Source organism: Ornithorhynchus anatinus, chromosome 16 (genome assembly GCF_004115215.2).
Source record: "Ornithorhynchus anatinus isolate Pmale09 chromosome 16, mOrnAna1.pri.v4, whole genome shotgun sequence".
Lineage (NCBI taxonomy): Eukaryota > Metazoa > Chordata > Mammalia > Monotremata > Ornithorhynchidae > Ornithorhynchus > Ornithorhynchus anatinus.
In genome coordinates this window covers 3,913,146-4,194,425 of record NC_041743.1, presented here as the reverse complement: position 1 = coordinate 4,194,425, position 281,280 = coordinate 3,913,146, and the positions used below count along the sequence as shown (strand labels likewise).

The following is a 281,280-nucleotide window of genomic DNA, read 5'->3' as shown; positions in this document are numbered from 1 at the left end:
CCAAAGAGGTTCATTATCCATAAATTCAAATTGGTCAGCCTTGGGGTACCGGGATTTGTCACAAGGATGAACCCTTAAATTACTGTGGGGAAATGACAAAAAGCCAGGATGATAGAGTGCTTCTCAGTGCTAATGCCGACTTATCAAACCTTTAGCTACATCTGAACTAAAAACTGCTGAGCAGTGAATACTATTTGACTTTTAAATTTCTTCACGATTGATACAAAATGATTGTCAAACACCTGAACTCTTTTATGAAAAAGTTGGAGCCGCTTGACTAACTTTTTCTAGGAAGTTACATTTCTATTTGCATAATTGATCTATTGATTGAGCACTTACTCTGTGGTAAGCACTTTTGTAAGTGCTTGGGAGAATACAGTACACCAGTTGGTAGATGCATTCCCTGCTCACAAGAAGCGTACAATCTAGAGGGAAAGATACCCAAAAGATGCCCATTAAAATAAGTTACAGCTGTGAGCAAAAAACTAACCTTTTTTTCCCCTAAATCACATTAATTTTAAGCTCAGTCTTTCCACTTTTACTACATTAGTATAAGAGGAGCAGCACGGTTTAGCAGAAAGAGCACGGGCTTGAGAGTCAGAGGTAGTGGGTTCTAATCCTGACTCTGCCACTTGTCAGCTGTATGACCTTGGGCAAGTCACTTAACTTCTCCAGGCCTCAGTTACCTCATCTGTAAAATGGGGGTGAAGACAGTGAGGCCCACATGGGACAACCCGACTACCTTGCATCTATGCCAGCACTTAGAACAGTGTTTGGCACATAGTAAGCTCTTAACAAATACCAACATTATCATCAGTATTTGAAGTTGCCAGCAAACTAAGAATTTGAAAAGCCTTCATTGATATTCATTAACTTTTTCCAGTTCTTATATTTTTAGATTTATACATGGGACAACATAAGCTTTTCACAGATTATATGTGCCCATTATATTGTACAGATTCATACACTATTTACTTAACTTTTCAGAAGATTTGCACCTACTAAAGAACAAAAGAAAAGAGTGTTTCAGCATTGTGCTTTCTTTCCCATGAATTCAGTTGTCTTATCTTCTGTGCAATTTGAGCTGGAGAATTTTATATCATCAAAGATTGATTCTGGTAATAATTGATGCAAGATGTTCATTCTTCTTATATCTCCCTTGTTAAACTTGGAAAGGTCAGCTTCACTAACCGCAGAAACTTACAGTTAAAAACTGGTCTGACCACTTGAGTTTCCTCATGTAGAAAATGGTATGTCTTGTACACCTAGTTCTTAAAGCCAATTAATTGTTTCTTGCCCCGGCTATGAAAAAGCTAATTGGGGAGGTGCGGTTTTGGAACACACGACTGAATTGTTTTGTATGATTTTTCCAAAAGCCAGATAATTTTCAGAGAAAATTCAAAGTTTTGCCCCTCTCCATTAAATATCTCTTAACCACAAACAAGAAGTTTAATGCTGAATTCGAGGAAAAACATTTTTTTCTTCTAACAACCTGAATATTGACCACTGAGTAAAAATCCTCCTTTTGATTTTGCCCTGAGGTAAATCTCTGAAAAACTGAAAGAAACTCTCCTGTTTGCTTTAGAATGAACTCCATGCCATTTTTTCACCTTTTTTGTTTTCACTTTAGTAACAGCCCACTAATCTAACAATATAAAGATAATTTATATTTATGAAGCTCAGTTTTCTTTCCACTCATTAGTCTTTTCTGTTTTACCCAAAACAAAACACACTTACCAGAATGTAGCCAAGGGAGACAGGGTTTGGATTTTCCTAGCAGGCTCTGAAGAATTTACTGAAAACCTGCTGTACTCATTCTCTGCCTACCCTATTCTGGCAGAGGTTCCTGATTTCTGCCCCAGGGCAGATGAAGGTAAGATATCTAGCCGCAGGAAGAAGCAAAATGGGTTTGCAATTCCAACACCTTCAATTCAATCCAGGTGTATCCACTGGGACTAATGAAGGTGTAATGAGGGCTCACCTTTAAAGTCACGGAAATCCACGGGGGGAGAGAGGGAAGTGGCACGTGGAAATCAAAGATGTTTCAAGAGCGGATTAGCCAGGAAACTACTAGCGCTTCAAAAGGCAGTGAAACCTAGTGGAAAGGCCAAAATACTAGCCTTGCGGAGAGCTGCATTTTAACCTCAGCTCTGCTATTAGCCTGCTATGTGACTAGGCAAGTTAGTCAACCTCTCTGAACCTTGACTTCCCCACTTGAGGAACAGATGAACAAAAAATACGATTGAATGAATGAAGGTGAGGCACAGGAAAGTTAAGTGGCTTGCTCAAGGTCGCACAGCAGACCCGTGGAGGAGCCGGGATTAGAAACCCAGGTCCTTGGCTCCCGGCACTGTTTTCTATCCACTAGGCTATGCTGCTTCTCTAATTTATCTTTCTCATTTCCCCTCCAAAGCCCCTGGACTTGGTCTATTTTTCTCTTTCTTATGGTAAGGTGGGACACTTCAATCACCCTAAATCAATCTTTGGTATTGGAAGGTTTACAGTGTTCAGAGTCCGGTGCCAAGGGCTTAGAAGGGTACAGTACAACAGAGTTGGCAGACACTGGTTCCCTGCCCACAAGGAGTTTACAATCTAGAGAGGTGGTTACACTGTTTTTATCTTTTTGGGGGTTTTTAACTCTGAAAAAAATATTTTTTAATCATTTTGGCAAACTGCCATATTAGAAACTCTAGGAAATCTCGAGTATGAATTAATTAAAATGGAGGATAGGGAAGCAGAGTTTAAGGGGAATTGCATCTTCCAGTCAATCAATCAGTCATTTATTGAGCACCTTTGGAGTGTGAAGCACTGTACTAAGCAGCTGGGAGAGGATATCAGCAGCAAGGCACACTTTCATTCATTCATTCAATAGTATTTATTGAGCGCTTACTATGTGCAGAGCACTGTACTAAGCGCTTGGAATGTACAATTCGGAAACAGATAAAGACAATCCCTGCCCAATGATGGGCTTACAATCTAACTGGGGGAGACAGGCGGATGAAAACAAGACAACATAATCACGATAAATAGAATCAAGGGGATGTACACCTCGTTAACAAAATAAATAGGGTAATAAAAATATATACAATTGAGCACAGTGCTGAGGGGAGGGGAAGGGAGAGGGAAAGGGGGCTTAGGTGAAGGGGGGAAGGGGGAGGGAGCAGAGGGCGGAGGGGGAGCAGAGGGAAAAGGAGAAGCTCAGTCTGGGAAGGCCTCTTGGAGGAGGTGAGCTCTCAGTAGGGCTTTGAAGAGGGGAAGAGAGTTTGGCAGAGGTGAGGAGGGAGGGCATTCCAGGACAGCGGGAGGACGTGGGCCAGGGGTCGATGGTGGGATAGGTGTGAACGGGGGACGGTGAGGAGATGAGCGGCAGGGGAGCGGAGCGTGCGGGGTGTGCAGTAGAAAGAGAGTAGGGAGTTGAGGTAGGAGGGGGCAAGGTGATGGACAGCCTTGAAGCCCAGAGTGAGGAGTTTTTGTTTCATATGGAGGTTGATAAGCAACCACTGGAGGTTTTTAAGGAGGGGAGTGACAGGCCCAGAGTGTTTCTGCAGGAAGATGATCCGGGCAGCAGAATGAAGAATAGACTGGAGTGGGGAGAGACAGGAGGAAGTGAAAGAGCTAGCAATCCAAAGAGGGGGAAAGACAGACTGGAAGTCTCTGGAACTGGAGTTGATGGTGAGGCGTAAATCATATTTCATTAACTGCTCCTTTCCCCCACAATCAACAGCACTTATGTTTCTAAAATACAGAAGCAGAGTTCTTCCTATCAATCCGAAGTGAAATGTGCCACACAATCTCTAGACTGTAAGTTCACTGTGGGCAGAGAACGTGTCCATCAACTCTGCTAAATTGTCCTCTTCCAAGTGTTTAATACAGTGGTCTGTACACAATAAGTTCTCAATAAATATTATTGATCGATTTGTCATGCGTGGGAGATGGTAGGGAAAGAAGGAGAGGACTCAGGGTAGCTGTCTTTTTTTAAAAAAAACTAGTCTTTTCTTCTCTCTTACTTTAGATCAGAAGATTCAGGGCTTGTCTTTTAGAAAATTGTCTACAGAGAGTATTTTGCAGATTTTTATAAGGAGAAACCAAAGTCAGATATTTCAGGTAAGTCTAAAACGTACCAACTTTGATTACAGTTATCTGTTTAATTTTCTATTATAGGCAAGCATAGTTTCCATATTTACTTTTGTTTTGCTGTAAGGAAAAGGGAAAGCAAGAGTTAAAATATATGCTCCTTGTGGGGAGGGAGCCCATCAATTTTTTTAATGGTATTTGTTTTGTGCTTACTATGTGCCAAGCACTGTTCTAAACACTGGGATAGATGCAAGTTAATCTGGTTGGACATAGTCCCTGTCCCACATGGGGCTGGCCTAGTGGATAGAGCACAAGCCTGGGAGTCAGAGGACCTGGTTTCTAATCCCAGCCCACTACTTGTCTGCTGCGTGACCTTGGGCAAGTAATTTCTCTCTTCTGTTCCTCAACTATCTCATCTGTAAGATGGGGATTGAGACTGCGAGCCTCATGTGGAACAGGGACAGTGTCCAACCAGATGAGCTTATCTATCCCAGTGCTTAGTACAATGCTGGAACATAGTGCTTAACAAATACCACAGTTATTATTATAATCATCATTATCATTATTAGTATTATTAATTTAAGAAAGTGTTGAGAAGCAGCGTGGTTAAGTGGAAAGAGCATGAGCTTGGAAGTCAGAGGATGTGGGATCTAGTCCCGGCTCCGCCACTTATCTGCTGTGTGACTTTGGGCAAGTCACTTAACTTCTCTGTGCCTCAATTACCTCATCTGTAAAATGGGGATTAAGAGTGTGAGCCCCACATTGGACAACCTGATTACCTTGTATCTACCCAGTGCTTAGAACAGTGCTCGGCACATAGTAAGCACTTTACAAATACCATCATTATTATTATGATTATTAACAAAGACTGTTAGAGATTTGAGCAGATTGTGGGGTAGAAGATTTCTTTGGCTCCCTAGGCCAGTGCTCTGCTCACGGTCAGTGCTCAGTGACTACCACTGATGGATTCCACTTCTCCCTTGATTTACTGTGAGATTTCTACAGAGGTTCTCAGCCCTCTGCTCTGGTCCAACACATGCTAATGGCAAGCCGCTAAAACTGGTAAAAAGCATTTTGAAATGGAAACCAAAGATCTGACCATATCCACCAAGATGTGGATATGGAGGGATTTCTCAAGGAATTTGAATAAGCGACGTCAAGCAGTCTTTAAATAGATATGTATATATTTTTTCGCCAGGACTTCTCGGGCCAATGATATTTGCTGAAGTGGGAGACGTTTTAAATATTCATTTTAAGAATCTGATTAACAAGCCTCTGAGCATCCACCCACAGGGAATTGCCTATGGAAAACTCTCAGAAGGTAAGGAGAATTAAAAGCAGCAAGTTAAATGAGCAGAATTGCCGGTCGTTTGTTAAAGACTGGGCTGTCTGACTTTCCTCGGTGATGCAGTATAATATCAAGGGTTCCACTATAGACTTATTTTAGCTCCAGGGACTCTTTACAGTAAGAGACTGTGGCATTAATCCGATTTACTCTTATCTCCCCCAGTTCTTAGAACAGTGTCTGGCACATAGTAAGAGTTTAATTTTATCATTATTATTATTAGCTGCTCATTACCCCGTTAGAAATTTGGGGGGTTGAGAAGACTCTGGTATGGGTTACAGTGATACTGAACTGCGTGCCAATCATTCAGTAGTATTTATTGAGCACTTACTGAGTGCAGAGCACTGTACCAAGCACTTGGGAGAGCACCATATAGTCGGTTGGCATGGTCCCTGCCTTCAGGGAACATCCAATCTTACAATCTAGCAACCACACTTTGCTCAGCCCTGAGGAACAACGATCGGCATTCTTTTCCCCACAGAGCGATGTATCTGAAGTCTCAAAAATCCCCGTCCTAGTTTTAATAGTTTGCTTTGTTTATAGAAGCTTCAATTTACATAGTTTGAAGAGACTACCCGGTCTATCCCAGACTCTGGGTAGGTAAAAATCTAAGAACAATCTCCACTGATGCTGTAGAACTAAATCAATACTTCTCAAGTTCCCTCACCCGTTCCCCAAAAGAGCTGTTTTGCCAGATAAAGTGCTTGTCCCCTTTATGGACAATAAAAAAAACACAATGAAGTGATTCAGATTGTGAAAGAGAAGGATTCAAAACTCCATTTCTAAGAATCATCCTTTTGTGTGTTCTATAACCCGTGTGGTTGTGAATAAAGTGGCTGTCACTATATCATGAGAGGCACAATGCATTTATTGTCATCAAAATATTCCACGTCAGAATTGCAACTACTAAATGGGGATTAAGACTGTGAGCCCCACGTGGGACAACCTGATTCCCCTGTGTCTACCCCAGCGCTTAGAACAGTGCTCTGCCCATAGTAAGCGCTTAACAAATACCAACATTATTACACCAGTATTTGTGAATGAACTTGAGTTAAAGTGGCTGGATTTTTCTGGAACTCAAAGTGGAACATGCTTCAGTTTCACTGTTCCCCTTGGGCAGCAAAATAATTTCTACCATAAATCAGCAACTGAAATATTGCAAGGAAATACAAAGTGATCCTCTCCGGCTCAGTTTTTCCCGGGGACGTCTCTGCGCTATTAATATCTGATTTAAAGGTAGCATTACTTTAAGCTCTGAACATCCTAAGATACTCTTAAATATTTCCTTGCATTGCATGAATGTTTATCAACATGGAAGAATAAAAAAAATTAATGGAGGAGAATATCATGAAAAGTGCTTACAAATTGTATTTTTTCATTAGTAGATATTTAACTGCTCTAGGAGAGGATTTTTCATTACTATTTCCATGTTATCACTACATAGTCTTTTTCTAAATGGAAGAATACACATTTCCCATATACCATCTCTTAAGATGCAGGCTATTTTAGTTTATTCTCCCAAAGTGGCACATATTTATGTCTCTCCAATCATTTGGGGACACTGTGAGACACAAGCTGGAAACTGGGGATATCCTATTGAAAGGAAAATGTAATGCTCACCTAAATTCAGGTTCATTAATTTTTGTTGAAAGAAATAGCTATTAGTTATGGCATTTTTTGAGTGCTGAACACAGTGAATACAAAATAAACCTTGTAGATGCGATCCCAAGCTCACAATCTAGGTGAGGGGAGGGGAGGCACATTGAAAAGAGAAATAATTATAAACATTACAGAAAATAGGAGCATTTAATAATACAAAAATCACAAACTAATGGTACAGGGGGTAAATAACCAATGAGCAGTCCTGATGTTCTGCCATAGTCCTTGGTATTTGTGACCTACTGGAAAGAGCACAGGCTTGGCAATCTGGGGACTTGGGTTCTAATTCCCACTCCCCTATTTGCCTGTTTTGTGTCCTTGGGCAAGCCATTAATCTTCTCTCTATTTCAGTTTCTTCATTTGCAAAATGGGGATTCAATACCTGTTCTCCTTCCTTCTTATACTGAGAATTCCATCTGGGGCAGGGACTGCAGCCAAACTGATTCTCTTGTATCTACCCCAGTGTTTAGTACAGTGTTTGGCACATAGTAACAGCCTAGCAAATACCATTATCATTAGCTCCTTGTGGGCCGGGAACACGTCTACCAACTCTGTTTGTATTGTTCTCTCCCAAGCACATAATGCTCTGCAAACGAGTGCTTGATAACATTTGATTTTATAATTATTAACAAACTGCCATAGCCACCTAACTTTCTAGGTAGTGTTTAAAAAGTAAAGATTGTATGTTCCAAGCCTCCAATCTTCCAATAAATAGCCCCAAGAGATTTCCTACGAATTACCTTCCTTTCACCAAAACCATTCCGCGGCTCATGCTATTATTTCATGTTGCTTTTTGGAAGGTCAGATGCACGTCATGACAAAAGCAAATAAATGAGGGGTGCGAGCGTGTGAGACCATTAAGTAAATGAAAAAGAACTGAAAGACGATCACATGAGGCGATCCGTTCAGTCAAGACGATGAAGCAGGCAGCCTTGCTTCCTAATATAGCATGATTTCCTAGTCATTCCAATGTAATGTAATTTTTTTCAGCCTGTACTCTTTGGTGAGGTCCTAAACCAAAAAAATCTGGTAGTCCAGTGAGATGTTTCACTGCCTCTTTCTCTTGGCTATACTATCTACCAACCACAAGGCTGAAGAGTGGAGATCTTTTGACCGTAAACATCTTAAACGTCTTAAAATCCCCGCTCCAAAATAACCTCTCATTCCAGGCTGCAGTAAACTAGATTTGGTTCCCAGTAGTCACCAGTTAACCTCCAACCCAGCATTTCTGTTTCGTTGTATTTCAAAATGTTTCTTCCGCCCCTCTAAGTGTAGTGGGTGAGTCATTTCTTTGGTGGCAGTACTTTAAATGTTGTGACTTGGAAAAGATAATTTGCCAACTGTATCTCGAAAGAGTAAACTCATTTCATCTTTGCTTCCAGAGACTTTAGTACTGTATTCCCTGACACACTCCTTAGCCTCAGACCTCTTGTCCCTAGAGAGGAAAACTAGGATCTTAGTGAAGCAACGTGGTTCAGTGGAAAGTGCCCGGGCTTGGGAGTCAGAGATCATGGGTTCGAATCCCGGCTCTGCCACTTGTCCGCTGTGTGACTGTGGGCAAGTCACTTGACTTCTCTGTGTCTCAGTTACCTCATCTGTAAAATGGGGGTGAAGACTGTGAGCGTCACGTGGGACAACCTGATCACCCTGTGTCTACCCAAGCGCTTAGAACAGTGCTCTGCTCATAGTAAGTGCTTAACAAATACCAACATTATTATTATTATTAAATGAAAACAGCTAGTTATAACATGCCAACCATCAGTCTCTCCCAATACTCTCAGGTTATTCAATAAATGTTTATGTTGATAACGCTTCCTTTTTCAACTCCCTAAGACTGAGGGAAACAAAGGAGTTGACTTGAGAGAGTTTCACGTCCTAACCCTGGCTTCCGCATCCCCAGGGGCACCGTACGCCGACCGGATGGCTCTGTTTGAGAAGATGGACGACGCCGTGCTTCCGGGCCAACAGTTCACCTACATGTGGAAGATCACGGAAGACGTCGGACCTACTGAGGCCGACCCGCCCTGCCTCACTCAGATCTGTAACTCTCATGAAAATGTCATCCTGGACTTCAACTCTGGCTTGGTGGGAGCTCTGCTCATTTGTAAGACAGGTAAAGGAAAAATGCTTGACTGAGGACTAATCCGGAGCTTTTATGATGGTGTCAGCTTTTCATTGCTGGCAGGAGCCTGGTACAATCCAAGTACTGACTTACTCAAAGTCAAAATCTATTTGCATGTGTTGTCAGCTTGATTTTCCAGGTACTGATGATACAGGCCATTTGCTTCTCCTTTTTCCTGCCTTTGCCCATTTCACAGCTCATTAATGATTTTGAATGAATTTATTTTTTTTTAAGTAGTGGTGATAACTTGCCTATACTAACTACCAACCACAAGACTGATGAGTGGAGATCTTTTGACTGTAAACATCTTAAACATCTTAAGATCCCTGCTCCAAAATAACCTCTCATTCCAGGCTGCAGTAAACGCATCACAGAGAGAAAAGCTTCATCGATTTAAGGGAAAATATATCTATATCTATATCTATATATCTATGTATATATAGATATATATATATACTCTTGGATACCTTTTGGGTTTATGGTACTTGGAAATAGTTGGAATTCATTCCCTTTCTGTTTGATCCTAGGTAAAAGATGTAATCCACAAACTGGATGTAAACTTGAGATATTTTAATTTTAATATTTAATATTATTTTGATAGCTTCCCTTTCTAAAAGACCGTTGGGCACCATGGCACAGGTGGTATGTATCACCTGCTTTTTAAGAGGCCAGGGACCTTTTGACAACGCTTTTAAATAATTCAGAGTTGATTCGGCTCTACCCAGAGCTTTGGCATTTAAGTCTTATTTTACATTATTATTTTAGAATACCTAACACACACACAGTACAAATTCCTACTCTAAGAAATCGGTCAAAACAGTTACTCTGTGGTTCAATTTATTTCCTGATGTTAATGGCAGGAAGAGGGGAAGATGAGGACACACGGAGTTCTCCTGAGGACAATGTCATTCTGGTGTTCTTTTGATTCAGAATATTCCTTGGGAAGTAGGTCGTATTGAGAGGGCTGGGGTATCTGAGTGTTTCAGTAATAATTTAAGCGCCTACTCTGTGCCGAACACTGTTATAAGCATTGGAGCAGTTACAAGGTAATCAGGTTGGACACAGTCCCTGTTCCACATAGAGCTCACAGTCTTGACCTTCATTTTAAAGACAAGGAAGCACAGAAAAGTGAAGGGACTTGCTTAACCATGCAGCAGACAAGTGGCGGAGCTGGAAATACAACTCATGACCTTCTGACTCCCAAGTCCATGCTCTATCCATTCAGCCATGCTGCTTCTCCAAATTAAGTAGCTGCACCAAAGAATCCTAGGCTAGATAAGTGCCCCAAGCGTACAGTGTTCTGCACACAGGAAGCGCTCAATAAATATGACTGAATTTTGCAAGGATTCCCTAAGAGAACCTTTGGAATTGCATTTGTAACTCCAGAAGGAAAAACCTTTGTAAAAGGACATTTTTTTTTCTTACTAGTCATAGCCAAGCCTGCCTTGCTAGTTTGGCTAAAAGTGGGATTTGCTTTAGGTTTTTCCTTGCCATTTAGCGCCGAAGGTTTGCAAAGCACTAGGTTGAGACGATACTTTTATAGAAAGTTGTATGGTCACAGGATCAGGGCACGGCTAACTGAGCGAGGCATCTAACTAACCGATCAAGGGGTCTGTGTGAATGTCAAGTACTGCAAGGCCTCCTCAACCAGCTAGCTCCTCTAGATTGTAAGCTAGTTGTGGTCAGGGAACGTGTCTACCAACTCTCTTATTTGTCCTCTCCCAAACTCTTAGCACACTGCTCTACACATAGTAAGCGCTCAATAAATACCACTGATTGATTACCAGCCTGCCTGAACTCTGGGAACAGCCCTGAGTCCCCCTGCGACCTGATAGCTGCAGGAATGCCACTAGAAAAACTCAAAATTCTGTGTGTCCATCATATCTGGACACCTGGGGCAGACTCTGAAGTGGGAATTTTAATATGTGCTTTCAGAAATATTAATCTCGTAGGCACAAGGCAATCTCTGCTAACATATGATTGACAAGTAAAGGTGGTTTGTCCTAGGTATACGTGTGTGTGTGTGTGGTGTGCGTAAAGAGAGGAAAATCTTGTCTTAACGTGAAGTTGCAGTAAGACTTGCTCTCTGTTTGTGAGTGTGGCTAGACTTGAGTCAAAATGGAAATTTTCCATTATGAAAATTCCCTGCAAAAGGCACTCCTAGCACCGCCTTCCTGACACATTCAATTCACGGTTTTATGCAGAGAATCAATTTCAGCTCTATCTGCTAATCTAATAAGAGAGGGCTTGAAGCCAGGGAGTAGATAGCGAGTCAGACTGTTGAGAATAAAAGCAAACAAGATGGCGTGGAGGGCAGAATACAACGGAGAGTTCTCAAGGGTTCAACGCCAACGCCAGCCCTGACCAGAGGAGAGAGTCCCCAGAACTCCCGGTCCCGCTCTGGTTCTCATCGACTCTGAGGAGGGCCGCATTCTGCCTCATCCCCCTCCACGGCCGGCCTCTGCGGCAATCTCCGAGGGTCCTGCGGGTGGGGGGAGAGCAGGGCCCGTGGCCCCCGTCCCACCCGCTGCCCCTTTCTTTCTCTTCCAGATATACAAGCCTGCGCCCTGGACCACATCAGTTGGCACCTGATAGGGATGAGCTCCGGGCCCCAACTGTTCTCCGTTCACTTCAGCGGGCAGGTCCTGGAGCACAACGGCCACAAGCTCTCCACCTTCAACCTCGTCGGCGCCACATCTTTCAAGGCCAATATGACCGTGAGCCACGAAGGGAGGTGGCTGATCTCTTCTCTTGTCCCGGCTCACATGGAAGGCAAGGAGATTCATCCGGGGGCGGGGTGGGGGCTGGTCTCCCCCTACAACGAGGACTTTGGGTTCTGACAGCCCGTGCCGGGCATGTCCGTTTGTCATTCTCTCAAATTTTGGGGTGCCTAATGGCACTTGAAAACTCGAGTAGGAGATTCACACCCTGGGAAGCTTTTTCAACTGTCTAGAAGCTTCCTTTTTTAAAAAAAAAATGGTATTTGTTAAGCATTTATTATCTACCAGGCACTGTTTGAAGCACTGGGGTAAATACAAAGTAATCAGGTTGGACACAGTCCATGTCCCACTTGTGGCTCACAGTCTCAATCCCCATTTTAGAGAGGAGGTAACTGAGACCCAGAGAAGTTAAGTGACTTGCCCAAGGCCACGAAGAATCATCCTCGAGGCTTACTCTCCAGACATCATAGTAGTATCAGTGTTTCCTAAGGATATACCTTGCTCAGAGGTTCCCGGTGCTGGGGAAATTACACAGAAAGGATAGCTGAATCCTAATACGGTTCCTGCTCTTTTGAAAATCTGGCCCTGTGAATCAGCAGCAGGGTTTAGGAAAGGGTCCTGCCCTGAAGAAAAACTAGATGTTTCTTGAGGGCAGAGATGATGTCTACTAACTCTGTTGTACACTCCCAACTGCTTAGTACAGTGATCTGCACACAGTAGGTGCTCAATAAGTACAATTGTTTAATATCCTTACCGCTCCCCAGAGCACCTCAAATTTTCCTCCGGAGACAGGGATGTAGAAACAAGAAGGATATTCCCAATTTGGGTGTAGGTGATCTGCTACTCTCGGGTTGTGTTTGGAGACAGGAAGGGGAAGACTCAGCATCTTGAAGAAATGGACAGCCCTTGCTCTTCCCCTCACTTGACTCCTAAAAAAGCTTTGGGAAGACAAAGGGGGAGTGCTTATTGAGTGCTTGCTATGTGCAGAGCACTCTACTAAGAGCTTGGGAGAATACAACAGAGTTGGGAGACACATTCCCTGGCCACAGAAGCTTACCTTTTAGAGGAGGAGACAGACATTAATATAAATTAAATTACAGATGTGTAATAATAATGTTGGTATTTGTTAAGCGCTTACTATGTGCAGAGCACTGTTCTAAGCGCCGGGGTAGATACAGGGTAATCAGGTTGTCCCACGTGACGGGCACAGTTATTCCCCATTTTACAGATGAGGGAACTGAGGCACAGAGAAGTTAAGTGATTTGCCCACAGTCACCCAGCTGACAAGTGGCAGAGCTGGGAGTCGAACCCATGACCTCTGACTCCAAAGCCCAGGCTCTTTCCACTGAGCCACGCTGCTTCCCAGCGTGTACATTCCAGGGACAGTAATTGCTTTAAATCAGGGATGTTTAAAACGTAGTTAAACACCCAAAATCATACGGTTAATTCTGAAGCCGGAGAAATTTTCAGCCCAAACATAGTGAAAACTCCGAGTCCCTGAAAAGGTCTTCTCGATTTAGCATCTCTGACTTTCATGCTGAGATATTTAAGGGCAAAACAATCACCCGAATAATTCAAGGCAAGAGAGCTCCTAGAGGATGGGGAATATGTTTCTTGCTTCTGATATACTCCCCCAGGCAATAAGAACAGTTCTTTCCACTCAGTTTGGGGGCATTTCAGTATCGCTGATTGATGGATTGAATCACAGGATCATATCATTTGGAAGAAGTTAAATGGAATTAAGTTTTTTGGGTCAGAATGGTAGAGGTCAGAATGGTAGACACGTTCCCTGCAGAAGAAGAGCTCAGATGTCAATCATATCCCTATTCTATGAAGAGGTTTTCAAATTCTCCAGAAATCAGCCCTCCCTCCTTCAAAGCCTTCCTAAACCCCACCTCCTCCCTAGTCAAATCCACCCAAAAACCACCTTTCACACTTATGTATTTATTCTCAACCTCAGCATTCGGGTATATAGGTGCACGCTATCACCTATATTCAATTATTCAATTATTTATTTTTAAATGTCTTTCTTGCATATTTGTTCAACTCCCTAACTGATCCTTGCTTTTCCTACTGCTCCCATTATTTGTCAATACTTCCATATCTATCCGTACTGTTCGCTTGTGAGCAATTCCTTGTACTTCCGTTGTACTTTCCCAAGGACTTGATACAATGTCCAGCACTCAGATGCTCAATAAATGTGATGATTACTACTACTGCTTTCAAAACATTGGGAAGGAGGATTATAAACTGTTTTGACATCATCAGGACAAACAAAACAATATTAAAGTGTCTGGCTCCTTTTCCCCCTAGTCTTACCACTGTTCCCAACCAGCTGGAATGGATGGTTACCTCCGTGTGAAACTCTGCAATAAACCAAACAGTGGCCCTAAAAAACTGAAAAACGCCAAATGAGGAAATGGACATATTTCATCGCTGCTGAGGAAGTTTTGTGGAACTACGCACCCATGAACGAAAAGCAGTTGGATCAGTAAGTCAGTAGAGTGGGTGGATGAAGAAAAAGCCCGCTTCAAGCAGCAGATGATATTGGTTTATATTTTAGCTTATCTTTCTCAGGATCCTTCAGTTCAGGCAGACGGAGAAGAATAAGGGTTCAAGCCTCAAGTGGAAGAAGGTTGGAGAACGAGGACAGTTTGGAAAATAGGTAGTAATAGTAGGTGAGGAGTTTGGAGGAGTGAGAAGCCCAAGAAATTCCAGCCTCATGCTATAAAGGAAAATGCAAGGTTTCTCTCCGAGCAAGGTGGCACAGAACATCAAATCCTGAAGAGCTTGGCCCCTCTCAATACAGTCACTGTTGTTTCAGGCAGCAGATATGGGTCCCGGTGTAGGTTTTTCCATGCTCCAATAGATTCCTCTTAGGAGCAAATGTGATGATTTTTTCACTGTGTTTTTATTTGGAGAAACTATACATCTCAGCGCTTGGACAACATCTCCAGCCAAATTGGGAAGATATAAGAAGGCTGTCTACAAACAGTATGAGGATGCCTCTTTCTCCAAGCGCCTGGAAAATAGCAAACCCCAGGGATCTGGAATCTTGGACCCTATTATCAGAGCCCAGATCAGAGATACGATCCAGGTGAGTGACCGGGGCGGGCGGTGCCATGGATCGGTTTGAGGAGTCCAACCTTAGTCCCGATTTTCCATTAATGCTCCAAACGGGACCCCACCCAGTAGGCGAGTGGGAGAATGTAGCTGGTCCCACTTTAAGGGAATTTTGCCGCCAAGGTGCGGATCGAGGCTTCTGACGCTGAATTCGGACAGTCTCCGTTTTTCATCCTTGTAGATCGTGTTCAAGAACTTGGCCGGTCGCCCCTATAGCATCTACCCTCACGGGGTGTCGCTTTCCAAGAGTGAAGAAGGAGCGTCTTACCCTGGGGAGGCCTCAGGTCTGAATGTTGGTTATCTTCACGGACGAATGTCAGTGCTGCTTACCCTTTGGGAGTAAGCCACGAAAGTCAGTTGTCTCTGGTGTGAAAATGGGCTGGTTGGTGGTGATGGCAGTAGCAGGAGTAAGACTGTTAACTCACTGTGGGCAGGGAATGTGTCTGTTAGATGGTTATACTGTACTCTCCCTGCGCTTGTGTGCAATCGTATTTGATGATACTCGTAGTAGTATTTATTAAGCACTTGCTGTGTGCAGGACACGGTACTAAGTGCTGGGAGAGAATACCCAGTTGGGAATTAGACACGGTCCCTGCCCCTCGGGGAGCTCCCAATCTAAAAAAGAAGGTGGGCGGGGTGGGGCGGCAATAGAGAATGCAGGAGCACAGTGGTTGCCCAAACCGCTTGAAGACAGGGCAACTTGGATGTCTCCTGATGGCTGAAAACTGCCAATGTTTAGGGGGAAACGTTGTTTGCCTGGATTCAGCCCAGTCCCCTGTGGATCTTGGGCCCTCCCTGTGGACCCTTACCTTATCCCTCCCTATATGCATGTGAAACCCTGCTGACAAAAGACCCCAAATGTTCCAGTGACCGCTGAAGGTAACCTGTTCCGTCAAAATACAAGCTCAGACCTCAGCTAGCTAATAGTGCGCAATCGATGCCATTGATGGATGGATGGATTGATGGAAGGGGGCACTGCTGATTAGGATATTAGAGCTGTGGGGAGGGGCACAAGAGAATATCCAGGCTAACCTGAAGGCTCGGATAAGTCACCAGAAATGTTTTTCGCCTTACAGAAAAGCCATCACGAATTAACTTTCCTTCAGGCAACAGCACCCTGAGCAGAGCGGTGCAGCCGGGTGAAATCTACACCTATCAGTGGACCATCCTGGAGTCCGACGAACCCTCCGAGAAGGACGCTCAGTGCGTCACGAGACCTTATTACAGCGCCGTGGATGTCTCGAGGGATATCGCCTCTGGCTTGATCGGGCTCCTTCTGATTTGCAAGGGCCGGTCCCTGAACGAACAGGGCAGACAGGTACCGTGTTCTGGCAGTTACCCTGCAGAGAGTGTGAATGTTCGTCGAGGAGAGGAACAGCTCCTGAACTAGAGAGCAGATTGGATTTGAATTCTGCACACCTAATCTTATTTCCCAAAAAACTGTTCCAGAATTTGGTCACAGAGTGTTGGTCAGCAAATTTAGGTAACTGGAGCTGGTTTTACAAATCAGGAAACTGAGGCACAAAGCAGTTGAGTGACTCACCCAAGTCCACATAGCAGACAGACGGCATAGCCGAGACCCCTTATCTCCTGACTCCCCTCCCTTTGCTTTGCTTGGCCTCGCTGTCTGTCAAATCATTTAATCAATATTGGGTGCTTACTATGTGCTGAGGCACTGTACTAAACACTTGAGAGACTACAAGACAAGAGAATTAGCAGTCACGTTCCCTGCCCATAACGAGTTTACAGTCCAGAGGCCCTTACAATTCTAGGAAGGACTCAGTTTTATGTCAGGAGAACCTCTCTGTAATGTAGAGACTCTGCGATACAACCTGGCTGTTGACTTTCAGATTAAAGTAGATCTCGAACAGCAAGCTGTGTTTGCCGTCTTTGATGAGAACAAGAGTTGGTACATCGAGGACAATATCGCTAAGTTAAGCCGAGACCCCGCAGCATCAGACGAGACGATCCCAGGTTCTATGAGTCGAACATTATGAGCAGTAAGTAGATGCCCCGTTCGTTCTTGAGATTTTTCACTTAGGTGGTAGGAACTCACTGTGGCCCTGTCGAAGACGGAGAGGAAGGAGGGGGGCCAATTATCGCTCGAGGGTCCTCTGTGAGTGGCGTGAGAGCAATTCACCTGTCCAGGGCTGCTAGAGTTTGCCCTCTTGGCTGAAATTCGGGGGTCGGGTACGAAGAACGTCACTGAAGCCTTTGCTCGTTGTTTCTTGGAGGGGCCGGTAGGTAGGGCGACTGAATTTAAGGGCCGTTGGGAGACTGGTGGTTTGTCGACCTTTTGTTTTCTTTTCCTTTCAGCCATAAACGGCCTTGTGCCCGAGAGCCTTCCAATCCTAGGATTTTGCTTCGACGATGTCGTCCAGTGGAACTTCTGCAACATAGGCTCCCGGAACACGATTGTCACCGTTCACTTCACCGGACACTCCTTTTGGTACGAAGGGAGACCGGAAGACGTCCTGACTCTCTTCCCCATGAGTGAAAAATCTGTTACAGTGCAAATGGAGAATATCGGTAAGAAGAATGGCTTGGATGCTTTGTTCACATTTTAACTCCTACAGAGCTCTGCCTCCACATCACTCTAACAATTGTGTCTCAATTTCCTCCTACATTTTCACCCATGCCCAGAGATTTTCTTGTTACTATCAGCCAGTTGGAAAGTGGCAGAGGTGTGGAAGCACGGGGGTTTGGGGGACATATGGAGAGGGAGGCGTCCTTGGCGGGATGGAGGGTAGTAGAATTCTGTGACCAAATTCTGGAACATTTTTTTGGGAAATAAGATTACGTGTGCAGAATTCAAATCCAATCTGCTCTCTAGTTCAGGAGCTATTCCTCTCCTCGACGAAGTGGAAGCGGTGCCTGAATTGATAGGACCAACTGGCTTCTACCCCACCCTGCTTCAAGCACACATCTCCAATCACAACAGCAAAATTGGAGCATAAGGGACTGTCTCCATGCTGTGTGCCTCTTCCTTCCTACACGAGGACATTAAGATCGCAGGAAAAGGAAACACCCTTACTGGAGAAAACGGCGTGATCTTCTGGAAAGGACTGGGGGGGCGGGTCAGTAGATCAGGTTTCTAATCCCAGTTCTGCCACTGGTCTGCAGTGTGACCTCTGGTAAGTCACTTAACCTCTCTGTGCCTCAGTTTCTTAAGTGTCCATCCCTGCTTCTTGGTACATAAGAGCGTAAGGATGCCTTGGATCCTTGGATGAACTTGATAACTGGAATTGGGCTTAGAGCAATACTGGTCCCCATTCTGGCTTGCACTGAACTCACTGAGCATGGGTATTGATCTGGTTTAGGCAGACCCAGCTTGGCCCTACTGACTTCCGGGCAGACATTGGAGGACCAATCTTGAGCACGCGCACTGGTAACTTTGGATGGACTCAGGACCAGGTCCTGCAGGCGGCGACACTAGAAATTGTACGGCATTCCAGGCAAAGTTGGCACCCCTGGGCTAATGAGAAGAAACCACAGTGCCAGGATCCCTCCTCATACCTATAAGTAACCAAGCCCTCCCCAAACACAGGTCTCTTTTCAGCGGAAAGGACAAGCCAACCCCACTCGTAGATTTCGCTTCTGGGATATGCGCTTCCTAAATGCCAGGCACCATGCTGAGCACCGAGGTAGGTGCGAGTTAATCAGGTTGGATGCAGTCCATGTCCCACATGGAGCTCACGGTCTTAATCCCCATTTTACAGATGAGGTAACCGAGGCACAGAGAAATGAAGTGACTTGCCCATGGTCACACAGCAGAGTACACAGTAAGCACCCAATAGGTACAATTGAATGAATGAATGAATGAGGGGCAGCCTTGGGAGTGCCACGAAAGCAGGGAAATTCGCTTCTGTGGAAGGTTGCGTGTGCAAACAATATGATGCATTAGTGTCATGGAGAGAGAGAACAATGTGATCTGTTAGTGTCATCAAGGCAGCCATTCGTCTGATGTTGGCCTTGGAAATCCGCCGCCCCCATCCAAGGCTGCAGGAAATTCCCAGTGAGCCAGTGCCTGGATGGGCCAATCAGACATCCATCTGACGTTAGACTCCGTGAGGTCTGAGGCTAGCAGCAGTCACCCAGAGAATCCAGCTTTTGAAGCAGGTTCTACCTTTGAATAAGGGCCACTGAATGGAGTCCTTAATTACTTGCTCAAGTAACTGCACATCTCTACTCTCGCCATTAGTTTGTTATTCATAAATTCATCTTGATGTGCTTTTTTAGGCAATTTTTTTCTTTTGCTACACATGGATAAACCTTCCCAGTGAAAAGTTAGCACCACGAAAATGACTGCTTTCTCAGAAGGCTGTAAAAACTGGGAGTCTCATGATCAACAAGAGAGGTGGCAAATAATCTCATTAGGTTGGAGCCCTGCGGATTAAGCAGTTAGCACCGAGTGGGGAATCCTGCGCTAGAGCAGCCAAAATTTCCCCCTTTGGCAACCCGATGTTGATATCAAAACACCTTGGGCCTTGAGTAGCCTCTTTCATTCCCTGCTTTTAGAGGGACGGTGAAGGGGGAGAGAGGTTTACTATTAAATGGATGGAATCAGGTCAGAGGATGAACCAGAGAGGAGAAAAATAAGTTAGATCAATAAGCATCGGTCCTGGCTGTTATTTTCCTAAGCAACTTCTTCTCAGTTCCTTCAGTGTAAACAGTGATGGCAAAAGAGCTGAAATGGATATTTGGAATTGTGACTTAGTGGCAGGAGCACGGGTCTGGGTGTCACGGGACCTGGGTTCTAATCCCGGTTCCATCACTTGCCCTCTGGGTGGCTTTGGGCAAGTGGCCTAACTTCTCTGAGATACCTGTTCTCCCTCCCCTTTACACTATGATCCCTAGGTAGGATACGGACTGCGTCTCACCTGATTAGCCACCATCTACCCCAGCGCTTAGTGCAATGTTTGGTACCTGTTAAATGCTTAACGGATATATTGTTATCGAAACAATACAAACCGTTGGTTATGTCTTCTAGGAAAAGGATATCCATTCGGGTTTGATCGGCCCGATCTTGGTCTGTCACAGAGGAACGCTTCGTAAAGCGACCAGCCACCCGACACCCGAGAATTTGTCCTGCTTTTCATGATCTTTGATGAAGAGAAGAGTTGGTACTCTGACCAAAGGTGCCACAGAACTGGAACAGCGAAGCCCTCGGAAGATCCAAAGCCTCACAGATTCCACGGTATTTTTTTCTGCTTTGGGGTGGTCTGTATAAAGGTCTGTATAAACTCAGGTTGGATCACAACCTCCCAGCCTGGGCAAACCCTTGCCCCTGTGCTTTCTAAAAGTGGCCGATGAGCATAGCTGTGGGGCCTTTGATAAAATAATAATGGTATCGGTTAAGCACTTACTATGTGCCAGGTACTGTTCTAAGGGCTGGGGTGGGTACAAGATAATCGGGTTGGACAAGGTCAACCAAAACAAAATCACACAGCTGACAAGTGGCAGAGCCAGGATTAGAACCCACGACCTCTGACTCCCAAGCCTGCGCTCTTTCCACTAAGCCACGCCGCTTCCACCCCAGCGCTCAGTACAGTGCCTGTCACATAGTAAGCGCTTAACAAAGACCATTAAAAAAAGTTCATCTGAACAGGCTCGGAAAATAGGAGATTTTCAGGATGAAGGGATCTTTCAAAGAGGTCGCCTTTTACCCCCTTTAAGGGGAGTCTGATGGGTAGGGAGGGAGAGAAGGAAAGAAGAGGGTGAGGAAGGGGCATCTTAGTCCTTCTAACCTACTGGAAAGCACAGCTGAGCTGGGCCCTCTGCCCTAGTGATGCTGGGTCTGCGTCTGGAGAGCGGGGGAGAAAGAGGGTGGTAAGTGGGTTCAACTGCCAGCCCTCTACCGATGCTTGCCATCTTCCAGGTCGCCGCGACAGCCCAAGTCGACAGGATTTCTTTTTTCGTGACCGCCACACTCTGTTCTCTTCCAGCGATCAGTGGGTTCGTCTCCTACTTGCCGGGACCGAGGATGTACCAGGATGAGCTGGTGCACTGGCATTTACTAAACACGGGCAGCTCTCAAGATCTCCATGTGATTCACTTTCATGGCCAGACCCTGTCGGAAGGCGGAAATCAAGCACACCGGTTGGGGGTCTATCCCCTCCTGCCTGGTATTAGTATGATGATTATTACCGACTTTTATTAGTACCATTATTATTGTTGTTGTTGTTGTATTTGTTAAGCACTTCGTACGCGTCAAGCGCTCTATTAAGCGCTGAACTAGATCCGAGATAACCAGATTGGACCCAGTCTCTATCCCACGTAGGGTTCACACTCTAAGGGGAAGGGAGAGCAGGTATAGAATCCCCATTTGACAGTTGAGGAAACTGAGGCATAGAAAATCAATCAAGTCAATCCGTGGCATTTACCGAGAGCTTCCTGTGTGCAGAGCACTGTACCTAAACACTTGGGAGAGTACGCTATAATGGAGTTGGTAGGCACTTCCCCTGCCCACAATGAGCTTACAATCTAAAGAAGTTAACTGATCCGTCACAAAGCGGGTGAGTAGCAGAGCCACGATTAGAACTCTCGTCCTCTGACTCAGGGACCCGTGTTCTTTGTGGCTTAGTGGAAAGAGCACGGGCCTGGGAGTCGGAGGTCATGGGTTCTAATTCCAGCTCCGCCACTTGTCTACCATGTGACTTTGGGCAAGTCAATGAACTTCTCTGTTCTTCAGTTCCCTCATCTGTAAAATGGGGATTAAGACTGTGAGCCCCACCTGGAATAAACCTGATTACCTTGTCTCTACCCCAGCGCTTAGAACAGTGCTTGGCACATAGTAAGCACTTAACTAATACCATCATTATTATTAGACCACACGGCTCCACTAGGCCATGCTGCTCCACAGTTTCTATGGTAACAGAGTTATGGGGAAAAGAACCCCAAAATGGAATCGGGAGAAAAGGCTCACCCAGTAATCCTGGCCTTCCTTCCCTCCCTCTGTGACTATGAATGCAGTCGATTATTATTAATAATAGTAATAATACTAATAATGGTATCTGTTAAGCACTTACCATGTGCCAGGCACTGTACTAAGCGCTGAGGTGGACACATGCAAATCGGGTTATATACAGTCCCTGTCCCACGTGGGGCTCACAATCTCAATCTTCATTTTACAGATGAGGGAACTAAGGCCCAGAGAAGTGAAGTGACTTGCCCACAGTCACACAGCAGACAAATGGCAGAGCCAAGATTAGAACCCACGACCTTCTGACTCTCAAGCCTGAGCTCTCCTCCAAGTTCAGAACAGGAGAAAAGGAACCTAAAATATTAGGAGTTTCCTTCTCTTTAAGTGATTAACCTTTTGTTTCCTCTTTCCATTTTAGGATCATTTCAAACTCTTCGAATGAAGGCAGCGCGACCCGGTTTTTGGCTTTTAGAGAGTGAAGTGGGAGAATCACAGAAAGAAAGGATGCAAGCCATTTTCCATATAATCAGTAAAGGCATTGTGCACCGAGGAGTAGTTTCAAAGCCACGAGTGGTAGTAATAAGAATAATGGTATTTTAAGGGCTTACTCTGTGTGAAGCATTATTCTAAGCACCGGGGTGAATACAATAATAAGAATAACAAACACCATAATTATTAAATGCTTACCGTGTGCACAATTATGTGCCAAAAATTGTCCGGCACACAGTAAGCATTTAAATACCATTATTTAAATTATTATTATTATTCCTAAGCACTGGGTAAATACACAATTATCAGATGAGGCACAGCTCTTGACAATCCCTGCCCACAATAAGCTTACAGTGTCCCAGGTGTACTGAGCACTTGGGAGAGTCCAGTACAACAGAATTGGTCGTCAAGTTCCCTTCTCACAATGGGGTTACGGTCTCCCGACCTAAACGCAGCCAAGTAGCACTCGGAAGGACTGGACATTCGTGACCTTCCTCGCTCTCCCACCACCCATAACCCAACCGCACCAAACCCATAACTAGCAATCCAGCTGGATGGGGAGAGAGTCATTTGGACATAGTGGCTGAGAAAAACAGAAATAACTCTGATTTGGTTGGGAAGCAAATGAGCAGGACCGGGGTGTACGGAGAAATGGGCCAACCGAGGTGGGCAGATGGGATTTAATTTAGGCCAAGACCTGTGGAGGGTGTCTCCGTGCTTCTCTGGGCAGAACCCCGGGGCCAAGCCCTTAGTACAGTGCTCTGCATCCATAAGCGTCCAATAAATATGACTGACTGAATGAATGAATGCTTAAGACGGTTGGCAGATCTGGGTATGAGGTAATGTCAGGAGCCGGGACTGCCGGCAGCCTCCAGAGACGAAGATGAAGGAGCCAAGATGTACTCCAGGTCTAAGCAATGGCATCTCATAGATTAGAGCATCATCTATCAGCAGGATTTAAAAGGAGCACGGAGCACTTCGGCCATGCAAAAGGCCAAATCTCATACTGACCATCTAGCATATATCCTTCAAACTAGAGCAATGCATTGAAAATACAAATGAATGCATTGAAAAAATGGCCCCCAAACCATCAAGTCGGCTTATATATCACAGTCTCTATATGAATAGAGAATATTCATTCAGAGGGCACTCTGCAATGGAAAGCAGTATGGCTTAGTGGATAGAGCATGGGTTTGGGGGTTAGAAGGCCCTGAGTTCTGATCCTGGCTCCCCCATTTGTCTGCTGGGTGACCGTGGGCAAGCCACTTCACTTCTCTGTGCCTCAGGACCTCACCTGTAAAATGGGGATTAAGAGTGTGAGCCCCACGTGAGACTAACCTGATTAACTTGTATCTACCGCAGCACTTAGAACAGTGCTTGGTACAAAGTAAGCACTTAACAAGTACCATAATTATTATTATTATTATTATTATTACAAGGAACCCCAGGTCTTGGGTACAACAAATGGGGGTTTCTCTAACAGGCACCCATCCTCACTGGTGACACTGCAGGGTGTAAAATTACTGAACTTTTAAACATTTCTGAAGATGAAGAGCCTTCATTTAATTCTGGATGAGAGAACGTTATTCAGAATGGATTCCCTCTTTTTGCAGATTGCAAGATGCCAATGGGATTAAACAGTGGAATTATTTTGGATTCACATATCAGTGCATCTGGACATCACGGTAAGTGAGAGCCCCTTCCAGGTGATAGTTTTACTATTTAGAAAGTTAACAGTGAGTTGTGATCCTATCCAAGGGAGTTAACAGGGCCATGAAAATGACTGATTGATCGATCGGTCAATGATATTTATTGGATGCACACTATGGGCAGAGTACTGTACTAAGCAGTGGGATAGATACAAGCTAATCAGATTGGACACGGTGGGGCTAATAGTCTTAATCCCCATTTTACTGATGAGGGAACTGAGGCCCAGGGAAGTGAAGTGACTTGCCGAAGGTCATCCACCAGCTGGGATTAGAACCCAGGTCCTTCTGACTCCCAGGCCCATGCTCTATCCACTAGGCCCATCGTGGTATAAGATGTGATATCCACATCCTATAATCTAGGGATGGAGAAAAACACCAAAATAAATTATAGGTAGTCCAAGATGAAGCATACATGGGAGTCAGTATAAGTGGGTTGGATTTTTTATTTTTTTTTAGGTGGTACAGCCCTATTCGGTAAGGGATGGTTAGAACCTAAGTAGAGGTCGAAAGAGGAGTGCGATCAAAGTTGACCTCGGCACTTCAGGCTACACTGATGAGACAGAATGTTATCGCTGACAAGCGATATGTGTGATGAGACTTGGTCACTCAAAGACTTCTCCCTTTACCGGGCTGGGTTTCGTGCCTGGTAGCAGGAAGGAGAGGGGTTGACATAAGCATATAGGATCGATTTACTGTCCATTTGCAGCGTGGCTCAGTGGAAAGAGCCTGGCTTGGGAGTCATAGGTCGTGGGTTCGGATCCTGACTCCGCCGCTTGTCAGCTGTGTGACTGTGGGCAAGTCACTTAACTTCTCTGTGCCTCAGTTACTTCATCTGTAAAATGGGGATTAAGACTGTGAGCCTCGTGTGGGGCAAAGATACAGGTGATTACCCTGTATCTACCCTAGCGCCTAGAACAGTGCTCTGCACATACTAAGCACTTAACAAATACCAACATTATTATTATCTGCTCATATTCTTTAGGCCATCTGAGTTCTTTCTATGCAGTCTCTCTCTCTGCATCGGTGCAAATTTCTAATTTTTTTTTCCACCTAGGTAATTGGCAGCCTAAATTGGCAAGATTAAACAAAAGTGGATTTCACAATGCTTGGAGCACAGAAGAGTCCACTTCGAGTCCTCCCTGGATACAGGTACGGCAGCAGCTGGCCTATTGAGGATCACATCCGTACAGTGCTCTGCCCATAGTAAGCGCTCAATAAATACCATCGATGGATTGGGTTCCGGTCTGAGTGGGGTGGTCTCGTGAGATCGATAAGGTCCAGAGAGCCCAGCACGGGTTTGATGCCTCTGAGGAAAATCGGGGATTGTCCGGCTGATGGGGGAGGGTTTGCCCGGGATGTATCATGAGGTTTGAAATGGAGGCAGCGGGTGTCCTCATTCAATCATATTTATTGAGCACATATTGTGTGCAGAGTACTGTACTAAGCACTTGGGAAAATACAGTATAACAATAAACAGACACCTTCATTGCCCACAACGAGGTTAGAGTGTCCTCAGAGGCCGCTGGGTTTCCGTTCGTTGTAGATTGACCTCCAGAGGGAACTTGTCCTGTAAGGGGATTCAGACCCAAGGAGCCAAGCATTATCTCAAGTCCTACTTCACTGCCCAATTTTATCTGACCTACAGCACGGACGAGAGGAGATGGAATGCCTTCAAAGGGAAGAGCACTCTGAAACAGCAGGTCAGTTTACACAATTCCACCTGCAACGAAAGCGCTCGGGGAGGATGAATTGGGACAGTTTGCTCAAGTGCTTACCTTTCGCAGGTGTCTAAAGCAGAGGCTGTCATTCAGAATTAATTATTTAGCATTAATTGAGCTCTGCAGCAGGTGCTTTCATTTACCGACAATGGAAGGTGCGTGATGAACTCAGAACATAGTCACCGTCATCCCTTTCTGTCAACATGAAAACTGTACTCACTGGGCTGTAATAAAGAATATGCCAAATGAAGGGGCTCCACCATTTAAGAGCTTGAACTCAAAAGGACAGATGGTGGAAATGTTCTTTCTCTCTGTAGTAATGTATTTTGTTTTCATTTGAGAGCAATTTAGACTTAATGTGACCTCTTTTCAACAGCAGAGCCTAATTTTCAAATTTCTCCAGTTCACTTGTCTAGCACATGTACCCAAGAAAAGAGACTCAATCACATCTGATGTACAATAAAATGGCGCCGCTACTGATATAAGTTTCTGAACCTTTCCACTTCTGGTTTTAATGAGCCGAACCACTTCGCTTTAGATGAACCTGTTCCTTTGAATGAATTACCTTGGGAGACTCTTACGCGACGTCTCTCCTCTTTCTTTCAACTAGAGCTTTGATGGCAATTCAGATGCTTCTACAATCAAGGAAATCGAGATTGACCCACCTATTGTGGCTAAATCCGTTAGGATCTACCCAACTCTATACTACCGTAGGCCTACCTTGCGTCTGGAGCTGCGGGGCTGTGAGGTACCGGGTAAGGAATGCGGGACCTCTTTGTACTTCTAGGCAGGGGAATGGACTGACTGTCCTTGCGAAGATACGGTTCCATGACTCCTTTCCTGATGGTTGACAGGTTGTCACACACCCCCGGGAATGGAAAGCAAGGACATAGCCAAAGCTCAGATCGCAGCCTCCTCCTTTAAGACGTCTTGGTGGGGGACCGCGTGGGAGCCTTCCTTTGCCCGCCTCAACGAACGAGGCCGGGTGAACGCCTGGCAGGCTGAGGTAAAAACCTAAGAACGCCCAATCTCAAAGCGCCCGGGAAAGGAAACGGAGACGGTTCCGTGAGAGCTGGGTTTGAGCAGCAGCCCGTATTTACTGAGCGCTTCCTGGGGGCAGAGCACCTTACTAAGTACTTGGGAGAGACCATCCTCCCCTAGATAGCCTGAGCTCTGTTGATTAGTTGATGATGAATGACTCAGAGCTATGCAAGATGGGATATACTGTAATTGCAGGTGTTTATAAATCATTCAAGATCAGTGACTGTCTCTTGAATTAGTAAAGTGGCTTTACTGTTGTCTTTTTAAGCTCAACGACAACAACCAGTGGCTACAGATCGACCTGCTCCAAACCAAGAAGATGACGGCCATCGCAATCCAAGGTTCCAAGTCTCTCAACCGGGAAATGTTTGTGGTGACGTATTCGGTTCTTTACAGCGATCGTGGCTCACGCTGGAAACCTTACACGGAGAACCTTTCTTCGGGGCCAAAGGTGCAGTCTGAATGGTGCCCAGTGCAGTGGGGGAATCAGAAAATGGGTATCGAACTCCAGCTCTGCTACCGTGCTGACCCAAGCACTTCTCCTATCCTGCCTTGACTACTGCATCGGCCTCCTCCTTGATCTCCCGGCCCCCTGCTTCTCCCCACTCGAATCCAAACTTGGCTCTGCCGCCAGGTCATTCGATCAGTCCGTAGCTCCCCATTTCTTAAAAACCTCCAGTGGGCAGGGGTCATAATAATAATAATAATGTTGGTATTTGTTAAGCGCTTACTATGTTCAGAGCACTGTTCTAAGTGCCGGGGTAGATACAGGGTCATCAGGTTGAACCCTCGTGAGGCTCACAGTCTTCATCCCCATTTTACAGATGAGGGAACTGAGGCACAGAGAAGTGAAGTGACTTGCCCACAGTCACACAGCTGACAAGTGGCAGATCTTGGATTCGAACCCATGACCTCTGACTCCCAAGCCCGGGCTCTTTCCTCGTGTCTACCAACTCGATGGTTTTGTACTTTCCCAAGCGCTTAGTATACTGCTCTGCACACAGAAAGCACTCAGTAAATACCACTGATTGGTTAATTGCTTTGCTTCAAGATCAGCACCATTCTTGCTCTACGTCCATTATATCTCCTGTGGAGTGGGACGGGCAGCGTTGACTCTGTGGGAAGACGTGCCGCTTATTTAGCTCCTAATTGATCGTGGCATTTTTTAAACACTTAACTGTGTGTCAAGCACTCTACTAAGCGGAGGGCGAGATCTGAGATAATCAGATCAGACCCAATCCTAGTCCACAATGGGCCCACTCTCTAAGGGGCAGGAGGAAGAGGTGTTAAATCCCCATTTTACAGTTGAGTAAACTGAGGCACAGAGAGTTGAAGTGACTTGCCCAAGGTCACGTAGAAGGCAATTGACAGAGCGGGGATTAGAACCAAGGTCCTCTGACTCCCTTATGCCTGTTCTCTCTCCTTCTTAGGCTGTGAGCCCCATGTGGGACAGGGACTGTGTCCAACCTGATGAGCTTGTATTTTCCTCAGCACGCAGAACACTAGTAGAAAAAGCACGGGCTTGAGAGTTGGACGACCCGGGTTCTAATCCCTGGCTTTGTCACATACCCGCTGTGTGATCTCGGGCAAGTCACTTAACTTCTCTAAGCCTCAGTTCCCTCAGCTGCAAAATGGGGATTCAATCCCTATTTCCCCATGTGGGAGCTGATTATCTTCTGTCTAGTTTAGTGCTTAGAACAGTGTTTGGCACAGGGTAAGCATTTAACATATATTATTATTGTTGTTATTAATGATAATAGTAGTCATGGCTCAGTGGAAAGAGCCCGGGCTTGGGAGTCAGAGGTCATGGGTTCGAATCCCGGCTCTGCCACTTGTCAGCTGTGTGACTGTGGGCAAGTCACTTCACTTCTCTGGACCCCAGTTACCTCATCTGTAAAATGGGGATGAAGACTGTGAGCCCCACGTGGGACAATCTGATGACCCTGTATCTACCCCAGCGCTTAGAACAGTGCTCTGCACATAGTAGGCGCTTAACAAATACCAACGTTATCATCGTTATCGTTGTCAGCACTTAACAAATACCATAATCCTCCTGATTATTGGGGTTATAATCATTTAGAGGGAAAGAGGAGGGGACTGTTCTAGGGATCATTATCATTTTTTCCTTGATTCCTATGAATGATTCATGTTGGATGCCAAACAACTGACTAGGATCTCTGCTCGCTTTAGGCCTGCAGAACCTGACTGCTAAAGCCCCATCTGAACCCTGCTGCCCATTGGAACCCTGCCCAGGATCTAGTTCGCCCCTGGTTTTATGCCGCTCTGCGTCATGCCTCAGGCTGTCCATCCCCAGGCCTAGATGGGCCTGACGAAAGTAAATCGGGGCCGGGCCCCAGCTGTGTCCTACTTGGAAGTTTCCTCTGGCCGACAGAAGGTCAGGTGTGACGGTAGGGTTATGGAAGGGGCACGATTTGTTCTTAAAATGGTGCCGTATGTGCTGGAGCCTTTATTCCCAATCACTTGGGTAGTCCATGTGGCCACACCTTCCATTGGCAAACAGGTCAGGGAGCCACTTTAAAATCCTTCCCTTACCGCTTGCCATCGATCGAAGATGTGGGGTTCCTGAGAGGCTGGGCCCTGGTTTTTGTTTTGCTTTCTGGCCTTGGGACCTGCCGGTTGCACTGTAAAACTGAGAGTCCAGAAGGGCTCTTTTTTTTTTTTTAATGGCATTTGTTAAGCCCTTAATATGTGCCAGGCACTGTTCTAAGTGCTGGGGTAGATACAAAGTAACAAGGTTGGACACAGTCCACAACCAACATGGGGCTCACAGTCTTAATCCCCATTTCACCTCAAGATTTTACCACAAGACGAGGTAACCGAGGCCCGGAAAAGTGAAGTGACTCGGCCAGGGTCACACAGCAGACAAGCCGGGATTGGAACCCAGGTCCTTCTGACTACCAGGCCCGTGCTGTATCCACCAGCGCTTAGTACGGTGCTCTGCAAACAGTAAGCGGTCAATAATATCACCGATTGAATGATTGGTCGTGCAGTTTGAAATCGAGTGAGAAAGATGCACCTAGTGTGAAAAAGTAGAGAAGCAGCCTGGCCTAGTTGATGGAACCTGGGCCTGGGAGTCAGAAGGACCTGGGTTCTAATCCCAGCTCCGTCACTTGTCTGCTGTGTGACACTTGGGCAAGTCACTGCACTCATCTGTGCCTCAGTTACCTCATCTGCAAAATGGGGATTCGACTGTGTCCAACCTGATTACTTTGAATCTACCCCAGTGCTTAGTACAGTGCCTGGCACATAGTAAACATTTAACAAATACCATAAAAAAAGAGTTGGGCACATTCTCCTGTTATGCTCTTACTAAATTATCTCTTGTCTGGTTGGTTTTTTGTTTTGTTTTGTGTATTTTCTTTCAGATTCTCAACATCAACACTAATTGGACTTGTCATGAATTATTTCAATCCACCGATATTTTCAAGGTTTATCCGTATCATCCCTAAAACGTGGAATAACAGGATCGCACTTCGAATAGAACTCTATGGCTGTGACATTTACTAGTGCTTTTCAAACCCAGGAGAGGCAGTCAGTCTCTCTGAGAGTGAATTTGCTGCAGACCTTAAATATTCTCACCGTTCACATCATTTACTTGTCTATTTTCTGCTTTACCTCTGAATTCAGTGTTTGATAGGTGTCACTGCTCCATTAAATGAGAAATTACTGTCCTGTTATTATTCCATCATCAATCAGTGGTACTTACTGAACGCTTATTGTATGCAGAGCAAGGTACTAAGCACTTGGGAGAGAATTCATTCCTATTTATGGAGCACACGGTGTGCAGAGCACTGTACGAAGCGCTTGGAAAGTACAGTTCAGCAACAAAGAGAGACAATCCCTGCCCACAGCGGGCTCACGGCCTAGAAGACTCTGAGGAAAGGGCCTGAAACCAGCCTGGTGGGCTTCAAATTTGGGAATTGAATGATCGTTTTTGGAGAACCCTTGGTAATAAAATTTTAGTCTCTGTTGGCATGAACTTGTGTCCCAGCAGGAATTTGACTGGAAGGTCAAACTAGTGCAAAAAACACTGGGCAAGCCACTAGCACTTTAATTCATTCTTTCATTTGATCGTATTTACTGAGTGCTAACTCTGTGCAGAGCACTGTACTAAGCACTTGGGAGAGTAGAATTTAACAATCAACACACACATTCCCTGACCACAGTGAGCTTATCAATTCTTTCCTGCAGGTTATCAGTCCTAAGCTTCATCTATTGTTCTCAGGGAGGCTCTATCATCAAATAATTTTGATATTGCGTTGGGTTGACAGTGTTGCTTATTGATGCGTTATATTGCTGGTGCAAGGGAAGTGATGTTTTATCCATCTTGAGACTGAAACATTGCGATCGATGAATTATGGAAATGATGGCTATTTCAAGATCTGCTACTTAGCCACGCAAACACAGCTCCTGAGAAAACCTTTTCTTTTGGCAGCGTTTAATGCCATTTTAGACCTCTGAGGGTAGCATGTTTCATAACAAGAATTTAAAAAATCGCCAACTTCGTTTCAGATTTTAGTCAGGGTATTGTGGGGTCCTTGCCGGCCTCACAGTCAGCCGTCTGATTTGGAAAACTAAATCGGGAATTATTTTCCATTTTTACGTGTATAAGAAGGCCATGCTAGTTGAAGGCTTCGGCTCTGTTTATTTTGACAGCCACAGGGTCATCACAGTATTCTAGTCCTGAACAAAACATAGTTAAAACCAGGTTTCCCATATCCTCTCTTCAGGCTGGGCTCACACTTTTCCCCAGCAGATTTCCCCATCTTGCTGAAACCTAGGTATAAACGGGTGTCAGAAATTTCTCCTACTCCCTTCTGTGTCACCTCTGCATTTAGATCTGCACCCTTTATTCCCCCCTCCCCTCAGCCCCACGGCACTTAAGCACACGCTTAGTTCAATGCCTGGCGAGTGCTTAACAAATACCATAATTATTATTATATCGGTAATTTATGTGTTCATATTAATGTCTGTCTCCCCCTTAAGGCTGCGAGCCTTTTGTGGCCAGGGAAAGGGTCTATCATCTCCTCCCAAGCGCATTAAGCGCTCCATAAGTATGATTGATTGACCCGGTGACCGAGCAAGTTTTTACCCCTGTTGGTCTCAACCTTCCCCTCGGCATTAATACTCTTCTGGACCGGCAACTTGGGGTGTTCTGTGAGCTGCGGTGAGGTGATCGTGAATTCTAAACGGGAATATCAAATCCCAAGGAAGTCTGAAAGGCTAATGTATGTACCTCGCTTTTCTTTTTCTAGCAGTGGAAAAGGTTAGTATCGTTTCTTTGGAAACAAATCAATGTGTTTTAAGTTGAGTCCAAAAGAGCAACCTTGTCCAGTGAAATGATGATTTAATTCCATCAAGGATAACAGAGAAGAAACTTAAAGAAAAGGGTCAACAGCTGCCCTGCTTGTCATACTGAAACTGCTTTTTGATTTCGGGAAGGAACATGGCCTTTTTTTAAATGGTATCCGTTAAGCGCTTACTATGTGTCAAGCATTGTGCTGAGTACGGGGGTAGATATAAATTAATCTGGTCAGAGTCCCTGTCCCACCTGGGACTCACAGTGCCCTGCACATAGTAAGCCCTCAAAAAATACGATTGAATGAATAAAAAGGCTTTGAACCCCCATCTTTCAGTTGAGGAAATGGAGGTGCAGCAGGCAAGCGGAGGTCAGGATTCAAACCCAAGTCCTCTGACTTCCAAGCCAAGCTGCTTCTCATGCAAGAGCTTCTCACGAGCTCTTCCCGTGCTAGAGAAAGAGCGTGGCTTAGCGGAAAGGGCTTGGGAGTCGGAGGTCGTGGGTTCTAATCCCGGCTCCGCCGCTCATCGGCTGTGTGACCTCATCTGTCAAATGGGGATTAAGACTGTGAGCCCCACGTGGGACAACCCGATTACCCTGTATCTACCCCAGCGTTTAGAACGGTGCTTCGCACATAGTAAGGGCTTAACAAATATCATCATTATTATGCAACACTTCCTTTAAAGGAGCCTCTGTGCTCTGGCCCTTGGTCCGGACCCCAGAGTTTAGGTCACTTGGGTTCCCGCCGGATCGCCGATTGCCCATCTGCTTTACAGAGGGATGGGGAGAGGAAAACTGCAATTGGCTGGGTAGAACTCAACAGGCTCTATACTCGACTGACTACGTCCCTAAGTAGGATTTTGACCAAATCCTTTGGCCAGGGTGTGTCTAACTGAGGTATGTGTTTTAAGCGCTTGCTACGTGCCACCCACTGGAATGAGCTCTGGCGTAGTTGCAAGACAATCGGGTCAGACACAGTTCCTGACCCAAATGGGGCTGAGTGTCTAAGGGGAAGGGAGAACCGATATCCTATCCTCATTTTACAGATGAAGAAACTGAGGTACGGAGAAGTAATTTGTCCAGGGCCACCCAGCAAGCAAGTGGTGGAGCAGGAATGAGAATACTAATAACAATAATTGTGCTATTTGTAAAGCGCTTACTGTGTGCCAAGCATTCTACTAAGCGCTGGGGTGGATACAAGCGTATCAGGTTAAACACAGTCCCTGTCCCACTTGGGGTTCACAGTCTCAATCCCCATTTTATGGATGAGGTAACTGAGGTCCAGAGAAGTGAAGTGACTTGCCCGAGGTCACACAGCAGACAGGTGGCGGAGCCGGGATTAGAACGCTGGACCTTCTGACTTTCAGGCCCGTGGTCTATCCACTCCGCCATGCCCGCTTACTCCGAGGCCTGTGCCTTTTCCAGTAGGCCACGCTGTTACTACTCTAGACTGTAAACCCATTGTGGGCAGGGAACGTGACCGGTTATTGCCGTTTCGTCCTCTCCCGAGCGCTGCGTACAGTGCTCTGCTCACAGTAAGCACTCAGTAAATACGATTGAATGAATGAATGAATGCTACAGCCCCCACTTCCAGGACAGAGACCCTGTTCACTGTCTTGTGGAACCCCCAAATCCCTGGGAGATCCAAGAACCGGCCTGGTCTTTGGGAGGTTTTTAGGTTGGGGAATGACCAGGAAAGGGCAAGATCCTACCCGTCTGCCCCCAAGAAGACTGACCCTAGGTTGGCCAGGACCGAACCAGAACCGGGGGTTTCAGCTGGAGCCGGAAAAGCTTCAGAAATACACCTAAAGATGACTCTCGGTTGCCCCAGAAGCTTTCAACGAAAAGTGAGGGATAGTTCACAGTCTGAGGGAGAACAGATGGAGAAGCAACACGGCCTAGTGGAAAAAGCGAGGGCCCGGGAGTCAGAAGTCGTGGGTTCCAATGCCGACTGCCACATATCTGCTGGGTGACCTTGGGCAAGTCACTTCACTTCTCTGTACCTCAGGTACCTCACCTGTAAAATGGGAATCAATATGGTGAGCCCCATGAGGGACAAGGACTGTGTCCAACCTGATTACTTTGATTTACCCCAGAGTTTATAAAAGTGCTTGGCACATAATAAGTGCTTAACAAATATCACAATTATTATTATTATTATTGTGTTGTTATATTCTTATTCCCATTTTATAGATGGGAAGCAGTGTGAAGAAGATTGAGAAGCAGTTTGGCCTAGTAGATACAGCAGAGGCCTGGGAGTCAGAAAGACCTGGGTTCAAATCCTGGCTGTCCACTTGTCTGCAGTGTGACCTTGGGCAAGTCACTACACTTCTCTGGCCCTCAGTTCCCTCTTTTGTAAAATGGGGTAAGACTTGTAAGCCCCTTGTGGGGCATGGACTGTATCAACCTGGTAAGCTTGTATCTACCCCAACACTTAGTAAAGTGCCTAGCACATAGTAAACACTTAACAGATATCGGCATTATTATTATTATTACTGATCCAACATCTCTCTCACCTTCTCCCTGTAGGGGGCACGTGATTATCACGACCTACTGGATTAGTAGACTTTCCCTGTGGTTTGAAGCTTTCCAAACTGATCAAAGGGAAGAAAGTTTAAAACAGGAGGAGAAAAGAGGAGTGTACTACAGATCGAGCCAGACAAAGGAATATGGAATGTTTCAGATAGAGGATGTGGCTTAGTGCCATATATTAAAGGCACTAAGGAGCTCGCATCTCCTCCTGCCTCCGGGACGTCTCCACCTGGATGTCGGCCCGCCACCTAAAACTCAACATGAGCAAGACTGAGCTCCTCATCTTCCCTCCCAAGCCCGGTCCGCTCCCAGACTTCTCCATCACCGTGGATGGCACGACCGTCCTTCCCGTCCCGCAGGCCCGCAATCTCGGTGTCATCCTTGACTCGTCCCTCTCGTTCACCCCACACATCCTATCCGTTACCGAGACCTGCCGGTTTCACCTCTACGATATCGCCAAGATCCGCCCTTTCCTCTCCACCCAAACGGCTACCTTACTATTACGGGCTCTCGTTATATCCCGGCTAGACTACCGTGTCGGCCTTCTCTCTGACCTCCCTTCCTCCTCTCTCGCCCCGCTCCGGTCTATTCTTCACTCCGCTGCCCGGCTCATCTTCCTGCAGAAACGATCTGGGCATGTCACTCCCCTTCTTAAACAACTCCAGTGGTTGCCTATCGACCTCCGCTCCAAACAAAAACTCCTCACTCTAGGCTTCGAGGCTCTCCATCCCCTCGCCCCTTCCTACCTCTCCTCCCTTCTCTCTTTCCACCGCCCACCCCGCACGCTCCGCTCCTCTGCCGCCCACCTCCTCGCCGTTCCTCGGTCTCGCCTATCCCGCCGTCGACCCCCGGGTCACGTCCAACCGCGGTCCAGGAACGTCCTCCCTCCTCACCTCCGCCAAACTGATTCTCTTTCCCTCTTCAAAACCTTACTTAAAAATCACCTCCTCCAAGAGGCCTTCCCAGACTGAGCTCCTCTTCCCCCTCTACTCCCTCCGCCATCCCCCCTTTACCTCTCCGCAGCTAAAGCCTCATTTTCCCCTTTTCCCTCTGCTCCTCCACCTCTCCCTTCCCATCCCCACAGCACTGTACTCGTCCGCTCAACTGTATATATTTTCGTTACCCTATTTATTTTGTTAATGAATTGTACATCGTCTTGATTCTATTTAGTTGCCATCGGTTTTTACGAGATGTTCTTCCCCTTGACGCTGTTTAGTGCCATCGTTCTCGTCTGTCCGTCTCCCCCGATTAGACTGTAAGCCCGTCAAACGGCAGGGACTGTCTCTATCTGTTGCCGACTTGTTCATCCCAAGCGCTTAGTACAGTGCTCTGCACATAGTAAGCGCTCAATAAATACTATTGAATGAATTGAATGAATATTAAACGGATCCATCAATCGATGGTTTTTACTGAGCACTCACTGTGTGCAGAGCACTGTACTAACCATTTTTTTAACGGCATTCGTTAAGGCCTTACTATGTGCCAGGCACTGTACTAAGCACTGGGGTAGATAAAAGATAATCGGGTTGGACACAGTCCCCGTCTCAAATAGGGCTCACAGTCCTAATCCCCATTTTACAGCCGAGGTAACTGAGGCACAGAGAAGTTAAGTGATTTACCCAAGGTCTCGCAGCAGGTAGGTGGCAGAGCCGGGACTAGAACCCGGGTCCTCCGACTCCCAGGCCCGGGCTCTTTCCGACAATAGAGTTGCAGATACGATCCCTGTCCATAAGAACCTGAAAACCTACAGGGGGAGGTAACAGGGTGTGAATTGCCCACGGTAATGAGCGATGATGAAGAGTGTACTTTTGTACTCATAAATGACCTTAACTGACGACGAAGCTTACCTGCAAGTGTGCAGCTGAAACAAAGATACGAGGACATTTTTTACGAGAAGAAGGATCCCCAGGACACAGTGTTATTACCACGCCGTTCCCAAAATACTGGACTCCGATGAAATGGAAATGTTCGTCAGCCAACTTGACCACCTGAAAGGCAGCTGTCCCATAATTGAAAGAGGAGAACAGTTGGTTGGGGAAAGGAAAGCGTAGGAAACGATCGAAGCCCTTAGAGGCTTTGGCCCCCATTCGGAGAACGTGGTGATGGCGGCTAGAGGACGGGGATGTCAAACCCAGGTTTGGCGGAAAGGCTTTCTGCAGCCCCCGAGCCCAAGCAGAGCTGAGATGCCCACCCTAGCCCTTCCCTCAGCCCTCCTGGAATAATAATAACAATAAGTAAGCACTTAATACTATTATTATTATTATTATTATCATGGTATTTATCAAGTGCTTACCATGTGCCAGGCACTGTGCATGGAAATCAGGTTGGACACAGTCCCTGTCCCACATGAGGCTCACACTCTTAATCCCCATTTTACAGATTGAGGTAATTTGAGGTCCAGAGAAGTGAAATGATTTGCCCAAGGTTGCGCAGCAAAGTGGCAGAGCCTGGAATAGAGCCCATGACCTTCTGACTTCCCGGCCCGGGCTCTATCCTCTAGGCCTCGCTGTCTACTAATTCTACTGTACTTTCCAAAGCGCTTAGTAAAATGTTCCGCACACGATAGGTGCTAAATAAACACAGCTGATTGATCTGGCAGCTTGGCTCTGTGTTCTGGCAAGTGGCAGAGCTGGGATTAGAACCCATGACCTTCCGACCCCAGGCCCGTGCTCTGTCACTGAGCTATGCTGCTTCTCGTGTGCACCTCGATTACTTCCTCTGTAAAAGAGGGATTTAGACTGTGAGCCCTAGGAGGGACTGCGTCCAACCTGATTAACTCGAATCCACCCCAGCGCTTCGGACAGCGTCTGCCACATAGTAAGCACTTAACAGATACCATTAAAAAAAAAAAAAGAGGGGGATGGCTTTGACGCATCTGGATTAACATTGGGACTGTGCCTGGAATTAATGACTTGGGCTATTATCTGCCTCAGATGAGTATCGGATGAGAAAAATCCAGCCACCCTGCGACGTTCCGCTTATTATGGGTTTCCCAGCGTGTGAGTCAGCGTCGTGTGAGCCCGGGCCACGTCCGCTGACGCTCGCCGTGCTCACCGTCGGTTCATCGGAACAGGAGGCGAGAGCAGCTAGCTCAGAGAAGGCGCTGCCCTCCTCCTCCTATCCAACCCAGCCTTCCACCCGAACCCCATCCGGGACCAGGCGGCCCGGCTGACCCACTCCGGAGGACGCGCGGGTGGGCAAGGAATGTGTCTGTTTATTGTTCTATCGTCCTCCCCCAAGCGCTCAGTACAGAGCTCCGCACGCAGAAAGCGTTTAATAAATACCACTGAACGAGTGAATGATCCCAGGGCCATCCTGGGCAGAGGTCTGACTCCTCCCTGTAGCCAACAGCCCGGTCGCTGAGTCACGGGCCGTGCCCCGGGGAGTTGGCAGGAGGCTCGGATGCTTGTCTGTTGTCCCGGAGCTTCCGGCGATCTCGGGAGAAGCCTGGGAACCTGTAATAACTGCCTGGCCCTGACTCTCTCAGCTCCCAGCTAGACCCGGAGGGGCCAAGCAACCCATCGCAAAATTCGGTTTTCCACACACCGTCGGCTGGCTGGAGGAACCGAGGACTTGGGTTGGTTCCAGTTCATTCATTCATTCACTCAATCGTATTTATTGCGCGCTTACTGTGTGCAGGACACTGTACTAAGCGCTCGGGAGAGGACAATATAGCAATAAACAGACACATCCTCTGCCCACAACGAGTTGGCGGTTTCGGGGTGACCTCATTCTCTCTGGGCCGGAGCCAGGCCCAGGTGACTGATAGTGGTTATGTAAGATGGGGCTCGTGATAACAGCTCTTTTGCTTCCTCTGTGGGGTCGGGCAGATAGCAGGCTTCTCTTCCCAGGCCTCGGCACCTTAGTTTGGGATTAGAGGAACGTATCGGGCTGAGGTTTACGCAGCAGAATCATGATCGCGTTAATTAAACCTAGACCCTGGCCCTGCGGAGCGGAGAAACAGAGTTTCGAACCAAAAAAAAGTGGCCCTGACAGCTTGCACTGTGAGGTTATGGGAAACACAGATGAGCCAAGTGATCTGAGCCAAAACAGAGCAGACAAAACACATGACACTGTTTTTACAGGCCTTTTGAGTTTTGGGTGTTTTTTTTTTTCCGAAGGCAGGAATGATGCTGAGTCAAGCTCAGATCCCTGCCGGGAGAAGGCAACAGGGAGAGTAAACTTGAGGTTGGGGTGTGTGAGAAGGCGGAAGAGATAGTGAAGGACCAAGAGAAGGTTTAAAGTTTACTCGGTTCAGTCACGACTACGTTCCCAAGGAAACCACTCCACTTTCTAGGGGTTACCTTTTAACCCTTAAGTTATCAATCTATCAAAGGTATTTATTGAGCACCAACGCCGTGCAGAGCTCTGGGCTATGCCGAGGAGCTTACAGTCTAGAGGGGGAGATGGACATTAATATAAATAAATAATTTAAAGAGATGTACGCAAATGCGGTGTAGAACAAGTGAGGCATTAAATTAGTATCATTACCTTTCCTCCACTCCCGTGGCTGGCTTGCCTCTGACCTAGCTTTCAGCTCCTTCCTCCTGGAGGTTTTAGTCTTCTGTTTTCCTTTAGGAAATGTTTGACTGGGGAGGAAGAAAGTTGTTTATTTGAAAATCCAAAAAGCTAATGTCCTCTCCTTTGCTTTAAACATTTTAGGATGTTTGGCCAGGGATTTTCCCAGTAATTTTTGTCCCTCAGTTTCCCATCTATCCATCCGGGGAGGGGCAGAAGAGGTCAGGGATCACGTCTACTTACCCCGTGGTACTTTTAGAGAAGCAGTGTGGCTAAGTGGAAAGAGCATGGGCTTGGGAGTCAGAGGATATGGGTTCTAATCCCGGCTCCTCCACTTGTCCGCTGTGTGACCTTGGACAAGCCACTTAACTTCTCTGTGCCTCAGTTACCTCCTCTGTAAAATGGGGATTAAGACTGTGAGCCCCATGTGGGACAACCCGTTTACCCGTATCTACCCCAGCGCTTAGAACGGTGCTTGGCACATAGTAAGTGCTTTTCAAGTTCCATAATTATCTGCCTGCTGTGTGACCGCGGGCAAGTCACTTGACTTGCCTGTGCCTCAGTTTCCTTATCTGGAAAATGAGGATTCGATACCTGTTCTCCCTCCTTGGACCGTGAGCCCTTGAGCCGGATGTAGAAAAAGGGCGGTGTCCCATCTGATTACCTTGTAATCTACTCCGGCACTTAGTACAGTGTCGGGCACATAGTAAGCACTTAACGAATAGCATTAAAAAGGAAAAAAAGAAGAAAGAAAATAAGTCCAAGTGAAACCTCTACTTTCCCAGATTGTTTCCATCCAACAGTTGCTCTTAGAGCTTCTTTTTATTTATTCATTGATTCATTCATATCTATTGAGCACTTTCTGTGTGCAGAGCACCGTACTAAGCGCTTGGGAAAATGAAATACAGCAATGAACAGTCTATTTTACCATCCACGATGAGCATTTTACACACTGTCTCTATTTAGTCTAATTTACACGGATTTATTTGTCCTTCCACATTTCCACCTTCAATAGCCAGCAGACCCCATTTCGCAGTTGGAGAAACTGAGGCCCAAAGGGACGTCTTAAGCCCAGGGTGATTCACGCTTGGATTGCAACAGTGCCCTACCAGCTCTGAGTCACCAGGTCTGCAGCACTTTGTTACCGCCCTCGGTTTTCTCAACCTTGATTTTTTTTTTCTGATATTCATTAAGCGCTTACTATGTGTCCAACCCTGTTCTAAGTGCTAGGGTAGATGCAAGTTAATTAGGTTGGACACAGACCCTGTCCCGCATGGCGCTCACAGTCTAAAGTAGGAGGGAGAACAGAAAACTGAGGCATGGGGAAGTTAAGTGACCTGCTCCAGGTCACACAGCAAGCGACGGGCAGAGCCGGGATTAGAACCCAGGTCCTCGGACTCCCAGGCCGGTGATCTTTACACTAGGCCATGCCGCATTTGGGTCCACCCCATACTGAGCATTCGTGTCTCACGTTACGAGCGTCCGGGATCATTCGTTCCTTCGTCGAATTTACTGAGCACTTATACTCGATACTGTGTACTAAGCGCTTGGGAGAGTACAATATAGCGATATGACGAACACATTCCCTGCCCACAGTGAGCTCACAGTCTAGAGGGGGAGACAGACATGAATATAAATAAATCAATGTGACAGATATGGATAGAAGTGCTGTGGGGTCGGGAAGGGGGTGAATAAAGGGATAATAGAGAAGCGGCGTAGCTCAGTGGAAAGAGCCCGGGCTTTGGAGTCAGAGGTCATGAGTTCGAATCCCGGCTCTGCCGCTTGTCAGCTGTGTGACTTTGGGCGAGTCACTTAACTTCTCTGGGCCTCAGTTACCTCATCTGTCAAATGGGGATGAAGACTGTGAGCCCCACGTGGGACAACCCGATTCCCCTGTGTCTCCCCCAGCGCTTAGAACAGGGCTCTGCACACAGTAAGCGCTTAACAAACACCAACATTATTATTAATAAACCGAACCGTCAGCACTTCTGAAGGCCTCGTGGGTTGTTCTTGAACTCTACCTAAGGAAAGACAGCTCGATTGAAACGGAAGGATCGCGGGTGGGTGGGGTGGCAAACGATGGATCCATCCACGGTATTTACTGAGCGCTTCCGGTGTGCAGAGAAGACCAGCCTCGAGAAACCTCCACGTGCCGACGGGCTACTAATGCAGAATCTGTGGAACCATCTTGCCGGGGAGATACTGGGGAGGTAGAATGAATGAAACTGGCATTTTTTCCCCCTTCGCTAGGGAAAAATGATTACTCATTCGCGAGGGAGTGGCAAGGCAAGATGGACTTTTTTTAAAAATAGTATTTGTTATGCGTTTACTATGTGTCAGATGCTGTTCTAAGCACTGGGTTGGGAACAAGTTAATTAGGCCGGACGCAGTCCCTGTCCCGCGTGGGGCTTACCGCCTAAGTAGGAGGGAGAACAGGTATTCGAGTCCATTTTCCAGATGAGACAACTGAGGCGCAGAGGAAGTGAAATGACTCGCCCGAGGGCTCGCAGCCGGTGAAGAGCTGGGATTAGAACCCAGGTCCTCTGACTCTAGGGCCTGGGGTCTTTCCACCTGGCGCCGCCGCACTCCCAAGGCGGCCTCCTGGTCTCTTCGTCCCTCATTTGGAGCTCTCCACGTGAGTAGCTGGCATCTTAAGAACGTTGGTATTTGTTAAGCGCTTACTCTGTGCAGAGCACTGTTCTAAGCGCTGGGGGAGATACAGGGTCATCAGGTCATCCCACGTGTGGCTCACAGTTAATCCCCATTTTCCAGATGAGGTAACCGAGGCACAGAGAAGTGAAGCGACTAGCCCACAGTCACACAGCTGACAAGTGGCAGAGCCGGAGTTCGAACCCGTGACCTTCGCCTCCCGAGCCCGTGAGCTTTCCACTGAGCCACGCTGCTTCCCCTGCCGCATTTATATGGACTCCCACCCGTGGGAGTGGTGTTGAGGAGGCAATTCATTCATTCAGTAGTACTTATTGAGCGCTTACAATGCGCAGAGCACTGTACCGAGGGCTTAGCGCTGTACTGAGCGCTTAAGCATTCCCTGCTGTGAAACGGTTTCAAAGTGGCGGGATGGCAACTCTAGAACTGATTAGATAGCTGCATTATTGTTTACAGTTCAGTACAGAGCCAACGCGGCCTGAAGCTATTTCGGTCTATTGAAAGTTCAGGTGATTGAACCCGGTGAACTTCATGAAGGAAATGTGGGGAATCCCCTAGCTGTTCCATAAAGGCTGTTGGTTGACTTTGGGCAAGCGCGGCTCGGTGGGAAGGGCCCGGGCCTGGGCGTCCGGGGTCATGGGTTCCAATCCCGGCTCCGCCGCTCGTCAGCTGTGTGACTCCGGGTGAGTCGCTTCACTTCTCTGGGCCTCAGTTACCTCGTCTGGAAAATGGGGATTAATACCCACACGGGACAACCCGATTACTCCGTATGGCCCCTGGCGCTTAGAACAGTGCCTGGCACATAGTAAGCGCTTAACAAATACTATCATTATTATTATCGTGTTTTTCCCTTGCCGATTTTTCTGGCCAATCAAATCTCATGCTTCAGGAATGGGCCCGAAAAAAAATAAGTCCCTCTTTCCCTACGGGTGTGGCTGGGTATCAGTGTTTGTTTCCTTTATGGCTGTATCACTTAATGCTCAGCTCCTGGCCACAGATAATTTCTAATCCCTGCTCTGCCACTTATCTGCTGGGTGATATCGGGCTCGACTTTTCTGTGCCTCGGTTTCCTCCTCTGTAAATTGGGGTTTGAATACCTGTTCTCCTTCCTGCTTAGACTATGAACTCCATGGGGGGCAGGGGCTGTGTCCGACCTGATTGACCCGGAACTACCCCGGTACTTAGCCCACTATCGAAATTGTTATATTGCGTGAGCCCCACGTGAAAACTGAGATTTTCCTTGGTCCGATTATCTCGTACTCTCCCCCCAGCGCTTAGTACGGTGCTCGGCATGTAGTGAGCGCTTACTAAATGTCTTTGGACCGTAGCTGGGGCTGGGGAGACCAGAATACCAACCAATTCTCCGCAGGGCGGATAGGAGCAGCGTAGCTTAGTGGAAAGAGCACAGGCTTGGGAGTCAGAGGGCGTGGGTTCTAATCCCCGCTCCGCCACTTGTCTGCTGTGTGACCTTGGGCGAGCCACTTAACTTCTCTGGGCCTCCGTTCCGCCATCTGTAAAATGGGGATCGAGACCGTGAGCCCCGCGTGGGTCAGGGACTGCGTCCAAGTAGATTTGGGGAAGCAGCGTGGCTCAGTGGAAGGAGCCCGGGCTTCGGAGTCAGAGGTCATGGGTTCGACTCCCGGCTCTGCCACTTGTCGGCTGTGCGACTGTGGGCGAGTCACTTAACCTCTCTGTGCCTCAGTTACCTCATCTGTAAAATGGGGATTAACCCGATTACCCTGTATCTACCCCAGCGCTTAGAACAGTGCTCTGCACATACTAAGCCCTTAACGAACACCAACAATATTATTATTATTTGCCGTCTCCACCCCAGAGTTTGGTGCAGTGCCGGGCACACAGTAGGCGTTTAACAAATACCATCATCGTTCTCACCATCGAAGACCGAGAGGCCCACGTGCGACGACCCGATTATCTCGTATCTACCCCAGTGCTTCCAACGGTGCTCGGCGCGTAGAAAGCGCTTAATAAATAGCCCCTGGACACTAGCTGGATCTGGGGAAAGGAGAATAGCGACGAATTCTTCCCAATGCGGCAGGAGCTGAACTGTGGAGCATTTGGCTGAGGGAAAAGAGGAAAAGAGCCTGGAGCTGGGAATTCCAGTCACGCCGCGAGGCAGAGCCGGCCAAGGGAACAGAGAGGGAGAAGGGCAGGCCACGGGGCAAAGTGCCAGTTTAGATGTGGGGAAGTTTTCCGATCCGTTCCCCTGGCCCTTCTCGGGGGGCTCCGTCGTCCTGCGGGGATCGGGAGGAAGGGGCCCGGAGAACTACCGGGAGAAACAAGGCCGGGGGAGGGAAAAGCAGAAAGCCCGTCCTCCCTTCAAGGTCAAACCTCTGCCTCCACTCGGCCTCTTTCGGCCAGGGAAACCTGAGAGGAAAATAGCAGACGGGTTGAATTCTAGCTTAGAGAAGCGGAGGGGCTCAGTCGAAAGAGCTCGGGCCTGGGAGTCGGAGGACGTGGGTCCCAGCCCCGCCGCTTGCCTGCCGTGTGACCTGGGGCGAGCCGTTTAACTTCGCCGGGCCTCAATGACCTCATCTGTAAAATGGGGATTAAGGCTGGGAGCCCCACGTGGGAATACCTTTCTCTACCCCAGCGCTCAGAACAATGCTTGGTCCCTAGTAAACCCTGAACTAATACCATAATCGTTATTATCAGAGAAGCAGCGTGGCTCAGTGGAAAGAGCCCGGGCTTGGGAGTCACAGGTCACGAGTTCGACTCCCGGCTCTGCCACTTGTCAGCTGGGTGACTGCGGGCGAGTCACTTCACTTCTCTGTGCCTCAGTTACCTCATCTGTAAAATGGGGATTATCTGTGAGCCTCACTTAATAATGTTGGTATTTGTTAAGCGCTTACTATGTGCCGAGCACTGTTCTAAGCGCCGGGGTAGACACGGGGCATTCAGGTTGTCCCACGTGGGGCTCACAGTCTTAATCCCCATTTTACAGATGAGGCAACGGAGGCACCGAGAAGTGAAGTGACTTGCCCAAAGTCACCCAGCTGACAAGTGGCCGAGCCGGGCTTCGAACCCATGACCTCTGACTCCAAAGCCCGGGCTCTTTCCACTGAGCCACGCTGCTTCTCTGGGACACTTGGGACAACCTGATTACCCTGTAACTACCCCAGCGCTTAGAACAGTGCTCGGCACTCAGTAAGCGCTTAACAAATGCCAACGTCAATTATTATCGTTATTGGAAGACGGCATATTCTTTTCATTCCCCTCCAGGGAATTCCCACGAAGCAGCGTGGCTCGGGACAGGGCGTCCCGGGATACCTGGGTTCCTCTCCCGGCTCTGCCGCTTGCCCGCTCTGTGACCTTGGGCGGGTCACTAAATTCTCCGCCCCTCGATTTTCTCATCTGTAAAATGGGACTCGAGGTGGGCGGGGAATGTCCCCGTTTCTCGTCGTGTTGTATTTTCCCTAGCTCTCAGTACAGTGCTCTGCACATAGTAAGCGCTCGATAAATACTACTGAATGAATGAAAGCTCTGCACATAGTGAGTGCTCGATAAATCCTACTGAATGAATGAATGCTCTGCACGTAGTGAGCGCTCGATAAATCCTACTGAATGAATGAATGCTCTGCACATAGTAAGCGCTCGATAAATCCTACTGAATGGATGAATGCTCTGCACACAGTGAACGCTCAATGAATACTACTGAATGAATGCTCTGCACCTAGTAAGCGCTTAATAAATACTACTGAATGAATGAGTCACCCCCGTATCTACCCTAGCGCTTAGAACAGCGCTCGGCACTTAGTAAGCGCTTAACGAATGCCAACATCATTATAGTAAGCGCATAACACACACCCCATCATCATCATTATTATGATGATTATTTATGGGGGGGGGGGGCGGCTGGACTCGCTCCCCCCCCCCCTTCCTTTCCCCCCCCCCCCCCCCCCCCCCCCCCCCCCCCCCCCCCCCCCCCGGGCTCCGGACACGTGCGGCCTCCGGGCCCCGGCGGGGTCGCGCCGCCGGCTTCCCATTGGCTCCCGGAGAGAGGGCGGGGCGGCGCCGTCCAATCGGAGTGCGGCGCGGCGCCGGGGCCCTCTGCCGATTGGCGGAGAGTATCCGAGGCGGGCGGGGCGGGAGCGTGGGCCGGCGGGGCCACGTGGGGAGGAGCCGGAGGAGGAAGGAGAGGGAGAAGGCGGCGGGCGGTGCGGTGCGGGGCGGGGCGGGCGGCGGGGATGGAGGAGGCGCGGGGCCCCTCGTCCCGGCGGGCGGCGGCGGCGGCGGCGGCCTCGGCGCTCCTGCGCTCCTCCCGCCTCCCGCGCCGCTGCTGGTTCCTGCCCACCGCGCTGCTCTGCGCCTACGGCTTCTTCGCCAGCCTGCGCCCGTCCGAGCCCTTCCTCACCCCCTACCTGCTGGGCCCGGACAAGAACCTCACCGACCGGCAGGTACGGACTCCCTCCCCCGCCCCGCCCCGCCCCGCCCGGCCCCGCCTCTCGGGACGCGACCCGCGCCGAGCGCTCGGGCGGGCAAGTGGCCGGCCCGAGGTCACGCGGCAGCCGGGCTGGGGACTCAGAGGTCGCGGGTTCGAATCCCGGCCCCGCCGCTTGGCAGGCGGGTGACTCTGGGCGGGCCACTCCGTTTCCCTGGGCCTCGGTGACCTCGTCTGTAAAATGGGGATTAACCGGGAGCCTCACGGGGGACCACCTGGTGACCCTGGATCTCCCCCGGCGCTTAGAACGGTGCTCCGCACAGAGTAAGCGCTTAACAGATGCCAACGTCGTTACTGTTATTATTTAACTTCTCCGGGCCTCAGTTCCCTCATCTGCAAAATGGGGATGAAGACCGGAGGCCCCACGGGGGCCAACCTGATGACCCTGCATCTCCCCCAGCGCGTAGAACGGTGCTCTGCACAGAGTAAGCGCTTAACAGATACCAACATTATTATTGTTATCGGAATCCGTCACCTCCCCGCTCGGTTCTCGTCCCGGCGGTGTGACCTTGGGTCAGTCGTTGCCCTTTCCCCTTTCCCTCGGCTGCAAAACGGGGGGAGGGGATGGAGGGGGGTGAACCCCGCGTGGGGGCGGGGGACGGTGTCCGCCCCGGTAATAATGTTGGTATTTACGAAGCGCTTACTATGTGCAGAGCACTGTTCTAAGCGCCGGGGTAGACAGGGTAATTAGGTTGTCCCACGTGAGGCGCACAGCCTTCACCCCCATTTTACAGATGAGGTCACTGAGGCCCAGAGAAGTCACACAGCTGACAGGTGGCAGAGCTGGGATCACCTTGTAGCCACTCCGGCGCTCAGTGCAGTGCCCGTTACATCGTAGGCGCTCAATAAGTACCATCGAATGAAGGCATTTTTTTAAAAAAACTGGTAGCTCCTCCACCCCGAGGACCAGGGAGAGTTTGGGGTAGATAGAAATACCCCCTCCCCACTGCCCAACGGAGACCACAGAATGTCCTGGGAACTGACGAAATCCTCCCTTTGTCCTCCCCGCTTCCTCTTTCACGTTGCCCCGGGGTCAGTGAGGCGTCTCGGACGTGCCCCTGCTATTTATTGAGCGCCTGCTGTAGGCCGTGCCCTGTCCTGAGCGCTGGGGAGAGGACAGCATCACAGCTCTGGCAGAGCCAGGGAGGGGGTGACACCTTGTAGCCTGGAGGACTGGGTTGGACCGGTGCAGTCCTAGAACCGGCCCAGCGCTAAGAACGGTGCTTGGCACCTAATAAACGCTTAACAAATACCATTTTTATTGTTATGGAGGGCGCTTAATAATTTTTGTGGTATTTGTGTAAGCGCCAACTGGGGTGGAGGGGGGGGTACACTGCAAGCATATCAGTACAGTCTCTGAAATAATAATAATAATTAGGATATTTGTTAAGCGCTTCCAGTGTGCCAGGCACTCTGCCAAGCGCTGGGGTGGTGGCAGGCGCATCCGTCCACACGCACCGGCTCCCGGTCTAAGAGGAGAGGAGGGACGGGTATTTAATCCTCATTTTATAAATGGGGGAGTAGAAGCCCAGCAAAGTGAAATGATTGGCCCAAGGTCACACAGGAGGCAAGTGGCAGAGCAGGGATTAGGCCGCCTTTCTCCTGAAACCCAGGCCTGTGTGCTTTCCAGCTAGGCCGAGCTCTTTCTCTTCTCCTTATTCCTTTCTCCTTGGGTTCGACTAAGCCCCTCTTTCCTCTCCTCCCTTCTGCGTGGCCCTGACTTCCTCCCTTTGTTCCCCAGCCCCAGAGGACTTTTGTCCATTCCTGTCATTTATTGATTCCTATTAATAATAATGATTATGGTGTTTGTCAGGCGCTTACTATGTGCCGGGCACAGTACTAAACGCAGGGGTAGATAGAAGCAAATCGGGTCGGACATAGTCCCGGCCCGATGTGAGGCTCACAGTCCCGATCTCCAATTTGCGGATGAGGGAACTGAGGATAGAGAAGTCAAGTGACTTCCCCAAGGTCACACAGGAGGCAGGTGGTGGAGGCAGGATGGGAAGCCGTGACCTTCTGACACCCAGACCCGAGCTCTATCCATTATGCCGTGCTCTCCCCAACCCTAGACTTTAAGCTCGTTGTGGGCAGGGAATGTGTCTGTTGATTGTTGTATTGGACTCTCCCAAGTGCTTAGTACGGTGTTCTGTGCACAGTAGGCGCTCAGTAAATACGATTGAATAAGTGAATGAATGTTCTGCCTGCCAGAATATTCAGGGAGCTAAACCCTGGGGAAATGTACACTTCCTAAATCTGGCCTTTGGGCCATTAATTACCCCAGGCACCTCACACATTGGGTCAGGGTGGCGGTCATCAGGATCCTCCTCCACCAGGAACGTTTAGTTTGGGAGGATGTAATTCCCCATACCTCGATTAATGGCAGCCACTCCTCCAGTCTCAAGGGCACCTCTTGCCTTCTTCTCCCGCCCTTTTTTTTCTTTTCAGATTATCTGGAGGGCTACAGGGGGCATCTGGTGGTCAGAGCAGGGCTCTTTGGCTTCCATTAAGTCACTGGTTCGCCCTTAGCACGGCTCTGATGACCATTCACCTCCAAGATAACACACCCAAAGGGCGATTGGTTATTGGAGAGGCGCTCCATGTTTGCCTACCGTCTATAAAAATCCTCCAAGGTGAATTGTGCCGATCAGCAAAGATCAAATATACCCTCCTTGACCCTGAACATTTCCTCTTCCCTTACAGTCTCTTCACCTGGCCGGAATTGGGGAGCAGAGATGGTTATGAGGCAGAAGATGGTTAGAGAAGCAGCGTGGCGCAGTGGAAAGAGCACGGGCTTTGGAGTCAGGGCTCATGAGTTCGAATCCCAGCTCTGCCACTTGTCGGCTGTGTGACTGTGGGCAAGTCACTTAACTTCTCTGTGCCTCAGTTCCCTCATCTGTAAAATGGGGATTAAGACTGTGAGCCCCACGTGGGACAACCTGATTCCCCTATGTCTACCCCAGCGCTTAGAACAGTGCTCGGCACATAGTAAGCGCTTAACAAATACCAACATTATTATTATTATTATTATTAAGAATGCTTAGATATTAAATTCGCTTATTCATTTACTGCTATTTACTGAGTGCCGAGCATTGGGTATATATATCTCTCTGTCCTTGGCGCTCAAAGAGTTTGACAGGGACAGTGAAATTCACCCAAGGGTGCCGGTGTGAGCAAAAAGATCAGTGCAGGACCTCCCCTGCCGACAGCGTTGTGCACACAGATGGTCTTTTCTTCTGCCGTCTTTTTATTTTTTTGTGGTACTTTTACTAGGCGCTTGGGCCTGGGGCTGGGGAGGTGGTTACCGTAAGAGTAAGATCCAGTTCCTGCCCTTGAGGAGCTTATGGTCTAATGTGGGAGACAAATTGCAAACCTCCAGGAGGAAAACTAGATACACAACTGTCAATAGCAAGCAAATGGGAAAAATGGATTACCATTTTTCTATTTACTATTTACTATCACCATTTACTATGAGGTTGGCTGCTGGGATGCTATTCAATCGATGGTATTTATTGAGCACTTACTGAGTCCTTGGGAATGTACAATACAATGGAGGAGACAGACGGGAAGATAAGGTATTGGGAGACATCATAGGATGAGGGGAGAAGGGAACTCGATTGGAATCTGCATTGTAGCTCTGGGGGTAGAGAAGTAGTTGCCAGGGTGTGATGCTTGCAAGTGAAGTTGTATCGGAGCCCCTTGTGAAAACCCTTTCTTTCCTGCAGTGAGTGCATTTAGCACAGCGGAGAAGCCCGAAGCGCCTTACTTGGTGGGTGTTTAGTAAACTGATTTCTTTGTCATGGGGCTCCCTCGTGGCTTCCTTGGGGGAGTGGGAGAAGGGAGTGGAAGAAAAGGAAAAAGAAATCAGGGAAGGCCTCTTGGAGGAGAAGTGCCTTCAATAAGGCTCTGAAAGGGTCATTTTGCATGAAATCTGGGTATTAGATATCAGGAGCGAAGAAAATAATTTTAAGAAATGAGTTGGCATATTCTCGTTGCCATTTCTGTATGATAGAGCAGGTGACCTGTATTTGGACTTTTAAAAGAAGGGCAAAAATTGCGGGGGAGGTGTGTGATCTTAGCATGTTTACATTGTAGAGAAAGCACTTTATTCACCAGACTAAGGGGAAAGGGTCCATTTAGAAGTTAGCACCGTGACATCTACTTAGGAACCAGGGACAAAATTCTCCTCTGGACCCAGGGTTCCTCTGAAGTAATGGAAGCTCTTCTTGTGAACCCAGTAGAGATTCAGGATTCTTAGGTGTGATGGGCTGGTATGGGCTCTTTGCAAACTGACCCTAAATTGAAGGAAGGGCAAGAAGGGGAGGGAGGTGGAGGGAACCAACTGGTTTCTGCCAGAGGGTGTAGTAACCAAACCAGCAGAGTGGCCCTGATTTTCCCCAAGGGTTCTGGGGCCCCATATACCCCTTTGCCTGTACAACAAAAGACTCCCCTCTGGACTCCAAACTTGTGGGTAGGGAACCTGTCTGCCAAGTCCATTGTATTACACTCTCCCAAGTGCTTAGTACCGTGCTCTGCATAAAGTTAATGCTCAATAAATCCCATTGATGGTGGTGATATGAGGAAAGGGACTTCTGGGTCAACCTGAAGATTACAGTGTCCAAGAGGTGCCGTTTGTTAAACACTTAGAATGTGCCAAACGCTGTACTAAACACCGGGGTAGAGATGAGATCCTCAGATGGGACACAGTCGCCATCCCACCCGGGGCTCGAGGTCTTTAGGGGGTGTGAGGATGGTGGTGGATGGTGACGGTGATGATGGTGTCTTAAGTGGGGGGCAGAGAAAGAGGTCAGAACCTTATCTGTCCAAGATTTTCTCTGACTAATGTCTGGTTACATAGCAAAGCAGTTGATTGCATCACCTTGATTATTAGCTGCTGTATCTACTCAGCCGGTGAAAATAGAGATTAGGGAACTAACAGAGAATCCAGTGGGTTTCCCACTGTTAGAATTAAAATTATATGGATTATGCTGAATTTACAGGAGCCGAGTACTGGGTCTTTGTCTTATCTGTATGGAGCACCCCTCCTCCTGCCCCCCCCCCTTTTGAGAAACTGCCTGCGGCGACGTTTCTTTAAGGGAAAACTGAGGACTTGGGTGTTTTGGGGAATGGAGGAGGGTCCCTTCATATATAAGACTCCTCATGTTCCCCCAGCGCTAACTGGAAGAAATAGGGTCAGAGAGGACAGATGAGATGGGGAGATGAGGGAAAGCAGAGAGAGAAGGAATCATGAATAAAGGGGTTAGTCTGCAAGGGAAGGTTGCATGGGGCCGTGGGTGTGGGCGAGACGGCGGGGGAGACGTTGTGGAGGTAAAGAAACACCCACTGTGGAGCGTAGGTGGGAAGGGGAGGTAGAAATTTACCTCATTATTCCAAGATAAAATGACCTTAAATTTGTGGGGCCCGATACGGTGCCGGTGTGGGCCCCCCAGCCTTAGGAAGTCCGAAAGCCAGTCGCAAGGGTGGCCACACAGGTTGAACCAGCATGGCTCCCTCCTCCCCCCCCATCGGAAGGTAGGCCATGTCGCTCATGCCCACGTGGTAGGTGTGGTCGTTTCCTTGTATCAATTTTTAAATAACCTATTGTCCTGGGGGAGGGGTATGACTAAAAATAGTATAAAAACCTCAAAGTTTCAGCACACTTTAATTTAATGGAAGAAGACAGTCTGCAAAAGTAGTCAAGATGACCGAAAGTTTCCCTGACCAACGCAAGCCTGGAGTCCCGGGGCCCACTGTGAGAGAAGATCCATCGATCGATCCGTCAATCCATCAGTGGTATTTACTGAGCGCTTACTGTGTGCAGACCCCTGTACTGAGCACATGGGCGAGTGCAATACAATAGAATTAGCAGCCACGTCCCCTGCCCGTAATAAGGTGAGAGTTAAAATACATGACTTAAAAATACGTACACAAAGGCTGTGGGAAAAGGCCGTGTAGCAGGAGCAACCTTCACTTCTCACCGATCTCTTATGCCGGGGTGTTTGTAACCATCTCGTGGACCTGTTTAAACCCATGGGGGGAGCGGGATGTAGTTTGCACATACCAGCAGACTGGGGGTGGAGCACTACTCCTGGGTACTTGGGGATCATCCTGAAAAAATACAAAGCCCTCCCCAGCCCCGACTTGCCCTTCAGGAGTTGGCAATCTAACCGAGTCCGCTGCAGTTATACCGGTATTTTGGACCTCGCCGGTGGACACGTGGTTCCTCTGTCTGAAGTTCTTGGGGAGAGGGGGCTCTTAGCTTTCGGCCTTCAGTCGGTCAGTGGGTGTTCATTGGGCGTTCGTGTGGACAGAGCACTGTGCGGGGCGCTCGGGAAAGTACAAATCAGTCGAGTCGATGGACGCTATCCCCGCTCGCAAGGAGCGTACGGTCACCACCCTAGTCGGGCCAGCTGGGACCCCAGGATAAAGTCGTAAGGGGTGATTTATGATTTGTCGAACCATCTGCTTGGCTGCATGGATGCTAAGGAAAAGGGAGGTGTTCCCCTGGAATTAAAACCCAACTGGGACCCCAGAACAAAGTGGCAAGGGGTGATGTATGGGTTGTCGGACCATCTGCTTGACTGCATGAATGCTAAGGAAAAGAGTTCCCCTGGAATTAAAATCCAGCTAATAAGGCTTTTTTTGTTGGTTTGTTTTTGGGTTTTGGTGTGAGTTAGGCACTGGGGTACTATGCACTAAGCACTGGGGTAGATAGGTTGGACACAGCCCATGCCCCATATGGGGCTCACAGTCTTAATCCCCATTTTCCACATGAGATAAGGAGACCCAGAGAAGATAAGTAACTTGCCCTAGGTCACACAACAATCAGTTGGATTTATTGAGTGCTTACTGCATGCAGAGGACTGTACTAAGCACTCGGGAGAATACAGTATACCGAAGTTGGTAGACACGTTCCGTGCCCACAACGAGCTTACAGTCTAGAGGACATGTAAGCAAACAAGTGGCAGAGCCGGGACTAGAACCCAGGTCCTTCTGCCTCCCAGGCCTGTGCTCTGTTCACTAGGCCATGCTGCTTCCCATCTGTGTAGAGTTTATTTAACATTTTGTGTTGGTTACTTAGTATTTACCGATCGTATTGGTAACTGGTCGCTTTCTGGTCATTTCCATTATTATGGCTATTTCATGGATGAGAATAGTGAAGCATGATGGAAATTCATCATGGAGAGTAGCAAGTGTTTAATTCCATTTTACAGATGAGGACACTGAGGCCCAGAGAAGTTAAATGACTCGCCCAAGGTCACGTAGCAACAAGTGGCAAAGCCCGGATTAGAACCCAGGCTCTTTCTTCTAGGCCATGCTGCTCCTGTCATTCTTTCTGTCAGAAAGTTGGCACGGCAGGATCTTGGATTCTATCCAGTACCCTGGGTTGATAAAAAATAAAAATAAATAAATAAAGAAAATCCTAACTCCCTAAATAACCTCAACACAAACAACCCAGATTACCAGATCAGCGGTTCACTCTCCTGGCCAGCATTGGGTCAGCGGGGTGGGAGTGGAGAAAACCAGAAGAAACCTCAGTTCTCCTGGATTACCTTCAAGGCAGGCCTGAAAACTGGGAGTCCGAAGGACCTGGGTTCTAATCCCAGCTCCACCACTCGTCTGCTGTGTGACTTTGGGCAAGTCACTTAATTTCTCTGGCCCTCGGTTCCCTCATCTGTAAAATGGGGATAAAGACTGTGAGCTCCGTGTGGGACAGGGATCGGGTCCAACCTGATTAGCTGGTTAGCTGATTAGCGCTTAAGAAATACCATCATCATCATCATCGCCAGGATTGGGGTCAGAATAATTATAATAATGATTGTGGTATTTGTTAAGCCTTTACCATGTGTCAAGCGCTGTACTAAGCGCTGGAGTGGATACAAGCAAATCGGGTTGGACACGGTCCCTGTCCCACGTCGGGCTCACGGTCTCAAACCCCATTTTACGAGTGAGGTAACTGAGGCCCAGAGGAGTGAAGTGACTTGCAGACAAGCAGACGAGTGGCAGAGTCGGAATTAGAACCCATGACCTCTTGACTCCCAGGCCCCTGCTCTGTCCACTCCGCCGTGCCGCTTACCCATCAGACTGGCCCGCTCCGAACTCACCCTCGTTGTTCCTCGCTCCCAGGTCTTCAATGAAATTTACCCAGTCTGGACATACTCATACCTGGTGCTGCTGTTTCCCGTGTTCCTGGCCACGGACTACCTCCGCTACAAGCCCGTCATCCTGCTGCAGGGCTTCAGCCTCATCGTCACGTGGTTCATGCTGCTCTACGCCCAGGGCCTGCTGGCCATCCAGTTCCTGGAGTTCTTCTACGGCGTGGCCACGGCCACGGAGATCGCCTACTACTCGTACATCTACAGCGTGGTGGACCTGGACATGTACCAGAAGGTCACCAGCTACTGCCGGAGCGCCACGCTGGTGGGCTTCACCGTGGGCTCGGTCCTGGGGCAGATCCTGGTGTCGGTGGCCGGGTGGTCCCTGTTCAGCCTGAACGTCATCTCCCTGACGTGCGTGGCGGTGGCCTTTGCCATGGCCTGGTTCCTGCCCATGCCGCAGAAGAGCCTCTTCTTCCACCACGTCGGCCCCGCCCCGCGGCGGCTGAGCGGGATCAAGGCGCAGAATGGGGACGTGGTCGGCGGGGACCGGGCCTCGAATAACCTCCCGGGCTGGGAGGACATCGAGTCCAAGATCCCTTTAAACATGGAGGACCTTACCGCCACGGAGCCGGTAGGCGGGGGCCGGGCCAAATGGTCTGGGGAGGGCCTGGGGAAGCCTGGGTCTCCGAAGATCTGACCGCCCCCCTCCGATTCGTTTCGACCCAGCTCCGCTCCTTCTCTGCTTCCTCTCCCTTCCTTCCTTCTCCGCCCCTTCTCACCTTCCATTCATTCATTCAGTTGTATCTATTGAGCCCTTACTGTGTGCAAAGCACTGTACTAAGCACTTGGGGGAATCCAACAGACCAGTAAACAGACACATTCCCTGCCCACAGCGAGCTCACCGTCTAGAAGGGGAAACAGACATTCACATAAATAAATAAATAAATAAATAACAGATATGGACATAAGTGCCGTGGGGATGGGACGGGGGGATGAATAAAGGGAGCAAGTCAGGGCGATGCCGGAGGGAGTGGGAGATGAGGAAAGGAGGGCTTAGGGAAGGCCTCCCTGTCAACCTAAATAATAAGAACAATCATGGTATTTGTTAAACGCTTACCGTGGGCCAAGCACTGAACAAAATGCTGGGGTTGGATGTGATCCCTGTCTCACGTGGCGTTCGCGGTCTAAGTGGGAGGGAGGACAGGTATTGGATGCCCATTTTATAGTTGAAGAAACTGAGGTAGGGAAAAGTGAAGTAACTTACCCAAGGTCACACAGCAGGCAAGGGGCAGAGCTGGGATCAGAACCCCGGTCTGACTTTCCAATAGGCTAAGCTTTCTTCCCACTGGAAATTTTTTACCAGGCAGCCAGAGAGAACGCTGTCTCCCCGCTTAGCTTTCCCCTCTCCTGGGGGGACGTTTAAGTCCCCCAAATGTGGAGGAGGCCGGCTATTTCCTAGATGTTAACGTGTGGGCTTCAAAGGACTCGGCCACCTCTATAGCTGGGCTACCATCAGCCAGGTCCATCTGGGACAGCCTCTCTTGGGGCCCAGAGACGAGTTGGGGCCCGAGTGTTTACTGAGAGCAGAGCACCGTACTAAGCATTTGGGAAAAGACAGTATGGCAGAGTTGGTAGACGTGATCCTTGCCCACGAGGGGCTTCCGGTCTACAGGGAGAGAGAGCCGCAAGCTCTGAGGTTCAGGGGCGGGGCGGGTTCCCCAAAGGACCCTGACTAAGCCCTTTCCTCATCTCCCATTCCCTCCTGCGTCGCCCTGACTTGCTACCTTTATTCATCCCCCCTCCCAGCCCCACAGCGCTTTTGTCCATGACTGTCTCTTATATTCATTTCTGTCTCCCCTTTTAGACTGTGAGGCCGTTGTGGGCAGGGAATGTGTCTGTTTATTGGTCTAATCTACCAGAGCGTTTAGTACTGTGTTTGGCGGAGAGTAAGCACTTAACAATTACCACTATTATTGTTATTCACAGGGAGAATCCCTGAGTTTTAACCATCATTTTCTGGACAAATATCCAGGGAGTATGATGGGGGTCTCCCAACCCGAGCGTGGGCCTGGGAGTCAAAAAGACCTGGGTTCTAATCCCGGCTCTGCCATTTGTCTGCTGTGTGATGTTGGGCAAGTCACTTCATTTTTCTAGGCCTCAGTTACTTCATCTGGAAAATGGGAATTAAGACTGGGAGCCCCATGTGGGACAGGGACTGTGTCCAACCCGATTATCTCATAGCCACCACAGTGCTTAGGACAACACCTAGGATACAATAAGTGTTTAACAGATACCATTTTTTTTTTTAAAAAAAGCCAAACAGGTCAGTTCTCCCAAGGCAGTAATCCAGCAGGCCTCCACAGGAGGCTCCACACACATAGAAATCACCACAAAAACAATCATCCTGATGCCATCAGTCTTCTGATTTTCATCCTGTCCTTCTCCTAAGGAGTCCTGAGCCCCGCTTGGGAGAGGCCAACACAGCAGAGTCAGTAGGCATGTAAAGTCTTACTCATCCTTCCAGCCGCCTTGTGAGTTCAGATGAGATTGCTACTAATTTCCTGTGTGAGCTTAGGAAAAGTGAGGTGTGGGCAGGTGCGGTGACTGGCTCAGCCTCACCCAGGTCATGGGAAGAATCGGCATCAGAATCTTGGCCTCGGCTGCATTTGTGTAGGCAGGAAAAGGTTGGGAGGTGTGCTGCCGGGGCCATTCGGATTCCCCTCACCATTTTTCCTCCTCCTCCTCCTCCTCTAGCCCGTGTATCCTCAAGGCCGGGGTCTCCCTGGCCCGGTGACTCAGCTGACAGATTATTCTGGGCCTGTCTGGAGCCGGGCATTCCAGGGCAGGGCTTTTGACCCTGAGTGGCTTGTTTGGGCGTCTGGGTGACCCAGAATCCACATCTGCAGTGGACGGCCTTGGGCCTGACCTGAGGGTTCCAAACTGGAGCTGGGCCTAGCCACTGGGCCGTGCCGCTGTTTCAGGAAACCAACACGGGGAGAGACGAATCTGTCGTCCGTCAGAACGAGCCAAAACTTCGGCAGGCTTTCTTTCACCGTCCCGCTTGGCCGCCCCCCTCGGAAGGAAAGGGACCGTTTTACCCCCAGACTCCAGGCCAGAAACCGAGGGCCCGAGAGGACCGGTTACTCGTCCGAAGCCCCACGGGCTCCAGCAGACTCCGGCGGCCATCCCTTCCCTCAGTCACGTGAACTTGACCCGAGCCGTGCCGGCTTCGGAGCTTGTAGAAATCTTTCCCTGTTGCCCCATTGGCCTACTACGTCAGACTGTAAACTTGCCCTCTAGATTGTAAGCTCATGGTGGGCAGGAGACCAATCCAGCATTGTACTCGCTCAAGCATTATTACAGTGCTCTGCACACAGTAAATGCTCAATAAATAGCTTCGATTATAGATTGATCAGAGTTGGGGCAGGAAGAGGCAGAGAGGTGGGAGGGAGGTGAGACAGACACCCCCAAAGAGGGCAGCAGTTTGTACCTATTCCGGGAATCGATCAGTGGCATTTATTGAGCACTTACTACATGTGGAGCCCTGCGCTCAGCGCTTGGGAGAGGACAGTGCAGCAGAGTTGATAGACATGTTCCCTGCCCACAACAAATTTACAGTCTAGAGTGTACAGTCCAGGGAACGTCTAAGAGGTGAGAGGAAAGTGTGTGTGGGAAGCTAAACATTTTCTTCCCACCATCCACCCCACCCACCCTTCCTCCCACTCCTTGCCCCCCCCCCAATCCTCCAGGATAGAAATTTAAATATTTAGCCTAGGCAGAGGGAGGCTGGTGCTGGAGTTTGTGCACTTCGGTATGACAGAGGTTGTGTATTGAGGTTCTAAGAACCTGCTGGTTCCAGGGTCCAGGAAAGGTTCCTGTTTGTCACCCCTTCTGTATCGGAACGGAGGACAGGAGATTCTGAGGTAGATGGTGATTTCACTTTCCTTCCCGGAACAGGAACTTTTTAGCGGCCAAAACTTTTCTGCGTGGCCAGATTTTTTTTTTTAGTGGTGTTTGTTAAGTGCTTACTACATCTCAAACACCATTCTAAAGCACTAGGGTCAATACAGATTGAATTAGGTTGGCCCCAGTCCCTCTCCCCCTTGGGGCTCCCAGTTTTAGTAGGAGGGAGAACAGGAGAACTGAGGCACAGAGAGGTTAAGTGACTTAACCAAGGTCACCCAGCTGATAAGCGGCAGACCCGGGGTTAGAACCCAGGTCCTCTGACTCCCAGGCCTGGGCTCTTTCCACTAGACCACACCGCTTCTCAGGTTGTAAAATGGCGGGACCACCCTGTCTGGGGAATCTCCAGAAGGTTAACACTCTTTCCCGGCTTGTCGTAAAAGCTCCTTCCTCGTTAGTTAATGACCAGCGGCAAGGAGCAAGGCTCACCTGCAGCCTAGGCAAACCGGACCCAGCTCCACTAGGGCCCCGCCGGGAATTAAACCGATGAACATTGCGAGCGTATAGTCGGCCGAATTAGCCTGGTGGAAATCACAGCTCCCCGGGCCGAGGACAAAGGAGCGCTGAGACAGAGAGCCCCGTAATCTGGTTCCGAGAAGCCTTTTTCCCCGTGCCACTGGGTTGGGCGGAGAAACCACCGCTTCAGAGCCCGATTCCGGTTCCGATCCGGTGACTGCCCGAGGATCTGGACGAAGCCTGACCGGAGAATGAGACCCAAATCAGGTCCCCTTCCCATTCAGGGCTCATAACCTAAGAAGCAGAGAGGGCAGGTGCCTTCTCCCCGTCCTACAGAGAATGAAACGGAGGCCCAGAGAGGTTAAGTGACTTGCGCAAGGTCACTCGGCAGGCCAGTGGCAGAGCTGGGATTGGAATCCAGTCTCCTGATTCCCTGACCTGCTCTCCCTCCACCAGGCCACACGAAATAATAATGGCATTTGTTAAGCACTTACTGTGTGCCAAGCACTGTTCTAAGCACTGGGAGATAGATACAGTCTTAATCCCCATTTTACAGATGAGAGAACCGAGGCAGAGAGAAGTGAAGTGACTTGCCCAGGGTTACGCAGCAGACAAGTGGCGGAGTGGGGATTAGAACCCACGACTCTCGGGCCCGTGCTCTTTCCACTAAGCCACGCCGCTTCTCGTAAAACATTGTAGGATTGGGAAAACACTACACCTGTGGAAAGAGACTGGTGTTTTTCTTAGTTGGTTTCTGAAGTCCATTTTGGGTGCTGATTTTAGCCCGGCACCCAGACGTTTCACGGACAAGGATGGCTGCACTTCCTGGGACGTCCTGGCCCTTGGTTCAGACCGGACTTGAAGAGACGCGTATACAGTTCTCATCTCTTCCCTAAGCAGAAGGCTGGATGAGAGGCCCGATGAACTGTGGTCTGGGTGAGCGGTCTTGGGGTCTCTGTCAGTATTAAGGTTAGAAGACGAACAGAGAAGCGGCGTGGCTTAGTGGAAAGAGCCCGGGCCTGGGAGTCAGAGGACCGAGGTTCTAATCCCGACTCTGCCACTTGTCTGCTGTGTGAGCTTGGGCAAGTCACTCTGCCTCGGTTTCCTCAGCTGTAAAATGGGGATTCAATGCCCGTTCTCCCTCCTACTTAGACCGTGAGCCTCATGCGGGACAGGGACTGTGCCGCCCTGATATCTTGTACCTACTGTAGCACAAAGAACAGTGTTTGGCACAGTAAGTGCTTAACAAATACCATTAAAAAAAAACCCAACTGGCTCCTTCCTTGGCTCTGCTCATCTTGCGGCTGGTATCTCTGCCAGGAGGAGGGCCATATCGAAGCAGCGGTAATGCAGCCATTCATTCATTCGGTCGTATTTATCGAGCGCTTACTCTGTGCGGGGCACTGTACTAAGCACAAACCCCTCTTCCGCTTGACTGGAAATCAGAGCTCCGGGACCAAGAGGCCTTGGGCCATTTGGAGAGGACTAAGAATGTTATTTCAGTTGGTTCCTGTAATATCACCCTTCCGAAGGGTGATAACCGCTCTGCATCCTTCCCCGCCAGATTCCCGTGGCGGAGGGCTCGTGTCTGGTAGGTGTCGTTAGCATCATGTACGTATCTTTAAATTACTTATTAAAATTTATTAATATCAGATTAATGTCTGCCCCCTCCTGTAAATTCATTATGGGCCGGGAACGTGTCTGCTTATTTGCTTCTGTTGTACTCGCCCAAGCGCTTAGAACAGCGCTCTGGACATAGTAATCATGTCCAAGTGGAAAGATAGTCCTGGGAGGCGAAAAAGCTGGGTTGAAAAAGCTGGGACCTGGGACAAGTCACTTAACTCCTCTGTGCCTGAGTTTTCTCATCTGTAAAATGGGGATCCAGTACCTGTTCTTACTCCTCCTTAGACAGTGAGGTCCATCTGGAGCAGGGATATGTCTGACCTGATTATCTTGTATCTACCCCAGCCCCAAGTAGAGCGCTTGGCTCAAAGTAAGTGCTTAAATACCAAATACTCATTATCCCTGCCCTTTAGACACTGAGGCTTGCGTAGGATGAGGTTACTGAGGCCCAGAGAAGCAAAGTGACTTGCCCAAGGTCACACAGCAGATATGGTGGAGCCAGGAGTGCAACGACTCTGACTCCCGGGCCTAGTAAGTGCTTAACAAATACCAACATTATTATTATAGTCGCTTTCCACTAGGCCACGCCGTTTCTCTCCCACCTCTCAAGATCCATTCTTCGGTCTTAACGTTGCCCCTCTCGGCACGTAGATGGTCATTTGCCATCTGTGATTACCGACGTCTGACCAGCACCTTCGGGACTGTGAACCCCAAGTGGAACGGCAGTGCCGTGCCTGCCTCTGTCCCAGGGCTTCCCATAGTGCTTGGCACACAGTGAGCACTTAATAAATATGCAGACTACTTGTAAGGAGTTGCCATCCCAGCAGTGTCTGACTGATGGCAGCCTCCAGCCCCGTTCCTGGAGTTGGACTGGAATCATTTTACGAGACAGGTTTGTGGGTTGTTGAAGGAACCCTACTCCGAGTCCCAGTGCATTCATTCATTGTCATATTTATTGAGCGCTTACTGTGTGAAGAGCACTGTACTAAGCGCTTGTGAGTACAATATAACAATAACTCCCTGCCCACAACCAAGTTCTTATCTGCTGTCGAACACCGAGCCCTTCGTATCAAAGTTTTCCCTTTTCCATCATCTCCTTTTAGCTTGTCGTGTCTGTTTATTCTGCCCGATGTGTAATAAGAGATACATCTGATTTTCAAACACGCAATAGGAGTGCAGGCAAACAGTAATAATCATAATGATGGTATTTGTTAAATGCTTACTATGTGTCAAGCCCTGTTCTGAGCGCTGGGGTTAGGTACAAGCTGATCAGGTCGGACACAGTCCCTGTCGCACGGCCTTAGCAAGTCCACAAGAAGTGTGGGACTTGGCGGAACGGGTCAGGACGGTGAGTGGGCTGAGGGAAAGGGCAGGAAGGAGCTTTTGAGACACTCCCAGGTCCGGAAGAGAGAACCCACAATCTGACTCCAGCATTTTGAATCCAGGCAGAGAGGATCCCATCAACCCCCTCAGAACACACCCTCAGTATAAACTTGCCGATCCCGGAACCTATGGGTTCCCTCATTTCCCGCCCGGAGAAACGGGGCCGCGCTGGCCACCAACCCTCCCGATGGTTGTGAAGTCTGCTTGCCAGCGCCCCGCTGGTGACCTCGTCCGACCCGACCCCCTGGCAAGGCTCCCCCGAGCTCCCGTTTCCTCCTGACTTGGGCACCCAGTCCAGTTCCGGTTCTTGCCTTACAGTGATCGGCGGCTAACTTTAGCCCCCGGCTGTTAAATTTCGGAGCCCCGGCCCCCAGGCTCCAACTCCGGACCGGGGTTGGGCAAGATCTCAGGGTTGTTTTATTTTAGTCTCGTTCGTCTGACCGTGTTTTCCGATGATTCGTCGTCCCAGGTGGGAGGTGGGGGGTGGTGAGGGGGAAGGGGTGACGTGGTTGCTATCATCATCCCGATCACTGCCCCGAACTTGGATGGGAGTGAGCCGGCCCCCTGGGCTTTGCGAACCGCGCAGCTGAATCCCCTCATGTTGGTCGGGGCTCCCGGAGGTCATCTGTCCAACCCCCCGCCTCCACGCAGGTGGCTGCCGATCCCTCCGGGCCAGAGGGTTGCCTTTTCCTTAAAGATTTCTAGGGAATGGCAACTTGGAAAAATCTTGGCTTCCTTGCGGGTTTGGTTTTATGCCTTTTTGTTTATAATAGTAATGTTTATTATGCCATTTATTAAACACTGGGGTAGATAGAGGATCATTTGATCCGATGATTGCTCTCCCACGTGGAGCCCACAGCCTAAGAGGGAGGAAGAGTGGGTATCGTATCCCCACTTTACAGGTGAGGAAACTGAGGGCCAGAGGGGATAAGTGACTTGTCCAAGGCGGTACAGCAGGCCAGTGGCGGAGCCGGGACTCGAGCCGAGATCTCTTGACTTCCGGTCCTGGGTTCTTTCCACTGGACCGCCCTGCCTCCCGATACACCTGCTGCTCCACCCTTAAGGCAGAGGGACCAGGCAGAACACCTGGGTGAAGAAACGACGGATCAGAGGCTTGATTTTTGCTGGTAGAGGGGAGTGTTTTCTCAGGTAAAACTTGGCTTTCCCAGAATAGAGAGGGGCTTCGACAGGTGGGTATAGCCAAGTATAGATTCCTCTGAGCTGTTTTGGGGACGAGGTGGAGCGTATCAAAGCTGGAGAACAGGGGTGACAAGGAATAATCATGACCCTAGTATTCTTAGAGCGCTTACTCTGTGCTAAGCCCTGGCCTAAAAACAAGGTAATCATGTAGGACGCAATCCCTGTCCCACGTAAGTAAGGCTCATGGTCTGAATAGGAGTGAAAACAGGTATTCAATCCTCATTTTATAACAGTTGAGGAAACTGAGACCCTTCCGCCCATCAAAGCCGGGCACGTCATCTGTCTCTCTCCGACTGCACCTTCGCTCCAGACTCGGTTGGCTCCCGGCAGGTAGCTGACCTCATCGTTTTCGTGCTTTGGGCCACCCATCGTGGGAAGCTCTACCCATTAGGCCGATGGTTTCTTTCTTCCTCCCCCCGACCCAGGAGCAGAAAGACCTCCTCCTCGTGCTGAAGGTGCTCTGGAATGACTTCTTAATGTGCTACTCCTCCCGCCCCCTGCTCTGCTGGTCCGTGTGGTGGGCGCTGTCCACCTGCGGCTATTTCCAGGTGGTCAACTACACCCAGGGGCTCTGGGAGAAGGTGTTGCCGTCCCGCCACGCATCCATCTACAACGGTGGAGTGGAGGCCGTCTCTACCCTGCTCGGTGAGATGGGGCCGGGGGGGACGGGGGAAGGGTAGAGGAGAGGATGGGGATGTCCAGATTTCCCTTGGGCAAGTTCAAGACCGAGGAAGGACTCACTTTGGGGTTTTTCGTGTGTTTTTTTTGTGGTATTTGTTAAGTACTCACTCTGTGCCAGGCAGCGTGCCGAGCACTGAGGTAGATGTGAGCTAATCAGGTTGGACACAGTCCGTGTCCCACGTGGGGCTCAGTCTTAATCCCCATTTTGCAGATGAGGTGACATATCTGTTACAGAGAAGTGAAGTGAGTCGCTCACGGTTACCCAGCCAACAGGTGGCGAAGGCAGGATTAGAACCCAGGTCCTTTGAACTCCCAGGCCTGTGCTCCGCCCAGTAGGCCGCCCCGCCTCTCGGTTGTTTTGGCCCTTGGTTCTGTGAGCCACCGAGGGAGTTTGGAAATACCTTGGCCTTGACAGCTCACTTTTGAGATCATCAGTCTTCTCTCTCGTCTCCGGGAGTCCCTCTTTGAAGATTTGCCTCGGTCTCGAGTTCAGCTCCCACGTTGTAAGGTGGCCTTCGCCCTGGTGATTTTTGACGTGGAATTTTCCTCACCAACACCGTCCTTCAGGCAGGCAGAACTTTACGGGCTCCAAGTCGAAGTGAGAGACTCGTCCCAGTCGTGTCACTGATGCGTGTTTGGGACGGCGGCCATATCGGTGCTCTCCCCTTGGTAGGAGCCGTGGCGGTGTTTGCCGTTGGTTTCATCAAGATATCGTGGTCGACATGGGGCGAGATGACCCTGTCCCTGTTCTCCCTCCTGATCGCGGCCGCGGTGTACATCATGGACACGGCGGGGAATATCTGGGTATGCTACGCGAGCTACGTTATCTTCAGGATTATCTACATGCTGCTCATCACTATCGCAACGTAAGTATTCCCCGCCGTGAAAGAGTCTTGGAGAGAGTCGTGTAGGAAAATTGGGGCGAGGACGTCCTTTTGTTTTTCTTTTTTTCTTTTTTTGAGGTGCGCATTTTTCCTGGAAAAATGGGGGGAAATTCACCTTTTAGCCAACTCCCTCTGATTTAGCGTGTGAGCCCCAATATGGGACAGGGACTGTGGCCAACTTGATTTATCTTTTGACCTCTCCAGTGCTTAGTACAGGGCCGGGTACATCAAGAGTGCTGTTAAAGAAAAAGAAGGAAAGAAACAAGAAAACAGAAAATACTGTGTTCCTTCCTCCAAAGAAGTATGTCTGTGGCTTCCATGTGTGCCTTGTGTGAAGAGTTTTGTTTTTGCTTATGAGTGTGTACACCTGAGTACAGAAAAGCTGTTCCCCGACTTTGGAAAGTAGCAAAATACATCATCCCTTCGCCCCCGCCGTCAGTAATGGTCTTGCCTGTACTTTCTGCATCATGGACTTTTTGAAATACGCATTTTCTACATTAGAGAGGGTCATTTCACCTGCCCCTGAGCGGGAGGATGGTAATCAACAGACCCACAGGCAAGCGAAACAAATCTTTAGGGCCTGAAATGAATGGTCAAGTTTGATATGATTGGAACTGGAGGGAAGCTCTTTGTTGGGAGCGCTTGGTATATTTATTTTTTTCCATCGGTCTGCCGTGGTGCGAGGCGATACGAATAATCACAGTTCAAGAGGACGAAATCCTGGGAGGGAGAGTTCTCCTTTCTCAGTTCCCAGCTCTCTCCCGGCCGCTCAACTGGGCAGACTGGATGAGTTTCCAGGGCAGGGCCACAGACACGGTTGGCACTCAGTTGGGAGGCGTCGGGTTGGAAACGAAGGTCGTGTGAGACGACTTGGGTCTCCCTTCTCCGCCCCACCCCTGCTCCAGGGCCCTCCTGTTCAACATCTCCTCTTCCTCCTCCGTTTCTCTGAAGGTTCCAGATAGCTGCCAACCTCAGCATGGAGCGCTACGCCTTGGTGTTCGGGGTGAACACCTTCATCGCCTTGGCTCTGCAGACCGTTCTCACCCTGGTGGTGGTCGACGCCAGCGGCCTGGGCTTAGAAATCACTACTCAGGTAAGGGCCAGCCCCAGACGGGATCCGGGAATCTCACTGCACGTTGGAACTTGGGGCCTACTGGACCACCCGCCCTCTCCACGGCCGAGACCCCCATCCCGCCCCGAGGGATGGAGGTGGGGGGACGACCCAACCCTAACTTTCAAAGCCAAGTTGGCGGGCTTCTGGCTATTTTAGCCAGGAGCGGGTGACGGATGTCCGCTCTCACCGGCCGGTCGCGCGTACTCTGTCCGGGAGCCGGAAGCCCCCTCTTCTGGCTCTTTTCCACTAGGCTAGGCTGTGTTTTGCCTTCGTGTAGACGCTCAGAAAAGTCTTCTGCCTGGTTTAGGGGCAACCGCGAGTGGGAGGAGATGGTTGATGTGTTGCTGCCCTCTTCAGGGTGGAAAGTATTCACTTTTAGGTTTCCAAAACCTCTGGCCAACTGCAGCCAGAAAAAAAGTATCAATGTCAACAGAGTTTTGTTATCTCCGCCTCGTCGTACTCGACGCACAGATTCCCCCTATTGATAATAACGATTGTGGCATTTGGTAAGCACTTACTATCTGCCTAGCGATATAGCAAGCGCTGGGATAAATACAAGATAATCAGGCCCTATATGGGGCTGACATTCCAGCTGGGAGAACGGGTAGTGAATCCCCATTTTGCAGATGAGGGCCCTGAGGCCCGGAGTAGTGAAGCGACAGGATGATGGCGGATCAGGGATTCGAATCCAGGTCCTCTGAGTCCCAGGCCCGTGTTTTCTTTCCCCCGGATCACGCTGCCTCCCTAACCGTTCTCCCCTTGTTTTCTTTCCTGCAGTTCCTGATCTATGCTGGTTACTTTGCACTAATAGCCCTGGTTTTCTTGGTCAATGGTGCAGTCAGTATTATAAAGAAGTACCGAAAGCGGGAAGATCCCGAAGCCAGTTCTCCAGTGAGGTCCTCGTAGGGCACCGAAGGACGCCGTCTCGAAGCCGGAGCCGTGCGCGGCAACCTGTGCCTGGATGTCTTTTTATTTTTTAAAAACTGTAGGCGTATATTTATGACAGTGTTTGAATGTGCATTTCATTGCTTCCGAGCAAGAAGTGGAGTTTTCCTTTCACGCTCCCGGTGTTACACAGTTGAGCTCCAAGTTGGAGGAAACAGAGCTCATCTCGTAGGTTGTGTGTGGGGAGAGTATTTAAGGGTGGGAGGGGTGGGGGGGTTTTGTGTCAAAGGCGGCCTTGGAGAGAGGGGCCGTTGAGTCCCGCCTTGGACTTTCCGCTCGGGATACCTGGGGCTTCTCTTGCCCATAGGGTCAGCGAGCGCGAGGTCAGCGTTCCAGAGGTCACGTCCTTCTATATCCCCTTGGCTAGCGCTCGGGGCCATCTGGGGCCGTTGCACGATTTCACATTTCTGTCCTCTCCCGGGTTTTTCCGTGCGTCGGGCTGAGTGAACGTTGTCCGTTTTCTGGCGGTACCTGCTGTGATTTAGTGACCCCCTCGCCCGAAGAGTGGCTGCCGTTTGCTGATCTCGAGTTACTATTTTTCCACTGGCCCCGATTTTTCCGCCGCCCACGAGGTCCTCGTCGGTTTTCGCTCGTGCGGTACGCGCCGTTCGTTTGGCCGGTGGACTGGAGTTAAGGCAGAGAGGCCGGAGGATCGCTCGCAGCGCAAGCCAACGGGTGTTTTTAGGAAATCTGGAGACGGTGAGATGACTTAGGGGATCGGCGGGAGGGAGTCTAATCTGTGATGAGAGGCGGCCCGACTATTCCCGGGACAAGATGAAATGGTCACCTACCAAGCCCCCGCTATTGTTGAAGATGTTGGAGGAAATCCCTCCCCTCCTGCCCTCTCCCAAGGGATCTTGCCGTGCCATCCTGCCTGGGGCCCTCTTCCCAACCGAGCTGTTGGGTTCGGGGTAAGCACTCAGTACAGTGTTCTGCACACAGTAAGTGCTCAGCAAATGCCATTGAATAGGTGGTGTCAAGGGAGGCAGAGCCGGATTGGTACCTCCAGTTTGCTCTGCGGGTGGTGAGTCTGGAAGTTCCGATCAGCTTCCTAGAGTTGTTTGGTGCCCTCCTGAGACAGAGCTGGGTCCCCGGAACAAACAGCGGGAGACATTGCCCCATCCAGGCTCCAGTCGACCCCCGGTTGCCAGGAGCCGTCCCCTGAGACTGGATTCCAGGCGAGAGTCGACCCCACCCCAGCACTCCCCTCTCCCAGCACCGCCTACCCCGCGACTCCCCCTAAACCTAGTTTCCTCGGCCGAGGAGGTGACCGGTGACCCATTCGCTCTCTCCCTCCTTCCTCCTCAGTCTTCCTCCCAATCAGTCAGTCGTATTTATTGAGCGTTTACTTTGTTTTTTCACGGTATTAAGCGCTTACTGGTGCCAGGTACTGTGCTAAGTGCTGGGGTAGATACAAAGATACAGGGTGGTCACAATCCACATCCCACATGGGGCTCGCCGTCTTGGTCCCCATTTTATAGATGAGGGAACTGAGGCACAGAAGTGACAGGGTGGAGAGCGCCGTACTAAGCGCTTGGGAGAGTACGCTATTAGAGAAGCGGTAGGCACGGTCCCTAACCACAGCGAGCTTACAGGCTAGAAGGGACCTCCCACCGCTGCCAACACCGGGGCCAAGGGAGGGGAGGTTCCAGGGAAGGAGGAGGAAGACCAGAGTTTGCTTCCAGGCTGATGCCACGTGGAGCCTTTGAGACCACCAAGCGCTGTACTAAACGCTTGTGATACAGTAATAATACTGTTGGTATTTGTTAAGCGCTTACTATGTGCAGAGACTGTTCTAAGCGCTGCGTTAGATACAGGGTAATCAGGTTGTCCCACGTGAGGCTCACAGTTAATCCCCATTTTACAGATGAGGTAACTGAGGCACAGAGAAGTTAAGTGACTTGACCACAGTCACACAGCTGACAGGGGGTAGAGCTGGGATACAGTAGATTCGGTAGACACAGTCCCCGCCCTCAGCAAGCTTGCTGTCGAGAGGAATTTACCGAGACGTTTCCGCGGGCAGCAAGGGCAATCCTGGTGGCTTCTCTTGGGGACTCCGTCCCCTGCCGATCCCGACCCTGGCCCCGCTGCCGCGGAGGTGGCCCAAATGGGAGAGAGTAGCGGACGGACCGAGAGAGGCACAGGGTCACCGTGGGTGTTCCAGGGACACGGCCCCTGCCTTCTGGCAAGGCCTAGGCAGCTTGGAATGGGGGTTTACTCTAGTGGAAGCCAAAAAAAAAAAACGGTGGGATTTGTGCTGATTATTTTGTGGGTCTGCCAGGGTGAGGAAGGACTGACCGCCTCCGTTTTGCAAGCCTTGAGTCGGACCAAATAAACACCCAAACTTGGTTCGCCTGTCGCAAGAGTCACTGGATGGCGGCTTTTCAGAGGACACAGTGGAACAGTTAAAAAGAGAAGAAAAGAAAGACCCGGGTATTTTCTCTAGTACGGAATTGTTCACTCCGAAGCAAGTTACAAGGTGATGTTTACTGTTTTTGTGTCTTGTTTTTGTTGGCTATTAGAAGAGGATATCTTGCCTGATGAAATGGATGGTGGTTCAATCAGAACGTTCAACTACCAAAGCAATATTTCCCTGTTACTTAGAGAGAAGGTAGTGGGGTGTGTTCTAACCTGAGCCTTTTGCAACTGAATATGTTTCGTTTTGTTTTTTGTCACCCCCGCCCCCCGGCCCCGGGGAGGGTGGAATTGTTTGTAGAGGTGTCCCCCACTTTGCACAGATGTACTGTATGCAGTTTTGTGAACAAGCAAGAATTATGTGTTGAACTTTTTACTCAATTCTGTACACAGATGATTAAACTATTTTTTATCAAATAAATATTTTACAGTATGTTTTTCCCTTTGGTGTTTTAAAAGTTCTTCTCAGCCTCCCTCCTGCAGAGATAACGGACCTTGCAATCACGCCTTCAGACCTCACATCAAATTCCCCAGGTATGAATTCCACGTCATCCATTCCCCTTCCTCCTCTCCCTGGATCTCCCTACCGTCATGAGCTCCTCAGTTAAAGTTCACCTCTGAGGCTCCAGGTCTACGCCGCTCTCCACTCTGTTTACTTCATGCCTTTTCACCCTGCTCATTCCTTCTTTACTCTCCCCTGGTGACTCGCGTCGGATCCGACTCCGATATTTTTCCTTTTACGGGCTGTTCCCGTATCAGATCCAGATCCAGAATAGTTTTTCCCTCTGCCCGTCAAGGCAGTGCCATCAAGTCAGTCTTTCACATTCCCTTTGGGAATCCACCTTTCATTGTCCTTCTCCCGCCCGACATTCCCCAAGGATCCCCACGGATCGGATCGGGAGGGCGACTGGCTGCCGGGCTCGTGATCCGGTCGGGTCTGGCGGTAGATTGTAAGCCTTTTCAGCAGGGTGTGACCTTTCCTGTAGGCCTTGGACTGCACGGGGTGTGTGCTGGTGCCCTCGGGGCCGTTGAAAAAAAAAACATCGTCGTGTGCATGTTTGGTGGATTCAGCCTACTAAAGCCGCTGGGGCTATTTAACCAAAATGACCCTCATTTTTAGTTCGTCGCTTTCATCTAAATGTGAGATTAAAATGCCTGTCATTGAATTCTAGTGCACTGAATGTTTTATTCCAACTGCTGAGGATCAGTGTCAGACTTGAGTGCTGGAAAATGAATAATATATGTATATATATATACACACATATAAATTTTTATGGAATTTGTTATGCGCTAGACTAAACTCTGGAATAGGTTCAAGTTGATCAGGTTGCACGCAGTCCCTGTCCCACATAGGGCTCACAGTCGTAATCCTCATTTTACAGTCTAGGTAATTGAGGCCCAAAGAAGTGAAATGTGACTTGCCCCAGGCCACAGCTGGCAAACAGCCAGGAGTAGAGCCCACATCCTCTGACTCTTTCAACTGCTCTTTCAACTAGGCTAGTTCCCTGAACCCTCTAAGAAGGCTCTGTATTTCACATCGTTATGAATAGTTACGCCATCAAAGGTTTTTTATCCAAGTGCTTAACGGTGTGCAGAGCTCTGTACTAAGCATTTGGGAGAGAACAATAGAATAAGTACACTCAATCCGTGCTCTCAAGGAGTTTCCAATCCAGTGAAAGAGCTTAGAAGGTGCAGTTTTGCTAAATGCTTTTGTTACCAAGCTGCTTTTACCCGGCATCTGACCAGCTCAATCCGAGTGCCAGTTTGTCTATCTGATTGCATTCAAACCGGTTTCTCTAACTTGGTGACTGGAGAGAGAGTCCAAATTCCAGGCAAACCTGGGGCTCGGTGCTCAAAGAAAACTGCTCCCATGGGAAAATCTGGGAAAATCTTCCATATTTTGTTCTTTATGGTATTTTAAGTGCTTACCATGTGCCAGGCATTGTACTAAGCGCTGGGGTAGATACAAACTACTCAGGTTGGACACAGTCCATGTCCCAGGTGGGGCCTAGAGTCCTAATCCCAAGTAAGGTAATTGGGACACAGAGAAGGTAGGTGACTTGTCCAAGGTGGTCACACAACAGACAAGAAGTGGAACTGAATTTGAACCCAGGCCATGCTCTTTCCACTAGGGCACATTGCTTCTTATTTATGTTAAAGTCCTTGTAGGCAGGGAGCATGTCTACCAACTCTGTTGAGTTGCACTCTCCCAAACGCTTAATAGAGTGTTCTGAACACAGTAAGCGCTCAGTAAATAACATTGATTGATATACTTTATGGTGCTGTTGATCTGGGCCAGCCATGGACTTCTCTGTTCTCCACTTGCGGAGGGCTAAGCCTGTTTTAGGTGGCAACAACTAGTTCCATTCCAACTCTGGAGAAGATCTCGGGCTATTATTCTGCATTCCTGTCCCCGGGTTTCCAATCGGTGAATTCCCAAGGCAGAGCAGGGTCCAGTCGCTGAAATGGAAACCAGTGGCAAAAGCCAGTTATGACGAAGAAGAGAGACTCCACTGGCTTTGTGAGGGTTATGAAGGAGCCTGGGGATTGCAGTCAAATTGCTCAGGGTTCTATCGGGGGTTGCGGAGGGGGCGGCGGTTTGAAGGACCTGAGGAGTAGGGGCCAGAGGGGCCATGGTCTTTCCAGGAACTGGGAGAACTACCTTTGCCTCAGGAGGAGGAGGAAGCAGACTCACAGGACTAAAGAAGATTCTCCCTGAGCAGAGGGAGATGGGTAGACCACCTCCATGTGTCCCTTGGCCCAAAGGGCAAGGCCCGCCCAGGGGGAAAGAATTCCGCTCCCAGAATATCAGCACTGGGACGAGCCATCTCGTTTAGGGGGAGGCACTGGCTCGTGGGTACAAAAGAAAGCAGGTGATTAAACCAGGGTTCCCTCCCCACAATCGTTTTTGGTGGGGGGGTAGGGGGCAATCAGTGGCCCACCCAGACTTTGGATGGTCGTGGGGATCTAGATTTCCTCTGTGTGTCAAGTAGTGTTCCTTCAGACCATCACAGCTAGCATCCCCCAGGAGTCCGCACCCACCAAGATGGACGCGATGGTGCACTGAGATCCCACCGGAGACCTTGGACCTGAGAACACCTAATCTTCCCTCCCAGACCCTGTCCTCCCCTTTACTTTTCCATCCCCGGAAACAGCTTCATCGTCCTCCCTGTCCCCCAAGCCTGTAACCTTGGCATTACCCTCTACTCATCTCTCATTCAACCCACGTGTTCAATCTGTCACCGAATCTTGCGGGTTCTATCTTCACAGCACTGCTAAATTCCGCCCTTTCCTCTCCATCCAAACTGCTGCATCCGCCGCCTCGCTGACCTCCTTGCCTCTGCCTCTCCCCCTTCTAGTCCGTACTTTATTCTGCCGCCGGATCATTTCTCTGAAAAGCAGACCGGCCCATATCTCCCCTCTCCTCAAGAGCCTCCAGTGGTTGCCCATCCACCTCTGCATCCAACAGAAACTCCTTACCGTCGACTCCAAAGCACTCACGCCCTTCTATCTTACCTCGTCGATTTACTGTACTACAGGCCAGTCCTCACACTTTGCTTCTCTAATGCCCACCTACTCGCCATACTTCAATCTCTAGTATCTCGCTATTGACCTTGGTCACGTCCTCCCTCAGGTCTGGAACTCTCTCCTCCATATAAAACAGACCATACGTTCCCCTTATTTAAAACCTTATTAAAATCACATCTCCAAGAGGTCTTCCCCGACTAAGCCCTCATTTCCACTACTCTTACTTTCTCTCACTACTGTGTCACCTATGTGCTTGGTTCTGTCCCCTTTAAGCATCTGATATTCATTCACTCCACCCTCAGCCCCACATAATTTATTTTAATGTATATTTCCCCCTCAAGACTGTAAGCTCTTTATGGGCAGGAAACTTCTCTACCACCTCTGTTGTTTTGTCCTCTCCTAAGTGTTTAGTACAGTGCTCTATACACAGTAAGTGGTCAATTAATACCGCTGATTGACCCAAGGGCCCAGGACAACAAAACTGCGTCACAAAGTTTGTGACAGTGAGTTGACTGGAAGACGGTGGAGGTTGTAGAGGTTTTTTGTTGTTTTTATTTAATGGTATTTGTTAAGTGCTCCCTATATGTCAAACACTGTTCTAAGCGCTGGGGTAGGTACGGGTTACTGGGGCTTTCATGCTGGGAGTTACCAATCAATCAATCAATCAATGGTATTATATTTATTATGAGTTACAATAACTGAATGTAGATTTGCCTGTAATAGGTTTTCTGTTTGAGTAATATTTGGGATAAATTTGTACCAGGGAGCTCTCTTATTCGATCAGTGGTATTTATTAAGTGCTTTCTGTGTGCACGGCACTGTACTAAACACTTGGGAGAGGACAATGTAACAGTTGGTCGACACATCACATGCCTACAGTGAGCTTGCTTTGTGGAGAGTCTTCTAGGTCACAGTATTTGGGAGAGTATAAATAGAGTACAAATTGATCCCTGTTCCAAAAAAGCTCTTATTGACACAGAAGTCATTTAAAAGACAACTTGTCTTCACTATAAGGTGGCACATTGTCCAGTTTGATACTGGACAGTCCGGATCCTATCTGGTTTGGTCGGGACACCTTCGTGTCCACTGCTTGTCATTACCACATCCAGTCCCCCTCCACCACCGCTGCCCCTCAGCTCTGCGGCTCAGAAATGACATCTATTGAGAGACTTGTGGGGGAATGCAGAATTTCTGGAGAAATAGGCAAGTTAGAGGCACCCCAGGGAAGTGTTTGGGCTCAGGGTTTGGGTAAACATGATGGCATGCGTATAATGTATATGACATCGTATTACCCTACACGTCTAGTGTGCTATGTGTGATGACATCACATGCTTCTCAATGTCCTGTATCTTTTCTTCTTTGAGTACTGTTTGCAGCTATCGTTAATCAGCAAATTAATTTTTTTCTATATATAATTATTTGTGAAGGGGAAAAATTGAGTGCTCTAGCATTTGCAGTGATCTGGGGAACAGCTGAGAGTTTCATTTTCTTTCTCGCCATAGCGATGCAATTTATGTGCTTTTTTCCCTTTTTTTATGGTATTTGTTAAGCACTTACTATGTGCCAGGCACTGTTGTAAGTGCTGGGGATACAAAGTAATCAGGTTGGACATTGTCTATGTCCCATATGGGGCTCGCTGTCTTAATCCCCCCTTTTACTGATGAGGGAGATGAGGCACAGAGGAAGTGAAATGACTTGCCCAAGGTCACACAGCAGTCACAAGGCAGAGACCAGATTAGAAACCAGGTCCTTCCGATTTACAGACCCCTGCTCAATCCACTAAACCACACTGCTTCTTGTGTGCCAAGCACAAGAATAGACAAAAAAAGCAGTCAGATCCGACACCATCTCTGTTCCGTACAGGACTCCAAGTCTAAGGGCTCCCAGTTCCATAGGATGTTGGCAGATTTTTCTCAAGACCAAAGTTTAAAAACTTGGTGTCCAGATTGCCTTATCCATTGAAAACAAAGGCAAGGAAGTTGGCAGAGTCAAAAGGGATCATTTGCTTCTGCGCGAAACTGCCGGTCCCCATTGGCCCGTCAGTGCCAACTCACCGGAAGGCCTGGCATCTGAGCCAAAGAGGTAGAATCCCAGAACCTTGACACCTGCCTGAAGTTCTCATTGTTCAGAGAGGCTCAGAATGATGCAATATGACAGGACATCACTCTGTCCTTAGGCCTGATCGGAGGCAGGCCCCCGAGGCCATTTTTCCATTCGATTTTTTAAATCTGGCAGGTGGCTTTACAATGATTCCTCTTCCTTTTGAAAAGAAAAAAATACTGAGGAGTAGGAAGAGACGATGGTGTTAATGATGGGATGGAAATGAAGTTCCTTTTCTGCCCTCAAGAGACTCAGTTTTCAGTAGGGTTCCCATAAACCCCTTCCCCCCCACTTTTCTTGGTCAAGATTTTTAAAGATCTAGTTCCTGGCTGATTAAGGGATAGATGCCAGGCAGCCCCTTGTCATCAGCGGGCTGTGATTCATTTGTGCAGCTGAGTCCTCCCCTTCTCTCTGGGAAGAAAGATGGCCAAGGCCCCGGTCAAGTGGTTCTTTTGTTTTGTTTTTAAATGGTTCTTGTCAAGCACTTACTATTATACACTAAGCCCCGGCGTAGATAGAAGATAATCAGATAGGGCACAGGCCCTGTCCCCACAAGGGCTCACAGTCAAAGTAAGAGGGAAAACAGGTAAAATCCCTATTTTACAGAGAGATGACTGAGGCACAGAGAAGTTAAGCGACTTGCCCAAGGGCACCCAGCAGACTTTGGTTTCACCTACCTTTCGCCAAGTGGGAAGAGACACTTGCCATTCTGTGGGATGATGTCTCTCTTGTATCTAGCGACAGAAAGGGACGGTCAAAGCCACTGAACCACCCACCACAGTCACCCCTCGGTCACGCCAGGGCCCTCCCTAACCTGGCTGCCCAGCTTTTAGGTTTGGTGGGTCCTTGCACCAAGTGGAAAGAAGCAATTATGGTGAAAAATAACATTTCCCTCATCCTGGCGTGGTCCCGTTAGAGGATGGGTGTCCACACATTGGGGTCTTCCTTACAAACGGCATACGTCGCGTGCCCGACAGCGAAGACCCAGACGATGCCATTCTGCAGAGAAAAAAACTAAAACCTCTCTATAGACGGGCAGCTGCGTTGCTGCTTCTACTTGTCCAGCTGGCGGGGGGCACCCAAAGGACACCGTTGGTAAAGTGGGGAATAACGTCTCTCGTGGGACTGATCCGAAGAACAGCGGGAGGTGCAAAACGGCCCCGCTGGCTTTCTCCCGTGTCTCTTCAGGGTAAGGGGGCATTCGAGACCGCCTCCCCAGGCCACCGGCGCTGCCGCTTCTCCACCCACCCGAAGGCCCAATGAGAGGAGAGGACAGCGTCGCTCACCCATCTCTTGGCAGGCCACAACTCTCCGATCCAAGGGGAGCAGACAAGGCCCAGAAGGGGACATCGCGCACACAGGCAGCTTCTCTGCCCAGTGGGATTCCTTCAGGTGCCACCGAGGGGAGGGGTGCCGTCTCGTATCCTCACTGTTAGAGGCGCCGTAGATTCTAAAATGGGCATTTGGACCTTTGGGCCCCTAAAGTGAGTTCTGTGATTCCAAGCCCAGTATCATTCCATGGTTTCTTTTTATCTGAGCAAGTTTGGAGAACCTGCCTTAAGTTTGTAAGGGCAATCAGGGGCGGGAAGAACAATGGAAGCTTTACATTTAGCTTGAGAGGAGTCCAGATTACAGGATTCCATCGCTCCATTGCCCTTATCTTTTCTTCCTCCCCCATTTTCTTTAAACGTTTTTTCCTTGCACGTAATTTCTGATTCAAGTGCTCAGAGCTCAGACACTCAGAAAATCACATCTGTCGTAACAGACGCGATTGTCATCAGCATCTCCTGGTCTGGTATTCCCATGAACACACCCATGTTTTTAACATGTCAGGTGGCCATAACAGGAGTAAAGGTCTCACAGAGGTTTGTTTGTGAGAAAACAAAAATGAGGTCATGACAGTGGGTATGTATTGAGGTATGGCTGGAACTAGGTTGGCAAGCCACCTCCCTGAAGGTTCCAGCGGGAGCAGACATTTGCTTACATCACCTGTGTTAACTAACTCCCTTTCAAGGAGATAGTGTTCCTAGGCCTGCTCACTTGTCCTCCACTTTGAGAGGAACCAACTCCTCCGCACACAAGCGACCAAAACGAGGAAAAGACATTTCTATCTATGGGAGACGTCTATCTCTGGGAAACTATGCCAGCTATATGCCTACAGACAAAACTCTTATACAGAAAAGAGTGCCCCTCTCACAGAGAGTGATCTGACTTCATAGCCAGCCACTTCCTCAGCGGGGGAACCCGTGAAACTAAGGAGGTGATAAAAGTATTGATTAAGCACTTATTGTATACAGGGCACTGTGCTAAATTCTGGGAGAAAAGACACAGATGGAAATTAGACATCATCCCTGGCCTTGGGGGTGACTCACATCAAAAAATTTCAAGTGGGGAGAAGGGATCGGAGACAGACTCATCAAGAATGATGATTAAAAATAATTAAAGCACACCACAGACAGACAAAATAGGCTCAAAGTCTCAGCGACAAGAGGAATACGAGGTCTAGTGAGCCGTCATCTGCCTCGTGCTTGATGTGGAAAAGGCACCAGATACTACCTTTTAGTATGGCATTTCTTTTTTTTTTTTCAGCACCCTGCCTCGCTTCCCAAGTTTCTTTGCTTGGAAGCGACCGCGTTCAAAGATACGGAAAGTCTCTGAAACAACTGATGGGGTCAGGGGTCACTCGGGGTAGTTACATTGGTGTAGCTTTTGGCCTTGTTCTCAAAATGGTGTTTATGACATCAACACCATGCTATTCTTTGTGTCTGGGTTAACGCATATGACACCACATGCCATCTTCTTGTCCGGAGTCACTGCGGGCAGTTGGGCTCATTCTCATCACAAAATTCTTGACCTGAAGAAAGGCATTACCGCACGCTAGTTCACCTGGGACCGTTCTAATAAAATCCCAACAGGTAACAAAGATTGGTTCCAGTCTTTTTAGACCATGGGGCCCTCGAGAGTCAGAAACTGAGTCTCAATCCCAACCGGAAACATTTTGCTACTCTGCTTCTTGTGCCGTTTCCCGGCGCTTTGTTAGAGTTCTGCACACAGTAAGTGCTTAATAAATACTATTTCAGCTACTCTGCAGTCCTACATTGCCTTTGCCTCTTCTTTAATTCTCATGAAATCTATTTATTTTGCCAGAGATGGAAGGGAGCAGGGTTTACAGACTCAAGAAAAGCCCCTCTTTTTTATATTGGGCAGTATTTCACCAATTTCAATCACTTATTCATCCTTAAAGGACACCTGGGATTGTGTCTACCACCACTACTGTATTATGTTCTCCCCAGTGCGTAATATAGTGCTCTACAGCAAGCGATCAAAAAAATAGCATTGACTGATTAGCTAGAAATCCGCATCACCATCATCCCTGTTGGGAGGCCCCTATGCCCTCCTCCCCTTCCTCAGAGCCCTATTGAAAAAGTTGGAGCAACTTTTCTGTTTGGAAAAAAATCATATTTTTGAAGATTAAATTAGAGGAGGTGCATAGAACTGCCCTGACCCATAGTAGCCAGAGTAGGAAATGATTCTTATTGCCAGTGACTTACTGCAAGGTCTATCATTTGAGCCCATCTGGTCATCAACCTATCTTCCCCACCCTGCACCAACCCTCCCTGGAGGGAAAATAAGCCATTAGAGCTCTGAACCATGCCTTATCTGCTAAAAGAAGTTCTCATCTTTTATCTGTTCCCTACTTTTATCTTTATAAATGGAGTCTCAGACCAGTTTCAGTTCCTGATCCAGGTCCGCCAAGGCCAAATGCTTGCAGGCTTCTTACATAATAAAGTGCCCCAGCACTTTGAAACAATAGTGGGTTACACGTGGAGGGGGGAAGGAATCACTCCAAACTTTTTGATTTTTTTTCTTCAGGACTGATTTGCTTCCCCCTTCAGTTTCCCCAAAGCGGATCTGGACTTTTTACCTCTCTCTCCCTTTGCTCTGTCCCCATTTGGTGTATATTTCCAAGTCCGTATTGGGAAAAAAAACAGATATAAATACCTCTTAGTAAGGATTTTTTTAATGGAAGATCCAAGAGTTCCCGGGAGATATAAATACGGATTACTATTGCCATTTATGGATAGATTGGAGAAGACACTGAAGTGCTGGGTTCCCACCTCTTCTCTGGATGAGGGTGAAGCCACCTTTTACCCTGGTGGTGCTTTAAGAGGGCATGGCCCACCTACACTCTATACAGATTGTCAATCATACTGGATCTAAATATGCAAACTGAGTGAATATTCAACTGGGTGAGTACCCCAAAATTCAAATAAAGTGATTGCTGGATTGATTGAAATGAGCAAGAGGATCATGTTTCTGATGCGTAGGTTGTGACCAGTGTCTGTGAGAATGGTTGGAACAAAAACAAGTGATTGTTAGTAGGTATGTGTGTAACTAAGTCGGGGGCTGCCTGCCTTCCTGGAGAATATCCCAGTCTTGGGCCTGTCTCAAGAAGGACTTAAAAAAATCTGTGATTGACTGATAACACTATGCTGGTCTAACAGGTTAGGAACACCACAGATCTCTGGATCACTAAACTATGATTTCCCACAGGTGACTAAACTTCCCAGAATACCCAAATCTTGGACCTGCTTCGAGGGGCCCCAATTTTAGAAGTCCTCAGTTCCTTCTTCTCGTTCAAGTCATCCCTCGGTCAAGTCGCGTAACCGAAACCCATAATGACCTGGGTTTCCTAGTCAGCTATGCCCTCCGGCAAAACACTTTCAAAGAAAAATTCCCTGTTTCCAGAAAGGCATGACTTTGCAGTCAGCTCTCCCTGTGAGCAGGTGAGCTAAGGAAGCCTCCCTCTTGAGAGAAGACGTGTGGCTGGAGTGGCCACCTTTTCCTGTATACAAGTAAGCTCTTCCCGGAACCAAATGCCCCAAACCCCTCTGAGAGTAGACCATTCTCTCAGATCTTTGCTTTTATTCGCTTTCTTCATTTCCTTCTGAGCGGAGGCCTGCTGCCCTGATGTTTCTCCACCCATGTGCCAACGAGGCCGAGTTCTCTGCCCTGCTATAAGGGGAGGAATAAATGCAGGGGTGCTAATTGAGAGGAATTCTAGATGTATGTGAACAGTGCCAAGAAAGTCAACCTGACAGCTCGCTTTTGTGATCATTAGTTTCCTCTCCTGCCTCTACAACCCGTCATTTGTGAGCATGCTTGGCAGTTTGATCCTTTACTGTGAAACTTTGATTTGGGAAAAGGGTTTATTATCTGGAGGCTGGGGATGCCTCCTTTTCTTAGCAAAGCAACTATGACTCCAACAAGCAGTTAAAAGATTGCTGCATCCGGTTCATTTTCCCCCTCTCCAGCAAGGCTCTAGTGAGGGGGAACTAGTCTCTAAGAGTTCTCCATTGCTCACTCCCAAGAGCTTAAGTCTAGTGCTCAGCACAGGGTAAGGGCTCCGTAAATACCTGGAGATTGATTAGTAATACGAGGCTGGTCTATCATGTAAGATACACAACAGGTCTCTGGATCGCTAAACTAAGATTTCCTGCATCTTGCTACACTTCTGGCAGAAGACTTAAAGTACGTGGAACAACGATGGCCACTGACTGCCTCATCACGACGGACAAGACTTGGAGGAACTTGCCAACAGCAGATCGCTCTCCATAAAAGCCGGGTTTCCTCAGGGAACTTTTGTTCTATCTTCCTTAGTTGTGCGTATTCTTTCAATTTATCACACAGCAGCTGCTGTCAAACACTCCCTTCAAGTCCCACCCACCCTGTGAAGTTGTGTGCACTGGTACTGTTCCAGTGTCAGGAAACTAAATATTCTGAGACCTCCTGCTTGTTTTTGGATAGTGAGTCCGGCTTCCGGGGGTCACTGGGAAACTTAACTTTCCAGGTAGGTTAAGGTAAGCCCAGTCCCAGAAAAGATTGGTCACTACTACCATATTGTTCGTCTTTTAAGTTAGTATGAAGATTGATTGTCATGAGAGTGTGTCACAATTCTCTGTCAATCTTCCAAGGGTCATATCAACCTTCCTGGTTTTAGTTACTATCTGTCATATTTACTGAACTCTTACTGTGAGCAGAGCATTGTACTAAATGCTTGGGAAAGTACAATGCAATAGAGTTGGTAGATATGCTCCCGGCCCCCAAGGAGCTTACTGTCTATAAGGGGAGGACAGACATTTAGAAAGATTGTGGATATGTGTATAAAGTGCTGAATAAAGGGTACAAATCTAAGTGCCAGGTTCTGTCACCGCTTCACTGGGGAGTCTACTTGGTGAATATATAAACCTCTGTGCCCCTGATGAAAATCTTCTATGTGGGTAAAAGGTTTCCGTGACACAGCTTAGTCTGTAACCTGGGTATATTTCAAGCTTATTGTCAACCCATTGAGTTATGCTAATTCTGTGAAGTGATTCATTCTTGTTTACATGGCGTCTTCTGGATACCCCTTCCAGAGCACAGCTCATGTTGCAAAACCCCAAGCCGGGCAGGTCACTTGAGTTTATAAAAACAATTATAGTGCCTCTTTTAAACATGGTTCTTTTAAAGAGAGGAGAGTGATTTACTAAACTGCAAGGTAGGAATTCATTTAAATACAAATACACGTACTGGGTATAAGCCACGATGTTTAGCATAATTTTCTAGAAAATCCTTTTGGACCCGTCTTTAATTTGTGCACTTAGCTATGTAATCCTTCTTTTATGCTCCACTTATTCTGAGTAGACTACTTAGTATTAAGAGAAGAAATTTTAATCATAATAGAGATTCTTCCTTTTTTTTATTTCATACTCTACACTTTGGATTTTGGACAGTGAAACAAAATCTGAGATAATAATAGTATTTTTAAGTACTATGTGTCAAGCTCTGTTCTAAGTGCTGGGGTACTAAGGACTGTTTTAAGTGCTTGTCAGGTTTGGACACAGTGCCTGTCCCCCATGGGGCTCACAGTATTAATCCCCATTTTATAGATGATGTAACTGAGGCTCAGAGAAGTGACTTGCCCAAGGTCATACAGCAGCCAAGTGGTGGAGGTGGGATTAGAACCCAGGTCCTGACTCCCAGGCCCACACTGCTCAGGAGCACAGTTCTGGGAACTTAAATACCATTTGTGTCATGTTTAGGAGTAATAGCATTTATTATGAACTTACAGGGTTCAGACCCCCGTAATAATGTTGGTATTTGTTAAGCGCTTACTATGTGCAAAGCACTGTTCTAAGCGCTGGGTAGACACAGGGGAATCAGGTTGTCCCCTGTGGGGCTCACAGTCTTAATCCCCATTTGACAGATGAGGTAACTGAGGCACAGAAAAGTGAAGTGACTTGCCCAAGGTCACAGCAGACAAGTGGCAGAGCTGGGATTCGAACTCATGACCTCTGACTCCAAAGCCCGTGCTCTTTCCACTGAGCCACGCTGCTTCTCTACTAAGGGCTGGGAGAGAATACACAGTTGAGAATTAGATCCAGTCCCTGTCCCTCAGGGAGCTCACAGCCTAACCTTAAAATGGTTTATTAAATGTGTACTAACTGCCTAAAACTGCTAAGTGCTGGGGTAGAGATGAATAAACAAATCAGACTGTTTTAGATCCATCTGAAGCTCATAATCCAAGAGTGGGAGAAGCAGGTAGGTTAGCCCCATTTTATGGGTGAGGAAACTAAGACCCCAAGAAGAATTAAGTGACTTGCTCATGGCCACAGACCTCAGATCTCCTGATTCTCAATCCCATGCTTGGTCACCCTACCACCTTCGAGAATGCAAATTATTATACATTAAGATGGGCAACCATTCTCATGGTTCCTCCCGTCCGATGCCTCGTAACGATTTAACGGTGCCAGAGATGGAGTCTTTGGGCCACCTGGACTATTTGGTCTGATCCAGTAATTGAATATTTTTTTGTGCTTATATGACAATTACCAGAATAAATATTTCTGTCGGCCACAGAAGGCATTATTTGAAACAGAACCTCTTCATACTCTTGAGTAGAGATAGATCCTTGGGGGATGATTTCAGATTTTGCAAGACAAAATTTAGTCGGTCATAATGACAGCCATTTTTCATTCAATCCTTTTTATTGAGTGCGTACCATGTGCAGAGCACTGTACTGAGTGCTTGAAATTTTTGACATTCAAAGACTCAAATGCCATAAAGCAGATGCTTTACTTATGCCATTTTGAAAATGACTCTCGTCCTTAATCAGACTAATAGATTCAACATAGAACTTCCACGGTCCACATCCTAGAGCCAGATAAATTCATACCCTGCCTGGGTGTCATCCAATTCCTGCTTAGAAACAATAAATTAAATTCAGCAAACCCACCCAGGTTGAATGCCCTTGAAAATTATCAGGCCACTTCCCCTCTCTGTAGATGTCTACCTACTTTCCCACAGCCATCCCTGTCCTATTTAGGAGGAATGTAGCTGAATTTGTTCCATGACAGGGTGGTGCATTTTTGCCCAGGCCACGTTAATCAGGTGAAATCTTTCTAAGTGATCCGATCAGACACAGATTAGGCATTTTGCACCGATGTCATGTACCCACGCATAGCATAAGTCTGACTTTATGCACTTTCTCCTCTTTCTCTACCTCTTCCTGAAGGGTTCTGCACCCAACGTCCCCAACCCCCTACACTTCTGAGGCCAAAAGTAATCTTTTTCACCGTTTAGGTGATAAAATACAAATCCTGCCCTCAAAACATTTACAATCTCATGCCGCACCCAAATTCCCCAACCCCCTATATACTTTTGTGGCCCAAAGTATTTTTTTCACTGTTTAACTGAAAAGACCCAATTCCTGCCCCCAGAATATTTACAGCCTCATGGGGTAGGCTGGTATAAGTTAGAGTTGGATGAAAAAGAGCAGCAAAAGGGGCAAGTGAATAAATAAGTACTTAAATAATAAAGTGTGCATATTGACATGTAAATTAAGTACTGTGATTACTTGCTGCTGAGAGCAAGAGGATTAGATTTCACTGAGGTGAAAAGCTGTTTACATCAGGCTGTGGTTTTGGGTGTGTCTTATCTCTAAACAGAACTCTTCCCATGTTGGGAAAAAATTAAGCTGTTTAATTGTTTATTTTGCTATATATTAACTGTCTATTTGTTTTACAAGGATTCAAGAAATACATAGCAACTTGGACATTTAATAATGTCAAAACAGAATGCTGTTAGATACCCTTTTATGTGAAATGATACTTTTCTTTACTGGGATGAGCTATTTACATATATGGTCTATCCCTGGTTTAACTGTTATGCAACTGTAGAAACAGGGCTGGTTGAATCCAAATGCTTTATTTGGCTTATTCTGGTTGAACTGGTTCAAAATGTTAAAGGTCTACCCCTCCATTCTACTGGCGAAAGACCGTAAATATTTTCAAAATGGTCAAAATGATGGATTGCTTCCATTTTAATCTCTAACTGGAGTTGGTAGATGGTTTCCTGAAGGGCATGATGTCGGTTGGTCTTTTCTTCAAATACTCCTATCTAGGTAGATTTAAGTTTGGAATTTGTTTTGTTCCATCTTGTTGATGTTCTTTAATTTTCCATATTATACGGGCAATGGTAATTTTAAAGTGGACTGAAAAAGTAATTGCCTTTTAAAGAAACTTTGAGTGCCTGTAAGTGCAAACACTTGGACAGAAACTATTTCAAAACAAAATCTTGGAAAACCAGTTACTCTTTCTCTTGCATACTTGAAAATTTGCTTGTTAATCAATCTATCAGTAGTATTTAGTGAGTGCTTACTGTATGCAGAACACTGTATTAAACGCTTGGCAGCCTAGCACACGAGAGTTGGTAGACACGTTCCCCTGCCCACAAGAGTTTCTTCTTTTGATTGGGACACCGTCAGCTACCTCGCAGGAGCTTGCAAGAATGTTCGTTTTATTTTAAATGCCTCGTCTACATTTTAAATTTCATAATGGTGAAAATCTAACAATTTTGAATTCAGCTCCAGGTATATAAAATTACTGAATCGTGATGAAACATTATATTGTGCTTTAAATTCAAAGCTGAGGATAGTTCCAAATAATTTTAACTTCATAGGTCCTTTCTACCATCTGAATAACTGGCAGAATTCTTCCATTTAAATGACCTAATATTCTCTGAGCTCTTGGTAGAAAGGCGACACTAATAATTCACCTCAATCGTCTAATCTGAACCCTATTACAATGGAAGCTGCATTTCCCCTCTGCCCGTGTTCCCGTCTAGCTCTTCAGCGACAAGAGCAGTGAGGTAAAGAAATGTCCTTCAGAACACCACTCTTAGATTCAAAATTTTTCTCAGTTTCAAGATTACAACTCTGGGGAAAACCCACCAGGCTGAAATGGTTAAAAAAACGGTAGGAAGTGGGAAGGGCTTTCACAGTAAATTTAGGCCTCAGGATGCATTTTTGTCTTTAAAAAAGCAAATAAAAAACCATTGCAAGTGGGTCTGGCCAAGTAAGGTGTGAGGATGGTATTTGTTAAGCGCTTACTATGTGCCAGGCACTGTTCTAAGCGCTGATTACACGGTAATCAGGTTGGCTACAGTTCCTGTCCTACATGGGGCTCAGTCTTAATCCCCATTTTACAGATGAGGGAACTGAGGCAAAAGTCGAGGGAATTGAGGCACAAGTCAAGTGACTTGCCCCAAGGTCACACAGCAGGCAAGCGGGTAGGCCTGAGCTTCCTTCATTAATTCAACCCCATTTATTTTAACTTATTTTAGGAGCAAAAGTTCTTTCCGCCCCTCTCCCTCTGAGAGCCCTCCTCGCAAATGGCCGTTAAGGCGACGGAGGGGGAGAGCTGTGTGGTTCCCATGGAAACGGCGGGAGCCCGCTCTCTCGCGAGAGTGGAGCGCGCACCTTAGAGAGTGGAGCCGCCGGGTGGCGACGAAAGGGCAACGGCCGGCCGACGCGCATGCGCCTTGGAAGGCCGGGCCGGGCCGGGGAGAGACCCGGATGGAGGAGGGCGGGGCCTCGCCGTTGCCATGGGGACGCGGGCCCGGCCTCCGACGCCGCTGCCGCAGTGCGTGGCCTGAGCCGGGAGGGAGGAGGAGGAGGAGGAGGAGGAGGAGGAAGAAGAAGAAGAAGAAGAAAGAAAGAAGAAGAAAGAAGAAAGAAGAAGAGCCGGTCCTGCCCTTTGGAAGAGGGGATGGAGAAATGAATGGAGGGGAGAGGTCAGTCCCAGGGGGGTGATGATGGTGCTGGTGGGAAGGGAGAGAGGGAGTGCATCCCAACCCTGCCCCTTGGCAGCTGTGTCACTGTGGCCAAGTCACTTCTCTGGGCCTCAGTTCCCTCATCTGGAAAATGGGGATGAAGCCTGGGAGCCTCACGTGGGACAACCTCGTTCCCCTCTATCTCCCCCAGCGCTTAGAACAGTGCTCTGCACGTAGTAAGCGCTGAACAAATACCAACATTATTATTATTGCCTGGGTCTCCACTTAGGGTGCAAAAAACGCTCAGGTGCAACCTGTTGGTTGGTTGTGCAGTCTGATCCCTGGATACAGTAATAATGTGCAGAGCACTGTTCTAAGCGCTGGGGGAGATACAGGCTGTCCCACGTGAGGCTCACCTGCCTCTGCCACTTGTCAGCTGTGTGACTGTAGGCAAGTCACTTCTCTGGGCCTCAGTGACCTCATCTGGAAAATGGGGATGAAGACTGTGAGCCTCCCGTGGGACAACCTGATCACCCTGGATCTCCCCCTGTGCTTGGAACAGTTGTCTGCACATAGTAAGCGCTTAAATACCAACATTATTGTTATTATTATTAATCCCCATTTTACAGATGAGGTCACTGAGACCCAGTGAAGTGACTTGCCCACGGTCACACAGCTGACAAGTGGCAGAGTTGGGATTCGAACCCATGACCTCTGACTCCCAAGCCCGGGCTCTTTCCACTGAGCCACGCTGCTTCCTGTATCCCTTTAGAGCCTCATCATTTTCAATTGCAACCTTGTGGCTGCATCATATATGGCTCTAAGTGCTTTTTCGGATCCTCGTGCAATAATAATAATAATAATGATATTTGTTAAGCGCTTACTGTGTGCCAAGCCCTCTTTCTAAGCCCTGGGGTAAATACAAGGTGATCAGGTTGGACCCAGGCCCCGTCCCCCCCAGTGGGGCTCACAGTCTCAGTCCCCATTTTACAGATGAGGGACCTGAGACCCAAAGAAGTGAAGTGACTTGGTCAAGGTCACACAGCAGACAAACGGTGGAGCTGGGCAGCGTGGCTTAGTGGAAAGAGCCGGGCTTGGAAGGTATAGAGGTCATGGGTTCTAATCCCAGATCCGCCACTTGTCTGCTGGGTGACTTTGGGCAAGAAGCAGCGTGGCTCAGTGGAAAGAGCATGGGCTTTGGAGTCAGAGGTCATGAGTTCGAATCCCAGCTCTGCCACTTGTCAGCTGTGTGACTGTGGGCAAATCACTTAACTTCTCTGTGCCTCAGTTCCCTCATCTGTAAAATGGGGATCAAGACTGTGAGCCCCACGTGGGACAACCTGATTCCCCTGTGTCTACCCCAGCACTTAGAACAGTGCTCTGCACATAGTAAGCGCTTAACAAATACCAACATTATTATTGTTATTACTTCTCTGGGCCTCAGTTACCTCATCTGGAAAATGGGGAGTAAGACTGTGAGCCCCATGTGGGCCCACCTGGTTACTGTGTATCAACCCCAGCGCTTAGAACAGTGCTTTGCACATAGTAAGCACTTAACAAATACCATAATAATGATAGTAATAATGACCTTCTGACTCCCAGGTCCGATCGCTCTCCACTGACCACGCTGCATCTCTATAAAAATCTGAGCAAAAGACAAAAAAAAAAAGTTTTTTGAACTATCAGAAATTCCAGGAGCAGTAGGCATAGCTCTCAAGCAGCCGATGTCCAATTGAAACTGGATAGGGAAACAGGTATTCCCTAAAATGGGTTCCAAAAGGAAATTGACATGGATAAATGACTTATTCTGGTTCAACCTGAAAGTAATTTAATCTCATTGACCTTTTGAAGTGCTCCAGTAAACAGTTCACAAGGAGGGAGTTTCGCTAACATTGCAGTTGCGACTTTCCTTATTATTTAAGGTGGTCATCACTGTTTGCCGCTGAATTACTCTACTAAAGAGCTAAGGTGTGTATTGCTTGAGCTAGCTAGTAAAATAAACGTACAAGAAAATAACAGTAGCATTTAATTCATAGATCTTTGAAAATGTCTCAATCAGCAGGCTCCCCAGGAGTGAGAATCATGCACACATGCTCTAGGGATAAAGCTTAATTAAGAGGGCTGAAGGGAGTTAAATCCTGTGACGCATTTCAGAAAGGCTCAAGGGACAGTGTTAAAATATTCTCATAATCTCGAATCGAGTAGCAGCTTTTTTTTGAATTTAAAGAAGAACGTTCTATTAGTCAAACAGTGATATTTAGTGTGCAGAACACCCTACTAAGTGCTCGAGAGAGTTCAGTAGCAAGGAGTTTACAGATTAGAAGCGGAGGCAGACCTTAAAATAAATAACAGATGTAAGCAAATCTGGCCCACTTGGAGCTCACAGACTTAATCCCCATTTTCCAGATAACGTAATTGAGGCAGCAAGGAAGTGAAGTGCCTTGCCCAAAGTCACTCGGCAGAAAAGTGGCGGACCTGGGATAAGAACCCAGGTCCATCTGACCGCCAGGCCCTGGCTCTATCCACTAGGCAATGCTGCTTCTTATTTCCGGCCAAAGGGGCCAGGTTGGCTACTAGGGAGGTTGCTCTCCTCCTCCCTGTCGCTAAGTGAACTTATAAAGAGTGGAGCAGGTCTTACCATCGCAGGGCCCTGATTTTCAGCTGGGATTTGTCAGTTTCCCCTTCTGGGAGGTGGAGTGGACATGTTTCTCTCACACCCCCTGCTCGCAGTGTGTCTAAATTCTAACGGAGGAGGCAGACACCCAAGTCCCTCTAGGCTGTAATTTCATTGTGGGCAGGGAATGTGTCTGCCAACTCTGTTGTATTATACTCTCCCAAGCGCTCAGGCAGTGCCCTGCCCATAGAAATGCTCAGTAAGTGCCATTGGTTGATTAATTCAAAGTTGGGGTAAATTTCTCCCAGAGACCTGTCCTGTGGGCGTATATCGTGTATTATAATTTGTTTTCCACCCTTTAGGATTCCTGAAAGAAGACAGAATGAATGAAAGGGAAGGGTTTGGCTCCATGGAAACTGGAGAATATGAAGATGACTTTGAAAAGGACCTGGACTGGTTTATTAATGAAGAAGAAACACAGCACACTGGCAACACTGAGGTACCAGTTATTTTTAATGATATCTTAAGTGCTTAGTTGTGTACTCCTGGTTTTTTAATGGTATTTAAGTGCTTTTGTTCATTCAGTCATATTTATTGAGCACTTACTATGTGCAGAGTACTATACTGAGTGCTTGGGAGAGTACAACAGTAAACAGACATTTCCTGCCCACAGTGACCTTACAGCGTAGAGGCTACAATCTGCTTATATATGTGCCAGGGAGTGTTCTAAGAACTGGGGAAGATACAAGGTAATCAACCAGTCAGGTTGGACACAGTTGATGTTCCACAGGGGGCTCACAAGTTACAATCCCCACTTTACAGATGAGGAACTGAGGCACAGAGATGTGAAATGACTTGCCAAGAGAAGACACATGGCAAAGCTGGGATGAGAGCCCAGGTCCTTCTGGTTTTCTTGAGTGCAGAACACTGTACTAAGTACTTAGGAGAATACAGCCAAGTAGACACAGTCCCTGAGGGCCTCTTGGAGATGTGATCCCTGACCTCGAGGAGCTTAAAAGATTTTCCTGAGCCCCTACATTAGTGCAGTGCTCTGTACTGAGCTCTGCGGAAGCACAACGGAAGCAGAATGCACATTCCCTCTAGACTGTAAACTCAGTATGGGCAGGCAATCTGTCCGTTATATTGTACTCTCCCAAGCGCTTAGGACGGTGCTCTGCACACAGTAAACATTCAATAAATAGGATTAACTGGCTGACTGATTCCCTGCCCACAAGGAACTTCCACCCTTATGGACCGCAAGAGCCTTAACCTGAAAACTCACAAGCGTACAATCATGTTGAATTAATGTCTGCGTGCTGCATAAGCTTATTTATGCAGTTCAGCAAGCTTCTCAGGTACACTAAAGAACCTGGTTTCATTTTAGATCCCCGGTGAGGCGGAAGAGGATATGAAAGTGGATATCGACCCAAAATCGGGAGGGGAGGAGAGAAGCGGAGACTTGGCAGGACGGCACCCACGTCACGACGGAGAACTGAAGGCCGAGCCGTCCCCAAGGAGAGACGACCTCCTCTCCGGGCCGGGCTTTAGCCCTTCGGATCCCGGATCCGATTCGGAAAGCGAAAACTCCTCCCAAGAGTCCAAGCTGGAGAGCGACAACGTCTTGGATGACGAGGAGGAGGAGGAGGAGGGGGAAGAGGAAGCCAAGCGGTATATTTCGGAGAAGGTCATCCTCGCCAATAGGCTCCTAGAGAGCGAAGAGCCAGTGGATGAAAATCGAGAACGAAAGCTGAAGTTCAAAGAGAAACTGGTCGACCTGGAAGTGCCCCCTGATCCGGAAGGCCCGGGCCCGGGTACAGAGGATGCCGAAATCGAAGGGGAGGTCTCTGGGAAAATCTCCCAGCTGCACATTTCAAATGAAATCCGCCCCGAAAGCGTACTCCTTTCGTTTACTAACGGCAGCAGCAGCAACGGACTAAAGAACGGACATGTCCTCGTGGAGCGATCCGGAAAGTTTGAACTCTTGAATTTGCAAGATGTGGAGAGCCAGGGCTTCCTGCCTCCTATTGGCGTGCCTTTCTCCAGAACGTTTTCTCAGCAGGAAGTCTCCCGCTCTTCCTACCCAACTGCTAGAGGGCCCGGGCGGGTTAGGAAAGACAAACCTTCAATCCGTCGACGCTTCAACGTTTTCTCGTCCTCGGGAGAGCCGCTGGCTTGTATCCCTCAGCCCGCGTCCAGTCCCAAGCATCGCCCAAGCTCCGCGGCCAACACGGTGAGGAGCGGCGGAAACAGGAAATCTCCTCGCAGGGCCAAATCGGCCAGCATCTCCTCTGTCAACTCAACGTACTGTCTTTCACCCCGACAGAAAGAAAGGCAGAGACAGCTAGAACTCCAGAAGGAGGAGCTAAGGAAAGCGGTGAGAGCAGAAGCCAGTCAACGGGGCAGGGGACTGTACGAGAACTCCGTCCCCGTGGAAGTGCCAGTCTGGAAGCGAAAGAAATGGCCACTCTAAGGTGGATTCCCCATTGGCAGACTAAAGGGTCACTTACAGAAATTTGAGTTTACATAATCAGGGTCGTACATTAGAGAAGCAGTGGCCTAGTGGATAGAGCATGGGCCTAGGAGTCAGGAGGACCTGAGTTCTAATCCCAGTTCTGCCATTTGTCTGCTATGTGACCTTGGGTAATTCATTTGACTTCTCTGTTCCCTCGTTCTCCCTGATACTTGGTCCGTGAGATCCTTGCAGGACAGGGGCTGTACCCAACCTGATTAATAATGTTGGGATTTGTTAAGCGCTTACTACGTGCAGAGCACTGTTCTAAGCGCTGGGGTAGACACAGGGGAATCAGGTTGTCCCACGTGGGGCTCACAGTCTTAATCCCCATTTTACAGATGAGGTAACTTGTTCTACCCCAGTGCTTAAAACAGTGTTGGACACATAGTCACCGTTTAATCAGGTTATTAAAGTATTTGAGTGCTTACTATGTGCACTGCTCTGTACTAAGCACTTGGGGGAATATAACAGAATTAGCAGACACATTCCCTGCCCACAAAGAGTTTACAGTCTAGACTCCCCTGGCCAATGCTCTTTCCAATAGGCCACGCTGTTGCTTAAGGCCTGATTCCCCCAAGATGGCAGATCCCAAAGGAAAAGCAGACTCTCATCTTTTGACTCTTTACGCTGTCTTCAAATGGACTTTGTTTTGCCTACTACAATTTCATTCATACCTTTGTGATATTCCAACAGGAAGAAGAGCGGAAAAGAGAAGAGGAGGAGATGAAGAAAAAAGAGAATGAGTTGGTGTTCAAAGCTTGGCTGCTGAAGAAAAAAGAACAGGTTCTAGAAGAGAAGAGAATCCAGCGAGCAAAGGAGATGGAAGACATGAACAGCAGGGTATGTAAAAGACCTGGCTAAGGAGGCAACCGTTATAGTGCGGCCTCAAAAGTCCTCTTGAGCATCTTGTAGCTTGAGTGTGAGCTCCCTTGAAGGCAGGGATCCGGTTTACATTATCTATTGTGCTTAGTACAGTGCTCAGCACACGGTAAGCGCTCACTAAATTCCGTTGGAGTTAAAAAAAAAAAAAAATTTGATCGGCAAAATGATCAGCGCGTGAAATTCGTTCACACTCGATGTCGCAGTTTAACAGTAAGAATAATAATAATAATAATGGTATTAAGCGCTTACTTTGTGCCAGGCACCGTTCGAAGCGCTGGGGTGAATACAAGCAAATGAGGTTGGACACAGTCCCTGTCCCACATTGGGCTCACAGTCTTAATCCCCATTTTACAGATGAGAGAACCGAGACCCAGAGAAGTGAAGTGACTTTCCCAAGGTCACGCAGCCGACAAGTGGTGGAGGCGGGATTAGAACCCAGATTCTTCAGAGTCCCAGGCCCGTGCTCTATCCACTAGGCCACGCCGTTCTTTGTAGGAAGGGGAAGTACAACTCTGAAAACAGTCTTGAATCCCCCAACAGGGCCCGAGGCTACCTCCTCAGAACCATGGGGTGTCCTTGGACCGATAGCTAAGGGTAGAGGCAAGGAGGAACCTAGGAGAGTTTTGATGAACATTCATTTGAAAGGATATTAACACAAGTCTGTTTTTCCAAACAGCTAGAGAACAGAGATCCACAGGAAGCTTTCCGGTTATGGCTTAAAAAAAAGCAGGAAGAACAGATGAAAGAAAAACAGATCGAGGACCTGAAACGGCAGGAGGAATGTTTGTTCTTCCTTAAGGGGGCAGAAAGCCGCGATAGGGCCTTTAAGCAGTAAGTTCAAATATCTGGGGCCTCATTTAAAACGTAAATTGGAGAAACGTCCATTTAAAAAGAAAACAAAACAAAAACTCCTCAGTCCCTCATTTTTAGTTTAATCTCCTAAAGAATGCAGGGCCCTGGAATTCAATTCTCTAATGCTTCATAGTGGTTATTCTATAATGGTGGAAAAAAATAATTTGCAAATTAAGAGTGAAGAATGGATATAGTGTTTTATCCAATTGGTCCGCAGCAAAACTGGGACTAATGTTGGTATTTGTTAAGTGCTTACTATGTGCCGAGCACTGTCCTAAGCGCTGGGGTAGGCACAGGGGAATCAGGTTGTCCCATATGAGGCTCACGGTCTTAATCCCCATTTTACAGATGAGGTAACTGAGGCACCGAGAAGTTAAGTGACTTGCCCACAGTCACACAGCTGACCAGTGGCCGAGTCGGGATTCGAACCCATTAACTCTGACTCCAAAGCCCGTGCTCTTTCCACTGAGCCATGCTGCTTCTCAACCCTGCGGTTGTCATGCATCTAGGCTTGGGAGGCTAAGCATTTTCAAGTGAGATCTATACTTCATAAGGTCTGTTATAGGCAAGACGCAGGTAACTTAGGCCTCCAAATCTCCAGTTTTTTCCTATCGTCTGGGCAAGTCGTTCTTTATATTCACAAACTGGATCCTGTTTCTCTAGATGGTTAAGGAGGAAACGAGTGGAAAAGCAAGCAGAGCAACAGGCCGCCAGAGAGCAAGCCAGACAGCACCGGATAGAAGCCAGACGAGCGAAACAACTCCAGCACATCTTAAGCGCTTTTTCGGAAATGACAGCCTTTCGTTTCACCGACAAACAGAGCTGAAGACCTCAGACCTCTACCCAATACTTGAGTTATTTTTCGTGGCAGTGGATGTCCCTCCTTAAACTTAGAGGCTCTGAGTAATCTTTTTTTGTATATTGAGTAAAAAATAAAGATAATCATTCAATATCCAAATATCAGTGACCTGTCACCCACTCGCCAGTGACTTTAACTTATTAAAGTCTGGATAGCAACAGAAGGGAATTGATCTTGATCAACTTCTAGCTTCCTCCCTTTCCACGCTACACAAGATGTCAGCATAACCAGGCCCTCTTTTTTTCCCCGCATTGTATTTGTTAAGTGTATGGGTCAAACACTGTTCTGCGTGGTGGGGTAGATACGAATGCCCATGATATTCTCTTATCACCCACTGAATGATTTTTTTCTTGCTACTCTGCGGGCATAGAGCTAAAGGAATAGCTGGGGTAGGAAACCAATTATGGGGACCAGCATTTTGCATTCAAGAAGATATAATCAAGGCATCATTTCCATCAAAATGCTGAAATAAACATGCAGAATACCATTCAGGATACAGTAAGAAAAGGATTTTATTGCTCTCTGCCAGCTTGAGTTACAGCAAATGCAGCACCTAGAAATGTTTTTTTGTTTTGTTTTTTCCTCAGTGGCCCAAAGTTCATGTCCAATCCCACACATTAATCAGACTTGAAAGTCTCTCTGGCAGGCACTTCTGCAACAGATCTGCACGATTTGGTATAGGTGCAAAGGTGGGGCCACTTTAAAGTAGGAAAAAGTAGCAATTTCTGAAAGCTTCCAATGAAGGGGTAGTTTTCTTTGTCAGGCCTTCAAGTAGCCATTTTATATTTTGTTTTTCAGAACATTTTCAATATGCTATACAAATCTCAAATGTACACATTTGGATATATTTTTACTATGAACTTGGTGAAAGCCCAAACCAGGATAATAATAATAATGAATTGACCAAACATTTTCTGAGGTGTGTATTATTGCCAAATACTGCAGTTGCTCAACAGAGCTAACAAAAATGCTGAGGTCTCTTGCTCCTTTTCTTTATCCTTCCATCCACTTGCAAAAAGATTCCCTTGCACAAATCTCGCTTACACACACCCCTACACACACACACAAAGAGAAACACTCATTTTCAAGTTGCACCTTCACCAAAGAGCTCATTCAGCACTACACAGGAATTGTTTCCTCTTCCCATCCAGCAGAGGAAACATTTTTCATGACTGTTCCCTGCCTCTCATTTTGAAATTTCCCACCAGTACAACCTTGATTTTCATAGGAGCACCAAAAAACCCCCAAAAACTTGACCAGCTTACAAATCTCGGGAGGTCAATAATACAGTAGAGTCTGATCTAGAACGACTTAAAAAGAGAAAATAAATAAGCAATTTATCTTAACTCTCAGGGCTGAAAAATTTTTGAATCACTGAGAAAAAAAAAATAAATCACATTAACTGCCTGGATAAAGGAAAATCACCTTGGGAGTCCAAGGTTGTGCTTTGGAAAGCTGGCTCTCTCTATGACCTTTCTCACCCTGAGAAGAAATCAGCTAGGGACCTGGAATCCAAAGCATGTAACAAGTCTACAGCATAAATACAATGTTTAAGTAGAAACAGCATGATATAACCGTCCAGCAAAAATCTCCACCCCCAAAAGCAAAGAGATAATGACCTATATGATACGAAATGTCTCCAAAACCCTAGAACGAACCGCCTTAAATGCAGTACAATTTTAAAGGGCGATAAGTTCTCCTTGGCAGTGATTGCAGCAATTGAAAGTTAAATTTTCATATCGGGTGAAAGGGTGAAACCGTCCAATATTTTTTTTGGAAGCCAGGAAGGTGGCTGGTGTGGACTTGGAAAATGGTTCTTCCGACAAACCTTTGGAAGCGGTAACAGGATCCAGAACTCGCAGAACCTAACAGAAACGAGAATTAAACAAGAGTCAAAAACCAGAGTTAAGAGCAAAAGCTGAAATTTCCATTAAAAGGATGTTTACCTGTCTTATAGCACTGAAAAGTACTGGTTGAGGCTGCTATCGCATTTCATCCCTTTAAACACTTCAATACAGCCACTGAATGCAGAGCACTGTACTAAGCACTCAGGACTGTGCAATAGACATAGTAGGCATAATCCCTACCCTCAAGGAGCTTGCAATTTAGCGGGAAGGTGCACACTAGAATCAGTTACAGGTAGGAGGAAGCACAGTCACGCTCAAAGAGAATGTTCTAGATGCAAATATAACAGCTAGCAAAAGTTATTAAGCACCTGTTGCATTTTACCTGAGACACAAATTTGAGCCTCGTCCTCTGAAGGCTCAAAATTTAAGGCAGTAGTGTTTAGAAGGTAGGGTGGGTACCCGATAAATAGCAAGTGACGGAAGTGGCGAGGATGTGGCCGTCAGCGTCAGCAGCCTGCACAAAATGGTTCCCTATTTTTATTAGCAACATTCAAAAGAACTTATTCTTTTAGGCTTTGGAGCTGCCAGGCGGTGCTGATATGAATTTTTATTTCAAATTTTTTATTTAGACCTGAGTAAATACCCATTGGAGAAAATTGGTACCTAGGTTTAAAATAATTGTCATTTCCTTAAAACCTTAATATCATTTACACGGAACGGTCTTTAAAATTTGAACTTTTCAAAATGATCGAAATCATAACGCAGTGCCAAATCGTTCCCTTTGGCTAGTGCGCAATCGGTATAATTGATTGGCTTAAGTTTTATGGATTTAATTTTATTTGCTCTTCGATCCTTCCAACACCAAGAGTCAGCCACCCGCGAGCCACTCTGGCTGGCCCATCAGCAGCTGGCCTTAGCTTTTTCCACCGATGTCCCCTTTCGGGTTGTAGCTTCACTTTCAGAGAAGCAGCACGGCGTAGTAGAGAAGCAGCATGGCGTAGTGGATAGAACACGGGTCTGGGAGTCGGAAGGTCATGGGTTCTAATTCCGGCTCCGCCACATGTCTGCTGCGTGACCTTGGGCAAGTCACGTCATTTCTCTGTGCCTCGGTTACCTCATCTGTAAAACGGGGATCGAGACTGTGAGCTCTATGTGGGACAGGGACCGTGTCCAACCCGACCCCCTTGTATCCCTCCGTAGTGATTAGTACAGTGCTTGGCACATAGTAAGCGCTTAACAAATGCCATTATTATTATTATGTCCCCAGGGCCCCTTCTTCTAGACTGTAAGCTCGTCCTCTAGACCGTAAATTTGTTGGACAGGGAACGTGTCTCCCGACTCTGTTGTGTTGTACTCTCCCAAGCACTTGGTACAGTGCTCTGCACACAGTATGTGCTCAATCAACACCGCCGACCAAATCTGAAGCAGCTTCCGCGGGCTTCCATGTTGCCGTTTTGGTCATCCCTGGATGCTTGAGGGGGGCGGGGACGGCAGCCCTGGGTCACAAGCCTCAGAAGAAGGCTTGAGCCACCTGGCACTCCCTCCCGCTTCTTTCCCACGGCCCACCCACAGGTTGGCACGACCACTGTTTCTGGTTGCCGAAGCCGGCCTACACGAGCCCTTGAACTAACTTTACCTACACGGAGAACCCAGGGACCGCGATTGCTTTCTTTTGGGTTACAATGTTCAGCTCACTGCCATGGACTTCTGTCATCTGATTACCACACTTGCTTGGGATTTAGAAATCAGGAAGCTTCAAAGCAGCGGCACAGCTACCAAGATTAAATACCTCGCGTACACTCAAGGAACTGGATGAAAGGATTCAGGATCTGAGTGGCAGGCTCGAAATCGAAATGGTTTTACGGGAGAAAGGCTTCGGGACTTTGAGAGAGGGGGAGAGGGAAGGAGAGAAGGGAGAGAGGGAGACAGAGGAGGAGGATGGGAAGAAGGGAAGACGGGAGAGAGGGAGGAAGGGAGGGAAAGAGAATGGATTTACCGTTTCGGCCATTTTCTCAGCAGGGGTGCTGCAGAATTCCACTGGCTGCGGAGTCTTTTTTGGAATCTTTGTGCCAACGTTGCCCAGGAGATGTGAGTTCACTGCTTTGGCCAGCTTGTGATTTGTTGCTACCAGCTCTGCAGTGCTGTGGAGCCGGGCATTCGGGTAATAGGTTTGCTCTCTACCCCACTGTAGGGAAACCAAGAGCTCCTCTAGTAATCTGCACACGCATACAAAAAAAAAAAATCCACATTACACTGTTGAAATATCGGTTGGGAAACAAAGGCCCAATGGTGATTTCATTAATGAAATGGAGGGCAGAGGGGGTGTGTAGCTTACGTAACAAAAACCAGTGATGTCTTAATCACATAGCCTGAATAGGACTGAACCTTAAGAGACCGGCTTTTTTTTTTTAAATGGTATATGTAAAGTGATTACTATGTGCCAGGCGCTGTGTTAAGCGCTAGAGTAGATAGATGCCAGTCAGTCTGAACACAGTCCATTTCCCACATAGAGCTCCAGTCTTAATTTTACAGATGAGGGAACTGTAGTTTAGGTCTTCATCTCCTAGGACTAAGGCTTATCCCAAGGATCCCGGTTAGTATGCGAAACGCCATTTACACAGTTTCTCCATTCACATTCTAAATGGACCTCCCGTCCCACTGCTGACGACGGAAGTGGTTGGAGGGAGCAGAATCTCTTGGCCCCGAGGCTGCAGGGAGATAAGTCAGCCTGTGGAGTGGGAGTCCGTAAATCCATCACCCTTATTTTGATGTCTCCTACCACCTATTGTGAGCCCCACATGGGCCAAGGATGGTGTCTCGTCTGTTCGGTTATCAAAAAGCAGCGTGGCCTGGTGGAAAGAGCACGGGCCTGGGAGTCAGAGGACCTGTGTGTGACCCTGGGCCAGTCGCTTCACTTCTACAGGCCTCAATCCCCTCATCTCCAAAATGGAGTTCAATACCTGTTCTCCCTCCAACTTGAATATGAGGAACGTGTGGCACCCGATTATCTTGTATCTACTCCAATGCATGACATAGTAAGCGCTTAACAGATACCCTAGCCATTATTACGTTTGTACCTATCCCGGTGTCCAGCATACAGTAAGTGCTAAATACCGTAACTGATCGACTAAACCCCACCATAATTTGGTAGGCTTTTGAGGAAAGCATGAGTGGGTAAATTCTGACAGACCCAAAGCCTGAAATTCTCTGTTCTGACTTGCCTGCCTGGGGAGCTTCTGACTGGGCTGGGGGTGAGACCAGGTGTATACTGTTGACAACCCAGAACAGAAGGTGCCCGATGTAGATGATCACATCATTCATCTCCCTTCCATGGTAGTTTCAATAATGAAAATAAAAGCGGGAAGGCCAGTTTCAGCTGTCGGCAGTTGGCAGGGGGTGGGGATGGGGGGGAAGAAGAGAGAAGGAAGTGAGAGGGAGCCCCGTGGGTCATACTTTTGGGTACTGATCATCTCCTGACGAAACTGTTCCCGTTCACTCAGGAGATCTTGGATTGCGCTTTGGGCTTCCCTGATTTGACGCTGAAGAACGGCTCTGGCGTTGGTCAATTCGTCTGCCATAACCCTGGAAGAGATAAGATCGAAAACCTTGTCCCTAGGCGAGGCCCCGACAGGTTTAATGGTTAGTGTCTCCAACCACTTGTTCGGATGAACTGGCTTTTGCAAGGTGAAAATATCAAACTTGAGCACATTCGTCAAGAAACTACAACAGCTTAACGTCTTCAAAATCTCCATGAAAGTGCAATGAAATAGCCCTAAAACGTCCCTTTTCTTAAGGGGCAGAATCTTTATTAACCACTTTAAAAAGACTTCCTGAATTTTGTACTGATGAAAGGGTCAGATTTAAAAGCCGATATTTAACCTACAGCAAGGAGCCACAGATGGCTACTGGGTTAGGCCGTGTCTACATACTGACCTTTATCCTCTCGACTGTAAACTCAATGTAGGCAGGAAAGACCGTCTAGCCACTCTGTTGTACTGTAGAACGGTAAGTGCTCACTAAATACGACTGAATGAACGACTTGCCCAAGAACTCATAGGAGATGAGCGGCGGGATCGGGTTAAAATTCATGTCCTATGACTCCCGGGTCCTGGCTCTTTCCACTAGGCCACGTTGCTCCCCATAGCTGACCACGCCGATTAAATCTCAGCCTTGCAGGATCCCAGAGGTCCAGGGAAGGTGAGGTGAGCCGGAGCGGTAGGGGAAGGGAGGGGTTGGGGTAGTTACCTGCTGGCCAGGAATTTGCTGCGCCATACGTCACACTGGATGGACATCCGCTCCAGCTGCTCCAACAGCTGGGCCGTGTTCCGGCCCAGGGCCTCATTCTCTAAAATCAACCGGTTCTTCTCCCGAGCCACCCGCTCGAAGTGGTACTGTGCGTCGTCCCCAACAGACGCCACCAGCAGCTTCTTTAATTCACGGTTCACCTGCAGGAGAGCCAGACAAAGAGAAGCTTCAGAGAAGCAGAGATGCCTGGGAGTCACAAGGACCTGGGTTTTAATCCTGGCTCTGGCACCTGCCTGGTGTGTGACTTTGGGCAAGTCCGTTCACTTCTCTGGGCCTCAGTTTGGGGATCAAGACTATGAGCCCCATGTGGGACGTGGACTGTTTCCAACGTGATTAGCTGGAATCTACCCCAGTGCTTGACACAGAGTAAGGGCTATATATATATATATATATATATATATATATATATATATTATGGCAATGGAACCCAAATATTCTCCCATCCATGACTGCAATTACATATTTCTGTTAATGTAAGGACACAGGTTTCAAGATTGATTGACGATAAGGATTAATGTCCCGGTGAAGCTGGGTATCTGAGGAAGTTAGATTTCACTATGTTAAGTTCCCACTCTAATTTCATTAGATTTCATTTTATCCCTCACTCAATTGATACACATAAATATTTAGCTTCATTAATGCACATCTCTGACTTTGAGCTCCACAAAGTGGGAAAATACAAGTCCTTTTTATCTGAATCCCTATTGTGCTCTACGCACTAGATCTCACATCAAAGTTTTCAAATTGCAAATCATCCATTCATCCACATGTTGACAAACAGATGATAAAGATACAAAAGATTTTTCAAAAGTTTTCCAAAGAGTTATATTGCAAATGTTTTGCTTTGAAGTATTTAGTTAGAAAATTACAGGGCCTGGTGGTCACAGCCCTGAGCTATGGCTCAGAAGACTTGGCTACTGGTTCTAGCCCTACCATGAACTGGGTGATTTCAGGTGACATTAATCAGTGGTATTTATTGAGCGCTTACTATGTGCACAGCACTGTAGCATGTGCTTAGGAGAGTCCAATATAACAGAATTGGCAGGCACATTCCCAGCCCACAGCAAATCTAGAGGATGAGCTCACAGTCCAGAGGAAATCTCTGGGCCTCCGTTTCCCCAACTATTAGGGAGGAAAAATAACAATAATAGTAATAATGGCTCTCCCTCCCTTATATGGATCCTGTGAGGCGAAAAATGAAATAACAGATGTAAAAGCATTCTGAGTTACTAAGAAGCAAATATTTTAGCAATTTACTACTCACTGAGCCAGCCAGTGGTTCTTCTACCCACCCTTCACCCTACCACCTGAAGTCACAGGCAGAGTTGGGCAGAAGTGGTGAAAGTTTCAGGGCCCCGGCGGGAAGGGGAGACTTGGGATAGGGGCAGGGTGAAGAGTGGAACACCATCAGCCAAGACGTGCCAACAGCTGGAGTCGTCGGGAGGCTGGGGAAGGGGCGGCATTTTCCCTCCACCCTCACCTCTGTCTGGACGTGTAGCTGGTTGGAAAGCCCTTCTTTATCCTGAAGTAGCCGCTTTTCCGAGTTCCTGAGCTTCTCTACCGCACACTTCAGCTCCTGCAGCTCCTTGCGGGGGTCCACGACCCCTTCCGACGGCCCCAGGAAGTCCCCCTTATGGTGCCCCAGGGGCTTGGCCACCTTCCCGTTTCTGGACGGGATCTCGTGGGTGACCGCCGCCCTGGGCACCACAATGCGCACGGCTTCCACTTCCACCGCTTTGTGGGCCGGGGCCTGGCCGAGCCGCAGGACGCCCGGGCCGAGGGGAGGCGGGGGAGGCGGAGGAGGCGGCTCGCCTTTCTTTCGAGGGCTCCGCGGGCCGGGCCGGCCCGGCGGTTGGATCCCGCTCGGTGTCTCCACGCATTTTGGGGGCGGCTCCGTTTCCATGCCATCGCCCGCGCCACGGACGGGGGCCGGAGGAGGCTGGACTGCTGACGGTTGGTGGCGGAGGGGGCGGGGGGTTGGGAAGAGAGAAAAAGAGAGTGAGAGAGACAAGATTACTCATCACGCAGGTGGGCTCTGCTCGGGAATCCTGAAAAGACGCAAAAGTTAAGAAGGAACGATTTTCCAAATGTCCAACTCAAAGTACACCAACTCCCTGAGACTGATGTGTCTGTATAGGCTACCCTTCCCCAGGGAAACTGCAGAGATCAAGGCCCTTTTTAAAGTAACAGCTTTGAATCCTCCTTCCGAACTTTTTTTACAAGGGGCACTCGGGTTAAACTGTCAGGTTTTTGGTACCGTGTCCGACCCGATTTGCTTGTATCCACCTCAGCGCTTAGTATGGTGCCTGGCACATAGTAAGTGCTTAACAAAAAACCACAGGTAGCAATATTACTTAAAATCCAGTCTTTGTTCAAAACATATGTAGCTTCACTGGATTACATGGATCAGGTTTTGAGTCATAGGGTGCGGGAGAAGTTTTCATTTTTTGCAGTTATTTATACAAAGGGCTAATGGGTGAAAGGCAGCTTTGAATACATCGCAGTGATTCATCTGGCTGATATATGAATGGTAGGAACTCTCTCTCTCCTCCCCACCCTCAAACCCATCCACCCGTCCCTATCTTAGACTAGGATTTGGACTTTGATTCGCAATTTGATTGAGAAGCAGTGTGGCTCAGTGGAAAGAGCATGGGCTTTGGAGTCAGGGCTCATGAGTTCGAATCCCAGCTCTGCCATTTGTCAGCTGTGTGACTGTGGGCAAGTCACTTAACTTCTCTGTGCCTCAGTTCCCTCATCTGTAAAATGGGGATTAAGACTGTGAGCCCCACGTGGGACAACCTGATTCCCCTGTGTCTACCCCAGTGCTTAGAACAGTGCTCGGCACATAGTAAGCGCTTAACAAATACCAACATTATTATTATTAAGGCAATGGCAAATTTGAGGGTTTGGGAAGGACACTGAAGATGGCACCTTATCCCAAAAGTATGGGAACAAGTCAGGACTTGTAAGGGGAATTTCCACTGAATCATCTTTAAGATGGCCACCAGCTTCCCAACTGAGTATTTTACAAGAGTCGCGGGGCCCAAGAGGCGACTCCGTAACATCCTTTTTGGCCCTGTTTTCTACCTGGAAGCCCAAATGCAAGACTGACAGAGGCAGCCACAAAGGGACAGGGCTTAATAAAATGGCCTTTAACCGCTAACTCCGTAGACTACCAGTCAATTAATAGTATTCATAATTAATAGTATTTATTAAGCAACTACTGTGCCGAGCGCTTCAGAGAGGACGACAGAGTTAGAAGACACAATCACAAACCTTGCTCTCAAGGAGCCTACGGTTTACTGTGTGCAAAACACCTTTCCAAGCACTTGGGAGAATAACAACAGATTGGCAGACATAAGCAAACAAAAATTACACACATGCTTTTTTTCCTTATGAGTAGATGCAGGGAATATTTCCACCCAAGCAAGTAAATGAATTTAATGTAATTCCCAAGTGCCGTTAGGTTCTACCTGAAGGAACTAATATCTGCTTTTTACAGCATCACGAGTGAGATATTCCGACCATTTAGGATGGCAATATCACAGAGTCGCTACCACTCATCCAGTGAATGTCGATGTCACGTTATGGCTAATGGAATGCAAGGTAGAGCAGTGTGGCCTAGTGGATAGAGCACGGCCCCCGGAGTCGGAAGGACGTGGGTTCTAATTCTGGCTATGCCACTTGTCCACTGTGTGACCTTGGGCACTTGGCTCTGCCTCAATTCCCTCATCTGCAAAATGGGGATTAAGACTGCGAGCCCCATGTGGGGCGTGGACTTTGTCCAACCTGTTTGGCTTGTACCTACCCCAGTGCTTAGTACAGTGACTGGCACATAGTAAGCACTTAAATACCATAAAAGAAAGGGTTCAACTTTTGATCTTGCCTTATTTCCTCCTCACAACAAAAGTAATCTAAAATGCAAATATGATTTGCAGGCTATACGACACTTTTACATCTCCTGAATCATCCTTACGATCATGAGTAATGTTTCCTCAACTAAAACAAAGGTGTAAACTTAATTTATCTTTCCAGGCCTTTGAAGGGACCGGACAAAACAATCTACACTGCTCCTACCTCTTTAGATTATTTACAGCAAAGAAGAAAAGGAACGCAGCTTGTTAACTTTATGGTCCCCTAGCTTTTCCCCAGGCTGAAAGAAATATCGACTGCTGTTTCACATCTGGAATAAAAGGGCTGGGGGGGAAATAGAACAAGGGAAGAGGTTAAGATTTCCCTACTAAAGAGCTACTTTTCTTATTATACAATTACTGCTATGCCTTTTTCTAAAAATGAAACCCCTTGAAGGAGTATATTTCGTGCAGTGCTTTTTAGAGAAGCAGCATGGTGTAGTGGATGGAACTTGGGCCTGGAAGTCAGAAGGTCATGGGTTCTAATCCTGGCTCCGCCATATGACCCCGAGGTCAAGTTGCTTCACTTCTCTGTGCCTCAGTTACCTCATCTGTAAAATGGGAATTGAGACGGTGGGCCCCGAGTGGGAGAGGGATTGCGTCCAACCGATTTGCTTATATGTACCCCAGCGCTTAGTACAGTGCCTGGCCCATAGTAAGCACTTAAATACCACAATTATTATCATTATTTAGAGTGTGAATTTGGAAATGCAACATTTTCCACTCAGGAGAACTGTCACCGGCAGCCGTTCCTCCACAATCAATCACTGGTATTTTTTGAGCACTTACTGTGTGCAGAAGACTGTACTAAGCGCTTAACACTGATTTTCAGGAGAAAAAGATTCATTTACTTGCTCTAAGAACACTTACCTGTGCTTTCCACGCTCTGAAGGGAAGTCATTTTTCCTTATCGTGGACAGCTGCCCCTTCGGTTAACCACTGAAAAATCCAGACATGAAAAGATTAAGGAGGTATATTTACGGAACAACATAGAAGCCAACAGGGACCTACTGTTTTCTCACTCGGAACCTCTGGAAAGGCCAACTTTTCCCATGCCTCTCACGGGGAGGAACCTACAGATTCTATGGAGGAATCAGATGAAGTGGCCTAGTATGGACATCATCACCCTGGTGCCAATCTAACACCAACAAAATCGTCACCCTGACACCTGCCTGATGCTATGTGGATCAAAATGGTCCAGCCTCCTTCCACAGTCCAATCTGTGTAGGCCTTAATTGATATCTTCTGTGCTCAATAAATATCTGTTGCTCCAGCTGATCCTGGTGATTAACCACCTCCTTCCTCCTGGCTAGGAGACACCTAACAAGTGTCTGAGAAGCAGCACGGCCTAATGGATAGAGCCCAGACCTGGCAGTCAGGAGGTCTTGGGTTCCAATCCCCACTCCACCACTTGTCTACTGGATGACCTTGGGAAAGTCACTTCATTTTTCTGGGCCTCAATGACCTCTCATCTGAAAGATGAAGATTAATATTGGGAGCCCCATGTGGGACAGGGATTGTGTCCAACCTGATCCTCTTGTATCTACCCAGCGTTTAGAACAGTGCCTGGCACATAGTAAGCGCTTAACAAATACCTTTTATATATAAAAAAGTAGCTTTCAGAACTCTAAACGGTATTACTGCCCCTCTAGGCTGTCGGCTCCCTGTGAAGAGGGATTGTGTGTACCTACTCCACTGCACTATACTCTCCCAATCGCTTAGTACAGTGCTCTGCCCAGAGTAAGCCCTCAATAAATACCATTGATTAATTGACACTGGCCTCGATTAGACAGTGTTGGGCCAATTACCCTGCTAATCTTAAACTACCCTCACCGTAAGGTTCTAATCAGTTATAATCCATGGTCTCGCTTTACCTCTGGTTTAAGAGAGAATTAAGAACATGCCACACTGGGTCATACCACACAAATCCAACCAGCCCAGGACTCAATCTTTGCCTACCACACTTGAAGGACGCTCAGATGTATAATAGGGTAGACGCCGTCTTTGCCATTCAGCTGTTAGATGACAGAGACAGTAATTAACATCTCCGATCTGTCCCTGTAATAATCGCTTTACAGGAGCACAGACTGCATCTTATCCTATTTTCTGCACATCCCTCAAGGGTCTCGAACTGAACCTCGCACAACCTACACACTCTAGGGCATCACTGATTTTTCTCCTCGAATAACCTATTATGGATTCATCATCAGTGAACAAACCTAAACTTTTGACTTTTCTCCTCAAATAACCTATTACAAACAGTGCCTGGCACACAGTAAGCACTTAACAAATACCATAATTATTATTTACGGATTTCTCGCCAATGAATGTGTCCAAACTTTTGACTTTTCTCCTCAAATACCCTATTACGGACTTATCGCCAATGAACATACCTAAATTTTTCTGGAATCCAGGGCTAATTCTTCTTATGCAATTTTTGGGGTAGCCCATTTAACAGGTGTGATAAAGTGCTTCCTTTTGTTCATCTTAACTTACCACCCTCAACCTTCGCTGTCCCCATAATCTATGAGTTTAACCAAGATCCCTCTCAACCTTCGTCCCACTTCTAGTCTATTTACCCTCCTATGGAATAATAATAATGATAGTATTTGTTAGGCACTTACTATGTGCCTGACACTCTTCTAAGCGCTGGGAAACAGCTGCACCACACCGATCGCTTTAAACTTTCTTGTTTATTCTTTTTTTGCTGCATCATTAGTTGACAGTGAAAGGGGAATATGGTCATCATCACCTCTCAAATTACTAGTATCAATCACTACTATTCTTTATTAAATAATACTACGTATTGAGCACCTAGTGCACGCAAAGCACTGTACTAAGTACACCCACCTCATTACCACCCCAAGTCGCAGGAGCCTGGCATCTTAGCCTTCCCCCCTTTCCCTTCCTCATCCCCTTCACTCACTCCCTTTGCTCATCCCCCCTTCTCCCCATCCCACAGCACACATGAATAGATCTGCAATTTTATTTATTTATATCGATGCCTTTTAACTTGTATCGATGTCTGTCTCCCCCCACCCTAGCCCGTGAGCTTGTTATGGACAGAGACTGGCTCTCTTTAACGCCGTACCTCCCCAAGCGCTTTGCACTTAGAGAAGCAGCGTGGCGCAGTGGAAAGAACCCGGGCTTGGGAGTCAGAGGTCATGGGTTCGAATGCGCCTTGTCAGCTGTGTGACTGTGGGCTAGTCACTTCACTTCTCTGGGCCTCAGTTACCTCATCTGTAAAATGGGGATGAAGACTGTGAGCCTCACGTGGGATAACCTGATGACCCTGTATCTACCCCAGCGCTTAGAAGAGTGCTCGGCACATAGTAAGCGCTTACCAAATACCAACATTATTATTATTACAGTGCTCTGCATTCATTTATATTTACTGAGCGCTTACTGCGTGCACAGCACTGTACTAAGCGCTTGGGAAGTACAATTGGGCAACAGATAGAGCCAATCCCTGCCCAACAATGGGTCTGCAGTCTAGGAGGGGGGAAGGCAGGCAACGAAATAAAACAAAGCAAGTAAAGAGACATCAACATTAAGCCTCACACACAGTAAGCGCTCAGGAAAGACGACCGAATGAACTGAATAAATGAGAGAGTGGATACATGTAGGGTGCTCCCTTCATTCCCGGTGGAAAGAGCCTGGGCTTGGGAATCAGAGGTCGTGGGTTCTAATCCCGCTCCTCCATTTGTCTGCTGTGTGACCCTGGGCAAGTCACTTCACTTCTCTGGGCCTCAGTTCCCTCATCTGTAAAAATGAGGATAAAAAAAAAAAAGTGAGCCCCACAGGGGACAATCTGATTACCCTGGATCTCCCCCAGCGCTTAGAACATAGCTCTGCACAGAGTAAGCGCTTAATACAATAATTATTATTATTCATTCTTTCGCATTGAGTGTTTACTCTGTGCAGAGCACTGGACTAAGCGCTTGGAATGGACAATTCGGCCACAGGGCTTCTCTACGTCCCGTCTTCTAACCAGGCTCTTTAATAATCATAATAATGGTATTTTTTAAAGCGTTTACTATATGCCAAGATATCCGTTATTATTCTTATTATTATTAATTCTTCTTCTTATTTATTCCCAGGACAACTTACCGGGATTGATTCCCTGGCTGCTGTCTTCAGGGGTGGATCATTGGCCTCCACTCCACCTGGCAGGTCCTGGGGGGGGGGGGGGGGACCAGGAGCCTGCCCACCAACCGCACTGCTGTAGCCGTCCAAGCGCTCGGTGCAACGATCTGCACACAGTGAGCACTGCCAAAACACCAGCCTTCCCGGGAAAAACAGCCGATCCCACCTCCAGGCTCTTTTCCTCTCTTCCAACAACTTCCGCTCCCTCTTGACTTCCGGCTTCCGGCTGCCTCTCCTCGTCGTGACAATAATTAATAATAATTATAGTGTTTGTTAAACGCTTACTATGTGCCAAGCACTGTTCTAAGCGCTGGGGGAGAGACGGGGTCATCAGGTTGTCCCATGTGGGGCTCCCAGGCTCCATCCCCATTTACAGATGGGGGAACTGAGGCCCGGAGTAATAATAATAATAATAATATTGTAATGTTGGTATTTGTTAGAGAAGCAGCGTGGCCCAGTGGAAAGAGCATGGGCTTGGGAGTCAGAGGTCATGAGTTCGAATCCCAGCTCTGCCACTTGCCAGCTGTGTGACTGTGGGCAAGTCACTTAACTTCTCTGGGCCTCAGTTACCTCATCTGTAAAATGGGGATTAAGACTGTGAGCCCCGTGTGGGACGACCTGATACCCCTATGTCTATCCCAGCGCTTAGAACAGTGCTCTGCACATAGTAAGCGCTTAACAAATACCAACATTATTATTATTCTCTGGGCCTCAGTTACCTGATCCGTAGAGTGGGGATTAACTGTGAGCCTCACGTGGGACAACCTGATGACCCTGTGGATCTACCCCAGCGCTTACAACAGTGCTCGGCACATAGCGCTTAACAAATACCAACATTATTATTATTATTATTAAGCGCTTACTCTGCACAGAGCACTGTTCTAAGCGCTGGGGTAGATCCAGGATCATCAGGTTGTCCCACGTGAGGCTCACGAGTCTTCATCCCCATTTTATTCATTCATTCATTCAATAGTATTTATTGATTATTTTACAGATGAGGGAACTGAGGCCCAGAGAAGTGAAGTGACTTGCCCACAGTCACCCAGCTGACAAGTGGCAGAGCTGGGATTCGAACCCATGACCTCTGACTCCCAAGCCTGGCTCTTGCCACTGAGCCACGCTGCTTCTCTAGTGAAGTGGCTTGCCCAAGGCCACACAGCAGACAAGGGAGGAGCCGAGATTAGAACCCACAACCTCTGACTCTCAAGCCCGGGCTCTTTTCACTTAGCCAAGCTGCTTCTCTGGGCCCTGCCCCCTAACCAGGCTCTTTAATAATCATCATAATCACAATAATGATAATGGTCGTTTTTTAAGCGTTTACTACGTGCCAAGATAGTAGATACAACGTAATCAGGATGTCCCACGTGGGGCTCACAGTGGCTCAGGAGAAAGAGCCGGGGCTTGGGAGTCAGAAAATCATGGGTTCTAATCCTGCCTCTGCTGAGTGTCAGCTGTGTGACCTTGGACAAGTCACTTCACTTCTCTGGGCCTCACCTCCACTCATCTGTAAAATGGGGATGAAGACTGTGAGCCCTGCGGGGGACAGCCTGATTACCTTGTATTGCCCTCAGCACTTAGAACAGTGCTAGGCACATAGTAAGCGCTTAGCAAATACCAACTTTATTTTTATTTAATACCCGTTTTACAGAGAGAAGTTAAGTGGGTCGCCTAAGATCACCCAGCAGACAAGTGGCAGAGTCATTTTACTCTTTTTTTAAAAAAATGGTATTTGTTAAGCACTTGAGAAGAAGCAGCAGGGCTTAGTGGATAGAGCACAGATCTGGGAATCAGAAGGTCATAGGTTCTAATCCCAGCTCTCTCACTTGTCCGCTGTGTGACCTTGGGCAAGTCACTTCACTTCTCTGGGCCTCAATTGCCTCATCTGTAAAATGGGGGTTAAGACTGTGAGCCCTATGTGGGACAGGGATGGTGTCCACCCTGCTTTGTTTATCTCCACCCCAGTGCTTAGTAGAGTGCATGGCACACAGTAAGCGCTTAACAAATTATTATTATTAATATTATGTCTAACCCCAGTCTAACCTATTACTGAAACGCAGTAGAGCCGGAGTGAACGCAGCAATCAAATAAATCCCTGAAAATAGGCCTTTTGTCAGATTTGGGAAGCGGCGTGGCTCAGTGGAAAGAGCCTGGGCTTGGGAGTCAGAGGTCATGGGTTCGAATCCCAGCTCTGCCACTTGTCAGCTGTGTGACCGTGGGCAAGTCACTTTACTTCTCTGGGCCTCAGTTCCCTCATCTGTCAAATGGGGATGAAGACTGTGAGCCTCACGTGGGACAACCTGATGACCTTGTATCTCCCCCAGCGCTTAGAACAGTGCTCTGCACATAGTAAGCGCTTAACAAATACCAACATTATTATTAGAGAAGCAGCGTGGCTCAGTGGCAAGAGCCCGGGCTTGGGAGTCAGAGGTCATGGGTTCGAATCCCGGCTCTGCCACTTGTCAGCTGTGGAACTGTGGGCAAGTCACTTCTCTGGGCCTCAGTTCCCTCATCTGTCAAATGGGGATGAAGACTGGGAGCCTCAAGTGGGGCAACCTGATGACCCTGGATCTCCCCCAGCGCTTAGAACAGTGCTCTGCACAGAGTAAGCGCTTAACAAATACCAACGTGATTATTAGATTGGTTCTATTTATTTGCACTTGATTCTATTTATTTGCTATTGTTTTAATGAGATGTTCATCCCCTTGATTCTATTTATTGCTATTGTTTTTGTCTGTCTCCCCCGATGAGACTGTAAGCCCGTCAAAGGGCAAGGACTGTTTCTATCTGTTGCCGATTTGTCCATTCCAAGCGCTTAGTACAGTGCTCTGCACATAGTAAGCGCTCCACAAATACTGTTGAATGAAATACTATTGAATGAACGAGATTATTTTGCAGGCCAGGGAGGGGGGCGGAGGGGTGACGTCCCTCCGCGTGACGACATAGAGGAGATTTCCGGAAGTGGGCGGGGCCTCTCGAGGCGCGCGCGGGGGGGCGGGGCTCCGTTGCCATAGAAACGCGGCGCGTTGGCCAAGCGCGGGGGGAAGTCTCGCGAGAGCGCGGGCCGCTGGGGTGCCCGGGCCCGGCGTCGCCGACACCATGGTGAGTGACGGGCGGCCGGGTTGATGGACGGGCGGACGGGCGCGCATGCGCGGGCGCCTTGTGCCACTCTCTCGGGGGGCCCGTTGCCCTTTGACCCCCTCCCTTCGTCCTGGGGAGGGAAGTGACCGTTAGCTGGGGTCCTTGGGGCCTCCCCTGCCCCCTCCAATAATAATGATACTGTTGATATTTCGATTAGACCGTAAGCCCCTCAAAGGGCAGGGACTGTCTCTATCTGTTACCCATTTGTCCATTCCAAGCGCTTAGTACAGTGCTCTGCACATAGTAAGCGCTCCATAAATGCTATTGAATGAATGAATATTTGTGAAGCGCTTACTATGTGCCAGAGCGCTGTTCTAAGCGCTGGGGGAGATCCAGGGTCATCAGGTTGTCCCATGTGAGGCTCCCGGTCTTCATCCCCATTTTCCAGATGAGGGAACTGAGGCCCAGAGAAGTGAAGTGGCTTGCCCACAGTCACACGGCTGGCAAGTCGAATTCGAACCCATGACCTCTGACTCCCAATCCTGTGCTGTTTCCATTGAGCCACGCTGCTTCTCTAATAATAATATTGGTATTTGTTAAGCGCTTACTAGGTGCAGAGCACTGTTCTAAGCGCTGGGGGAGATCCAGGGTCCTCAGGTTGTTCCACAGGAGGTTCACAGTCTTCATCCCCATTTTCCAGATGAGGGAACTGAGGCCCAGAGAAGTGAAGTGACTTGTCCACAGTCACAACAGCTGACAAGGGGCAGAGCCGGGATGGTGGTTGTTAATCCTTACTACGTGCTGAGCCCTGTTCTAAGCACTGGGGTAGATGGAGCCAAGGTCATCAGGTTGTCCCACTTGGGGCTCCCAGGCTTCATCCCCATTTTAATAATAATTATATTTGTTAAGCGCTTACTATGTGCAGAGCACCGTTCTTAGCGCCGGGGTAGACACAGCGTCATCAGGTTATCCCACGTGAGGCTCCCAGTTAATCCCCATTTTACAGAGGAGGGACCTGAGGCCCAGAGAAGCAAGTGACTTGCCCAGGGTCACACACAGCTGACAAGGGGCAGGGCCGGGTTTAGAACCCATGATGGTAACTGAGGCCCAGTGAAGTGACTTGCCCAAAGTCACACAGCTGACAAGGGGCAGGGCCGGGATTAGAACCCATGATGGTAGCTGAGGCCCAGAGAAGTTGTGACTTGCCCAGTCACACAGCTGACAAGGGGCAGGGCCGGGATTAGAACCCATGATGGTAACTGAGGCCCAGAGAAGTTGTGACTTGCCCAGTCACACAGCTGACAGGGGGCAGAGCCAGAATTAGAACCCCAGACCTCTGACTCCCAAACCCGGTCTCTTCCCACTAAGCCACGCTCCTTCCCCAGTGTGCCCCTTTCCCCTCAGCGGCCTTCGCCATGACCCAAATTGCCCCTCCCTCCACACGCTTCTTCATTAATGTCTAGAGGGAAGGCTATCATCATAGTAATTGTGGCATTTGTTTGTTAAGTGCTTGTTACATGCCACGCATTATACTAAGTGCTGGGGTGGATACCAGCAAATCCCACTGGACCTAGTCCCTGACCCACAGGGGGCCCCCAGTTTCGATCCCCATTTTACAGATGAGGGAACTGAGGCCCAGATTACTAAAGTGATTTGCCCAAGGTCACACCGCAAATGGCGGAGCTGGGATTAGAACCCACGACCTTCTGACTTCCAGGCCCGGGCTCTATCCACTATGCCATGCTTCTCATACGCCGGGCACTGTACTAAGCGCTCCCTTCCCACACTCCCCCTTCAGTGCACAATAAAAAACCAGGCAGGGATTGAAGTCTAATTGTAATAGCTGTTGGCCCCCCTGCTGACCCTGCCTCTCCTCCCTCCCGATCCCTCTTTCGGGTCCTCAAGACCCTGCACCTTTGGGGTGTTGTGACATTTTGTGAGAATTCAGGATGTGGTCCTCAGTGTGCCAGCTCTCCTCTGCCGGCCAAGTCGATCAGTCAGTAGATCGTATTTAATGAGCGTGTACTGTGTGGAGAGCACCGTGATGATAATGGTGTATGTTAAGCACTTACTATGCGCCAGGCACTGTACTAAGCGCTGGGGTGGACGCAAGGAAATCGGGTTGGACCCAGTCCGTCCCACAGTCTCAATCCCCATTTTCCAGCCGAGGGAACCGAGGCCCAGTGAAGCGACTGGCCCGAGCGTCTTTAGAACTCAGGTCTTTCTGATTTCCGGGCCCGGGCTCTATCCACTAGACCGCACTGCTTTTCATTGGTTAGTTTAAAAAAAAATAAAGACGAGGGAGAATTCGGGGTATGGGAATATAGACAGGAAAACGGCTGAGAGGGAGAAGGAGCGGAGAGGGAACTCTCTCTCCCCTCTTCAAAACCCTACTGAGATCTCACCTACTCCAGGAGGCCTTCCCAGACTGAGCCCTCTCTTTCCCTCCGCCCCTCTTCCCCTCCCTATTCCCCCTACTCCCTCCTCCTGCTCTACCCCCTTCCCCCAGCCCTTGTGTATATTTGTATATATTATTTATTACTCTTATTAATGATGTGTCTCTATCTACGATTCTATTTATTTTGATGGTATCGATGCCTGTCTGCTTGCTTTGTTTTGCTGTGTCCCCTTTTTAGACTGCGAGCCCGTCGTCGGGCAGGGACCGGCTCTACCCGTTGCCGAATTGTGCGTTCCAAGCGCTTAGTATAGTGCTCTGCACACAGTAAATGCTCAATAGATACGATTGAATGAATGAATTAATTTCCCTGCAGTGATGGCCACCTAGGGGGGCTAGGCCCTATGTACGCTGGAGAAAATCCACAAATTGTGTAGGACCCTATCCCTTGGTGGCATACTGTGGGATGGTTGTATCTAAGTATCACCAAACAGCGTGGCTCAGTGGAAAGAGCCCGGGCTTGGGAGTCAGAGGTCATGGGTTCGAATCCCGGCTCTGCCACTTGTCAGCTGTGTGACTGTAGGCAAGTCACTTCACTTCTCTGTGCTTCAGTTACCTCATCTGTAAAACGGGGATTAACTGCGAGCCTCACGGGGGACAACCTGATGACCCTATATCTACCCCAGCGCTTAGAACAGTGCTCTGCACCTAGTAAGCGCTTAACAAATACCAACGTTATTATTATTATTCCCACCCCATACCCATAACACTTAGGCCCATATCTGTATAATCTTTTCCCAATAAATTCCACCGATTGTCATCCAAGATTCACCAGAAATTAGGTTTTGTTGGCGGTTGGGGTGCCTGAGTTGTAATAGTATTTCTTAAAGCAGTGCCCAGTGCTTAGAACAGTGCCTGGCACATGGTAAACGCTTAACAAACTATTATTCTTATTATTATTATTATTTTTCTGTTCGGGATTGGAAAACCAATGAAACATCCCCATCTAGTGGTCAAGGAAGGATAGATCGTTCAACCTCATCTAATAATAATAATAATAATAGTAATAATGATGGCATTTGTTAAGCACTTACTATGTGCAAAGCACCGTTCTATGCGCTGGGGGGATACAAGGTGATCAGGTTGTCCCACGTGGGGCTCCCAGTCTTCATCCCCATTTTCCAGATGAGGTCACTGAGGCCCAGAGAAGCAAGTGACTTGCCCAAAGTCACACAGCTGACAAGGGGCGGAGCTGGAATTAGAACCCACAACCTCTGACTCCCAAGCCTGGGCTCTTTCCACTGAGCCGCGCTGCTTCCCCTAAATCGATGTCCCACAGCTAGACACACTTACAAGAAGAATTGTGGTATTTGTTAAGCGCTTACTACGTGCCACACACTGCACTAAGTGCTGGGGTAGATAGAAGATAATCCGATCCCGGATGGGGCTCAGAGGGTAAGTAGGAGAGACAAGAGGTAAGCCTTATTGAAGGTACATCCCCTCCAGGAGGCCTTCCCTGATTAGGCCCTCGTTTTTCCTCCCGTCCCACCCCCTTCCGCGCTGCCGTTGCACAGCGTTGATGAGGATGATATATTTAAGCACTTACTATGTGCCAGGCACAGTGCTAAACGCTGGGCTGCACACAAGCAGATCTAGTTGGACCCAGTCCCTGTCCTACATGGGGCTCCCAGTCTCGATCCCCATTACAGAGGGATAACTGAGGCCCAGAGAGGTGAAGTGACTTGCCTAAGGTCACACAGCAGACAAGTGGTAGAGCCGCGATTAGAACCCAGGTCCTTAGAGAAGCAGCGTGGCTCAGTGGAAAGAGCCCGGGCTTGGGAGTCGGAGGCCATGGGTTCGAATTCCGCCTCTGCCACTTGTCAGCTGTGTGACTGTGGGCAAGTCACTTAACTTCTCGGTGCCTCAGTTCCCTCATCCGTAAAATGGGGATTAACTGTGAGCCTCACGTGGGACAACCTGATGGCCCTGTATTTCCCCCAGCGCTTAGAACAGTGCTCTGCTCATAGTAAGCGCTTAACAAATACCAACGTTATTATTATCATTCTGACTCCCAGGCCCGGGCCCGATCCACGACGCCCGGCTGCTTCTCACCCTTCTCACTCCCTGGATCTGAACCCTTTATACACCCCTCCCTCATCGCCAGAGCACTTATCCACATATGAATAATTTATTTATAATTTATTTAACGTCCGTCTCCCCCTCTAGACCGTAAGCTTGTTGTGGGCAGGGGACATGACTTCCAAGTATGATGTCCTATATTCTCCCAAGTGCCTACAGTGCTCTGCACATAGTGAGTGCTCAATAAATTACAGTTGGTTGAATGATTGATGTACTGGACAGTGCACTGCACATAGTAAGCGCTCAATAAATACTTTTGAATGAATGAAAGTCTTACTGCACAGTAGATGGCACTCCGGTTCCATCACCAACGAGATCCTTTATAATATTCTTTCTGTTGTATTGTTCTATTATACTCTCCCAAGCGCTGAGCACAGTGCTCTTGACGCAGTAAGCGCTCTATAAATACTATTGACAGATTGAAAATAGAGGGCTGTTTATCCCTCCCCCGCGCCAGAATAACAACAAAAATATTTCTCCTCATCCACTGTCATAATAATGACTTTGAACTTGTTTCAATTGAGAATCATGAAGTACTTAGCTGTCGGAATTCATTAATCTTCTCAACCCTTTCTGAAGTAGAAGATAATTAGAATTCCCCCATTTTGCCGATGAGAATACGGATCGGGCCAAAGAGATGAAGTGACTTACCCCAGTTGACCTGTTTGAAACGGTAGTGATGGTGGTGTTTCCTACGCTCGGTGCTTAGAACAGTGTTCGGCACATAGTAAGCGCTTAGCAGATGCCGTCGTCGTCGTCATCCCACCGAGTGCAGGGCAGTGCGCTAAAGGCTAAGCAATCCGGGAGTGCAGTTGAGCCCCGTTAATAATAATCACTGTGGTGTTTGTTAAGCGCTTACTAGATACCAAGCATGGCAGGGGGAGAGATACAAGATCACCAGGTTGGACACGGTCCCTGTCCTACCTGGGACTCACGGGCTAAGGAAGAGGGAGAGCTGGCATTGAATCCCCATTTTACAGATGAGGAAACTGAGGCTCAGAGAAGCAAAATGAGTTGCCCAGGGTCCCACAGCAGCAAGGGACCGAGCCAGGATTAGAACCTAGGTCCTCCGCCTCCCGGGCCCGGGCTCTGTCCGCTAGGCTCCTCTTCTTCTCTAGGTGGGCTTTCATGCCCTGGCCTCTAAACACATGAGTGAGAATCATTTTTTCACCTTATATTAGAATGACGACACTAACTGAACTAATCTTCCTTTTTAAAAGTGCTTTCCCTTTACCGTTGCGCCATAGAAATTCCATTTCCCCTACCCTCTTTGATGGTTGAAGAATCTGGGGTCTTGAGCGGTTTTGCCACTTACTTGCCCGAGGCAAGTTGTGAAGCAGCGTGTCCCAGTGGATAGAACGCGGGCCCGAGAGTCGGAAGGACCTGGGTTCTAATCCGGGCTCCGCCACTTGTCTGCTGTGTGACCTTGGGCAAGTCACTTCACTTTTCGGTGCTTCAGTTACCTCCCCTGAAAATGGGGATTAAGACTGTGAGCCCCATGTGGGAGAGGGACTGAGTCCAACCTGATTAACTTGTATCCACCCCAGTGCTTAGTACAGTGCCTGGCACGTATTAACCGCTTCACAAATACCGTAAAAAAGGCAAGAACCGAGATCTCATAACTCCCAGTCCCGCTGCTTCTGAGCACCTAGTAAATTGCAATTTCTCTTATGTAATAATAATGATATGGTAATGATAATAATAATTCGTAGATACGGGGTAATCAGGTTGTCCCACAAGGGGCTCACATTTTTAATCCCCATTTTGCAGCTGAGATAGCTGAGGCAGAATGATGTTGAGTGACTCGCCCAAGGTCACACAGCGGACGAGTGGCGGAGGCGGGATTACAACCCGCGACCTCTGACTCCCAAGCCAGTGTTCTTTCCAGTAAGCCGCGCCGAGTACCCTGCCCTCTAAATTATAAACTCTCTGAGGGCCGGGGAAGTGCCTACCAACACAGATTGCACTCTCCCAGACACTACAGTGCTCTACACACAGTAAAGCGCTCAATAAATGCCACTGGTCGTTGGACTGATTGCCCTTTCTCTTGAGCACTGATATGTTCATTCAGGAGAGCTAACTTCTCCACTCTCCATTAGCGAGTGATTGGCAGCTTGTCCTGTTCGCGCGATATGTTGGAAGGTGACCACTTCCCAAAAATCCATGGACCCTTTTGCATAAGAGAATTTTTGTCTTGTGGCCAAACACTAAATGGTTAGTGAATTTCGTCTCCTTTCCTCAGCTCCTTCCCCTCCCCGTGGTGTTCGTCTCCCTGTGTTCCGTCTTATAGTTCCGTCGACGGGGGCGGAATTCAATGGGCCCGAATTTAATAATAATAATGTTGGTATTTGTTAAGCGCTTACTATGTGCAGAGCGCTGTTTTAGGCGCTGGGGTAGATACAGGGGAGTCAGGTTGTCCCACGTGAGGCTCACAGTCTTCATCCCCATTTTCCAGATGAGGTAACTGAGGCCCAGGGAAGTGAAGTGACTCGCCCACAGTCACACAGCTGACAAGTGGCAGAGCCGGGAGTCGAACTCGTGACCTCCGACTCCCAAGCCCGGGCTCTTTCCACTGAGCCACGCTGCTTCAAGAATTTAGGGATTAATTTACGTGCATCTCTGTAATCTCTTTTAATGACTGCCTCCCTCTCCAGGCTGTAAAATCCACCTGGATAGGGGATACGTCTGCCAACTCTCCCAAACGCTTAGGACAGTGCTCTGCACGCAGTAAGCATTCAGTCGATACTATTGGAAAAGAAGGATGTTGACTACTTTGGGTTTTTTTTTTATGGTTGAGCGCTTACTATGTGCCAGGAACTGTACTAAGCACTGAGGTAAATACAAGCTAAGCTGATTTGGAAGATGCTGGAAGATGAAAAACAGATGAACAACCAGAACTGATCAAAGATCAGTCAATGATTGAGCGATTTTATTGAGCACAAACTGTTCCGAGCAGTGTAGTAAACACTTGCAAGAGTGTAATACAGAGGCCCGTGGGAGTAAACGATTCCCTCCCACTGCCAGTTTACAGACTAGAGGAGGAGGCCTATTTTTGCCAAAATCTCTTTTAAAAAAAAAAAAAAGGTAGTTGTCAAGTGCTTACTATGTGCCCGGCACTATATTAAGCACCACGGTGAATACAAGTTACTCAGATTGGACACGGTCCCTGGCCCACATGGGGCTCACAGCCGTAATCCCCATTTTGCAGATGAGGTAACTGAGGCAGAATGATGTTGAGTGACTTGCCCAAGGTCACACAGCGGACAAGTGGCAGAGCCGGCATTTGAACCCAGGCCCGTCTGGCCTCCGGGCCTGTGCTCTATGCACTCGGCCATGCTGCTTCTTGAATGCTTCTGATATAGAAAAGATATCGTTAGCCACACTAGGGTTTCTTCACGTCGATCAAAATTTAACGATCACTTTTGTGGCCCTGAATGATTCATAATTGTATTGTTAAAGGAAAGACACTGGAACATTGTTTCTTCATGGGGCATTCATTGACTTAAAAGTTATAGAGACAAGCTTTATCGGGCTGAAAGAGAGGAAGCCCCAGTTTGCCCAGTGGAGGAAAGTAATTTAAAAAAAGCAGCATGGCATAGTGGATAGAGCGTGGGCCTGGGAATCCGAAAGTCGTGGGTTCTAATCCCGGCTCCGCCACTCGTCAGCAGTGTGACTCGGGGCAAGTCACTGAACTTCTCTGTGCCTCAGTTACCTCCTCTGGAAAATGGGGATTAAGACTGAGCCCCACGTGGGACAACCTGAATACTCTGTATCTGCCTCAGTGCTTAGAACGGTGGTTGGCACATAGTAAGCGCTTAACAGATACCGTGATTATTATTATTATTCTCTGTGCCTCAGTTACCTCATCAGGAAAATGGGGATTGAGCCTGTGAGACTGTGTCCAATCCGATTTGCTTGTATCCACACCAGTGCCTAGGACAGCGCCTGGCGCGTAGTAAACACTTAACAAATACCATAATAATTATTATTATTAAGGGAAGAACTGTGAAAAGATTATTTACTTGTATAGTAGTACACCTGATGATTTATTGGAGCGCCACTGAATCAAATGAAGGCCAAACTGGCTCCCGTCCCGAGGACTTAAAATTGATTTCTTCTTCCCATTCACCTGGATCTCAGTTGAATAACTGATAGATCGGCTTCCTCCTCAATTTGGGGCTTCCCTCTGATGGAGTCACAGGGCAGGCGCAGCCCTGGAGAGGTAGTATGACCAAGGAGAATAATAATAATAACTGTGGAATTTGCTAAGAAGGAATTCGCTAGGGAAGCGGCGTGGCTCAGTGGAAAGAGCCTGGGTTCGGGAGTCAGGGGTCATGGGTTCGAATCCCGGCTCTGCCACTTGTCAGCTGACTGTGGGCAAGTCACTTCACTTCTCTGTGCCTCAGTGACCTCATCTATAAAATGGGGTTGAAGATTGTGAGCCTCACGTGGGACAACCTGATTACCCTATATCGGGACAGTGCTCTGCACATAGTAAGCGCTTAACAAATGCCAACATTACTAAGAGCTTATCGGTGTCAAGCACCGTTCTAAACACTGGGGTAGATAGAAGATAATCAGGTCCCACATGGGGTTCCCGGTATGAGAGGGAGATCAAATTCCCGTTTTGCAGATTAGGGAACCGAGACAAAGGATAGTTGAGTGACTTGCCCAAGGTCACGCAGAGGGTAGGCGGGCGAGCCAGGGTTAGAGCCCGGGTCCCGGGCCCGGGTTCTTTCCGCTAGGGCACCGCTCCTTCTCAAGGGCACGTTTACCTTCTTGGGGAGTAGTCATTCAGTCATTCAATAGTATTTATTGAGCGCTTACTATGTGCAGAGCACTGCACTAAGCGCTTGGAATGTACAAATCGGTAACAGATAGAGACAGTCCCTGCCCTTTGACGGGCTACAGTATTTATTGAGCACCTCCTGTGGGCACAGCACTGTACTAAGCGCTTGGAATGTATAATTCGGCAACAGATAGAGACCATCCCTGCCCAATGCCGGGCTCACAGTCTAAACGGGGAATGATGGTATTTGTTAAGCACTTCCTATGTACCAGGCAGTGTTCTAAGCGCTGGGGTAGATACAGGGTAATCAGATTGTCCCACGTGGGGCTCACACTTTTAATCCCCATTTTACAGATGAGGTCACTGAGGCACAGAGAAGTTAAGTGACTTGCCCAAGGTCATACAGCAGACAAGTGGCGGAGGCGGGATTAGAACCCATGTCCTCTGAATCCCTAGCCCGGGCTCTTTCCACTAAGCCACGCCGCTTCACCAGACGTATTCGACTTCCCAGAGTTGGACATTTGCTACGAGCAACGCTACTGACACAAACGTTCCTCTCTTGAGGCTTTGTCTTGCGGGAGAGAAGCAGCGTGGCTCAGTGGATAGAGCCCAGGCCTGGGAGACAGAGGATATGGGTTCTAATCCCCGCTCTGCCACCAGCCTTCTGTGTGACCTTGGATGGGTCACTTCATTGTTCCGTGCCTCAGTTTCCCCATCTGTAAAATGGGGATTCAAAGCCCGATCTCCATCCTGCTTGGAGCCCGAGCCCCATGTGGGCCAGGGACCGTGTCTGACATGATGATCTCGTACGCACCCCAGCCCTTAGTACAGTGCTTGGCACACAGTAAGAGCTTAACGAACACCGCAATTATTACGATTATGATCGTTATCGTCGTTTTTGCTGCCGTTGTTGTTCCCGGCCAGTGGAAAAACGTAACTGTCGTACACCTGGGTAAAGGGAGGGTGGGACAGAGCCCAAGCACTGAGCACCAGACGTTTTCCGAGAGCAGATGGTCCACTGTAAACCACAGAAAAATGACGTTCTCAGAGTAAAAGAGATTTTGTTAACTCGGTTTGGCTTAAATCCTAATGCAATTAAAGTATGTGAGAGGATTAGGCTTAGGAAGATTTAATGGTGTTTGATAATTCAGTTCTACTCCCCCCCAGCCCCCCCCTGAATTTCGTTTGCTAACCTCGCTTTCTTAAGGGGGAGAATAGGACAAGGGGTGGTGTCAGCTGATGAAAACAGAGCCAAATGGAGGCAGGTCCGGCTTCCAGCTGCTTTCCCAGGGGAGGATTTATGACCGAGCGATCGTTCTCCGAGGACAGTCTGTGCAGGCCAGAAACTAGTTTGGGCTCAACCGAAGCCGAGTTAATATTTGACATAATTCAGAGTAAACGGGCATCTGGATTTTGGGTCGGATGCAACTTTAGGCTATTCAGAAGTCCAGCCGGCGACAGAAAGATGAAGACGTAGACCTTTCGGTCGCTGGCGTGCTATTTCTGTTGCTGCTATCACCTCAGCATCTAAGAGTGCCGCCTTAGAGGAATTGCCGTGGTTACTTGCCTTCGGCGTACGGTAATAAATCTTTAATAGGCCATTATATTCTCAGAATGTTCAAGGTAATGTGAAATGTGCTCTTTGGAACCCTAATGCAAACTACTCTGTTCTAACCCTCGCCGGTATCAGCTGGCTGAAGGTCACAATTTCCCCTTACTTATGGTTTTAAGATACGGTACTCCCGGTGTGTTTGAGAAAGCCATTCCAAAGGAATGTGGATTGAGAAAACATCCGACGGTAGGGTCTCGAGAAGGATCGGTCGATCAGTGGGACTTCCCGAGCGCTTACTCTACGCGGAGCGCTGTACTAAGCACTCGGGAGAGCACAGTACAACAGAATCAGCAGTTAAGTTCCCTGCCTTACGTCTAGAGGAGGAGACAGACGTTAATATGAATAAATAATTTGTAATATATAATTTAAAGCTATGTTCATAAGTGCTGTGGGGTTGGGGATGGGGCGAATATCAAATAAATAACACAGGTATATTGCACATCCCGTCGGATTTCGGGGGGTGGAAAAGTTCTAGTTTACAAACCGGACAGGACACTCCAGGACGTCCGAGTGAGTTAATGCCTGAAACATACAGCTGCTTTGAAATAAATTGGGATGACTTGCCAAATTATAAAAATCAGCTTGTTCTTTCAGCCCCTGTTTGGTTTGTTCAAGATAGTTCCCCAAGTTACATCTCTTCTCATCCAATACCTTGTTGAGTCTCCCTTTCGGGGACTTCAACGTTGAAAGTTGTAATATATTGGGAAAGGCAAGGGTTGTGACATCTATTTGATTTTTATGACACAGTTTTTCCCGATGTACAGTTACGGTTCAGATTTTCTTCTTCGGCATCGGTTTCCCACTTCAAAACACTTCCAGATCTCCGGGGCCTCCGGGAAGAGCAGGTATTTGTTGGTTTACGGTGCCAAGCGCTTCGTACAGCGTTCTGCACAACGTGATCTCGGTACATATTACTAATTTTTTTGTTTAAAAAAAATTCCTTACAATGATAATTGGGTTGCAAGGAATCAAAAGCCACTGGTAAGAGGCCTTTGACTAAAGGACTCTTTGGTCAAATGGGATGCAGCCTGGCTCAGTGGAAAGAGCCTGGGCTTGGGAGTCAGAGGTCATGGGTTCGAATCCCAGCTCTGCCACTTGTCAGCTGTGAGACTGTGGGCAAGTCACTTCACTTCTCTGGGCCTCAGTTACCTCATCCGGAAAACGGGGATGAAGACCGTGAGCCTCACGTGGGACAACCTGATTACCCTGTATCTACCCCAGCACGTAGGACGGCGCTCTGCACGTAGTAAGCGCTTAACAAATACCATCATTATTATTATTATTATTTTTAAAGAGAGCTGTAAAAGTCAAGTCAGGCTACACTGTACCTGCTGAGACGTAGGGAAGAATTTGTTATGGCTATTACTATTATCTCAGGTGGCTACTCCCTCTTTGAGGTGCAAAGGACTTGATATGGACATGCTATTAATCCTCAAAATATCCCTCCCGGGAAAGGTATATCTGCTGCAGTATCTCCCTGGGGTTCTATCTCCCTGGGTTCAAGGAGTCTCAGAGTGATTCAGCGGAGTGATTCACCCGTGAGTCAGTGAGTGGTACAATCAAGGCGAGGTCCCAGAGGTGGTTAAGTAGTGGCTGTTCCTTCAGTGTTCTCTCGGGCGCTGTTATTCCAGAAATGCAAATATTTGGAGACCTTCCAACTGGCATCGGCCTACTTGGGTTGAATAATTTTTCGATACCACTACGCGTCTGCCTCTTCCGAAACGAGGCTTTTTTTAAACTCTAAATTACCCGGCTTTTCCTCATCCCTTAAATACTAGCTGCTATTAAGTAATAGTAATAGTATCTGTCAAGCACTTACTGTGTGCACAGCGCGGTCCTAAGCACTGGGAAAGAATACTCAGGTGGGAATTAATAATGTAGACTCTAAGCTTCTTGAGGGCAGGTCTCCGTGTCTGCTTCCCCTCTTGGGGTATATGATAAGTGTGGGCCTTTGCTAAATGATCGAGCCCGGGTCTGGGAGTCAGAAAGGACCTGGGATCTAATCCCGGCTCCGCCACTCGTCTGCTGGGTGACCTGGGGCAAGTCACTTCACTTCTCTGTGCCTCAGTTACCTCGTGTAAACTGAGGATTAAGACTGCGAGCCTCATGTGCGCTCAAACTGATTAACTTGTATCTACCCCAGCCCTTAATACAGTGCCTGGCATAAAAATCCCCCTGAGATGACTTGATGCTTCCTTTTTTATTATTATTCGTGGTGTTTAAGCACTTACTTTGTGTCAAGGATTATTTTAAGCACTGGGATAAGTACAAATTAATCAGGTCGGACACAGTCCCTGTCCTTCATCAATCAATCAGTCGTATTGAGCGCTTACTGCGCGTATAACACCGTACTGACCGCTTGGGAGAGTACGGGCAGTCACGTTCTCTGCCCACAACGAGCGTACACCCCAGAGCGCGTACAGTCTAAGTAGGAGACTCTCCGATTTTCAGATGAGGGAACTGAGGCCCAGAAATTGAAGCGACTCGTCCGAGGTCATACAATCAGACAAATGGCAGAGCCGGGATTAGATCCCAGTTCCTTTCGGACTCACGGGCCCGGGCTCCTTCCACTAGGCCACGCTGCTCCCCGCCATCCCCATCTTCACGTTTAATCCCCCGGCAAGTGTGAGGGTCAATGTCTAGCCACACTCCGGGCCTGAGAAGAGAGCTGCTTTCTGAAGAGGTTTCCGTTTCCTCCCTTGATTGGGAGTTGGAGTTAGGCTCACAGGTACCCAGGACACGGCACCCTGGATGTTTGATTTTTTTTTGTTGTTGTTGGTGCTGTTGAGATAAAGAAGCGTTTGACTAAACTTCAGGTCGGTTGAAGTAGTAGGGAAAATCACTACTAGCAAGCAACGTTTAACAGGATTACATCAGATAAGACAGCAGGCATCCTAAATCGAAGGTCCCTAAAACAAAATCCAGTCACAGACGTAGGCTTTCCTTCTCCTAGCTTTTGTTGTTATTCATATTAATATCTGTCTCTCCTTCTAGACCGCAAGCTCGTCACGGGCAGGGAACACGTCTACCAACTCTGTTGGATTTGACTCCCCGAAAGTGCTTGGTTCGGTGCTCAGTCGGTACTCAATAAATAGGAAATACAACTCATTGATCTCCTCTCCCCACCTCACTGAACTCCGCAGAGGTGGCCTCTCTAGACCTTTGACCAACTGCTGTCCCATGCATTGTAGAAGTGGGAGAGTTGGGATCATAAGGGCCAACCTGAGTCGACGGAAAGTCTTTTCATAAACTTAAATCTCGTCAATAAGAGGGATTAGAAGGGAAGATGCCGGGTTGCGGGGAAGAAATGACTTCTTGTGGGGAGGAAAGAGCAGAGCCATTGAGAATCGAAAACCCGCACGGGCTCAGAAATGTAGGAATTTGTGTCATGGTTGAGGTAACTATTTCGGACAGGGCCCTCTGAGGCCTATTCTCTGTTTCTGTAGCAACAAGAACAGAAAGTAAAATTTTAGAGGTACAGTTGAAAACTATTTCTGTTTCTCTTAGCTTCTCCGATCCAGTGAATGACGCAGCTATCAAATAAGAGATTGTACCTTGGAATTAGGAACGAAATTCGGTGCTCAAAAATTCAGGAGGGTAGTTCTTTTATTTTCTGGCTGAGGGAGAATAGAGGGAAGAAGGCAATAATCTCATATTACCGACATATTCCCTAAATGTCTTGATGGGAAGAAAGGAAATTCACTAAGCTAGTCAGAGATTTGACCCCCCAAAGGTATTTTAAACTTGATGTTTAATCATTAAGCGGGTACTCTAGAAGTGATAATTTGAGCTGGCCTGAATATAATGGTATTTATTCCCGGTAAGGCATTATTAGTATTATTTTTTTTTTTGTGGCAACTTATGGAAGACGAATGATTTCAGAATCTTGTTTCTTTTCCCTTTAGGTTTTGTGTGTTGGGGGGAGAGAATGGTATTTTAAGTAATGGGCCTTTATTTTCCATTGTGTTGCCTTGAATGGCCAAAGCCTTTGCCCACTCACAAGCCTCATCTATTTAAATGGAAAAACAAGCATTCATTTCATCCATTCAGTTTCCTATACAATATTTATCTCCTTACTTCAGGCCACAGAATGTAGTGACTCTCCTATCAAAAGAGCGCAGGGTTATTGGTTCTTCAGAGGATGGTAAAGCCTATTTATTTCTTTGGCCTACCCCATCCCATTAAATACAACGTCGAGCAAACTGCAACTTAAAATATCCCGTCGCATCCATGTGTTGGAAGGAAATTTGTACCTTTCTATCTGACAAGGATGTTGAAAAGATAATTGAAATTTGTTTGTAAAGCACTTTGAGCTCCCTAGAGAAAGGTCATTGTCTAAGTACAAAGTATTATTGCTACTTTGTGAGATCAGCATTTTCAATATTGCTTCCCGGTGATTTTAAGCACAAATTGTCAGGAGGAGGAAGAAGTAGAGGAGGAGGAGATGACGTTCATCGGTATTATGTAACGTTGCCAACGGGACGTTTCGCATTGCTCAAAAAGAACTAGACGAAAAGATAAAACACGGGCACAGCGAGTTGGCACCGGGCTTTAGTCCTGCTTTAATGTGGCCGTAGAAATGGAGAAGTTGGCAGACACGGGGAAGGAGCGATGGGGAGAGATACTCTCCCAAGCGCTTAGTACAGCACACAATAAGCGCTCAATAAATGCGATTGAATGAACATAAGGAGGGATGGAGAAGAGGGGTGGGGCAGAGAGATAGGGCAGAAGCAGGATCACTTTTAAAAATGCAATCCGTTAGCCTTTCACCGTTGTTCTAATTTTAAAACCGGGTGGGAACCGTGATTTTGTGGTGGTCTCAGGCAAATTTTCCTTGAGACTGTTTTAGAAAATATACGATGGCTTAAGGGAAATGACAACTGGGGATTTCTAATCAAACCCATTGATTGACTTCCCATAAGTGCAAGAAAGAGGAAACATGGAATGGGTGTATATTTCCTGCCATCATATACCAGACCATCGTATCTTGTCGCCACACATAGTAGGCCTTTATAGGCAGGAATGACATAAATGATTACTATTTTCTGCTCCGAGGATTCCACTGAATAATAATTGAGATATTTAAGGGTTTACCTTTTAGGCAGGAATAACATTAGTGTTTGCCATTTTCTTCTCTAAGAATCCCATTGAATAACAACTGGGATATTTCTTAAGCGTTTGCTATGTGCCAAGCACTGTACTACGCTCTGGGGTAAATACAAGATAGTCAGATCCCACAGGGGGCTCACAGTCTAAGTGGGAGGGCGAACAGGTATTGAATCCCTGTTCGGCAGATATGGGAACTGAAGCCCAAAGAAGTGAAGTGACTTGTCCAAGGTCACCCAGCAGACAAGTGATGGAGCTGGGAGTAGAAACCAGATCCAGTGGCTCCCAGGCCAGGTTCTTCCGTTTTATCAAATACCATTAACGAAATAAAATAAAAAGAGCCCCATGTGTAACTGCGCACTACCTGATTGTTGGCCACGTTTTAGCACAGAGTACTTTTGTTTCTGATTATTGGGAGCAGGCTTAATCACATCCTCCTCTCAATCCCTGATGAGTCGTTGTGTGCTTCCTTCTCAAATCATTTTCATATTTTGTTCCTCTATGTTAACTCAATTCACAAACCGATCCTCGGTGCAGGAAAGCCATGTGCCATTCTCTGAGTTTTAGCTTGTTTTCATTGCCTTGCCCAGAGAACATTGCTAAGCAGACTGAAAAAAAAAGGAAAAAAAAAACTTTCAAAGATTCATCAAGCCGGTACCTCTTTTCAGGGTAAGATCATTAAATAGAGATTAAATCAAAGATTTTAAAAGAAAATCTTTTATTCTGTTTCATTATTAATTTATTCTGTGGACGTTTTATGCCGGAATCAGTTCCAATGACTGGATTTCTATTTCTCGGTTTAATTAGTCATTGAGAAGCAGCATGGCACAGTGGATAGAGCATGGCCCTGGGATGCAGAAGGTCGTGGGTTCTAATTCCGACTCTGCCCCTTGCCTGCTGTGTGACCTTGGTCAAGTCACTTCATTTCTTTGCGCCTCAGTTCCCTCATCTGATTCTATTTAGTTGCCATTGTTTTTACGAGATGTTCTTCCCCCTGACTCTATTTATTGCCATTGTTCTTGTCTGTCCATCTCCCCCGATTAGACTGTAAGCCCGTCAAACGGCAGGGACTGTCTCTATCTGTTGCCGACTTGTTCGTCCCAAGCGCTTAGTACAGTGCTCTGCACATAGTAAGCGCTCAATAAATACTATTGAATGAATGAATGAATGAATAAAATGGGAATTGAGATTGTGAGCCCCAGGTGGGACAAGGGGCTGGGTCCAACCCTATTTGCTTGTATCCATCCCAGCGCTTAGTACAGTGCCTGGCACATAGTAAGCGCTTAATGAACACCGTAGTTACAGAGCAGCAGGATGGCTTAGTGGTAAGAGCATGGGCTTGAGAGTCAGGGGACGTGGGTTCTAATCCCGGCTCCGCCACTTGGGTGGGGAGGTGTCTTTTCTTTTAATGGTGGCTTAATTATTTTGTGTTATGTCCCAAGCACTGTAGTAGTTACAGGATAATCAGTCGTCCATTCAATAGTATTTATCGAGCGCTTACTATGTGCAGAGCACTGTACTAAGCGCTTGGAATGGACAAATCGGTAACAGATAGAGACGGTCCCTGCCCTTTGACGGGCTTACAGTCTAATCGACAGTCTAATCAGTCGTGGCCAGTAGTCACGTCTACCAACTCTGTTGCACTGAACTCTCCCAAGCGCTTAGTGTTCTGCACACAGTAAGTGCTCAATAAATAGCACTGATTGATCGAGCGCTTACTATGTGCAGAGCCCAGTGCTCAGCGCTTGGGAGAGAACAGTACAATTGCTCCCGGAGCGTACGATCCCCGTTATAGAGGGGAGGAAATGGAGGCCCAGAGAGGTTGTGATATACTCAAGATCACCCAGCAGGCCTGGGTCTCCTGACTGCTTCCCCAGGCCCCGAGCTGTGTTCAATCAGTCGTATTAAGCGCTTACCGTGTGCAGAGGACTATATTCATTCATTCATTCAATAGTATTTATTGAGCGCTTACTATGTGCAGAGCACTGTACTAAGCGCTTGGGATGAACAAGTCGGCAACAGATAGAGACGGTCCCTGCCGTTTGACGGGCTTACGGTCTGATCGGGGGAGACGGACAGACGAGAACGATGGCACTAAACAGCGTCAAGGGGAAGAACATCTCGTAAAAACAATGGCAACTAAATAGAATCGAGGCGATGTACAACTCATTAACAAAATAAATAGGGTAACGAAAATATATACAGTTGAGCGGACGAGTACGGTGCTGTGGGGATGGGAAGGGAGAGGTGGAGGAGCAGAGGGAAAAGGGGAAAATGAGGCTTAAGCTGCGGAGAGGTAAAGGGGGGATGGCAGAGGGAGTAGAGGGGGAAGAGGAGCTCAGTCTGGGAAGGCCTCTTGGAGGAGGTGATTTTTAAGTAAGGTTTTGAAGAGGGAAAGGGAATCAGTTTGGCGGAGGTGAGGAGGGAGGGCGTTCCGGGACCGCGGGAGGACGTGACCCGGGGGTCGACGGCGGGATGGGCGAGACCGAGGGACGGCGAGGAGGTGGGCGGCGGAGGAGCGGAGCGTGCGGGGTGGGCGGTAGAAAGAGAGAAGGGAGGAGAGGTAGGAAGGGGCAAGGTGATGGAGAGCCTCGAAGCCTAGAGTGAGGAGTTTCTGTTTGGAGCGGAGGTCGACAGGCAACCACCCGAGTTGTTTAAGAAGGGGAGTGACATGCCCAGATCGTTTCTGCGGGAAGATGAGCCGGGCAGCGGAGTGAAGAATAGACCGGAGCGGGGCGAGAGAGGAGGAAGGGAGGTCAGAGAGAAGGCCGACACGGTAGTCTAGCCGGGATATAACAAGAGCCCGTAATAGTAAGGTAGCCGTTTGGGTGGAGAGGAAAGGGCGGATCTTGGCGATATCGTAGAGGTGAAACCGGCAGGTCTCGGTAACGGATAGGATGTGTGGGGTGAACGAGAGGGACGAGTCAAGGATGACACCGAGATCGCGGGCCTGCGGGACGGGAAGGACGGTCGTGCCATCCACGGTGATGGAGAAGTCTGGGAGCGGACCGGGTTTGGGAGGGAAGATGAGGAGCTCAGTCTCGCTCATGTCGAGTTTTAGGTGGCGGGCCGACATCCAGGTGGAGACGTCCCGGAGGCTGGAGGAGATGCGAGCCCGAAGGGAGGGGGAGAGGACAGGGGCGGAGATGTAGATCTGCGTGTCATCTGCGTAGAGATGGTAGTCAAAGCCGTGAGAGCGGATGAGTTCACCGAGGGAGTGAGTGCTTGGGAAGCGCTATACGAAGCGCTTGGGAGAGGGCAATAGAACAGAATCGATAGACACGTTTCCTGCCCTCAATGAGCTCACATAGAGCAGGAGACAGACCTTAACATAAATAAATCACGGATATAAATGTAAGTGCTGTGGGGCTGAGGGAGGGGTGAATAAAGACAGCAAATGTGTTGAGCTGTTAGGTTTGCAGGAGCTGGTATGTTTCGTTAGATTGTCCATTACAGTGCTTTGCACACAGTAAGCGCTCAATAAGTACGATCGAATGAATGAATGAGCGTGGGACTTCCTCGGTGATATTCCCCCGTATGTTTGGAACGTGTCTCTCTGAGTGATTACGAGGAAGCTGCTCTTCTTTCTTTGACGGGCATTGCTTGCCTTTCCTCTCCTCCTTTCAACAGGTTGCTCTGTTTTTGAGTTATTAAAAAAAAATACAACCCCCCGGTGCCTATTTAAAAGTAATATCTGGAGCAGAAAGAAGATGTAGTATCTTGGAGCTACTTTTCTTGGGAGCTTTGATGAGAGAGCCTGGGGTGGATTCTCAGGAGAAATGTCAGAGGCCCCCGACAACCACTAGGAGAGAGCACAGCCTCTCTTATCCCTGAAATTCCCCGTCCTGTGCCTTGGGCTGGATCCGGGCAACTTCTAGGCAACTGGGGCTAGCTCATTTTGCTTGGAAGAGTTAATCAGTCAATTGTATTTATTGAGCGCTCACTGTGTGCAGAGCGCTTGGGAGAGTACAATATAACAGACCCATTCCCTGCCCACAAAAGTCTAGGATGTACATTTATGTGCCTATAACTAACGGTGGTATTTGTAAAGCACTTACTAGGTGCCAGGCACTGTACTAAACGCTTGGGTGGATACAAGCAAATCGGGTTGGACACAGTCCCTGTCCCCCATACGGCTCACAGTCCTCATCCCCATTTTGCAGACGAGGTAACTGAGGCACAGAGAAGTGAAGTGACCTGTCCAAGGCTACACAGCAGACAAGTGGCAGAGGCAGGGTTAGGACCCATGACCTTCTGACTCGCAGGCCCGTGCTCTATCCACCGCACCACGCTGCTCCTCGTATGCGCATGTACACAGTATAGATTATAATTTTCCTCACTTGACCACTGCCATCTTGGTGATCCAGGAGCAGAATTAAGCGGACTGTGTAAGGGATATTGAGTTGGACATAAATGTGACGTGGTTGCTTTTTGTTAAGCCTCCTTCCGGCTCTTTATTATTTGGGGTTTTTCACCTCCTCTTTGCTCCATTGTTATTTCTACCTCTGTATCTTTTTCTGATTATTCTTCTCAGGCACCCTCCACCCCCCAGTCATTTTCTCTTTATCGTTTCTGCCATTGCCCTGTGCTCTTTGAAACTAAACTGTCTCATGGACCTCAAGTCCCTTTTCTTCTCTCTCTTGTCTCTCCCTCTGGGTTGTCTACTGTTCTTTCCCACTCTCATGCAACTCACATCACCGAGCAGAACCAGGCTTTACCTTGCCTACCTCCTAATTATCTCTCCATTCCTCAGGGAAAGCGGGAGTCTTCTCCGTAAAATCCGATGGGCCCAGCGGGTTATCACGCCCCTCCTACCCCTTCCACGGGGCTTATTTGCCGTTCGCCTCCTCGACTGTAAGCTCCTCGAGGGTAACTTTATTGTATTTCCCAAGAGCTTAGCGCTCTGCCCGGGCCAAAAGCTCAGTCAATTCACTTCACTGATTCTGTACCCCTCCCCACGTCCCTCGCCACCTCCTAGCTGAGGAACCGTGGAGAAAATGACTAAATGACAAATATCTGAAATAATTCAACTCTTCAGTCCAGGGACAGAGTTGGGACCAGGCCCCAGGTATCCTGGTTCCCGGCTCCATGTACTTTCCACTAGCCCTGCTGGTACAGTCTCACTAGAGCCAGGAAAAAAACTTAACGCACCGCAGTCCCCTAAACAGTGCGTCAAGAGAATGCCAAAGTTAAAACAGATCAGTTGAAAAAGAAGGCCTTATGTCAAAAATCTTTTCTAGTGAGGCGATAGAATACGGATTTGTGATCTTACTCTCTGGTCAAAGACATAACATTCTTTTAAAGTGGCGTTTGCTAGGACTGGTGGAAAATTAGAACAGAGTCCTAGGTACATCTCAATCACACTGTTGTATTTATTGAGCGCTTACTGTGTGCAGAGCACTCTACTAAGCGCTTGAGAGAATGCAGTCTATCGGAGTTGGTAGACACGTTCCCTGCCCACAACGAGTTTACAGTCTAGAGGACTATATGTTAAAAATCTGTATTAAGTGAACATAAATTAATATCCGTCCTACCGTCCCCTAGCCTCTAAGTACTTTTTTGGGTATAATAAAACAGGGAGCACCGGCCAGTAGGATTTACAAGCCAACCAACAGTACTTAAAAGGGAATTTTCACAATTGCAGTCATAAAAACAGATGGTCATCCCATCTTAATAATAATAATAATAATAATAACGGTATTTTCCAGGCATTGTTCTAAGCACTGGGGTAGATACAAGATAATCGGGTTGGACACTCCCTGGCTCACTTGGGGCTCACAGTCTTAATTCCCATTCTACAGATGAGGGAACTGAGGCTCCGAAAAATGAAGTGACCTGCCTAAGGTCACACAGCAGACAATAATAATTCTGGCATTTGTTAAGCACTTTGTGCCAGGCACTATTAAGCGGTGGGGTGGATATAAAGCGAATCGGGTTGGACGCGGTCCCTGTCTCACTTGGGGCTCAGGGTCTTAATTCCCATTTTACAGATGAGGGAACTGAGGCCCAGAGAGGTTAAGTGACTTCCTTCAGTGAGAAGTGACACGTTCTCATTTCCTTATATGCCGGGGCCCCGCTGTGGGACAGGGACCGTGTCTAACTTGATTGTCTTGCATCTACTCCAGCACTTTGTACGGTGCTTGGCACATAGGGCTTAATAATACTAACGATAATAATAAATGTAATATGCAAGTGCTTACTGTGTGCTAAACACTAGGCTAGATACAAAATGATCAGATCGGCTACAGTCCCTGTCCCATGTGGGGCTCACAATCTCATGGGGAGAGGGAGAATAGGTATCGAATCTTCATTTTACAGTTGAGGAAATTACGACACAGAGAAGTGAGGCGACTTGCTCGAGGTCGCACAGCAGGGTTAACACGTGAAACGATTACCATGGTTAATATTAAAATTGGCTCCAACTCGAGCACTGAAAATATTTTCTAATAAATGCTTTCATTTTGGGGGTTCCCAGAGTGAATTAACAAGCACTCCTCTTTTCTACATCAAATATTAAAATTCTTCACTCTTGCCTTTCAGAGCCAAGATGAGAGATTTGTTTTCCTCTCCGAATGGTATGATCCAAATGCATCTCTTCTTCGCCGTTTCGAGCTACTGTTTTACCCGAAGGACGGGTCTGTGGAAATGGTAAATGAGTGTCTCTTTGCTTAAAAGTCAGCCTGTGGTAATCTTGTATTTTATTCATTAGCTTTGCTGCTATTTCGAATTTCAAGGAAATGAAAATCTTTAGATTAAGAGAACCCTATCGGTGTTATCATTTTAATGAAGCCAAGGGGAAAAAAAACCCCTCGGTTTTTTCCCAGAGAAATATTAACTCCAAAGCAGGCTGGGCCTGTGTAGGCACTATGAAGGGAAAAGTGGTCAATTTTCCGGTCATTTTCTCCATCTTGCAACCAAGCCAGATAATATAGGCTCCAAGTGAATCGTTGGCTTGAATTATCCAGTTGGATGGATCAAATGAGCCAGATAATTGACAGATCTTCACATCGCATGTGATTTTGGATCTGGTCAGAGCCAGGAGGAGCTATAAACACCATTACTTGGACAAAAAACACGTTTGTCCGGTTGAAAACTGGCGTTTTAAAAGCCAAATTTAAAGGAAGGAACATTTCGGAGGGAAGTCGAATGTGAAAACAACAAAAGCCAACCACCAAATGCCAGACTCACTGGATAACGATTAGCTATTTAAATGATGGAAGAAAACAATTATAACAGCAGTCGGGAGCGAGTCGAGGGCAGAGACTCGAGCTTACTGCGCGGAAGGCGGTAGTGGTAAATCACTTGTGTGTTTTTACCAAGACAACTCTATGGATCCACGACCAGAACGATTGCAGATGGAGAGCGGGGCGTTCTGGGAGACACGCGTCCGTGGTGTCGCCGAGGGTCGGAAATGACTCGGCGGCATGAGACAAGACTCTTGCAGTGAAGGATTCGATCGCGCGTAGTTTAATTGAGGGACAGAGCCACGTTTCGTGTTTGCATTTTTAAATGTCCATTTTCCAGGGTCCATTCGCTTTCCTCCAGCGTATCGGTGTTTGAAACGTTATAGGTAAGAGATGGTTTTTTACCTCACCACCCCAGCCTACAGCCCACAGAGAAATGACGGTGGGAGGCAGCCAGCTAGGAGAAATTTTTGACCCAGCTCCACCTTGTGCCTTGGCAATTCCCGCAGAAACGATCCCAGGTGCTAGGAGTGAAGCGAAGTGAAAAATGATCGGTTATCCGGTCAGCTGGCTCCACGAGGATAGCCGAGTTGGATAATGCACACTCCAAGAGGATCGTTGGGCTCGGATGATAGCGTTGTGGCGGATCGATCGGTCAGTCGTATTTATGGAGCGCTTACTGAGTGCAGAGCACTATACTAACTGCCTGAGAGAGAAGCAGCGTGGCTCAGTGGAGAGAGCACGGGCTTTGGAGTCAGAGGTCATGAGTTCGAATCCCAGCTCTGCCACTTGTCAGCTGTGTCACCGTGGGCGAGTCACTTCACTTCTCTGTGCCTCACTTCCCTCATCTGTAAAATGGGGATGAAGACGGTGAGCCCCACGTGGGACAACCTGATTCCCCTGTGTCTACCCCAGCGCTTAGAACAGTGCTCTGCACGTAGTAAGCGCTTAACAGATACCAACATTATTATTATTATTATCACTCTGTAACAGAGTCGGTAGAGACATTCCCTGCCCGCAGCGAGCTCGCAGTCTAGGGGGGAGACAGACGTTACTATAAAGAAATAAATGATGGATATGGAAGTAGGTGCTGTGGGGCCGAGGGAGGGGTGAATACAGGGAGCAAATCCGAGGGCGAGGGTGACGCAGAAGGGAGTGGGAGAAGAGGAAACGAGGGTCTACTCGAGGAAGGCCTCTTGGAGGAGATGTGCCTCCGGGAAGGCTAGTGGTGGGCTGTCGGATGTGAAGAGGGAGGGCGTTCCAGGCCCGAAGCAAGACTTGGACGATACACCCCAGCATCTGCCTTGTTGACCTGGAGACTTCCAGGACTGCTGTCCTCCCCCCCAACCCCCATTCCATCCCGGGCTCGTCCTGGTCACCACATAGCTTTGGGGGACGTGGCAAGAAGAGGGCTGTTGCCCACCTTCCGTCATCATCGTAATAATAGTAATAACAATAATTGAGGTATTTGTTAAGTGCTTCCCGTGCACCAGGCTCTGTACTAAGCACTGGGGTGGATACGGGTAAATCAGGTTGGACACAGTCCCTGTCCCCCGTGGGGCTCACAGTCTCAATCCCCATTTTACCGATGAGGAGGCGCAGAGAAGCTAAGTAGTAATGTTGGTGTTTGTTAAGCGCTTACTATGTGCCGAGCCCTGTTCTGAGCTCCGGGGGAGATACAGGGTAATCGGGTTGTCCCGTGTGAGGCTCACAGTTAATCCCCATTTTGCAGATGAGGTAAATGAGGCACGGAGAAGTGAAGTGACTCGCCCACAGTCACACAGCTGACAAGTGACAGAGGCGGGATTCGAACTCATGGCCCGCCCACGGTCACCCAGGACAGAAATGGCCGTGCCGGGATTAAGGACCCAGGTCCTTCTGGCGCCCGGACCCGGGCTCTCTCCACTAGGCCACGCTGCCTCTCGCCTGAGCCTCGAAGGTCACGAGCATTCGATCCTCTCTTCTCGTAGTTCGACGTGAAGAATCACCGCACTTTCCTGAAACGCACCAAATACGACAGCGTTCACCTAGACGACCTCTTTATCGGCAATAAGGTGACCATCTTTTCCCGGCAGCTGATGCTCGTCGACTACGGAGACCAGTACACCGCCCACAGACTCGGCAGCAGGAAAGAAAAGTAAGCAAGAGCGTGGCCGAGTCCTCCCCCCGAAAGTCGTCGTCGTCATCGTGATGGTATCTGTTAAGCGCTTACTCTGTGCCGAGCATCGGCAGCAGTGGTATTTATTGAGCACTTCACCGTGTGCGGAGCACTGCCTGGGCGAGTCCAGTCCAACGGAGTCCGTAGATGCGACCCCCGCCTCTAAGGAGCTCATACCACCCCTAAGACCCCCTCTCAGGGTGGCACCCGGAGAGTTTCCGGCCCTCTACCGGTCTCGACTCCGGGAGGGAGAGGCAAGCCGAGGCCCGTCCGTACCGTTCCTGGCTCGGCCGGTGGCTAGCGAGCGACCGGCCGCCCGCTACGAGTCGAAACCCGCCCGTGCTGGGCAGCGGCGGCCCGGGAGAGAGTCGAGGGCGGAGCTTGAAACTTACTGCGTGGAAGGAGGCGAGGATAAACCGTATTTTTATTGAGAAAACTCTCTGGATCCACTACGGGAACGATTACAGATGGAGAGCGGGGCGTTCCGGGGGAGATGCCTCCGTGGCGTCGCTGCGGGTCGGAGACGACTCGGCGGCGTAAGACAGATGCCGTCGATTCTTTCTGCGTGCAGCGAGCGTTCTGGAAATGTGGGGGACGGTCTGCCTGACGAGTCTAGTGGTAACGGTGTTTATTAAGCGCTCACTGTGTGCAGTGCACTACGCTAAGCGCTTGGGAGAGTTCAGTACAACAGAGTTGGTAGGCGTGACCCCTGCCCGTGAGGAACTTGTACTATTCCGTAAGTATCGCCGATCGATTCCTTGGGGCTCCTCGTGAAGCGTGGGGATTGAGACTGGGAGCCCCGTGTGGGACCGGGATTGTGTCCCGGCCCGATTTGCTTGTATCCACCCCAGCGTTTAGTACAGTGCCTGGCACACAGTAAGCGCTCAACGCGTGCCCGGCACACAGTAAGCGCTCAACAAATGCCGCAGTTACTATGGGGAAGCAGCGTGGCTCAGTGGAAAGAGCCCGGGCTAGGGAGTCAGAGGTCATGGGTTCGACTCCCGGCTCTGCCACTTGTCAGCTGTGTGACTGTGGGCGAGTCACTTCACTTCTCTGGGCCTCAGTGACCTCATCTGTAAAATGGGGATTAAAACTGCGAGCCTCACGTGGGACGACCCGATGACCCTGTATCCACCCCAGCGCTTAGAACAGTGCCGTGCACATAGTAAGCGCTTAACAAATACCAACGTTATTATTATTATTACTATCATTCTTTCTGCAGGATGTTGTGGACGGACTGCCTGACATACCTAGTTGTAGTATGAATAGTATTTATAGTGCGCGTACTGTGTGCAGAACGCTGCACTAAGCACTGGAAGAGAATACACAGGGGGAGTTAGACATGGTCCCTGTCCCTCGGTGAGGGACTGACAATCTAAGAGAAGCAAAATAAATCGTCCGGTTGGGGGAGGATGAAGAAACGGAGTGATCCTGAACCCTCTCCCAAGCGCTCCGTCCAGTGCTTTGCACACAGTAAGCGCTCAATGAATACGATTGAATGAGTTGAATGAATGAATGAGTCATACAAATAAGTCGTGCCACTTTTTGCCGGGGGACAGCCACGCCAGCTCGTGAGCGGGTTTCCACGTCGCCGAAGAGCAGCGTGGCCTAGTGGGAAGGGTACGGACCTTGGAGTCAGAAGACCCGGGTTCTAATCCTCGCTCCCCGACCTGTTTACTGTGTGACCCTGGGCGAGTCACTTCACTTCTCCGTGCCTCAGTTCCCTCTAATGGAGATTCAGACCGTGTGTACCCTGTTCGTTCATTCAGTAGTATTTATCGAGCGCTTACTATGTGCAGAGCACTGTACTAAGCGCTTGGAATGGACAGATCGGTAGCAGATAGAGACGGTCCCTGCCCTTTGACGGGCGCACGGTCTAATCGGGGGAGACGGACAGACAAGAGCAATGGCAATAAATAGAATCAAGATAGAGCACTGTACTGAGCGCTGGGGAAGGGACAAGATAATCAGATCAGGCAAAGGCTCTGTGCCACGTTTTTAGACGACGATCTGTGGGGTCCAGACTGGAAAGGGGAGAGACGGGAGGCAGGGAGGTCAGCGAGGAGGCTGACGCAGGCGTCGAGGCAGACCGGTGAGGAGCGGAAGGGCCAACGGGATTTGCCGACAGACCGAATCCCGTGGGTTGAATGAGAGGGATGAGTCGAGGATGACGGCGAGGTTACGTAGCCTGGCTTGGGAGACAGGGAGGGATGGTGGTGAGCGTTTAAACGTATGAAAAATCCGCAGGACTAAGGGAAGATGAGCGGTAACCAGCTCGGTTTTTGGAGGCGCAACACCGTTTTCCATATTTATTTTAGTTAGCTGCAGTGTATGTATTTGGGAGACAGATGGAGCTAATGAATTTAGTCTGGAAGAACTCTTAATATATTCCCTCAGGACTGAGGGGAAAAATGGATGGCTCCTCGGGGGGAGAAAAGGCCCCAGACGTTAGCGAAAACGGGAGAAACCGAAACATTCAGGGCCAAACCGTATTAAATCAGATATGGACTTGGCAGAAGATTTGTGCCTGGATATTTGAGAAATAAAAATGCATGCCATGTGTACCTTCATTCACTATTCTGAGTCAGTTTTTACCTATGTGTGGGATGTGGGATTAAAGCACGCTAGAGAGAATAACAGACATCTCTAAAATTGAAGTGTTTTAAAAACCGAAATCTTAACCTCGTTTCGCTATTTCCAGAAAGACAAGCCAGATGAGTGAGCGAGTGAGTGTGTGTGTGTGTCGCCATCAACTGTGGAAGGCAGTCTCTGTGTTCTTTAAAATTTGCTCAAATGGGAGTTAGTGGAGAGTAAATTGGATTGATCCAGGCCAAGGGCATGGTATAAACCCAGATCTTTCTTATTCCCCATAACGGTGAGGCTTAATGGAAGGAGTCCAGGCCTAGGAGTTAGAGGACCTGGGTTCTAATCCCATCCCTGCCAATTGCTTGCCATGTGAACTTGGGCAAGCCACTTAACTTCTCCGTGCCTCAGTTCCCTCAACTGTAAAATGGGGATTCACTCCCTGTTCTCCCTCCTACTTAGACCGGGGCCCCCAGGCAGGACAGGGATTGTGACCTATCTAATTAACACGTACCTACCCAAGCACTTGAGGAGGGTATTTGACACACTGAACGAATACAATTTTAAAAAACAACAAATAGGCTCAGCCGCTTGCAGTAAAGTAAGAATTTGGAGGTTCCATAGTTCTTGATTCTTTGTGAACCCACGGGGCAGGGCGTACAGTGTCCAGCGCTTAGCACGGTGCTTGGTACATAGTAAGCGCTTAACAAATTCCATCATTATTAGGTGGGGATTGGGAGGGAGGGGAGAAGAAATACAATCCTCTAGACTGTAAGCTCATTATAGGCAGGGAACATAACTGCTAATTGTGCGTATTCTGCTGCGTCGTCCTCTCCCGAGCGCTTGGTTCAGTGCTCTGCACATAGTAGGCTTTTAGTAAATATCATTCATTTATTCATTCAACTCAATCGTATTTACTGAGCACTTCCTGTGTGAAGAGCCCTGTACTAAGCACTTGGGAGAATGCGATGCAGTCATTGTTTGATCTAAAAAAGATGAAGGTGGAGGGAAATCCTAGATATTAGAAACCTTAGAGTCCAGTTTCAATTCCAGGTTCAGTATTTCCTTGCCATTCGCTGCTGGATTTTTGGATGTGGTATTTAAGTACTTACTATGAGCAAGCACTGTTCTAAACACGGGTTGATGCAAGTTAAGCAGGTTGAACACAGTCCCTGTCCCACCTGAGGCTCGCAGTCTTAATCCCCGTTTTACAGATGAGGTGACCGAGGCCCAGTGAAGTGACTTGCCCAAGCTCACGCAGCGGGCAAGTGGTAGGGCCGGGCCTCGAAACCAGATCCTTCTGAATCCCAGGGCCGTGCTCTATCCACTGGGCGACACTGCTTCCTTCAGTGAGTCCACCGCCCTGGGAATAGGGCACGGGAAAGAGTTCGGCGGCCTCAGGTACGTTTTCTCGGTTCCTGAAGCGACCGGAGAAATTCCGTTCCCGATACTCCCGGTCCCGGTCCCCAGTCCCCACCGCCCCCCTCCGACGATCACGCCTTCATCCTCGCTTGATTAAATGAGCTGTCACTGAAGCCAGTTGAAATTCATTCCATTTGAACTCAAGTATATTCCGTCTGGAAGGCAGAAAAAAACCCCAAAAACCATTTCCAAGATGCAGTGGCGAACGACCTTTCGCGATGCGGCACGGCGGTAGTCTGCCGAGAGGGAACGGCAGCAGAAGGATCGGTTTGGCTCACGGCAGTGAGGAATTGGGTGGTCCTTACGGGAAGATCGTGACAGCAACAGGCAGAATGACAAGCCATTGCCGAGGGTGAATATGGCCGCTTGGCAAAGGGTGATCCTAACTGTGGGATTATGCTTGCTCGCCGGTGTTTTTAGTCATCTGGCTCAGGGGAAGCGGCGTGGCTCAGTGGAAAGAGCCCGGGCTTCGGAGTCAGAGGTCACGGGTTCCACTCCCGGCTCTGCCACTTGTCAGCTGTGTGACCGTGGGCGAGTCACTTCACTTCTCTGTGCCTCAGTTCCCTCATCTGTAAAATGGGGATTAACTGTGAGCCTCACGTGGGACGACCTGATGACCCTGTATCTCCCCCCGGCGCTTAGAACAGTGCTCTGCACGTAGTATGCGCTTAACAGATACCAACATTATTATGTAAGCTCGTTGTGGGCAGGGAATGTGTCTGTTATATTGTTCTATTGTACTCTCCCAAGTGCTTAGTACAGTGATTTGAACGTGAAAGCGCTCAGTAAATGCCACTGATGGATTGATGTGGGTTAAATTTCCCGATCACTTACCACGCGAGCTGAAATATGAGTGAATTACAGGCGGAGTTTGCGCTTCAAGTCGGGCTGTTGGATTATAATTTCTTGAGCTCTGGGATATTCTTTCAATGGTATTTGTTAAGCAAAGCAGCGCGGCTCAGTGGAAGGAGCCCGGGCTTGGAAGTCACAGGTCATGGGTTCGAAGCCCGGCTCTGCCATCTGTCAGCTGTGTGACTGTGGGCAAGTCATTTAACTTCTCTGGGCCTCAGTTACCTCATCTGTAAAATGGGGATTAAGACTGTGAGCCTCACGTGGGACAAACCCGATCACCCTGGATCTCCCCCAGTGCTTAGGACAGCGCTCTGCACATAGTAAGCGCTTAACAAATACCAACATTATTTACCATGTGCCGGATATTGTACTAAGCACCGGACAGTGTTCAGGATAATCGGGGGAGACACAGATCATGTCCTACGTGGGGCTCACGGTCATAATCCCCATTTACAAATGAGGTAATAGACACAGAGAGGTTAAGTGACTCGCCCGAAGTTACACAGCAGACGTGGCGGAGCAGGGATTAAGAACTCGGGTCCTCTGATTCCCAGGCCTGTGCTCTTTCCACTCGGCTGCCCTGCTTTTTTTCTGGAAGGGCTCATCCAATGCGGGTTCATTCATTCATTCAGTCGCGTTTATTGAGCGCTTACTGTGTGCAGAGCACGGTACTAAGCGCTTGGAAAGGACAGTTAGGCAACGGATAGAGACAATCCCTACCCAACAACGGGCTCACGGTCTAGAAGGGGGAGACAGACGACGAAACAGAACAAGTGGACGGGCATCAATATCTCCTTGATTCTACTGATGATGTCTTGTTTTGTTTCGACGTCTCCTCGATTCTCTTTATCTTGATGATGTCTTGTTTTGTTTTGTTCCGTTCTACTTCGCTGCCCGTCTCCCCCGTTTAGACTGTGAGCCCGTCATGGGGCAGGGATTGTCTCGGTCTGTTGCCGAAATGTACATTCCAAGCGCTTAGTACAGTGCTCTGCACAGAGTAAGCGCTCAATAAATACTACTGAGTGAGTCAAAATAGATAAATGGAATTATAGCTATATACACAGCATTAATAAAATAAAGAGTGTAGTAAATATGTGCAAATATACACAAATGCCGTGCGGTGGGGAAGGAGGCAGAGCCGAGGGAGGGAGTCGGGGTGACGGGGAGGGGAGGAGGAGCAGAGGAAAAGGGGGGCTCAGTCTGGGAAGGCCTCCTGGAGGAGGCGAGCTCTCAGGAGGGCTTGGAAGGGGGGGAAGAGAGCTAGTTGGGCCAGAGGCGGGACGTGGGCCAGGGGTCGACGGCGGGACGGGCGAGAACGGGGGACGGCGAGGAGGTGAGCGGCGGCACAAGAGCGGGGTGGCCGGGCCGGGCCGTAGAAGGCGAGAAGGGAGGTGAGGTAGGAGGAGGCAAGGTGATGGAGAGCTTTGAAGCCCGGAGTGAGGAGATAGCGGGTGTTACTTTCCTGGCAGAGCTTCTGTTTGGCAAAACTTGTGCTTGAGAAGACAGAGAATGTTCTGCACAGAAGAGGGAAAATATGTCCCAGTGTGGAAAAATTTTTAAATAACTATGGAAACTAATGCTTTACTGTGCATATATTAACTACGCAAAGCTTACAATGACTGGGAGGGCGGGAAACGTTATGGTACTTCTCAAGTGCTTACTGTACCGGATTCCAAACAAATACCGCTCTGTGCCAGGGGATGTACTAAGCACAGCGGTAAGTACAAGTTAATCAAGTTGGGCGCAGTCCCCGTCCCACGTGGGGGTCGGAGTCTTAATCCCCGTTTTACAGGTGAGGTAACTGAGCTCAATAAATACCTGCGATCGTTGAAGGTTGACTGAGTTAGGTAGCCACTCAGCAAGGAAGGCAATTTGGGCATTGTGGAGTGAGCCTGTGCTGTTGCCAAGGGGTAGCCACATAATAATGATAACAATAATAATAATAATAATAATGGTACTGGTTAAGCGCTTACTTTGTGTCAAGCGCTGTTCTAAACCCCGGTGTAGATACAAGGTAATCAGGTTGGACACGGTCCCTGTCCCATATGAGGCTCACCGTCTTAATCCTCATTTTACAGACGAGGTAACTGAGACCCGGAGAAGTGAGGTGACTTGCCGGAGGTCACCCAGCTGATGAGTGGCGGATCCGGGATTAGAACCCACGTCCTCTGACTCCCAAGCCGATGCTCTTGCCACTAGATGATGGATTTTGGTCCATGGTGGGCAAATTCTGATGTCATAAGTTTTTCACTCTTCTAATCAAAGTCCAAGGCCCCGAAACCCACTTTGGATGAGAGTTTTCTCTGAGGACTGTTCAGGCCAGATCTCCCAGGGCCTAAGCTGTGCCTTTTCCCAAAGACAAGGCAGATACTTTGAGAGGAGCGTCGACTTTTCCCGACCAATAGGGATCAGGTAGTGCCATCCGGTGCTCCTCCCCAGGCGGCTGACTTACCGTGAGAGAGTAAACATAGACATCTGGAGACCCGAGTCCCTTATAGAGGCTGTTCTAAGCGGTCGTCTTGGAAACAAACACGTTTTCATTATGTCTCGTAGAGGTGCGCGGTGTTATGATTCGGCGTGTGGCAAGCCGTTTCCGAGATTAGATTTTGATTCATGTGGCCTATTTTAGTTTTTTTTTTTATTTATTAGCAACGTGTTTGGGGAATTGGAAATGCCAATCAGGTAATTATATTTTGGAACAGTTATGTCTGGGGAGGAAGGAGGCCGCGAAACCAAGTTTAGTTGTTTTGAAGGGAGATTGAAACATTATAAACCTTTGGTGAGCGGTCCTTCGGAAGGCAGCAACGGTAAGAATGAAAGGCATAAAAAACAAGAGGGGGGTCATTAGGGAAGCAGCCTGGCCTGGTGGAAAGAGAACAGACCTGAGAGTTAGAAGACCTGAGTTCTGATCGCAGCGGTGCCGCTTATCTGCCGGGTGACCTCGGCCAAGTCACTTCGCTTCTCTGCGCTTCAGTTTCCTCATGTGTAAAAGGGGCATTGAATTCTACTCCCTCTAGCTTACATCCACCCCAGGGTTTAGTACATCGCCGGGCGCGTAGAAAGCACCTAAAAAAAAAAAATCTAACGATGACGACGACGATGACCATCCTTCAGAAAGAAAACGGAAGAAATTCTGGTGGTGCCCTCTCGTTCTCCGGATTTACGAGCAGACGGGCCCTTTGGCCGTCACCGTTGGAACGAAGCGCACGGATGTGTCGTTGGCCCCGTCCTGTTCAACTGATTCCACGCTTGAGGATGTGGCGAGAGGTCTGCAGGCTGGTGTCGGAATGGGATCTCAGTCCCCATGGCAACCCATTCCACGCAACGGGCTACGGGGAACGGGCTACGGGCATCAACGTGAGCCTTTGTGATAGTTATCCAGGAGCTTCTAGGTGGGAATAACGGCACTCTGGCGATATAAGCGTGAGTGGGCTTGTAGAGGGCACTATCAAAGTCTCTCCACTACCATCAGCTGAAAACAACTCAGGTGATACGCGCTAGACTGTGAGCTCGTTGTGGGCAGGGGATGTGTCCGTTTTTATATTGAACTCTCCCAAACGCTAAGTACAACACTTTGCACACAGTAAGCACTTAATAAATACGATCGAATGAATGAATGTGCCGTTCTGCTCCAGAGGCACCTGAAACACGATGCGAAATTTTCCATTGGTGATCCAGAACTTTAATGCTGATGCTAAATTCTGCATCCAAAGCAGTGCCTGTTTGGGAAATTCTGCTGGTCTTAATCCCCGCAAAGCAGTGCCTATTTGGGAAATTTTGCAGGTCTTAATCCCCCACTTTACAGATGAGGGAACGGAGGCCCGGAGAAGTGAGGTCAGGATGGCCGAGCGGTCTGAGGCGCCGCGTTCAGGTCGAAGTCTCCCCTGGAGGCGTGGGTTCGAATCCCACTTCCGACAGTCATTTTAGAAGCAGCGTGGCTCAGTGGAAAGAGCCCGGGCTTGGGAGTCAGAGGTCACGGGTTCTAATCCCGGCTCCGCCGCTTGCCAGCTGTGTGACTTTGGGCAAGTCACTTAACTTCTCTGTGCCTCAGTTACCTCATCTGTCAAATGGGGATTAAAACTGTGAGCCCCACGTGGGACAACTGATCACCTTGTATCTCCCAGCGCTTAGAACAGTGCTTTGCACATAGTAAGCGCTTAACGAATACCACCTCTCTCTCAGTCGGCCGTGTGACCTCTGGCAAGTCACTTAACTTCTCTGCCTCAGTTACCTCATCTGTCAAATGGGGATTAAAAAAAAAAACTGGGAGCCCCATGTGGGGCAGCCTGATCACCTTGTATCCCCCAGCGCTTAGAACAGTGCTTTGCGCATAGTAAGCGCTTAACAAGTACCACAATTTTTTTTTTGAATTGACTTGCCCAAGGTCACACAGCAGACATATGGCGGTCCTCTGACTCCCACGCCCATGCCCTTCCCAATAGGCTATGCTCCTCTTAATACCAGACTTTTGCAGAACTCTTTCGGTCTCCCAAAGAGCGAGCTGGCCTTGATTTTCTTTTCTTCTTGGCCTACTGACCCTCTCGGGACGGCACCTGGAGAGTTCCCGGTACTCTACCGGTCTCGGCTTCGGGAGGGAGAGTGAAACAGAGGCCTACCCATTCCATTCCTAGCTTGGGCAGTGGCCACCCGATTAGACCGTAAGCCCGTCAGTGGCCGGGGATTGTCTCTATCTGTTGCCGAATTGTACATTCCAAGTGCTTAGTACAGTGCTCTGCACATAGCTCTCAATACTTACTGCTGAATGAATGGAAGGCGATCTGCTACAAGGCAAAACTCACCTGTGCTGGATGGCAGCGGCATGGGAGAGTAGAGGGGGGAGACTCAAGTCTCCCGAGCTGAAGAAAGCAGTGGTAAACCACTTCCGTATTTTGACCAAGAAAACTCTATGGATACACTACCAGAACGACCGCAGAAGGAGGCGGGACATTCTGGGAGAGGTGTGTCCGTGGCGTCGCTTTGAGTCGGAGATGATGGCGTAAGACGAGACGAATCTCTGTCCACAGAGAGCTTCCAGTCTCATGGGAGAGACACACACCAAGAATTTACCCCTAGGAGCGGGAGGTGCTCAAATAGTAGAGCAGCTAAATGGATATGAACAAAAGCGCAGCGAGAGATGGTGAGTGCAAAAGTATTTCATAGTCATTAAAATAAAAAAAGAAGCGTTTCATGAAGTGTCCTTTTCTAACCCATTTTTTTAATAGGCACAATACCTATTACCGTAAACTCGTTATGGGCGGGGAACCTGTCCGCTAATTCTGTTGGATTGTCCTCTCCCAAGCGCTTAGTACAGTGCCCCGCACAGGGTAGTAAGCACTCAGGAAATAACATGGATTGATTGGTCGTTAAATGCTTCGAGGACAAGAGCGAGCGATAGAGCACGGTGAGGGTGGGTGGCTTCAGAGAGCACGGGCTTCTGTGTCTCTGGGAAGCTAAAAATAGAAATTAATTCTATTAATTCGGCTTAATTTCACCCAGTGTAGTCACCTGTCTGGAAGCAGAGGACAGATTCATTTAATCTCTCGAACGCTTTCTACCCTATTATTCTAAATGATGATATTCCATGCTTATTCTGCAGCTACCTTGTAAATTTAATACTGTTAGAGCAGCGATAAATTCCCACGAATGACCGGTACATTCTCCGCCCCGCTCCTCAGAACCCGCAGTATCTCAATCTACCCTTCCTGCAGTGTGGGAGAGAAGAGAACTCATTCAATCGATCGTATTTTTCAAAGAGCATCCATGAAGACTACGGCAGATGCTAATGGGGGTATTTCTGAGGCAACGAATTTGTTCCCCTTTCGTGCTCTGTCACCGCCGGAGTTCTGAATTTGCCAAGAACTTTTCTCGTAAAAGTAGTCATGATGAAAAGGCGGCATTGACATTTAAAAGAGAGAGAAGTTGTTTCGTGCAAATGTTTTTCATTTAGTGTAAATACCACAGAACTCACACTTATTACAATTCCACTTCGGTGATAAATGACGGGAATGGAGTGTGACAGTGCGAACGTTTCTTATGGAGTAGCTTTCCCGGAGAGGAGTCTGTCTTGGGCTGGAACAGCCTATCATTCATTGCCAAACCGTGATGCCGATTTCAAACACTCGGCACGTCCCTTTAATCGATCCTCAGCTTCGGGTGATTTCTGCATAAAGTGAGAGGAAGAGTGAGGATTTTGGGTGGTGCCCCTTCACATGAAGGGATGTTAACTCCGGCCAAGTTCTACATATTTCCCCCTAGAAATAACTAGACATTACTGAAATGGGTGACTAGTGTTGATTGTAATTTATTCCTATAATAATGGTGGTATTCGTTAAGCGCTTACTATGGGCAAAGCACTGTTCTAAGCGCTGGGGGGATACAGGGTGATCCGATTGTCCCAACGTGGGGCTCACAGTTTTAATCCCTATTTTACAGATGAGGTATCTGAGGCCCAGAGAAGTTAAGTGACTTGCCCAAAGTCACACAGCTAGCGAGCGGCAGAGCAGGGAGTCGAACCCATGACCTCTGACTCCGAAGCCCGGGCTCTTTCCACTGAGATACTGGAAGCTCTTTGTGGGCGGGGAACATAGCTACTAACTCCATTGGATCATACTCTCCTAAGCGCTTAGAAGAGTGCTCTGCACACTGTGAGCGCTCAAGTAACTGATGGATTTGATTTCAGGTGTGTTGGGTGCAGAGCACTGTAACGGGGACTTGGGAAACACGTCATAGAAGTCAAAAATGAAATCTCCGCCCTCGACGATTTTAACCGACAGTAGATATATTTGAGAAAGCGGGGAATTTGAACAAAAGTTATCACTGGTACATTTCAATATCAAAATCATTTTATTCTATTAGGGCATTGTAGAGAGCATGAAAAATCTCATATAAAATTTAGCTGTTAAAGACATGACCTCTCCTTCTCCTTTTCCTTTTCTCCACCCAGGCTTTATTTAGTGGTCCTTTAAAAACTCTAACTTTTTGACCCCGTTCCCTTCAAAGAGCCAGGCTTCCCCATTCAGTGTCGCATTTATTCTCGTTGCTGTGACAGAAATCTATACACAAACCAGCAAAAGCCCATACTCAAGATCTTAGTTTTATTGGAATATTTAACATCGGGGAAAAAAGCATTTCGCAATCCCGAATGACAGAATTTTAAATGAAGAGATTATCTGAATCAGAAAAGTGTCGGCGGGGCGAAGGGAAGGCGAGCTTTGCCAGTTTATCTGCATACTGAGTAGGCCTTTTATGGAAGCTCTTATGGGTCATGATTTCCTAGAACAATTTTCCATGAGCCCTAGGCTTCTTTGGGCCCTCACAGGATCCTTGTTTCTCCAGATTGATATTGAATTCTCAGCCCTATGGCCAAGGTCGTGACACTTGGGAAGCCACAGTTCCTGAGATCTTGCTGAATGACTAATATGCTCTGGATGCATTTAATATAGTCCGATCGGGAGTGAGGAACTCTTTCGGTATTTCAGTAAAACACAACTTGTTGTTTTTAAAGCGTCGATAAAATGAAATGCGGTGAGAAAAAAATAAGGGAAATACTGCTTTTACTCAGACTATGGACCTCAAAGTAGAATGTTAGTATGTCCCACTTTTAAATGAGGATTTTTTTGAAAACTGTCTTCATAGACTGTACTGAAAGAATATCTTTAGCTTTCTATTATTTTTGTTCATATGTAGATCCATACAAAACTAATTTCTCTTACTTTTCATCTTCTGAAACATTAATTTTATGTTTAGAGCCCTTACATTTGAATGAGATTTTATTCCTTTCTTTGCTCCATATTATTCTTTCACATTTTGAAGAAAATCAACTTTATTACGCCAAACAATATGCTCTAAAGAAGATTGTTGCATAAAACAGAATTAGTGCGATATCTATCAATTATTATTTCTTCTCTTCTTTAATGTATTTATCCAGACTTTCAGAAGGCGGAAATGAGATGTTGTTATTCTTTCGGGGATCGGGTCATTACGTGTCGTAAGAACCTTGACTCTATTTATTGCCATCGTTCTCGTCCGTCCGTCTCCCCCGATCAGACCGTAAGCCCGTCGAACGGCAGGGACCGTCTCTATCTGTTGCCGACTTGTTCATTCCAAGCGCTTAGTACAGTGCTCTGCACATAGTAAGTGCTCAATAAATACTATTGAATGAATGAATGAATATAACCAAATGTCCACCATTTAATGACTTCTCAGTGGCCAAGATTATTGATCCCAGTCAGGTGGCTGACATCTAGTCAGTCAACAAGCATTTTGTTGAGTGTATGTAGGATGCGTAGCATTAAATTAAGGTGTATTATCTTGAGAACGGGCCTGGGGGTCAGAAGGCCATGAGTTCTCATCCTGACTCTTCCCCTTGTTGAGCACTTACTGCGTGCAGAGCACTGTATTAAGCACTCGAGAGAGGACAGTGCAACAGAGTTAGCTGGTGCGTTCCCTGCCCACAGTGAGTTTACAGTCTAGAGGATAATGTTATCATAAAGCATGCTTGCTCCCCGTTACCTCTCGCGGATAGACTCTGGGCTCTAGTCCTATGTGCTCTGCGTAAATGAGAATTCCTAGGAAATGTCAGTGGCTGGAAAACTGAAATCGGAGGTTTTCAGGGCTGGGGAAAACTCCACTGTAGAGAGAGAGGACTGTTAGCCGTAGGGTAGCACTCCCCAGCATTAACTTCTCTTTTTGACCGTTCACTCTTCGCGTTAGCGTCTCACGTCGCCAGCTACCTGGCATACCCCAGGGTAGGCAAGATGTTTTCCTTTTCAGGTACCACCTGTTAAAATACTCTGGAAGATAGATTATCGACGCCCCTCTTGCTGTTCCTCCAAAACACATTTTGATTACCATTGGCGGATCGGTCCGGCCCGAGAAACAAGGCAGAGAAGGTGCTTAAGCGTGAGGAATTACGGTCTCCAACTCATTATCTCCCACAGGCGTTTTAAACGTGTGTGTTTTAAACGTCTGTCGGTTTTTGACCGTCTCGAGTCACCGCTCTCCGCGGAAGACGCTGCAGCCGGGATGCAGTTTACTGGCTGGCACCGGTCGAAAGGCAAGAGTTTTCCCGTCGTCTTTCTCACGGTCACCAGTGCTGGGGTGCTTGCTAGCCTGGCACCGTTAAACCAACAGAGGTCTGAAGTTCCACGCCGCGTCCTTCGCTCCAACTAAGAGTGACTTTAAAACGGAGACATTTACCTCAGTTTTCAGATCTGCCAGCACAGGCAACTTGGGAAGGCTGCTTGGGGGGCAGTTTCCTCGCCCGAAGCAACCACGTGATGTGATAGGGGAAAAAAATGCCGCCCAAACAGCTGTCGAACGGGCATGGGCTGGCACCGCGTTTGATTACATCCTCAGGTTTGGCAGTTGAGTTTACCACATTGGTGCCGATCGGAATGTGCTTTCTCCGCCTTCTGTCATCCCTTGTGCTCCGGGGATGTTTTCCGTATGAGGAGTTCTTTGCCTCAGAAGTGGTTTTCTGTGGCTTTACCTGAATTTATTTTTTAAACGCCCGTCGTACCGGGTTTTTGGGATTGATTTCCCCTGGCTTTCGGGCTAGAATGAAGGCCTGGTAAATGACGGGGGGGACAGGGACGGGACAGGAGGAGACGTGGGGACAGTGGGAGTTGTAACAGGACAGTAACGGCGGGAAAGGATGCCAGATTTGCCAGCCTGCCCAAGTTGCCTTTGCCGGCAAATCTGAAACTGAGGTAAATGTCAGTGTTTTAAAGTTACTCTAAGTTGGAAAAAAGGATGTGGTGAGGAACCACCGCTGGCTTAACGGTTCTAGACTAGCAAGCACCGCAGCACTCGCCACCGTAAGAAAGACGATGGGAAAACTTGTAATAATAATAAGCAGCGTGGCTCACTGGAAAGAGCACGGGCTTTGGAGTCAGAGGTCATGGGTTCGAACCCCGGCTCTACCACTTGTCAGCTGTGTGACTTTGGGCAAGTCACTTAACTTCTCGGTGCCTCAGTTACCTCATCTGTAAAATGGGGATTAAGACTGTGAGCCCCACGTGGGACAACCTGATTCCCCTGTGTCTACCCCAGCGCTTAGAACGGTGCTCGGCACATAGTAAGCGCTTAACAAATACCAACATTATTATTATTATTAATAGTGGTATTTGTTAAGCGCTTGCTGTGTGCCTAGCACCGTTCTAAGCACTGGGGTAGATACAGGTAATCAGGTCGTCCCACGTAAGACTCGCAGACTTCATCCCCATTTCACAGATGAGGTAACTGAGACACAGAGAAGTAAAGTGGCTTACCCAAGGTCACACAGCAGACAGGTGGCGGAGCCGGGATTAGAACCCACGATCTCTGACTCTCAAGCCCGGGCGCTTTCCACTATGCCACGCCGGTAAAGCAGGAAAGGAGGCTGGAAAGATTGAACTGAAGAGAATTTGGCTCAGAGAAGCAGGAGGGTGACAGTGATAATTATAATAATTCATAATTGTTGTATTTGTTAAGCGCTTACTAGGTGCCAGGCACTGTGCTAAGTGCTGGGATGGAAACAAGCAGATCGGGTTGGTCACAGTCCCCGTCCCACATGGGGATCACAGTCTCAATCTCCATTTTCCAGATGAGGTAACCGAGGCACAGAGAAGTGAAGTGACTTGCCCAAGGTCACACAGCAGACAAGTGGCAGAGCTGGGATTAGAGTTAAGCGCTTACTATGTGCCGGGCACTGTATTAAGCGCTGGGGTACGTAAAAGGATGGACACAGTCCATGTCCCACGCAAGACTTGCAGTCTTAATTCCCATTTTACAGTTGAGGTAACTGAGATACAGAGAGGTAAAGTGACTTGCTCAAAGTCACCCAGCAGACATTGGTAGATCTGGGATTAGAACCCAGATCCTCTGACTCCCAGTCATGTGCTCTATCCACAAGGCAACTCTGCTTCCCAATCAGGTCCCTCTGGAAGCTGCAAGGTCTTCAGTGATTTAACACGTGCAGGCTCATATTCTGCCTTTTTATGCGTAATCTTTTTTTAATTTAGAAACAAAATTTTCATCTGGCAGTACAAGACAGAAAAAATTCCAGTCTGACCTCAAAGCCAAGCCATTTTAAAATCCGGTCCCTCTGATACGTTGCGGTATTAAATACAATCGTTCACTTTGCCGTGAAGCTGAATGCACAGAGAATGGTTTTTTCGAAGAAGCCGTGACTGAACGTTTGTAATACCGTGGGCAGATTTGCCTCCTGAGAGCCGTTTTTCTTTTCTCTTCCAGAACCCTGGCATTAATTAAACCGGATGCTTTAGGGAAGATCGGCGAAATCATCGAAATAATTGGCCGTGCTGGACTTACCGTAACTAAACTGAAAATGATGCTAATGTCCAGGTAAAAACCGTTGGCGACGGTCTGTTACGTCCGGTTTGGTTCTCGTCGTTTAATGCGAATCCCTTCTGTTATCTATCGCCTCTTACGAAAACAACGCTCTCGGGGATGACATAAAAAATCATCGCGTCTCCTCATCGGGGCGAGGTTTTTCCTAGAGCGAGAGTAGCTAATGCAAAACCAGAAACGTTCCCCACCCCTTCCAGCAAACCAGCGCCGGATAAATAAATGAGTCGACGTTCACGTTCTCTCTGTTATTGAGATGTTTTGTTCGTTATCCCCTCTATTCCTCCACCCTCGCCCGCTTTTAGAATACAAAGTAGTATGTTAATTGTAGCTCTCCGTTCTGGTCTAAACATGTAATTTGCTATGTAACAAGGACAGAGAATAAAATGAGTGTTTGTTATCTTACCTCAGCTTGGTTCATGGCACGTTAATGTCGAGGTTTGTACAAGTTAGAGCTAAGGGCTCCCAGCCTACTGCGTTTTTTTTTACCTTGTTGGTGCAGTAGGTGCACAGTAAATGATTGGTATGAAAAGCCATTATGAAGCATTTTCTGCCATATATATATTTCCAGGGGTACAGGATCCCTACTTAACCTGTCAGACCTTCACTCCACGGAGCCTGACAATATCTCCTTACTAAGAATTCGACTGCCCCCCTCAAAAGGGACCGGGAAAAACTTGGATGCCAGGGATTGAAGAGGAGCGATCATATAGAGGCACCTCTCTCTTGCTTTTGAATATCCTCCGCTCCCGCCCTTCCCTTCCTCTCTCCTTTATCCCCCCTACCTCTCTCCCTTTCTCTCCCTCTCTTTTTCTCCCCCTCTTTCTCTCCTTTCTCCCCCTCTCTTCCCCTCTTTCCCCATCCTCCTCCCTCCCCATCTCTCTCTCCAGTTGACCTGAGCACCTTTGAGAAAATCAAAGGGACCTGTGGGCTTTTGGTAGGATAAATAGGGGATTCTCCCTCAAGGTATTTGGCAAACATCTTTTTATTTCCAATTGAGTCGATTCCTGACCCTCAACTCAAGTTCATTTTTCTTTGAACTTCATTCATAAAGCTTCCCTGTCCGCATCTTCTCTGAAGAAGCTTCCCTGGTAGGGAAGCAGCGTGGCTCAGTGGAAAGAGCCCGGGCTTGGGAGTCAGAGGTCGTGGGTTCGACTCCCGGCTCTGCCACTTGTCAGCTGTGTGACTGTGGGCGAGTCACTTCACTTCTCTGTGCCTCAGTTACCTCATCTGTAAAATGGGGATTAACTGTGAGCCTCACGTGGGACGACCCGATGACCCTGTATCCACCCCGGCGCTTAGAACGGTGCTCTGCACATAGTAAGCGCTTAACAAATACCAACATTATTATATGGAAACCTCCCCACTCTTTTCTAAATTTGTTTTGGAGCCTTGGCTATCAGGATTTAGGATTTCCAAAGGCCACTTGGGTACTTTCTCCTCATAGGGCCATTTTAATAATAATAATGTTGGTATTTGTTAACCGCTTACTATGTGCAGAGCACTGTTCTAAGCACTGGGATATACAGGGTAATCAGGTTGTCCCACATGAGGCTCACAGTTAATCCCCATTTTACAGATGAGGTAACTGAAGCACAGAGAAGTTAAGTGACTTGCCCAAAGTCACACAGCTGACAAGCGGCAGAGCCGGAATTTGAACTCATGACCTCCGATTCCCAAGCCCGTGCTCTTTCCACTGAGCCACGCTATTATGGCAATCCACTTAGTAATGCAAGACACATAAATTGGGTCTGTCTTCAAGTTTCGGTGGAGGGATTTTTACATTTTTCTTTGGGGCAGATCTTGTTTTCTATTTTTCAGTTTTTTGTTTGGATAATTAATTTTTGGCCAGAGAAGCCCGAGCATTTCACTGACTCTTGCTTTCCACTGGGTTTACAAAATATCATCATTGATTGTTTCTGGATAGCCTTACTCTGGAAACACGCTTTCTATTATATTGCCGGGGACATGTCAGCACTACATAAATCTGGAGCCTTGAAAGATCAGTTCCTCAATGAGGAAATTTTGGATTCTGTTGCTATTTTTTACGCCGGGTGCCGACAGCTCCTGGGAGCACGGTTCACATCTTTCTTAGAAACCGCTTCTTAGATAGGAGGGTGAAGGCAGACGCCCGATTTGATAAGCAAGTTCTCCAGTCCTGTCGGCTAATCAGTTCACAGCCGCTGTCCTGTGTGCCTACTCTTTTCCCTGTCCTCGAGTGAGTCTCTGGAGGGAAAAGTAAATGAAACTGGAAGCTCTCGTTCCAGTTCCTGATCTCAGTGGCCTGATCTCAGGCGCTTCCGTTCATGACACCTACCTAACTGGGCCAATCGGAAATGAGTGCTGCTGATGGTATCTGTGAAGCCCTTACTGTGTGCAAGGCACTGTTTTAAGCGCTGGGGTAGATCCAAGCTAATCAGGTTGGACACAGTCCCTGTGCCACCTGGGGCTCACAGTCTTAATCCCCATTTGACAGATGAGGGAACTGAGGCCCAGAGAAGTGAAGTGACTTGCCCAAGGTCACACAGCTGACAAGTGGCGGGGCCGGGATTAGAACCAAGTCCTTCTGAGTCTGCTACTCACGCTGCTGGAAGGAAAGGAGGGAGGGATGGGATCGGTGCCTTGGCAGGCGGCATCTTGCAACCTTCCTCGGTCAAGAGTGGGTTCTGTTGTCCCCGAGCACGTACCCATTCCCCCTCTGCCCCCGTTTTGGGGTGCCACTGCAGTGGCATATTGAACCGGGGGGGTGTTGTTGACCTAGGCGAGTGCCCTCCGGCTCCCAGTAAGGCCCGCCCGCCGGGAGCGGAGCACTTCAGCGGTGCCAGATTTGCCATCCTTGCCACATGGTCGGTCCGGCTCCCGCGGTGCCCCTTTCGGAGTTATCGTTAATAGACGGGGAGAAACTCTTGAGCGTCTACTTGGAGAAAAATAAGTTATACGGTCGCTTCCTAGTAGCATTGAGGTGGAGAGCAGAACACAGTGCTCTGCACATAGTAGTCATTCCATAAATACAGTTGAGTGATCGCAGAGTGTAAGCTCGTTAGGGGAAGGGGACGGCTCTGCCAATTTTGTTGTATCGTTCTCTCCCAAGCGCCTATTCATTCAGCCGTATTTATTGAGCGCTCACTGAGTGCAAAGCACGGTACTTAAACGCTTGGGAGAGTACAATATAACAATAAACAGACACATTCTCTGCCCACGGTGAGCTTACAGTCTAGAGACGGGCTTTAAATGCTCCGCACACAGTGAGTGCTCAGTAAATATCACTGATTTATTGAAAGCTCCCCCGTCCCCCTTCCTGACCAACAAAATAATGGGTGTCATTTGGGTCATGTCGCAGGAAAGAAGCCACTGACTTCCACGTGGATCATCAAGCAAGGCCCTTCTACAAGTAGGTACTCCATTCTGGGTTTTAAAGAGGGGGGAGGCCCTGAAGGAAACCTGCCTTCAGAGCCCGTTGGAGCGTTTTTTGCCGTCTTCCATTTGCATCTTTTGATTCCCCCAAAGGCAGTAACGCAGCTACACTACTTCATAACGCGCTACGTCCTCTTATGAAATGCTTTTTGAAAGATAAAAATACTCCCTGGCATCTCAATAGGAGTCTAATTATTAAATATGCCAAGCTTTAATTACACGGATCTTTCCGTGTTCAGACACAGTTAGCCTGTTTAATTAGAGTGAATAATGCGCACGTCTCTTCTTTTTATACCGATGCTTCCATCATCGCCCGAGAATGAGTTTCATTCTGGGTTTTTTAACCTGTTCGGTGATTTTTTTCGGACAACCCTGTGGATCAAAGTGTGCTCCCAAGGTCCGTCTGTGCTGCAAGATGGGAAGATGTCTGTTTTTCCACTGCAGTGGAGATGTGAATCTAGTCGAGTATAATTCCGGAAAGGGCCAGAAGATTAAAATCGTAATGAACTCAACCCTCCCGTCCACGACGCGCGGTGGAGCCGGAACCTACCTTTAGGAATCATAATAATAGTAATTATTATGGTATTCGTTCATTCAGTCGTATTTACTGAGCGCTTACTGTGTGCAGAGCACTGTACTAAGCCCTGGATCATCATGGACGGGAAAGGGAGAAGAGAACTCCTCTCGTTTCCCTTATTCTGCGTGTGAGACAGGCTCGTGTCGGCATCAGACGGAGGCCCCGGCTCTGTGCCGATAGTGGATCTAACGGATCGGATGAATGAATGAACGAACGCGCCCCGCAAGTCTATCCCAAGTCCCCACCGTTGTCCTCTAATTGGGGGAAAAGCCAAGTGGAGAGGGTCCGGAGGGGTATTTATTGGCCGACGTAGAGTAATACGATGAATCTCTTTCGCAGTGAACTTCTGCAGTTTATTACAAGCGGTCCCATTGTTGCCATGGAGATTTTGGGCAACGATGCTATAAAGGAATGGAAGGCGTTACTGGGACCAGCTAACTCCTGCGTGGCTCGTACAGATGCTCCAGAAAGCATCAGAGCAAAGTTTGGAACGGATAACATAAAAAATGCAGCCCACGGACCTGATTCTTTTTCTACTGCCGCCCGAGTAAGATTTTTTTTTTTTTTTTTTTTACCATTTTTCCTTTTATGCTCCTCAGAAATATTTTTGTTTGAGCTGCTTTTACACTAGTCAAATGAAATGGCCAGCATTTCTAGCTAACACAGTGTTCTTATTCCCTCGGAGTCTTAGCAGAGATAACGGTATACCTGTGTTTCTGAAAATATTTCACGTGGCCACTATAGAATAATAATAATAATAATAATGACGATGGTAGCGCTTACTATGTGTCAAGCACTGTTGGAAGCGCTGGGGGAGATACAAGGTAATCAGGTTGTCCCACGTGGGGCTCACAGTCTTAATCCCCATTTGACAGATGAGGTGACTGAGGCCCAGAGAAGCTAAGTGACTTGCCCAAGGTCACTCAGCTGACAAGTGGCGGGGCCGGGATTAGAACCAACGACCTCTGACTCCCAAGCCCGGGCTCTTTCCACTAAGCCACGCTGCTTCTCAGAAGAAATGGCAATCTAGATTTGTGAAAATAATCCCCTTTTTTTTCCATGGTGTTCGTCAAGCGCTTACTGCGGGTCAGGCATTGTTCTACATAGTCAAGGCTGGTACTGGCTCTGTCCCACGTGGGGCTCCCATTCTAAGTAGGAGGGAGAACAGGTATTCCCCAATTTTCTGCGGAGGAAGCTGAGGCACGGAGAAGTTAGGTGACTTGCCCGTGTCTTGCAACGGGGAAGTGGCAGAACTGGGATCGGAATCGGCTCCGAGGCCTGGGCGCTTTCCACTGAGCTATTCTGCCTCATGTTAAATATGTCCCTTGGTTAGAAATAGGGTGGCAGGCTGAGGAATAAACAGCAGTGCTGGACTCTCAGGGTGCTTGAGAGGAGCAGGAGGAGGAGGGCGAGGAAGAGCGGAGAATGCGTCTCCAGGTTAGGAGTTGACATTTCAGCAAGTGTTTACCAATGAAAGAAACAGTAGTCGTCACCGCTTCCTTGCTCATCCGGCAAGATCTTGAATCCAGAACATTTGTGAGGTCATTTCGGTCTCTTTGTATCGCGTACGCTATTGCTGGGAATTGTATTTTCAAGATAGGCGATGGATGGTTGGATTTAGCCAGATAACTATCGAAGTTGAAGTGCTTTTCGAGTCACTCAACGTGCTCCGTGAAAGCTCAGCTCAGTTAAGACGTCGCTTTGTTTCATCGAGCACTTTTGGAACGTAAATCACGGCCATCCGCAGGGGCTTCAAGAGTCCCCTACTTTTCCTTTCCCCCTAATTTCCGAGAATTAGAAAGTGCCTGGAAGTATGCTCTTTTCCCCCCTCATTTAAACACCAGAAATGCTTCTGAGATGTGAACGATAAAGATAATAATAATAACGGTCCTAGTTAATGACTTACTCTGTGCCAAGCACTGTTCTAAGTGCTGAGGTAGATACAAGTTAGGCTCTTTTCCACAAGGGGCTTCCATTCTAAATCCCCATTTTACAGATGAGGTACCCGAGACCCAGAGAAGTTAGGCGACTTGTCCAAGGTCACTTATTCTCGGTACCACTGCCACCAGAGCAGCGTATTAAGTGGATTCAGAGGGGCAGGGAAAGTCCTGTGTCGTCTCACCGGGGTAAAAATAGATCTCTCTTTATTTTGTTCCAGTCCCAGTGGAGAAATTCTCCGCCTTAGGCTTAGGCTGCAGGCTGTTATCATGTCCCCTTTAGTTGTCACTTAGTCAAGCCGAACAGATTTAGCTCCTTTAATCTTCCCTCGTAAGCCATCCCCTCCGTCCCCTTAATGATTTTGGTTTCTATTCCTGGGCACCCCCTCCAGTTCGTCTAAGTCTGCCTGATAGCGATTCCAGCCGCGTCCCACGGTAAAGGCGCTCTCGGGCAGGAGTATTCCTTCTGGAAGCTTCCGTACCCTGGCCGCGATAGCCGAGTTCCAGCTTCAGAGAGGCAGAGGCTATCGCTGATAGGGAAGGGCATCAGGGCGGGGAAGTGGGCAAGTGGGGAAGTGGTCTTTACTGAGCGCTAAGTGCAGAACGCTGTGTGGCTCAGTGGAAAGAGCGTGGGCTTTGGAGTCGGGGTCATGAGTTCGAATCCCAGCTCGGCCACTTGTCAGCTGCGTGACTGTGGGCAAGTCACTTCACTTCTCTGTGCCTCAGTTCCCTCCTCTGTAAAATGGGGATTAAGACTGTGAGCCCCATGTGGGACAATCTGATTCGCCTGTGTCTACCCCAGCGCTTAGAACAGTGCTCTGCACATAGTAAGCGCTTAACAAATACCAACATTATTGGAACGCTGAGCTAAGTGCATAGGAGGGGAGGATAGAGCTGGTAGATGCCGAGCCCTGCCCACAAGGAACTAACGATCTCGTGGGGGAGAAAGAGTCTAAAATAAATTGCAGTCTGTCAGTCAGTAGTATTTATTGAGCGCTTACAGTGTGCAGAGCCCTCTACTAAGCGCTTGGGAGAGGACAGTTCAACAGTAAACAGGCGCATTCCCTCCTCACAACGAGCTTAGTACAGCTCTTGGCATACAGCAAGCGCTCAATAAATACGAGTGAATGAATGAATGAATCCTGGGTGCTGCGACTGGCCTAGGCACTTTGGGCAGAGGCACCAGAGAGCGGGAGCCTGGAAGGGTTTCAAAACAAGGATTTAACCTCCAGAATCCTTGGGGGAGGGAAGCGGGAAGGGAGAAGGCATTTTTCCCGCTTCACATCCATCCCTTCCCTCATCCCGGCTCTGCCGCTTGTCAGCTGTGTGACTGTGGGCGAGTCACTTCACTTCTCCGTGCCTCAGTTCCCTCATCTGTAAAATGGGGATTAAGACTGTGAGCCTCACGTGGGACAACCTGATGACCCCGTATCTACCCCAGCGCTTAGAACCGTGCTCCGCACGTGGTAAGCGCTTAACAAATACCGACATTATTATTATTATCTACTACCTTTCCCTCTTTCCAAACCAGCAGCCGAATCCTTGACCCACCCCACCCCCTCATCATCTTCTGCTGGTCGGGCCTGTTGCTCATGTGTGGGTGAACCCTCTCCGGGACTATATGTAAAGTGAAAAAAACAGGGAACTTCTTAGGAGATCAGTCGGCGGTGTCTATCGAGCGCTCACTGGGTGCAGACGCTGTACTAAGCACTTGGGAGTGTCCGATACAACGGAGTCGGTAGACACGTCCCGTATCCACAGCGAGCTTATAGTCTAGAGGCTATATTTGATTGCAGTTTTATCCTACCCCTTCCCAGCCTCGCAGGTTAATTTCCGTCCTTAAAGGAGACCATCCGGATTTTTGGGAAGGTTTTCCGATGCTTTCCTGTACCCCACCCCCAGAGAATGATGTGTAGACCCTTTTCTGCAGATGATGATAGGGCCTGAGTAGGATATGGGCACTGATTGGTTATTTATAAAGTCTGTGCTTTCCCAATTTGTGGCTAGAATGAGAGCAGAGGGGTCGTAGATGAGGGTGAGGTGGGTGTGGAAGAGTGGTTTGAAGCACCCCTTCCTCTGAGCCCGACCTCGGAGTAGAAGACGAACCTCTTTCTGATGTAGCTGCCATCCCATTAGCCCCCCTTTTCCTCCCCTATATCCCCAGAGACCTTCCCCCAATCCAAACTTTGGGCTTGGAACTGGTCCCCTACTCTTTCTTTCCTTCCCCAGCAACCCCTCCCCCCACCCAAAGCCTAGGGTGAAGGATTCTTTCATCATCCTAATAATAATAATAATAATTAAAAAAATGATGGTATTTGTAAAGTGCGTACTATGTGTCAAGCACTCTTCTAAGCACCGGGGTAGAACAAGGTTATTAGGTTGTCCCCCGTGGGGCTCACAGTCTTAATCCCCATTTTACAGATGAGGTTACCGAGGCACAGAGAAACGAAGTGACTGGTCCAAAGCGACCCAGCTGACAGGTGGCGGAGCCGGGATTAGAACCCACGACCTCTGACTGCCAAGCCCGTGCTCTTTCCACTAAGCCATGCTGCTCCTTATAATCATTCTTAATCCCTCACGCCTTTCACGCCCGAACTCGCTTCGCGTTATTTGATTTCATTTCTTTTTTTGGTGGAGCATTTACCCGAACCCTCGAGACAAGAGGGCACTTGACCCAGTGAACTCGCAAAGTTACAGATGCCATTTCAGGCCACCAAAACACCGAGCCATTCAAGGGCTCTTCACGAACGACATGCAGTAATTGTTCCCTTCTGTATTTGTCTTCAGGAATTGGAGCTGTTCTTTCCCTCCGGCGGAGGTTGCGGCCCGGTGAACACGGCAAATTTTACCAACAGCACTTGCTGCGTTATTAAGCCTCACGCTATTAGTGAAGGTAAGAACTGTGCGAGACACGGGGGTTATCAAACTTTTGCCTTAAAAGAGGGATAGGTTATGACTATCTTTGGTCCACCCATTTGTTGTACTCTGAAAACAGACTTTGTCTCTCTGCTGGAAGGAGGACAAGGCGAACTTGTTTACAGTACAAGTGGGCAAATAAAGGTGGAGGAGAAGGCAGACAGACCTGCTTTATTTTTTTTACTCCCAACGCTGACCCTTTCCTCACTCCCAAAGTTCCCCGGGAGATCCCGCCCTCCCTCCTCAAGTCTGACAGGCAATGACTCTCCCCCGCTTCAAAGCCTTGTCGAAGGCCCATCTCCTCCAAGAGGCCTTCCCTGACTAAATCCCCATTTCCTCTTCTCCCGCTCCTTCTGAGTCGCCCTGACTTGCTCCCTTTGTTCTTCCCAGCCCCATAACACTAATCTACATATCTGTCATTTATTGATTTATATTATTGTCCGGCTCCCCCCTCTCCAGATTGTAAACTCACTGTGGGCAGGGAATGTGTCCGTTGATTGTTTTGTACCCTCCCAAGCACTTAATAATTACTGAGTAAGTGCTCGATAAATACGATTGAATGAATGAATGAATTCCAAGCCTGGAGCTGTGGAAAGTCAAAGACATGAAATGTACTTTTGTTACTCACTTAGGCTGTTGAATATGCAATAGCTTCTCCCCACCCTGTTGCATAAAAAACCATCGCGTATATTATATATCCTTTCAGCTTCTTCCTCCCCCAACTGTGACTTTTCAGTAGGGCCACATGAAGATGATAAAAGTGAGGTACGGTAGTTGTGAGAAATGCATTATTTTTTTTTGGCCAAAGTATTGGAATTGATAGTGCAACACTGTGCTTTCCCAAGAAATCTGTGTAGTACAATAATATCTGGTTGAAATTTCTCGAGGTTTTTTTTTGGCCAAGCCACCATCTTGGTGAGTTTCCTTTTTGGTTTTCCTCCTTCAAAGCCCCGGTTCCTTTGTTAAGTGTGTCCAAGTAAAGTCCGTAATTTATGTTATTTCCAAGATACCTTTATAAGACGAAGCCATGTAGCAGGCACTTGGCAGACTATTTTTTGTGGTTGGTCTCCCCGCTTTCCCGAGAGATGGGGAATGATTGGATTACGTGACGCTCCCTTGGCAAATGGGAAGCTTGCAGCATGGAAAAATTCAGTTACCTGCCCAAGGTCACCCAGTCAGGACGGCAATTACTCCGGAAGGTTAATTCAGATGGAAACATTTTAGAAGTCCGGGGTTCTGTGAGTGGCACTTCTGTACTTTTTTTCCAAAGTTTTTCGGAAGCGTTTTTTCAAAGTAGGGTGCCTCGCCCCTGTTTTCGAAGGCGTGTTACATTCGACCTTCGTAAACACACAGAAATGGACACCGAGCTGCGGTGTACAGCAGCTTCACGAGGTTGAGTCCTCAAGTCCTTCACCATTTGATGATGATGGTATTTGTTAAGCGCCGACTATGTCACCTGCACCGTTCTAAGCGCTGGGATAATAATAATGTTGGTATTTGTTAAGCGCTTACTATGTGCAGAGCACTGTTCTAAGCGCTGGGGGAGATACAGGGTGATCGGGTTGTCCCACGTGAGGCTCACAGTTAATCCCCATTTTACAGATGAGGTAACTGAGGCCCAGAGAAGTGAAGTGACTCGCCCACAGTCACACAGCTGACAAGTGGCAGAGCCGGGAGTCGAACCCATGACCTCTGACTCCGAAGCCCAGGCTCTTTCCACCGAGCCACAAGCTGATCAGGTTGGACCCAGTCTGTGTCCCACATGGGGCTCCCAGCCTTAATCCCCATTTTACAGATTAGGGAACCGAGGCCCAGATGAGCGAAGTGACTTGCCCAGGGTCACACAGCCGACAAATGGTGGAGCCGGGATTAGAGTCCGTGTCCTTCTGACCCCCCGGGCCCGTGCTCTGTCCGCTAGGTCACGCTGCTTCTCACCATTTAGGAGACTCAAACCATGTTCACGTCACTCTGTATTTGCAATGAATTTCAGATATATATGTACATATATCTATATAATTTTAACAGCAAACCAGAACTTATCATATTTAAAGCACACCCCTTTACTTAGGGCCCCCGGGCACGCACGTAAAATACAAATAACCCGCCTAAAGCAAATCCTCCACTTCAAATTCTTCATGAAAACAAAACTGAGAGAGATCACCTGTCAGGAAATACCAAGCCTAACCAGTGTAAAGAAATTTTAGAAATCAAAAACAATAACATTGATCCTTTGACTTACGCACACAAAGAAACTGATGAAGAAGGACGAATGTTTACGTGAAGGAAATCTTTGCTTTTCCAGGGCAACTGTAATGTATAAAAGACAGTTGGCGTTTGTGTGAGAATGTGTGTTTGTGCCCTCCCGCTCCCCCCGACAATTTCCCCTCAGGTTAGGGGGCTATGATGGCTATTTCCTTTGTTACTAATCAGAACGCTTTAGCACGTGACTAGTACCAAAATGGAGGCTTAGTCAATGCCACTGGATTAGCCAGAATTCAGAACGGAAAGATTTCTTTCAAGGAATTGGGAGGTGCCCGCTTTAAATCAGCTGTATTGACGCGAAGGAAGGAACACCCATTTAGCCTGGCGTTTCATCGTTAAGCAAGCCAGGCTGCCCGTAGCAAATTCAAGATGTGTGTTCATGTTCGAAAAGGTTTTCTTATTAATAAGGACGTTTTCTGAATTAGCAACCATTGTGTGGGGGAAGAAATTGAGAATCGTGTTTTCAGTCAGGGGTGAAAGGTGACCCTAGTGATTGTGAGATTGAATAAGGGCTTGGGAAAAAAAAACCCCGACACGCGAGACTGACACTCCCTTCGAGAAGCAGCAAGGTCCAGTGGCAAGAACACAAGCTTGGGAGTCAGAGGACGCGGGTTCTAATCCCTGTTCCGCCACTTGCCTGCTGTATGACCTTGGGCAAGTCACTTCGCTTCTCCGGGCCTCGGTCACCTCATCTGTAAAATGGGGATTGAGACTGTGAGCCCCACCTGGGACAACCTGATTACCTTGTGTGTCCCCCAGCACTTAGAACAGTGCTTGGCACATAGGAAGCACTTAACAAATACCATTGTTATTATTACTATTTCAGATCCGACCGCATAAGCGACACAGAAGGGAGGGAGAGTAGGGGAAATGAGGACATAATTGGGGAAGGCCTCTTGGAGGAGAGGTGATTTTAACAAGGTTTTGAAAGGGGGAGAGTGGTGGTCGGTCAGATACGAAGGGGAAGGGAGTCCCAAACCAGAGGGAGGGTGTGGGCGGGGGGCCGGCGGCGAGATAGTTGTGATCGAGGTACAGTGAGTAGGGATGGCTTTAACGGAGTGAGGTGGACAGGCTGGATTGTAGTAGGCAATCGGAGGGGAGAGGGAGAGCTCATCGACTGCCCACTGATTGCCCTTAAATATGGATTCTCGCTGCTCAGCCGGGGGTTCGTCCCAATCAGGGCCCGCGTCCCCACAGATCTCCACAGAGCCCTTCTCCTGTCCGAAACGCCGCCCGCGTGGCTGGCCTGTCTGCTGCCCGGAGCGTCTGTGCGGTCGAGTGCCAGGACACGGTGTACTTCACTGTGTCATAAAATCATTTCTGCTCCCTTCCCCACTTGCTTCAGCCCTCTTTCAGTTCACCATATAACAGCTGCTGGGCTCTCTTGCTGCCTCCATCCTCCTCGCATGGTTTGCCCAACAGAGTTGGATGGCTGTGAGCACTTTTTCATGATATTGGTTATGAGCCGGGGTAGGTACGAGCTAATTAAGTTGGACACAGCCCTTATCCCACATGGGGTTCACAGTCTAAGTAGGAGGGAGAACAGGTATTTGAACCCCATTTCACAGTTGAGGTAACTGAGGCACAGAGAAGCGAAGCGACTTGCCCGCAGTTTAAGTAGAAGGGGGAACAGGGATTGAATCCCTATTTTACAGATAAGGCAACTGAGGCACAGAGAAGTGAAGTGACTTGCCCGAGGTCCTCTGACTCCCAGGCCCGTCCTCTTTGCGCTTGGCCATGTTGCTTCATTGCTTCAGTAGCGGCGAACTGACCGGATGCCGGCATTGCGTTACTTGTTATCGTGCCCGCTGTACGATGTAGAATAAGGGTGATAGGTAACTCCGGGAGGACAGAACTGGTTTTATTATCAGAAGTGAATATATCTACACAATGTTTAAACAAGGTGCGTGTTGTATTTCATCCGGACTGTTGGTCAGACCTGCATTCGAGTAGTAGTCAGTGAAGCAGCGAGACCTCATTCATTCATTCATTCATTCATTCATTCATTCATTCATTCAGTTGTATTTATTGAGAGCTTATTCTGTGCGACACACTACACTAAAGCGCTTGGGACAGCATAATACAACAACAAACAGACTCATTCGCTGCCCACAATGAGCTCACAGTCTAGTGGGGGAGCCCGAAATTAATATACGAAAGTAAATAAATTACAGATATATACATATGTGCTGTGGGGGTGGGAGGGAGGATGAATGAGGGGAGCAGGTGGGAGAAAAGGAGAGGAGGGCTTACCTTAGCTAATAACATGAACCCAGACCTGGGAGTCAGAGGACCTGGGTCCTGATCCCGGCTCTGCCACTTGCCTGTCACGTGACCTTGGGCTAGTCATTTCGCTTCTCTGGGCCTCCGTTGCCTCATCTATACAATGGGGATTCAATACCTATTCTCCCTTCTTCTCAACCTGTGAGCTCCACAGGGGACGGGGACCGTGTCCGACCCGATGAACCCGTATGTCCCCCATCGCTTAGATCAGTGCTTGACATGTAGTAAGCTCTTAAGAAAATACCATAATTATTATTATTACAGTAGTGACTTTTCTATTCCACGGCCATATTTGAAGGTGTTTAGCTCCTCTTGGTATTCCCCAATTCATTCAATCATATTTATTGAGCACTTATTATGGGCAGAGCACTCTACGAAGCGCTTGGAAAGTACAGTGCGGCGAATTCCCCCTCAACGCTCCTACTTCTAAGAAGGTGCCCATTTCCACAGGGGAATTCAGTGGCTACTCAGACCTCGTGGGGTGGTATTTACTGAGCGCCTACTCTGTTCAGAACACTGTACCAAGCGCTTGGGAGGAACCAACACAACAGAGCTGATGGACACGTACCCTGCCCCCAGTGAGTTTTGCAGCCTAACTGGGGAGGCGGGCATCAATATAAATAAATTACCGATATGTACGTAAGTGCTGCGGGGCTGAGGGAGGGGTGAATAAATGATGCAAATCTAAGTGCAAGGATGATGCAAAAGGGAGTGGGAGTAGAAGAAATGAGGGCGTAGTCGGGGAAGTCCTCTTGGAAGAGGTGTGATTTTAATAAGGTTTTGAGACTTAGAGGTGAGACAGGCCGAGGAAGCCTCAAGCGGTTATCGGGGCCGTAAAGAAAAGCTGCCCTCCGAGAATGGGGAAATGACTAATGGGGTGTGGGATTTCTTTGGACCCACCCTGTTAAAAATTGCAGGTGTAACTGGTGTTCGCGTCAGCCACCGGGCAGTTCTGTTCGTCTGTACTTGGGAAGGTTGAAGGTGACCTTGTGTTTTCACTCCGTAGTACAGAAAGCAGCGTGGCTGGGTGGAAAGAGCACAGCCTGAGAGTCAGAGGACCCGGCTTCTAACCCCAACTCTGCCAATTTCTTGTTGTGTGAACTTGGGCGAGTCACTTTACTTCTCTGTGCCTCAGTTTCCTCAACTGCAAAATGGGTATTCAGTACCTTTTCTCCCTCATATTTAGGCTGAGCCCCATGAGGGGCAGGGTCTGTGTCCGACCTAACTGACTCATACCTATCCCAGCGGCTTAGAACAGCGCTTGACGCATAGTAAGTGCCTAACAAGTACCGTAAAAACCCCAGAACTTGCAGAAGCTGTATTACACACAAGTCAAGGAAACGACATATTGGAACATGAGATTTTTATGGGGATTTTTAAATTTTACCTCCCCACTTTCTTTGCTAGATCCGTGGATATTACGCAGGAAAAGCAAGTTTTGAGCTGGTCCATTTCATTGGGTCTAGGTAAGGTAGGAAACCCTGGCTTCCATCGCCTCGATCAGTCAATCGGTCAGTGGTATTTATTGAGCACTTACTGTGTGCAGAGCACTGTACTAAGCGCTTGGGAAAGGACAATACAACAGAGTTGGTAGACACATCTCCTGCCCACAAGGAGCGTACGGTTCTTGGTATGTACATCTGGAGCGATGTTGGTGAATATTGCAGAATGCCTAATTTGGGCTACTAGAGTGGAGATTTCAAAGCAAAGCCATTTTGGACTTCCTAGATTATTTTTTTTAAAAAACAAAACAAACATTGAAAAAGCTTTGCTAAATCAAGCTCTCTTTATATAATTCAAATGTTACCGCAACAATTTTCATAAAACCTTGCAGACCAATTCATGTGTGGGTTGAGAACCAATATGAAAAATTGGCCCAGAAATGACATTCAGGTCAAAAGCTCGGAGTAACTCATCTTTAACTATGTCATCCCCGCCAAGAATCTCTAATGTAATTTAATCGGTGTCTTAAATCTCTCAGACTGACTTTGGGATCTGGTAGTCTGGAAAAATTAGGCAGTTGATGTTTAGTGGCTTGTGGTTAGCTTTGTGTTTGTGTCTCATTGAGCTTATGCCTGCCTGGGTAATTTCAGTTGGTTTAGTTAAACTTTGCCATCATAAACAGTCCCACTCTAATTTTTGGTCTTAGAGAGGGGAGAATACTTGTATAACAACTTTAAACCTCAGAAAATGACACTTTCATAAATTCAAGACATTTTTAGGGTTAATTATTAGCACTTTCATGTCCTGCCTGATGATATTGTTTGGACCCCAGCACTTAGAATTGAGAGCATGTAGAACCTCATTTCTAAATTTACTTGTATTTCTATATTGTAAAGTCCTCGAGGACACAGATCTCCCAGCTCTGCCACTTGTCAGCTGTGTGACTGTGGGCAAGTCACTTAACTTCTCTGTGCCTCAGTTACCTCATCTGTAAAATGGGGATTAAGACTGTGAGCCTCACGTGGGACGACCTGATTACCCTGTATCTCCCCCAGCGCTTAGAACAGTGCTCTGCACATGGTAAGCGCTTAACAAATACCAACATTATTATTTCTCCCTCCTCTATTGTTGTACTCACCCGGTCGATCGTATTAATCAGTCATGTTTATTAAGCGCTTACTGTGTGCGGAGCACTGAACTAACACTGGGGCGAGTACAGTATGGTGGAGTTGATAGGCACGTTCCCTGCCCAAGCGCTGAGTGAAGTGCTGGGCACCCCTTGATTGATTGGATGCTTTTAATTCTCCCAGCCCATCTTTCCCTCTCTACTTCTGGTTCCACCTGGTCTTAGGGAGTTACGGTTTTATGCTGCAATTCCACATAACCCAGTATTTCTAGGTTCACCTAAGGAGTCTCACTTGGGCTCCTCAAATTGGCCTTCACGACGACTGTGACTTCATCAGAATGCAATGTTATTTCCCCCCCTCTAGATTGTAAGCTCGTTGTGGGCAGGGAGTGTGTCCGTTTATTGTTGTATTGTACTCTCCCAAGCGCTTAGTCCAGTGCTCTGCTCATAGTAAGCGCTCCATAAATACGACCGATTGAGTGAATGAATGAATCCCTGGCACTTGGTGGTCGTCGGTCACTCCTGGGGGCAAGGCCTTAGGGTCAGGTGTAGGAAAAGGGGGTTCCTTAGCGCTGAATTAATGCTGCTTCGAAACTGGTAACGTAAGAAAGTGTAACGTTATTGCAGTTTTAATCCCTAACCTTTCCAAACCCAAAAAGTAACGACAGAAACAACTTTAGAGTAATACTACGGTACTTGATAAGTGCTTACTGCGTGCCAAGCACTGTTCAAAGCTCTGGGGTAGATAGAAGTTAATCGGGTTGGACACAGTCCCTGTCTCCACGTGGGGCTCACACTCCAATCCCCATTTTTTACAGAGGAAGTAACTGAGGCGCAGAGAAGTGAAGTGACCTGTCCAAGGTCACACATCGGACGTGTGGCGGAGCTGGGATTAGATTGTGATTCCCAGGCCTGGGCTCTATCCACTAAGTCACATTGCTTCTCTTAAAAGAAATTGCCATCACTCAGGATGAAACGGTGGGTGGGTAGTAGGAGAGGCTTTGAGAGGCATGGGCAGAGAAGCAAGGCAGCGTAAATTTTCGGACAGCTAAATAGGTCTGCCTTTCATCTTGCGAACTGGGCTCAATTTGCCCAGCTAAAAGGAAGCCTTCTTTCCAGTGTGCCTTCAGTTTCATTTTTTGGAGATGTCATTTTTCCTGAGCATTTTTCCTGATCACAGAAACACAAAGTCCTTTCGGTAGAACGGAGGCCGGTATGTGCTACAGAGATCTGTGCAAAAACGCTCTGGGCATGTCACTCCCCTTCTTAAAAACCTCCAGTGGTTGCCCGTCAACCTCCGCACAAAACAAAAACTTCTCACTCTAGGCTTCAAGGCTGTCCGTCACCTCGCCCCTTCCTACCTACCTCTCCTCCCTCCTCTCTTTCCACCGCCCACCCCGCACGCTCCGCTCCTCCGCCGCCCACCTCACAGTCCCCCGTTCTCGCCCATCCCGCCGTCGACCCCCGGGCCGCCTCCTCCCGCGGTCCCGGAACTCCCTCCCTCCTCAGCTCGGCCAAACTAACTCTCTTCCCCTCTTCAAAACCCTACTTAAAGCTCACCTCCTCCAAGAGGCCTTGCCACACTGAGCTCCCCCTTTTTTCCCTCTGCTCCCTCTACCCACCCCCTTCACCTCTCCGCAGCTAAACCCTCTTCTCCCCCCTTTCCCTCTCCTCCTCCCCCTCTCCCGTCCCACCCCCTCGGCACCGTACTCGTCCGCTCGACTGTATAGATCTTCATCACCCTATTTATTTTGTTTATTGAGATGTACATCACCCCGATTCTATTTCTTTGCCATCGTTTTTATGAGATGTTCTTCCCCTCGACTCTATTTATCGCCATCGTTCTCGTCCGCCCGTCTCCCCCGATTAGACCGTAAGCCCGTCGAAGGGCAGGGACCGTCTCTATCCGTTGCCGACTTGTACATTCCAAGCGCTTAGTACAGTGCTCTGCACATAAGTGCTCAATAAATACTATTGAATGAATGAATGAATCTCTTTTTTAACACAGCAGAGATCAGAATTGCGGAGGAGGGGGCACAGCAGGGGTGCTGTTGGGGCAAGTTATTGACAGTTGCTTTTTCGGCCGCCCTGTAGGTTAGGCGGCTGCCGTTTTTTCCACCAGGACTAGTAGTATAGTTGTTTGTACTTTCCCTTATTTATCCAGTTATTTATTTATTCTCATTTATTTCACCGTGGTATATTTGTACTTCTGGCTGCATTCTTCCTTCTGCTCCCCTAATTTGTAAAGAATTATTGTCTGTCTTTTTTATTACATCGTAAACTCCTTGAGGGCAGGGAATGTCATCTCCCCTTATGCTCTCCCAAGTGCTGAGGACAGTAGGCGTTCAGTACTCGTCACTGATTTTAAACTCATTACGGTCAGGGAGCGTGTCTGCTAATTCTGTATAGAGAAGCCGCCGTGGCTCAGTGGAAATAGCACGGGCTCTGGAGTCAGAGGTCGTGGGTTCGAATCTCGGCTTGGCCACTCGTCAGCCGTGTGACTTTGGGCAAGTCACTTAACTTCTCGGTGCCTCAGTTACCTCGTCTGTAAAATGGGGATTAAGACCGTGAGCCCCACGTGGGACAGCCTGATTCCCCTGTGTCTACCCCAGCGCTTAGAACAGTGCTCGGCACATAGTAAGCGCTTAACAAATACCAACATTATTAACGTTATTATCTGTTCAATCGTACTATCCCGAGAACTTAGTACAGTGCTTCGCATGTAGTAAGTGTTCAGTGGAAATATCACTGATGAGTTGATGTTCCTAACCAAGATGATGCCGAATATACTTCTGGTGGAAAAGTGGCCCACTTAGTCCCCACTTTGGAAATTTGGGTCAAATTAAATGACACTGGGGCAGACAGATCCTCAAAGAATACCTTTTTTGAGCCAAGTGAGGATCCGAGTTTCAAATCCAACTTTATTTTACAGTCCTTTAATTTCAGGACAGATATCTGCAGTGCCTGTAGCTGAAAAGGTGAGCCTGAAAAGGGAAGCAGTGTGGTCGAGTGGAAGTAGCTCGGGCCTGGGGCTCAGAGGACCTGCATTCTAATCCTGGGCCTGCCACTTGTCTGCCGTGTGACCTCGGGCAAGTCACTTAACTTCTGTAGGGCTCAGTTTCCCCATCTGTAAAATGGGGATTAAACCCTACTCCCTCTTATCTAAACCGTGAGCCTACTGTGGGAAAGGGACTGTGTCCAATCCGATAACCTCGTAACTGACACCACTGCTTAGAACAATACTTAGCACAGAGTAAGCGCTAAACAATGCCACAATTATAGTAATAATAATTATTATGTAGGTATCTGGCCATCCAGCCTCTGTTAGTCTTGCCCTCACTTGTTTCTTGGACTCAGCTCTGAGCTCTGCAGCCTAAATGCGATGTGGAGAAATTGGAGAGCGTCCAGAGGAGAGCAGCAAAAACGATTAAAAGTTCGGGAATTAAGGCAAATGGAATGGTTTCATGGAGACTAAAAAATAGAAGGTTGAGAGGGAACTTCACAGTTTAGTCTTCGAGCAAAGAATAATTGTAATTATAATTCGTTCATTCAATCATAGTTATTGAGCTCTTACCGTGTGCAGCGCCCTGCACTCTAAGCGCTTGAAAGAGTACCGTATAACAATAAACAGACACATTACTGGATTGTAAAATCTGTTAATCCCTGTTTCAAGTGTTGGGGCAGATACAAGTTCATCACGTTGGATATAATCCCTGTCCTACATGGGGCTCACAAGTCTAAGTAGGAAGGAGGACAGGCAGCGATTCTATGAAGAGATAATTGTATGTCAGGGAGCATCTTTTCTGCAGGAACAGGGCACTCAGTACAGGGACAAGAGGGAAGCCAGAAGACTTTGAGGAAAATATTAGGAGGAATTTCTTGACTGAGAATTGAGAGCAAATTGCTTTGCGAGGGAAGTGGGCAATCTCTGTCTCTGGGGCTTTTAGAGAGGGAAAAAAAAAATCGTCCTTTCTGGGGCATTTCAGAGACAGTCAGTTGGACTACATAACTTTAAAAGGTTACCTAGTCCTCCCCTTCTATGGTTCTGTGACAGAAGATTCCCCTTTTTGTGGTCAAGCAGTGGAAAATCACCCCCACTTTTATCTTCTGAAGCCGGGCCTGGCTAATCACACCTGACTGGAATAAAGAAGCATCTGTTGCTAGGCAGCCAGAGCCCAGAAGCCTAGCAACTGATAGTACCTGCAGGAGAAGCCTGATGCAGCGATGTGAAAGACGGGTGATGTAAAGCACGGTCGGAGAGCGCTCTCTAAATGTCTGCCGGGATGGAAAGATGAAGGGGTTACCGAGAGCAAGAAGAAATTCCACTTCGTCCGCCAAGAATGGTTGACGCGTAACGATCGGAACCGGGATTACCCTGTCAAGGCAGACAGTAGGAGCCTGAATCTTTTGACGCATGCGCCGATTAATTTAGTATGGCACAGATTAACGGCGACTCGAGCACATGTGGAAGGAGAGAGCCTCATCGCTATTTGTGGCGCGCTTAATTTTTAACGTGGGATAGCGGCCGACGCACGGACTCCGCAAAGCGATCGCTCATACTCTAAAGAACCGAATATTTAAAAAATTTGCTTCTTTCATTCAGTCAGTCATATTTATTGAGCGCTTACTGTATGCACAGCACTGTACCAAGGGCCCAGGAGAGGACAACAGAACAATAAACAGACACGTTCCCTGCCCACAACGAGCTCGCAGTCTAGAGGGAGCTTACGGTCTTACCGAAGTTCAGAAATAAGAAACAGTTTAGGAAACACCTAGCTGTGGGTCCGGATACGTTGAGACTTCCGAGATGTGGTTAGTGCATCTCTTTGATTTTATTTCGTTGGTTTGGATTCCCTGGTCTCATCAGGGTCTGTTGCCCACCCCCCGCCCTCCAAACGTGAATCTTGCATTCCGTCTGAAGAGGTTTCAGGCTCTGCATAAGCCAGCGTGTCATCCATCAAGGAAGGAGGCAAGTTCATTCTATTTAAATTTAAGAGCTCAGTTTCCACGGAAGGTTGCGCAGACTAGAAACGTTAGCGGCTGCAAGAAGCAGCGTGGTCTGGTGGATGGAGCCCGGGCCTGGGAGCCAGAAGGGCCCAGATCCTAATCCCGGCTCCGCCGCTTGTGTGCCGAGTGACCTTGGGCAAATCACTTCACTTCTCTGGGCCTCAGTTACCTCATCTTTAAAACGGGAATTAAGAACGTGAGCCCCACCTGGGACATCGACTCTGTCCAACCCGATTAGCTTATATCTACCCCAGTACAGTGCCTGGCACATAGTTATAGGCAGGAGACATTGCTGCTAACTCTCTTGTATCGTACTCTCCCGAGCACTTAGTACAGTGCTCTGCACAGAGTAAGTATTCAAGAAATCCCAGTGATTGCTTGATTGACCAGTTCAGAGAGTCTGCGTATCTTCCCTAATTAAGATTCTATTTATCACAAGCGTTGAGAGGGTTGAAATGTTTCTACCTGGGGATTTCGTGGCAAAATGACATTGTAGGTGGGTGATCTTGAATTACTCTTTTAGATAAGACTAAAAAGTATTCAGAATATTCAGTTTTTGTGTAGTTTATATGTAATATTTCTATATGCAAATGCTTGCATTTAAGTGAGCATATCGATATGACCGTGTATGGGTGCTTGTGTGGGAAACACAAGGTGAAGTGGATAGAGCCCGGGCTTGAGAGTCATAAGGTCATGGGTTCTAATCCCGGCTCTGCCACTTGTCTGCTGTGTGGCCTTGGGCAAGTCACTTTGCTTTTCTGTGCCTCAGTTACCTCATCTCTAAAATACGGATTGAGACTATGAGCCCCATATTGGACTGTGTCCAACCCGATTTGTTTGTATCCATCCCAGCGCTTAATACAGTGCCTGGCACATAGTAAGCACTTAATAAATATCACAATTATCATTATCATCAGAAAAAGAATAAGAATGAGCACACACTGTCCGTAGTTTTGAAAATAATGAAACGGGGGGATTTTCATCACTGTCTGCAAGTTTAGCTGTTAAGGCCGAAGCACAACCGACAAATCCTTCTCATTTGTGCGCGGATCAACTTTCCCCTCTAATTTCTAGGACGTAGTCAGATTCCAGGGATGAATCTGTATTCAGCCCATATTCTCTTCCCATATTTCAAGAAGTGCAGTGCTCATCCAAGCAGTTGCTTTGCCTGAGAGAAAATCCTCTTTCTGTACCTTTAATTCCCCTAACAAGTGAGGTGTCTTTTTTCGCAGTTTGGAGCAGTCTTCAAATAGATCCAGACCAAAGGTGGGAGTTTAGGTTGGCTGTATTCTGAAGAAAGAGGAAGCATTTGTAGTTTGAAGGCACGGAGGTCAAGGAGCAGGCCAGTTAAGAGGGAATGGGAAGGTAGTTTCCCAGCTAACATGCTGTGAAGGACATGTCTAGTCAGTGTTCTGGAAAGTCACTTATTTTTTTGATGGAATTTGTTAAGCGCTTTCTATGTGCCAGGCACTGTACTAAGCACTGGGGCAGAAACAAGCTGATCAGGTTGGACACAGTCCTAGTCCCATAGTCTTAATAATAATAATAATAATGTTGGTATTTGTTAAGCGCTTACTATGTGCAGAGCACTGTTCCATGCTCTGGGGTAGATACTGGGTAATCAGGTTGCCCCCATGAGGCTCACAGTCTTAATCCCCATTTTACAGATGAGGTAACTGAGGCATAGAGAAGTGAAGTGACTTGCCCACGGTCCCACAGCTGACAAGTGGCAGAGCCGGGATTCGAACCCATGACGTCTGACTCCCGAGCCCGTGCTCTTTCCACTGAGCCACGCTGCTTCTTAACCCCTCCCCCCCCCATTTTACAGATGAGGGAACTGACGCCGGGAGAAGTGAAGTGATTCGCCCAAGGTCACCCAGCAGACAAGTGGCGGAGCCGGGATTAGAACCCAGGTCCTTCCGACTCCCAGGCCCTATCCGCTAGGCCACATTGCTTCACAGCAATGAGATAGAAGCGATAGTCTCTTGGTAAAAAGAGCCCGTTTGGTTTGGGGAGTTGAAAGTGGCAAATTTCACATAGAAGGATGAGCTGAAGTTGAGGGGATTCCCCCTCCTTCCCCCACCTTCCCAAACCCGCAGATCAGAAACCTCGAGTCTGCGTGACAGGTGTGAATGTAACCAGAGGAGGGAATGGTTTGAAGACCCAAGGTGACCTGCCAAGCGTACTTCTTCGATCATTCATTCAGTCGTATTTCTTGAGCGCTCACTGTGTGCAGAGCACTGTACTAAGCGCTTGGAAAGTACAATTCGGTAGTAAAGAGAGACGATCCCTGCCCACAATGGGCTCCCAGTCTAGAGGATCTCCTTTTCCCCTCCTGAAAGGCTGCACAATTCATTCACGACGTTAAAGTAATAATAATCACTGAGGTATTCGTCTCAATTCATTCGTTCATTCGGTAGTATTTACTGAGCACTTACTGTGTGCAGAGCACTGTACTAAGCGCTTGGAACGTACAGTTCGGCAACAGATAAAGGCAATCCCTGCCCAATGACGGGCTCACAGTCTAATCGGGGACCAGCCTAGGGCGCATTAAAACATTATATCTTACTAATGCTTGTAGAATAAGGAGAATGTGCTTTTTTATCTAAAGGGAAAGAGAAGCAACACGGTATAATGGCAATTCAACTTCTCTGTGCCTCAGTTTCTTTATCTGTAAAAGAGGATTAAATTCCTGTTTTCTCATCCTGTAGTTTGTGAGCCCCATGTGGGTCACGGGTTGTGTCATCCTGTTGAATCAGCCCACGCGGTCTCCGCTTCGGGTCTGCCGCCCACACAAATTGACAGAACCACCCCAACCCCGGCACGAGCCCGCAAACCTGCTTCCGGCCCTCCCTGCCCGAGGATGTTTTCACATAAAACTCAAGTGTGTGGTGTTTTGGTTTTAAGCATTTATTATGTCCCAGGCACTGGGCGAAGCACCGGGGTAGTCCTACAGTAGAACTCCCATTACACTTCTCAGTTAACTTCTAAGACATGAGCTTCCCTATGAATTTGTATTTCCGCCAGGTTATTTTTGAGGATAAATTCTGTCTCTGATTACCTGCTAGCGGATAGGGCACGGGCCGGGGAGTCAGGCTGTCGTGGGTTCTAATCCTGGCTCCGCTGCTTGTCTGCTGTGTGACCCTGGGCAAGTCACTTCACTTTTCTGGACCTCAATTACCTCATCTGCAAAGTGGGGATAGAGACTGTGAGCGCCAGTGTTTAGAACAGTGCCGGGGCACACGGTAACCGCTTAACAAATACTATTATTTATTCAATCGATTAGACTGTCTCTATCTGTTACCAATTTGTACATTCCAAGCACTTAGAACGGTGCTCTGCACATACTAAGTGCTCAATAAATACTACTGAATGAATATTATTATTATTCCTCATTTTTGCCCCGAGGAGGTTGTGTGGGTAAAACCGAGGGGTGAAGTTGCCCCTAAATCACCATTATGCAAATGTTCCTCCCGTAACTGGCATCGTTTTTAAGAAAGATTGTCTTTTCGCCGGGCAAAAGGCTGTGTGCTTTAAGTCCTTAGAGATCATAATTTAAAAGATAGTAATGTTGAGCAGCCATTAATCCCTATTAAATTTTAGTGCTCAGCGTGAGCTTTATGTAGCTACTTTTAGAGGGAGAGGGAGGGTGGATAAGGAGCGTGCACCTCTAATAGCGGAAAGCGGGAAAACTACAATAACATCGACCTGAGCAGAGCGACAAGCAACTTCAGCAGTATCTATTACATGGATCTAAGGAACAAGAGGATTGGCCTAATGAAGTAAAATGATTTATATTAATGTCTGTGTGCCGCCCCCCCCCCCCCCCCCCGCAGACTGTAAGCTCCTTGGGGGCAGAGCACTTGTCTTCCAACTCCACCGTTTTATAGTCACACAAAAGTGATGTCGCTGATGATGACGATTTATCTGCTGTTGCATAAAATGGGAATGTGGTGCTGGTTCTCAGTCTAGCAACCCCCTGCCAAATCCCGTGGCCTGTCCGCAGTTCATTAGATATGATTCTAAAATACGCTTGCTGACCTCGGAACAGAGCGGTGTAGAAAAAAATGCAGCCAATGAGATCCAAGAGCTCATCTTTTCAACTGATTAAAAATTACTGGAAGATTATCAAGTGGTATAGCCTAGTAACCAATTGCCGTCTAGGAGACAGAAAGCTTTCGCGCCTGGTGTTTTATGCCCAAAGTTGTTTGTTATGCATATTTCCTAGGATTAGTATTAAATTCTCCCTGATGAATTTGGTAAGGCTTGTGCTTTCCTTTTTGTACTCTGGTCGTTGAAAATTAATCCCAACTAGCACCTAATCTCTCACTTTGATTTGGCCCTGTTTGGAGGGCCACTAAGCGGTAGCGTGTTTCTTTTTTCCACCGAGTTGCAACCTGAAGTAGATCAAATTCCCGTCGTTTTATTTTCGTAGATAATTAGTGTTTTCGATCTATCCGTGCTCTTCCTCCCCGTGTGACTTCAAGCAGATGGTTGCTTAAGTCCTTACTTTTGTTTCCCTGCACCTGGCTCTATCCCAAGGTAAATTCAACTTTTGGACTGCGGAAGTTCCCATCCATTTTTTTTTTTTTTTAATGGTATTTGTTAAGTGCCAACTATGTGCCGGGCACTGTGTTAAACCCTGGGGTAGATACAAGCTAATCAGGTTGGACACAGTCCATGTCCCACGTGGGGCTCACAGACCCATTTTTTAGGTGAGGAAACTGAAGCCCAGAGAAGCGAAGCGACTTGGCCGACGTCACACGGCAGACAAGTGGCGGAGCCGGGATTAGAACCCAGGTCCTTCTGACTCCCAGGCCCGGGCTCTTCCTCCTAGGCCACACTGCTTCTGGTTTCTTTCCTTGCTGCTTCAGTTGCGGTTTGGATGTATGACCCTTTATCTGCATGCTTACAGAATTAGTTTGATTCAGTGAGATAATTTCACGGAACAAGGCCGGATTAAATCAGATGAAGATTAGGGATACCTTCTCCTGAAGCAGTGGAATGAAGATGGAGGAATCTAGCTGTTCCATTTTTAGCCTAACGCATCTTGATCAATCTTTAAGATTTATTATTCTAATTTTCACGCCCCGGAGGAACACTGCTTGTGTATTCACAGCTTGATAAATTCCCCTCTCAGTAAGTACACTTACCCCTAGGAAAGAAACATATCACTAGAAGAACAGTGAAGGGAACCAGCATTTCCTGGTTATCTAGCTGTGGCGGTCGGGGATAACCGCAGACATCGGAAGTCGCAGAGACTCCAGAAGCCCTTTTAGTTGTTACTCCACCAAACCTTATAAATTTATTAAATGAATAGAGAAACGCTCTTTGGGATCAGGCCCTCCACCCCGTTGAGTTGGCGAGAAGCAGCAAAATGGTCGAAAGGTGTGGGAGGAGAGAGAAATGGAAGACTAGGATCGCCACACACGCTGAATAATGGAGAATTGTTTGTATTGCCTTGGGGCTCCTCTGCAGCGTATTTCACAAAATAAGCTCAGAGAATGAAACGGGCCTTGTTCAGCAGAACGTTGTTCTACTCGTCCAGTGGACGACTGGGAAAACAACAACTTCATTAAGTGGAATGTGTGAACACCAGTTGGATTTGGGGGCGAGCGATTCCCCTGTAATAATAATAATGATAATAATGTTGGTATTTGTTAAGCGCTTACTATGTGCAGAGCACTATTCTAAGCGTTGGGGGAGATACAGGGTCATCAGGTCGTCCCACGTGAGGCTCACAGTTAATCCCCATTTTACAGAGGAGGTAACTGAGGCACAGAGAAGTGAAGTGACTTGCCCACAGTCACACAGCTGACAAGTGGCAGAGCCGGGAGTCGAACCCATGACCTCTGACTCCGAAGCCCAGGCTCTTTCCACTGACCCGCTGCTTCCTCTCTATAAATAGTCACTTCACCTCCCAAAAGTTTGTAACTAATAGCTCTCCTTTGGGCAGGTGTGGTAATTATTGCTATGTCGACTGTGGTTTTTCCACCATTATTCTGCCCATCCTTAGCGCCACCGTCCATCAACAAAGATATTGTTGCGTGATCCATTTCCTGGTTCCTCTACTCTACCCGCTGGTCCTTTTTCTTTTTTCTTTTCTGTTGCCTCACACATGCGCCAACTTCCCTGGATCGTAATTGCCTGTGGTGGAGTGGATGATAATGCTAACCTTCTCACGGGCTTGTGCATTTAAAATTAGGAGTGGACAAATCTTCAGCAAATTTCTCTGGCGGGATGGTGGTTCAGTTGGAGAGTGGAGAGAGTGGTCATGGGTTCTAATGGGTGACCTTGGGCAAGTCACTTCATTCTCCGGGCCTCAGTTACCTCATCTGTAAATGGGGACTCTGAACACCATGTGGGACAGGGACTATGTCCAACCCGATTTGCTCGTATCCACTTAGTACGGTGACTGGCAGACAGCGAGCACTTAAAAAATACCCCAGTCATTATTATTATTATTATTAGAGTGGCATATAGACCCGAGGATTGGGGCTGAGGTCTGGCCAGGGCTGTGCTAGAGCAGGGATACGTGTCTCAACTCCCAATCCTTGAATCCTTCAATTTACTCCAATTCCTCAATTCCCTTCTCCATCCTGATTTGTTTGGCCTTCTCTCTCTCTCTTCCCCTCCCCGCGCCCGTCGGCAGGAAGGGTCGTGGCTGACGGTCCCCCGTGAGATTTCAAATCTCAGCAATGCCCAGCGTCGATCGTTCTTACCCCCGCCCTACTCTTCCCCTCCCAGAAATGTGGCTCAGACCAAAGATATGAGGATCAGGCCCGAGGTGGGCCCTGTCCCTGTTGAATTCAGTCCAGTTTTGTTCTGAGGAGTCTATTATATGTTTCTTCCCCCTGCATTCGATCGTCTTTGGCTCTGGAGGTCTGGATTAGTTTTGTCTTCCCCTTTATGTGTTGAGCTCCTAGCGATCGGATGGCTCTCTTCTACTTCATTCGTTCATTCAAGAGTATTTATTGAGCGCTTACTATGTGCAGAGCACTGTACTAAGCGCTTGGAATGGACAAGTCGGCAACGGATAGAGACAGTCCCTGCCCATCGACGGGCTTACAGTCTAATCGGGGGAGACAGACAAAAACAGTGGCAATAAATAGAATCAAGGGGATGTACATCTCATTAAAACAATAGCAGTAAAGAGACTCAAGGTGATGTACAATCTCATTAACAAAATAAATAGGGTAATAAAAATATATACAAATGAGCAGACGAGCACAGTGCTGAGGGGAGGGGAAGGGTGGTACTTCCACCACACCGGAACTTTCCATCGGTTGACAGAGCCTGCTTAGATTGCTCTAGGTTTCCCTAAAGTCCTATGCCGAACGCCCTCCTTTTTTTATATACGTGGTTTCTGTCAAGCCCTTACTATGTGTCAAGCACTGTTCTAAGCTGTGGGCTGGGTAGCTTGGGAACCCCCGTCCCCTTTTATGGTGGCAAATCTAGTTTCGAGAATTCCCCATTTCAGATACTTTCAGAGGAGGAGCAGCGAAGCTTCTTGCCCCACCTCACAGAGCAGGCAAGTGGCAGAGCCGGGATTAGAACCCAGGTCCTCTGACTCCCAGGCTCGGGCTCTTTCCACTAGTTTTGAAAACAGCACTGCTTCCGCTGCTGCCTTCTCACGACTGGAAAGAAGCCAGTCGGTTGAACTCCTAGATGTTGGAGGTGAAAATCTGCCGCCTCGTTAAAGAAGAAAAAAATCACCTGAAAGATCCCGACCCCGGGACTGCTCTGTTTCCAAGGTGACCCAGATAAACTTTATTGAAGAGGTTTTGTTTTTGTTTTGTTTTTTCCTCTTTTATGTCCACACACTTCAGGGCAGCCTCGCTGTTCGGTCCCTGGCGGGGTTTCTTTCTACAGATAGATTAAGTGTGCACGCTTTATTTGAAGTTCCTTGTTCCAGTTCCTTAGGTGTACCCTCCCTCCCACCTGCACGCACACAGCCGAATAGACAGAGGACAACATCCTTGGGCAAATAGCAATCCGGAGGGTAGGTATCGTATGCCGTAGCAACCACGTGATCCCGGCAAATGTTTGAAGCGTTAAACAGGATTTGGGCTTTGATCCAGTCAGGGCTTTCCCTCTGAGAAAGGCTTGTGTTCCTCGAGAAGCAGCGTGGCTCAGTGGAAAGAGCCCGGGAGTCCGAGGTCGCGGGTTCCAATCCCGGCTCCGCCACTTGTCAGCTGAGGGACTTCGGGCAAGTCACTTCACTTCTCTGGGCCTCAGTTTCCTCATCTGTAAAATGGGGATGAAGACCGGGAGCCTAATACCCTTCTATCTACCCCAGCGCTTACAACAGTGCTTGGCACATAGTAAGCGCTAAACAAACACCATTATTATTATTATCGTCATATAGCCTTTCCCAAAATCAGACTTGCCGAAGCAAACACTGACCGAGATGGAACCGTCCAGAAAATTCAATCCATCCATCCATCGATGGTATTTATTGCGCGCTTACTGTGTGCAGAGCCTGGCAGAGGGATAATAACAATCGTCGTGGTATTTGCTAAGAGTTTACGATGTGCTGACACTGTACTAAGCACTGGGGTGGATGCAAGCAAATCGGGTTGGGCTCAGTCCCTGTCCCACATGGGGTTCACGGTCTTAATTCCCGTTTTACAGATGAAGCGATTGAGACATAGAGAAGTGACTTGCCAAGGTCAAACAGCAGATGTGTGGCGGAGGTGGGATTAGAACCCAGATCCTTCTGACTCCCAGATCCACGACAGGCCCACCGTGAGCTTCTCTCAATCCACATTTTATTAAGACCTTTCACTTTGTTTTCACGGTCCTTTAATTACGTAGGGCCCTCAATCCGGCTTTTAGGCCGTGAACCCATTTTTCAGTAGTTTCATTAGCTGTCCTGACAGAGCCGACTTAGTCATTCATTTTCTACTTCAACTTTAATCACCTCGACGTATTAATCAAATATTAACCCAAACTCCTGCAGCAGAGCTAACAAGGGAGACCATTTCTTTGAAAGTAAATTTCTAGTTGGCCTGTGGAACAAAGGGCCAAACAAGAAATAAGCTTTGACCTCAAGGAGCTAAAAATAAGCACAAATTTACGAGCAAAAATAATAACCAAAACAGATTCATCTCAAATAATAATAATAATAATGATGGTATCTGTTAAGCACTTACTATGTGCCGAGCACTGTTCTGAGTGCTGGGATAGATACAAGGTAATCAGATTGACCCACGTGGGGCTCACAGTTTTCATCCCCATTTTGCAGATGAGGTAATTGAGGTCCAGAGAAGTGACTTGCCCAAAGTCACACTGCTGACGAGCGATGGAGCCAGGATTAGAGCCCACAACCTCTGACTCCCAAGCCTGTGCTCTTTCCACTAAGCCACGTATATCCATATCTATCTATCTATCTATCTCCATATATCTGTGCGTATGTATATATAAATTTATAGAAAGAGAGAGAGAGATCAAGAGAGAGATCCATCCAGTCAGTCATATTTATTGTACTAAGTGCTCGGGACAAATAATAAGGTTAATTAAAGCAGATCAAGTTTTTAATACATAAATTGTGGGTTAAAAGAGAATGCATCATGATTTGGCAAATGGGAGATAGAATCCTACACGTAAAGTCTCCGCCTATTGAAATCCGACAGTAATTAGAAAACAAAGATCGGGGAACTCCGACCCCGGAGAAGTTGACTGGCCCATGGTCAATTTCGGTTTTCCTCCAAAGCGAGTATCCTTTTCTATTTATTTTTGGATATGGGGCAGACTCCTCTGACCGTGCGGGCAGGGAATGGTCTGTTTATTGGCGTATTGAACTCTCCCAAGTGCTTAGTACAGTGCTCTGCACACAGTAAGCGCTCGATAATACGACTGAATGAATGAAGATGGGAGGTTTTGGGGATTCAGCTTCATTCTGTAGTTTGGGAAATGATTCTGCCTCACGTAGACGGTAAGATCCTGTGAGTGAGGAATGCCCTTCTCACCTGCTTATTTTATACTCCCCAAGTGCTTAATACCGTCAGCGCTTAACAGATGGCATCGTTATTATTATATTGTTTTTATTTTTATTAATGTCCGTCTCCCCCTCCTCACTGTAAACTCGTTGTGGGCAGGGAACGTGTCTACCGGCTCTGTTGTGATCCCCCAAGTGCTCCACACACAGTAAATACTCAATAAATATCACTGATCGATTGATTTAGCAGAGCACACTGTGCTATTACGGCCACTGATGAGAATGCCCAGAATTAGCACTCTCTAAAATATGCCGAGAAACCTTCTGAGATGGACTTGAAAGCTTCCAGGGATATTATCTGCTAATTAAACCCATGATAATCTGAGGTACCTATGGTCAGAAAGCAACAGCTCCCAAGAGAGCGGTTTAGAAGCAGCCCACGCTCTCACTTTTCATCATTTGGCCCGGTGGAGTGTCGTGGATAAATACATACGTCTCGAAACCGGCTTTTCTAGGTGTCGCAAAGGACGTTTTAGGCCGAAGCAGCGTAGCCACAGAATCACACGTTCCCATTTGACCAGAGCCACTTGATGTTCACCCCACCCTCAGCCCCACGGCACTTATGTACATACCCATAAATAGTTTATAATACTGCCTCACTCCCCCTCCAGACTGTAAATTCGTTTGGGCAGGGAACGTGTTTTCCGACTCTGTCGTATTCTCCCGAGCGCTTAGTACAGTGCTCCGCGCACAGCAGTTGCTCAGTAAATACCGTCGATTCATTGATTAAATAATCGTCTCCCAGAAAGGTCCTATGAGAAGCCGCTTGTTGATTCCTCGAAGGGTCCGCTATCTGACGCTCCTCCATAGTTTATGAGGAGAAGCGGCGTGGCTCAGTGGAAAGAGCCCGGGCTTGGGAGTCAGCGGTCATGGGTTCGAATCCCGACTCTGCCACTTGTCAGCTGTGTGACTGGGGGCAAGTCACTTAACTTCTCTGGGCCTCGGTTACCTCATCTGTAAAATGGGGATTAGCTGTGAGCCTCACATGGGACGAGCTAATCACCCTGTATCTCCCCCAGCGCTTAGAACAGTGCTCTGCACATAGTAAGCGCTTAACAAAAACCAACGATATTATTATTATGAGGGAAGCCGGGGCATAGAGTCGTCGGGAGGATCGATAAGCTCTGGAGCCCCGCAACGTCTCTTCCCTCTGCTAACTGATTGCGTAACTATGCAGTCGACTCTGGATTCAGATTCTTTTTTATCATTTTCTTAGCAGGACGGCGATGTCTGCGTAATTGAGTTGGCATCCCAGTTTGCACAGGTTGGCAACCAAATTCCTTTAGAGTCCGTATGCCCAACTGAACACAGATCTGTCGGTGGGCATTAAAACGAGTTAGACAGGCTCCTCATAGCTAGCGGTCGCCTCTCGACAACGGGGCAGGTCGTTGATTTTTGGAACATGCTAAAAAAGCACAATAATGATAGACTTTAAGCTCCTTGAGGGCAGAGATTGGGAAGCGGCGTGGCTCAGTGGAAAGAGCCCGGGCTTCGGAGTCAGAGGTCATGGGTTCGACTCCCGGCTCTGCCACTTGTCAGCTGGGTGACTGTGGGCGAGTCACTTCACTTCTCTGTGCCTCAGTTACCTCATCAGTAAAATGGGGATTAACCGTGAGCCTCACGTGGGACAACCCGATTACCCTGTATCTACCCCAGCGCTTAGAACAGTGCTCTGCACGTAGTAAGCACTCAATAAACACCAACATTATTATTTTAGTAGAGGGGGGCTTTCCCCAGCTGTGAAGTTTAGAGCTGTGCACTCCGTAAGCGCTCAGTAAATACCACTGATAGATTGAAAACTTCAGTAGAGCGAATTACTTATTTTCTACAGTAGTGTTCCGGTTTGCTTTTCATTTTTCTCATTTGTTTCCTTTGTAAAACTGTGAAGCCTAGTTTGGAAAAACACTGTTTATAAACATGCGGTGCTAAAAACTAATAAATATTTTAAAACTACATAAGGTATTTAACAAGCTGTATCAAAAAGAAGGCAGAAGGATAAAGGAAACTGAGAAAAGCAGTGTGGTTCAGTGGAGAGAACCCGGGCTTGGGAGTCGGAGGTCATGTGTTCGAATCCCGGCTCTGCCACTTGTCAGCTGTGTGACTGTGGGCAAGTCACTTAACTTCTCTGTGCCTCAGTTCCCTGTAAAATGGGGATTAAGACTGTGAGCCCCACATGGGACAACCTGATTATCCTGTATCTACCTCAGCGCTTAGAACAGTGCTCTGCACATAGTAAGCGCTTAACAAATACCAACATCACCATTAGTTTGAGTTCACTTACGGACTGTCAACTTACACTGCAGAAATGCATGCGCCATAGGCAATTGGGTGAAGAAAGAAACTAATACGTAAAGAAAAGGCAGATTCTGGTGAATAGAGGAAAATTAAAATTAAACGCACATGCTTCAAGGACCTACTGATACCGCGAGGGGAAGAAGACATTAAAATTCATTTTCCACCAATTTTGGAAATCAGGTGGCATATGCGCATCAAAGAACAGAACCTAGCGGGAGGAAGACCATGGTAGAAACTCTAAGGGGGTGGATTGAAATGGCTTTGAAGAGTGCCACTGTAATTTTTTTTCAAATGGCATTTCTTCAACACACTATATCATTTAAAAAGACCTATGCAAAAATCCTTAAGGTACTGGGGTTTATTTGGCCTGGTGGAAGAATAGCTGAGTGGTGTTTTCCAATATATCAAAATCTCTAATGTTAGTGATCGGGCTGTTCTATATCACTGGTAGTGACAGAACAAAAAGAAATTGGACAGGAGGTGTGGCTTAGTGAAAAGAGCATGGGCCAGGGAGTCAGAGGACCTGGGTTCTAATCCCTGCTCTGCCACCTGTTTGCTGTGTGATCTTGGGCAAGGCACTTCACTTCTCTGGACCTCAGTTACCACATCTGCAAAATGGAGATTAAGCCTGCGAACCTCACGTGAGACATAGAATGTATCCAACCTGATTAGCTTGTGTCTACCCCTGGGCAAAATACAGTGCCCGGCACATAGTAAGCGCTTAACAAATGCTGCCCTCTCTCTCCATATACATATGTATGTATATGGAGAGAGAGAAAATGCTGGACTTTAGCAAAGAAATTGTCAGTTTGCTAAATAAGATATTGGAGAACTCCCGATAATGGTTCGGGGCTTCCTGCTGAAGTCAGTCAGTCACGTTCATTGAAGGCCGAAGTCAATTTTTACTCTCTCTTATCCCCAGGACTTTTGGGCAAGATTCTCATAGCCATCCGTGAAGCGGGCTTTGAAATTTCTGCCATGCAGATGGTAAGTGACTTGAGGTGGATAACTATCTATTGGGTAATCGTTGTTTTCCTTTGATAATTTTAATTGAGTTCGGTTTTGAAATGTCTGCATGACAAATGGTTTTATGTAGATTGAGAAATTCAGTTCATTAGACACAACAGGCTTTTGCTGGAATGTAAAATGTGTTTTAGTCAGAATTGTCATTCTTGAAATATGGCCTCTTTCCCGTAATGCCTTTCCCTGCAACTTTTGAATCATAACGTGCAAATCCAAGGTTTAGCGAGATCAGCGATCGGTCTTTTGGTTTTGTAAAGCAAACTCGGCTAAGCGTAGGGCTCTCGATTGCAAAGTGGATAATAGCCCAGAAGTTCCAGATATTCCGTCCGCAAGGCTATTTATTTCAGTGAAAAGAATAATCATTAGTATTTATTGAGTCCCTACTGTGTGCAGAGCATTGTACTAAGCACATGGGAGAGTAAATTAAATTAGTACAAGTGATCTCTGCCCTGAAGAAGCTTACCATCTAGCCAGGGAGTTGGGCACTAAAAGAAATTACAGATAATAGAGTATGAAGACATGTACACAACTAAAGAATAAGGGCTTAGCCTTTCATACTTCAATCCGTCGTATTTATTGGGCACTTAATGTGTACAGAGCACTGTACTAAGCGCATGGGAGAGTAAAATAAAATTAGTACTTGAGATCTCTGCCTTGAAAAAGCTTACCATCTAGCCAGGGAGATGGACACTAAATTAATTAGAGGTAATGGAATATAAACGGGTGTACCCAACTAAAGAATAAGCCCTAGAATTTATTATACTTCAATCACTCTTATTTATTGAGTGCTTACTGTGTGAGGAGCACTAAACTAAGCACTTGGGAGAGTACGGTTTAACAGAGTTGGTAGGCAGAGACGCAGTCCCTGCCCAGAACGAGTACAGTTTAGAGAAGGATGAAAGATGTGAATCCTCGAGTCAAAAGTCAGTCCACTTTGAACAATGAGCTATATGAACACAACTTTCTGTTCAGGCTTACCCCTGACACACAGCATTCCAACACGCATTTTTCACTAGAAGGAGAACGGGGCTCTGCGTTTTCTCCAGTATAAGGTTTTATTAATTGGATTTTCTCTAGCATCTTTCTTCCAAAGTGTACGTAAGGTGCATAAAACCCGGGTTGAAGACCAAATGATGCCTGCCCAGCCGTAACAGTCAAATGCTGTGATACCTTTTTCCCCTCCTAAAGTTCAGTTGGCATTTTTTTTTCTGCATTCTCCCTCTCGCTCTTCTAGTTCAACCTGGACCAGGTTAATGCCGGAGAGTTTTACGAAGTGTACAAAGGAGTCATCGCCGAATACAACGTAAGTACGGGAGCAGTCCTAAAATAGGCACGATGCAAAATGCCACTGACCTCAGATTACTTTCGAAACGTCGGTGTTGGAGATCCTCTTACAGATCATTAGCTTTAACAGTGGACCTGTTTGAATATTTCCAATCTGAAAAGAAGCTATTGTTTTTCAGTGGAACAGAAGCCAGAAAAAGGGAGGGGGCAGGAAAGTGAGAAATGAGGTGTCAGATACTGAATTTTGGAATTTTCAACAAGGAGAGCCACTATTACTCAAGTTGGGCACTGGTCAACCCCCTTTGAAATCAAGAACATATTTTCTGAAGCATTTTGGCCTAGATCCTATAGAGCAGAACTCAAAATATTAAGCCCTCTTTTCCCCAACTCCCTCTCCTCTCCCCTGGATCTGTGCCCTTTGGACATCTGGTATGCACCCCACCCTCAGCCACACAGCACTTAGGTACATATGCGTAAATTATTTATATTAACGTCCGTGAGCTCACTGTGGGCATGGAACGTGTCTTCCAACCCTGTTTTCTTGTACTCTCCCAAGAGCTTAGTACAGCACTCTGCACAAGTAAGCACTCAGTAAATACCACTGATTGGTTGATTGATTTAACCTAAAGGCCATCTTCAGTTTAGTATGATAGGAAACGTATCCCAGAGCAAGTAAATTAAAGGAACTCCAGCCGTGTATTTATACGGCAATGAAAGGAGCTCTATATAGCATTTGAAAACAAATGCTCTTACTGTCTAAATAGTCCAAATCTCATCCCGTTTTCCAAAATTAGATAATTTTGTGCCTGGTTTACAGCTCGATCAGCAATGCGGTTTTCTTAGAAAACAACTATTTGAGGCTTTAGTGACAAGCAAGATGACACTGACTCTCTTGTTCTCTCCCTAAAGTCAGTTGAAGGTGTTTTTCTTTTTCTCTTGGCCTCACGCACACACAAAAAGAGAATTGGAAAGGAACTGTATGGGGTCCCCTGAGATCCTGCTAGTGATTGCCTGTTTGGGGAAGAAGTCTACTGTATTCCTGAGTGATGGAGTTCTACCTTCCGCAGGAAAGACTTGAAGCCGTCTTTCAACTGCAGTCCTGTCAGCAACTTAGAATTAAAGCAAAATTGAACTTAATTAGCACTCTGCTGGAAGAGTCAGGAAAACAGTGGCCACTTCTAAATCATCCTGAAGTTATGTTGCATCTTCCCCTCCGTGTATTTGTGTCTTTCTGATGATTTTTCCTTTATTTAAGCAAAACCGATAGACTCCTTTAAAAGAAAATCCGCGTTACATCGGAACGGCGAGTATATTTAAAATTGAGGAATTTAGAAAAAATTTCCATAGCGACTGTAACGCAGTTCTTCTCTGCGTTTGATTTATCATCTAGTCTTCCCACAGCCCAGAGCAGAGTGACATTGGGGAACGGATGCTATTAGGTTTTTGCCTTTCTCTCTAATTAATTCATTGGCTGCTCATTCAAATCCTTTATATACTCTGATGCTAAATTTTTGCTCCTGGTAACGGAACATTGTTAAACCAGGTTGAAGTCCTGTCATTTTTCAAAATGCTGCCTATGTTCTTTACACACAATTAGGCGACCGTCTGGGCCAATTTAGGCAGGACTGTCCTGAGGTTTTGTACCAGACAGTTTTAGAAAAATAGATGAATGCCCCAGATTGGGACCGTCTGATTAGACCGGAGAGCCCGTCTTTATTAATAGCGAGGGATCTGGCCGTGGTAATGGAGCACATTTCATTCAACTTCAGTTTTAGGAGAAATGTCACCCTCTCTCCCTTCCCTTCACCATTTCCCACTCCCGATATCCACTCTCCCGGTCGTCAAGAGAAGCACTCTGTCCTAGTGGATAGAGCCCGGGTCTGGGAATCAAAAGGACCCGGGTTCTAATCCCGGATCCGCCGCTTGTCTTCTGTGTGAACTTGGACAAGTCACTTAACTTCTCTGGACCTCAGTTCCCTCATCTGTCAAGTGGGGATTAAGACTGTGAGCCCCGTGTGGGATATGGACTGTGTCCAACCCCATTAACATATATCTACCTTAGCGCTTAGTATAGTACCTGGCATATAATAAGCTCTTAACAAATACCATTACAGACAAACAAGCAGACGAGGAGAGGCGAAGTTTCACCAGCTTGGGATGGTGTCCTGAAACCTCCTTTTTCCACAGAAAGAATATAGGGGGCATTGTTTGTGATCACCCTCATCTCATTTACAAAGTCTTGTGAATCTTGAGCATATGATTTCCCTTAGTGTAAAACATGCCTATGTAACAAATTATTAGTATTTTAAAAACAATAACAGAAAAGGACATGTTTAGCAACTGTTTTTTCTACCCCCTTTCGCGTTTGGAGAATAAAAATAAGTTGCTATCCATAATCTATTTGTATGTTTGGCTGCTATATAGACTGAAGATTCCTTGTGGCAGGGTTGGGGTCTGCCAAATCTGTTGTATCATATTCTCCCAAGCTAATAGTATGGTGCTCTGCACACAGTAAGCGTTCAATAAATATAACTGATTAACTGATATTCAACTTTCCATCACGCAGGAGATGCTGACAGAAATGTGCGCCGGTCCCTGTGTGGCATTAGAGATTCAAGAAGGTGGTGCGTCCAAGACATTCCGAGAGTTCTGCGGGCCTGCTGACCCTGTAAGTGTCTGCATTATCTTAACAATAAGGCAGGGCCTAAATATTTTGAACGAAAGCATTTCAGTAGGGTAGATTCCAGCAAGGTGCATTATGCGTATTTTCAGTCCTGCACTCCAAAAACAGAGGAAACCTGATTTTTCCTATGGACTCGAGCGACGCGCCGTAACATTAAAAAGTAATTTTTTATTTGTTTTGAGTTGGGCCCCTGTATCATGGCCTGAGAAAAGCAAAAGGACTTCTCCGATATGATCATGGCATAATGACGTAGAGGCTAGAATGTAAAGTTATTTCCTCTCTCTTTTCCTGGCTAACCGAGCTGCTGATTCACCAGTCCAGAGAGAGATTATGTCAGGTCCTGTTATTTGGAACAGCATTGCCTTAACCTAGTAAACAAATTCATTCTGTGGGGCCGGGGAAGTACTTGAGGGTGAGGGCGTGTCTCCCCTTGGCTTGTTTGTATATTCGAAGTTACTTCTTGGAGATTTTCTTTCCCCCACCGGGCGAATTTCTGTTCAGGGATTTTCTTCCCTGAGTCGTGCGAATTAAGAGTGGATCTAGGGGGAGAAACAAGAGGGTAGACGGGATTTTTGAAGGATGCATGGATTTCATTTGTCCACGCTACCATTTCCTGCTGTTTGTGGGCACCATCAGAGTGAACTTTGGGGCTGTCTTTTGGTTTGGATTTTATGGAAACTGGTGTTTGCCTAAGATTGTGTCCTTGGGTCCTTTTACCTAGTGAGAAGAGAAGTGGAAGGAAGGAACGGGCTTGGCTAACGGGGTGAAGAGTGACACTGATAGGTGAGGGCAAGTGTTGAAAAATTGCGTAGTCACACAAAGGTTTACTACTGCTAATCATAATATCCATTAATTAATAATAACTAACATAATAATCATTAATATAACAGTATTAAGGCTTTGTGTGAGTAGGCAATTTTTAAATTATTATGTTACTTAAGCACTTACTATGCCCCAGTCACTGTTCTAAACACTGGGGTAAATACAAGTTAAGGAGGTCGGACCCAGTCCCTGTCCCACATGGGGCTCACACTCTTAATCCCCATTTCACATATGAGGAAACTGAGGCTCAGAGAAGTGAAATGACTTGCCCAAGGACACACGACAGATATGTGGCAGAGCTGGGATTAGAACCCAGGTCCTTCTGACTCCCAGGCCCGGGCTCTAGCCTCTAAGCCCCGCTGTGGGTGTAACGGAGTATCGTTCGAACGTGGGTCTGGGCTGTTCCCGACCTAGGCAGCTTTCCCCTCTTTCTTCCATCGGTAATAGTAATAACTGTATTTGATAAGCACTTATTTTGTGCCAGGCACTGTACTAGGCGCTGATGGAGGGAGCTTTGGCTCCAGGCAAGCTGTTAGAAACCGCCGGATCCTCCGGGGGGTGGTGGGACAAGGCGTCCGCCCGACGGACTGGGGGGACGTGAGCAGCTCCAGGCTCTGTGCCGTTCACCCAAAGCCGGGACCGCCTGAGCGAGTGGCCGGCCTCTCTCTGTCCTGCAGGACCTGCCTCTGCCAGCTCTCTTCCTTTCATTCCATTCATTCAATCGTATTTATTGAGCGCTTACTGTGTGCAGAGCACCATACTAAGCACTTGGAAAGTACAATTCAGCAATAAAGAGACACAATCCCTGCTAAGCTAAAGCCCAGGACTCAGAGGACCTGGGTCCTAATCCTGGTTCCACCGTAGGTCTGCTCTCTGTGACCTTGGGTAAGTCACTTTTCTGTACCTCCGGTACCTACAAGGGGATTTAGACTGTGAGTTCCACGTGGGACACGGACTGCGTCCAACCCTGTTATCTTGCCCAGCGTTTAGCACGGTGCCTGGCTCATAGTAAGTGCTTAACAGATGTCATTAAAACAAAATCTCGATCGAGGCACACCCTTCCCTTACTTAACCAGGCCAAGGGAAAAATGGAGTCGATAGCTTCGAGTCGCTGTCCTCACGCTCCCAGAATCAATTAATCAGTCAGTCAGTTTTATTTATTGAGTTCTTACCGTGTGCCGAACGGGGTACGAAGGACTCGGGCGAGAACAATATAACATACACATTCCCTGCCCACAAGGAGCTTGCAGACTAGAGGGGTGACAGACTTTAATATAAACATTCATTCAGTCGTATTTATTAAGCACTTACTGTGTGCAGAGCACTACGTTAAGCACTTGGAAAGTACAGTACGGCAGCGATAAAGAGTGTCAATCCCTGCGCTCCATGAGCTCACAGTCTGGAAGGAGGGAGACGGACGTCAATGCAAATAAAGAGAATGACAGATATGGACAGAAGTGCCGTGGGCTGGGAGGGGGGAAGAGCAAAAAGAGCAAGTCAGGGGGACACAGAAGGGAGTGGGAGATGAGGAAAAGTGGGGCTTAGTCTGGGAAGGCCCCTTGGAGGAGAACATAACCATAAATATATCTCCCTCTCTCACCTGAGACACTTGCCCAATGCGCGGAGGTTGGAGGGAGGGCGTGAGCAGTGACACAGTGGAAGAGTGGGGTGATCTGGCCTGCAACATTGTAACGAGGCCAGATTTTTTATTCCCCCCATTAAAATCAATTGATTTCATCAGCCTCGGCCTCTGCCGGTTTCCTCTGCGGCAGCTGAAGCCTGCGGTGCTGGTTTGGCACGAGGCCGTCTGCCTGAAGTAAGAGAGCACATTAAGTGAACTCGATGAGACCACCTCGGGTTGTGACGGTATAATGTCACTTAGGCAGGGCAACTCTGGAAGCGAGGATGACTTAAAAGTTTTCTTTGCCACCCGTGGAAACGGCCCGATTCCCCACTGACCGATGAAGAGAGAAATGGCTCAGCTGGGGTTGAAAAGGAGACGATGGGCAGATAGGGCTCAGCCGTCGTTCTCCGTGGGAGACCCCGTCGTCGGAGGTGGTTATGAGGGATTAGGAAGACTATGAAGAATTGAGATTAAAAAAAAGTCTACAGCAAGAAAGCACATAAGCCTGCAGGCATGAATTCTCTCTTTTAAAAGGAACAAGGTATGGATTCATTTACACCCGCTCAGAGCCACTCTTTCGCAGCACACTGGAAATGTGTATCGATTTTATCGCAAGCGATCGTAGGATGTGCAAGTCTTACCATATTAATCGTTCTGCGCTGAGGGAAAAGAATGGGTACCTGAGGGCTTGGGATTAAGAAGTCTTTCTTCCCGTCCTCGGGGTCACGGTATTATTCACCCATATCGCGTTGCATAGGGTAACCCAGCTGAATAAAGTAGTCAATGGTCTGTTATTCTTTACATCAGAGAATGGGAAGGTGGGGCTAATTCTCTCAGCTGAGGTGAGACCCTCCAGACTGGAAGCTCGCTGTGGGCAGGGAACGTGTCTGTTGTTCTATTGTACTCTCCCAAGCGTTTAGTACGGTGCTTTGCACTCGGTAAGCACTCAATAAATACGGTTGATGACGACTGATGATGGAGTGGGTTCCGGGAGATGAAGGAAATGGGCAAATATTCATGGTAGGAATTAACCCTGCCTTAGATTTGAAAATGGATTATTATTACAGATCCGAGTAACGGGTGAAACCAAGATTTCCATGAGATTGGCTTTAGTGATAAGAGTATTTATATTAAGGGCTTACTGATTATTCTAAGTACTGGGAGAGACGACATATGAGGTAATACATTAGGGAATCAGTGCGGCATAGTGGAAAAAGCCTGGATCTGGGAGTCGGAAATCCCGAGTTCTAATTCTAGCCCCACTACTAGCCTGCCTGGCGACCTTGGAAAAGTCACTTCACTTCTCTGTGCCTCTTTTCCCTCATCTGTCAAATAGAGATTAAATCCTACTCCCTCCCACTTAAACTGTGAGCCCCATGTGGGACGGGGGCCGTGTTCAAACTGATTATCTTGTATCTACTCCAGGGTTTAGTATAAGGCTTGGTGCCCAGGAAGTGCTTAACAAATACCGTAATTATCATTGTTATTATTGTTGGGAATTAGACCGGTCCCTCTTCCTCGAGGGCTGAAGAATGCTAGCCCTATGTGGGACAGAGACTGTGTCCAACCAAACTACCTTTTATCTACCCCAGACTTAGAGCGGTGCTTGACTTTTACCAAGTGCTTAACAAATACTATAAAACGAAACAAAAAAGAGAGCCGCGTGCTCTCATAAATCAACAACGAGGTAGAGGGCAAAATTAGCAAGGCTAGCCTAGCTTTTTGGGCAGTTTGCCAGGCAGAATTTGACAACAGCGGGGCTTCGAGGTTCATGCCGAGTTGAAATCCTGTAAAGCTAGAGTGAACCTTGAAGGCATCACAGCTTCTTCAGCAGTTCCACCAGGGTCACTTAAGAACCATAATTCAACCACGAGGAACAGGTCAAAGTGACCAAAATGGAGTCTTTGAATTCTAGCTAGCATTGATTACGCCAATTCAGTTTCAGTAGGCGGACCACTTGAGAAGAATGGATGGTGGTGAGATCCGTAAGCGGTTGACCGAAGAAGGGCAAACAGGGAGGGCAGACTGTATGATTTAACGATGCGGTCGAGCACGGTCTCAAACACAACCACAACAGACACACCTGCCTGAAGGGCAGCAATCGGGGGGAGGGCGGTTGTCGCTCCCCATGTTTAGAGGCTTCACGGCAATCGGGATGTCGAGAACCAGTCCATTCATTCCTTCAATAGCATCTACTGAGCGCTCACTGTTGCAGAACACTGGACTAAGCGCTTGGGAGAGTACGCTATGACAATAAACAGTCACATTCCCTGAAACGGAAACAGGTCCCTCGAGGTAGCAAGTGGACCCAGTGGAAAAAGAGTGGAAGTCGCTCATTAGTCTTGCAGCCAAACCTACGCTCATAGATGAGACTTCGCCATCAGCAGTCACCTTCCAAAATGAAGGACAAATTGAGGGAGAGGCTTTATTTTTACATATTCTGCATTCTGCTGCTCCATTCATCTCCCTGCCGTCTTTACAGATGGTCCTGAAATCCTCAAAGTCCCCTAGGTAGACCAGTTTTACACACCACAAGGTATCAAGGTGACGATTTTGAATGATGAGGAGGAACGAGGAGGGGAAAAAACAATGAGAGTTGAATAGTTAAGTGACTACTTACACGAGGTAGTGAGCCCTACCATTTTTTTAAGGAACGCATTTTTACAAACACTTAACGGGCTGGCATCAAATTGAAACGAAATGGGAAGAGCAGAAAATGTAATCAAAGTAATGAGGCTTGAAAGAAGAAAAGTTGATCAAGGTAATTGGGCTGCATCAGGCAAAGACGCAGACAGAGTTACCTAGATGCCTACAGGTAAACAGACCTGGATTTATGAATGCCAGCTGACTATTTCCAGGGCATCTATTTCAACTTCTAAGGCATATTGACCAGGCACTCATTATTTATGGGTCTATTTACTCTCACTCCTCATTAAACTGACAGGTCACTGTAGCCCCAAACCGTACCCTGTTAAAGCAAGTATTCCTATTTCGACTCGTGTAAACGTTTCTTAAATCGGGCCCACTGCAAACAAGAAGCAGCCATCTTTTGATTATTCGAGGATTATCCACACCACCTTTCTTCTCCTTCCTTCTGTCGCTTGCCAAAAAGATGGTTCCTTTAGCTGTTTCCCTCTCGGCTAGCGTTTTCACACAAAAGTAGTCATGGCAGGGAGGAAGTGAAGCTCCAATCAGTGTCTTTGGCTATTCGTTACCAGCTCTGGCATAAACCATTTAAAGGAGGCTATTGGTTAATCTGAGGATTTGAATTTTTCACGTTGTCTCTGTTCCCCATTACCACCTGTAATGAAGAGGCCTGTGGTCCATCTTGGGTTGCGCAGAACATATTACTTTCTCTTCTGAGGGTTTTTTTTCCTCTCTCCAAGACCATCATCCTTGAATTTTAACCAAGAAAACACTTCGGTAAATGGTATTTATGAATGCAGTCTATGATTAAAGAATACGTGATGCAGAGAGTTATGAAATAGATGAGAAATGAAACCTCTGTCTATTTAAGCAAAACATTAAAGCAGCTGGTTCAGATGGCTCACCTGCCAATCACCTGCCGTTGAACGTGTGAAAAATGATATTCGGTATTGCTCTGTGGCCAGGATTGTTAATGATACCTCACAAACAATTAGTCCCCCTCTTTTAATGATTGCTGGCATGTGAAAGGCCCTCAGATTTTAGTAGCAAAGGTTGAACAAAAGAACACATGGAAAAACAGCAGGAAGAAAAGTTAAATAAGGATCAAGCCTGTCTCAGAGCAGGGAAGAGCCTGTAAAATCAGTCAGTAACTGGCTTCATATTTAAAGGACGGATTCTTGCCCCTTCCCCCCCGTCCCCCCACCCCTTCCTACCCTTCCCTTGTTTCCCACCTGACTCTCCCCTCTCCTTTTCCCATTGTTCTGACAAAGGCTCTGGACTGCGGTAAAGAGCACCTAATGCCTGGATTCAGACCCGCTGGCTGATAAAGCAGCATTTCCAGGAATGGGGTCCTGATTCCCGCTACAGTTTTTCTAAGGCCCCTTTTCAGACTCCGAACTCTGGCTCCACAAAGGAAACAAAGGAAAGAGAAATAGATCTATTCAAAGGAGAACCATTTTGGCAAAATTTACCCTTAGTACAAAAGGCTATTTAGTTTGGACGTGCACCTGGAATCCACTTGCTTCAAAAATCTGACAGCATTCATTTTTATAAAAATCACCTTAAAACATTTCAGAAGCCTAGACAGAATCCAAGTGTTTCATAATGTTGAATAATTGTGGTACTTGTTAAGCGTTTACTATGTGCCAAGGTTGGGCCGGACGCAGTCCCTGTCCCACTTGGGGCTCACGGTCTTAATCCCCATTTTCCAGATGAGGTAGTTGAGGTACAGAGAAGTGAAATGACTTGCCCGAGGTCACACAACAGGCATGTAGCAGAGCCGGGATTAGAACCCACATCCTTTGACTCCTTGGTGTGTAGCTCTTTCCACTAGGTCACGCTGCTTCTCTTTTTGCCTCTATGGCCGTTCAAAGGCATAATTTGAAACTGTAGCACTCACAAGCCACCCTCGATTGGAATAAAACTTGACTATCTTGTAGTTTTGATGTATTGGTTGATTAATCAAACTTGCTCATTTCCTTTCTGGGGCTCCCAGAGTAGCACCGTGGTTCACTTTCTGATCAGATCTGCGGAGTGAAGAGAGAGTGTTCCCGTTGAAAACCTTTCCACTCACGCACAACGCTCTAACGTCTTCTAATTCAGTGGAGCACGTGAGTGGCCTAGCGGAAAGAGCCGGGGCCTGGGAGTCAGAGGACCTGGGTTCTAATCCCGGCTCTTCCACTTTTCTGCTGTGGGCAAGTCACTTCACTTCTCTGTGCCTCAGTTACCTCATCAGAAAAATGGAGATTAAGACCGTGAGCCCCATGTGGGACTTGGACTGTGTCCAGCCTGATTAGCTTGTATCTATCACGGTGCTCAGTACAGTGCCTGGCACACAGGAAGTGCTTAACAGATACCATTAAAAAAAAGTTCTGGAGGTGATTGTGAATCTGTTTGTAAACCCTACCCAGGGATTATAGACTGATGAGAAATCTGAAGAGGCCAAGGTTTTACAATAGACTTCCCGAGGAAACCCTGGGCACAATCCTCCACCCGGACCTGCGTGTGGTCACCGGTTTCTGCTACCCAGGCAGCTCTCTGTCCAACGATGCAAAGATAAAGTAGACGACCGAATCAAGAAGTTTAGCATTATGTTCTCTGGGAGACTGGCAGGTCCAGAGCAAGTTTCCTGTGGGAGATTAAAGCCCCCTTTGGGGGACCTCTGTGATGAAACACCCTTCAGAATGACTTCCACAGTATGTTGCATACGAAGTTATTACATTACGGGAGGAGGTGGCCCATTCCCCCCCTTCCCTCCCGCCGCCCCTTCCTTCGGGGGTTCAGATTTCTGAAGCCAGGTGTGGCAGGCCTCCAGCTACCCGGGATCCCCCCACCAGGTCACCTCTGCCATTTTCCATGTGGGAAATGACTTTTAAAATGCCATAAAAGGTCAAAGACATGAATACTTATCCTTTTCAACTGAATGAATTCCCAAGGAGCAGATCTGACCTAAAGGGATTTTTTTTTTCATCGTGCATCATGTTTCTTAATATTTTCTGTTGAAATCGGGTGAATTACAACCAGCATGACTGGACCTTTCAGTTTTGTCATGGGATAGGCCAGTTAAACTGTAAAAAATGCCATCCCCTCTGGAATCCGAGAAAGATGTGTTCTGGAGAGAGATTCTAGGTTCATTCCTTCTGCCTCAGAATATTGGTGAAATGCCAAGAAAAGGCTTTCACGATGGGCATACAATCAGTGCGCCCAATATGATTTTATGCTCATTAAACCATACAGTCACCGGAAAACTGGATTCTCATGCTTGACTCTGCCAGGTACCGGCTGTTTTGTTGAATTTGTAATCAGTTAAGCACAATGAGCAAATAGATTTTTTAAAAAGTCAAACCTGTGTCAGTTGGCTTGATCAGTATATCATTTGAGAAATCAGGTATTTGGAGTCTATCGGTTGTATCAGAAGGAAGCAGTGTGGAGAGAGCAAAGGCCTGGGAGTGAGAAGGAGCCGGGTTCTAATACCGGTTCCCCCAGTTGTCCACTGTGTGACCTTGATAAAGTCACTTCCCTGTGCCTCAGTTCCCTCATCTGTAAAAAGGAGATTAAGACTGAGTCCCTTGTGAAACAGGGACCGTGTCCAAGTTGATTTGATTGTATCCACCCCAGCGGTCAGTACAGTGCCTGGCGCATAGTAAGCACTGAACATACCATTATTATTATCATTATTATTATTACCATTAAGTGCACGTGAATCTTTTTGGAGGGAGTCATCAATCATAATTTTAAAGAGCAGTTTCTGGAGTCGTGCCAGTCCAGTGTAGAAGCTGGCCGCTTGTAGGCAAAGATCACATCCACCAACTCTGTTTGTATCCAACTTGCCCAAGGGCTTAGTACAGTGCTCTGCCCTCAGTAAATGCTCAGTAAGCATCTCACTGATTATCTGATTTGATGATGCTGGTATTTGTTAAGCGCTTACTTTGTGCCGAGTACTGTTCTAAGCGCTGGGGTAGATACAGGCTAATCAAGTTGTCCCACGTGAGGCTCACAGTCTTCATCCCCATTTTACAGATGAGGGAACTGAGGCACCGAGAAGTTAAGTGACTTGCCCACAGTCACACAGCTGACAGGCGGCAGAGCAGGGATTAGAACCCATGACTTCTGACTCCTAAGCCCATGATCTTTCCACTGAGCCATGCTGCTTCTGATTTAAACTTCTCCCATAGGTAGAGTGAGCTCTAAGGGCCTCTGTTGAGTAGGGTTTGGAACCAGCCATTTTTTTTTCTGAAAAGAAAAGTTAGTATAGTGACACAAGTGGAAAAACTCTTGCCTGTCGAATGCTGTTATTTTAAAAGGGAGCCTTAAAGACTTCTTTTAATGGGAAAATAATGGAAGTGGGCAGGGTTTCAGAGAAGTCGTTGAGCGGAGTAGTTACCTGCAGAATGTGAAAATCGCAACATAAATGCTCCACCGCGGGATCTAAAGGCCAGAGTTAAAAATACCATTTGAATAAGAGTAAGTGAATTATTGTTCTAGGCAGTGCCTAGTAACTGTATCTGGAAAGAAAAAGAATCTTGGTAAAATGTCAAGACAACCTTTTAGGGCAGAACTCTTGGGTACCTTAGCTCCAAGAGTTCAGGAATAACTTGCCCTAAAATTCTGACCCCCCGGCATATTCCTTACTCTTGCAAAATGCATGCCAAAGGCTTTTGAATAGTTTTGAAGAAGAAATATTGATATCCAGGATCCCAAAGCAGAATATTTTTTGCAGCTTTCCTCTTTATCCCGTTTCCAAATTGTTCCATAAACTAAGAAACTTTTGCTTCAGCCGAGCTGGGTCAGATCCCTGCTGTCCATCGCCGTCCTCTCTCCTGGACCTTTTTCATTTCCCCGATTCTCCTCTTTGGCTCCTGATCATTTCCCCTTCTCCTCCCTCTACGTCACTCTCTCCCTCTCCCTTTTGTCTCTTCGTTTTCCTTTCCTAATTCTGGAATTCTTCGGTCCTCAGTTTCCCTCTCAATTTCCGTTCCTTTCTTTGCCTTCTGGCTTCTTCTTCTCTGATGCTCTCTCCCCGTTGTGCTCCCACCTCCTCCTTCATTTCTGCCTTTAATTTTTCGTTCTCACATCTTACTTCTTCTCTGTGCCACAAAACATCCCAAGATCCTTGCGCCAGAGAAGCAGCGTGGCTCAGTGGAAAGAGCACGGGCTTTGGAGTCAGAGGTCATGAGTTCGAATCCCAGCTCTGCCACTTGTCTGCTGTGTGACCTTGGGCAAGTCACTTCACTTCTCTGTGCCTCAGTTACCTCATCTGTAAAATGGGGATGAAGACTGTGAGCCCCACGTGGGACAACCTGATTCCCCTGTGTCTACCCCAGCGCTTTAGAACGGTGCTCTGCGCATAGTAAGCGCTTAACAAATACCAACATTATTATTAATTCTCTCCCTATAGACTCGTGGTCCATTCCTGCTGCTTTCTCTCCCCTTCTTCCATTCCTTCTTTTTTTAAATTGGCATTTGCTAAGCACTTCCTGTGTCAAGCGCCAATCAATATTCAATAGTATTTATTGAGCGCTTACTATGTGCAGAGCACTGTTCTAAGCGCTTGGAATGTACAATTCGGCAACAGATAGAGACAACCCCTGCCCAATGACGGGCTTTCTAAGCCCTGGGGTAGATACTACTTTATCAGGGTGGACACCGTCCTCGTCCCACATGGGGCTCACAGTCCAAGTAGGAGGGAATAGGATTGAATCCCCATTTTCAGTTGAGGATTAAATACCTGTTCTCCCTCCTACTTTGACTTTGAGCCCCATGTGGAACAGGGACTGTGTCCAACTTAATTAACCCCAGTGCTTAGAAGAGGATTTGACACATAGTAAGCACTTAAATACTGTTAAAAAAATCAAGTTCTTCCTTTAAGTAGAGAAGCAGCGTGTCTCAGTGGACAGAGCAGGGACCTGGAAGCCCAAAAACCTGGGTTTTAATCCTGACTCTGCCATGTGTCTGCTCCTTTTCAAACGTTATTCATAATTCAGCAAATGTAGTGTAGAAGGAGCTGGCTCCCTAGGAGCCCTTTTCTTCCTTTGTCCCTGAGTCAATGAGTGGCTGAGGAACAGTCAGTTAATCTTACTAGACCATAGTTTATCCACATAAAGGGATAACACAGTCAACTTCAAGGAGATAGGCACTGCCTTAACTCTACTTCATCTTTCAAAAGCTAACAAGGAAACCGATTCCATACTAACAGACGACGTGGACCCTTTTTTAAAAGACGGTATTGGTTAAGCGCCGAACTAAACTCTCGGGTAGATGTAAGATAATCAGGTTGGAAGATAATCAGGTTGGACACAGTCCCTGTCCCACAGAGGGCTCACAATCTCCATTTTACAAATGAGGTGACTAAGGCTCAGAGGAATCAAGTGACTTGCCCATATTCCCACAGGGATTAGAACCCAGATCCTCGGAGTCCAGGCCCAAAATCTTTCCACTAGGCCACGCTGCTTCGGCGCTTCCTGAGACATTGACTGGGCAAGAGCTACTGACAAGAGAGAGAAGGTAGAGGGACGTCAGTGATAGTAGAAGAAAATAAAAAAAGAGATTTTAGAAAACTTTCTGCTAAGATGTGATTCTACTGGTTTTATTGAGGGAGTTATTGCTGTATGCTAAAATGAATGATCCTACACCCATCATAAAGTCTTTCTGTTACATTTCTGAAATTCGTTTCTGCTCTTGCCTTTTTGTTTTAGCCCAAACATAGAGAATATGGCAAATAGGGTTAAAATAAACATGTAAAAGGGAGAGAGTGTGGCAGAGGAGAAAATGTCTTCGGGCTCCTGAAAGAAATAATCAGCTTGGATCTTGAGACATTTCTGCCACAATAAAAGAGATGATAAAAGCCTGACAACCGTAATCTCAAATACTTTAAAGTATAAATTTTCCTGAGAGTATTAAGAGGGTGTAACATACATTTTTAAAAGGACGGTCGTTTGCCGGGTAATGGCAAGCTTGAAATCTGGCAGCTGCTCTGAGGAAACTCAAACCCTTTCACTTTTCATTGGTTGCTTTAGGGAAGATCAACTAAACTAAGGAATATATTTTCCATGTTAAAAGTTTCCATTTCCCTCCCCGGCTTGCAATAGAGAAACGTCTCCCAGGACAGTATCGTCCTCATATATGTTGGGATTTGGAGTTAATCTATCATCTGTTGGAGGAGGTCGTCAAAATACGATATTTGGTGTTACCATCTCCATCCCAGCCCTATTCGCTTCCTTTCCTCAACATCGCTAAGTTCTTTTTTAAAGGGGACAGGGGTGAGTGTATTGAGCGGGATTATTATCGTATCTAAATCAAAGATTTCCAGCAGGCAGTTCGAAAGACAGAGGCAGATGTTCGAGAAGCAACATGACCTGGTGGAAAAGGCACAGGCCTGGGAGTCAGAGGACCTGCGTTCTAATCCCACCTCTGCCGCTAGCCTGCCGAGTCCCTTAACTTCTCTGCGCCTCACCCCTCTGTTTGCAAACTGGGGATCCAGTGCCTGTTCTCCCTCCTACTTAAACTGTCAGCCCCCTGGGATTATCTTGGGAGTCAGAGGTCGTGGGATCTAATCCCGGCCCCGCCGCTTGTCAGCTGTGTGGCTTTGGGCCAGTTACTTGACTTACTCTGTAGATGGGGATGCAGACTGTGAGCCCCGCGTGGCACAGAGTAAGCGCTTAAGCAGTAGCCTCATTATTATTATAACTGTGGTCCAGGTCCTGGGAGATGGAGTGGCCATGTCTACCTGAGGTAAAACCAATGCTAAATTCTCCAAAATCTATCCTAAACCCATCTTTTCTTGAGGCCTCCTATCAGGCATGTCAGGCGTGGTGCCCGTGGGCCACAGGTGGCCAAGTGTTAGGTCCTCTGTGGCCCACATGAGGGAGCCAGCGACAGGAGGAGAGACACTCGAGACGGGACAGAGAGAGGCAGCGTGGACCAGCGGATAGAGCAGGGCCTTGGGAGTCAGAGGACCTGGCTTCTAATCTCGACTCCACCGCGTGTCTGTTGTGACACCTTGGGCGAGTCACTTCACTTCTCTGTGCCTCAGTTACCTCGTCTGGAAAATGGGGATAAAGACTGTGCGCCCCATGTGGGATATGGACTCTCTCCAGCCAGATTAGCTCATAGCACTAAAGTAGAGTGCTTGGTACATAGCGCTTATCGAATACCATTTTTAAAAACATCTGCCGCCACTTATTCCTCTTCTCAGCAGCAGCTCAGAAGCAGCGTGGCTCAGTGGAAAGAGCCCGGGCTTCGGAGTCAGGGGTCGTGGGTTCGAATCCCGGCTCGGCCACTTGTCAGCCGTGTGACTTTGGGCAAGTCACTTAACTTCTCGGTGCCTCAGTTACCTCATCTGTAAAATGGGGATGAAGACCGTGAGCCCCACGTGGGACAACCCGATTCCCCTGTGTCCCCCCCCAGCGCTTAGAACAGTGCTCGGCACCTAGTGAGCGCTTAACAAATACCAACGTTATTATTATTGTTACTCTCTATTTCCCCGCCTTCCTGTGTTTACTGAGGCCACCAAATCCTCCATGTCTATTCTTTCAGTGATACCCCACAGTTTTCAAGTAGGTGCTCTTGCCTGTCAGATACCTCAGGAAATATTTATCCTTTTTTCTGACCAAGTAGCTGAAAAGGTAGCTTAGGTCATGGGCTTTCCCATTATGGCACCCAAAACATGCTTCGTTCTTGGCTGGCCTCTAACCGTCCATCTGAAGTTCTGCTTTCGGAGGTTCAACAAATTCCTCTTGAATCCTTTAAAAAGTACATTCTTCAGCATCTGTATCTTTTTTAATAGTATTAGGCACTGACTGTATGTTAAGCACTCTTTAAAGCGCTGGGGTAGTTAGAAGATTATCAGGTTAGACTCAATCCCTGTCCCACGTGTGTCTGCAGTCTAAATAGGAGGGAGTGGGATTTAATCCCCATTTTACAGGTGAGGAAACTGAGGCACAGGGCAGTTAAGTGATTTGCCCAGAGTCACACCGTTGGGAGATCCGGGATCGGAACCCAGGTCCTCTGACTCTTTCCACTAAGACACGCTAGCAGAGGGAAAGGATTCTCCCTACCTATTCTCCCTTCTACTTGACTCTGAGCCCCATGTGGGACGGGGACTGTGTCCAACCTGATTAACTTGGGTCTCCCCCAGCACTTAGAACAGCGCTTGAGACAGATTAAGGGTTTAAATAGCATTTTTAAAAAAGGGTTGAACACTGCAAGCCTGGAACGACGAGGGTATGTACATTTTTCTTGAGGGATTGACTCATCACTCTTTCCTTTTGGTTTTCTTCAAAAAACAAAGTGAAAAAACAAATAAATGCATCAGTGGGACAGAGTTTAAATCCACAAAGAGTGGGCCATTCAAAGTTATTGTTCCCCTGCCTCCGTGTCCTCTAGATAATTTTCACGGTAGAGATAGCAATAGAGAGGCAGATCTAACCCCGGTGAATGGTGCCCTTGTGTCGTTAGATAGGTTTGCCATGACCTTAGAAAACAAACTCTCGACTCATTCGTTCTTCGATTGTAGAGGGTGGAATGACAAAGCCGGGGATGGCCAGCTGCGACGAGAGACTCTAAAATATTAAACCGAACCGTTTCTTAAATGCCCAAGGAAAGGTCCGCGACTATTTAAATGATAAATACTCAGACAGGGTCCGCACACTGTGGCACTTTATTCCATAAACAAAATAGGACCACACACACAAAATCTAACCGTTAATCAGTGGTATCGAGTGAGGGCCGACTTTATACAGGGCACTGTTCTGTTAGCAGACACGTTCCCGGCTCGTAACAAGCCCCTAACGTAGTGGATAGAGCCCAGGCCTGGGAGTCAGAAGGACCTAGGTTCTAATCCCGGCTCTGCCACTTGCTTGCTGTGTGACTTCACTTGTCAGGACCTCAGTTTCCTCGTCTGTAAAACGGGGATTAAGACCGGGAGCCCCCTACGGGACAGGGACCGGGTCCAGTCCGATTGGCCTGTACTCACCCCGGTGCTTAGTAATAATAATAATAATAATGTTGGTATTTGTTAAGCGCTTACTATGTGCAGAGCACCGTTCTAAGCGCTGGGGTAGGCACGGGGGAATCAGGTTGTCCCACGCGAGGCTCACGGTCTTCTTCCCCATTTTACAGATGAGGGAACTGAGGCCCAGAGAAGTGAGGTGACTCGCCCACAGTCACACAGCTGACAAGTGGCAGAGCCGGGGTTCGAACCCATGACCTCTGACTCCCAAGCCCGTGAGCTTTAGTACAGCGCGGACGGGGACCGTGTCCAGTCCGATTGGCCTGTCCTCACCCCAGTGCTTAGTACGGTGCCTGGCACATAGTAAGGGCTTGACAAAAACCACAATTATTATTATTAATATTATTATTAGGACTCCAAATGAGATGGGGCCTCTTACCCGCAGCCTCAACTGAAGTCACCTGAGCTTCAGATGGCTGATCCTCTGGAGTCGTTCTCCACGGGTTAGCCGTGGGTGGACGTTTCAGCTCCTGCGGTCGCAGTCGACTCTATTTGCGAAAACCTTGCTTCGAAGGTTTTTAATTTGTTTCTCCCTCTTAAATACCAACACTACTTCACTCTCTGCTCTTACCGGCAGGTGCTGCATTTGGGTTAGTGCTGACAGAGAGTCCCCCAAGTGGGAGGAATGAATTGATTAAAATCCCCCAGCAGATGGGATAGCGATGACATTTAAATGCCGTTTTTAAGAGGCCGAACGGCAGCTGATAACGTTTCCTAACCCTGGTGGCGGTCCTAAGGCTTGAAAATATTGTAGCGCCCCACTCTCTGTCTGGATCGCAGGCCGATTCCACTTGGGCCTCCCTTTTTTTTTTAATGGTATTTGTTAAGCACTGTGCCGGGCGCTGTACTAGACGCTGGGGCAGATACAAGCTGGTCAGATTGGACGCGGTCCGTGTCCCACATGGGGCTCACAGTATGAACCCCTGTTTTACAGATGAGGTCAACTGAGGCCCAGAAAAGTGAAGTAACTCGTCCCAGGTTACATGGCAGACAAGTGGCGGAATCGGGATTAGAACCCAGGTCCTTCTGACTCCCAGATCCATGCCCTATCTACTATCCAGCGCTTAGAACAGTGCTTTGCACTTAGTAAGCGCTTAACAAATACCATCATCATCATTATTATTAATCAGTAGTATTCATTGAGCGCTTACTGTGTGCAGAGCACTGTACTGAGTGGTTGGGAGAGTAGAGTTTAACACTATAACAGACACATTCCCTGCCCACAGCAAGCTTACAGTTCAGAGGGGACGACTGACATTAATATTAAATAAATAAATTACGGATCTGTACATAAGTGCTGTGGGGCTGGGGAGTGGTGAATAAAGGGAGCAAATCAGGGCAACGCGGAAGGGAGTGGGAGAAAAGGAACAGTAACGATGACTTGAAGATCTCTTTTCCAAGCTGCGTTGATAGCTCAGAGCCTAACAACCTGTATCCGCTGTCCTTGTGAGACAGGAGGGATTCATTCATTCGAGAGTATTTATTGAGCGCTCATTGGAAAGAGCCCGGGCTTTGGAGTCAGAGGTCATGGGTTCGAATCCCGGCTCTGCCACTTGTCAGCTGTGTGACTGTGGGCAAGTCACTTAACTTCTCTGGGCCTCAGTTACCTCATCTGTAAAATGGGGATGAAGACTCTGAGCCCCACGTGGGACAACCTGATTCCCCTGTGTCTACCCCAGCGCTTAGAACAGTGCTCCGCACATAGTAAGCGCTTAACAGATACCAACATTATCATTATTATTATGTGCAAAGAACTGTACTAAGCGCTTGGAATGTACAAATCAGCAATGGTGATGAGGGATGGTGAGGGATGGTGGTGCTGTCTACAGTGAAGGGAAGTTCTGGGGGAAGACAGGGTTTGGGTGGGAAGAGAAGGGATTCTGTTTTGGACGGGTTTAGTTTGAAGTGAAGTTTGAGTGCCCTCCCTCCTCACCTCCGCCAAACTAACTCTCTTCCCCTCTTCAAAGCCCTACTGAGAGCTCACCTCCTCCAAGAGGCCTTCCCACACTGAGTTTCCCCTTTTCCCTCTGCTCCCCCCTTCACCTCCCCTCAGCTAAGCCCCCTTTTCCCCCCTACTTCCCTCTGCTCCTCCTCCCTCCCTTCCCCTCCCCTCAGCACTGTGCTCGTCCGCTCATTTGTATATATTTTTATTACCCTATTTATTTTGTTAATGAGATGTACATCCCCTTGATTCTGTTGATTGCTATTGTCTTAATGAGATGTACACCCCCTTGATTCTATTTATCGCTATTGTTTTTGTCTGTCTCCCCCGATTAGACTGTAACCCCATCGATGGGCAGGGACTGTCTCTTTCTGTTGCCGATTTGTACATTCCAAGCGCTTAGTACAGTGCTCTGCACATTGTAAGCGTTCAATAAATACTATTGAATGAACGGATGAACGAAAGTGATGGCAGGGCATTCAAGTAGAGGTGTCGCGAAGGGAGGAAGAGATGCGAGGCTCAGTGAGGGAGAGAGATCAGGGCTGCCGATGTAGGCCATGGCTGTTTCTTACTTTGGCCTTTCCGCTCTGTTAGCCTAGGCCTTCCGGCTGATCCCCAATTCACCAGATGATCATGCAGTATTCTGCAGACCCGGCTGGTAGTCACTGCTTTGTTCAACATACCTCTGCCCCTATGGCTCTTTCAAGAGATGGGAGAGAGAATAACATTTTACAGTAGATGAACTATCCTGATTATCTCGCACTTAAGCGTACTGGCACATAGTAAGCACTTAAAAATGCCATAAAAAAAACTATCTGCATGTAAGACTTGGACGATTGGAAACTTTGGATCTGTATTGACGTGACAAATCTTGGGGCTTCCCATCTGCCCGTCTCTCGGTTTGGTGTCGGTGGGAGAGTGGCCACCAAAAGTTATATATTTGATGTAGAGTCACCTTAAGACAGAGGTTCACCTTACGGTAGGTCCCAATATTGTCCGAGCTGGGGAAAGATCTCCAAGGAATGTAAGGAATTAGGAAGAGACATCTGTTTGAAAAGAAAATTGCAACTGGCTCCTGTGGGCTTTGAATTAGGCTATACAAACACATTGTGGATTTCACTTCTCATGCGAAGGAGTGAAAAATCACTATTATACTAACGGGCATTAATACAGTATGAATGATGGCTAAAATCCGATGCGACTACGATAAAGGTCATTTAATTATCACCCGGCTAACTACTGTATAGAAAACTTTATCATCTTGATTATAAAAGGTTTTCTAAATAGCGATTCATTAATATCTGGAACGCCCCCCCCCCCCCCACTAAATTACTACCTTGGATTTTTTTCCCCCCCCAGAAGATTCCTTTCGGATAAACAGTAAGTATAGCCTTAACAAAGAGTGTGACCGTGTTGTTGAATCTATTGACTTTCAGTGGCAGGAAACTTAGACGTTTGGAATTAGCAAAGTTCTGAGCTAAAGGCCTATTCTGGCAAGCACAGGTTAAAACAACAATAAGAGTAAAGTGTGTTTACAAGGGCATTTAGAGGTAAAATTCCCACAGCAGCTCTACCCAGTCAACACAAACGAAAGGACCTTCCACGCTCCGAGCCACAATTTATTTGAAGTACCCCAAGTCAATACTTAAGCTCGTCTGTGATTATAGAAAAACAACTAGTTCCTTTTACTTGCATTTTGTAATCTGTCAGATACCGGTCCCGGGACCCTGTTGGTTGTGGAATGAAAGATCTCATTGTGATCCTTGGGCAACTTCAATTTTTCTGATTGCTCTTAAACCTACTATTACAAAGTTGTCCTTTCTCCAGATAATCGTAGGTGAAATCGGTGGGTAGCCAGCTCTGTCTGTCGCAGACAAACTACTTTCCCAGAGCCTCAGTTTCCTCTTGGGCCTAAATGTGCCTAATATCTAAAAAGCAAATGAGCTCAGGTAAAATCTCATTCATCCAGGCAATGTGTTCTAAGGTAAGTAATCATTCATTCATTCATTCAATCAATCGTATTTATTGAGCGCGTACTGTGTGCAAAGCACTGTATTAAGCCCTTGGGAGAGTACAGTATAACAGAGTTGGTAGACCCGTTCCCTGCCCACAAGAGCATACAGTCTAGAGGGGGAGACAGACATTAGCTACAAATATATAAATTACAGATGAGTACTTAAGTGCTGGGGGGAAGACTCACCGAGCATTTATTTAGTGGTGCCTGGCCCCTGTGGGGTAAAGAGCAAGGATTAGAAAAAGGTTCCTGATCTCCAGCGCTTAGCGTCTATCAGTTCAAATAGCCGAAAAGTAATTCACAATTGACACACTTCAATGTGGTTTTCTAATCTGTGGGCCGTTTTATAGCGCAAAGCTATCGTGGGCATCAGATTTCCTCTAAGATCCGATTCCAAATAGGATGGATAAAAAGGTTGGAGGTTCTCTCTCCTTAATTCTCCTTCTACAGCCCTAATTTTCCTTCTACGGACCCATTACGGACCTGTCATCCATTAATATATCTATGCCGCCGTTAAACCCAAAGATTCCCTTTGGTCTTCAACGGTTTCCAGTGAGAAGAAATTCCTTCTGCTTGCCGCCCATGGTGTGAGGAAGTATTTCCTTTTCTTATTTGAATCTGTCGTCTTCAGGCATCCGTGAGGAGCTTCTCATCTTGGCGTTGTGGTTATTTTTATTAGTAGTATTATTACTATTTCTTTTGTACTTAAGGGCTACTGTCAATGAGTGATATTTACTAGGCGCTTAATGTGTGCAGAGCAGTGTACTAAAGGTTTGGGAGAGTACACTACGATAGATTTGATACACACGTTCCCTGCTCGCACCTCTCCTAAGTTGCTTAGTACAGTGATATGCACACAGAAAGCGCTTAATAAATATGAATTCAATAGTATTTATTGAGCGCTTACTATGTGCAGAGCACTGTACTAAGCGCTTGGAATGAACAAGTCGGCAACAGATAGAGACGGTCCCTGCCGTTTGACGGGCTTACGGCCTAATCTGGGGAGACGGACAGATGAGAGCGATGGCAATAAATAGAGTCAAGGGGAAGAACATCTCGTAAAAACAGTGGCAACTAAATAGAATCAAGGCGATGTACATTTCATTAACAAAATAAATAGGGTAATGAATGTGAATGAATATGAATGAACAACGCACTTACCGTCTAAAGAGACTGTATTATGTGCCAAGATCTGTACTAGGTTTTGGGGTAGATAGGAGTTAATCAGATCGAACCAAGTCCCTGCCCCACACTGGGCTCGTAGTGTAAATCGAAGGGAGTAGGGTTTAATCTGCCGTCTCCCTTTCCACACTTCCTTGATTCTGTAAACAGCAATCATACCCGCTCTTGGCCTTTGTCTTTCCAGGCTGGAATCCTAACCCTTTCAGGGTTAGCTCACCTTCAGGAGCTTCTCTAGTTCATCCTAAAATGAGGTAACTAGAGTGTTGGCACTAATCCAGGTGAGGGCAGAGTACCATTTTATATAGGCGAAAACCGAGCCCTTTGGTCAATTTCGGTGCTTATTCAGATAAGACTTCTCTTCGGGTTAGAGAAACAGGAGGGCGTAGTGAAAAAAAAAAACAAAAAAAACACGGGCCTGGGAATCAGAGGACTTGGGTTCTAATTCCAGCTCCGGCCCTGCCTGCCGTGTGACCTCGGGTGGGTACCGGAGAATCAGGTTGGACTCGGTCCATGTCGTACATGGGGCTCACAGTCAGAATCCCCATTTTACAGATGAGGTAAAGGAGGTACAGAGAAGTGAAGTGGTTTGCCCGAGGTCACACGGCAGATCATCTGTGGTGATCAGAGGGAGCCGGGGGGGCGGTCCAACACGGCATTTGGAAAACCTCTTGGTCCTTGCCCCAATGCCCAAACCGGTTCACTCCAGGTTAAGATCCCTGGTAGTGCCAGGCGCCCGGTCCACCCTATCGGGCCCTGCCAACCTTGGCCCCGGAGCCAAGGTCGGCACAGCCGCCGTTTTGGCTGGCGGAGCAGAAACGAGGCTGCGGTGTGCTCGGAATGTTATTAGTAAGCAATTTCTCCTGAGGGCCGAGATACAAAGTCCCTCGGCTTGCACATTCACGATAGGAACAGAAATGGAAAGGGAGGGTGAATTATTTATCCGAGCCATTTCATCTCCGCGGAGAAGAGTCACCCCCTGGTCAGATCCCTTTAGGAAGTCCCTTTTTTATTGGCCACCAAATTCCCCAAGCCGTATCAAGCGATTCCTGAAAGGAACTCCGGCGCCGTGGCGCATTCCGAGGGAAATTCGTGCAATTGTATCTGTCGAGCGCTTACTGTGTGCAAAGTACCGTACTAAGTGCTTGGGAGAGTGCAAGAACGAAGGGATTTTCCCTGCCCACAATGAGCTCACAGTCTAGAGGTAAAGGGCTGTAAATGTCACTCGCATAATCAGTGATATTTTTTGAGCACTTAATGGGCGCAGAGCACTCTACTAAGCGCTTGGGAGAGTGGCCTAGAGGACGGAACACGGGACTTGGGAGTCAGAGGACCCGGTTCTCCGCCACGTACCTGTCGGTCGTATTTATTGAGCGTTTACTGTGTGCAGAGCACTGTACTAAGTGCTTGGGAGAGTACAGGGAAATAGACACGTTCCCTGCCCTAAGCGCTTAGTACAGTGCTCTGCACACAGAAGAGCTCAGTGAATACGATTGAATGAACAACGAGCTTACAGTTTAGAGCACTGTGTCCGGTGTTCGAAGCACAGTAAGCGCTTAATCCTACGATTATCATCATCACAGTGTGACAGAATCGGTAGACACGTTTCCTGCCCGCGAGGAGCTTCCGGTCTAGAGAGCCTGTGAACGTACTGTAGCATTAGTGGACCCGATGCCTGCCCTCAAGGAGCTTCGATTCTAGGGGCCTCATGGTCCTCACCTCCATCTCAAGGTCCGTGATGAGCCCCTGGGTTCTAATCCCGGCCCTGCCATTTGTCCGCTGTATGACCTTGGCCAAGTCGCTTCACTTCCCCAGGCCTCAGTTCCCTCACCTGTAGGATGGAGGCCGTCCTTAATATAATAATAATGTTGGTATTTAAGCGCTTACTATACGCAGAGCACCGTTCTGAGCGCTGGGGGAGATACAGGGTAATCGGGTTGTCCCACATGAGACTCACAGTTGATCCCCCTTTTACAGATGAGGGAACTGAGGCACAGAGAAGTGAAGTGACTTGCCCACAGTCACACAGCCGACAGGTGGCAGAGCCGGGATTCGAACCCATGAACTCCGAGTCCCAAGTCCGGGCTCTTTCCACTGAGCCACGCTGCTTCTCTGACTGATACGCCCCCGACAAAGGAAACTGGAAAAACGCTGCCGACTGGACTTGAAAATCGGATCTCTTTCCCTTTAATAATAATAATAATAATAATAATAATATTGGTATTTGTTAAGCACTTACTATGTGCAGAGCACCGTTCTGAGCGGCTGGGGGAGATACAGGGTAATCAGGTTGTCCCACATGAGACTCACAGTTGATCCCCATTTTACAGATGAGGGAACTGAGGCACAGAGAAGTGAAGTGACTTGCCCACAGTCACACAGCCGACAGGTGGCAGAGCCGGGATTCGAACCCATGAACTCCGAGTCCCAAGTCCGGGCTCTTTCCACTGAGCCACGCTGCTTCTCTGACTGATACGCCCCCGATAAAGGAAACTAGAAAAACGCTGCCGTCTGGACTTGAAAACCGCATCTCTTTCCCTTTAATAATAATAATAATAATGATAATGATAATAATATTGGTATTTGTTAAGCGCTTACTATGTGCAGAGCACTGTTCTAAGCGCTGGGATAGACACAAGGTAATCAGGTTGTCCCACGTGGAGCTCACAGTCTTAATCCCCATTTTCCAGATGAGGGAACTGAGGCACAGAGAAGTGAAGTGACTTGCCCAAGGTCACACAGCCGACAAGTGGCAGAGCCGGGATTCGAACCCATGACCTCTGTCTCCGAAGCCCGTGCTCTTTCCACTCAGCCACGCTGCTTAATAATGACAAGTGGGGTGTGGGTTAAGCGATATGTGCCTAACACTGTAAAAAGCACCGGGGTAGTTACGGTGCCCGACCCGCAGGGTGCTCACAGTCTAAGTAGGAGGGAGACCAGGTACTGAGTCCCCACTTTACAGATGAGGAAACTGAGGCCCAGAGCGATTAAGTGACTTGTCTGCATTCACACGCTAGGCAAGGGATGGAGCCGGGAGTAGAATCCTCTGACTCCTAGGCCTGAGCTCTTCCCATTGGGTCAAGCTGCTTCTCAGAAATCGGTATTTTAATAAACTTTTAAGACAAGCAGCAAGCAGCGCGTCTAGTGGTTCGACGATAATAATAAGGTCGGTATTTGTTAAACGCTTCCTATGCGCAGAGCACCGTTCTGAGCGCTGGGGGAGATCCAGGGTAATCAGGTTGTCCCACGTGAGGCTCACAGTCTTAATCCCCATTTTCCAGATGAGGTCACTGAGGCACAGAGAAGTGAAGTGACTTGCCCACAGTCACACAGAGGACAGGTGGCAGAGCAGGGATGGGTCTGAGAGGCCTGATGACCTGGGTTCTAATTCCGGCTCCGCCGTTTGTCCGCTGTGTGTCCTTGGGCAAGCCACTTAACTTCTCTGTGCCTCAGCTACCTCATCCATAAAATGGGGATTAAGACTGTAAGCCCCATGTGAGGCGTGGATTGTGTCCAACCTGATTAGTTTGTATTTATCCCAGGGCGTAGAACATTTCCTGGCACACGGTAAGCACTTAACAAATACCGTAAAAAAAAGACAAATCCGTATTGTGCTAACTCCATCGTTCTGAATTTCACTTAGGCCTTCATAATAAATATTTTCTTGGCATGGCAAGCCTTCCAATATATTATCTGCTATTGAAGGGCAATATTAATGCCACCCAAAGCAATTTAGTATTTGAAACCCTAATTAACTCAAAGAGATAATCAACAGTCTAATGGATTGGATTGGGCAGCACGTATCAGTGTTCTTATTCAAGTGGATTTATTAGACGTCCCTTTTGGGTGGCCTTGTCATTCCGGGACGGTGCGTTTTACCAATATAGCTCACAAATAAATTTTAATTGAGAAACAGTGGCGGCTTGCCAGAAGTGAGTTCTCTCTTCATTCCCCCCCCCCCCCCCCCCCCCCCCCCCGTGAGTGGAAGGCTTTTCATTTTGTGAACGTTCTACTCTGTGAGGCAAGAGAAAGATGCTAATAACTCAGGAGGTAAAATTATACACTTGCCGTTCATCCTGTTTGCATAATATGTTCGGGAGTATTAATTCTCAAAATCTCAGGAGTCTTTGTGTTTTTAAAATGTCAGGTGTAGGGTACCCGCAGAGGGTAAGGCTTACGGTGCTGGATGCTGGAAATATCGCATTCACCAGGCCACACAGCCCAACCTGATCATTTCACACCCCATTTTTGAGTTCATTCGTGGCCCCTTGAGCTGCGAGCATTTATCCAGAAGGCCCTAGGAGCTCTCTCAGTTTTGCTCTCCAGTCTTTGTGTTTCCTTCCCAGGTCCCGGTGAACCCAGGGGATGCTTCCGGGCAACAGGATTCCTCGATAGGAGTCGAGACAGAAGGAGGCTTAGATGCTTAAGAGCGTGGCTCAGTGGAAAGAGCCCGGGCTTGGGAGTCAGACGGCATGGGTTCGAATCCCGGCTCTGCCTCTTGTCAGCTGTGTGACTGTGGGCAAGTCACGTAACTTCTCTGTGCCCCAGTTACCTCATCTGGAAAATGGGGATTAACCGTGAGCCTCACCTGGGACAGCATGATTACCCTGTATCTATCCCAGCGCTTAGATCAGTGCTCTGCGCATAGTAAGTGCTTAACAAATACCAACATTATTATTATTATTTTAAAAAAAGACAACCGGTGCGTAGCCATGCCGAGCAGGGGAAGGAGTCGCTCAGAAACTCATGCGTCCACTCTAAAGCCTCGTGGTTTTCAGTAAAAAATGATCAATTGAGCTGAAGTGTTCGAGTCAGTGACTCAGGCCATCTACCTCTTCCGCGCTCTTTTGGTTGTATTTTCCCAGTCAAAGCAGCGTAGAAGATATAGACTGTCAGCTCGCTACGGGCAGGGAATATATCTGTTAATTCTGTTGTATTGTACTCTCCCAAGTACTCCGGTACAGTGATCTACAGTCATCACTCATTCATATTTACTGAGCACTTACTGTGTGCAGAGCACCGTACTAAGCACTTGCAAGAGGACTATATAGCAGACGTATTCCCTGCCCACAGCGAGTCTGCACATAGTAAGCGCTCAATGAATACCAATGTTTGATTGATTGATGTGAATTGGTGGCTACCAGTTCCACTGCTGTTGGTAGGGGTGGGATTTAGAACGTAAATCCCTCACCTTGATCATTTTGGTTTTCTTATATGTCCAACATAGCTATCTATGTTGGCGGGTCTTCTTTGAGCACACGTATCTCGGTTAAACTTGGTTAGACACCTATCTTTTCGGCCTGGCAGGGGGCCCAGGGAGGGAGAGCGAGAGAAGGATTTTTCAATTCATTTTTAAGGTTCAATTGATCAGTCATTCAGTTTGTTGAGCACTCCCTGGGTGCAGAGCACTGTAGTGAGGGCTCGGGAGCGAATAGTACGGGTTGGTATCAATAAATCTATGGTATTTATTGAGCGCTTTCTAATAATAATCACTCCATCGTATTTATTGAGTGCTTACTGTGTGCAGAACATTGCCCTAACTGCCTGGAAGAGCGCAGTATAACAGAAAAAATAATAATGATAGTATTTATTAAACGCTTACTATGCGCTTGACATAGCTACCCTAAGCACTGACCAAAATCAACTGGTGCGTAGCCAATCCGAGCAGGGGAAGGAGTCGTTCGAAAGTCAAGATAATTCAAGATATTATTCAAGATAATCAGGTTAGACAAAGTCCCTGTCCCACATGGGGCTCACACTCTTACTAAGAGGGGGTGGGATTTAATCCACATTTTAAAGATGAAGAAACCGAAGCACGGAGAAGTCAGTGACTTGCCCAGGGTCACACAGAAGGCAAGTGGTGGAGCTGAGATTAGAACCCGGGTCCTCTGGCTCCCTGGCTTGTACTCTTTCCACTATGCCACGCAGCTTCCCTTTTTGCAAGGAACTGTACTAAGTAGTGAAATGTCAGTAATGATGAATGTCAATTTGAATATGAATGTCTTTGATGACGCCTTTAAGAAAAGTCAGTGCTAAGTCACTTGGTTAAACAGCTGTTATTTTATTATTGACAAGCAATATCTGGAAAAAAATAAACCCTCGCAAAGTTTCCTAAGCGATGAGAAAGTAGGGAAAAAAAGAGATAAGACAGTAAAGCCGATGGAAAGAAAATGGAATTTTTCAAGGGTGCAGATTTGATGGTTCAGGTTGAAAGTAAGAATTTTCGATTCTATTAAGAAGAGAAAATGTACTTTCTCCCCTGGATAAGTGAGCTTACTTAGTGTAACTGCCACTGACCAGATTTATTTCTATTTTGATCTGGGATCATTAAAGCATACCAGACCAAATGCCATCTAACAATAAAGACCTGGTAATAGAATTAAGTTGCTTCCCAAGAACAAACAGTTCCTTCACATGTTTAAAAAAAAAAGAACGGGTTCGGTTGTCAGACACCCGTATTAAAACTGAAAATGAATTAGTGGACAAATATTAATGTGTTGATGAAGTTAGAACCTACATCTGTGTGCTAGAGAAGCAGCGTGACTCAGTGGAAAGAGCCCGGGCTTGGGAGTCAGAGGTCATGGGTTTGAATCCTGGCTCTGCCGCTTGTCAGCTGTGTGACTGTGGGCAAGTCACTTCACTTCTCTGTGCCTCAGTTACCTCATCTGTAAAATGGGGATTAACCGTGAGCCTCATGTGGGCAAGTCACTTAACTTCTCTGTGCCTCAGTTACCTCATCTGTAAAATGGGGATTAACCGTGAGCCTCACGTGGGGCAACCCGATTACCCTGTATCTACCCCAGTACCTAGAACAGTGCTCTGCACATAGTAAGCGCTTAACAGATACCAACGTTATTATTATTATTAATCCCGGCTGTCTGCCGTGTGACCTTGGGCAAGTCATTTAACTTCTCTGTGCCTCAGTTACCTCATCTGTAAAATGGGGCTGAAGACTGTGAGCCCCACGTGGGACAACCTGATTACCTTGTATCTACCCCAGTGCTTAGAACAGGGCCTGGCACGTAGTAAGCGCTTAACAAATGCCATCATTAGTATAATTATTATTAGAAGTTCTTGGAAAGATTCAGCAGGTCATCAATAGAACTGAAAATGAATTAGTGGGCAAATAGTAATGTGTTGATGAAGTTAGAACCTACATCTGTGTGCTAGAGAAGCAGCGTGGCTCAGTGGAAAGAGCGCGGGCTTGGGAATCAGGGGACGTGGGTTCCCAGAATCTGGTTTCCTCCTTGCTCCCTCGTTTCTGACCCCCAAACCTGTGTTCTATCCATTAGGCCATGCTGCGTCCCCAGTATTTAGGACAATTCTCTGCAGCCAGGAGATGCTGCCCCTCTCGGGATGGCAACTGGAGAGTTTCCAGTACTCTACCGGTCTCGGCTACGGGTCAAGCAGAGTCATTCCCATTCCATTCCCGGCTTGGCCAGTGGCTAGTGAGTGGAAGGCCATCTGCTAAAGGTCAAAACTCACCCGTACTGGGCAACAGAAGCGTGAGAGTCGAGGGCGAAGGCTCAGGTTTGCTGCGTGGAAGGCGACAATGGCGGCTCAGTGGAAAGAGCCTGGGCTTGGGAGCCAGAGGTCATGGGTTCGACTCCCGGCTCTGCCACTTGGCAGCTGTGTGACTGTGGGCAAGTCACTTCACTTCTCTGGGCCTCAGTTACCTCATCTGTCAAATGGGGAATAACTGTGAGCCTCACGTGGGACGACCCGATTACCCTGGCTCTACTCCAGTGCTTAGAACAGTGCTCTGCACATAGTAAGCGCTTAACAAATACCAACATTATTATTATTATTAGTCCACTTGCGTATTTTCACCAAGAAAACTCTATGGTTACACGACCATAACGATTGCAGATGGAGAATGGGGCGTTCTGGGAGACGTGTGTCCATGGAGTCTCCATGAGTCGGAGATGACCCTACAGCATAAAACAAGACCGTACTAAGGTGCCGGGGTGGATACGAGATAAGAAATCACAGTCTAAACAGGAGGGAGAACAGGTACTGAACCCCCATCTTGCAGATAGGGAACTGAGGCACAGAGAAGTTAAGTGAATTACCCAAGGACCCACAGCAGATAAAGGGCGGAGCGAGGATTAGAACCCAGATCTTCTGACTTTCAGGTCTAGGCTCTTTCCACCAGGCCACGCCGTTTCTCAACCTCTGGTAATGCAGCTTCTGGCTCCTTAAATCTATAGGATTTAAGGCAACTAGAATCTCTGTTTGGGATTACGGGGGACAGGAACTGTGTGCAAATGGATTATCTTCATTCATTCATTCATTCAGTTGTATTTATTGAGCACTTACCGTGTGCAGAACACTGCACTAAGCGCTTGAGGAAGTACAACAATAAACCGACACATTCCCTGCCCACAACGAGCTGGCGGACTAGAGGGAATCTTGAATCTACCCCAGTGCACGGCACATAGTATTAGACCGTAAGCCGGTCAAAGGGCAGGGACTGTCTCTATCCGTTACGCATTTGTACATTCCAAGCGCTTAGTACAGTGCTCTGCACGTAGTAAGCGCTCAATTGATACTATCGAATGAAATGCCACGGTCATCATTATTATATCATATGCCAGTTTCAAAGAAATAATTGTATTTTGCCTCATCCTCATTTTTATACGTCAGTATAGATTTATGCCGTCCTTTGTGCCTAGTTTCTGCTCAAATATTGAATAACATGCTTGAAAGCAAGTAAGATAGATTTCCCCAATTTTTTACGGCGAAGAAGAATTTCGGGGTCATTATTTACATTTTCCAGCCCCTCATGAGTCACGATGAGATTTTCAATCAGCCGGGAGCCCATTATTGGTTGAAGAAGCAAGCGGATCGATAACAGGCAGCAGTTACTCTATCATGCTGTCTCTGGACGCCTAATGGAAAAGACAGGATTGAGTTGTTCGAGTGTCTCACCTGAAATAACACTTAATTATCTCCCCCTTCAGTTTTATAAATTTATATTAGAGTTAATTCCGATTTAATGAAAAGTGAGACGCGGAGCCTGTCAGAGTTCATAAGCCGGATGCTCTCATGATTCTCGTATATGTAAACAGTCCACGTGGCCTCCAAAGATAATGCGAGACGGGCACTTGACGCCAGCTTTCTCGTGCCTCATTCACTTCTGACTGGTTAAATAACAAGTAGGACTGGTTTGGGGGGCGGGAAGCTTTGTTTTATCAATATATTTACGCTAACCGTGAGGTTAGTTGGAATAGGAGGAAAAGCACCCTTTTAGAGAGAAAATCACAGAAAATCAGGCCCCGATAAAGAGGCCCAGTGGGGAACCTCGGTTGTGACCTCCGTGGTTCAGCTCTGACTGACCCAATACGAAGACGGGACCGAGATTATAAAGCCGCAGCCTTTAAGGCAGGTGGCTTTGGTCGATTCAAAGCGGAAAAGCTGCTTGAATGTCAACTCCGGTGGAGGATTTTTGACGTATCGGAGGAGAGAGTTTGAAGTCCTTGTAGAGAGTGCTTTTTCGGATGAGCCAAAGGAGAAAAAGTGAATGAGGGTGGGCAGCGGGGTCTGAGTGGAAAGAGCACGGAACTAGGGATCAGGAGACCCCCGTAAAATGGGGATCATCATCCTCAGTGGTATTTAGTGATTGCTTGCTGTGTGCAGAGCACTGTACTAAACACTTGGGATAATCCAATACAACAGAGTTGGTAGACACATTCCCTGCCCACGAGGAGCTTACAGTCTAGAGGGAGAGACAGACGTTAATATAAATAAATCATTTATAATATATATGAAATAAAATACCGGTTCTCCCTTCGCCTTAGATAGTGAGCCTCATGTGAGACAGATATTGGGTCTGATCAAACTACCTTGTACCTCCCCCAGTTCTTGGTCAATAGTAAACATTTCATAGATACCGTTGTAATCATTTTATATTGGTACTATCAATGCTATTTCTGCAACTATTTCCCTGACAGTACAAAGCTTTAGTGGTTGTGCTCATTTCAAAATTGTGTATTTATCAAAGAAAGCATTGGGTTTTCCTACAGTATGGGGGTCGCATTCTTGGGGAACCCAACGTTAAGGAAAAATTACGCTGCAGTACCCACCGATCCCAGCTCTGCCACGCGTCTGCTGTGTGACCTTGGACAAGACACTTCACTTCGTGCCTCAGTTACCTCATTTGTAAAATGAGGATGAGTGGGAGGCGCATGAGAGACAGGGACTGTGCCCAAACCTGATTACCTTGTATCTACCCCAGTGCTTAGAACAGCGCGAGGCACATAATAAGTGTTTAACAAGTACCGTAATTACTGTTGTTATTCTTTTAGCCAATGCTGATCAAAACCCGTAGTTCCGAAACCTCATCGTGCTGCATCTAGAGAGGCTCGTGTTATCCGAAGTGCGTTCCCTAATTTTACCGTCGTGCCGAAGCCAGAGCATGCGGTGAAAAATGCAGGCCGCAGCAGAACTGAGTGTACATTCGTTTCTCATCCCTCATTCCCTGCCTTATAGCCTATTTTTAGTTGCTTCTGGCCACTGGGTCATTGCTAATCTTCCTGACTGCTAATATGGTTACCTTTGGGGGTAGATAAGACTACTTTATCAGGAATTAAGCCAATGAACTAGGATAAAGAGCAAGTGACTCGCTGCAGATTTCCACTCCAGAGATGACTACGGTTTTCGATTAGTCAGGACTCATTCATTCAGTCGTATCTATTGAGCGCTTGCTGTGTGCAAAGCAGTGTGCTAAGCGCTTGGGAGAGTACAACATAACAGATACATTCCCTGCCTATGTTCTCCAACGTAGAGGCATAGAAAGAAGATTTAGTCGCCCACTGTGGTTGCATTGGAGTTCCCTTTCCAGACAAGATGATTTCAGCCCTTAATTATCTTTTGTCTTTACTTTTTTTTTGAAAATCATGATTCTGTTTGGCTGCAATTGTGTCAACGTGGGAAAATCGAACTGCCAAGGACTCAGAGTCCACCGTCCTTATCAGTCATAGTGCTTTAGTGAGAAATGAAGAAGGTAAAACTACGGGATCAGTTTGGAGCCAGGAAACTCCCAGTTTGTGGGGGGGATGGAGTTGAAATTCAGCAACTTTTCTCTGCCGCAGTTGAATGCGATTACCAAGAATGCAAGGCTTAGCCTAGAATATTTTATCATTCTCATGGTACCACCAAAAAAGTGGAATTCTTCAATAGACTCATGTGCCCCAAGTGGGACAGGGGCTAATTTAATAATAATAATCATTCATTCGTTCGTATTTATTGAGCACTTACTGTGCGCAGAACACTGCACTAAGCGCTTGAGGAAGTACAATACAACAATAAACCGACACATTCCCTGCCCACAACGAGCTTTACTCGTTAAGCACTTACTATGTGCCACTCACTGTTCTAAGCACTGAGGTAAATACCAGTTAATCAAGTTGGACACTGTCCCTGTCCCACATTGAGCTCACTCACACTCTTAATCGCCGTTTTTTACAAATGAGGCGACTGAGGCACAGAGAAGTTAAGTGACTTGCCCAAGGTCATTCAGCAGACACGTGGCAGAGCTGGGATTAGAACCCAGGTCCTTCTGACTCCCAGGCCCGTGCGCTATCCACTAAGATGTGCTACTATGTCCAACCTGATTAACTTGGGTCCACCTCAGCACTGAGAAGATCGTTTGACACATCGTAAGGGCTTAGCAAATACAATAATAGTAATGATAATAATGATCTTTAAATGCGGTTTGCGAGTGGCTTAAAAAAAGATTTAGAGCGTTCTTGGCCCCTTTGAGATTTAGAGGTCGCTCTGTATGCTGCTATTCTCCTTTTTACTGCAATATAACCTGAGCAGAATTTTTAGTAGTTCCTCTTACTTATGACAGACTGCACAATATCCAAACATTTGACTTGGTGTGTGGTGGATGCAGGGGAGACAATCCGGGAGAAGAGAGGAATCTGGTAGAGACTAATGAACAACAGGACCCTGAACGTAAACAATAACTGTGCTACTCTAAATAGCCTCTCAATTTTCACCGTGACCTAGATTTTCAAGGCTGCAATTGCAGTTATATTTAATTTGTGAAGAATCTAAGGAAGTTGTAGTACATGAGGATTTTTTTTTTTAACAGGGTTTTGTAATTATGCATGTTTCTAGTTATCGGGATGCTCTAGGCTTTTCCCTAGGGATTTTTTAAAAAGCAGATTGGTCTCCTCGCTGTCTGGAACAGTGTTACCCAAACTATTCCAGACAGCGAGGAGACCAATCTACTGTTTCAAAAATTCCTCTTGAAGCAGGGGAATGGGCTAAATGACCTTTAGAAGACCTAATCCAGCCCCAGTTGGAATTCCCAGTTGAGTTCCATAAGCATTCATGAGATTTCCCAGTTTGTAAAATATCAGAGTTTTGTGTCAGAAAGAACAGTACCGGTTAAAGAGAAAGCCTAAGTTCTGAAAGGAGGAACTAAATAGCATATTCTGCATGTGATATTCTTTACTACCAATATCTCTATTGCCAATAATACCCTAACAAGAGAACGGAAAGCAGAAAAGTAGATTCAGACCTGAATGAGTGAACTCCCATTTGGCTGTGGGAGAGTGATGTTGGAATAAAGGACATTTCTTTGCTGAAATGAACAGTTAACAAAAGCGTGAAGATTTACTTGTCACATGGGGTCACTAAACACTAATCAGTCAAATTATTTGAAACAGATATAGAGTAAATTTTTATCTAAGATCATTTCATCTGCTAATATTCTTCTTTCTAATTAATAGTTAATCTTTCATAATGCCGCTGAAATGAACTGTGATGAGATACCTAAACATACTATTAGATTTTAATAATTGATTCTTTTACTTAACCTGTGGAGGTAATCTGAAGCTCCTTTTCTCTACTTAATAACTTCCTTCATTTCAGAATAAAAACTTAAGGGAGAAAGCCATGGGAGATGTTACCTGTTCAAAGATCAGTTTTTGCTGTGGCTGAGAGATCACGCTAACTAACGTCAGACTGTTTGCGTTGGTCGGAGATGTTGGTTCACGTAGAAATGTATCTTCTTGTTGCCTTAGGTCACACCGACTTTGACTCTCCTGCAGTCAGTCAGTCAATCAGTGGGGTTTATTGAGTTTCTTACCAGGTGCAGAACACTGTATTAAGCACTTGGGAGAGTATGATGTAAATAGGGAGGAATTTTGCCCCCGTGGTGAACGACTTGCCTTCCTTTCCCAGAAATTAGAACATGCCCCCAGCCCCAAAGAAATCAGATCAGCTTGAAGGGAATCAGGCAGGAACCTAAAAAATTCGGTAAAGCCAAACATCTCTTTTCTGTCTCAGATTTTCAAATCTCCCTTCTGGATCACCTCTGCATTTAGATTTGTACCCTTCAGTCACTTGATCTTCACGCCACCCAGCATTCTTCTAAGCGGTTGGGGGGTACATGAAAGTTGAAAGAGACGATCCACACGGAGTTTACGGACTTAACAAATATCACAATTATTATTGTTGTTGTTAGTGGTAATGATAATGATATTAATCCTTTTTAAGTTTCCCTATCTTAAATAAATAGAAATCATCCTAAGGAATCTAGTTTGACCGCATGAATTTCCAAATTGCCATTTACTGAGAAGCCTGAGTGTAATACTTAACGCCTCCAAAGAGTATGAAGCGTGTCTTTGACATATATGAATGGAATGAGATTTTATGATCATCCTCCTTTAAGGAGCATCAGTGTGTTATGTCCTGCTGCTAAGATGACAATAATCACTTGCATGTAGGATTTTCTAAAATATGAATGAACACGATGAGGCAAGTTGTGTATCTTTGTCGGTCGTTCATTATCAGATACCACCAAATCGGATCATTTTTAACGAGGGATTGAGGTTCCTATTGTCCATATAAAATGCAGTCTAATAAATATCCCTGAGGTGGTCAGATGTTTTGTTCCCCAATCTGATCCAGCCAAATATAATCACTATTTTACCAATTACTTAAAATGGAATTAACCCAGGATTCATTCGCTCATTCAGTCGTATGTATTGAGCGCTAACTGTGTGCAAAGCAAAGCATAGTAGAACTGAACAGTACAAAAGCACGGTCAGAAAACATGAAATTTCCTCAGCTGCCATTTTCAGAAGCTGTCACGTGGGTCCCAGAAGGGAGGAAGGAATTTGGGGTGGTACCGCCTGATGGATTTCAGCCTGCATGAGTCCGTTTCAAAAGGTAGTCATGTACGTAAGAAATAATCGGGTTATGTTTCACAGGAAATAGCCCGCCACCTTCGCCCCGGGACCCTCCGAGCCACTTTCGGCAAGACCAAGATTCAGAACGCGGTCCACTGCACCGACCTCCCTGAGGATGGGCTCCTGGAGGTAAAGTACCCCGTTTCGGTTTCCCCTTCCTGCCATTTTGAACTGCACCGTGGCCTAGTGGAAAGAGCCCAGGCCTGGGAAACAGAGGACCGAGGACCCGGGTTCTAATCCCTGCCCTGCCACTTGCCTGTTGGGTGACCTCGGGCAAGTCACTTAAAGCTTCTCTAGGCCTCAGTTTTCTTCTCTCTAAAATGGGGATTCCAAACCTGTTCTCCTTCCTACCTAGACCGTGAGCCCCATTTGGGACAGGGACTGTGATCAACCGCATTGATTTTGTATCTGCTCCAGTGCTCAGTACAGTGCTTGGTACATAATAAGCTCTTAACAAATACCAAAATTATCATTATTAGTAGTAGAAAAGTGGTTTACGCCCTCTGTATTGCTGTCTGACAAATGTAGAGGACCTCCTTATGAGGCCCCGTGGATAATTGGCCTTTTCAAGCTGAGATTGTGCCCCCGGCCTGTCAAAGTAATTCAACTGCTCACATTAAGTTCCTCTGCTGGAAGTAGTGCATTTGTGTTAAGTTTCCCGGAGGATCAGTGAATGCCCGTTGGGTAAAAAAAAAAAAAAAAGAAAAAGTACTTTGCCAAATAATACTGCCTCCTCAAGTTGCAAGCCGTGTCATATCCCAGGTGAAATTGAGAAGTAAAGCCAAGTAAATAATAAACTAGTGCCAGCTGGGAAGAAAGATGCTATCACGCTTCTACTTCTTTGCCCACAAAGTTCTGCATCCTCTAAATCAATCAGTCAATCGGTGATATTTATCGAGCCCTATGTGCAGAGCACTGTGCTAAGCACTTGGGGGAGTTCAGTGTGAGAAGCAGCAAGGCTCAGTGCAGAGAGCACCGGCTTGGGAGTCAGAGGTCGTGGGTTCTAATCCCGGCTCCGCCGCTTAGCTGCGTGACTTTGGGCAAGTCACTTAGTTTCTCTGCGCCTCAGTTACCTCATCTGTAAAATGGGGATTAAAACCGTGAGCCCCACGTCGGGCAACCTGATGACCTTGAATCTACCCCAGCGCTTAAAACAGTGCTTGGCACATAGTAAGCGCTTAACAAAGACCATCATCATCATTATTATTATTACAATACAACAATTGGCAGATACGTTCCCTGCCCGTAGCAAGCTTACAGGCTAGAATGGGAGGGGGTCGTTAATATGAATAAATGTGATTTATAATATATAATTTAAAGATAGGGACGTAAGTGCAGTGGGGTTGGGACAAATATCAAATGTCCAAAAGGCGCAGCTCCAAGCGTGTCGATTTATATCCAGATGAGGAATTTAGGGGCCCCCAAACTGTTACCGAACAGAGACCTACTCGTGAAACCGAGCCACCGGCCTGACAAATCTGAGATGTGAGTGAATCTTCAAGAAACCTCGACCCCGTTCCAAACTAAATCCAGTAGATATTCATCAAAGTCCTTGTTCAACACTCGTTTTCAAGCCAAACGTTCAGAAAGATTGACTGAGTGTTCAAAGCCTGCCAGGTTCAACATCCTTGGAAACTTCGCTGCCCATTTATATATCAGGACCCGTATTCTAATCCCGGCTCCACCACTTGTCTGCCGTGTGACCCGGGGCGAGTCACTTCACTTCTCTGGGCCTCGGTAACTTCATCTGGAAGACTGTGAACCCCATGTGGGACGGGGACGGTGTCCGACCCGATGTGCTCGTATCTACCCCTGCCCTCAGTACAGTGCTGGGCGCATAGTAAGCGCTTAGCACAATTATTATTATTATATCAGCGTGACTTAGATTAATCAAGGCACCCAAAGACCATCGGCCTTCCCTGGGCTCTGCCGCTGGCGTGTGTAGGTGATCTTGCTTAAATCATTTCACCTTTCTATGCCTTGCTGTCTTTAGCTCCAAAATGGAATCAATAATGCTGACCCATCTCAAGGATCCTTTCTTTGTTAAGGATTAACTCGATGACCATAAAGTACTTAGAAACCAAGAGCCGCCTGTTAAATGCATACTAAGGGTTATGGCCACAGCCATTCAGGGTAAATTGTCTGCTTCTGGAGGAATTGAAATAAATACAGGGAGGGCCTGTGACAAACTGATCCAGACAGACACCTTCAGCATAAGAGACGTAAAAGATATCCGTGGTTTGGATGTCTCTGCCCTTGGATCTGGGACCTTTGGACATTTGATGTTCTCCCCACCCTCAACCCACAGAACTTAGATCCATATCTTTAAATGATACATTATAAATTATTCATATCAGCAACTGTCTCCCCATCTAGACTGTAAGCTCGTTACGGGCAGGGTATGTGTCGGCTCATTCTTAGAACACTTAGAACGGTGCTCTGCACATAGTAAATGCTTAAAATTCTTGATGGCATCTGTTAAGTTTTTACTACGTGCCAGGTACCGTGCTCAGTCCCGAGGTAGGTACGAGGAAATTGGGTAGGACGCGGTCCCTGGCCCACGTGGGACTCACGGTCTCAGTCCCCACTTTACAGATGAGGCCCAGAGAAGTGAAGTGACTCGCCCAAAGTCACCCAGCGGCCAAGTGGCCGACAGGATTAGGGCCCAGGTCCTTCTGACTCCCTGGCCCGTGCTCTATCCGTTAGGCCACATCGCTTCTCTCAATAAATGCCATTGATTGATTGATTGATTCAGTGATTAAAGAGCGGACAGTCAGGCTTCCACTTCTTCCCTTTCACCTCTTCCCAGCTATCTTCAGTTAATGAAATCATCAATCAGTGGGATTTAGTACTGTACTGAGCACTTGGGAGAGTGAATCCATACAAAAGACATGATTCTTACCCTCAGGGTACTTATAATACGAGAGACAGGCGGATGTGAATTATTCACAGATAGAGGGAGAGGGAAGAATAAGGATTCAGAAGGAATAGAAAATTCAACAGAGAAGCAGCCTGACTTCGCGGCTAGAGCCCGGGCCTGGAGTTAGAACCCAGGTCCTTATCCCGGCCGCGCCACTTGTCTGCTTCGTAATCTTGGGCAAGTCACTCAACTTCTCTATGCCTCAGTTACCTCACTGGTAAAATAATAATAATGATGATGGTATTTGCTAAGCGCTTACTAGGTGCCAAGCACTGTTTGAAGCACTGAGGTAGATCCAGGGTGATCAGGTTGTCCCACATGGAGCTCAGTCTTAATCCCCATTTTACAGACGAGGTAACTGAGGCACTCGAAGTTAAGTGACTTGCCCAAAATCACACAGCTGATAAGTGGCGGAGCCGGGATTAGAACCCACAACCTCCGACTCCCAAACCCGTGCTTTTGCCACTAAGCCATGCTGCTTTTATGGAGAAGCATTTTCTGTGGGAAATGGAGATTAAGACTGTGAGCCCCATGTGAGTCAGGGATGGTTTCCAACCTGGTTAGCTTGTATCTACCCCACTGCTTAGTACAGTTCCTGCCACATAATGAGCGCTTAAGAAATACTATTTCAAAAAAAAGATGGGGAGAGCAGTGCTCTGGCAGCTTTGCAGGAGGAAGGAATTCCACAGACAGTGAGGCCCAAGTGGGACAGGGACTGCGTCTGATCTGATCGCGTTGTTATCTACTCCAGTGCTAGAACAGTGCTTGGCACATAGTAAGCGCTTTACATATACCTTAGTCATTGTTATTAGGTTCATAGGACATCCCTATGAGCAAGAGAGCAGAGGCAGGAGAGTTGAGAGCAAGGTACAGTAATAAGGTTTGGTCGGGAGGGGCAGTGATTGGAGTAAGCAGAGTGGAGTACGTGTGGAGAGAACTGATCTGTAAGGCGGAAAAAGCAACGGCGAGCCTCGGAGCCAAATACTGCTACCGAGAGTGGTGAAAAAATGAGTCTCGTGAGCACAGGTGACGACGGCTTCAGCGGAATTGGCGATCCCAACCCCAGATCCATCTCCATCGCTATTCCAAAGAGGTAGCCTCCCTCCACTTAGAATTTGGCACAGCTAGCTGGTTGAGGAGAAAGTTGCCCGCAAACAACCTGTGAGCGCTGATCCGTTGTGCACAAAAATAGCAACGTCAACAGCAGCGGACTCACTATTGTACTCTGCCTCCGGTAGCAAAAAGAAGCTCCCTGGTCAAGAGAAAGTGGCCTACCTCTGGCCGGGAGGTAGCCGTTTGGCACTTTGACTCTCTGGACTGAAAAAAGGCCCTTGACATTAAGCGTTGGGTTTGTGGCGCAGACATTCTGGAAACCTTTCAAAGTAATGTGAAAACTCTGTTAAGAGAGTAATTTCTCCATGGCATCTCTGCTCAGGTCTAATTTAGGAAGACTGATTAGTGTGTCAAATATTATTTAGAAATAGAATTGCATGAGCAGTGTTCAAACCTTGAATAACAGACATTTGGGACAAGAGGGTTATTAATTAAAACGGAAGAAAATGCTTTCCCAGTCAATCGATGGTATTTAGCGCTCACCGTGTGCAGAGCACTGTTCTAATTGCTTGGGGAGAGTATGTTAAAACAGACTTGGTAGACGGGTTCCCTGCCTTCAGTGAGTTTACTGTCCAGAAGGGGAGACCAGTAGTCGTATAAATAAATGAGTTACGGATATGTACATAAGTGCTGTGGTGCTTGGGGTGGGGTGAGTGCGGAAGGGGAAATGCTACTTAAAAGAGTGGCAAATCAATCAATATATCAGTGGTATTTATTGAGCACTTACTGTGTGCAGAGCCCTGTACTAAGAGCTTGGGAGAATACCCTACCAATCCTGGTTCCGCCACTTATCAGCTGTGTGACTTTGGGCAAGTCACTTAACTCTCTGTGCCTCAGTTACCTGGCGGAGCCAGGATGCAAGTCTACTTCCAGCTGCTCAAGGTTCTTAGAAATTTGTAGCCGCATCAAAGCCGAGGGGGGCAAAATAGCATGATTTGATCTCTCTCCCAAGCAGCCTTGGTCCTGGGAAGATTTTTAGGGAAGCAAGCCGAAGCCAGAGAAGTCAGATGGTGAGCAATCCATTGTCAACAATCTTTCAGGGTGGCCTAAGAGAAAGAACCAGGGTCTGGGAGTCCGAGGGTTCGAATTCTAATACCAATTCCTCCATCTGCCTGCTGTGTGATGTTGGGCAAGTCGCTTCACTTCTCTGGGCCTCAGTTACCTCATCTGTAAAATGGGGATTAAATACCATTATTATTATTATTATTATTATTATCTGACCCACAGGCAGAAGAGATCTATGGGTCAGAGCGCAGAATATTGAGTCAACATATTCCAATGCCCCTTTTTGTTGCCACTGAAAATTCTTCCTTTATATGGAGAAGTGACAGGGTCAGAAGTTTAGTTAGTATTGACAATAAAACTGTCCCCAAGGTGGAAATTTACTAATTGGTGGTGTTTTTTTCCCTCTGGAGATTAAGGGTCAGATCGAAGGACTTTCTATTATTAAATACAGAGGTGATGTCCAAAAGTTTAGATTTAATCATCTCTCCTAGCCAGATAATGACTCACGAGAAGGCTCAAGTAGTCAGAAACTGATAGGATAAGAGTGGCGATACCTTTACTTTTAGTAGATTTTGCTTTCAGCCTTTCAGTTTTTCCAGTGATTCATACCGTGGGATCATTCAAATAATGATCTTACATGCCTAAATGGAATTTACCATCCTCCCCCGAGTAGAGTCCAGAGATCCCTGATCAGTGATCTCCTTCCACACCCTCAGCTTCAGTTGTCTATTGCCCTCTCCAATCTAGAAAATCGTAAACCAGAGTCTCCGAGAGGAAATAGCCGAGATCTAGCTCAGATTGATATCTCGCATTTTGTTTTCTAGGGGTAGGCACTTGTGGATTTGTAGGAAGAGACGCGCACCGCTGAGAATTGTCTTTGCTTGTTTGCATAGTAATAAGAATGGCAGTGAAGAGATGGAACAGTCCTTCCTAAATAAAATCATTATACCCATGACCTGGGAAAGGACTTGTCGAACACCTTCCTCTAGCCTGTAAGCTCCCTCTAGGTATCGTGCCTACCAATTTTTAGGGAGGATGCGTGAAAGGGATCGGTGGCGAGATAGACGAGATCGGGGCACAGTGAGTAAATCGGCACTAGAGGAGCGGAGTGTGCGGATTGGGCTGTAGTAGGAGATCTGTGAGGTGAGGTAGGATGGGTGACCTGATTGAGTGCTTCAGAAGCCAATGGTAAAGAGTCACCAATGGTCTGGTTGCCAGACATTCCACATATTTAGCACCCTCTGGGTGAAGAGGTGTTTCCGTCTGTTTTTAACGTACTATTTTTGAGTTTCAGTAGCGCTGTCCCTCACCCCTTTCCGGTCACTGCAGGGACCACAGGTTCTGTATTCACCCGGCCCACCCCCTTCGTGATTCTATAAATGTTAACCACACGCCTATAAAATCCCGTCGACCTTCGTCTTGCCAAAGCGCCCTAATCTTTTTCCGCGTATCCCCGTGAAGCCTTTCCATCCCCACGATCATCTCGGTTTTCTTCTGTAGTTCATCTTCAGCTCTATCACGTCCTTCCTGAGATGTGGTGTGATAGAGACAGCATTTCCAAGGGCAGGTAGATCAGATTTTGGGGGGTTTTAATGATATTTGTTAAGCGCTTACTATGAGCCAGGAACTGTTCTAAGCACTGGGGTAGATACAAGGTAAGTAGGTTGGACACCGTCCGTGTCTCACATGGGGCTCACGGCATCAATCCCCATTTTACAGATGAGGGAACTGAGGCACAGAGAAGTTATGAGTTGCCCAAGGTCACACAGCAGACAGGTGGCAGAGCCGAGATTAGAACGCAGGTCTGATTCCCAGGCCCGCCCGGGCTCTATCTGCTGGGTCAGGCTGTTTTCCGTTTAGCAAATTGCATATGGTAGCAAAACTTGGCCTCTCTTCTCTCAGTGGCCAGCTTTGGGCTGGCCAACTTAGCTGCTGATGCTGCACGTTTGACTGATGATCCATCAGTTCAGTGTAGTATCCTCTTGAAAGGCACATCAGCATCAAAGAGCAGATTAAGTCTGAGTAGCAGAATTTAACAAATTGTTTGACAGATCAAGACGCTTCCCCACTAGCTATGGTCAAAGGAATCTCTCCGCTAGAGATAAGGAAGCTGCTAGGGAAGCAGCGTGGCTTAGTGGAAAGACCCTGGGCCCGACAGTCAAAGGACCTCGATTCTAATCCCCGGCTCCACTGCGTGACCGTGGATGAGTCGCTTCAGATCTCTGTGCTTCGGTCACCTTATCTGCAAAATGGGGATTGAGACCATACGCCCCGCGTGGGACACGGACTGTGTCCAACCTGATTAGCTTCTATCTACCTCAGCGCTCAATACAGTGCCTTGCACATAGTAAGCACTTAATAAATTACTTTAAAAAAAAAAAAAGAGGATATTGTCCCAGTACATAAAAACCAGTCAGGTGTACATTAGCTTAAGTCACTCCATGCCCAAATATAATTGGTGTATCTCCTAAGCTCGCTGTGGGCAGAGAACGTCTCCTACCAATTCTAATAGATTGTACCCTCCCAAATGTTTAGTACAGTGCTGTGCACACAGTAAGTGCTCAATAAGTGCAATTGATGGATTGATTGATTGATATCAGTGAGGAGGATTGAATTGCAAGTTTTAACTTCCAGGATGTGTCCGTTTCCCTCTGTCATCTGGGTAGTGAATTTACTTCAAGCAGCGTGGCTCAGTGGAGAGAGCCTGGGCTTCGGAGTCAGAGGTCATGGGTTCGACTCCCGGCTCTGCCACCTGTCAGCTGTGGGACTATGGGCAATTCACTTAACCTCTCTGTGCCTCAGTGACCTCATCTGGAAAAAGGGATTAACCGTGAGCCTCACGTGGGACAACCCGATTACCCTGTATCTCCCCCAGCGCTTAGAACAGTGCTCTGCACATAGTAAGCGCTTAACAAATACCGACATTATTATTACTTCACTGGCTCAGTCACTTGACCAACTATTGGCTGGGATCTTAAAAAACGGAGCAGAGAAGACGTTGGAAAAAAAAACCTGTACTTATTGTCGTATGCCCTCTGAAGTTTGCCCCTGAACTCTTCCCTTTGTTCTGCAAACTGCTTCATCTTTTAGCCAGTGACTAAGCGTGTTTTAAGTTAATAAATAACCCCCAGGTGGCTGATTGGGAATCGGAAAGGAGGTGATAGAATCAATCGATCGTATTTACTGAGCACTTACTATGTGCGGAGCGATATACTAAGCGCGTGGGAGAGTGCGACACAACGGTATAGCAGATGCGTCCCCTGCCCACAGCGAGCGTACAGTCTAGAGGAACTGGAGCCCAACACCACTGGCCTAATAAGAATCATCCCATTATTCATTCATAAAAAATGACTATTCCTGTACTTGGATTTCGCTATGGAAACAGTTCGACTTTCTGGGCCATAGCCATTAAAATAGCATATGGGCAGCTCTAAATAAAGGGAGAGATAAAAATGACTCCTACTTCAAAGATTGATTGGCGTGGCGTTTTTTTAAGAACCGAATGTTGCGAGTGGGTGTCTTTGGTTTACCTAAGACTGCTGAAGTATTTATATAGGTTGCATTTCATTGAAAGAACTGCGTCTTCTAGAGGAAAATTCCCTCCGCTCTCATGGGACTTTTGAAAGACGCTGTAAGCGTGTTTCCTCGAGGAGATGGTGAAAGAATAGCGAGAGGTTGTAAATGGCTGCAGTTTACTCTTATTCCTGGTCTCCTTCACCCATCAGTTCCATATTTATTGAGCGCTTAGTCTGTGCATAGCACTGTACTAAGTGCTGGGGAGAGTACAATGGAACAGAAAGGAAACCAGCCACGTGGATATCTTGGAAGCATCTGGCCTGAGAGTATAATCGTCACTCCAGTCTTTCCTCCGAAAGGATAGATAAAAATTAATATCTGCCGTCGTTAAAATTTCTTCTCGCGACACATTTTCACTCGATTGTATTTTATTACTTAGAGGATTAGTTTCTTGGTCTTTTAGTACAGTTCGTATCCCCAGGTTGACTGCGATTCATTCTTTGGCCTATCTCAGTAAGTGATGTTTAGGTGTAAAGAGTTTTAGAGCTGCACTGTCGGCCTCTGCAGAGGGTCTTGACTGTGAGGTGAGGTAGGGTAGGCTCTGCGAGTTGTGCGGCACAGTGTCGAGGCAGAGCGAGGACCCGACCATCTTGAGAGTCGGACGCTCTACCACAGGAAAGCAGCATGGCCCAGTGGATGACGCACGGGAAGGGGAGCCAGCGGTTCTGGATTCTAATGCTGGCTCCACCGCCTCCCTGCTTGGTGACCTTGGACAAGTCACTGCATTTCTCTGTGCCTCAGTTTCCTCAACTGGAAAGTGGGCATTCAATACCTGTTCTCCCTCCTACTTAGACTTTGAGCCCCAGGTGGGACAGGGACTGTGTCCTACCAAGCGCTTAGAACAGCGTAAGAGCTTATAACAAATACCGTGAAAAAATTCCACGTGGTGATGGCCAGCTGGTTTAGGAGAAAAGTGGGGTTTGGCCATTTGGGCCTCCGCATATAATAATAATGGTATTTGTTAAGCGCTTAACTATGTGCCAGGCACTGCATTTGTGCGGACTCCGAATGCCGTCCAGAAACACCGGACGTATCTCACGTTGGCATTTGGGAGCCAGACCAGGGGTTCGGCCATCTGCACGTCCCACTCTGCCTCTTGCCTACTCTGTGAACTCTGGGCAAGTTACTTTACTTAGAACAGCGCCTGGGACATAGTAAGCGCTTAACAAGTACCATGTTAATTATTATTATTCCCTTCTCTGGGCCTCAGTTTCATTACCCGTTCTCCCCTTTACTTACACTATGAGCTCCATGAAGGGCAGGGACTGTGTTCAACATGGCTTTCCTGGATCTACCCGTCACTTGAGTGCTTGGCACATAGCACTTAACATATACTATCATTATTATTATTACTAATAGCCATAATAATAATAGTAATCAGTGGTATCTATTGAGCACTTCTGTGCAGAGCACTGTACTAAGTGCTTGGAAGAGTACAATACAACAGAATCAGTGGACGAGTTTCCTGCCCGTAATGAACTGACCGTCTAGAGGGGGATAATGCCTACTACTAATATCATAATTACTAGTATTATTATGATCCCGTGATCATAGTATTATTATTCTCATTATTGCTATTGTTGTTATCATTATCCCATGATATTGAGGGGTCTGCTCAAGCAGCAGGGTTTAACGTGGTACAGACCTGGGGCTTTATTCAGAGACCTGGGGAATCATTCCAGATTCTGGGATCATCCCAGACTCCAGGGACAAAAGGGTGCAGTGAGGCAGGAAGGGCTGCCCTCCCGTCTCCGGGATTCCCCCCAACCTGTGCCCTCTGAAGGAAATTGGGCTCCCGGGACTAATAAAGAAGTGAGACTTATGGATTGATGTGAAAGGCATTTTCCGGGATTTCTCCGTGGCAGCCTACGTGGGACTCGGGTTTTATTTTCGATAAATACGACCGAATGGATGAACGAATGACTGGGCATTCACATTACGAGGGAACGATTCCCTCATTCGGAGTTTAGGCTTGGCCCTGAAACTCCACCGTCTCTTCGTCGGTGCCTGGATCCGGTGGGAAAGTAGAGATGGAGAAGAGGAGAGATGGGAACCGGGCTCCGGCTGGGACTAAACCTGACGGAACATGTTCGTTTCAGGCCACCCTCTCCGTGCGTCAACTTCTAAGGGCGTAAGACCGTCAACGCACGTCGTCCTGGGGGCACGGGAAGGTGTTCAAGGCCAACTCCCGTAGAGTTAAGCAAATAAAGCCTCCTTCCTGCGTCAGATTTCGAATTACAGAGAGTTGCCTCCGACGGGTAAAACTGAAGAACAGTTGAAGGGAGAAGCTGTGAAAGTAATTTCTTGGCCCGGAAACTTTGCATACGTAACTTTCTGTTCAAAGTTCTCCAGCTTTGCTTGTTATAGATTAACTTTTAGGTTACTGTACAATCTGCCGCTGAACGCCGGGGCCTGGCTCTCACTATCCGTGGGGCAGAGAGACTCGTCAAACATTACACAGCCGCAGAGTGGAATGTGGCATTGAACTCTTCCGTGAAGGCATTTTTCCGCCACTCAGTAGTGGAGCTCTTCATCTTTAAATGGTTAAAGAGGCCATTGTTTCGACCAGCCATAAGTTGGTTTTGCAATAGAGCTTTGTATTATCAATAATAATAGTAACTGTGGCTTTTTTAAACGCTTACTATGTGCCAAGCCCTATACTACACACTGGCGTAGATATGCAAGGTAATCAGGTTGGACACAGTCCCTGTCCCACGTGGGGCTCCCGGTCTAAATAGGGGACGAACCTCATGAGGGGCACGATCCAGGATAAACTGATATCGTCCCTTTGAAATTTTTAAAAAGGTCTTATGAAATCGAATCAAGACGGTGGTCGTTTTTGAAGATTGCGTAATCCAGGTGTTCGGTCTATACTGGCATTCCACTCCGACAGTTCATTTGGAAAATGATCCGTGGCCCTTCTTCAGATCCGATTCAATCCTGAATCTTAAAAACTACACCCACCCCGGACCTGAATTGAAAGAGAGGATATTTTTCCTCTTTAATGTGGTGGGAATGTTGGGCCCGTCATGGTAGGTAGCAGATCGTATGCCGCTCGAGGTGGGCAGGGGACGTTCCTGTCAACTCTTTTATATCTGTACTCTTCCAAGCGCTTAGTACCGAGCTCTGCACACAGTAAGCGCTCGGTGAATATGATTCATTGATTGATCCGACCCTTCACAGCTTCCACACAAAGAGGAAGTTGAAAATGATCTGAAAGAATCCCGTGGAAATAAAAGTAGAGGGTCACCTCCTTACTGTTTTTACTTCAGATTTTAACGATGACCCAGTAGCTTCTTCCTCGAGTCTGGGGACTTGGGTTCTAGTCCTGGCTCTACCACCTGATTGCTGCGGGACTCTGGACAGGTCACTTAACTTCTCCGAGCCTCGGTTTCCTCCTCTGTAAAATGGGGATTCACGACCTGTTCTCCCTCCCCCTTAGACTGTGAGCCCCATGTGGGACAGGGACTGGGTCTGATCTGATGCACAGACTCCAGCATTTAGTACGGTGCTTGCACGTAGTAAGCGCTCAACAAATACCACTAATATTGTTCATTATTCATTGTTTTAAGAGGTGATTATAACAGGGGAGGCCAAACCTCAGGGAGCCAAAGCTCCAGCCATTTTGGTGGTGGTACCCCTGCCCATCCTCAGCCTCACCTGGCCCTCCCACCCTCACTGTACTAAGCGCTGGGGTAGATTCAAGTTAATCAGGTCGGACAAAGTCCCTGCCCAACGTGAGACGCCCCGTCTGTATTAATGTGGATCTCCCCGTTGAACTCTCCTAAGACCTTCCAGTGCTCCGCACACAGGAAGCGTTCAGTAAATTCCGACGATGATGATGCTCTCACTGTTCGGTGAAGCCGAGGCCACAGGAAGCACGAAAGAGATACCTCTGCACCTCCTCCATCCAAAACCCTTTTCCTCATCTTCTGCTAACTCGGGGCTTCTCTACATCTGACCTTTAAAATCCAGCAAACCTTCTCCATCTTCTTCCCGAACCGTTGCCAGTGGATATTCCGGCCCTTTTGCCGGGACAAATGAAATCTTGTCATCCCGTGAATGTAAGCTCCCTTAAAGTAGGAGTTAAAATGTGCATCCGGAACGGAAATGATCAGATTCTCATGAAAAGAGCAGGCCGGTCATTAAAAGATCTGGTTTTCAATCAGATTTGCTTCTCTCCAGATTAGCTCTCCTTGTTTGTCGGGGAGGGCTAGACACTAGATACTTTTAGTAAAAAAAATCCTTCCTGGAGAAATCCACTAGACTGTACGATTGCTTTCCAAGAGAAGAGGAGGAAACCACTACTAAAATTAGACAAGATGAACTCTAGAAAGTGCTGTAGGGTATTTTCCAACATTCCTGCAGTAGGATGGTCGATTCACCTAATAAGTCAATTCTATTACTAACTTCTTTGATTCTCAAATTGTCATGACCCGTTGGAGGAACGACGCCAGAAACTGAGTCAAGATGAGCCTGCCAGATCTGTATATGGCCACTGGGCCATCTGGTTTCAACTCCCTGAAGCTGCCAAAGATTGGGGATAACGACTCTTTTCTTCTACAGGGAGAGGATGGTTTTGTGATCCTTCCCAGGTGCTGGATAAAGAACTCCAATGTCTCAAACAGTGGAAAATTCAGGCCTGGACCGTGTTGTGTTCAGGAACCCATCTTGGAGGTGTCTGCACCGTGTCATCCCATCCGTGGCCCAGACGCAATCACAGGGTTGCGGTAATCGATCGATGGCATTTATTGAGTCCTTGCCGTGTGCAGAGCCCTGTACTAAGTGCTTGGGAGAGGGCGATACAGTAGGGATGGTAGACGTGATGCCTGCCTGCTAGGAGCTTACGGTCTAGAAGCAGCATGGCCCAGTGGCTAGAGCCCAGCCTGGGAGTCAGAAGGGCCCGGGTTCTAATCCCGGCTCTGCCATTTGTCTGCTGGGTGACCTTGGGTAAGTCACTTCACTTCTCTGTGCCTCAGTTATCTCATCTTTCAAATGGGGATGAAGACTGTGAGCCCATGTGGGGCGGGACTGTGTCCAACTCGATTTGCTTGTATTCACCCCAGCGCTTAGTACAGTGCCTGGCACAGCGCAAATGCTTAACAAATACCACAGTGAATATCATCATCATCATTACTCATAATAATACTAATAGTAATAACTTAATTGCTCCGGGAGATTTTCAGATTTCCAATTCGGATCCAAGAATGACTCGGAAAACTTTTCAAATCCAGTTTAGATTTGGGCCCATCGTAGCAAAATGTCACGTTCCTACCAAAACTACTGGAGTACGTCCTGGCTTGGGACACTCTATACTTCCAGATGAGGGAATTGCCTAGAATGGGTTAAGCGGGGAGGTATCTCCCTGGCGACTTTCGATATAGGTAAGAGCTACTTCAGGATCCACAGCCTACGACTTGCCTTTTGGAGTGTTTGCCGGAAGAGCCTGTGCACAAATGGCACGTCTCCCTTGCGGAAGAGTTTGAAAGCTTCTTGAGACGTGGTGGTAGAAATAAGGATGCTTCTACCAACATTTCATTTACTTGCTGACAGGGAAGTACGAAAGCGTGATTTCTTCAGAAATCGTGAGGAGAGCGTTCAAAGGGATTTTAGCATTTCCACTAAGAAGGGGAAAAGTGGGTTTGGCGACCAGACACGAATAATGGCTGGAGGCTTCTTAAGCAGACTGTTTTCCTCACCCCGTTCCCGCCGTCCGCCAAGCAGCTAGATGTGGTCTCTTTTCCTGTCAATCTCCCAGACGGTCTCTTCGGAGCCTCAGAGAACGCTTTGTGAGACCATTCCCTGACTTAATGAGACTTCGGTGGCCAAACAGAAGCTGAATTAGGCCAAGATTTTCTCAAGCAGGCAGGAGGCAGCTGACTCTACGCGTCCGAATGGCACGTTTCTCGGGTTTGTGTGGCTCTGGCTACAGGGCGTAATTAGCCAGAGTAGCATTTTGCCGGCCGTTCCTCGGTGTGAAAGGAAGCCCTTTTTCCTTTTCGGATGCCCCGTCATCAGGACATTTGTGGGCCCCGTCTGAGTTTGGAATTCACGTGGGGAAACATCGCCCAAGGGAGCGTGTCAGCCATTCACAGGAAACGCTCCGATCGTGGCGAAGCCCAACTTATTAGACGAAGCCGGCCGTATTTCCTCTTCGAGGTGAGACGCAGACCGGTCCTTCATTAGGGCTGATATACCCTCACCTCACAGCGCTGCGTATTTCGTGGCTAATTTACATCGTAGAGAAATGGAATGTATTCTTAGCCTCGCTCCTCCGAGTACAGGATGTACTTATTGCGGCGTGACTGCCCTGTGAGCCATTTCTTCAGGAGTTTTCACAGGTCACGCTTGACCAGGGTTAAAAATGCTAGCGCAAACATAGAACAAGAGAGCCAAAGAGGACGTGAGCTAGGAGAGCCCGTGTCAACCCAACAGAGTGAGGCAGTTGGATTTTAGGAAGCGGCACGGTACGGCGGATAGAGCACGGGCCTGGGAGTCAGAAGGTCACGGGTTCAGACCCCGGCTCTGCCGCTTGCCTGCCGTGGGCAAGTGACTTCTCCTCTCTGTGCCTCGGTTACCTCATCTTGTTCTTGTTTTTGGTTTGTTCGGTTTTGCCCTGCTGTCTCCCCCGTTTAGACTGCGAGCCCGTCACTGGGCAGGGATTGTCTCTACCTGTTGCCGAATCGTCCATTCCAAGCGCTTAGTACAGTGCTCTGCGCATAGTAAGCGCTCAATAAATACTATTGAATGAATGAATGAAAATAGGGATTGAGACAGTGAGCCCTACCGAGGTCAGGGACTGTGTCCAACCCACCCCAGCACTTAGTACAGTGCCTGGAACGTAGTAAGTGTTTAACAAATATCACATTTATCATTATTATTATTTGTTCGAGGAAAACCATCCCTTAAAATGGCAGTTGTGTCCCTGGAAAATACCGTGTGTCTTAGACGTTTGAATCTGGGGGGGACGGGGGTTAGGTGCTCCTCTACGAGGCTGCACCGAGAATAGTGGACACAGCATGGGCTTGAGAGTCAGAAGGACCTGGGTTCTAATCCCGGCTCCACCACTTGTCTGCTGTATGACCTTGGGCGAGTCACTTAACTTCTCTGGCCCTCAGTTCCTTCATCTGTAAAATGGGGATTAAGACTGTGAGCTCCCGTAGGACATAGACGGAGTCCAACCTGATTAGCTTGTATTTACCCCAGCACTTAGTACCGTGCCTGGCACGTAGTAAGTGATTAACAAATACCATTTTTTAAAAAAAAACAAAAAACACAGACATTGTTCTTTTGGCTACCGCCAGGAAGCTCTCTGGGCTGTTAGGTTTGGCACCACGATGAACAATCCCTATTCCAGGGAAACCAAGAATTTTAAATCCTTCATTTTCCATTACCGCTTAGCATACCAAGGAAAGTAACGCAAGCTACACACCTGCTCCTGTGGTTTTACCTCGACAGAAGTAAGCGGGGAATAATTAAGTGGCCGAGTTGCGTAAAGGCATTTCTCAAAAAGGGACGCTCTAGACTTTGAGCTCGTTGTGCGCCAGGAACGTGTCTACCGACTCCGATGTATTGTACCCTCCTAAGTGCTTTGCAAGTAAGTGCTCGTTTAATACCATTAAAGATGATGAGGTTGATGATCTGCCACAGGCTACGTAGAGAAGAGCCCATTTGGACTCCCTTGGTTCTTGTGAGTAACGCTCAGTACAGTGCTCTGCACACAGAAAGCGCTCAATCAGTACGGTTGAATGCATGAATCCCAGGCCAGGCTTCATTTGATAAGTCTCGGCTTATCCTCCTGAGACGCTGTCACTCAGAGAATCGTTTCACAAAGTAGGAAAGGCAAGCTCTCTCTGTGACACCACACACTGGATCCTCTTTTCTTTTTTTCACTTTTAAATGATATCTGTTAGTCGCTTACCGTGTCAAAGACCGTTGTAAGCGCTGGAGTCGTTACGAGACAATCAGATCCGACTCAATCCCTGTCCCACGAGGGGCTCGCAGTCTAAGTCGGAGGGGCGGAGATCGACTCCCCATTTTCAACTGAGGTACGAGGAGGTGAAGTGACTTGTCTAAGGTGACACAGCTTGGAACCCCGGTATAGGAAAGAGCACAGAAGGGAGAAGAGAAAGGCCCCTGTCGACTTTAACTCTGAAAAAGATCAGTTCTCCCGGATCCCAATCAGCCTCCCTCTCCCGACTGCCCTTATTGAGCCATCTTAAGAAACCTGAATCCTGAAAACCGCAGAAGCTTCAAATACCCGAGAAAGGTCACAGATGTAGACCCGTTTAGCTTCTTCATTAGCGTTACTCTCCCTGGGTTCCGTGCGTGGCACTTTGTAAGAAGTGAAAATTTCTTTCTCAGTGTTTTCATTTCAAATCGCATTAGGGTATAACTTCTTCCCTGTGAGTTGCCTATAGCGAAGGCCCAGATCGACGAAGGGATTGGGCCAAGGATACAAAGCCAAACAATCTGCTTTGCTCCAAAGGAATCACGAAATCCTCTCTGAGCCCAGCAAAAGAAACCTATACGTGCTGTAAATGTTAGAAGCTTGTTATATTAACATAGCATTTAAAATCTATTATATTTGCAATTTTTTAAAATTTTGACTCTTTAATTCTCACCCTAGCCTCCCAGCACTTATGCAGGTATCCCTATACTCTATTTTTTTCCCCTATCCATAGTTTATTTTAATGCCCGTCTCCCCCTTAGACTGTAAGTTCCTCGTATAGAGGGAGTAATCAAGCCCAACTTTTTGATGTGGTTTCCCACACTTACTGATTCAGTCATATTTATTGAGCATTTACTGTTCATTCATTCAATAGTATTTATTGAGCGCTTACTATGTGCAGAGCACTGTACTAAGCGCTTGGGATGAACAAGTCGGCAACAGATAGAGACGGTCCCTGCCGTTTGACGGGCTTACAGTCTACAGTACAGTCTACAGTCTGTGTGCGAAGCAGTGTACTAAGCACTTGGGAGGGTACAATATAACAACAACAAACAGACACATTCCCTGCCCACAACGAGCTCTCAGTCTATCCCCGGGAAGTCTTACCTTACTCCAGTGAAAATGGCACAAGCCCAGTGCAGCTATTTCATCAGAGAGCGTTTTCTGTCTCCTTTCCTTTCTCTTTAATCTGGGTCCCTTCTTTTCTTCATGGCCTCCACTGACAGGGGAGTTTTCTACTCCTTCCCTTTCCTCCTTTTTCTTTTTTTGGGAAGATTCTCCCTTCCTTTCTCCTTGGGATCTTCTTCATTCACCAGCATATTGCTCTGGGCAGGGAATGTGTCTGTTTATTTCGATAGTGTACCCTCCCAAATGCTTAATATAGTGCTCTACAAAGAGCGCTCAATAAATATGATTGACCGATTGACTGCCACCTTGCTGTTTGGAATCAACTGAGTCGTTAAAGCATGTATAAGGGGAAGATTTTTAATTTAATTTATATATAATTTATAGAAATATACAATATATATTATATATATAAATTAAATCAATAAAATAGGTTAAATTCCTGGGTGCAGTAATCCCTTGTGATGGGTTTATTCCCATCCAGCATTTGGACTCAGTAGGGCTCCCAACTAGAGCTGATCACTGGTATTTATTGAGCGCTTACTGTGTCCAGAGCACTGTGCTAAGCGCTTGGAAGAGTTCGACCCAGCGTTGTTGGTAGCCTCAAGATTATAAGCTTGTTGTGGGCAGGGAATGTGTCTGTTATATTGTTATAGTGTACTCTCCCAAGCACTTAGTAGAGTGCTCTGTACATAGTAAGCGCTCAGTAAATACAGTTGACTGACTGATGTTCCCTACTGCCAGGGCCCTGGGTTCTGTTTCAGGCCTACCCCCTGATTCACTGGGTGACAGCAGGCAAGTCGTTTAAACTCTCGGCTTCAGCAACTCCATCCGCCAGATGGGAAGAAGAATATTAGCTGGTCTGACAGAGAGAGCGGGATTATGAATGCATCGGCACCTGGCCGTTTAGACAGAAAGCCATGGGCAAGACTAAAACCTTCAGGAGTTGGGGAATATTTGTAAGTTCGTATCCGCACGACCTTCCCAAGTATGCATTGCTTGCGAGCCCCTCGGGGGACAGGGTCTGTGTCTGATTTCCTCCTGTGTACTCTTTCCCAACATTTAATACAGTGCCGTGCACGCAAGAAGTGCTTAATACATACAAAGACTACTGCTAGCCTTAGTATTATTGCAACATAGCCTAATGGAAATCAGAAATATATTTTTCTTCCGACTGAAAGTACCTGGTGTCTTTAGGAAGCCTACCTCCCTTCTCTGGAGCCTTTGAGCTGCTGAAGACTTTTCCTTTTCCCCGAAGAGTTCTTCTTTCGCTTATAAATGAGTATCCGCCCACTCAGCAGTGCAGGGAACAGGCAGTGACACAGATGCTTGTTGGCGAGGTGTTACAGTAAATGCTTTTTCATTGAATGTACAGCAAGGTACCCCTCTCGGGATCACACCCGGGGAGTTTCCAGTACTCTACCAGGCTCGGCTACGGGAGGGAGAGTCAAGCAGAGGCCCGTCCATTCCATTCCTAGCTTGGGCAGTGGCTAGCGAGTGGAAGGCCATCTGTTACAAGTCAAAATTCTCCCAAGCTGGGCAGCGGGGACGTGGGAGAGAGTCGAGGGCAGAGACTCAAGTTTACTGCATGGAAGAAGGCAGTGGTCAACCGTTTTTACCAAGAAAACTCTATGGATCCATGACCAGAATGATTACCAATGGAGGTGAGGCGTTCTGGGAGAGATGGGTCCACGGAGTCGCTGTGGGTCAGAGACGGCTCGACAGCATAAGACAAGACTGCAAGGTGTATTTGCAGAGACTCTGGACTGCCGTGTTCCTGAGTGACCATTTCAAGAATATTTTCCTCCAGTGTACGGATGTGTTCTTTTCCTTTCCTATAAATGCTGGTCTCCGTGGCAGCAGGATAAATTTACATGCCCGGCCTGAACTTGACACCTCAGGACAAGGATGCGGATCAGGGCCGGGATCAAGTCCCACCCTCCCCCGCCCCATCCCACCCCCATCTCTCACAGGGAGGTATTCATTCATTCATTCAATAGTATTTATTGAGCGCTTACTATGTGCAGAGCACTGTACTAAGCGCTTGGGATGGACAAGTCGGCAACAGATAGAGACAGTCCCTGCCGTTTGACGGGCTTACAGTCTAATCGGGGGAGACGGACAGACAAGAACGATGGCACTAAACAGCGTCAAGGGGAAGAACATCTCGTAAAAACCGATGGCGACTAAATAGAATCAAGGCGATGTACAATTCATTAACAAAATAAATAGGGTAACGAAAATATATACAGTTGAGCGGACGGGTACAGTGCTGTGGGGATGGGAAGGGAGAGGTGGAGGAGCAGAGGGAAAAGGGGAAAATGAGGCTTTAGCTGCGGAGAGGTAAAGGGGGGATGGCAGAGGGAGTAGAGGGGGAAGAGGAGCTCAGTCTGGGAAGGCCTCTTGGAGGAGGTGATTTTTAAGTAAGGTTTTGAAGAGGGAAAGAGAATCAGTTTGGCGGAGGTGAGGAGGGAGGGCGTTCCAGGACCGCGGGAGGACGTGACCCGGGGGTCGACGGCGGGATGGGCGAGACCGAGGGACGGCGAGGAGGTGGGCGGCAGAGGAGCGGAGCGTGCGGGGTGGGCGGTAGAAAGAGAGAAGGGAGGAGAGGTAGGAAGGGGCAAGGTGATGGAGAGCCTTGAAGCCTAGAGTGAGGAGTTTTTGTTAAGCTGATGACGTTAGCCTGTTGGCCTCCCTGACCCCCACTTAAGTCCCCAGTTCGATGAGCCTGGGGACGAAAGAAAATTGGAGGGGCAGCGTGATAAGTAGAGTTCCCAAGAGGTGGGAATTGGGGATAATTATAATAATAATTTGGTACTTGTTAACCACTTACTAAATGCGTAGCGGTAGTTACGAGATAATCAGGTTGGACACAGTCCCTGTCCCACACTGGGCTCACACTCTTATCCCATTTTACAGATGTACTGAGTCCCAGAGAAGTGAAGTGGCTTACCTAGGGTCCCACAGCAGACAAGTCGCAGAGCTGGGATTAGAACTCAGTTCCTTCTGACTCTCAACCCCAAAGAGGAATGTCCCAATCTTGAGGTGACCGTTGGAGTCAGGGACTATTTGAGCATATCGAGTAATAGCCCAGCGGCCCCCCCAGTTTGGCGTCATGTGTAGAGTTCGGGTGAAAACCTCGTGCCGGCCAAATGACCAAGAAAGCCAAGTTCGCAAAATCCAGAAGTTGCTTGATGGGGATGGCTGGGGAGGGGAAAAGACTTGCTTCAGCATCCTCCTGAAGCCGGGGCCTGGGACTGAGAGCTCTGTCGAAAGCACGCACCTGGTTTTGTCGGTCGTTTGATTTTTGAGGTGGGCCTCAAGAGTTAGAAAAACTAATTGTGGTATTTGTTAAGCGCTCAGGATCTGCCAAGCATAAGCACTGGGGTAGATACAAGGTAATTAGGTTGGACGCAGTCCCTGTGCCACATGGGGCTCAACAGTCTCGATCCCCATTTTACACATAACTGAGACACAGAGAAGTAGTGACTTGCCCAAGGTCAACGGTAGTGTGGCAGAGCGAGGATTAGAACCCATGTACTCTGACCCCCAGGGCTGGGCTCTTTCCACTAGGCCACGCTGCTTCTCTGATCTGATGTCAGTTCGGCATCTTGGTCTAGTGGAACTTAAGAGTCAGAGGACCTGGGTTCTAATCCCGTTTCCCTCATTTGCCTGCTGTGGGACCTTGGACAAGTCACTCCACTTCCGTGGGCCTCAGTTTCCTCAGCTGTAAATTGGGGATTCAGTATCTGTTTTCTCTGTCAGACTTAGACCGTGAATTCCCCCTTGTGGGACAGGGACTGTGTCCGAACTGATTATCTTGTATCTCCCCCAAGATGCCTGTCGAGTGCTTGGAACATAGAAAGAACTTAACAAAGGCCACAGTTATTATTATTATTGTTACCAAACCCAAGCAGGTAATTTGGGATCTGCCTGTCCCCCAGACTTATATTCGACAGAGCCGACGAGAGGCCCAACCCATAAACCACAACTTCAGCGAGCAATTATCTCTCAGATTCTCTTTAAACCTTCCCCGCCATCCCCTAAATATGAAGTTCCAAAAATAGAATCCCGAGAACGAGCACTCTCGCCCCTTGCGAACTGTTCATAAACAAGGTTTCCTGTGGACCGGGCAGCAGCAAATCTTCATAATTACCCTTGGAAGGAAACAACGAGCGCATAATCTCCTACACGGACGGTAGTTATTGTTCTCCCTGTGGGCTTCGATGCTGCCGTGGCATTCTAAAAGGTTTATGGAAAATACATTAAAAAGTAATTTAAAAATAAATTCTCCAGACTCTGGAAGAACCGAAACGAAGAGAGAATTTAGGACGGTGCCGTGGCTAAGGCGTCTGGCCTCTCTCAAAAACTAAACATTTGATCTGATAAGGAGTAAAATGACTAACTGTTTGTATGACATCCAAACAAGCGAGAGCCTCGCACTGTTGTTTTCATCAGCCGTTAGGGCATTAGTCGAGAGGAGACGTCGTGGAGGTTGGAATGAATCTGTGCATCTGCAAAGGCCCATTGATACATTTGCCCGGTATAGAAGACCCTGCTCCTTCTCCTCCACGAGAAGGAACACAACCTCTTCTTACGTGGTTTTTTTTTAATGGTATTAAGCGCTTAGTATTGTGCCAGACACTGTACTGAGTGCTGGGGTAGACACAAGGGATCGGGCTGGACACAGTCCCTGTTTCTTACGGGGCTCACAATCTTTATCCCCGTTTTATAGATGAGGAAACTGAGGCGCAGAGGAAGTAACTTGCCCAAGTTCACAGAGCAGGCAAGTGGCGGAGCCGGGTTGAGAATCCCGGCTCCGTAGCTAAGTGTGGCGGGGTTGATGGCGGGTTGGATAGAGGGCACAGATCCAAATGCAAGAGCGAAACAGAAGGGAGAGGGAGTAAGAGAAACAAGAGCTCAGTTGGAGAAGGCCAGTCGGAAGAGATGGGATTTTACCAAGGCTTTGAAGGTGGGGGCTTTGAAGGTGGGGAGAGCGATCGGCGGCGGTGGCGGAACCTAGGTCGAAGCAACCGTTTTCTGGATGAGCGGACCAGCGATGCAACTTGGTTTGAACCACTGACCAACTGCAGTCTCCGCCCCATCCAGTCCGCTCCACTGGCTTTAACTGCCGTGTTTCTCACCTGGATGTCCTGTGGTGAGGATAGCCACTCGTCCAGTCTTGGGAGTAGGCAAAGAGGCGTCTGATGTTCCTCAGTGCCGCCAGTGGCCACCCTACTTCGGGTGAGGCGAAACTCGGGCCGAAACCGTCGAGACGCCCTAAGGTCTCCTTCGGTAGAGACTGGCAGAGTTTCCCGCTTCTCTGACAGTTCAGAACTGCTCTCCCTTGTAGCCTAGCTCCCTCCCGCTCTTTGCTTAAGAAAAGTCTATCTCATCAGCAAGCGTCAAAGATGCATCTTAATGAGGAAGATGCCTTCTCCACCCCCCTGATAAGAGATGGTAGTACTTGGACATTCTTTGCTTTTTTTATTATTATTATCAAGCAAGCAGGAAGGGATAATCTCTTTACGTGGTTGGCATCTTAATTAACTAGTGTCGGTATTTGTTAAGCGCTGACTACGTGCCAAGCACTGTTCTAAGCACTGGGTTAGATTCAAGGTAATCTGGTTGTCCCACGTGGGGCTCACACTCTTCATCCCCATTTTCCAGATGAGGTAACTGGGTCACCGAGAAGTTAAGTGGTAACTTGCCCGAGGTCACGCAGCTGACAAGCGGAGGAGCCGGGATTAGAACCCACGGCCTCTGACTCCCAAGCCCGGCCTCTTTCCACTGAGCCTCGCTGCTTCTCAGCTTGCATGTAGCAGCTGCAACCAAAATCTCCTTGAAGGCAGGGATAGTGGGAGAGGGCAAACTGTGGTGAGTCACATAGCACAGTCGAGAGCAAAAGGCTCAGATGGGCCGTGTTCACGTAAATCGGAAAAGAAATGCGGTTGTTCTCCATCACGAGAATGATCTCTCCTAGGATAGCAGAAGCGTCTCGGTTTTGAATGAGAGGCTCGGCCTGCTTCTCTCCTTCCCCTCTCCCCTCGCCTCCCCTCCTTCCCTCCGTCCTCTCTCCCGCTTTGTCCGGTCTCCAAGGATGGGGGAAAGATGAAGAGAGGCCCAGGAAAAGTCCGAAAGTGACAGTTCCCAGGTCACCGCTCTCCCGGCCTCCCGGGGCCAGACTGGATCCTCACTCTGGGCTGGAGAATTGTTGTGTGACATTTGGAGAGTAGGCAGAAGTGCCTTAACCGACTCCAAGGGAGCAGGAGCCACTTAGAACCCCAAGGGCCTGGCCCCACACTAGACTCTTCAGCCTCTCTGGGGTTTTCCTGGCGATTGTGTGGCTACTAATAATAGACTCTCGGGCGCGTCTTTCCGGCCCACCCTCCGCGCTAGTAAGGCAGGCATGGTTACTGTGACAGTTCCCGGTGCCGGAGGGCACCGTGTAAAGAGCCGGCCATCTCTCTTTTTCACTCCAGTGCATTGAGGGATTTAAGCCTCGGGGGTGCTGGGCCTTAGCTGACCAGAAACCTGTCGCCCGAGATGGACTGGTTCGGGAAGAGAAGGGGAAAATAGGGAATGGAGGCAGTATGGCCTAATGGAGAGACCAAGGGCCTGGGAGTTGAAGGACCTGTGTCCTAATCCCGGCTCCACCGCCACTCCGCTGCGTGACCTCGGGCAAGTCACTTCATTTCTCTCTGTCTCCGTTCCCTCATCTGTAAAGCGGGGTTCATTCTTTCATTTATATTTATTGAGCGCTTACCGTGAGCAGGATACTGAGCCCTTGGGAGAGTGCGGTGGAACAATAAGACACATTCCCTGCCCGACGAGTTTACGGTCTAGAAGGGGATTGAGACTGTGAGCTCCATATGGGACTTGGATTTGTCCAACCTGATTATCTCGTTTCTATTCCAGCGCTTAGTACAGTCCCTGGTTCACAGCATACACTTGACAGATACCATTTGAAAAAAAAAAGATGGTGAAAAGAGGAAGAGAGGAACAAAGAAAATGAGCAAAAAGAAAATAGGGGGAGAAACGGGAAGGGTCAAGGGGGAAAAAGGGAGAGAGAAAAATCAATGTCACTCACCCATCTCGCCTCGCCCCGTCCGCCCAGAGCCTCGGCAGAGATTCGGGCCAGGACGGACCTGGTCCCCGAGACCCGCCCTTCCTGCTCGGCCCCCGATGGCAGCAGCGGCTGGCCCTAGTCCAACTCTAGGCTGTCAGCTAGTTGTGGGCAGACTGTGTTTGCTTATTGTCGTGTTGGGCTCTCCCAAGCTCTTAGTACGGTGCTCTGCAAACAGTAAGCCCTCTATAAATACGATCGAATGAATGAATGAACCGGCCCAAGCCGGGCCGCGTTTCCACTTAGCCCTCTAGGCAGGCTCTGGCAGCCGTGGCCTCCCAGCCAACTCCAGGCCCACAGACCCAGGCCTCGCGCCCTCCTCCCCCTCCACGGCCCCCTCCAGAATTCAATATCCGAATCCTCTGGAGGATCAGAATGTGCCCGTTTTGCCTAATGCCTCTAAAGCAGCCCATCTTGGAAAAGCTCTCGGAAAATAACTCGACTCGAACTTGCCTTTGCCTAAGCAGCCCGTTTCCCTGTTGAGTGGCATGAAGCAGTAAATCGCTCGGTCAGTCGATCGTCTTTCTTGAGTGCTTACCGTGGGCAGAGCACTGTACTGAGCCCTAGGTAGAAGACAATAGAACAACAGAACGGACACATTCCCTGCCCTCGACGAGCTTACGGTCTAGAGGGGGAGACAGACAATATACAAAAATAAAATTGCAGATGTGGGCGTAAGTGCTGCGGGGCTGGGAGCGGGGTGATGAATAAAGGGAGCAAGTCAGGGCGACGCAGAAGGGAGTAGGAGAGGAAAGGAGGACTCAGTCAGGGAAGGCCTTTTGGAGGAGATGGGCCTTCAAATAAGACTCTGAAGTTGGGGAGACTAATTGTCAGTTACGAGGAGGGAGGGAGTTCCAGGCCAGAGGCAGGACACAGACAAGAGCTTGGTGGCGAGATAAACTAGTTTGAGGTTCAGGTTGGCATTAAAGGAGCGAAGTGTGTGGGCTGAGTTGTAACAGGAGACTAGTGAGACGAGGTAGGAGGGGCCGAGGTGATTTAAGTGGAGCCCTAGCCAGAAGAGTGGATCGGGTAAACATAACTGGACTCCTGCCTCTCCCTCTGTGTGTGTGTGTCTCTCCCTCTCTCTGTCTCTTTCAGTCAGGGCATCTCCAGCTACGCTGCCCCCAGAGCACTAATAATAATAGTAATGTTGGTATCTGCTAAGCCCTTACTACGTGCCGAGCACTGTTCTAAGCGCTGGGGTAGGCACAGGGGAATCGGGTTGTCCCACGTGGGGTTCATGGTCTTCATCCCCATTTTACAGATGGGGTAACTGAGGCACCGAGAAGTTAATCGACTCGCCCAAAGTCACACGGCTGACGAGTGGCCGAGCCGGGATTCGAACCCATGACCTCGGACTCCGAAGCCCGTGCTCTTTCCACTGAGCCACGCTGCTTCTCACTAGAGATTGCATCTTCCCTTTAGACCGTAGGCTCGTTGTGGGCAGAGAATGTGTCTGTTTATTGTTTTCTTGTACTCCCCAAGTGCTTAGTACAGTGCCCGGCACACTCTGAGCGCTCAATAAATACCACTGATAGGTTGGTGTCCTTGGATCCTTCTCCTGGACAGGCTTAGAGACGAAAAGAGAATTGACTTGGAGGTGAAAGCAAGGATCAGTTTACCAGCTTGGTTAAAGCTATCCTCGAGTGTTACTCAGTTTCCTTCTAGATTCGGGAATCGCGTCTACCAACTCTTGTACTCTCCCAAGAACTTTGTACAGTGCTCTGCACACAGTAAGTGCTTAATAAATACCACTAATGGATTGATTATATTCACGCTGGGCATTTACTACTGGATTCCCAGTCAGTCATTGGTATTTTTTAGGCACTTATTGTGTGCAGAGGACTTGCAAAGGACTTGGGAGTGTACGATACAATAATATAGTTGGTAGACAAAATCCCTGCCCTCAGTGAGTTTATGGTCTGCGGTCTCCAAGGTAAATAGTAGAGCAGTCACTGAGAGTGCATTTGCTGGGCAACTGTTTGAGTATTTTGGGGGGGTTTTAGTTGTTTTTTTAGTATTTCTTAAGTGCTTACTATGTACTAAGCACTGGGGTAGATGCGAGCTAATCAGATTGGATATAGTCCATGTCCCACATAGGCTTCCAGTCTTAATCCCCAGTATACAGATGAGGTAACGGAGGCCCAGAGAAGTGAAGTGACATGCCCGGGGTCACGCAGCAGTCACGGGGCAGAGCCAGAACTAGAACCCAGGCCCTTCTGACTCCCAGGCCCATGCTCTATCCACCAGGTCACGCTGCTCAAGATAGAGCATAGTTGCCTCTCTCCCTCTCTGTCCTACCCCCCCATTCCCCCCCGCCTCCTCATTTCTCCCTCTCTCTTTTTCAAATGTCCGCAAGTTCGAGTCCTTCTGTCAGTGTCCTTAAACGATCTAGTGCCGGGAGCTCTCACCGGGACCCGATGGCTATAAATCCAACTATCCAAACCTTCCGGTCGCCGATAGTGCCTTGAATTAGGGAGCTGGGGCGTTGCCCTGCTGAGAGCTGAGGGCTTCCTGTCAAACCAAGGCCATCCACAGTTCTGAGCCGGACCAGCCCCCCGGGTTCGATTTTCCCAGAGCGGGGAGAGAGCGGCAGACCGCAGCCTTCAATCCTGTAGCCCGTCTCCGTGAAAGCCCACCATCGAGATCGCCCGTTCTCACGTGCGGAAGGATGTATTTGACGAGGCGCGCGGGACGGGGATTTTTTTTTTTACAGATTGCTTCCTTAGAATCCATTTCCTTCTCTCTTCGAAACCAAAGCCCTTATCGGGAGGGTCACGTTTCCTTCTGTTTGGTGAAATGCATCCTCATCTCCGATCTGGATTCTGACTTGGCTCTGCCTTAACGGGTCTGACTTTCTCCAGTAAGCCGGCACGGTAGCACCGAAACAGATTTCAAGTACCAATTTAAAGACCTGGGTACCAAAAGTAGGGTCTTTTAGATTGGAGGATTCCGGCGGGGGGACATGGAGGGGGGTTTCAGCTCACTGGAAATAATCGCTTATAAGAGTCCAGCTTCTCTATCCTACGCCAGGCTAAATTGTACGTCCCAGTTCAGCCTAAAGAACGTGTAGACGTAGACTCACGTCTCCTCCCTGTGCTTCCAGCTGCGTCAGCTGCAGAGCCCAACAGTCTTGACCCAGTTGGATCTGTCTTAAAAAGAGAAACAGCAGAGCCCAGACCTGGGAGTCAGAAGGACCTGGGTTCTAATCCCAACTCTGCCACTTGTCTACAGTGTGAGCTTTGGCAGGTCACTTCACTTCTCTGGGCCTCCGTTCCCTCTTCTGTAAAATGGGGATTAAGACGGTGAGCTCCGTGCAGGACAAAGACTGGGGCCAAGCTGATTAGCTTGTATCAGCGTGGCTCAGTGGAATGAGCACGGGCTTGGGAGTCAGAGGTCATGAGTTCGAATCCCGGCTCTGCCACTTGTCAGCTGGGTGACTGTGGGCGAGTCACTTCACTTCTCTGGGCCTCAGTTCCCTCATCTGGAAAATGGGGATTAACTGTGAGCCTCACGTGGGACAACTTGATTACCCTGTGTCTCCCCCAGCCCTTAGAACAGTGCTCTGGACATAGTAAGCGCTTAACAAGTACCAACATTATTACTCCAGTGCTTAGTACTGTTCCTGGCATACACTATACACTTCAGAAATATCATAAAAAAATAAATGATCAACCGACCTCAATCTTCACTGAAAGTTCCCTCTTCCTAAAGGTTCCATCTTAAAGTTATTTTGTTGGGGGTTTTTTCTGGTATTTCCTAAGCATTTACTGTGTGCCAGGCACTGTGCTAAACACCAGTGTAGGTAAAAGATGGGTTGGACACGGTCCACGTCCCACTCGGGACTCCCAGTCTCAATTCCCCATTTTACAGATGAGGCAGCTGAGGCACGGAGATGTTAAATGACTTGCCCAAGGTCACGCAGCAGCCAAGTGGCAGAGTTGGGATCAGAGCCCAGATCTTTCCGACTCCCAGGCCCGAGCTCCGTCCATGCTAGCTGTATGTAAGGATCAGGCCTTCTGCAAAACCACTTTCCTTTCTCGGTTCTTTGGCCAAGGATAAAAGGTTAAATGGTATTTGATCTAATGTTCTTTAGGTCTAATGGGTCACCATTACAATGAAACCATTTTAGAAGTCATTTTCTCAATTTCCCTCTGCCAAAGGTTAATTTAGTGGAAGCAGTGACATTGTTCCACTGGTATTCATTTGCAGGTTTTGACTACCCTGGAGGTAACTCAAACCTCAGGTGATATTTTTCAAAAGTAAAGGGCAGAAGCAGATGAAATTTCAACTCCAAATGGTGAATTTGAGAATGCGAAATGATTCGCAGTAGGAGTTTAAGGTGGACGATATTTGTACCTTAACTGGGGTGGCACTGGAATTATGTTGAAGAGTGTAATGATAATAAAAATGTTGGTATTTGTTGAGCGCTTACTATGTGCAGAGCACTGTTCTAAGCGCTGGGGGAGACACGGTAATCGGGTTGTCCCACGTGAGGCTCACGGTCTTCGTCCCCATTTTACAGATGAAGTAACTGAGCGAGCCCATGCCCTCTGACTCCCAAGCCCGGGTTCTTTCCACTGAGCCACATCGCTTCTCTTTATTTTATATAGTGTATTCTCCCAAGCACTCAGCCCAGTGCTAATAATGTTGGTATTTGTTAAGCGCTTACTATCTGCAGAGCACTGTTCTAAGCGCTGCGCTAGATACAGAGTGATCGGGTCGTCCCACGTGAGGCTCACAGTTAATCCCCATTTTACAGATGAGGTAACTGAGGCACAGAGAAGTTAAGTGACTCGCCCACAGTCACACAGCTGACGGGTGACAGAGCCGGGAGTCGAACCCATGACCTCTGACTCCGAAGCCCAGGCTCTTTCCACTGAGCCAGTGCTCTGCACACAGTAAATGCTCAGTGGGAATACCACTGACTGACCGTGCACCATGTCACCACGATCGTGGAGTGCAGCACTGTCTCCCTGCGAAGTATTCAGTCAACTGTATTTTTTTTTGAGCGCTTTCTTTGTGCCGAGCACTGTACTGAGTGCCTGTGAAAGAACGATATAAAAGAGTTGGTAGACACATTCCCTGCCCGCAGTGAGCTTAGTGTAGAAGGAGACATTAATACAAGCAAATCAATTACAGATCCGTACACAAGTGCCGTGGGCTGAGGGAGGGGGGAATAAAGAAGGCAAATCCGAATGCGAGGGTGATGCAGAAGGGAGTGAGGGAGAAGAGGAAAGTGGGGGACGGAGGAGGTCAATCAGGGAAGGCCTCTTGGAGATGTGGCTTCCGTAAGGCTTTGGAGGTGGGGGACAGTGATCGTCTGTCGGCTGTGAAGAGGGAGGGCGTTCCAGGTCAGAGGCGGGACTATTCCCCTTGCTGAAACGTCAGTCGGTCTCGTATTAATAAATTCATTTCCCTCGAAGGCGGCTACGAAGGCAGTTCATGTAGTCAGTTACCATGCAGACTCAATCCTAGCTGGTTTCTGCTTTCAGAATTACGATGTCGTCTTCCTAGCTTAAGCGTTTCCCCGGGTTGGATGAGCAACTTGGGATTTGCAGCTCAACCGGCCGGTTGTCCCACGTCTCGTTCTCCAGAAAGATGGAGCAAAGGTTCTCGGCTGGTTTCCCCCTTCCCTCAAACTGTAACGAGAAGCTTCCGACCCGCTCTTCGGCCTGGCTTTGATGGAGGGCGTACCGCGGGTCACGGGATCCATGAGTTCATTCTTTCCACCCCGGGCGTTGGTTGGAAGGTGACATTTCCAACCTCATCTTTAAGGTCTTTTGATGAGAAGCAGCATGGTCTAGTAGAAAGGGCACGGGCCTGGGAGTCAGGGGACCTGGGTTCCAATCCCGGCTCTGCCAGTTGTCTGCTGGGTGACGTTGGGCAAGTCACTCAGTATCTCTGCGTCTCCGTTACCTCATCTGTTAGGGGAGAGTAAATGCTCCTCCCTCCAGTTTAAGACCGTGAGCCCCGTGAGGTGCGGGGATTGTGTCCAACCTGATAAACTGTGTCTGCCCCGGCGCTTTGAACGGTGCTTAGACCCATATTGAGTACTTGCTCCCCTCCCAAATTAAAGTCACTTCACCGGGTTTCAGTTCTCCCAGTGTTTTCCCTCACCCTTAGACCAGAGTAGATGTTTTCCCTCCCCCACCCGACCGGGCGTCCCAGGTAATGCGGTGTTTGTTAAGCGCTTACTCTGTGCCAGGCACTGTTCTAAGCGCTGGGGTAGATGCGAGCAAATGGGGTTGGACAGAGTCCCTGTCCCACCTGAGGCTCCCGCTCTTCATCCCCATTTTCCAGATGAGGTAACCGAGGCATGGAGAAGTGAAGTGACTTGCCCACGGTCACACAGCGAAGTTGGCGGAGGTGGGATGAGAAGCCAGGTCCTTCTGACTCCCAGACCCCTGCTCCAGCCACCAGGCCCCGCTGCTTCTCATGGGGGACGGGGACCCGTACGTTGGGACTGAAGCCTCTCTACCGCAGCGCTTAGCTCGGTGCTCGGCACGTAATGCCGGAGGAAGTCGGTTTTAGGTTACGGTGGCGTTCCACCAAGCGTCGGGTGCCCCCCGTTCTCCCGGAAGGTCGAGATTGAGGTTCTCACGACCGCCTCGCACGGGGGTCGACGCGGGACCCCGCCTCCCCCCCCCCCCAAACCCCGGGGGAACGGACACGGTATCGAGAAGGCCCCCGTCTTGTCTTTTCAGGTGCAGTATTTCTTCAAGATCCTGGACAACTGAGCCCGGTTTGCTGGTAGGCCCCTCTCCCCCAAGAGCAGATCTCACACACTGCAGTAATGTGTTCATTCATTTATTGTCCAATGTTTTAACCTGACTGAATACAAGATCAACAAGAGCACTGTACTCCTGGCAATTATTACATATGTTAGAACATAGATTTTTGCACTTCAGACGACATTTAACACCAGTCTATGGGGTACTGCATTGCTTTTTATAAAGTTCAAAATAAAGATTTATTTTCAAACAAGTGACTTTGGTTTTATTTCATACATTACACTTTTTCTTGCAGAAAAAAATAAAATTGTACAACTGCATAAATATAAAATTCTTCCACCATGAAAATGGTTAAAACATTCATAAAGACACAAGCACCAGCGGGTGATGCCTCCGGAGGAAAACGAAAAGAAAATATACAAAGCAAAAAGAACCCGCCCGCCACCCAGGTGAGCCGACGGCCCCGAGCCGGGGCCTCTGGCCCGAACCGACAGCTCGCCGGAGGGCAGGGATCGGGAGGGGGGAGATGGAGAGAGACAGCATCCAATACGAAGCACAATACAAGCCATCACCATGTTTCTTTAGCTTTACTGAAAAGTCAACAGGCAGTTCCTCCCCTCCCTCCCCCCCCCGCCCCCTCCCAGACACCCCGCCCCACCCCGGCCCCAGAAGAGAAGGAAAAATCAAATCGACCTTACGTCACGGGAGAAAGGCCCTATGGAGTGTGGGTGAATCGGCTCACGCGTGGGCCTTTCTCTCGGAAAGAGCGGAACGAAAAAAGATTCCATGCCAGTTTTATTCCCACTGAGTATTTACACCTTGGACAGCAGACTTCGCTCACGTAAAGTAGAAAACAGATACGATAAAACATGGCTTGAAAAATGACCAGAGTATGCACCTAGGGTACTGTACACTAAATCAAATACACAAGGCAGCTATACTTAGGGGCCAGAAACACGGCTTACTACGAGTCAGTTATGGAATCATAATTTACAGTAAAAATGGGCACGTCCCAAGGCTCAATTTTTTCTTTTTTTTTCTTTTGTCATTTACAGTAGAATAAATATCTTGTGGCTATTGCTACACTTGAAATTTACATTCTAACCTAATAAATGCAGAAAGCTAGTGTAAAGCATATAGATTAAGTGTAGGTCCCATACGTATAACAGTTTGTTCAAGACTAGTAGGTTTTTTGTTTTTTATCATTTTTTTTTTCAACTTTTTAAATGGCTAGAGCGGGGGGGAGGGGTCGTGCTTGCGATCAGCTGCTCTTTATGTCAAATTTTACATCAAAGCGTCCCTGGAAACGGTCTTTTTCGCTGTAATCGAAGTTCTCCCCGTACGCCTTACACTCGATGCGCACTTCCGTGTCCGTGGTCAGGTTGGTGAACTGGACCGCCAGCAAGGGCTGCAGGTAGTTGGGTTGGAGGAGCTTGCCGTAGTAGGGGTAGAACTGGAGGGGGAAGCCGGCGTAGCCCCCCAGCCCGTAGTACTCCACGGTCCCGACCCTCTCCTTATCCTCTTCTCTCTGGAGGAGAGGCGCAAACGGTTAGGACGGCAGAGAAGGCCCGGGGCCCGGTGGCTCCGGCCCGGGCCTGGGAGGCGGGAGGACCTGGGTTCTGATCCCAGCCCCGCCACTCGTCTGCCGGGTCACCTCGGGCGGGTCGCTTCTCTGGGCCTCAGTTCCCTCATCTGCAAAATGGGGATTAAGACCGTGAGCCCCATGGGGGCCGGGGACTGCGTCCGCCCGATTGGCTTGTGTCCACCCCAGCGCTTGGAACGGAGGAAGCGCTTAAATACCGTTGGCTTTTTAAAGGGGGGCGGGGAGGGGTTCCCTCCTGCCTTTTTCAGAGAGATGGGAATTCCTGACGCCCATCAGAAGTGAAGTGACCCGCCCAAGGACACACAGCAGACAAGTGGCGGAACCGGGATTAGAACCCATATCCTTCTGACTCCCGGGCCACTTTAACCTCTAGGCCGTGCTGCTTCACTTTCATTCGTTCGATGTGTTTGTGAAGCGTTTACTGTGTGCCAAACGCTGTTCTAAGCGCTTGGGAGAGTATACTATAACAGTAAACAGACTTTCTTTTGCCCGGCTGCAGAAGCTCCATTCTTCCTCGGTTCGGTGAGGAAGGACGAGGCACCTTGCTGGGGGCATCCTCTCAGCTCCCCTCCCCCCGCCACAGGGGCCCGGCTCCTCCGGAGCCCCGGGCTCTCTCCCGCTCCTTTCGGTTCCGCTCTGCTATCCCCGTCCTCTCTGCGCGCTCGGAAGGGGGTTGCCCGAGGGCGGACCCCCGGACGGAAGCCCTCCTGCTCTCGACGCCGTGTACCTCCCGCCCGACGGAAATTCAGCTGAGTTCAGCTCCGCGGGGGCGGCCAGAGAGTGGGAAATCCCAGTGGCAAAGAGGGGTGTGGCTGAACGGGCGATCCCGAGGGGGTAAGGGCCAGGAAGAGATCCCAGAGGCGGGTCTCGGCCCCAGAGATCCGAGCGCAGCTCGAGCCGTTTCATTCGCCGCGAAACCGAGGGAGGCTCATTCCCACAGACCACCTCGCCAGCCGCGCCGATCCCCAGAGCGCTCTGGACTTCTTACCTTGCCGGCACAATGGACGGGCAGGACGTACGGATGTAATTTGATCGCGATGTCCTTGTCCAGGGACTCGTTTTTGGGCGGCTAAAAAGAAAACCCACAGAGCGCGTCGAGACGAGAGACGGGACGGCGTTTTCCGCTCCAGTCCCTGAAGCCGCCCCTGGGGGGACGCGGCCTGACCGAGCTAGTCTGTCGGGGCTCGCGGGTGGCCGCGGTCATGTCACCGGTGTTATTGATTAGGGTTTTCTCAGAAAGGCACCCCATCCTAAACCGTCCCAGATGCGGTGCGGGGCTCAAGCCGAGCCGCTCGGCAGATATTGGAGCCGGGGCCTTCTTTTTCAACCTAGCCTCCAATCGGAACAACTTGGGAATTTGGCAGAATCAGCTCTGATTTGGCAGAATCAGGTTTGGCACGGTCTGACGTCACCGTGACAACCGTTACCGAACTACACAACAGGCGATGGACGGGCGTCGGCCGTGCCCCAGAGAACCAGACGGGGCAGGGAATGCGTCTGGTTACTGTTCCGTTGGACTCTCCCAACCGCTCAGTACGGTGCTCTGCACACGGGAAGCGCTCAGTGAATACGATCGACTGACCGACGGTTCGGGTTTCCGAGGGACGTGGAGATGCTTCGCTCCACGGGAGCCCGGGTCCGAGGGCCCCAGCTGGGAGCAGCAGAGCCGCAAGGCGGTGCCCGGTTTGGTCCTGACAAGACGGACTTTTCCAGCCCCGTCCCGGGGGACGGAGACAACCTGTGGGCCTCTCTCTTGGTAAGAGGGGTTGGTAGTAGCGGAATTTTGTGACTCTCCATTTCGGCTGCTCTGAAAGCACTGTTCAGCCTGGGGCAGATCCCCCGTCTGCAGCGCCCAGCCAATCTGCGTTACCACTTCCCGAAAGAGTCCGCGCGTTGCCTCCCACGCCTGTGTCCTGACCCCGTCCACCAGAGGGAGCTCCATTCATTCACTCAATCCTACTTACTAAGCGCTTAGTGTGTGCAGAGCGCTGTGCTAAACGCCTGGGAAACTACAATACAGAAATAAACGGATACGCTCCCCGCCCACAACGCGCTTACAGTCTACTGCGGGGGAGACAGGCGGTAACGTAAATAAATGACGGATATGGACACGAGTGGCGTGGGGCCGGGAGGGGGGATGAATAAAGGAAACCGAGTCAGGGTGATGCGGAAGGGAGTGGGAGAAGAGGAAAGGGGGGCTTAGGGAAGGCCTCTTGGAGGAGATGCGCCTTCAAGGGGAGAGTAATTGTCCATTGAGTTACCTCTCCCTCTTTCCCAGGACGCGGCCATCCTGGGCTCTGTCTTCGAGTGGGGAAGGAAAGGAGGCTGAGGGAATCGAGCGCCTGTCGTCGCTCTTTCCGGCCCATCAGCCCTCGAAACGTTTACTCACCTTAGGTTTGAAGCCCAGAATTCGGTTGAGTTTTATAATGATGCACGGTTTGCCCTCTTTGTAGCCGAAAGACGTGTCGTTCAATCCAGAGCAATTCCCCAGCCACTCGCGCCTAAACCGGCAGGATTTCTTCTTCCCTTGTTCGTCGTTAATTGCTCCCCGCAATATGTAGTCACTCGGGGAACCTGGAAATGCAAGTGTCATTTAACCAGCACCGCGACAGTCGTTCGCCGAGCTTCACCGTGAAAGGAGAGTCGACTTCTCCCTCCTGCTCCAACCCACCTTGTTCGAATGGGCCCATTATTACTAATAATAATATGATGATGAGTCTATTTATTAAGTACTTGCTATGAGTCAAGCACCGTTCTAGGAGCCGGAGTAGATGCAAAAATCAGGTCGGACAGAGTCCCCGTGTCACGTGGGGCTCACGGACTAAGTAATTCATCTCCATTAATCCACTTTCTCGGTTGTCCTCTCCCAAGTGATTAGTACAGAGCTCTGCACATAGTAAGCATTTATTAGATGCCACGGACTGACTGAACGATTGAGAAGAAGCTCTCTGTGCGCGGGGAATGCGTCACTTGCTAAGAGTGCTTTTTTCTCCCCTTTCAGTTCTCGCCGTTCTTCATTTTGTCAAAGTTTAGCTTCATCACTCGCTAAAGCAAATCACCAATCAGAGGCATTTACTGAGTCTCTGACTGATGACTGATTTATTGAGTGATGAGGGTTTGTCCCCATGAAAGACACATTTTGTCATTTTTGTTAAATCGCATCTCCCGTAGGCAGATCCAACAGCATATCTTAGCCACGTAAACATCGAATTCGGTGTTTGGCAGGAATTTTACAGCAGAGACGTGCTCTGGCCTCTTACCGAGAAGAGGTGTTTGCCCAAAAGATCTCTTTCCTCTTTAATGTTAGACTGGTCCATTCCATCATCATCGATGGTATTTATTGAACTCCCGTACGCCCAGTCCTGTACTAAACCCTTGGAAGAGTACTACCCCAGAACCAAAAAACAAGCTCCCTCCCTCGAGAGGCTTACACGTGAATGGACTGTAACGCAATCGTGAGGAAGCGGTTACCTCAAGTCCTGGGATTCAATGTCAACTTAAGCCGGACGGTCAGTGAGTCGGTTTCCAACACGGGGCCTTGTAGGTTTTTCTCGAGGTAGCTAGACCACCCGGGAAAACCTACATGCTTCTGGCCAGTCAAGATCCTGAGCTCTTGATTTATTTTCCTTCTTCCAAGGACAAATCTCCCCCCATTACTACCTCAGGACTTTGGCACCACTTTCAGTTAACACACTCGCAACCATCCAAAGCATTTCTGTGCATTTCAGACTCTTCCATTTCTGCACTTATTCATTCGCATATCCAGCTTTCCAATCTCCTCTTCCCCCGTCATTGATTTTGTAACTGTCTCCCCTTGCTGGAGTATAATGATAATAATGATAATGTTATATGCTCACTACGGGCCAAACACTGTTTTAAGCGCTGGCCAAGATACAGAAAATCAGGTCAAGCACAGTCCCTGTCCCGAACAGAGTTCACAGTCTAAGCAGGGAGAACAGATATTGAATTCCCATTTTAAAGAACTGAAGAAGTTCTGACTTTCCCAGCAGACACGTGGCAGAACTGGGCTTAGAACCCAGGTCCTCTGACTCCTAAGCCCCTGCTTTTTCCACTAGGCCAGGCTGTAAACTCCTTGAGGGCAGGGATGAGGTCTTCGAATTCTATTACACTCCCCCAAGTACTTCGTACAGGGCTCTGCGCACAGTAGACGTTCAATCAATTCTACCGATTAACCGATTGATCTAGAACCCTAGGCAAGAGCCGCCTCGGGGAGCGAGGCCCTGGAAGGAAAACGATTTCAAAGCTAGCCCGCCCACCTCGGAGCCTAGAAAGACACTTACTGTGGCAGTCTTCAAAGTCCATGTCGTTACTCTGAACGGTGTCATCGTATTTCGTCAGGAACCGCCGAAGGCCATTCACGTACTCATCGTAGCTTTGCGGGTTGTTGGCCGAAAAGGAAATCTCAGTCTTTACGATCTGCGGGATCTGGGTCAATCCTTGGAGAGAGAACAGAGCGGGGTGGGGTGGGGGGGGTCATTCGTGAACGGGAGGAGGGAGGTACAGCTGATCAGAGGTGGGTACGCTAAGACCACCCCCCTCCAAATCTTCCTGTCCAGCCTCTGGAGTTTCACCTCGGTTCGGTGGGCAGAACACAGAAATCTCCTCGGACCTTTCCACAGTCACTCGCAAGGGCAGTGGAGTATTTCCGTTACCAAGAGAGGAGTAAACTTTTGGAAATTAATAGATTCCAGCCATGGGACTGAGCAAAGGTAGAGATCCCTGAAGCTTAAGTCCCCACCATTTTGGTTGGGGGTCTTTTATGGTATTTGTTAAGTGCTTACTAGATGCCAAGCACTGTATTAAGCGCTGGGGAAGATACAAGTCAATCAGATTGTTCACGGTCCACGTCCCACCTGGGGCTCGGTCTTAATCCCCAATTTGCTGATGAGGTGATCGAGACGGAGAAGTGAAGTGACTGGCCCAAGATCACACAGCAGATGAGTGGCTGAGCCGGGTTTAGAACTCAGCTCCTCTGACTCCCAGGCCCGGGTCTTTCCACTAGGCCACACTTCTTCCCTAGTGGAAATTCAATCCCTAGTTCATTATCCTCCCCAAACTCTGCCTCTGTGACGTTCCCAAAACTCTCCAAATGTCTGATTAAGTGAAAATGGAAGATGCCTGGTAGGAATCTAAAGAATAATGTCCAGTGACCGAAAATTCGGAAGTCATTAGCTCCCAAGTTCTAATCCCGGTTCGCACCGGTGCCCGGCAATGACCTGGTTACGGACCTCAGTGTCACTCGGAGCAAAATGGAAAAAATAATGCCGATTCCATTCCTCCCGGAGAGAAAGCTTAGTTGAAATACACCATTCTCCCATCCAGGGCAGAGGGGCTGGGAGCAAAGGTGTGAACATGAACTCATTCCTCCTCCTCCCTCTTCCCCTCTCCCTTTCACTCCACTGTCTCCTCTCGCCACACCTGAAGGAGAATGAGTTGCTCAGCCCAATGGATATGGGATGGAGGGGAGGGACAGTAGAAAGCCACGACTAGTCACCGCGCCTCGGCTCTCAAAAGCGACAACTTCCACAGAACTTTCCTCAGAACCCATTCAAGTTAGGCAGTAAGCTCCTGGAAGGTAGGGAATCGTGTCTGCCAACCGGATTGTATCGCCGCCCCCTCCCAAGCTCTCAGCACAGTGTTCCGTACCCATCGTGGATCGGCTGAAAACTCATTCACACCATTCCACTCGCTTTTCCGCTCCCTGGGGAAACTGAGGAGCAAATGGGCCGGGGGCCATTTTAAGAGCTCGCGCTAGATCGGGTCCGTGTGTGGGTGGAATCAGACGATCTTGCTGTTGAGCCCCTTGAGAGCGTGTGCGATGGGAGGGAGCGTGCGCGAGACGGGAGCCAGCGGGGAGGCGACGAGCATGGAAACTGGATCCTGTCATTTGTGCCCTGGGCAGCAACTCTCAAGAGAAAAGTGTTAGAAGAACAAGGAAAGGGAGAGGCAAGTTGGAAATAATAGAGTGATGACATCTGGTAGTCTGCGACCAAAATCCTACCACGGGTCTCCACCCAACTCGGCCGGCAGGTTGCGAAGATGGTAGAATAAAAATTGTGGAATGTGTTAATGCTTACCGTGTGCCAGGCTCTGTACTAAGCCCTGGGGAAGATACACGATAATCAGATCGGAACAGTCCCCATCCCCCACGGGGCTCGTCGTCTAAATAAGACGGAGAACAGGTACCGAATCCCCATTTTACAAATGAGGAAACCGAGGCACAGGAAGTGAAGTGACTCGCCCATGATCAGACAGCAGGCAAGTGGCAGAGCCGGGGCTAGAACCCAGGTCCTTCGAGTCCCAGGCCCGGGCTCTCTCAGCTAGGCCAGGCTGAAGCAAGGTGGAGAGTCTGACCGAAGCTCTGGGCCTCGCAAGGGCCTGAATTTGGCCTGGAAGACCACAGCCCCGGTGACCTTTCCCAGATCCCAACGGGAGTCTAGATTATGGAGGGATGAAATAGAGGAAATCTGGTTGATCTCCTCCCTCCTTCGAACGGCGCTCTGAATTTTCCCCCTTCTGTCCTTTGCGGAGTCGGAAAACGAGACTCGGTCGGGTTCCAGTCTTCGCTAGGAGGACGAATCCAAGGTGACCTTCTGTGAGAATCGTGGCTCTGAACGGTAAACCCACACCTACTTCACAATGCTGTAGTATTCTCAAATACCTACTTCAAATATCCACTGCTCCTAGCGAGGAGAACTTTTTTAGGCGTATCGCTGGGGTCGTGTAACTTGACTGTTCTCTAATCACTCATGGAAGAGGGTGAGTGAAAGAACACGTACGCAGGCAACCCCTTCACAGGCTGCCAAGTGATCAGAGGAAAAGGCAGTCCCCGTGCAGTGGCGACTCTTAGCCTTATCTCTCCCGGTCCATTTGGGTAGTCGCTCACTCTCATTACCAGCTTCTCCTCCGTCTCGCCCCCCTTCTCTATCTCTCTCTCTCTCTCCCCCCGTCCTGTCTCTGTGTGCCTCTGTCTCTATGTCCCCTCCTCCGCTGGGGTTTTAGAGCATTTCCTGGTCTAGCGGCCAGTGAGGCCGATTTGAACTAGGAGAGGAGGAGGGCTCTGGGCCGCCATTCTGAACACCGAGGGAAATTCCACTTTGCAGGAATCATTTAAAGAGGATGACGGGGGGCTGCGATGAGATGCGATGTACGTGTCTGGATCGGGGGCAGGGGTGTGGAGGGAAGGGTGCTTGAGGAAAAGGGATATTTAGATTGAGGGTTTCCCTCAAGTCGCGGTTCCTTAGCATCCACAAAATAACTCTTCGTGGAGATTCGCCCCAGATTTCAAACACCTGGAATCAAAACAATTGCCTCAAGGTCACAGGAAGAAGAATTCAGGTGGCTCGTGACTGCTTTCTGACCACACGGCAGGCACAGGTGTCCGTTTTATTCTCGGTTCATCATTTCACAGCGATCGCCCCAAATGAAAGGAGAAGGAGACGGGAATGGGATTCGGTTCGGCAACTTCTGCTGACTGACTTTCGTCTACACGTAACGGTCTGTGCCCAGCCAGGCTGGAAGCCCCCTGCCTACCCCCACCCCCGTCCCCCCACCTCCACAGGTCCCTTCTCGACGTGCCACTCACCACCTCGGACAAGGCTGAGCTTTGTTCCCACCAGTAACTCCTAGGAGCCAAAGATAGCAGAATACCCAATCGGCGGTTGCTGGTTTTGAATTTTATTCCAGGAAGCTAAGCTAACCTCTTCTCTGGTCAGAGTCCCCAGAAGTGGAACCGGGTTAAATCACGTGCCGTTACAACTTCGCTCAGACTTTTTTTTCACCCTGTTGTCTTGAGCTGCATTAGAAACACCCAAAAGTTTGGGCATTTGTTGCTCAATGGAGATTTCACTGCATCGGGCCACTAAACCCGTGACCACTATACGGTCACTGGATCTATTAGCTCCTCTTCCTGCCCCCTTCTTGAAACCAGGCCAAGTTGAACCCCGTCCTGTTCAACAAATAAATCCCGGAGGCTTTTTATTCCAGGTGGGCACCCCTTAGGTATAGTTAGATTGATTCGACAACAACCTCTTTAATTAAGAGGTCATAGAGTCAGAGCACAGTTAACTTCATATTGCTTTAGACTGAAACGGAATTACAGAAACCTGATGATTTCATCCACAATGTGGCGAGATTTTAATACTGTTAATGAAAATTCTAGTGGGCATATTCCTTTCCCATAGCCCCCTCCCTCTGTAAGAAAAACAAAAGCCTTCATACATAATAGCAAGGCTGCCATAACTATTATTGGAGCTATTGATGCATTAGAAGCTGACCAGATTTCACCGCTAAGAAGTACTAAAAATATCTGGCTATCCCTTGAGCTCTGAGTTTTTTACCCGGTAACTTTAATTTCCTTTTAAAATGAACTGCACGTGGATTTTGCCTCTGTTAGACATTCGCTATTCACGCACAATGTTTTCAGTGATTTATAATATTTTGCAGGCAAGGTGAAAAGTATTTCTTTCAGACCTGTTTGTAGTTATTTACGACTTTCAGCAAAACTCACGTTCTGTACTTCTTCAGTCACTTTGTGCAGTGAACATCACACCCTTTTGGGGATTTTGGTCTCCCTTTCAGCGGCCCAGAGTTTTGCCTATCCCACTGGCTGTTCCAGCCCTAATCTGGGATTTGGCTGCCTTAGGATCCATGGGTCAGGAAGACCCTTTAAGAGGTCATCTAGCCTATCCCCCTTGCCTCTAGGCCGGGCCCACCGATTCCAGACAGATGAGCCTCCATCCCATTTTTAAAGCTTTCCAGGAGTCGTCATCCATCACCCTAATCGCCACAAAATGATGTCTTATCTTTAACCTAAATCCTCCCTGCTGCCATTTGAATCCATTTCTCATGATTTGTTTCTTCATAAGATCTGCTCATGCTTTCCTTCTCCCTTGGACTGTGAGCCCGATGTGGGGCAGGGATTGCTTCCAGCCTGGTTATCTTGTACTTACCCTAGCGTCTAGCGTTAATAACTACTTGATACCACAATTTAAAAAGAATATTATTATTATTACGAGGAGGAGGAGGAAGAATAGTGGTGCAGTTACCGGTCCCAGTTGTTTCCCATAACTGGTCAGGGAAACGGTCTTTGGTAATAAGAATAATTCTGGTACTCGTTAAGGGCTTACTATGTGCCAAGCGCTGTACTAAGCACTGGGGTAGATACAGGTTAATCAGGTCGGGCAGTCCGTGTCCCACATGGGGCTCACAATTAAGTAAGAGATAAGTAATAGCATCTCCTATTTTTTTTTACAGATGCTAACTAAGGAGCTGAGGTGACTTGCCCAAGGTCACCCAGCAGACAAGTGGCAGAGGCAGGATTAGAACCCAGGTCCTCTGACTCCCGGGGCGGTGCTCTTTCCACTAGGCCATGCTGCTTGTGGGTTCCAGTCTGAATGGTTCTAAGGACACTGTGAAGTAACACTATACCCTCAGGTGACCATTATCGAATGCACCCTTCCGTGCATGGAAAAACCACAAGAATAAGCCACTCCTTACGAGATCTTTTCAGTCGAGAGAAGAGTTCAATCATGACCACATTACCTTCCAAACTGAAGAGCAGAATAGAAGAAGAGAAGAGACACATTTTATTTGTTTCAATCCATCATGCGATCGTTCCCTACCTGACTCCCCTGGAATACGCTTCCTCCTTTCTCTCCCCCGACCCCAGGATATGAGACGTATGTGGCGGGATCCTCTATCCAGCCAGGAGGGTGGTGGGATTCCCAGTCGTTCTGGCGGAGAAATCTGGTCCGCCGCGTTTCAGGAGGAGGTTGCGGCCAAGGGGGAGCAAGGGATTCTTGTAGCATTTTCGGCAACTTACGAACTTCAGCTAGGATTTATCTGACGGCCCCACCCCAAATACGTCCGTAGCGTCCCTCTCAGAATAGGTAAATCCTGGAGCTAACGCAGCCTTTTGTTTCTCTGGGAGGCAGGTTAGGAGGAAGAAAGGGGAAGAAATGATTTACAAGAGGCAGGGACCGCTTTCTTTCTCCGAGTCCCTTCCGGCCCAGTAGAGGCAGATGCCTCCCGAAAATAAGGGCAAAGAGGCTTGTTTTCTACAGGCAGAGAAGCAGAGAGCCCCACGGAGTGGGATTATTTGGTTCCAAGCAATAGGACAGGGTCTGGATAAATGTGAGCAAGTCTATACTGGGTTAGTAGGGATGTAGAGGGAAAAGCTAGGGAGGTCAGGTGGTCCGTCTTGAAGCATTAAGATGGAATGCCAAGAAGGCCCTCCCTTTCGCGCTTCCTCCCAAGTACCCTGTTATCCCTGACAGAGAAAGAATGGCGGACTAGACGGATGGTTGACCTGACCCAAGGATGACCTTGCTTCTGCTTTCGTACTGGGGCCAGCCAAGATTTAGGCCCAGTGGCCCTGCTCGGAGCCCACTGCCCAGCCGCTGGGGCCGGGCTGCTCCCTAAGGTAGTCAGGGTCGACTGAGACCTCGGCTCCTCCGTAGGATGGACGTGACCAGATCAGGGAAGAGAGTTCATTGGCGCCTTCAGGAATGAACTAGTCCCTCTCCCTGAAATCCTGGGCCTGACTCACTGCCTTTTGAAATTCGAGGGAAAGAGTTTCACAAGGTGGGAGTGTTGCGGGGGATGAAAGAGTAGGGAAGTTGTCCTCTCATTCCTGACTGATGGATGTTAAATTCAGGAAACAGTTACTACCTTTTAGGTAATTCAGAGGGAAGATAGGCCTAGAAGTCTTCTATTCCTGTCTCGGGCCAGGGACGAACTTAAATTCAGCGTCACGTTCGGATAGTCGTACGGCTACCCTGAGAGGGTCTGCTCAAAGCTGGCAGGGCGTCAACCTCATGAACCTCTCCACCAAAATGTAATCCACAAGGTGGAACTCATTTAGACCCTAAATGCTGGCTCCATTACAATCTGCTAATCTCCCTATCCCCCCACCCCCACCCCTTTCCACCCCACTGACTCTGGTTACTATGCCCACAGTATGCTAAGAATGTTGCCCTTCTAAAATGGGTCCTAGCCACTTACTGAAGTCAGCCAGCGCCAGCCAGCGCCGGCTTCTCAGCACACTTGAAAGAGGCCGAGGGAAGCCCAGGGGAACCAACGGTCACCTGCGGCTACTGAGCTTCGAATCTCTCCCGGATCCACCCACCAACATCTGATGACCTTCACTTTATTTCACCGCCCCTACACCGGCAAGGGGAAGCCAATCGGCTTCCATAATGAAGGGCCTCTCTTCTCCATCAGCATCCCCTTCCCTCCCAGGCAGAAGGGGAACCAGCCTCCAAAGGGCAGGGACCACTTTCAAATCTCCGCCTACGTCTCTTCGGGCTTTGGTTTCTTTATTTTACAAAAACAGGGTAGGGCTCTGGCCTTTGAATACGAAACGGGAGCTTTGGACAAGCCCGATCAGATCGAAGTGGCACGAAGCGCAGTTGGGAAGCGCAGTTGGGACGATTGCGAGGGGGATCTGATCCGGGGGTGTTCAGAGGGGCACTGAAACAGAACTGGGATTTTATCCTGTGGCGTCTGTGTTATTCATTACGTCCCCTCCACTGTTTCTAATCTCTGTGTGTCTGTTGTTATCGACTCCATAAACGATTTGGGCCCGGGGAAGCGACCCGGCCGTAGCAGGTATCTTCACCGGGCCCGGGGAGGAGGGCCCGGGCCCGCCGGGGCCCGCTCTCCGCCTCTGGGGAGGTCAGAGGGCCGGGGGACCGGCTGGAACGGCAACACAGAGCGGGAAGGTCACCCCTTACCCCACCCCCTCCCATTGCAACTCTTCCACTTAGCTCTAAGCAACTGGACCTGTCACCGCCCTCCCCACACACCACCCCCCCTTTCAAGCCCCGTTTCATAATCCGGGCCGTTTCCGGGGCGTCATATGGCATTTCGGCTGACCCATCGCTACAGACAAAAGCCAATCCGAAAGGCGCCCGGTGATGACCATTGCTTAATTTGGTCATGCTCGCTCACTCCCAGCTGCTTAAAGGGGATCCGGTTACCAGATACTCGCGGGCATAAAATCCTCATTCGCTGTTATACAAGCCGCGAAGACACTCGGCGTCTACGGTTACTCCGTAACGACACAACGGACGGAGGGCTCCACAGATGCTTTGAAGCCCGGCCGCGGAACCGGACTGGAAGTTGAAAAAATCGGTTCTCCGTCACCTACAAGCAATGTGGACCACGGGGTCCGGAGGGCAGCGAGGACAAGGGAGGATGCCAGGCTGGGATTCTCTGAAAGCTGCCAAAGGATGGGAATGGGAAAAGGCCTTCGCCCGGGCACGGGGGCAGATGACCTCGCCTTGCTCACCAGCGAACCCTACCGGTTGGTGCACAATAGCACCGGGCCGGAGCGGCCTTGGCAGGGACATCCTCCTTTCTATTCTTTCAGGGCGCGAGCGCTTACCACGTGCCAGGCACTGTACTAAACGCTGCGGGAGATTCACCCTAATCAGGTGGAACCCGGTTCCCGCCCCACGTGGGGCTCACGGTCTTAATCCCCATTTTACCGACGAGGGAACCGAGGCCCCAGAAAAGCGACTTGCCGCGGGTCAGGCGGCGGCCGCGTGGCGGAACCGGGATCCTCTCATTCCCGGGCCCCTGCTCTGTCCACTGGGCCCCGCTCCTTCTCTCTGTGCGAACGGGGTTCCGGCCCGTACGACGAGGTAGAAGTAGAGAAGCCGACGGAGAGGGAGGAATAGGAAAAGGACAGAGACCCTGGGAAGCCCTTATCCTCTGACTCAGCCCCTGGGACTGGTAGGCATATTTCCACTATGAGCCATCGTCATTCCTTTGAAGGGGAGGGGGTGAGGGTTTGTTAGGTCAGTCCGACTCCTGCGGAGACACTAAATTTAGGTGCTGAGGACCTGGTGGGGGCAGGAAAGCCTAAGAGAAAGAGGAACCTTCACGAGGATTCAGATGACGACCGAGGACGTCCAACTCCCGACAATGGGTCTTGGTCAGAGATCATTTGAAAAGGCATGTCTAGAGAGGAAAGTTTATAAAGGTGCGCGGCGGGGCCGGGGGGTGAGTGTGATACCTTCCGTTGTTGTTGGTTTTTTGTTTTTTTTTTTACTGCCTTGCTTGGGATTTTTTTAAATCAATTGCTTAACTCCAGGGTCAACTTGACCTTGACCCTCATGAGCAGTTAAAACGTCATTACTGGACCGAAAATGCTGACAGAAAAGGCGTGGGGATGGAGCAAGAGTTATCATCCCACTAGGAAACCTAGAGGGAGGAAGGCGTATTTCCTTGAGGCGCTCGGCCTTTGGGACTTAGGTCACTACTTGGACCTCTCCTCGCACTGCGGTTTCTTCTCGCCCTCCCAACTGCCCCACCCTCCATGGGACATTTAGGGATTTTTCCCTTGAGGATGGGAAAATGGGATATTCTGAGGAGAATCGAGGCAAGGTCGGAGGCAGAGCGCGGCCCTCCACTCCGCCTCCTCGCCTGGTTTCCCGGGGAGATTCGGAGACCTTCCCCACCTGTGCTTTTTCCTCAGAGGGTCTCTGTTTTCCCCACTTCCTGTTGCCCTTCTGGCTCTTCCCCCACCCCGACTCCTAGGAATCGCAATCACGGCAGGGCCGGTTCAGGCAATGTGCCATTCTATCTCACGGTGAGCTTCCCGATGGCCCGGAAATGCCACCGATATTAAAGGCGCCTGAAGAGTTTTCCGCAGAAAGAGGAGAAGGACGGATCGTCGGCATACCAACGCCGGGCCGCCTCAAGGTCATTTGTAATGTGGGAAAAGCGGGGGGGGGGGCGGGGGGGGGGGGGGGGGTTGAGACTCCACCCCTTCCTCTCCCAGACCCTCCCACCGGGGGCTTGTACCAGGAGCCAGGCGCAGGAATACAGCCGGCTCCTTTGCTGATTCATTCTGTCCACTCCCCACCTAAGGGGGTTGAAGTCCCTCGCCTTTAACGGCCTCGACGGGTGAACCGCGGGGGTCCGGTCGAGTTGGGATTCTGCACCCGACACAGATCGTTCGGCTCCCGCGGGATCAAAATGGTGGACGAAAGAGTCGCTCTGTAGAGAAAATGTCCTCTTTCCGAGCGTTTCTAGGCCCACCTCCTCACGAAGTTGACATTGGACACACAGGTAACCCGAGGCAAGAAGTGAGGGGACGCATTCGGAGACAGAGGAGATTGGGACCGAAAACCCGAGCCCGGCCCCGCGGACCCCTCAACTTGCTAGGCTGTACGGAAATACCGTCGCCTTGTTTTGAAGAAGGCCGTAAAACGGTCAGATTGGTTTCTGAGACGTGCGAGACAACCGTCTCCTTGGGGCTCAGAGGAAGGGCCCGCCGCCACTTCAAAATGGCCGCCCCAAACTCTTCCGCCCTCCCCACCGGGAGATAACGTATGCATTGCAGAGAGGGCAGCGTGCCAGGAAGGAAGCGTCTTTCCCTTCTCCTCAGAGACCACTTCAGAGAGAAAAACCCAAATCAGCGCTTTCGACCGCCCCAACCCTCCCCAGGTGACCGCCGAGAAAAGAACCGGCCGCTCTACGGGTCCGTTACCTGGAGGAGCCACTCGGTCCTGATATTTGGGCTCAAACTCACTGATGGTGAGCAGCATCACCTGGATGGTTCCGATGAAGATGCCGGCGAGGCAGCCATAGAAGATCAGGTAGAACAGGAGGATCTTAACTGCAAGAGAGAACAGAAGGGTCCATAAGAGACTCTGACGCAGTCCCGGGCTCGGGACGCCGCCGTGGCCACACCGCCGCTCCTCCCTCTCTTCCCCGCTCCCACCGGCCCGAGCGACGGGCCGGGGACCCCTCGCCGACACCCCCTTCCGAGGGGAGCGAACCGGGGCTCAGAGGCTCCGCAGCGGGGCCGGCGATGCCGAGCGTGTCCTCCCGCCCCAAAGGCCGGCTTAGGGCGCCAGAGGAGAAAACAGTCCGGTCGAGCGAGAGTGACACGAAACCCATCCCTGGTCCCGAGCGCCGAATACAGCGCTCTGCCCAAGGCAGGCGCCCAGGAAATACGACAATTCGACGGACTCCCCGACAGCCCCCCCTCCCGCCACGGAACGGGGGCGAGACAGACCGTTCCCTGGCTTCGCCCCTCGCTCCGGGCAGGGGGCTGAGAAACGCCCCGGAGCGGGGCCGTCGGATCCCGCGGATTTCACGCCCGCGGATTGGCGGAAGGCGGCTTCGCCCGAGCGCCGCGTGGCTCTTCGCCGTGGGGAACCACGGGCCCCGGGGAGCTCACCGGACCTCTCGGCGCCGAGGGAAACAGATCGAACCCCGAGAGGACGACCAGGCTCCCTTCTGGTTCTCTGCCCCGCCTCTGGGCCGCCGTCCAGGGGGAACCGTCTCCCTGGGCTCCAAGGGCCAAAGGCCGAAAGAAATCCGTCAGGAATGGCGGCGGGAGCCTTCCACCCGGTCGGTGAACGGAAGCGTGGGACGCAGCGGGCCGACGGACCGACGGGACCACCTCGCTTATTCCCACCCGGGCACCGGGGTCAGAGGACGGAGGAGGCCGCCGACCGGGAGGAGGCTATCGGTTACCGGTTTACGGGGATTCCCTCCCCCCCCCACCTCGATCAGCTGCACGGTACCATGCCGTACCAGGCATCGCCACACCCAAAGGCCCCATCCAAATAGGGAAACCGGACGCTAGCAAGTGGAAAGCAGAAAAGCCCGGGGGGGTTCGGCAGAGCCCTTCGGGACCTCACTGGGACTCGGGGGCGTTTCTCAATCAATAGGGTTTTTCAAGGACTTCCTCCCGTGCGGGAGCACCGGACGGAGCTCGGGAGAGCAGTGAGCACCCGCCGTGTGCGGAGCACCGGGCCGAGCGCTCGGAGAGTACAACGGGAACGAATCCCGCCCTCCGGGAGCTTACCATCTCCCCGATCGATGGTTTAGTGAAACGAAGGCTCGGCCGAGAAGTCCAAATGAACAAAAGGAAGGAGAGGGTGGGGTAAGGGGAAGAAGCCGCCGGAATCCCGTCGACCCCCAGGCTAGGAAAGGAAGCTCAATCTAGACCGATAAACGCTTCCCCGAGAGTTGTTTTTCGAAAGCCGTGGGGGCCGGGAGAGGTTCGAATCCCCCGGCCCTCTCCATCCCTCTTTCTTCCCCGTCCCCCGGAAACAGAGGGAAAGAAGGCGACGAGGAAGGAGGGGAGGCCGCAGCCCGAGCCGGCGCCGCACCGCACAATCCGCGGCTCCCTCCCCGCGGCGGCTCCGCGAGGGTTAAGGGCAGCGTCCCCGTCTCCAGGCAGCGGTAGGCAAACGGCAGTGACGTCAAGAGAGATTTGGAAAAATCTTTCCAGCGGCTGCTCCTACGAGGCGAGGCACGAGAGAGGAGTCGGCGCAACAAAACCCGGGGAGAAATCTACAGGCTGCAGAGGTGTCGTTGATTTCCCCCCCCACCGTCTTCAAAGGGGACCTTACGGTAGTTCCCGTGACAGAGGCCGGACGCTGAAGCCACACCTCCGGAGGCACACGATCCCTCCTGCCCCGTGTGCGGCCCACATCTCCAGGCCTCCGGGCTCCACCGGCAGCCACTCCGGCGTCACCTCCTTCGAAAGAGATGGGGCCAGCCGGGCCGTGGGCTCCGAGATCTGCGGGCACGCTATCGGTCCTATCGGTCGGGGAAGGATCCCGGTAGGCGGCCGATGAATACAGCGGAGGATCGGCCAACGGCAGCTTTTGAAAAATCCAACGCCCTTCGAGGGGGTGACTAATAATAATAATAATAATGTTGGTATCTGTTAAGCGCTTACTATGTGCCGAGCACCGTTCTAAGCGCTGGGGTAGACACAGGGGAATCAGGTTGTCCCACGTGGGGCTCACGGTCTTAATCCCCATTTTACAGATGAGGGAACTGAGGCCCAGAGAAGCGAAGTGACTCGCCCACAGTCACCCAGCCGACAAGTGGCAGAGCTGGGATTCGAACTCATGAGCCCCGACTCCAAAGCCCGTGCTCTTTCCACTGCGCCACGCTGCTTCTACCGCCGCCGCGATGAGGCCCCGCGACCTCGGCCCAGACGGCCCGGCCCGCGATTCGATTGATACAGATAAAAAGGGAGGAGAGTTCGGAACGGTCCGGTGGCCCTCCCGCCTTGCCCCGTCCCCGGGGCCTCCACGGCCGCCAGCAGGCTTCCTCATCCATCCCGGGAAGGAAGACCCCCGCGAGAACCAAACCGCTCCAGCAAGGCGAGGAGGGCCCAGGGCATCCCGCCCTCCGGCCGAGGGCGTCCGGGTTTAGCCCCCATCCGGGCGAGGGGCTTCGCGCCTCCGTTTCTGGGCTCGTGGGGGCCATCCCTTCCGGCTCCCTCGGACGCCCTGGGGCAGAAGACGGGGGTCGGCAGATCCATTTTGGAGGGAGAGAGGCCGTGCCCCCTACGATCCGCCCTCCCCGGAAAACGGCGGCCGCGCCCGGGCCGCTACGTCGCCCACCCGCCGGGTGCCATCGGGGCCGGTTTCCACCGTGCCCCTTCCAGACCCTTCCCCCCGCCCCCCGGCTGCCTCTTAAGAGCAAATATTCTTCCGGGCAGGATCTTGAAACGGGATCGAGGGGGTAGGGAAAAACCCAAAAAAAAAAAAAAAAGAGGTGATCCCGGGGAGGCCAAGCCAGGAGGGGCGTCTCGGTGCGCTCGAGGGGGACGGGCCACCCGCAGCCGGCCGGGGGCGGCGGGAGGCTGCGGCGGCAGGTCGCGGCGCCTGCGGCAGCGACGCATCTGCAGCAGCCCAGCTCGGGTTCCGCTCGGTCGCTAGGAGATGGTCCTCGCCAGGAGCTCTCCGGTGTCCCTCCCGCTCCCGGCCCCCCCCCCCCCGCTTCCAAACCCGAGTCGAGAGGTGCGGGGGGGGGGGGGCATCGCCCCCAATCGGACCCCCCCCCCGGCTCCGTGGGGGATCCCCAGTCTACCTTGCCCGGGCCCGGTCACCTTGACTAACCTTGAGGTGTGATGCATTATTAACCCTTGGCTGCCACGAGAGGCCGATGCACGCCGGGCTCTGGGCAGTCCCGGGGGGGGGGGGGCGGGTCGGGGGAGGGGAGGGTTTAGGGGGGGCCAGGGTCCCGTGCCTTCCTTTCGGACCGGGATCTTCCGGGGGCCGCTTCGATCCCCAAACGTCAGCCCGACACCTCGGCTCCCTGACTCATCCGGCTGCCTCTCATCCCCGTTCTCGCCAGAAATACCGCATCGTTCCGTGGCTCTGCCCGCCCCTCTCCCCCCCCCCCCCCGGGGGGCTGATGGTGGTGGGGAGGATGAGGAGGGAGAAGGGGGGGGGCTGATGCAGGAGGGCGGGGGGGGGGGGAGAGAGTTCCCTCCTTCCTTCCCTCCCTCCCTCCTTCGCGGGCCGCAGTCACGACTCTTAGAGATTTGACTCCACGCTGCCCTTCAGGATGACCTTTCCCCCCCCCCCGCCCCCGAAACCCCACACGCCACCTTTTCCCGGTGGAAAAGGGGGAGATTTCGACATTTTCGGAGGAAACTCTCCCTTCCCATCCCCCGGACAGTCGGTTGCCCCCCTATCCGCAGACCAACCCAAGAGCCAAGAGGTAGCCTTCGCCGCACCGGGCCCCCTCGAAACCGACCGACCAAACCCCCAGCACCAGGCTCCCGTGCCGGCCGGACAAAACATCCACCTCCGCCCAGGGGCTCGCCCCAAATCTCCTCACCCGGGGCAGAGGGGGGATAGAGGTCGGGGGGGGCTGGGGCGGTCACTAGGGGACCGTCTCGATTCTGCAGGGAGGGGCGGTCCTCATCCTCTCCGCGGGCGAGAGGACCGAAACCGAATGCGGCCCCGCACCTCGACCCCCCGCCTCGCTACCGCATCCCAGCCGGTGCCAGGGGGCCGGCAGGTGGCGGGGGGGGAGGGGAAGGGGCGGCCAGTATCCATCCCGCAGAGCCGGGCCACGACAAGCAAAATGGAAATATTCGTGGAGCGCTTCTACTAGGTCGAGACGCCCGCCCCAACAGACGGAGATGGGGACGGGGGACGCACCGGCCGCTGCGGGGTCCGGCCGGCGGGCTCGATCGCTTGCAGGCACCCCCCCCTCCCCTCCCCCTCCCCTCCCTTCCCCTCCCCTCCTCCTCCTCCTCCTCCTCCTCTCGCCGCAGCCCCCTCCCCGACTCCGCAAGGGAGGGCCGCGGGACCCGCAGCGCGGGGCGGATGCCCCGGCAGAACCAAGGCCAGCGGCGGGACCCCGGCGAGGGGCGGGACGCGGATCCGGGGGAGGGGACACTCACACCAGCTGCCTCCGGTCCGACCCAGAAACTCCTTCTTCTCCGAATTCCAGATGAATTTCTTCCAGCCGCCGTCTTCCTTGGCTTTTCCTCGAGCCATGGCGGGGGACGGGGGGCTTCCCCGCGGCGAGGGGGGGGGGGGGGGCTCCTCTCCCGCTGTCCTTCCCGGCTCGGGGTCCCCCGCCCTCCCGGCGTCCGGCGGCGGGCGGGGACGTGCGGGCAGGAGGGCCGGGCTGCCGGGGGGGGGCCCCGCACCGGCCGCGGCGACGGCTCCCGGGGGTCTCGGCGGCGGCGGCGGCGGCAGCGGAGCCGCTGTTGCCCCTCGCAGCGGCGGGACGGACGATGGAAAGGCCGGAGGCACCGAAACGCAGCCGACCGCCCGACACCCCCAAGAGCCGAGCTCCGGCCGCACCGCCCCCCCCCACCTCCACTATATAGCGCGCCCCGGGCTCCCCCGGCCACGCCCCCTCGGCCCCGGACCGACCAATGGGAGGCCGGGGGGCGGGGCCTCCCCGGGCGGGGCGGCCGGGCGGGGGCGGGGCCCCGCCGGCGGCGCCGACCAATGGGAGGCCCGGGGGGCGGGGCCTCCCGGGCGAAGGGGCGGGATCGACCAATGGGAGGGCGGGGGCGGGGCCTCCCGCGGTGGCGGGCGGGCCGGCCAATGGGAGGCCGAGGGGGCGGGGCCCGCCCCGGGGCGGCCGCAGGGGCCGCACAAAGGAGCCGCCGGGGGCCCACTCTGCCCCCCCCCCCCGGCTCACCTCCTCCAGGAGGCCTTCCTCCCCCCTCCCCCCCCGCGTTCCTCCCCTCCGCACCGTGCTCCTCTCTTAACCCTATTTATTAAGGTGAATAATAAGGGTGGGGTTTGTCGTCGAGCGCTCACTACGGACGGAGCGCCGGACTGAGCGCTTGGAATGGACAGATCGGTGACAGATAGGGACAGTCCCGGCCCTCTGACGGGCGCGGAGCGCCGTTCTAAGCGCTGGGGGAGATGCGGGGGTCATCGGGTGGTCCCCCCTGAGGTTCACGGTCTTCATCCCCATTTGACAGATGAGGGGACCGAGGCCCCAGAGAAAAGTGACTCGCCCGCAGTCCCGCAGCTGACGAGGGGCGGGGGCGGAATTCGAACCCGTGACCCCCGACTCCCCAGCCCGGGCTCTCGCCACGCTGCTTCTCGTCAAGAGCTCCTCCACTCGATCTCCATGAGGTCGTCTGGTTTTCTTCCCTCTTGCTTCCCTGGCCGCCTCCCCCGAGGCGGCCGCGACCCCGTCGTGGGGCAGGGACCGTCTCTCTCGGTGGCCCAGTTGGCCATTCCCAGCGCCCGGTCCGGTGCTCTGCACCTAGTCGGCGCTCGATAAATGATAATCACGTTGCCGTCTGTTAAGCGCCGACTAGGTGCAGAGCACTGTTCTAAGCGCTGGGGTAGCTACGTAAAGGGTCCTCAGGGGGTCCCCCGTGAGGCTCACAGTCTCCATCCCCGTTTTCCGGATGAGGGAAGTGAGGCCTAGAGGAGTGAAGTGACTCGCCCGCAGTCCCACAGCTGACAAGTGGCAGAGCGGGGATTCGAACCCATGACCTCTGGCTCCCAGGCCCGGGCTCTTTCCACCGAGCCGCGCTGCTCCTCAATAGATACGATGGGAGGGAGGAATGAAGGACCGGGACCGGGACCGGGACCGGGACGGGTCGCCCACTTCCCGAGCCCGGAGGAGCCCCGGCGGGACACGGCTGTCCCTCCCTCCCCCTGCTGACCATCCCCAGAGGCCCCCCTCCTCCTGCAGGGAGTCCGAGACCAGCCTGGGTCGCCTCCCCCATCCCCTCTCCCCCGACCCCCATCATCCCCCCTCTCCCCCGCCCCGCAGGAAGATGACACAGCACAAAGCCACTTCTGGGGCCAAGCTCGCCACCCCCCTCCGGGAGATGCTCTGAGGCTGCAGGACACCGAATAATAATAATGAGGGCATTTGTTGAGCGCTCACAGCGTGCCGAGCGCTGTTCTAAGCGCTGGGGGGGGCGGGGGGTGGGGATACAAGGTGATCGGGTGGTCCCGCGTGGGGCTCACAGTCTTCATCCCCATTTGTCAGATGAGGTCACTGAGGCAGAGAGAAGTGGAGTGACTGGCCCAAAAATCACACAGCTGACACGCGGCGGAGTCGGGATTAGAACCCGCGACCTCTGACTTCCAAGCCCCGGCTCTTGCCGCGGAGCCACGCTGACGCCGAAGGAGTTCTCCCCCCGCCCCCGGCGGGGCAAGTGACCAGCTCCGTTGTCCCCCGGCCCTCCCCAGAGAGAAGGCTGCCCTCGGGCCATGAGCCCTCCCGCCGCCCAAGGTCAGGTCCCCCCTCGTTGGGACCCACCTGTCCTTGGCACTGACCCTTCCCGCCCTCCCGGGCCCTACCTGGGCAAGCCCGCGGCATCCCGAAATTCCCCGTGGGATAGGGATGGACAAGGGAGGATGGATAAGCGAATAGACCGGCGCGGTGCTGGGCGCTCAGTACCGTGCCCTGCACGCGGTAGGCACTCAAGAGATTCGTCCGTTCGCTCGATAGTATTTATTGAGCGCTTACTATGTGCAGAGCACCGCACTAAGCGCTTGGGATGGACAGATCGCTAACAGATAGAGACGGTCCCTGCCCCCCGACGGGCTTACGGTCTGATGGGGGGAGACGGACTGACGAGAACGATAGCAGTAACGACCGAATGAACAGCCCAGCCGAGACTCCCCCGCGAGGTCGGGCTCCCGACGGAGGAGGCCGGCGCGGAAATGAACCCGCCGACCCGGGGGCGCTTCCTCGGCGTCTCCTTTTGGAAGCACCCCTCGTCGGGGTTGGCGGGGAGGGGGGCGGTGAGGAAGAGGCAGCACCTGGGTCCATCCGGGGGGTCAAGGAGAAGTTGGCCCCCGGGGGGAGTTCCCAACAGACAGGCCTGGGCAGAAGGACAAGGTCAGCTGGGGCAAAAGCTGGGGGCGGGGAAGGAGGAAGTGGCATCGGTGGGAGAGGTATAGCCCCGGCTCATTCGTCGTCACTTCGCCCTCCTCCTACCCCCGGCTCTCTCTCAAGGACGAGCGCGCCCTCTCCCCGGCTCTCCTCTGTCTGTCCGTCTCCCTCCAGGGTCGCGGGAGGAGCGTATGGACAGAGCGACCGAAGGCTGGACAGTCTCCCAGCTACAGACTTCGATGAGATCTTTTTTCTTTCTCGAAGGAGGGAAGGGAGGGGAAAAAACAACCCGGGTCTCAGCTCTCCCGCAGATGCAGACCGGATCGATCCGGCCAGCTCTGCGCCCGGCGAAGTAATACCTCTGTCCCGCTAGCTGCCTTGAAGCGATCGGGCCCCGCTTTCCACCCACTGCAACCTGGCTGGGCTCCATCACCCTCCCGCCAACCCTCCTCCTCTCCGCGTACACGTCAATGAATCGCTCGGTCCGTGGCATTCCTTGACTGCTTACTTGTGCGCAGGGCACTGTACCGAGCGCTCGGGGGAAATGCGATGGACTCGGTAGACCCTATCCCCGCCCACGAGGAGCTTACAGTCTACAGGGGGAGAAGCAGCGTGGTCTGCCGGAAAGAACACGGGCCCCGGGCGTCAGGGGACCCGGGTTCTGATTCCGGCTCTGCCCCCGGTCAGCTGTGCGACCTCGGTCAAGTCGCTTTACTTCTCTGTGCCTATTTGTAAAATGGGGATTGAAATGGGACGTGGACTGCGTCCAACCTGATCGGCTTGTAGTATTCCAGCGCTTAGTACGGTGCCT

At 48.5% G+C, this 281,280-nt stretch overlaps 6 protein-coding genes, 1 long non-coding RNA gene and 2 other non-coding genes across 15 annotated transcripts; 5 read left to right on the top strand and 4 right to left on the bottom strand.

The window, feature by feature from the left end:
- Window positions 1-18,672: 18,672 nt before the first annotated feature.
- On the top strand, window positions 18,673-27,589 carry LOC100681976 (coagulation factor V-like). Its single transcript, XM_039914345.1, is given in 10 exon segments — window positions 18,673-18,687; window positions 20,034-20,109; window positions 20,112-20,240; window positions 20,989-21,202; window positions 21,556-21,558; window positions 24,068-24,139; window positions 25,707-25,863; window positions 26,492-26,636; window positions 26,736-26,887; window positions 27,191-27,589. Coding segments are annotated over 10 exon segments (1,251 nt in total). The 3' UTR covers window positions 27,479-27,589.
- Window positions 27,590-54,662: 27,073 nt separating this feature from the next.
- Window positions 54,663-70,344, top strand: SLC19A2 (solute carrier family 19 member 2). 2 transcript variants are annotated; one of them, XM_039914283.1, is made up of 8 exons: window positions 54,663-55,145; window positions 63,565-63,784; window positions 64,494-64,686; window positions 65,656-65,797; window positions 66,596-67,462; window positions 69,045-69,242; window positions 69,638-69,712; window positions 70,165-70,344. In XM_039914283.1, the coding sequence occupies exons 1-5, from the start codon at window positions 54,678-54,680 to the stop codon at window positions 66,722-66,724; spliced, it is 1,152 nt and encodes a 383-aa protein (XP_039770217.1). In that variant the 5' UTR covers window positions 54,663-54,677; the 3' UTR covers window positions 66,725-67,462; window positions 69,045-69,242; window positions 69,638-69,712; window positions 70,165-70,344. The 2 variants fall into 2 exon arrangements, with proteins under 2 accessions (XP_039770217.1, XP_039770216.1); XM_039914282.1 differs by having other exon boundaries at window positions 69,638-70,344.
- Window positions 70,345-71,433: 1,089 nt separating this feature from the next.
- LOC114817247 lies at window positions 71,434-80,891 on the bottom strand. The gene is made up of 2 exons (XR_005660892.1): window positions 75,484-80,891; window positions 71,434-71,638 (listed from the first exon to the last, which is right to left on the bottom strand). It is a non-coding gene; the product is annotated as an uncharacterized LOC114817247 (long non-coding RNA).
- Window positions 80,892-85,876: 4,985 nt separating this feature from the next.
- CCDC181 (coiled-coil domain containing 181) lies at window positions 85,877-93,724 on the top strand. Of its 2 annotated transcripts, none has more exons than XM_029080809.2 (6): window positions 85,877-85,918; window positions 88,874-89,010; window positions 89,896-90,741; window positions 91,717-91,863; window positions 92,582-92,736; window positions 93,421-93,724. In XM_029080809.2, the coding sequence occupies exons 1-6, from the start codon at window positions 85,906-85,908 to the stop codon at window positions 93,581-93,583; spliced, it is 1,461 nt and encodes a 486-aa protein (XP_028936642.1). In that variant the 5' UTR covers window positions 85,877-85,905; the 3' UTR covers window positions 93,584-93,724. The 2 variants fall into 2 exon arrangements, with proteins under 2 accessions (XP_028936642.1, XP_001514304.4); XM_001514254.6 differs by having other exon boundaries at window positions 89,896-90,885.
- Window positions 93,725-94,110: 386 nt separating this feature from the next.
- BLZF1 (basic leucine zipper nuclear factor 1) lies at window positions 94,111-108,044 on the bottom strand. 3 transcript variants are annotated; one of them, XM_007668862.3, is made up of 7 exons: window positions 107,790-108,043; window positions 104,550-104,618; window positions 101,249-101,715; window positions 99,709-99,908; window positions 98,917-99,045; window positions 97,460-97,679; window positions 94,111-95,481 (listed from the first exon to the last, which is right to left on the bottom strand). In XM_007668862.3, exons 2-7 carry the CDS (start codon window positions 104,578-104,580, stop codon window positions 95,296-95,298), a joined length of 1,233 nt encoding a protein of 410 aa, XP_007667052.2. In that variant the 5' UTR covers window positions 104,581-104,618; window positions 107,790-108,043; the 3' UTR covers window positions 94,111-95,295. The 3 variants fall into 3 exon arrangements, with proteins under 3 accessions (XP_007667052.2, XP_001514129.3, XP_007667053.2); XM_001514079.5 differs by having other exon boundaries at window positions 101,249-101,712; XM_007668863.3 differs by lacking the exon at window positions 94,111-95,481 and adding an exon at window positions 96,058-96,582 and having other exon boundaries at window positions 107,790-108,044.
- A 2,785-nt stretch (window positions 108,045-110,829) lies between these two features.
- NME7 (NME/NM23 family member 7) lies at window positions 110,830-256,856 on the top strand. 3 transcript variants are annotated; one of them, XM_007668860.3, is made up of 13 exons: window positions 110,830-110,924; window positions 122,603-122,683; window positions 133,485-133,592; window positions 136,099-136,265; window positions 152,379-152,489; window positions 155,833-155,883; window positions 156,823-157,030; window positions 161,208-161,313; window positions 186,675-186,739; window positions 188,010-188,078; window positions 190,626-190,727; window positions 225,207-225,314; window positions 256,709-256,856. In XM_007668860.3, the coding sequence occupies exons 1-13, from the start codon at window positions 110,922-110,924 to the stop codon at window positions 256,739-256,741; spliced, it is 1,212 nt and encodes a 403-aa protein (XP_007667050.1). In that variant the 5' UTR covers window positions 110,830-110,921; the 3' UTR covers window positions 256,742-256,856. The 3 variants fall into 3 exon arrangements, with proteins under 3 accessions (XP_007667050.1, XP_001514247.2, XP_007667051.1); XM_001514197.5 differs by lacking the exon at window positions 122,603-122,683; XM_007668861.4 differs by lacking the exons at window positions 110,830-110,924; window positions 122,603-122,683 and adding an exon at window positions 121,625-121,805.
- LOC114817529 lies at window positions 244,258-244,395 on the top strand. Its single transcript, XR_003765392.1, has one exon. It is a non-coding gene; the product is annotated as a small nucleolar RNA SNORA7 (small nucleolar RNA).
- ATP1B1 (ATPase Na+/K+ transporting subunit beta 1) lies at window positions 256,796-277,941 on the bottom strand. The gene is made up of 6 exons (XM_029081048.2): window positions 277,543-277,941; window positions 272,860-272,988; window positions 262,640-262,795; window positions 260,728-260,912; window positions 259,327-259,407; window positions 256,796-258,263 (listed from the first exon to the last, which is right to left on the bottom strand). Exons 1-6 carry the CDS (start codon window positions 277,637-277,639, stop codon window positions 257,997-257,999), a joined length of 915 nt encoding a protein of 304 aa, XP_028936881.1. The 5' UTR covers window positions 277,640-277,941; the 3' UTR covers window positions 256,796-257,996.
- On the bottom strand, window positions 261,383-261,440 carry MIR7428 (microRNA mir-7428). Its single transcript, NR_127417.1, has one exon. It is a non-coding gene; the product is annotated as a microRNA mir-7428 (primary transcript).
- Window positions 277,942-281,280: the final 3,339 nt, after the last annotated feature.

What these genes read in the sequence shown, in the direction of transcription:
- ATP1B1 (XM_029081048.2), bottom strand. Translation starts at nt 277,639, where the DNA reads ATGGCTCGAGGAAAAGCCAAGGAAGACGGCGGCTGGAAGAAATTCATC. An exon ending in TCGGACCGGAGGCAGCTGGT is followed by an intron (nt 272,989 to 277,542) that starts GTGAGTGTCCCC and finishes TCTCTCTTGCAG; the next exon opens with TTAAGATCCTCCTGTTCTAC. An exon ending in GGACCGAGTGGCTCCTCCAG is followed by an intron (nt 262,796 to 272,859) that starts GTAACGGACCCG and finishes TCTCTCTCCAAG; the next exon opens with GATTGACCCAGATCCCGCAG.
- BLZF1 (XM_007668862.3), bottom strand. Translation starts at nt 104,580, where the DNA reads ATGACTTCCCTTCAGAGCGTGGAAAGCACAG. An exon ending in AGCTACACGTCCAGACAGAG is followed by an intron (nt 99,909 to 101,248) that starts GTGAGGGTGGAG and finishes GCTCTCCTGCAG; the next exon opens with GTGAACCGTGAATTAAAGAA. An exon ending in CTGAGAAAATGGCCGAAACG is followed by an intron (nt 95,482 to 97,459) that starts GTAAATCCATTC and finishes CGTTTCTGTTAG; the next exon opens with GTTCTGCGAGTTCTGGATCC.
- CCDC181 (XM_001514254.6), top strand. An exon ending in TGGAAGACATGAACAGCAGG is followed by an intron (nt 91,864 to 92,581) that starts GTATGTAAAAGA and finishes TTTTCCAAACAG; the next exon opens with CTAGAGAACAGAGATCCACA. An exon ending in CGCGATAGGGCCTTTAAGCA is followed by an intron (nt 92,737 to 93,420) that starts GTAAGTTCAAAT and finishes CTGTTTCTCTAG; the next exon opens with ATGGTTAAGGAGGAAACGAG.
- SLC19A2 (XM_039914283.1), top strand. Translation starts at nt 54,678, where the DNA reads ATGCTGCTCTACGCCCAGGGCCTGCTGGCCATCCAGTTCCTGGAGTTC. An exon ending in CTGCTCATCACTATCGCAAC is followed by an intron (nt 64,687 to 65,655) that starts GTAAGTATTCCC and finishes GTTTCTCTGAAG; the next exon opens with GTTCCAGATAGCTGCCAACC. An exon ending in GCTTAGAAATCACTACTCAG is followed by an intron (nt 65,798 to 66,595) that starts GTAAGGGCCAGC and finishes TCTTTCCTGCAG; the next exon opens with TTCCTGATCTATGCTGGTTA.
- NME7 (XM_007668860.3), top strand. An exon ending in AGGACGGGTCTGTGGAAATG is followed by an intron (nt 133,593 to 136,098) that starts GTAAATGAGTGT and finishes CTCTTCTCGTAG; the next exon opens with TTCGACGTGAAGAATCACCG. An exon ending in CTTTTTCTACTGCCGCCCGA is followed by an intron (nt 157,031 to 161,207) that starts GTAAGATTTTTT and finishes ATTTGTCTTCAG; the next exon opens with GAATTGGAGCTGTTCTTTCC.